Raw genomic sequence first — 288,358 nt, 5'->3', positions numbered from 1 at the left:
GTAGCAGCAACATGCTGTCATTGTAATTTCGATCAATACATATTGCATCGATAAATACACAATAATAATAAACAGAAATAATATGTTGAAACTTACCCATTTGTTGCTCAATTCCTGGGCTTTCGACATGTCCATCCTGAAAAGTAATAAAACGTTACCTTCCTTGATCTTGAAGGAACCAATGTATTCCATTTAACAGCCAACTTTTAGCAAACCATCTCAGCAAAAACTTCTTTAAATCTTAAGATGATGTTGGCACATTGTGGTCTGAATTTTTGTATTTTAATCTATTTTTAGAAGAACATTTTCGGGGATTATAGATATGTATGTCACACCTTACCATCGTAAAATTGTGTTTCCATTCTGTGTATTCTTTTTTACCCAAAGCTGAAAGATTGAAACTACAATTAGAACGTACAGTCATCATTCAACTGTTGTATTATACATGTCTTGGAAATATATCCATTTATGTACTCTCATTTTACTCACATGTTATATACCAGTTGAACCACTGTAAAGGCAAATGTCCAACTGGTACAACATGTGTCAGTGTAAGAGTGTATAACGAGAGACAGATGGGAGAATGGCAAGATGAAGGACACGCAGGAGGAAGATGCAATGGCTCCAGAATGAGAGATGGAATAACTGGTGAAGCACAGATGGAAGAATTGGGGATTTGGGGTAGTAGTGGTAGGAGAAAGGAAAGAGAGAAGAACATGATCGATAACAGTTCAAATACAGAAATATGACATGTGATATATGTTATGTGGAGTTTAGACAGCAGAACAATGATATAAGAAACGATATGCTCCAGGGAGGAATGGCGAAATTGACAAGGGAATAGGGGGCAAGGAGGATGCGTGGTATACAGGACCAATTAGATGACTGGGGTGAAGTACGGTCAAGAGAAGGTGGTCTGGAGGAAGGACATGGGGAAGGCTTGGCGGAGTACATTGGAATGAAGGACAATATGAGTGGAGGAGGGAACGTGTTATGACATGTATTACTTAGTTGGCTACATTATGTTCCGAGGACATAACCATCAGTCTTATTATCTACACTACATACCATTCCTCAAGTGGGCCATTTTAAGCTCGTGATACATTTGAAGCGTTTTATCTTTGATCATGACCTGAAATAAAATATATAGACAATGTGATTTTCATTATCATATCTTATTTGTTAGTCATTATATTTCTTGTGATTCATACCCAAGATCTCTGTAATTTCAAATCTTACCGATCTTAGAAGAGGAAACATATTCTTCCTTAGTCTCATTCCCTCATGTAGGTCTGACAACTGAGCCTTGTGTGGGGCAGAGAGTTGCCTGAAGCCGCCCAAGGCTGAAATGAATAAGAAGATTTAGGTGAAGGAATATCTTTTACATCTGAAATATTTGTTCTGAATGTCATCACATCCCCCACACCCAGTAAACATCACCCCAAGCAGTTTTATAAAGAGACATCGATAATAGCTCTATACTACATTAAGTAGCAATAAACCAAATCAACCATTTATATAACGAAATCTATAAATCGATAATTATTCTCTTTAATAATCAACATTAAACTTTGGGTTTCCTCATGTAATTTCACTGAAGAGTGAATCATTCAATCTCCTGGGACCAGGACTTTTGTTTTAGCCAAGTCAATGGATATGTCAGTCTTTCAAAACATGCATTGTTTACGTGGGCGTTTAAGGATGGAAGTACTGAAATGCATAGTGACCCTTGCTTGTTGTAAGCCAAAGTGGCTTGACCTCCAGACTATGGCGTAGCGGACGAACCTGCAAATAAACAAAGGTAACAAAGTGGCATTAATACAGTTACTATTGGTGTATATTATAAGATGTGAATATCTTTGTTTTAAGGGTGTGTAATCACAGTGTTTTCTGCTATGTATCCATGTATATATGTATCTATGTAGCTGTGTATGTATGTATGTATGTATGTATGTATGTATGTATGTATGTATGTATGTAGCTGTGTATGTATGTATGTATGTATGTATGTATGTATGTATGTATGTATGTATGTATGTATGTATGTATGTATGTATCCATCCACCCATCAATCCATCCATCAACTTACAGATATACGCCATGTTTGTTCCAGTTTGTAACTAAATATTTTCAGCACACTGAAATCCCTGAGGAGATATTCAATCTGTTTCTTCCAAGCATCTGAAATGTTTTTGAAAAAAAGCAAAATTACTTACACCCTAAAGCATGTATAATAGGTACCAACTATGAAGCTGAGAGTCGTATCATGAAGGTTGTTTGCGTTGTTATTTGCACATCTCTCGAGACGTTATTTACTCTATCTTAATCATCATCATCATCATCATCATCATCATCATCATCATCATCATCACGAAATAGCTTTATTCTATTTCACTTCATTATTTATCGTGACTTTGTAATAAACATTTACCATCAGACAAAACATCTATTTGTTTCTCCATCCCTTCTGTTTCCTGCAAACATAAAATGAAAACTTTGTTAATAATCAGCAACTCTGGAACAAACGGCTTCGAGGGAACCAGTAATGGCTATTCAATGAATATATTTTTATCCCTGTAAAACGGTTTGTCATGGGTAGGTTTGTGGAAATATACAAACACCATATGGAGGTAGGGTATTGATACGACTGACTGGTATTAATAGCAGCTAGTTGTTATTTAAGTGTTCACATTACATGTTGTAGTCTCATTGGTTATGAGTGTTCGGCAATCCTGCCCAGGAAACAAACTCCCCACGGAAATGACGACTCAAAATATATTTGAAGAAAATACCTGTCTCAATCGAAACACTCACACCTCTAAACCCTGCCATGATATGGTTAGTGTTACAACATACATTACCCTTTCTGCCTCGCATATTCGGGACTTCAGTTCCTTAATATCAGTTACATCTGAAATGAACAACATGCAAGTCGTCAACAAAATATAAGCTGTTAGCTGCACACAGAATGAGTTTTTGTATCAACAGTACTTAAGAAATGCTATGGGTTTTTGTTTCTTTTCTCTCTCTTCCTTTCACCAAATTTGTCAGATTAAAAATAACATTCATGATCTAACAGGGAAGTATATGTATAAACGACAAAGAGTCTGGTTTTGACTATAGAGTGCTGAATTTATTGTCATATATAAATATACTTACTGGTTCCAAATCGCCACTTCCGACTGCTTGCGTGTGTCATGACTGTGTTGGTTTCATCCACGATATTCACACAGGAGGACAGGTCAACCGTACTGAGATCCTCTGCTGCTACAGCTGATGGGTACACCGACCTGGAAACACGTTTTTACAAAACTGAACTCATATCAAGTAATGGTTTCAAACAATCATTAAGGCTTTAAGTTAAGGCTTCTTTCTGCAGACTTATTCAAGAAAGGAATTGGATTGTTTGATGCTTTATGTTGTTACCGGACTTGATACGACTACTAATGCTACTGATGGCGCCAACCAATAAGTACGCCGACTGCATACAATCTACATTTGCTATAACTTAATACAAACCTGAGTCTGTCCCTCTCCTCCCGTGACCTACACACCAGCAGAGTGTCCCCCAGTCGGTTCAGTCTCCTGGCCACCTCCAGCATCAACGTCGTGGCTCCACTTCCGGGCACACACTTCACCTGGACATCCTTATCGTTTATGTTCTCCACCAGAATGATACATTGTTCTTTGGTAAGAAATCTCAGACAATCTCCATCAGTCTCACCAGTTTCTTTGAGCACCGACTTTGTTTCAGCAACACCAGCCCAGAAAGCAGTGAGGACTTTCTCATATCTGCTAGGTGTCATTACCAAAGAATCTCTTGTGACAAAATGTGAAGAATCATTTGCCAACTTTTTCAGTCGAGTCTCAAATGAGGCAGCGTCCTCGAGGATTGAAGTATGAATGACTCCATGTATGGAGTTGACATCATCATCCGTGAATCTGCTGAGTGTCTCTATCACTCCTCTGGCCACTGATGTATTGTACATCACTGTCTCAGGAGACTCTGCATCTCCATCAACCAGTGACAAAACTATCACAGGTTGTCTAGGTAGTGCCAGGAATACATCACACACTGTGTGGCTTGGACGGGGTGATGTGGGGAAATCTAGTACTACTGATAAGGAATGGGCTAAGAACATAAAGCATGGTCCAGCCTTTGGGTTTGGAACGTCTACTACCTCATTGGTCAGAGGATCAAAAACAAAGTCGAACGCGTGATTTTCTATGTGTTCAATGAGTCGTTCTTTCACTTGTGCTAAAGGGGTTCTTAGGTCTGTTGGCGCAATATTCTGACCATCTGAAAATATACAAATATACAGTTCTTTGAAAGCTTGTCCACTGCACGTAGAATGCCAATTATGTGACACATTATGTTGATAAAGGCCGATGATACAGAAGATCTAAATATAGTTACATTATGTATAATTTTATTCATAGATCAAATAAACCGAATAACTTACCTGATGTATTTGTGTATGTTAAGGGCACTATTGAAAGTTTTAAGGGGCACAGCGTTTTGGTGTCTTTCGAAGATTTGACTAAAATGTATCTATAAATAACCTCAACATACTCAACATGTCCTGGCTATAAAATATATGCTTTGTTTAAATTTATTGAAGGCACTCTGTAAAATGATAACGTTTGTTACCTTTTTGAATGAAGTAACTTCTTATTTCATAGAGACTGTCTCCAATCTGTTTCAGGTCAGGACGAAATAAGTCGTTTGTCCCCAGATATAGACCATGCTCATCCTCCTTTGCGATATTTTGCTGGAACATGAAATGAAACGTGAAGCTTGCACTGACAATGTGAAATGAAACTGGTACAGCTTTATCGATCATTGATGACTGTGACATAAAAAACTCTTTAGGGAAACATCTTGTGATTGTCGCCTATTTACAGATAAAATAATGTTAATCTTGACAACTGTATAGAATGATAGTAAATATCAATAATATTTCCCCGATCTTGTAAAGATGTTTTCTTAAATGTTGTAACAAATATATATGCACTTACTAGTAGCTTCCACATGCTGCCTGAAATGAGTAAACATCGAGACATTAAGAATATGATAAAAAAACATTTCCATCGACAAGTATTACAATATATTCTCGCTTAACAGAACACTAGTAGAGCATAAGAATATTTTGTTTTATGAAAGGATGGATTTGTTATCAGCCTGTGTAAAATTATGCTACAATATTTTGGCAAGGCAGATCAAGGAAAAGAACATAACAGTAGATTTACCTTTATGAGCATCCTTATTGCATTTAGCAAACTTTAAAAGAAACGGATATATCATTAGAATTCAATCATTTAACGAATCTACCTATGATCGTCGAACTTTGGTGCTGTGTGATGTAATTTCCCTTATGTCGCAAAGCTTTTTGATAAAATACAAAATTGATTCACAAAGTGTACACATTAAATTATCACTTCCTTTATTACTTTTGAAAGTTACACGAGTTCGTGCAAAGTTGCGACACTTATGCGTGCCTACAATTTGTCATCGTGGGTCCGAATCCAAGATTAGCCCTTATTCTATTTCTTGTTGTGTTAGCACTATACTCATTCTCGCGGGTTTCACTAAAACCTTCCTCCCACATCAAGCGTATATGCCACAATATTATTTAAATTATGTTTAAAGAGGCAACTCACTCATTCACTGAGCATACAGAGGCTTAGTGTAAGTTCCCGAATATTAATGTTTCCTGAATAATATTCAATATAATCATCATCATCATCAGGAAATAGCTTTATTCTATTTAACTTCATTATTTATCGTGTTTTTGTAATAAACATTTACCATCAGACAAAACATCTATTTGTTTCTCCATCCCTTCTTTTTCCTGTAAACATAAAATGAAAACTTTGTTAATAATCAGCAACTCTGGAACAAACGGCTTCGAGGGAACCAGTTATGGCTATTCAATGAATATATTCTTATCCCTGTAAAACGGTTTGTCATGGGTAGGTTTGTGGAAATATATAAACACCATATGGAGGTAGGGTATTGATACGACTGACTGGTATTAATAGCAGCTAGTTGTTATTTAAGTGTTCACTGCATAAGAGAAGGCTATATAGAGTGGACGTGGAAGCTCTCACATAACATGTTGTAGTCTCATTAGTTATGAGTGTTTGGCAATCCTGCCCAGGAAACAAACTCATGAGATGCATTTGTGCATGTCATCCCTACAGAAATGACGACTCAAAATATCTATGAAGAAAAGTACCTGTCTCAATCGAAACATTCACACCTCTAAACCCTGCCATGATAATGGTTAGTGTTACAACATACATTACCCTTTCTGCCTCACATATTTGGGCAAATCGCCAATTCCGACCGCTTGCGTGTGTCATGACTGTGTTAGTTTCTTCCACGATATTCACACAGGAGGACAGGTCAACCGTACTGAGATCCTCTGCTGCTACAGCTGATGGGTACACCGACCTGGAAACAGGTTTTTACAAAACTGAACTCATATCATGTGATGGTTTCAAACAATCATTTAAGGCTTTAAGTTAAGGCTTCTTCCTGCAGACTCATTTATACGATAGGAATTCTATTGTTTGATGCTTTATGGTGTTACCTAATTTAATACGACTACTAATGCTACTGATGGCGCCAACCAATAAGTACGCCGACTGCATACAATCTACATTTGCTATAACTTAATACAAACCTGAGTCTGTCCCTCTCCTCCCGTGACCTACACATCAGCAGAGTGTCCCCCTGTCGGTTCAGTCTCCTGGCCACCTCCAGCATCAACGTCGTGGCTCCACTTCCGGGCACACACTTCACCTGGACATCCTTATCGTTTATGTTCTCCACCAGAATGACACATTGTTCTTTGGTGAGAAATCTCAGACAATCACCATCAGTGTCACCAGTATCTTTAAGCACCGACTTTGTTTCAGCAACACCAGCCCAGAAAGCAGTGAGGACTTTCTCATATCTGCTAGGTGTCATTACCAAAGAATCTCTTGTGACAAAATGTGAAGAATCATTTGCCAACCTTTTCAGTCGAGTCTCAAATGAGGCAGCGTCCTCGAGGACAGATGTATGAATGACTCCATGTATGGAGTTGACATCTTCATCCGTGAATCTGCTGAGTGTCTCTATCACTCCTCTGGCCACTGATGTATTGTACATCACTACTTCAGGAGACTCTGCATCTCCATCAACCAGTGACAAAACTATCACAGGTTGTGTAGGTAGTGCCAGGAATACATCACATACTGTGTGGCTTGGACGGGGTGATGTGGGGAAATCTAGTACTACTGATAAGGAATGGGCTAAGAACATAAAGCATGGTCCAGCCTTTGGGTTTGGAACGTCTACTACCTCATTGGTCAGAGGATCAAATACAAAGTCGAACACGTGATTTTCTATGTGTTCAATGAGTCGTTCTTTCACTTGTTCAAAAGAGGTTGTTAGTTTTGTTGGCGCAATATCCTGACCATCTGGAAATATACAAATATACAGTTCTTGAAAGCACGATATTACATGAAGAATGGTCCCATGCCAATTCTGTGACACCGCTAATTAACGAGTATCACATAACAGAATCTTAATTTGCAGACTGTGATTATCATGTGGACGGATGAGTAATTCTTTCCTACACATTATATTGTTAAAAGACTACAACACAGCAGATCTAAATATGGTTACAAAATGTTCTATTTACTACACAGATCAAATTAACCAAATAAGTTAGCCCATATATAAAAGTTGGACAGCACTGTTAAACGTTTCAAGGGGTAACACGTTTTGGTGTCTTTCGAAGATTTTAATAAAATGGGTATGAAAATAGCCTCACCAAACTCAACAGGAGGAAGTCAATGCTATAAACTATATGCTTTGTTGAAATTATTGAAGGCAGTCCGTAAAATGATTACGTTTATTACCTTTTTGAATGAAGTAACTTCTTATTTCATAGAGACTGTTTTCAATCTGTTTTAGGCCCGGACGAAAGAAGTCGTTTGTCCCCAGACATAGATCATGCTCATCCTCCTTTGCGATATTTTGCTGGAACATGAAATGAAACATGAAGTTTATACTGACAATGTTAAATGAAACTGATACAACTTTATTATTGATGACTGTGGCGTTAAACAATGTTCAACTCTTTAAGGAAACTTTACTAGTCTTGTGATTGTCGCCTATTTATAGATATAAATGGTATTTAATCTTGGCAGCTGTACAGAAAGATAGTAAATATCAAAAAATATTTTCCTTACATGCATATATGTTTTCTTAAATGTTGTAACAAATATATGTGCACTTACTAGTAGCCTCCACATCCTGCCTGCAATGATTAAAAATTGAGTAAAAATCAAGAATATTTTAAAAACATCTCCATCGACAAGAAATGCATACATTCTGGGAATAGAAGGCAAGTATAGATTTGTTATCAGTCTGTGTACAATCATATCACATTAATTTGACAAAACAGATCAAGGAAAAGAACATAACGGTAAATTTACATTTATGCGCATCCTTATCATATTAGCAAACTTGAAAGGAAACATATATCGAATGCCATTAGGAAATGTTACAAATATTATATTTGGGATAACTCTTTATTAGTAAAGTACTTATTCTGGTACTTTTGGGGTGTTGAGTCCCATCTAGGATTCGAGCCCACAATCCCAGAGTGTGGCACCTAATCGCAAGCACACAAAGTCAGCCATCGAGGCAAAATGAACGTCCAACAATTGGTAGTCTAGATCAGATACTTTGTGTATCCCTCTGACAAGTGTAAATTGGCATGGCTCTCATGGCTGAAAGCTATGAATACACAATGCCATTCATACAATATGATATAATTGAAATTATGTTGAAAGTGGCGTTAAACTCACTGTCTCATTTATCATGCAGAGGAATCTTGTATGTTCTCTTATATTAATGTTTCTGACTTATAGTCCATAGTTATCAATGACTTATTATTCTGACAGTTTAACATATGTGATGATTCATTTTTCCATAAAACATTAGTTTCCATAATCGTCTATTCTATGCTTGAACCTAAAGTTTAGAATAACCCCGATTTGAAACTAAATCCACATCTTACATAACAAACAGTTCAAATCCTTTGTACCCTTCGAGTGAGTGAGTGAGTGAGTGAGTGAGTGAGTGAGTGAGTGAGTGAGTGAGTTGGGTTTAAAGCTGCTTTTAACAGTATTCCAGTTATATCACGGCGTGTCAGCTTAATGTGGGAGGAAAGCCCGAAGTGATGCAAGTCTCAGACGTTTACCACTTCGGTGAAACCCACGAGCACGGGGATGGTGCTGACAAACCTAGAAACATAATCGGGGCGAACCGGGATTCGAACCCACAGTCATAGGTTCCTGGAGTGCCCAAGGGACGCAACTCTGCAAAGCGAATCGCGGCGCCTTAGACGACTGAGCCACCCGTGCCCCCTGTTACCCTTCGAAGTCAAATATCTTTATATACAACACTGCTCTGAGTAATGTCAACCGACATACATAACAGCTTCAACTTATATTTTACACACTACTCCAGATATGAACTGTATCTATCACATTCACATAAAGTTGCATCACTTGATACATGTTTACGAACGTCAAATACAAATATATAATACTTCATAAAAGCGTCAAAAATCATTCTGATAATCATAAGAAATCTCCATTAAGTCTATCGTACAATCTCAACTATATCATAAGCATGTGTTTATGAATCACTATCAAATAGTAATGATACCAGGTGTTCGCGAAAAGACGAGCAGACCTTCCCCACCGGTCTCACCTGCCATAAATACATGCAAAGGCAAGTCAGTTATTCACCTGAATAAACACGGGAACATATTGTACAAGTCAAACTAGGGAATTGCATGGGCAATAATTCTGTAACTTTTGCCTCAAATTTCGAAATGTCTATCATAAACGTTTTGAAATATTTACTGACGCTTTGAATGTTGTGATCCTGACCAAACAACTTTAGAGTGAGAGTTGCATGACAACTTGGAAAGGGCATCGTGGAGAGGACAAGCACGACTTTACCTAAACAATTGAGAAATGTACACCCATAAAGGCTGGAATATTGTTCAAGATAAAAGGGAAAGTTAACTTGGCTATTTGGCTATTATTGAACAATTTAATACCATCCATATACCTGAAGCCTAAATTAAACTTCATTGCCAAATTTCCTTGCTTTGATTTTGCCAACCTCGAGCAATGATGACTCGGATGTACAATGAAATAGATAAGCAAGGATTGGATAAGTAGCTTAATTGGTGGATGAATGACTATTGCAGAACTTAATCATGGGTGCCTATAAATTGATTACATTTATGTATCTAGGCATTCTCAGAAGTCGATATTCGACCCAACTGCCGTCTTAAATTAGAAATGTTTTCTTTTTCTCAATTTGCTTTCCATATATTATATTTAGCTTGAGTAAGTGTTAAAATATTTCGGCACTTTTTCAGCAGTTGCGTGTATAGAAATGTCCTTGGCAAATGGGTTGTACACTTGAAATGAGTGATAAAGTGTTTTGTCTTTACGAGCAAATCCTCTTTGTGTGCATGCATGCACACACAGAGCAGTAAGTTAGACTCTTTTTTCTAGTGTGTTCTGTGTATTTTTGAAACTGCTATAGTAGTGATTGGACGTTCAATTCATTTCAATTCACAAGCGTGATAAATGCTTATGCACAACATATACATGAAATTTGCTTGTAAAACACTGAAATATGTATCAAAGTGTCCCTAAACTATTGTGAATCAATACAGCAGCCTATGTATCAAGACTTCTTCTTTCTAAGGGTTGTTAGATTCACCATGAACAATTAGTTCTGTCTGGAGGATAGTGTAGAGATAGTAATTGAATATATTTTGTCATATTATGTTGTTTCGTCTGACATGTACAATTCTGTAGGTCAATATATGTTGTGTCAAATATTAATTACAGTTAATATATCACGATACGAGAAGAAGAAATCATTTAGTAAGATTTAAATATATTTTTGGCCAAGCAACGTGAAGGTTATGTTCCAAATGTGTACACAAAATTGAAGTCACAGCCGTAATCAAGCCTATGGGGAAGGTTACCGGTAAAGGAACCACGTGGTCATCCCTCCAAAATAAAAAAAATGAAGTGAATAGCTTCGAAACTGACGGTGTAAGTGTTTTCTTTTTACCACAAAACAATGATTATGAGGAAGCTACCGTGTGTTCATCTGCATATATCTTGTTATTAGCAAAGGTATAACCTTGCTAAATCGAAAAAAAGTATAACATTGCTTAGACAGCGCGTGCATACGTAATGGTCTTTATACCCAAGACCGTCAGTATTATATTAACCGTAATCAATTCCCAATAATTTTTATTACACCCGCAGTTGTGCCATGGACTGAACAACTTGAATCCCTCGAAAACGGTGTGTGTTCGAATTTTGTTAATTATATAATTCAATAATGTAAATAAAATGGATGCATTTAATAGGAGTATGCAATTAAAGTGTAACAGTTTATCATGTTTTATCATATATTATCAAGCTCACTTTAAGAAACTGGGCTACCACCAACGCTCCCATTATCCGTCGTCAATCTGGAATACCACCCAAACTCTCATCATCAATAGTGTAGTCGCAAAACCTAAACAAGCGGGTACTTATTTAATGTTTCTGGTTAATTATACATGACTTTATCGTTTGAGAGATACATAGATAACTTTGATATAATTATGAAAACAAACTTCTTTTACATAACAAACATTTATCATTGACAGAAACCGCAGGTATCAGGTATTAATGTTGTGTTAGTTTAAATGTTCATTGAAGAGGAACTTTCTATACAACAAATCAGTATTGTTTTATATTGCCATGGATTGAAATGGACCCATTTGTCGTAATACGCACGTTATATTAAGCTGAACGTTTATTATAAAACAAACCCATAATTGTCATTATTTTGGACAATAATTGAGTTGTTATACATTCCCTTTCTTAACATACAAACACAAAAATATTGTTTTCTAGATTCATTTTCGTCAACATATTGTATTATTCATGTTAAAATGTTGAGTCCCATGAACCTCCACCGGATGCTCGGTCAGAGCATACTGAATGTCGGGCAGCAAGAAACAGATCGCGATCGCCGTTATGTTATAAGGAATGATGAAAGGTGCCCGATGAAGCGAACGTAAAATATTGCTTTCCCTGCGTGTTCTGCAGCGTGTCTGTGCTCACTTTATGCTGTATGTATGTGCTTCCGACTATGTCGTACCTTTATGATACCTCATAACAATTTCAATTTTAAAGGCTTTTTTAAGACATATTTCTTCATTATTACAGTCCATACGTAACAATTAAGTCTTTTTACAATCACATAAGAAAATCATGCAGTTTTTTACATACTCTTTATTTTAGCTGAGTACTCCTAAACGGTGATCGACCATGTGGTCCCTTTACCGGAAGCCTTCCTCATTTATTGTATTAGATATGAATTTTAGATGACACAAGTAACTTACCGTCTTTTTGTGTATTATATCAGTTCATTCTGGTGTTTCCCTTCGTCTTGTAAGAGCACGTACCCAATCCTTGATATTTATCCGTGTGATCAGTTTAAATTGTTTGTCATATCGATATGCAAGTGGTCCTTGTTTGTCATAGAACACTATCCCGCTCACTGGTCTGACTGAAACATGAACAACTACTGGATCTACATCACCATGTCCGTGATTTACAGATTCACAGTTGACTCTTGGATCACCTTCTTTCTTTGCTGCTGGGTTAGGAATGAATTGAACTTGAAATATATTCGGATCTGGAGAGACCTCGTTTCCGTCATAGTCACAGACGAGAACAGTATTCCCAATGTTATCCTCTAACGTGTCCTTGAATGCAGTTCTGTCCCTCAGAACAACATGCTGGATGCGGATTACTTTAGTCTCATAACCATATCCCTCCAGAAAACAATTTTCCTCATGGACACCATAGAGATAAGAACCACCACATTCAGTTTTAGTATATGCGCTTATATATTCTGCAAAATTGAGATTCTTGATAATATTATCCGCTATTTCTTGACCATCTTCCGTTTGTATAAAGTGACTCTTCATTTGAATGCACCTATTTTCACGCACATTCCGAAGGTGATCTGCATGAGTCACACCAGGAATTGTATGGAATGTTTCTTTGAAGGTTTTCCTTTCTCTAACAAAGGTCCTGAGCGTTGCTGCAGGAATGTCAATAATGCAGTCATCAAATGTTGTCTTGGTATTGAATCTAGAAGTTGTCACAGTAGAAGCAGCTCTTACATAGAGAACAAGGAAGTCGCTAAAATCCTTACAAGCACAATGACTTTTTAGTGACTCTTTTCTGTAAACATCACAGAATTGTTTCCCATCTTGAATCAAATCATGAAGTTTTGGGTCAGCAAACTCATCAAATGCGCCGGTGAAGGAATCTCCAGGCGCCAGACCAACAAAATGAACCAGTATATATCCAGAGTTGGAGTTGCGCAGAGCTGATACTTTTCTCAGTAACTCCGCTGCTTTACAATCTCTCTTCTCCTTTTTCTTTGACTTATCTTGTTGTTTTTTCCCAACCCCAAATAGGTACTTGACATGAAGCCCGGTAGACAGAATATTGGATTTTGGAGAGACATATTTCAGAAACTTACGAACAGCCTCATCACGCCTTGGAATATGTTTTCTGTAATGACACAATCATCAGAATAAATACTAATAGTGAGTGAGTGAGTTTGGTTTTACGCTGCCTTTTAGCAATATTCAAGTAATATCACGGTGGGGGACACCAGAAATGGGCTTCACACATTGTACCCATGTCGGGATTCGAACCCGGGTCTTCGGCGTGACGAGCGAATGCTTTAACCACTAGGCTACCCGACCGCCCCAATAAATACTAATAAAACACATATCAAACACAACTTGAGAAAACAAATATCTGAACATGGTGCAAGAAATGTATAACAATTACTAACAAGGCATTTTACAGTGTGCATATCCAATGTTGAAATACAATACTTACTCCAGACACTCTGTGTGAAATGCTTCTTTTACTTGTAGACACTTTACTTGTGTTATGTCTTTGTCTTTCACATATACCTCTGCGGGTTCAGACCCTGTCGGTACACGCTCTCCTTGCCTTGTATATAGTATGTCTTCGGTTTTGACATAGACAGTCACGTGTTCATAACCTACTGGGATGTGACGACCTTCTCTCTCATACTTTATTTCTTCATTCTTTCCATAGACAGAAACATGATCAAACCCTGTTGGTGAGATGTCCCCTTTCTTTGCATATTTTACTTCTCCATTCCTGGCGTAGACAGAAACCTGTTCAAAACCTTCTGGTCTCAAGTCCTGTTTCCTTGCATATTTTATGTCCCGATCTCTGACAGAAACAGATACACGTTGAAAACCTTCAGGTAATAAGCTCCCCTTCTTGAGATATTTAATGTTGTCTCCTTCGGCACATACAGTGACACATTCAACTCCAACTGGTATACAATCCTGCTGTGTCACGTAGCGCATGTCCACATCCTTGTGATACACACGTTGTGAGTTTGGGAGTATTTCATCTCCACAATAGTCACATAGTGTCATGACAAATGGGCATCCCTGGTTACATTTCACAAATTGAGAGAGGGAGACGAACTTACTGTTAATATAAACTCATATCGAGACACTGCACGGCGATGTCTGTCAAACTGCGCCGCAAGTAATGCGAATATTGATTTATATACACGCACCGTCACCCAGTCAAATCATCACGTGATACACAGCCAATAAATGCATAGATACCCTATGTTATGTTGTCACCTTTGACACACACAGTGACACATTTAAAGCCAACTGGTATACAATCATGTTGTGCCACGTATCGCGCGTCCACATCACTGTGATTCACAGAAACACGTTGAGTGTCTTGGAGTATTTCATCTCCACAATAATCGCATAGTATCATGACATATGGAAGCCCATGGTTACATTTCACAAATTGCGAGACGAATTCACTGTTGTCGTAATGAGGGGCAACACGTGTGGCACTGCACGGAGGTGTCTGTCAAACTGCGCCATGGGTAACGTGATACTGATTTTTTTACATTGAACACCAACCAGGTCAACACATCATGTGATACACAGCCAGTAAATGCATAGACATCTTATCACCAAGCTGATAATTGTGAGCCGGGCCTACAATGACAAGAAATGCAATAGTAATGAAAAGAATAGAGCCCACAGGACAATATATCGTACCTACGTGACATGGGAAGAGACGCCTTGATCACAAAATGTACGAAAGTACGTGGCTGTCCTCCAACCTATGCAACCGTGTTGTTAACCAGACCAATGTCATTTGTAAATCTTTGACAAATTTGGTTTAATGTAAGTTTGAACACCATTTCAGTTATTTACAGCATGTCAACCTGATGTGGGATGAAAGTCCAAAGTGAAGGTGGGATTCGAACACACGATCACACTTTTGTGTCACGCCTAGAGGACGCAACCGTGCGCAAAGAACTGCGCCTTATTAAGACAATGGGGTCTACCATGCCCCCTCATTGATTAGAAACAGTTTTGGAAGGACAAAATCAAATGAAGTAGAAAGAGTTTCCAGTTGTAATGAAAAGGACACGGACAATAATAATATATTGAATAACGTCTAAAGAAACAAATATTAGTTTTTCATTCTGGGAAAGGCAACCCTTATTCCTATTGGTACTCTGGTTTTAGAATCATTGGCACTTCAAGAGGCCATTCTACGCATGTGCAGATTAATTGACTTATAACGATTTTTTATTTGCAATATTGCATTGTTTGATTGACACCCTTGGGTAAAAACCACAAACATTTTTCAAATCGTGACATTGAGACAATTGGTCAAACTGTCGCGTTGTTCCAATGTCATGCTTTGATTAACAGGGACACTGGTTGTGTTTGTAATGAGAATATCCGCATGTCAAGCGTACGTTGACAAACGACGATTTTCTAACATGCGAGTATGATTATTACCTGTTTGTTATGCATTAAAGTTCATACTTCTGGGTGATGACAAACGCGCCTTCTATATAGACCCTTATATTAATGTATTGGAAATGAGTTTAAGGCCTTTGAACAGTATTTCAAGCATTGCAATGTGAGATTAGGCCTGCAGTGATGATTTTTTCCCCTCTGATGAAACCCCCAAGCACGGGCATAGCACCGTAATTAAGAATCATAATAAGGGCGAATCTGAGATTCCACGCTACGGTTATAGGATTTACTTGACAAACATCATATAGACAATAAATAACATTTCTGTGTCCACAAGGAAGGTTTTACCTGCACAGCAAATTGTTTAGCAATGCGCTTAATACTGTATAGATTAGGGTGCTCATGGCTATGAGAGGAAGCCATACTTGATCTAACTGAATGCGACAACGCCCTTTTCATAATCATAACCATTGTACTATTCCGGCTGTGTCATAAGCACGTGTTTATGAATCACTATCAAATGGTGGCGATACCAGGTGTTGGCGAAAAAGTGAATGTATCCTCTTCCACCGTTAGTTCGCCGTCTTCTGTAATTCCATACTGGAATTTCCCGAAGTCGCATCTCAAACACAAGGTGCTTGTTGTTCAGATCAACCGTACCTCCATATCTAGCTTAAGCAATACTTGTGCCTCATACGGTGAATACCTCACTGTCCAAAGTCTAAGCAGACTAGCAGTCTAGCTGTCGTCTGGGTGCCCCGCAAGCAGGCAAAGAAGGTTAGCGTTATCAACTTTTTGGGCAACATATACACCTGGAAATAAAGTCCCACATTTTCATAGTATTACTATGTTACTTCACTATAAAATGTGCGAATTCATGCGTCAATTTAATGCACCATCTGCATAAATTAAACTTCATGGAGATATGGAAATGAAAGATAAACACGAACTCAGCAAAGATATTCCCATACATTTATGTAAAGAGCAATACAGGTCAGAAAAAAGACGCATTATCATTTGTATGGCCGTGTGACATTTACAAGTCCTGTTACAATCGTGGTTTTGACGCCCAATCCAGTACACAGTGTCAATATCGGGTTAACCCTCGCTGCTCAGGATAACAACACGAACCCTCCTCCACACTGACTGTACGAGACGTTGAATATGACGCCGAGGTAATCTGTCCCATTCCTAGTGCAGGGTATAGTCCAATTCGTCAAGATTTTGCACATGGGGATTCTGCTGTTGCACTTTGCGACCGATAATATCCCAAACATTATCAATGTGATGAAGATCTGAATTCCTGGCAGGCCAGTGCAGCGTCTCTTGACGTAGACAATCTCATCAGCACAGCGTCACATACCGGCATTCCGAATTCCAATAATTAGTGTCATTTGAGGAGTCACGATCGTGAATTATTAACACAGACATCAATTGCTGTTTAACGTTGTACCACGTGAGGGGGCACGGATTGCTCATGCTGCAGTCCTGTGATCCTCAAAGGTGTAGGCCAGGACATTATATATATGGTGTGCAGAAAAGGTCAATATTACCCTCCAAACAGAGATCATATATGTATCAATACCAAAGTACCAATGAGCATCACAATATGTGGGTGTTGCGATACGTATTCCACTTGTATACTTGCGTAGCGGTTGGGCTTTGACAAACGACGTTTTGTTAACATATGATATATTCGTTTGTGTCGAGTGACCAGTACCTAGTGTATAATATGTTATTATGAATTAATCCACACTACTTACACCGTGGTTAACATGCTGTCTATGCAGATATTAGCTACTTACCAATGACGGACAAGAAATAACAGGCCTTTGTTTCGGTAAGTAAAAAACAATGTGCATCTTTGTTTGGAAAATATTGGAAAGATATTCTGCGTAAAATAGAGAAGGAATACACAGGAGGAGTGACATTACGTTATTTAGATAAGGTTGTGAGACCAAAGGCGAGACGATAAAGTGTTGTAACGTGCCCTCTATGTGTCTTGGAGCTCGGCCAAGTCCTCGGGTTCACGATTGCACATCGGTGTACAAAGTCGGCGCGAATGACTTGTTTCTCTTTATACTCAATGCCTACAACCGTTTTATAAAATAAGGTACTGCTCGTGCAACACGTGCATATGCTTGTTTCGGGGTTTGTAGAAATCTGTGATTGACTACAGTATTCCCTTGATGTAGGTTCGTCGCCGGGAAATCAGACTGCAAGCTTGCAAGCTTTAGATGATTTTGAAGAATATCATGTAAGCGACAGTTGGGCCTTTTCATGATGAAAAACCAGGATTGTTTTTCCCCTCGTCATGAAAAACCTACACACAGGGATTTAGGAGCACAAGCGAAATAAAACATACGCTCACATTGATTTCAACTTCTTTTATTGTTTCAATGTAACATTTTGGAAACATGCTGGTATCTGTACTACTTGACCATATCATGGGATAGAAACTTAAATACAGTTGAGGACCGCTATTTATGGGTCTTATACGATAACTGCAGCTGAGCCTGACACCGAATTCTGGGCGCTTCTCACTTTTAGTTTCAGCTAGGTCACGACAATACAGGACCAATTGTTCTGTATTGTGGTAGAGAGTGACAAAACACAAACATTAACATAAAACAACGTACAACTGAATACATAATCATTATGCAGACAGTATATTAATGAGATGTTTCTTTGTTTGAAACATTAAATTACATTACCCCATTTTGGTTCATTCCGTCGCCTCCCACTTACCTCACATCAGCTTCGGTTCTCATTGCTTAGGTTTTGTACGCTTTGAAACATAGGTTCACAAAAGTACGAATGCCAATCATGTACACTAACCACTGTCGAAAGGCAAGGATTATTGATACATCTAGATAAATTCCAAATTATGACTGAACTAAAGATTCCTTCAAAATAAAGGATGATCATATACTGATATCATAACTTAGCATAATATACCAAAATACGAAATATTCCGTCTTAGGTTTTTGAAGCTATAATTTTGATATTGATGAAAGCGTTGTTTCTTTATAATATATCATAAGGTTGTCACGAATTTATGCTAGATTTTATATCATGGTACCACGATAAGTGGCATTGTTTTGGTGTGTATTTTATGTTACCACTGTAAACATCACCCTCTTCGATGAGGGAATAGAGACAGATCATGTCAAATCTAGGACAGGCTACAAATCGGACGCTGTGCTATCGGAGGTCAAGTGTGACACCACTAAGAGAAAAGTGGATGCGCAAAAAGCCTCAATCTCCATTAGTAACAGCACGAGCAACTCATGAGTATGATTACATTTCTACTCCTACTCAAATCAATCTCATAATGTCCTTGCGTTTTAAATCTGCTCAGTATTAATTACGTAAATGTAATACAGTGAGAATAAATTATCATATGAAATAATTTATGACACAGCATATTCAAGGTTTTAACTACACATAAAAAACAGAAAATATTTGTTGAACATAAATAGTGATATGATTGTGCAGTATTTTCATGTGCACGACCCTCATCAATTGTTCATAATGTGATGGTTTGAAACATTGTATACCATCAATGAATGCATTCCATTTGTATTTCAACACGTCGATTCAGATATTACAACAGCCAACAGTTCAACCACAAAAACTGAAATTCCAATTTCAATGAAGTAACACAATATAAATTGATGAGAAAAACGTAAATCCGTCTAAATTCTTTCCTCCCCTCTGGCGTTCATTTGTCTGAGTAAAAGTCGAGGCACATGCAGCAGCTTGAGCGACACAATTGTACAACTTGTATTGGTTTGACTAACTTATCGGGATATGATTGTATTACACGTAATCCAAATGACCAACAACCATTGGACGAAAGTATTTGACCGCGCTCTGAGGTGGAGAAAGGACAAAAAATGTCCTGACTTCTTCCGCCCATAACCACTGTACTCGTATCACAAGTGGTAGTATATTCTAACATGATGTTGTTTATTAAACCCCCGACCTTAAAGACTTTTTGTGTGACCTTTAACTTGAAATCTACTACTTACATTCTTTTCAAATTTAGTGAACACTTTTTATAGGAGAGGTGCAGTGCGAAGTTTGATTTCAATATTTGGATTTTCTGAACAAAAAAAGTTATTTTTCGTATTTTTACTTTAACATTAGTGTGACCTATTGCTAGAAAACTACTTCATGGATTCTTTTAAAATTTGTGAACCGTTTCCATACCAATAGAAAAGTTACAGTAAAAAAGTTTGATTTTGACTTGTCTCTTTTCTGAAACATTATGATGTGAATTAAGTTGTGAATACTTATAGAAGAGGTGCAGTGCGAATTTTGTTTTCAATATATGGATTTTCTGAAGAAATACAGCTATTTTTCATTTTTACTTAGAATAATTTTCACATTTGTGCGACCTATAACTTGATAACAATGGATTCTTTTACAATTGCGATGTACAATTTCTATACCAATAGGAGAGATGTAGTTTGATTTCGATAAGTGGATTGTCTGTTGTTTTTCATGTTTTGAACTTAGAAATATGTTGTGAGTCGAAGTCGGGGGTATAAGTGATCCCTGCTAACTTTTTGTCTTGTTCCAGTTGTGACAATTTGTCAGCTGATGACATGATATGCATAAGCGAACATACATGCTAGGCCTGTTTATTACTGATGGTCTGTCTATTTGTCTGAAGTAGACAATGATGATAAAGCTGGAATGCAGCTAGCGGGAAAACTTCAGTCACGTTGTTGCGTGTGTCACAACGTGAAGAGGAGCGGACTGAACTGTTAGACATGTGTGATATCTCAGTAACAATATCGTCCAAAGGGCACACATGGCACAAGATTAATCTTGAGTTTCCGTCCCTCTGAAAAAACACTGATATAAATATTATGTTGACTGCATAGTATAGACCGCACTACAACAATTTATTAATGTAGTGTTTTGTTTATGAGCGCACATTTAAGCACTCTGCTTTTTGTCTTTGTTATGAGTGAGTGAATGAGTATGGTATTACGCCGCTCTTAGCAATAATCCAGGAATGTCAGGGCGGGGAACACCAGAAATAAGCTTCACACATTGTACCCATGTCGGGAATCGAACCCGAGTCTTTGGCATGTGGAGCGAACGCTTTAACAACTAGGCTACCCCACCGCCCCCATCAATATCTGAAGCTTATTAAGTTTATAAGTTAAACTTCTTTGTCAAATTCCCTTGTTTTGATTTGTCAATCCAAGCAGAGATTCCGAGTCATATGCATAAAGAAACAGACTAGCAAGGAGGGGAACACAATCGGCTCCCACGAGGAAGCCCCCCACCCCACCCTAAATGTCTCATCTCACACATATGTCACCAAAGAGGAAGTCTAGCATCCCACCAAATCTCAGGCGATACTTGCTCTTACCCCGAGAAACCACCCCGAAACCCCGAAGACCCCGAAGAGATGCAACATTCCGAATTAAACATTTTTTAACTTAAAAAAAGCATACTACTCTCGTACTTGGCTTGACCTTGCTTGATAAAACATCTTTTTTAGGGTTTCTAAAGGTAGATATTCTAAGAGCTAGCAGGCAAAGCAATATATACATTGAACGCCCGTCATGTTAAATCATAGACGATCAGGATATAGTTGACAGTTGATAAAATTATAAAGATAGTAAAGTAAAACCTTTCCATAAATACAAAGTGATATTACAGTTGCTCGTAATGATATAACTCGCCTCCTGGTCAACTACACTCGTTGGTGATATTACTGTCCACTGGCCTACTGCACTGTTGGGCCCTATTTCTGCTTACTTATAAACTACACTTGTAGGTGATATTACTGTCCACTGGCCTACTACACTGTTGGGCCATATTTCTGCTTACATATAAACTACTCTTGTAGGTGATATTGCTGTCCACTGGCCTATTATACTGTTGGGCCATATTTCTGCTTACATATAAACTACACTTGTAGGTGATATTACTGTCCACTGGCCTACTACACTGTTGGGCCATATTTCTGCTTACTTATAAACTACACTTGTAGGTGATATTACTGTCCACTGGCCTACTACACTGTTGGGTCATATTTCTGCTTACATATAAACTACACTTGTAGGTGATATTACTGTCCACTGGCCTACTACACTGTTGGGTCATATTTCTGCTTACATATAAACTACACTTGTAGGTGATATTACTGTCCACTGGCCTACTACACTGTTGGGCCATAGTTCTGCTTACTTAGAAACTACACTTGTAGGTGATATTACTGTCCACTGGCCTACTACACTGTTGGGCCATATTTCTGCTTACTTATAAACTACACTTGTAGGTGATATTACTGTCCACTGGCCTACTACACTGTTGGGTCATATTTCTGCTTACATATAAACTACACTTGTAGGTGATATTACTGTCCACTGGCCTACTACACTGTTGGGTCATATTTCTGCTTACATATAAACTACACTTGTAGGTGATATTACTGTCCACTGGCCTACTACACTGTTGGGCCATAGTTCTGCTTACTTATAAACTACACTTGTAGGTGATATTACTGTCCACTGGCCTACTACACTGTTGGGCCATATTTCTGCTTACATATAAACTACACTTGTAGGTGATATTACTGTCCACTGGCCTACTATACTGTTGGGCCATATTTCTGCTTACATATAAACTACACTTGTAGGTGATATTACTGTCCACTGGCCTACTACACTGTTGGGCCATATATCTGCTTACATTTAAACTACACTTGTAGGTGATTTTTAAGAAATACCCTCGTATTCCTGCCCACTGGTCAACTAAACTTAAACATGATATTGCCGTCTTTCACGTCAACTGCACTTCCAGAAAATATTCCCGCCTGCTCGTGCAAGGTTGAAATAAAGAACGGTGACTAAGGCATAAGCTGTGATAACCTATCACATCTAATGCCGAGGTCGAGGGCATTATTTCAGATACCATACGAGGTGTAAATAGAATTATAAGTGGAAAAGTCATATGTTACAAATAGTTTATAGAAAAAACGATGAAATTATTCGAAATGAAAACTTATTGAACTACTGTGACCTAAACATACGCTATATTTCTTTTCGACGTTAACGCTTCTCTTAAACGCAACAGATATTGATATACTGAACCGCAAAAGAAACGTCACCATGGATAGATATATGAGAAACCTTATATGTCCAAACACTGTAAACATACTTTAAGATATATTAAAAAGATGAAACTTGGCAAAACTGACCATCAAGGTGGAAATTAAAGTGTCAAATGTTCTTAAAGTGAAACACAACACTAGTCCCTAGGAAAATGGCATGACAAGACATTATCTCGAATGTCCGCCATGTGCATTGATGACAGCCGTGCAACGTCGATACATGGAATGGATCAGGCGGTTGATGAAGGCCATAGGCACTTGAGCCCACACTCTAAGGAACGCCTGACACAGTTCAGCTGCAGTTGTCGGCCTTGGTCGGACGTCATTCAGCCGTGTTTGAATCTCGCCCTGAGGTGCTCATGATCAATGGGATTTAAATCGGGACTGAGGGCAGGCCACTGCATGGTTCAGATGCCATTCTGCTGGAGGAAGTCTCTTGTTGCTCTCGCAGTGTGAGCACGGGCGTTATCATGGCTGCGGCGACGTGCCAAATGAGGTATGGCGTGTGGTCTCAAGACTTGATCAATGTACCGAGCTGCTGTGACACCATTGCCTCTCCTTGGACCGATGTTCTGGAAGACCACAGGGCCGACCCTCTGTGCAAGACCAATTCCAGCCAACACCATGATGCTCGGACCATCCCACGAGTCTCTCTCAACAACACAAGCATCCAAATAAAGTCCCCCACGGCGTGGCTAGACTCTGCTGTTAAGATACAGTAACGGCTCTCGTCTGAGAAGAGGACTCTTCCCCACTGGTGGCGCCAATGCTGGTGCTGTGTTGCCCACTGAAGACGGTCTCGGCGATGACATGGTGTCAGAATGGGTCCTCGGTGTGGCCGTTGACAGTGGAGGTGTCTGCTCGTCAATCGTCGACGTACGGTGTCCGCACTAATGTGCCGTTGGTGTGTCACCATGGTCTGTCGAGCAGTTTCAGCAGCAGTAACAAAGCGATCTTGAAGATGTTGTCGCACAATCTGACGATCCTGACGTCAGGTGGTCTTCCACTACGCGGTCGGTCACCTGTAGTGTTGGTGGTCTGGTACCGTTGCTGGAGCCTTTGACAAAACTTACCCAGATATATAAATGACAACTTTTCATGCAATGTTACTTGGGGGGACGTTTCTTTTGCGGTTCAGTATATAATACAAAAATAACACAAAAATCCCCCTACATGCATTTGTTATTCATACATGCTCACGTGATCGTTGTTGGAGCACATGTCATATCCAATATGATGGACTGTGACGAAGTTGAAGAGATTTTAGATATAGGTGAATTAATCGATAAACCAAAAGCCAACGAAACAAATGTTTTATTGTTATTTCGGAAAGTGTCTCTTTCGACTAAACGGCGAAACAATTTCAAACCCAACAAGTGGGCGATAAATAATACACATTCTTGGGCACTTAATACTCGTAGCAACCAACATATGGAATGTGAAACGGATAAAATCCAGTGTTTGAAAGTCCCGATAACCTTAAAATTGGCTATCTAAGTTATTTTCTGACCTTGTTTGACTTTCTTTGTTGGAGATAAAACTCCTCTTTTATTTATGGTTGATAATGTATATACTCTCACAGAATAACCACAAATATACAAGTGAATGCAATGAAAGCTCATTAAGGCAATACGCAGACGTTCAGCATCGCATACGCAGAAGAGGTTGACAACTGATTAAATGAAAAATAAAAACGTTGCATAAACACAAAGTGATATAACAGAAAGTTGCGCTAAATGATGTAAATCGCCTACTGTCAACTACACGGAGAAATGCCCGCCTACTGGCCCTACTGCACTAGTAGGTGATATTTCTGTTAACTTTAATATAATACTCAAAGATGATATTTCTGCCTATTTGCACAATATTCTCGTAGGTAATATTCCTGCCTGCTGATTAACAACACATTCAGGTCACATTCATGCCTACTGGTCTGAACTACACCAACAGGTGATCGTTTTGCCTGCTTCTGAAATACACCAGTTGATGATATTCCTTTCCTTTGGTAAACTACAATCGAAGGTGATAACCCTGCCTACAGGTCAATTGCACAGGTATGATGATATTCCTACATAAAAAGCAAACGTTTGTTATCGCGTAAAATAACGATCAAAGTTTCGAATAATCTTGGAGAAAATGAGAATAATTCGCGAATCATCTACGGGTAAATTGCGAATAATTCGCGAAATAATCAATCCGCGGATTTCTGCGAGAACTATATTTTGTTCTATGGCCCATAACAGAAATGAGTCTGTCACACAATCAACTCGTGAAAGGTCCTGGCTGTCCTCTCTTATTAAATCATGCTAAAGTCTAAATATGTGATTTTTATCCTGTGAATTAATTGCGGGTAATGTTTGATAAATTAACACCAGTTAACACCGGGATATTCCCGCCTTGATAATGTTGTCCGCAAATACTCTTTTTGACATCAATGTTTGATTTGTAATCAACTTGCATTGTGTTTACCAATCGGTAAATCTACATGTGTATGTACTTCTATATTGTGGTTTGACTAATACTGCCGTGTCGAAGGTGTTATCACTGATACATGCACTTTGGTAAACCAGATATTGGAGAGACACTCCAATCTGTGTGGCGACACAGTTGATAACAACATGAACTCCCACCAAGCTGATCGGTGCATATGCATTTGCATCATACACTTATACTTGATTTCCATGTTATCTATATTGAAATCAAATATTAACTATGTGTGTTTCTATGTGTATCACATGCCAGTTGTCATAAAGTTATAACAATAGAACTTGTACATTTAGACACGTTTTACATGTACTGTAGAGGGAACAGAAAGACGGCCAATTAGAGAACTGAATGTCTTGTATTTGTTTGTAATTAATGTTCTGTTTTCATCAATTTGTACATCCGAGTAGTTTCCGGCACCTTGATCTCCCCTTTTCTCCATATGTTTGGTCACGTGTAATTTTATAACTGATGTCTTGGCTATCTGTGTGATGATATGTCACATATTTCAAGATTTTCCTTGTGTTGATGTGTACCGTATGTTAAGGTACGTTCAAATGACTAGACGAACCAGAATTAAAATGAATCACATATAATTGTTTCAATATGCACAATTCTGGACAGGGTTAAACTGAATACTAAGATTTTGAAACAAGTGTCACACAGGAAAGAAACCCTGTTGCGTGTCATCTTCATACGAGGGTCTATTTGATATCAAGACTGGAGGGCCACAGGCCCATAGTACATGTATTGCATTGTATACGAGGAGAGGCAGTCCACGGTACAAGTAACTTTAAGTTACACATCATGAGCACAGTTTTTAGAGCCATGATTTTTTCATACATCACATTGTACCATTTTCGTGGTAATTGGTAACTTGTCATATTAAATATTTAACCAGTATGTTTTATTGCTATTTATGGGAAACAAATAACGATAAACGCTCACACTCTACATGCGCCATTACATTAATTTTGTTTGTTTGTTGTTTAACACCGCACTCGGCTGGATGATTGCGGTCTGTAAATAATCGAATCTGGACGAGAAAATCCAGTGATTGATATCATGAGCATCGATCCACGCAACTCGGATACGATGACATGCATCAACCTATTCAGCGAGCCTGACCACCTGATCCCGTTAGTCGCCTCTTACGACAAGCATGGGTTGCTGAAGACCTATTCTAACCCGGATCTTTACGGGTGTATTACATTTAATGTATATTAATTAAATCTTAAGAATGAGCACGGCCTTCTTCAATTTAATCGCTGTATTGTTGTTTCAATGATAAATAACTTAAAAAAAACCCAAATATTTATAAGAAGCATCTGTTTCTACTTTTTTTGGCCTCTGAAATACCACATTTTCCCATATTCCTGTCCCAAAGAATAACCATAATCCTTAATACAATCAAGAAAGGACGTTCTTCATATTCATTCACAGAAGGTATTTGAGACAAGTGGAATTAGTTACATGTGGATTCTCAAAAACGCAAAGGATTTGCTTGCCTTTTTGCAATCCCGGAAAGAACCAGGTCCACTTCTGTTAAAACATTTGATTTTGTAACTTTGTATAACACTATCCCAACCTAAGGCTTAACTTCATTCTTTGATCGATGGAGTTTTGTTACAAAACGTGGTGACCATAGATATAGTTACATATCTCTCTTCAGGTGTTCAGGTCATTTTGCCAAAAATGAAAGCAAATGCTATCGGTAGTTCATTGAGAAACAATATGCGAAATGCTTGAATTCATCATTGATAACATCTATGTAACATTTGGAGGAAAGACATCTTTGCAAGAAGTAAGTACCCCTATGGGCACCAATTTCACTGATCTGTTTCTTTATGCATAAGAATCAGAATTTCTAGCCCGATTGGCGACGTCAAAACAAGGTACATGTATTTTGGCCATTAAAGGTACAATTGAGAATGCTCTTTCTAGATTTCAAACAGCGTCATGCAACTGTGGCTCAGAAGTTGTTTGATCAAGGTTTTAACATTCAATGCCTCAGTAAAGCTTTTAAAAAGTTTTACGGTAGACATATGGCGGACATTTGCAAATTTAAGTCGGCAGTGACGAAAGTTCTGTCAGACGCAATTCCCTATTTTGCCTTGTGCCATATGTTCACCTTTTCGCGAACACTGGGTAGCATCACTATTTGAAAGTGATTCACAAACGCTTGCTCACGATATAGTCGGAATCGTAAATCGACTCTGTTTGGGGAAGAGATGTCTAATGAATATGGAGCGTATTTGTCGCTTTCATTTTATTGCAAGTGTATACCTTTACTGAACACAATAACCTTAGTATTACCTTTATTTAACTTTCTTCTAGTTATTATGATATAATTTTAATTCATTTAATCTTTGTAGTTATTTTACTGAATTTGAGGGCATAATATTATCAGCAAAGAGTTCGGCAAGTTTACTAATCAAGAATGAGACGAGAAACTCACTTACATGAATCTCTATTTATGTAACATTATTTCAAACTCATGCTTTAATATCTTGATAAGTATTATAGAATTTTCATTTTCTTAGTTATCCTGTGAAAACGAAATAAAATCCATAGTTTACTACAACATACTGTATAAAATGTTTTTGGAGAAAAAAATGCTCTTATTATCAAGAGACCCGTGAAGATGAGGGGTAGAATAGATCTTCAGCAACCCCTGCTTGCCGTAAAAGGCGATTTTGCTTGTCGCAAGAAGCGACTAACGGGATCGGTGGTCAGGCGCTATCATCGATCCCAATTGTGTGGATTGATGCTCATGATATTAATCACTGGATTGCCTAGTCCAGACTCGATTATCTACAGACCGCCGTCATAAAGCTGGAATATTGCTGAGTGCGGTGTTAAACAACAAACCAACCAACTTATAGTTCAGACAAAAATATCATTTTTTTATTTATGGTAGAAATAAAACATAGCATTTTGCAGGAGGTGCAAGAGTGTTATGCCTATGTAATATATTCACATAATTTGATGGTTCTTTTTGAGTATGCTAATAATTACACAAAGTGTCTTTTCTTTTTAAGAATATGATGTTTCCAGAATTGAATTGGAGAATGTCTCTAACTAAGGAAGTAAGATGACAAGAGAATATTTCCTGGTGTCGAGTCATCATTTCCTGAATACTTATCGTCGTTCATAAGAATAGCATATGATATGTCTTCTCTTGATAATGGTAAATCCAGCATATCACTGGCAAGAGCGAAAACATCTTCTTATTGATTTCACTGAAAATCAAATACTAAATACTAAATACAGTTTTAAAGATTCAGTCAAATTTTTTTATATCATTATCATTTTCATTTTGTTTACAAATATATTTGTATACCTTTCTGGCTGCAATATGGCAAGATAACGACTCTCCATCTTTGAAGTCTCAGGGAACTATTTGTGAGTATGGGGTATGAACAGCAGAAAATGCATACCTTTTCGCGAACACTTTGTGTCATGGCTGATTTTGAGTGATCCATTCGTGAAATATTCACCAACATTCCCCTCTCACGCCCAATGAAATCCTTTCTGCAGATAATCGAGACTGATTATCCTCAGGCGTTGACGTTTTCTGTAAGAATAGCACATCGAGTATAGTTTCATAACTCACAACCCCTGCTTTAATTTACTATGTTGTAAACAGCACGTGCAAGAAATGCTTTCGATGACATGTAGGGTGAAAGGCAATCTTATCAGTTAATGCATTACCTTGTCACACTAAGATTCCGTTGATTCTCCTTATGAGTACTATGTGCACGTGTACGTACCCCGTCGATTTATTGCTGGTGTATTTCCTAACCTGGCATATATCCATATCAACTCACTGACTCGGCATTAAAAAATATCTTGTCTCTGCAAATAATAACAACAAATCATTATGATTCAGTCTTATGAAGAAAGAAGATGTTTGCCTCAAAATATACAATGTTGGAAAGTGATTTTTAAAAAAATGTATTATTATATTAAAAACGTCTGGTTGTCAGCTGAAGCTGAAACATATCTAGTCTCCATTAAAAATTCCCAGGTGAGTAATATATATTACTAACTACGACATTTGTTTTAGTGTATAAACTGCATGCGTATATATGAATACAGGGTATATCTGCCTCTGTCCGTAAGCATCATACGGGTATGTGTATGGCTGCCTACGTTAGTGTATGTGTTATATGTATGTGTGAACATATGTGTGTGTGTATGTATAGATAGATAGACCCGGGGTAGCATAGATCTTCAGCAACTCATTCTTGCCGTAAAAGGCGACCAAGCTTGTCGAAAGAGGCGACTAACTGGATCGGGTGGTCAGGCTCGCTGAAGCTTCAGGCTTGAAGCATGTCATCGATCCCTATTGCGTGGATCGATGTTAATTATGTCAATCACTGGATTGTCTGGTCCAGACTCGATTATTTACACACCGCCGTCATAGAGCTGGAATATTGCTGAGTGCGGCGTAAAACAACCAACCAACCAAATCTCTCTCTCTCTCTCTCTCTCTCTCTCTCTCTCTCTCTCTCTCTCTCTCTCTCTCTCTGTATGTATGTATGTATGTATGTATGTATGTATGTATGTATGTATGTATGTATGTATGTATGTATGTATGTATGTATGTATGTATGTATGTATGTATGGTAGCCTAGTGGTTAAAGCGTTCGCTCGTCACGCCGTAGACCCAGGTTCGATTCCCGACATGGGTACAATATGTGAAGCCCATTTCTGGTGTCCCCCGCCGTGATATTGCTAGAATATTGCTAAAAACGGCGTAAAAACATATTCACTCACTATGTATGTATATGTGTAGTATGTGTATTTATGCATGTATGTACATGTTTATATGTGTATGTATGTGTAATTCTATATGTGGTCTTGCATGTGTATTTGTGCTTGTGGTTTTTTGTTTTTATATGACTTTGTATATACAAGTAAAATGTGTTCACGTAGGAATTTCATGTATGTTTATGTTCTTCTTGCAAACATAATGTTAAAAAAAACATCTTTATGTTTCTAATATAAATATATTTCTCTTTGTTACTTTGAAATGAAGATCTGACTTCGAATACGCACACACACACACACACACACACACACACACACACACACACACACACACACACACACACACACACACACACACACACACACACACACACACACACACACACACACACACACACACACAATATTACAGCGTTTTTCATTCTCACCTCGATCAGCAGATTGCTTATGAAAGACATTTATCGATAGCATCATAAATTCCCCTTTGCAGATTACAATAGCTTGATGGGTTGATATTTACTTACGTCACGAGATCTGACTTGGTTTTAGTATTCCCGCCTACTGGTCAACTACATTTGAAGGTTGTATATATGCTCACTGTTCAACAACACATGCCTTCCTGCCTTCTTGTCGACTACACATGAAGTTGATATTCCTGCCTACTGGTCCACTACACATGGAGTTGATATTCCTGCCTACTGGCCCACTACACATGGAGTTGATATTCCTGCCTACTGGTCCACTACACATGGAGTTGATATTCCTGCCTACTGGTCCACTACACATTAAGTTGATATTCCTGCCCACTGGTCCACTACACATGAAGTTGATATTCCTGCCCACTGGTCCACTACACATGAAGTTGATATTCCTGCCTACTGGTCAACTACACATGAAGTTTGATATTCCTGCCCACTGGTCCACTACACATGAAGTTGATATTCCTGCCCACTGGTCCACTACACATGAAGTTGATATTCCTGCCCACTGGTCCACTACACATGGAGTTGATATTCCTGCCCACTGGTCCACTACACATGGAGTTGATATTCCTGCCCACTGGTCCACTACACATGAAGTTGATATTCCTGCCCACTGGTCCACTACACATGAAGTTGATATTCCTGCCCACTGGTCCACTACACATGAAGTTGATATTCCTGCCCACTGGTCCACTACACATGAAGTTGATATTCCTGCCTACTGGTCCACTACACATGGAGTTGATATTCCTGCCCACTGGCCCACTACACATGGAGTTGATATTCCTGCCCACTGGGCCACTACACATGAAGTTGATATTCCTGCCTACTGGTCCACTACACATGAAGTTGATATTCCTGCCTACTGGTCCACTACACATGAAGTTGATATTCCTGCCCACTGGTCCACTACACATGGAGTTGATATTCCTGCCTACTGGTCCACTACACATGCAGTTGATATTCCTGCCCACTGGTCCACTACACATGAAGTTGATATTCCTGCCCACTGGTCCACTACACATGGAGTTGATATTCCTGCCTACTGGTCGACTACACATGAAGTTGATATTCCTGCCTACTGGTCCACTACACATGGAGTTGATTATCCTGCCCACTGGCCCACTACACATGGAGTTGATATTCCTGCCCACTGGTCCACTACACATGAAGTTGATATTCCTGCCTTCTGGTCCACTACACATGAAGTTGATATTCCTGCCCACTGGTCCACTACACATGAAGTTGATATTCCTGCCCACTGGTCCACTACACATGGAGTTGATATTCCTGCCTACTGGTCCACTACACATGAAGTTGATATTCCTGCCCACTGGTCCACTACACATGAAGTTGATATTCCTGCCCACTGGTCCACTACACATGGAGTTGATATTCCTGCCTACTGGCCCAATACCCATGGAGTTGATATTCCTGCCTACTTGTCCACTACACATGAAGTTGATATTCCTGCCCACTGGTCCACTACACATGGAGTTGATATTCCTGCCTACTGGTCCACTACACATGGAGTTGATATTCCTGCCTACTGGTCCACTACACATGGAGTTGATATTCCTGCCTACTGGTCCCCCACAATTGTAGTAGGCAGATATATACACTTACTGGTCAACTACACTTGCAAGAGATATACATGCCTACTCGTCAACTACACTTGTAGGTGCTATAGGGATAATGTAAGTGAAATCAACGCCTACTGGTAGTTTATTTGTGGTCAACACATACTGGTAAATGACATTTGCTGAGAAGCAGAATTGTCGCTATTCCTTTCAATATTTCAGAAGGACTCATCTCCCTTTCGATCGAAAAACAACACCTTCGGTCGACTCGACCCTTTCTCTGTCTCGTTCTATCTGCCTCACAGCAGAGACTTGGGTGCAGCAAAGAATGTTGACTTTAGACCCTTGTTATCTCTCTTTGTCTGTCCCTGAAGGAGGATTTAACCTTGTTAAACAAGGACAGGATGCGACACTAGCTTCGAGACAATGATAACTGGGCCGCTTAGGTTATCAGTGAATTGATTAACTGCTGACACATGTGTCCTGTATAATATGATTTGGTTGTCGTTTTGCTTAAAGTCGAGGGTAACTAATACCACTCGATACAACTAAAAACAGAAAATACAGAGCATTCAATATTTATAGAGAGAGTATAGTTTTTCGCTTTTAGCACTATTCCAGAAATATCACGACGGGGGTCACCAGAAAAGGGCTTCACACAAAATACAACGTTTGTCCGGTGATGTCATATCCGTTGCTAGTAATCTACCAAACACTATACAGAAACGCTGATCGTCTGCAAGTCAACTCTCCACTGTGACTTCAGGTCAACTCAGATCATTAACTCTCGGGAGTTTCCTGACATTTTAACAGTAAAAATATTCGAGATTGGTTGTTTTCACCCTGGATCATATTTGTTCATGTTACGTCTCGTGCCACTCTGTTCCCCGGCTTTATTTCCGTCACCGCTCGTCAATCTCCGGCTGTCGTCGTGATGCAGCGTAAGTGTATTCTGTGTTAGAGAATTAATGACCTGACTATTTCATTCTCTTGTGATCTAATGACACTCTCAAACCAAGTAATGACTTGATATTTGTTATCTCTAATATGTTCGCTACCATATTCCTGTCTTGAAAATGTTTTTTTTGTATTTATGATTTGCAATCATTAGCGGAATTTATATCTGTATTCAGATATTTGACATGTATTTACGGTCATGTTTGCCTACATCAATAATAATTGTACATAGCTTGTTGTGAATCTTTGTCATTTGTCACAAGTGCACTTCTGCATTTAACCTACTGCGTTTCCATTTGTGGGACCAGAGGAATCAACTCACGAGGTCACGGGTTTACCTGTCAAAATCTGCAAGTTGCAGACGATCTTCTGCAGAGAGAATAGGTCCATGTGTTTCGGTAGGAGCTTTGGGTGCTTCTTCGACTTCTGCCATATTAACGTGTCAAAAGCGTTAAACCCTATACTTCAAATTATGCTACAAATAGTGCAACGAGATCCCTAACTGTCTAAATTTCGGCCATTGTTGTCGCACTGACCTAATTCTGGAAACATCCAATGAAAAAGGTTTTATCAAACTTTTGACCAATCAAAATGAATGTAATAACACGACCATCAAAGGTATATACAAAACGATCTAAGAATAAAACGAAATAGCACGCAAGCGAAGCAACTGTTAAGATTTGCGCATATGATGAGATAACAGTACAATGTAACTTATTTTAATGATACTTGGAATGGACAATATATTAATTATATCTTTACTTAAAAGTCAATTACCTTTTTTAAACGAAATTGTAACGTTACCTCTTAACGCATACTACTAAACATTTTAAAGGGGCTATTCTGGAGTTTCCAGTTGTGGGATTAATCTGACTGGGTAATTAAGTAAAGTGTCGATTGAAACAGCGAATACAGTGTACTAAGTAAGGAAAGGATGAACAACTACTTTATTACATTAATAAGTAAGGGCGACGTTTCGTTATCAAGCAAGTGACGGTGTTAGACCCTACACCGAAACGTCGCTCTTAATTGTAATAATGAAGTTGTTCATCCATAAATCCTATCCTTACTTAGTACTCCAACTTCTAAATGCCTATCAAAGAAGAATACAGTGTAGTATGAAAGGTTGTCGAGACATGTTTGTTTTCATCATAATGATAGCACGGATAAACAGATTGACAGTAGTAACAACGCATGTGGTCTGACGTTGATAAATGAATAATTTGCATACTCGTATATGCAAGGGGCCAACGTATGGTTCCTGTAGGAAGTGACAACTTGGAGACGATGGCTTGCGGTATATATAGTTTTACTTTATACATTAAGATATATATACATACAAAAGACACCCTGTGCCAGGTCAGCACATAGTGGTAGTGGTTGTTGTAAAGGTGCCCTTGAGAACCTAGCCTAGCCCTAGCTGGGCTAAGGGTAAGACCTTTCTTTTCTCCTTCTTTTCAGTCTCTCTGGACCAAGGCTTATATAGCCAAGGTGACCTGACATTTAGTAAGTAATAAATATAAATGTAAACAGTAATTCATCAGTGACATACTTGCACATCTCGTTCAGGATGGCAGACGGTCGATGTACACAAAAATGGGGATTAACAATTAGGATAAGCATCTTATAAATAGCAGCAATTAAGTGTTTCAAGGCATATAGATGTCATTGATGCCTTTGAAATTAAATGTTCTTCAGACAATGGGTGTCGTAAATCAGTCGCTATGACAGTAGCATAATTGTGAGACCAATCAGTCTGCACGTTAAACATAATCCATGACTGTATAAATATTCAGTTATTATTACCAGTCTAGATTATGAAAACAAGCAACCCAAGCTAGCTATGTCCCACATGACATAAGGACCAGAAAAAAATTGTTTGTCAGATTTTATTATTATTTTTAACGCACATTCGGTATATAATGACAAACTTATTTTAAACACATATTCGGTATTTAATGGCAAACTTGTGACATTTGTCGCAATATTGAGACTCACCGGGGATAGAGGCAACATTACTTTTTCGGAGTTGAGTACTCACTTTTAAATAAGGAATGCTATCAATCGCAAACTATTGGATGTGACGAAATATGCTTATTAAATGTGAATTCGTAACCAGCACTATTCATGTTACGGATTGTGCATTTACTATTTGGAAATGTTGCATATTAAATAATCCCGCTATTACGATTTCATCATAACCATGTATATTTCCGATGGTGATTTATTGTATTCTAATTCAATAAAATACACATTGTGTAGGTGTTTGTTAAGAAGTATATTCGAGTTTAATTCATTTGATTTACGGCTGTAGGTAAATTCGTAACCAAACTAATTCGTATCCATGAAGAATTCGTAGCCAATCCCAACTCGTAGACAATATTCACGGTGAACTCGTAGATAAAACAAACAAAATTGGGAACTAGATCACAACGGCGACATAGAAGCGCATATTGTCTTTCAAAGAAAATGCTCCGAAACATACACGAAACTTGTACCCAATGAAGGAAATGACCCAACGAACCATATGCCACTTGTTGAGGTAAGACTTCAATATTCCAATCAGTATTAACGACATTGATAACATTAATTATTATTTAATTCCAATTTTTAAAACAAGTGTCTACGAATTCACCCCGGTGTGTCTACGAATTCAATGTAAATTGTGTCTACGAGTTGGCGCATCCGCATCCCTTTATAAACACACCGTCTTTATGTTGCAATAGCCTGCAGGCCTGCTTGTTTTTTCTAACATTGGATTGAGAAGAGAGTGAACAGGAGGTACTGTAACCAAATAATACTATCAATTAGGGGTGAAACAATACAGCAAGATCACGATATGATACGTTTCGCATCACGTATATTTACGTGGACAATATTTCACGTGGAAACGTCTTGACTATAAATATTTTACATCAGGTAACCAAAGAAGAGCTAGCTGCAGACACATGCTGGTAGCGCCTATTTATATTATTAAACTTGAAAAGCCTTTCACAAAACATTTTGTAATATTTTCCTGGCAAAAACCCTTGGGTTGGGGTGGCGGTCATTAAAGGATTATTTTTTTCAGCAAGTGCATTTTCTTGTATTGACACAGAAAAAAATTATTTAACCATATCGTTGCATGAAAACCTCACGATGCGCCGATTTATCGTTTCACCCCTACTGTCAATGTTGGGGAACTGTAACATGGTTTATTATATGTATTGACTTGTTTTTTAGGTTCCTTAAAATGTAACACATATTTTAGTAAATCTCTATGAGAATTCCTGGTGACGTTAGGTATCGAGACTTCAGTAGCCAGGGTTGACAGACTGGTCAGTTTTAAGTGACTTACCTGACTGCATGTCAGCATGCAGGGATGGTGTGGATTGTGAGCCATGCTTTCAGTCAATGGTTTGCCAGGTCCAGATGTAATTATTTACAGTCATCGTGATAGGTCTGGAATATTGCTGACTGCAGCGTTACACACGTTCACCCATTCACAAATCTATTGATGATGGTAGATAGCTCAGTAATTCCACTTACTCGTTGAAGGATTCACTTAAATTTCTCATGCTTTCAGTCACTGGTGTTCTGGCCCAGATTTGATTATTGTCTGACTGCTACCTAAATAACATTTATTTACTCGATGAAGGCGTCACTTGAATTTCTCATGCTTTCAGAATATTCAGTCACTGGTTTCCTGGTCCAGATTTGATTATTGTCTAACTGCTACCTAAAATAACATTCATTTACTTGTTGAGGACATCACTTGAATTTCTCATGCTTTCCGTCACTGGTTTTCTGGTCCAGATTTGATTATTGTCTAACTGCTACCAAATATAACATTTATTTACTTGTTGAGGACATCACTTGAATTTCTCATGCTTTCAGTCACTGGTTTCCTGGTCCAGACTTGATTATGGTCTAACTGCTACCTAAAATAACATTCATTTACTTGTTGAGGACATCACTTGAATTTCTCATGCTTTCCGTCACTGGTTTTCTGGTCCAGATTTGATTATTGTCTAACTGCTACCAAATATAACATTTATTTACTTGTTGAGGACATCACTTGAATTTCTCATGCTTTCAGTCACTGGTTTCCTGGTCCAGATTTGATTATTGTCTAACTGCTACCTAAAATAACATTCATTTACTTGTTGAGGACATCACTGGAGTTTCCCATGCTTTCAGTCACTGGTTTCCTGGTCCAGATTTGATTATTGTCTAACTGCTACCTAAAATAACGTTCATTTACTTGTTGAGGACATCATTTGAATTTCTCATGCTTTCAGTCACTGGTTTCCTGGTCCAGATTTGATTATTGTCTAACTGATACCTAAAATAACACTCATTTATTTGTTGAGGACATCACTTGAATTTCTTATGGTTTCAGTCACTGGTTTTCTGGTCCAGATTTGATTATTGTCTAACTGCTACCTAAAATAACATTCATTTACTTGTTGAGGACATCATTGGAATTTCTCATGCTTTCAGTCACTGGTATCCTGGTCCAGATTTGATTATTGTCTGACTGCTAACTAAAATAACATTCATTTACTTGTTGAGGACATCACTTGAATTTCTCATGCTTTCAGTCACTGGTTTTCGGGTCCAGATTTGATCATTGTCTAACTGCTACCTAAAATAACATTCATTTACTTGTTGAGGACATCACTTGAATTTCTCATGCTTTCAGTCACTGGTTTTCTGGTCCAGATTTGATCATTGTCTAACTGCTACCTAAAATAACATTCATTTACTTGTTGAGGACATCACTTGAATTTCTCATGCTTTCAGTCACTGGTATCCTGGTCCAGATTTGATCATTGTCTAACTGCTAACTAAAATAACATTCATTTACTTGTTGAGGACATCACTTGAATTTCTCATGCTTTCAGTCACTGGTTTTCTGGTCCAGATTTGATCATTGTCTAACTGCTACCTAAAATAACATTCATTTACTTGTTGAGGACATCACTTGAATTTCTCATGCTTTCAGTCACTGGTATCCTGGTCCAGATTTGATCATTGTCTAACTGCTAACTAAAATAACATTCATTTACTTGTTGAGGACATCACTTGAATTTCTTATGCTTTCAGTCACTGGTATCTTGGTCCAGATTTGATCATTGTCTAACTGCTACCTAAAATAACATTCATTTACTTGTTGAGGACATCACTTGAATTTCTCATGCTTTCAGTCACTGGTATCCTGGTCCAGATTTGATCACTGTCTAACTGCTAACTAAAATAACATTCATTTACTTGTTGAGGACATCACTTGAATTTCTCATGCTTTCAGTCACTGGTATACTGGTCCAGATTTGATCATTGTCTAACTGCTAACTAAAATAACATTCATTTACTTGTTGAGGACATCACTTGAATTTCTCATGCTTTCAGTCACTGGTATCCTGGTCCAGATTTGATCATTGTCTAACTGCTACCTAAAATAACATTCATTTACTTGTTGAGGACATCACTTGAATTTCTCATGCTTTCAGTCACTGGTTTTCTGGTCCAGATTTGATCATTGTCTAACTGCTACCTAAAATAACATTCATTTACTTGTTGAGGACATCAATGGAATTTCTCATGCTTTCAGTCACTGGTATCCTGGTCCAGATTTGATCATTGTCTAACTGCTTACTAAAATAACATTCATTTACTTGTTGAGGACATCACTTGAATTTCTCATGCTTTCAGTCACTGGTTTTCTGGTCCAGATTTGATCATTGTCTAACTGCTACCTAAAATAACATTCATTTACTTGTTGAGGACATCACTTGAATTTCTCTTGCTTTCAGTCACTGGTTTCCTGGTCCAGGTTTGATCATTGTCTAACTGCTACCTAAAATAACATTCATTTACTTGTTGAGGACATCACTTGAATTTCTCTTGCTTTCAGTCACTGGTTTCCTGGTCCAGATTTGATCATTGTCTAACTGCTACCTAAAATAACATTCATTTACTTGTTGAGGACATCAATGGAATTTCTCATGCTTTTATTCATTGCTTTTCTGGTCCAGATTTGATTATTGTCTAACTGCTACCTAAAATAACATTCATTTACTTGTTGAGGACATCACTTGAATTTCTCATGCTTTCAGTCACTGGTTTTCGGGTCCAGATTTGATTATTGTCTGACTGCTACCTAAAATAACATTTATTTACTTGTTTAGGACATCACTTGAATTGCTCATGCTTTCAGTCACTGGTTTTCTGGTCCAGATTTGATTATTGTCTCACTGTTCATCTTTCAGGTTAGCTGGGTTCCTGTTCATCAAAGTAGGAAAAACAGCAGCTGCATCACTCGGGACAACCATCCTGCTTGTACAGGTAACCATAGTAACAATATTAAATTACATCCTGCAGGCTAGGATCACATACCTCTTCACGTGGATATCATTTGGGGGTTCTAGGATAGAATAGATTAATACATTGCAGTGATTACTGTAAAAGTTCAGTCTTAGTAAAATTGGATTGTAGCAAAGTGTTACCTGGCTGATTGTGTGTAACTTGAGGGCATGAATGAATGTTCATGCTATCAACCACTGGGCCAGATTCATATATATATAGCTGTAGTAGCATTGCCATCAGTGGCATACACATCCAATCGTACGGCTGACCAGTGTTTCTATAATTGTGTTACAGCTCGCTCAACATCAAGGCTACATCCGTGTCAACTGGAACAAGGTTGAACAAGGTGTGAACCGGGCCAAGAAAGAACTCCATAAAGAAGCCAACAGACGGTATCCTGGGATCTTACAAAATGTACGACAGATATGTAACCAAGTGCACATTTCAACCATTTGTCAGTTGACATGTTGCGGTTGTTGATGTACAGACCTACCTGCTTATAGTGCCACCTTTTGTCCAGCAGACAATATGGCATTGTAACCAGTGTGGCATTATACCAAGGGTGGCCTTGTAACCAGTGTGGCATTATAACAAGGATAGCATGACCAGGATGGCATTATGACCAGGGTGGCGTTGTAACCAGGGTGGCATTATGACCAGGGTGGCATTGTCAGCAGGGTGACATTATAACCAGGATGGTATTATAACCAGGAAGGCACAACCAGGGTGGCATTATAACCAGGGTGACATTATGACCAGGGTGGCATTGTCAGCAGGGTGGCATTATAACCAGGATGGCATTATAACCAGGGTGGCATTATGACCAGGGTGGCATTGTCAGCAGGGTGGCATTATAACCAGGATGGCACAACCAGGGTGGCGTTGTAACCAGGGTGGCATTATGACCAGGGTAGCATTATGACCAGGAGGGTATTGTCAGCAGGGTGACATTATAACCAGGATGGTATTATAACCAGGAAGGCACAACCAGGTTGGCATTATAACCAGGGTGGCATTATGACCAGGGTGGCATTGTACCAAGGGTGGCATTATAACCAGGATGGCACAACCAGGGTGGCATTATGACCAGGGTAGCATTATGACCAGGGTGGCATTTTTAGCAGGGTGACATTATAACCAGGATGGTATTATAACCAGGAAGGCACAACCAGGGTGGCATTATAACCAGGGTGGCATTATGAACAGGGTGTCATTATGACAAGGGTGGCATTGTCAGCAGGGTGGCATTATAACCAGGATGGCACAACCAGGGTGGCATTATAACCAGGGTGGCATTATGACCAGGGTGGCATTATGACAAGGGTGGCATTGTCAGCAGGGTGGCATTATGACCAGGATGGTATTATAATCAGGGTGGTATTATAACCAGGGTCGCACAACCAGGGTGGCATTATTACCAGGGTTAATGTTCTGAATTCGTCACACTCACATACTTGTTTTTAGCTATGTTGAACACCCGTGAAGATCTGGTTCAGAATAGGTCTTCAGTTACCCATGCTTGCCGCAAAAAGGCGACTATGCTTTCTGTAAGAGGCGACTAACGGGATCGGGTGGCCATGCTCGCTGATGCATGTCATTGTATCCCAATTGGGTAGAACAATGTTCCTTGTCTGATCCAGACCACAACTGGTCGGTGGCTAGTGATGTGTTTAAGTAGCCCCCTTTCATCAAACATTGGCATAACACGGGTAAAATGGCCGCAGCTGGTCGGTGGCTAGTGATGGGTTTTTTTTAAGTTTAGTGCACTCAGAGAAAAGTGCTGATGGGGAATGGTAAATTTTTGCATGAAAGCAACATATTTTCTAGAAGACTGTTAATTTTGTATTGTGAAGTAATGATTCACCGATCATAAATATGTTTTTTTTGTTATTCCAGGCAAAGAAATTTGTGCAACAGAATGTCTTACTTGCTGGATCCTTTGCTGGCGGCTTTTTCTTCGGCATAGCTTTCTGAGTGCCTTGAGTGACATAGTAACTGTATCCTGGCATGATGTGATGTGTGATACAGAGGACAGTGTGTGATATTAACAGTGTGGTGCCTCTGTTTGGGGACCACGGGAATCGTTGACTCAAAGACATTTGGCGTTTGGGAGCAACTGAGGGATGATGTACCAAATTTTCTACCCTTGTCTGTCCATACACAGCCTTGAGTTTTCTTGATCTGACAAAAAAGCTTGGACAGACATCACACCGACCTGTTTCTAAACTGAATATCTGTATGACCCTGTACCTAGAAAATGGAATTCAGTTGATGTTCAAGAGAATTAAGTTTATCTGGTAATTAGGGTTTAGTCATTAATCAGGCTGGTCAGTGCTTGTAGATCCATCTGGCATGGACATACAGACATACTTTTCAATACTTTGTGCATACACTATAAACCTAGAAAGTTTATCATGTACCTTGAAATTAAATTCTTAACTTTACCATGTGTTTGTTGCAAGAGGCGACAAACGGGATTGTGTCGTCACCCTCGCCTTGGTTGATACATGTCATTGTATCCCACTTGTGTGGGTTGATGCTCATGATGTCAATAACTCGATTGTCTGGTCCAGAGTTGATTATTTATAAACTGCAGTCCCAGAGCTGGAATATTGCTGAGTGTGGCGTTAAACAACAAACAAACAAAACGTAACAGCAGATGACAGAAACTAAATTTTGAGTTATTCCCCCTAGATCTATTTCATTTGGAAAATATCATGAATATCTGGAGAAAGGCGTCTTACATCATAATGCAAGATTGCATGTTTAAACTACCATGTGTTTACTAAAATACACTATAAGTTATAGCAGGATCAAGAGCGGATTTTATACATCCCTCGTTAGGTTTATACCACTTGCCTCCAGCTTGTTGTATAAAACTTCATGCAGGACGCTGAGAAATTTATTTCCCTCGCAGGGGGGATACATCGTATTTTATCAAGATCATGTGCACAATCAGATCTCAACGTTCTGACATGAAGGTATGATTATACTAAATATATTATCTTCTATCTTTGTCTGCTGCTGTATTATTATTATTACTTTGTCAACAGTAAAAAAAGCAAAGTGGGTAGGATGATAGTCATATACTTGAAGCCAACCATTGTTGAATGATGGATAGATTGAACAGCTGGCAAACAGATGCACCCACAAAGAATGAATGCTGTTGATGTTTCAGTATTAGATGATTTCTACTTCCTGGTTTTGGTTGTGTCTTGTTTATATACCTGGTATATTGTTTCCTTTGATCATGTTGATGAGTATCACTATGACATGGACTCATGATATAATGGTGGACATGTTGAATGATTGTTGGATGCATGTTGAATTATTCTCAACAAAATTTCATATTTTATTTATTTTTGTTCTGCTGACCTCAGCTTTTTCTCTGTAATGTCGGCTATAAGAAATACAGTGATACGTGTAATGCTGTTCTCTTGGTGGTAAGACTCTCGGTGTTCTTGTCTTCTTGTAATCTAAAAAGAAATCTGAACTTCATGCATGTCCCATGCTCTAAAAAAACTTTGAATGAGTACGTGGTGAGTGTGTTTGGGTGAATGACACTTTGAAACGTATTTCCGCTATAACATATCTTTTCAGCTTAATGTATGTGGAAAATGATGCAGACCTAAAATACTGACCACTATCATGACAAAGGACCAATATCAAACCTGGGACTCAAACCCATGATCATTGAATCCAGGCATGCCTAAGGGAAGCAACTCTGCACAGGTATTTGGTGACGGATGACTGGAACACGGGTGTCACCTTCGAAGGGTTGAATGACATGAATCAGTTTGTGTGGAATGTACCACAGGTGATACTAAGCTGTGGGTGTCTAAGTGAATTTCAGGATGTAGTCAGTGATACAGATTCGTCTTTCGTGATCATGAAGTTATTTGCAATGTATATAAATGGTACCAGTGTTAAATGGTAAGGCTAGGTATGTGAGTTGAGACTACCACATATTTGATCAGTATTTAAGTTATGTTACAGCATATACGCTACTGTTAACTGTATATCTTTTAGCTGTAAATTATTTTGAATGGATATGAATGATGACAAAAAGGCAAATGTCTATTACTTGCTGTGTTAATTATGGAATTTAACTTCTGATTTACATCTTTTGACAACTTTCCCATTTTCATGGAAACTTTCTAAAACTATGGGACAGGTAAATACTTCTTTCCTTCACTGAAATGCCATGACAGGCTTTGCATTGTGTTCCTGTGTAAGACATGTACACAATGATGCTGGCATCAGATTAGCTGTTTCAGCCAGAACCTTGTTATTGCGATTTGAAACCTCTGACTTTATCAGAGTCAATTGTCCACCAAACTTGTGGTGGAATAATCAGTTCACTTTAACAGTGAGCATGTTGCTGCTGAGTAATATGTGCTATTTGTGTGAGCGTGACGTCTACTTTTCCAAGATAATTGAGATTCATTTTGTGTCTAGTCAGAAAGCAGATATGCACAACTACACGGATGTTTACAAAAGTCCATGATTTCTGTTAACAATTGTTTGTACTTTTCCCGCCACACTTTTCATTATGAAGAAAGTGCTGATGTCCAAATGAAAAAATAGTTTCATGTTTTACTTGGACATTGCAGGTTGAATAATCTTGAACCGGTTACTCGATCCCTTATATTCCTTGTCGAGGTCAATGGTGCTCATATCTGGGCTTGATGATTCTTTTCTTTCTGTTTAAATGTGTGTTTGAAGTAATATGTAGAATGTCTTGCTTCTTGAAGACAGTGAATTGAACGCATGTCCTGTGCAGGTATTTCAGTGCTTTAGGTCTGCAAGGTCGGCCCCATTTGCTGTTCCTGTGTCATGTAAAGTGTGCATGTTGACAATATAACAAATAGAGTGCAATGTCTTTTTCAACATATTTTACACAGAATGGTTTGTATGCTGATTTTGCTTACATGGGAGTAAATAAAACAATATACAATACCTTCAACAAGTGTGTGTTTCATCATTATCATTAACATGCATAGATGCATACATCCTCACTCTTGGGAGAAAATAGTAGGTGCGAATTATACATTGTGATAACACGCTTCTGTGGGCATAGTATCAGTATTCTCTGATAATATAGTAGGGAAGTGTAACAGGTTGTGTTAACATGGATCTGTAGGCACACCGTCAGTAATCTTTGATAATATTATAGGTAGATCTTGGATAGAATAGGTCATCAGGAACCCATTCTTGCTAGAAAGGCGACAATGCTTGTCATAAGAGACGACCATTGGGATCGGATGGTCTGTCTCGCTGACTTGGTGATGCATCAGAAGGTTAGATACATTGAGATAACATGGATCTCTATGCATACGAGACCCGTGAAGATCCGGGGTATAATAGGTCTTAAGCAACCCATGCTTGCTGTAAAAGGTGACTCATGATGTCAATAACTGGATTGACTGGTCCAGATTCGATTATTTACAGACCTCTGTCATAGAGCTGGAATATTGCTGAGTGCGGCGTTAAAAAACAAACAAAACATGACAGCAGATGACAGCAGCTAAAATGGGAGTTACTACCCTTAGATCTATTTCATTTGGAAAATATAAATATCTTGAGAAAGGCGCCTTACATTGTAATGTGATATTCTTACATTAGAGTGCGAGATGCAAAGTGTAAATTGCAACAGTTCGACAATTCAAGCAGTGAACATAGGAAATGTACCTTTCATATTAGAAGAGTGCATTGAAAAAAATGTGTCTCGGTCAATCAGTATCAGAAGGTTAGATACATTGAGATAACATGGATCTCTATGCATACGAGACCCGTGAAGATCCGGGGTATAATAGCTCTTCAGCAACCCATGCTTGCTGTAAAAGACGACTCATGATGTCAATCACTGGAAAGTCTGGTCCTGACTGGATTAGTTACAGACCACTGTCATATAGCCGGAATATTGCTGAGTGCCACGTTAAGCAACAAAGCAACCAACCAACTGTGCATACGATCAATAAGTTATGATAATACATTAGGTATGTACGGCTCATCCTGCTATTATCGACCAATATGCATATATATTTATGGGTTATACTGTCAATTTTGAGCATCAAATTCAAGTTCTTTGGATTTTGAGCCAACACGATCATGATTCTTGTGTGATTTATCAGGATGAAGGTTGCAGAATGCTACACTTGATACATCTATGTGCTGTCAATTTTGAGCATCAAATTAAAATCAATAAAAATATACAAAGTAACACAAGAATGAGATTCATATGATTTAATTACTAATTCATAGCTATGCACAAATAAAAATATACATATTTGTATAACGTTTGATAGGGATAATCAGATATGTCATTCTATTTAAATAAACACTTGACATATAATGACAATAAGTTTTGTGTCTATTAATCGTGAGACTGCAATTTCATCCACATATACAGACAACATGGGCTAGGATTAACACAGCATACATGCAACATACAAATTACACCGATGAATACATAGATGAATGTCACCAGGTGAAATAAACACTCAATCAAATTGGATTTGTACAACCATACAATATTGGTTTGCACTAACGTTTATAATATTGTGTCCAAAGTTACATTGTGGTAAGCTGTTGTACATACAGTGAAACCTGGTTAATCAGGTTGGTTTAATGCAGCTTTCGACAGTATTTCGGTCCTATCATGGCGTCTCAGCTTAATGTAGGGGAAACGCCTAAAATGATGCATTCCTTAGACATTTATCACTAATGTTCTCCCAACGAACACAGGTATGGTGCTGCCAAACCAAGAATCATAATCAGGGATAATCCCTCCTCCCGAGGCAAGGGAGTTAACCGACTATAAAGTCCTGTTCCCACCCGTTGAGTACCTTAATTAAAAACATGAAAAGATTTGCAAAAATCGTTTGTCGCTGCCAAGTTGGCAGTGCACATGCTTTGCACATCTTGCAGTCAACGAAATCTGCACGTTGAAATCCATGATGACTAGTTCATTACACGATTTTGATTGGCCTATGCATAGACTCGTAACTGTGGAATTCCTGCCTAGTTTGGCAAGGGTGAAAACTGTTAACTCCCTTGCCTCAGGAAGATGGGGCTAATCTGAAGTTAGAACCCATGATCAACGTCTGCACGGTGAGCTATGGCCTGTGAGGGGACTGGACCACCAGTACACCCTGATTAAAATAAGCTATAGGTGATATAACAGTTATTTAACATAATGAAAACATTATGACTAAGAAATAATGGAATCTGAAGTAATATTTCAAAATCTTCTGTCTTGCTGAGTTACATGCAACATTTTACCATGTCATAAAATATTTTATAATTTTAAAAGAGGAAGTTTTGAGTCAAGTCTCTTCTTTCGAAGAATACGTTAATCATGAACTCTTTTTAATAAACATTCTATCATCATGATCCTGTCCCAGCTAGCACACCTACATCGGGTCGACATTGGCAATTAATTGGCCACTATTGGCATTATATGAATAGAGAAGCTGTTTTTTCTTTCTTGTTTTTTACTTATGGTGACATTGTTGAGTCATGAATATCAAATACAAGAGAATTACAAATGTGCCTAGTTTCAGCCATGACAGCAGTAACCATGTCATTAATATAACTTATTCATGTTTGGATTTAACATATTTATTTTACAGTATCACACCTTCACAAACATCTTGTTCTGAGAGAATGTTTATATGTTGTGTGTGCACAAGCTTCAGCAAAAGCAACGAATAACCATGTGGAATAGTTTCAGCAAATACAGCAATAATTTCATCACTACAAGATTCATGTGTGGGTTTAAACAAATATTTTCTGTATTAAATCAACATAAGCAGAAGAAATTTTGTTTGGAAACAATTTTAATATTTCGTCGGGACACTCATTTCTGTGTCAGACCAGATAGTGGCGAGGTACCAATTTCAGCAACTACAGCAATAATTTCATTACAACAAGTTTTATGTGTGAATTTAAAAACCTTATTTTTGCATATAAAATCAATATAAGCAGAAACTGTTTTGTTTTGAAACAATTTTTACATTGTGTCTGTACACTCGCTTCTTTGCGACATACCTCACATCACATTTCATCAGAAGATGTTACTGTAGCATAATTTCAGCCAATACAGCCATAATTTAATAATAACAATATTATGTATGGATTTAAAACAATTGTTTTGTAGTATTATATCAATATAAGCAGAAGAAATCATCTTCTGGAAGAATTTTTACATTTTGTCTCTGTACTCAGAAAGTTGAGGCTGTGACATAAGTTCAACAACTACAGCAATAATTTCATCATAACAATATTAGTGTGAGTATATAAAAGAATTGTTTTATCATAATAAATCAATATAAGCAGAAGAAATCGTGTTTGGCGACAATTTTTACATTTTGTCACTGCAAGTTCTCACTTGTATCACATCACATTTAAGTAAGTTGTTGCTGTGGCATAATTTGAGCAACTACAGCAATAATTCCATTATAACAATATTCGTGTGAGTATTTAAAACAATTGTGTTATCATAATAATTCAATATTAGCAGAAGAAATCGTGTTTTGAAACAATTTTTACATTTTGTCTGTGCACTCACTTCTGTTTCACATGACATATCAGAAATTTGTTGCTGTGACATAATTTCAGCAACTACAGCAATTATTTCATTATAACAATATTCGTGTGAGTATTTAAAACAATTGTTTTATCATAATAAATCAATATTAGCAGAAGAAATCGTGTTTTGAAACAATTTTTACATTTTGCCCATGTACTCTCTTCTGTTTCACATCACATTTCAAAAAATTGTTGCTGTGGCATAATTTCAGCAACTACAGCAATAATTCCATCACAACAATATTCGTGTGAGTATTTAAAATAATTTCCAAATCCAGGAGAAACCAGGAAAGTAGTGAAACCAGACATGTGAAGAACTTGGTTGTATTTTGTACAAAACAAACAGAACACACACCGAACACTTCTATGTCCGCTTCACTGACTTTCCCCGCCTGTCATTGAACAGTTGATAGAAATATCTCAGTTACACGGACAACTTTACAGAAGCAGTTTATTTCCTATCTCAGCGCTTGGTAGACGAGGGCCCTCTTGGCGTCTGTCATGTCGACGTCCCCCCCGCTGATCAGACTCATCGCCGCAGTGTAGCAAGCAAACGCCATCCCAGCACTAAACATGGGGACAAGAGGTTCCCGGAACACCTCATCATACTTGACAAGAACAATCCCCCTGTCCAAATCAATGAAGGCCACTCTACCCCTCCCCACATCCAGCACCACGCCATAGTGGAGGGTGGCCTGTGTGCCGGGAGTGCGGGACATGGTGTTCTGGTGACACTCGCCCCGCTCCCCCTCCCGATACACCGCGGTACAGAGACTCCTCCCGTGACTGCCATATCTCTCTACACGGACACACCAGGAGCGACGCTGTAGAGAAACCCACAACCCTGTGTCCACCTGTCCTGCCTGGCACACCCCCATCTCCAGGACATTCCACGGCACTCCCCTCACCACCCGCACCCTGGTCTTTGTCTCCCAGTATGTTGGTGTGGTGGGGAGGAGGGTGAGTGTGGAGGGGGGTGGAGGAAGGGGGATGGGGGAGCTACAGGTCCCCACGTACTCCTGTAGTCTGTTCCGCCCCTCATCCCGTGTGTAGCGCGACGAGTTGACCAGCTCACCGTCTGTAGTTACGTGGCACACGTCTGTGTTGGCCCGAGCCGCGTCCAGGTGACGTTTAGGACCTGGAAATAAACATTGTGTTTGTTGTGTAGCAAGTTTATTTCACTGTTTGTTACAAACTGAGACACAGAAAGAGATTTACTGAAAATATCGGCTGATTGTTTGCTTGTTTCCAAACAGCGCGCTGAATGTTCGTCTGTGTTTTTCATCAGTACAGAATATCTCCCACAACTGCGCTATATTAGCGCGTTAATTACAATGTAAAACTATTACTACGAGAATTCAAAATGCATTTCATTAAGAAACAAATGGATCAATTTACCGTAAAATGTAATATAAAAGAATTTTTGGTACACTTTTGATTTACCCCCATTGTGGAGATATCTGCCAGACGTGTGTTGTGCGTGGACGATGTTATTGTATGAAATACGATCTCAGTGAGTGAATTTCCCAACAAAAGTGTTTGTGTGTGGATTCTATATGAATCTTTTACAGAATAGGATGAAAATAAACTAAAAAATATCGTGTTTTAGGATATTTTTGACATTTTGTGTTCATCATACACCACATGAACAGGTATATTCTATGTCCGCTTCAGTCACTTTCACCGTTACCCCGCCACAGTCTGTGTGTCGCCATGTACAGGTGTGTGTGTGCGTGCGTGCGTGCGTGCGTGCGTGCGTGCGTGCGTGCGTGCGTGTGTGTGTGTGTGAAACGTTAAGTGAAGGACAGCATTGTTTCAATTTTCTTTGAGTGTCTCGCATTATGTTTTTAGTATTACTATTAGAGATCGCAACGCAGTATTTTCTCAGAATTTAGATTGGCACATTACCTCTCGGCCGTTTCTCAAAGCCCCAAACTCCCATATCAATTCCTACATGGAATTGTTTTATGCCTACAGTATTGAAGACGAAGTGCATTTTTCGATAACTTGTAGTCGTTCTTCAGACTTCAGAATATATTTTGTGAACTGGGCCTTGTCTACAAATCCAAATTTCATGTTTTTATCTCCTACAGGTCAGACCATGTGCATTCTGCATGCGGTGTGATTATTTATTTTTTTGAAATAACTCACACGATTGATCTTGTTATTGTAAATACACACGGGTTGCTTTTTGTGTCGGGGTGTTATAAGGAAACAATTTAAGGTAACACACGGTACTACAACCCAGGGATAAGTTTTTCTCTCGCCTCATTGCTATCCAAATGCATCCCCAGTCTGCAACCCATGATTGCCGTAAAAGGCGACTTACAGGATCGGGAGGTCAGGCTCGCTGACTTGGTTGATGTATGTCATCGATCCCAGTTGCATTGATCGATGCTCTTGATATCAATCACCGGTTTGTCTGGTCGAGACAAGATTATTGACAGACAGCCATCATATAGCTTGAATATTGCTGAGTGCTGCGTTTAACAACAAACCAACCAAACCACACTGGATCACCAGCCTGCAACACGGGAATTTGAGAAATAAAGACGTCTGTTATCTCACAGAGCTCAGATAAGCTGCGTTTTTGCCTAAAACACGCAAAAATGTATCAAAATTGTAGAAATAGTTTTGACTTACTTGTGTACAAATGCAGTAAAATTCGGTTATAACGAACTAAAAGGGATCACTAATTTTAAATCGTTATAACCATAGTTCCTTATAAGCATATATGCTTTATAGTGACAAGTCTTTTTGTTCTAAACTTCTAATTTCTAAAATTACGCGGAGAGGGTGGACACCCATATAACTACAATCACTATTACAATCTATCAACATTGCCGAAATAATACAGATACACATGAAAAGAAATTAAAACCACAACAGTATAAAATTCTGTATTTCACCCAATGTGAAATGTAGCGTACTTTGAAATGTAGCATCTCTTTCCTAATCTTTATGTACAAGTCGAATGCAGGCATCACACATACATAAACTCTACTACAGTGTAGTATGCATTGTGAGTTCATGAGACATTTTATACACTTGGGTCAGTACACGAACAGATTCATATTAGAAGTCACCTGAACTGCATTTTAAGCAGAATTATCCCTCTCTCATAGGGTAGATCAAGACATAGTGTAGGTCAATATACTAGCATAGGTCATGTAGGTCGCGAACACCTGGTTTCAGTGACACATTATAACTGCCCCCAGCCCCTCCGTCTCCCAATGTGTTGAAGAAAACCCGAACATATTTCATGATTCAGCAGACATAATTCAAAATTGTCATATCGTTTTTAGTTTCAGCAAAATCAGTAAATGCGTTAACCTGTCACTGGGTATTCTGATCCATCACCTGATTGTCTGGTTTGTTTACAGGCCGCCGTTGTATGCCAGGAGTACTGTTTCACCGCGTCAGACAACAATTCCTTTTTTATGTAAATTGTGTGAGTGGCGGGTGAGTGACATGCTTACCCTTTTCGCGAACACCTGGTGTCATGATTTAAGTGATCCATTCATATTATTTTCACCGCTATTTTACTTTTTAAGCCCAATGGAATCTGTTACGGCAGATAATCTAGATAGATTATCCTTTGGCGTTGACGTTTTATACTAACTTGAACTTGGTCGATGTTTCTGCTGGTCGGTTGAAGTGCCCGAGTTTCAACATAAGCTCAGTAGCATTTAGCAGTTGTGCTGCGTCAAGTACAAAAGACTACTATATATTTTACTTTTGTATTATTGGACATAGAAGTAAACCTACTTTTAATTATGTTAAGTTATAATGCTATTATATGTCAAAAGAGAGATACTGTCAATATTTTTTAAGTTGGATATATCTGTTTTATACATGGTAAGAGTTATGTCCCTTGCATTCTTTGCTTTGTGTCATAACTATATAAAATGGAATCTGATAACATGTTGCCTGCCTCATTGTTTGCAATTATACCATGACAGTTTGTGTTTTTCAGATTCGTCATTATGTTGCTCCAATATTGCAGACTGGCACAAGAGAACGTTTAGTCACCCATTCCATGGGCGGATACAGCTTTTTTGAAAACGGGGGTGAACAATTAAAATATATTTATTGTCTTTGGTGGTAATTTATACAGAAATAAATATTTTTTTCGAAATAAAAAGGGGGAGGTGGTGCGCACCCCCCCCCCCCCCCCACCCCCCCCCCCCCCCCCCCCCCCCCCCCTCTGTATCCGCCCATGCATTCACTCATTCCCGGAAATACTTACACGAAACCAGTCTAGGTTGACATGTCAGTCCAACAATGTGTACAGCGCTTCCATAGTCTGAAAGGTGAGAACTATCTTTACACATTAAGGTATTGGCTACTTTGATTGGGTAAAGGTTTTGAGATCAACAACTTAATAATAAACAACATTACATAGACAGTGACAGATTGGGGTGCAATATCTCGCATGGACACAAAATCCTTAGATTGTCTCACAAGTTTATTTTAAAGATATTTTTATGGCATTGACAGACCATTTTAGTAAATGAACCCCTGCAAGGGCGACACCACCTTACAATAATCATAAATCTCTGCTAAAAGAACATGCCATTGTATGATTCCGATTCCGATTTATTATCATGGTATGAATATACATAAACGGAAAAAAGTAACCGTTACATATGCATCTTTCAATACAAAGACATCTCGACTTTAATGTCGAAATTCACAATTCGCACGTGCATGTTCATTCACGGCGCACACTTTGAATGTTTGTCGGGAGCATGATACTCACACACGTTGTTTTGATTGTCAAAAGCACACAATAATTGTCTATATATCAGGTGCTCATAAACAAAACACTTTTGGGAAACTAACGCTTACCCAATGCAACGGCTATGTGCCGTGGGTATGCTGCAAACAGGGACGGCGCAAAACAAAGTTGTCAGACACTTTCATGTTCATCGAAACACAATATCATCTATGACATGGCAACACTCGAAACGCACCACGGGCCGGTTGGAAATATGTGACGTCATGTCAACAAGCTAACCGTATTCGGTTGGTACATGTACGGAATCGATACCAAACTGCTACATAAACAGCTCGGACAAGTCCTAGGTTGAGACCAATTAGTGGCAAAACCACACACAACCGGTTGAGGAAGCAAAATATCTGACCACAACGTTCAGCGATACCCCAAATGTTGCCTCCAAATCACCGTCAGTCACGTCTAGTTTGGTGTTGACAGCATATAAGGTTCAGAAGACAGGACTGAGTTGTCAGCGCGGAAGGTCGTGTAAGGGCCAACAGGCACCGAGAAGAACGTTTACTGTGCTTGCGTTACTCAACATCGTCAGTATGGGTTTGGAGATGTCATTGTATGGGGTGGCATCACAACTCAACTGAGAACACAACTCATCATTGTTAATGGTAATTTGAATGGCATGCGCTAGCGGGACGACATCGTTTGAGATTATGTTCTACCCTTTGTGCAAATCCAGGGACGTAACGTCACGTTACAGCAGAATCAATCCGACCTCATGTTGCAAGTGTTGGAACAACTATTTGGAGGCAGCATTACATTGCTGTACTGTCATGGCATGGTGTTTCTCCATACCTCTTCCCAAAGGAATATGCCTGGGTTGAGATGGAACGACACTTACAACAGTAACAGAACCAGACGGTAACGATATAGCTAAGTTGGGCCAAGCTTTGCTTGCCATTTTGAACAACAACCCCCTGGCTGTTTTCAATCATTTCGTGTCTTCAATGCGCACCTGCTGCATCACCTGCATCAAATGGTGGTCCAATATTGACATTGTAAATTAAGTTGTTATACCACCCCTATTTTAGGACGTGTCGCTATGTTTCCGGTTACCAGGTATGGGTTTTGTCAACAAATTTGTTAGAATAAAACATTGATCAAATGAATGACTAAATAGTGCGTTGTTATTTGCAAAAACATAAAATTTACACAACTGTATGTGAAGTGACCGCCTCCGTGTGCTAGTTATAGAGCGTCCGCCCGAAGAGCAGAAGGTTGGGGTTCAATCCCTAGCCGCGTCATTCGAAAAGACGGTAAAAGATGGCACCTGTTGTTACCCTGCCTGGCACTCGGCATTAAGGGGCTTGAACAAGGACTGGTTGGCTCGGAATCATTTTACCATGTCAGAGTGGGGTATTCATGTTAAACTATGGCATGGTATCTGAGTGAGCTAGCACTATAAAATCGGCGTTATTTAAGTGCAATAAACATGAACGCGACGTTAAACCTCATTTTCCATCACATTTTATGAAGCACGGCTAATTTCAGAAACAATTTCAGTATTGAAACAAAACTACACGTGAAAGATAAACTCCTTCGATGTTGGGACAATGCTCCTTGTCAGCAGTTGTATTACAGAAGTCCAGCATAATAGCATCATCGATCTGTGTATACAGTGCATGTCGGAAACTTCAATAAGAACACAACAATAGAGATTTGTCCATAAGCATTGTCACCTAACAGTACAAACCTTTTTCCAGACTATCGTTCTTTGCTTTCAGTTCCGTGAGTTTCTGCTCGTTTTCCCTGATTATCTACAAGATAAAATAATCCAGCAATGTGTTGCCATGTTTTACAGGATGTCATAAAATCCTTGGTTGTACAGAAATCAACCAAGAACTGACAGTGACACTATTCAGGCAGCTGCTCACGAGTTCAATGGAGGATGACATTCCTTCAGTACTGAGACATAATCCAAATGACAAACTTAATCATCAACATTTTGAGATCCCGAAAGAGAAAAAAGGCGTAGTACAATTACACAAAGGGGATCAACGCATGAACAAGATCATGATATTTCCGTCCAAGCATTGAATTAATACTTTAAAAATTCACTTTGCTAAAGAACAGCTTGCAGACCTGTAAACTACCCCACACCCAGATCGTACCTATCTCTAAGCATATACATAACCATATACCATATACATGTATATCAAATCACAATACATTCAATTCAGTAAACATTGCTATGAATATGTATATTTCAAAGTATCTCCCAATATATAGGTTTCAAATATCAGTAGAACATACTGATAATAATGATTTAATGCATAAATGTTATGATGAGCATGTTGAGCACATATGAACTACACAAAGATAAAATACAGACACACACACCTGTCTGTCTGTCTATCTTTCTATACACGTGTGTGTGTGTGTGCGTGTGCGTGCGTGCGTGCGTGCGTGCGTGCGTGCGTGCGTGTGTGTGAATTTCATAAATTATTTAAGCTTAATCAGGTCAGTGCATGGGAAGCGGGAATACATACGCAGATTTTATGTTCGCTTCTTTTCGTGCTCATTTAAACGACAAAGACATTCATGGAGTGGCTGTGTGTGGGCTATGTTGTTATCCTAGGTACATGTTGGTAGTCAGGTCCATGCTAGATTAGATATCTATTTTTCTATTGATATTGGTCCCTGCTATTTACCTTCAATGCAATTGCAGCCAGGTGGTTTTCTGTCAGTCGTCCCTGTTGGTATTGCCTCAGCTGGTGAATCAGAACGGGAACTCTTGTGTGTCCTTTAGATTCCTGTTCTGATAATTACCAAAAGAGAAAAGAAACTTCATGAAATATTTTGTGACTTATATGTATGAAACTTATAAAACTGTCAAATGTTCGCTGGGTAGTTGGCAATTTCCTAGATGTATGGGGATCACTACAAAAGAGTTTGCTGCAGATTGTACCTCATTGGCAAATGCATTGCATAGCTTTATTTTGATGCTGATTGGGGAACTAAATATATCAACTGCTTCAAGTTGTGTTTTACCTTTATTGTGGCCTCGACCATCACTCGTGTTGTCAGATTGTGACGTTATGGAACCAGACAGCTGTAAGTAAAGATACATGTTTCATGTGTAGACAGTCATTCATCTGGTTGCCAAACGTAACTGATATGTCACTGGATGTTTTGTGGTTCAGCTTGTATAGTCCTCTCTCTCTCTCTCTCATTCTCTCTCTCATTCTCTCCCTCTCTCTCTATGTGAATAGTGTGGATTTCCTCCAACTCAAGCATGAAAAACAAATAATTATTTGTTTATTTGAGACTGACATCACGTAAGAAAAAGTTAAATGCTTAAATAAATGTAAAGTTTATACAGAGAAGTTTCATTTGGAGGTGAACATGTCTGGAAAATAATTTTATTTCATGTTCTCATGACGATATAAGCTATCTTTATCTGTTAACTACAATTTTAAAAATACAAGCATTATTTCATTTTCAGATTGTGTTTTCCATAAATTGGAAATGATCTGTAAAGTAAAATGTAAAACTAATGTTAAAATTTGTAGATATCCCAATCCATAGCTAAACGGTTATACTCACAACATCAAAACCTGGTACCTCTATGTCTAACACAGATAAGACCGTCGTGTGTCGAGTCAGGTACTCCATTGTTGCCTGCCACTCCACTGGTGAAAAACGATATATAGAGTAGATAAACCTATCATTGAGCAGTACATTATCAACAATTATTAGTAATTAATTATCATTTAACTTGGTAGTAGCAGTAGTAGCAGCAGCAGCAGCAGTAGTAGTAGTAGTAGTCGTGGTGGTAGAAATTTCGTCACATGCGGAACATTCAGTTAAGTGAATACGTTTCCAGAACCTGATTACATACCCGTGTATAATTTGTGGAGTTTTTCTTTTCTATGATCCCTGTCCTGAAACAACAAAAAACTTGATAAGACACACTATATCTATCTACTCGTGCGTGTAACCATTAAATATGTTTGTAATTGTCCATCGTTCATTCCAGTATTCACCATTGTAATTTTTAAAAATCTATGATGAATGTTATGATAAATATGATTATATGAAAAGGTACCTTCAGTAGGTTGTCCAGATCGTGATTAAGCTTGTCGATTTCTCCCCAGCCTGCAAACAAACAAACAAACAAACATCGAAAATTAATATATCAACCACTCACGTGGTGACCTTTTCAATACGTGAATGACTTTATGTTCTGTATTGAAAATTGAAGACACATATAAAGGGAATCATTGTAAGGGAGCAATACGGCAGCGATGCCTTTTATCTGGGTAAAGTAACTGAGGACCCTCAGCTGCAGGTACTTACGGCTTTCAAGATCTTTTCCATCTGTGTCCTGTGGCTCTATTTCCAATTCGGTTGTCTGGATACCTTCCTTCCGTACTGGCTGAAATACAAACAGTCATGTAATCTATGATTACTTAAGATATAACATTGGTTGAAAAGGAAGTTTGATATGTTTCTATAATCCAGATCTTGGCAGATTGCAGTTGAAGATAATATGCACCTTTCCTAAATATGTTCGTAATATGCGACAGTGAAAATATAACATAAATCATAAAATTAAGATAATCAGTCTAGGAACGTGAGATTCTTGTAAGTTACACACTTGAATGTCGGATTCTCTTCCTTCCTTCCCTGACTCAAAGTGAAGCCTCTCTGCAACAAGCAAAAACAAAAATGTTTTCACATTTTCAGTGTTAGAGAGACAATTGAGTAGCAGCAACATGCTGTCATTGTAATTTCGATCAATACATATTGCATCGATAAATACACAATAATAATAAACAGAAATAATATGTTGAAACTTACCCATTTGTTGCTCAATTCCTGGACTTTCGACATGTCCATCCTGAAAAGTAATAAAACGTTAACTTCCTTGATCTTGAAGGAACCAATGTATTCCATTTAACAGCCAACTTTTAGCAAACCATCTCAGCAAAAACTTCTTTAAATCTTAAGATGATGTTGGCACATTGTGGTCTGAATTTTTGTATTTTAATCTATTATTAGAAGAACATTTTCGGGGATTATAGATATGTATGTCACACCTTACCATCGTAAAATTGTGTTTCCATTCTGTGTATTCTTTTTTACCCAAAGCTGAAAGATTGAAACTACAATTAGAACGTACAGTCATCATTCAATTGTTGTATTATACATGTCTTGGAAATATATCCATTTATGTACTCTCATTTTACTCACATGTTATATACCAGTTGAACCACTGTAAAGGCAAATGTCCCACTGGTACAACATGTGTCAGTGTAAGAGTGTATAACGAGAGACAGATGGGAGAATGGCAAGATGAAGGACACGCAGGAGGAAGATGCAATGGCTCCAGAATGAGAGATGGAATAACTGGTGAAGCACAGATGGAAGAATTGGGGATTTGGGGTAGTAGTGGTAGAAGAAAGGAAAGAGAGAAGAACATGATCGATAACAGTTCAAATACAGAAATATGACATGTGATATATGTTATGTGGAGTTTAGACAGCAGAACAATGATATAAGAAACGATATGCTCCAGGGAGGAATGGCCAAATTGACAAGGGACTAGGGGGCAAGTAGGATGCGTGGTATACAGGACCAATTAGATGACTGGGATGAAGTACGGTCAAGAGAAGGTGGTCTGGAGGAAGGACATGGGGAAGGCTTGGCGGAGTACATTGGAATGAAGGACAATATGAGTGGAGGAGGGAACGTGTTATGACATGTATTACTTAGTTGGCTACATTATGTTCCGAGGACATAACCATCAGTCTTATTATCTACACTACATACCATTCCTCAAGTGGGCCATTTTAACCTCGTGATACATTTGAAGCGTTTTATCTTTGATCATGACCTGAAATAAAATATATAGACAATGTGATTTTCATTATCATATCTTATTTGTTAGTCATTATTTTGCTTGCGATTCATACCCTAGATCTCTGTAATTTCAATTCTTACCGATCTTAGAAGAGGAAACATATTCTTCCTTAGTCTCATTCCCTCATGTAGGTCTGACAACTGAGCCTTGTGTGGGGCAGAGAGTTGCCCGAAGCCGCCCAAGGCTGAAATGAATAAGAAGATTTAGGTGAAGGAATATCTTTTACATCTGAAATATTTGTTCTGAATGTCATCACATCCCCCAGTAAACATCACCCCAAGCAGTTTTATAGAGAGACATCCATAATAGCTCTATACTGCATTAAGTAGCAATAAACCAAATCAACCATTTATATAACGAAATCTATAAATCGATAATTATTCTCTTTAATAATCAACATTAAACTTTGGGTTTCCTCATGTAATTTCACTGAAGGGTGAATCATTCAATCTCTTGGGACCAGGACTTTTGTTTTAGCCAAGTCAATGGATATGTCAGTCTTTCAAAACATGCATTGTTTACGTGGGCGTTTAAGGATGGAAGTACTGAAATGCATAGTGACCCTTGCTTGTTGTAAGCCAAAGTGGCTTGACCTCCAGACTATGGCGTAGCGGACGAACCTGCAAATAAACAAAGGTAACAAAGTGGCATTAATACAGTTACTATTGGTGTATATTATAAGATGTGAATATCTTTGTTTTAAGGGTGTGTAATCACAGTGTTTTCTGCTATGTATCCATGTATATATGTATCTATGTAGCTGTGTATGTACGTATGTATGTATGTATGTATGTATGTATGTATGTATGTATGTATCCATCCACCCATCAATCCATCCATCAACTTACAGATATACGCCATGTTTGTTCCAGTTTGTAACTAAATATTTTCAGCACACTGAAATCCCTGAGGAGATATTCAATCTGTTTCTTCCAAGCATCTGAAATGTTTTTGAAAAAAAGCAAAATTACTTACACCCTAAAGCATATATAATAGGTACCAACTATGAAGCTGAGAGTCGTATCATGAAGGTTGTTTGCGTTGTTATTTGCACATCTCTCGAGACGTTATTTACTCTATCTTAATCATCATCATCATCACGAAATAGCTTTATTCTATTTCACTTCATTATTTATCGTGACTTTGTAATAAACATTTACCATCAGACAAAACATCTATTTGTTTCTCCATCCCTTCTGTTTCCTGCAAACATAAAATGAAAACTTTGTTAATAATAAGCAACTCTGGAACAAACGGCTTCGAGGGAACCAGTAATGGCTATTCAATGAATATATTTTTATCCCTGTAAAACGGTTTGTCATGGGTAGGTTTGTGGAAATATACAAACACCATATGGAGGTAGGGTATTGATAAGACTGACTGGTATTAATAGCAGCTAGTTGTTATTTAAGTGTTCACATTAAATGTTGTAGTCTCATTGGTTATGAGTGTTCGGCAATCCTGCCCAGGAAACAAACTCCCCACGGAAATGACGACTCAAAATATATTTGAAGAAAATACCTGTCTCAATCGAAACACTCACACCTCTAAACCCTGCCATGATATGGTTAGTGTTACAACATACATTACCCTTTCTGCCTCGCATATTTTGGACTTCAGTTCCTTAATATCAGTTACATCTGAAATGAACAACATGCAAGTCGTCAACAAAATATTAGCTGTTAACTGCACACAGAATGAGTTTTTGTATCAACAGTACTTAAGAAATGCTGTGGGGTTTTGTTTCTTTTTTCTCTCTTCCTTTCACCAAATTTGTCAGATTAAAAATAACATTCATGATCTAACAGGGAAGTATATGTATAAACGACAAAGAGTCTGGTTTTGACTATAGAGTGCTGAATTTATTGTCATATGTAAATACACTTACAGGTTCCAAATCGCCACTTCCGACTGCTTGCGTGTGTCATGACTGTGTTGGTTTCATCCACGATATTCACACAGGAGGACAGGTCAACCGTACTGAGATCCTCTGCTGCTACAGCTGATGGGTACACCGACCTGGAAACAGGTTTTTACAAAACTGAACTCATATCAAGTAATGGTTTCAAACAATCATTAAGGCTTTAAGTTAAGGCTTCTTTCTGCAGACTTATTCAAGAAAGGAATTGGATTGTTTGATGCTTTATGTTGTTACCGGACTTGATACGACTACTAATGCTACTGATGGCGCCAACCAATAAGTACGCCGACTGCATACAATCTACATTTGCTATAACTTAATACAAACCTGAGTCTGTCCCTCTCCTCCCGTGACCTACACACCAGCAGAGTGTCCCCCTGTCGGTTCAGTCTCCTGGCCACCTCCAGCATCAACGTCGTGGCTCCACTTCCGGGCACACACTTCACCTGGACATCCTTATCGTTTATGTTCTCCACCAGAATGATACATTGTTCTTTGGTAAGAAATCTCAGACAATCTCCATCAGTCTCACCAGTTTCTTTGAGCACCGACTTCGTTTCAGCAACACCAGCCCAGAAAGCAGTGAGCACCTGCTTATATCTGCTAGGTGTCATTACCAAAGAATCTCTTGTGACAAAATGTGAAGAATCATTTGCCAACCTTTTCAGTCGAGTCTCAAATGAGGCAGCGTCCTCGAGGATTGACGTATGAATGACTCCATGTATGGAGTTGACATCTTCATCCGTGAATCTGCTGAGTGTCTCTACCACTCCTCTGGCCACTGATGTATTGTACATCACTGTCTCAGGAGACTCTGCATCTCCATCAACCAGTGACAAAACTATCACAGGTTGTCTAGGTAGTGCCAGGAATACATCACACACTGTGTGGCTTGGACGGGGTGATGTGGGGAAATCTAGTACTTCTGATAAGGAATGGGCTAAGAACATAAAGCATGGTCCAGCCCTTGGGTTGGGAAAGTCTACCACTTCACTGGTCAGAGGATCAAATACAAAGTCGAACGCATGATTTTCTATGTGTTCAATGAGTCGTTCTTTCACTTGTGCTAAAGGGGTTCTTAGGTCCTTTGGCACAATATTCTGACCATCTGAAAATATACAAATATACAGTTCTTTGAAAGCTTGTCCACTGCACGTAGAATGCCAATTATGTGACACATTATGTTGATAAAGGCCGATGATACAGAAGATCTAAATATAGTTACATTATGTATAATTTTATTCATAGATCAAATAAACCGAATAACTGACCTGATGTATTTGTGTATGTTAAGGGCACTATTAAAAGTTTTAAGGGGCAAAGCGTTTTGGTGTCTTTCGAAGATTTGACTAAAATGTATCTATAAATAACCTCAACATACTCAACATGTCCTGGCTATAAAATATATGCTTTGTTTAAATTTATTGAAGGCACTCAGTAAAATGATTACGTTTGTTATCTTTTTGAATGAAGTAACTTCTTATTTCATAGAGACTGTCTCCAATCTGTTTCAGGTCAGGACGAAATAAGTCGTTTGTCCCCAGATATAGACCATGCTCATCCTCCTTTGCGATATTTTGCTGGAACATGAAATGAAACGTGAAGCTTGCACTGATAATGTGAAATGAAACTGGTACAGCTTTATCGATCATTGATGACTGTGGCATAAAAAACTCTTTAGGGAAACATCTTGTGATTGTCCCCTGTTTACAGATAAAATAATGTTAATCTTGACAACTGTATAGAATGATAGTAAATATCAATAATATTTCCCCGATCTTGTAAAGATGTTTTCTTAAATGTTGTAACAAATATATATGCACTTACTAGTAGCTTCCACATGCTGCCTGAAATGAGTAAACATCGAGACATTAAGAATATGATAAAAAAACATTTCCATCGACAAGTATTACAATATATTCTCGCTTAACTGAACACTAGTAGAGCATAAGAATATTTTGTTTTATGAAAGGATGGATTTGTAATCAGCCTGTGGAAAATTATGCTACAATATTTTGGCAAGGCAGATCAAGGAAAAGAACATAACAGTAGATTTACCTTTATGAGCATCCTTATTGCATTTAGCAAACTTTAAAAGAAACGGATATATCATTAGAATTCAATCATTTAACGAATCTACCTATGATCGTCGAACTTTGGTGCTGTGTGATGTAATTTCCCTTATGTCGCAAAGCTTTTCGATAAAATACAAAATTGATTCACACAGTGTACACATTAAATTATCACTTCCTTTATTACTTTTGAAAGTTACACGAGTTCGCGCAAAGTTGCGACTCTTATGCGTGCCTACAATTTGTCATCGTGCGTCCGAATCCAAGATTAGCCCTTATTCTATTTCTTGTTGTGTTAGCACTATACTCATTCTCGCGGGTTTCACTAAAACCTTCCTCCCACATCAAGCGTATATGCCACAATATTATTTAAATTATGTTTAAAGAGGCAACTCACTCACTCACTGAGCATACAGAGGCTTAGTGTAAGTTCCCGAATATTAATGTTTCCTGAATAATATTCAATATAATCATCATCATCATCAGGAAATAGCTTTATTCTATTTAACTTCATTATTTATCGTGTTTTTGTAATAAACATTTACCATCAGACAAAACATCTATTTGTTTCTTCATCCCTTCTTTTTCCTGTAAACATAAAATGAAAACTTTGTTAATAATCAGCAACTCTGGAACAAACGGCTTCGAGGGAACCAGTTATGGCTATTCAATGAATATATTCTTATCCCTGTAAAACGGTTTGTCATGGGTAGGTTTGTGGAATTATACAAACACCATATGGAGTAGGGTATTGATACGACTGACTGGTATTAGTAGCAGCTAGTTGTTATTTAAGTGTTCACTGCATAAGAGAAGGCTATATAGAGTGGACGTGGAAGCTCTCACATAACATGTTGTAGTCTCATTGGTTATGAGTGTTTGGCAGTCCTGCCAAGGAAACAAACTCATGAGATGCATTTGTTCATGTCATCCCTACAGAAATGACGACTCAAAATATCTATGAAGAAGAGTACCTGTCTCAATCGAAACATTCACACCTCTAAACCCTGCCATGATACGGTTAGTGTTACAACATACATTACCCTTTCTGCCTCACATATTTGGGCAAATCGCCAATTCCGACTGCTTGCGTGTGTCATGACTGTGTTAGTTTCATCCACGATATTCACACAGGAGGACAGGTCAACCGTACTGAGATCCTCTGCTGCTACAGCTGATGGGTACACCGACCTGGAAACAGGTTTTTACAAAACTGAACTCATATCATGTGATGGTTTCAAACAACCATTTAAGGCTTTAAGTTAAGGCTTCTTCCTGCAGACTCATTTATACGAAAGTAATTCTATTGTTTGATGCTTTATGGCGTTACCTAATTTAATACGACTACTAATGCTACTGATGGCGCCAACCAATAAGTACGCCGACTGCATACAATCTACATTTGCTATAACTTAATACAAACCTGAGTCTGTCCCTCTCCTCCCGTGACCTACACACCAGCAGAGTGTCCCCCTGTCGGTTCAGTCTCCTGGCCACCTCCAGCATCAACGTCGTCGCTCCACTTCCGGGCAAACACTTCACCTGGACATCCTTATCGTTTATGTTCTCCACCAGAATGATACATTGTTCTTTGGTGAGAAATCTCAGACAATCACCATCAGTGTCACCAGTATCTTTAAGCACCGACTTTGTTTCAGCAACACCAGCCCAGAAAGCAGTAAGGACTTTCTCATATCTGCCAGGTGTCATTACCAAAGAATCTCTTGTGACAAAATGTGAAGAATCATTTGCCAACCTTTTCAGTTGAGTCTCAAATGAGGCAGCGTCCTCGAGGATTGACGTATGAATGACTCCATGTATGGAGTTGACATCTTCATCCGTGAATCTGCTGAGTGTCTCTATCACTCCTCTGGCCACTGATGTATTGTACATCACTGCTTCAGGAGACTCTGCATCTCCATCAACCAGTGACAAAACTATCACAGGTTGTGTAGGTAGTGCCAGGAATACATCACACACTGTGTGGCTTGGACGGGGTGATGTGGGGAAATCTAGCACTACTGATAAGGAATGGGCTAAGAACATAAAGCATGGTCCAGCCTTTGGGTTGGGATAGTCTACCACTTCACTGGTCAGAGGATCAAATACAAAGTCGAACGCGTGATTTTCTACGTGTTCAATGAGTCGTTTTTTCACTTGTTCCAAAGAGGTTGTTAGTTTTGTTGGCGCAATACCCTGACCATCTAGAAATATACAAATATACAGTTCTTGAAAGCACGCTATTACATGAAGAATGGTCATATGCCAATTCTGTGACACCGCTAATTAACGAGTATCATATAACAGATTTTTATTTGCAGACTGTGATTATCATGTGGACGGATGAGTAATTCTTTCCTACACATTATATTGTTAAAAGACTACAACACAACAGATCTAAATATGGTTACAAAATGTTCTATTCACTACATAGATCAAATTAACCAAATAAGTTAGCCCATATATATGTGTGTTTGGAGAGCACTGTTAAACGTTTCAAGGGGTAACACGTTTTGGTGTCTTTCGAAGATTTTAATAAAATGTGTATGAAAATAGCCTCACCAAACTCAACAGGAGGAAGTCCATGCTATAAAATATATGCTTTGTTGAAATTATTGAAGGCAGTCCGTAAAATGATTACGTTTATTACCTTTTTGAATGAAGTAACTTCTTATTTCATAGAGACTGTTTCCAATCTGTTTTAGGCCCGGACGAAAGAAGTCGTTTGTCCCCAGGTATAGACCATGCTCATCATCCTTTGCGATATTTTGCTGGAACATGAAATGAAACATGAAGTTTATACTGACATGACAATGTTAAATGAAACTGAAACAACTTTATTATTGATGACTGTGGCGTTAAACAATGTTCAACTCTTTAAGGAACATAACTAGTTTTGTGATTGTCGCCTATTTATAGATATAAATGGTATTTAATCTTGGCAGCTGTACAGAAAGATAGTAAATAGCAATAATTATTTTCCGTACATGCATATATGTTTTCTTAAATGTTGTAACAAATATATGTGCACTTACTAGTAGCCTCCACATCCTGCCTGCAATGATTAAAAATTGAGTAAAAATCAAGAATATTTTAAAAACATCTCCATCGACAAGAAATGCATACATTCTGGGAATAGAAGGCAAGTATAGATTTGTTATCAGTCTGTGTATTAGGGCACACACTCCCAGAGTGTGGCACCTAATCGCCAGCTCACAAAGTCAGCCATCGAGGCAAAATGAACGTTCCACAATTGGTAGTCTAGATCAGGTACTTTGTGTATCCCTCTGACACGTGTAAATTGGCATGGCTGTCATGGCTGAAAGCTATGAATACACAATGCCATTCATACAATATGATATAATTGAAATTATGTTGAAAGTGGCGTTAAACTCACTGTCTCATTTATCATGCAGAGGAATCTTGTATGTTCTGTTGTATTAATGTTTCTGACTAATATTCCACAGTTATCAATGCCTTAATATTCTAACAGTTAAACATATGTGATGATTCATTTTTCCATAAAACATTAGTTTCCATAATCGTCTATTCTATGCTTGAACCTAAAGTTTAGAATAACCCCGATTTGAAACTAAATCCACATCTTACATAACAAACAGGTCAAATGCTTGTTACCCTTCGAGTGAGTGAGTGAGTGAGTGAGTGAGTGAGTGAGTTGGGTTTAAAGCCGCTTTAAACAGTATTCCAGTTAAATCACGGCGTGTCAGCTTAATGTGGGAGGAAAAATGATGCAGGTCCCAGACGTTTACCACTTCGGTGAAACCCACGAGCACCGGTATGGTGCTGACAAACCTAGAAACATAATCGGGGCGAACCAGGATTCGAATCCACAATCATAGGTTCCTGGAGTGCCCAAGGGACGCAACTCTGCAAAGCGAATCGCGGCGCCTTAGACGACTGGGCCACCCGTGCCCCCTGTTACCCTTCGAAGTCAAATATCTTTATATATAACAGTGCTTTGAGGTGAGGTGAAATTGGGTTTAACGTCGCGTCCAAGATTATTGCACTTATATAGCGACGTGCATGCACGTGCATGTCTGTGTGTGGCTGCTTGTCCTAGTCCGGACTGATGCCGATTTATAGTGCTAGCTCACTGAGATACCATGCCGCAGTTTAACATGAATACCCCACTCAGACACAGTATACTGACTCCGAGCCGACCAGTCCTTGTTTTAGCCCCTTAATGCCGAGCGCCAGACAGGGTAACAACAAGTACAATCTTTTAACGTCTTTTTGAATGACGCGGCCCGGGATCGAACCCTGGACCTTCCGCTCTCCGGGCGGACGCTCTACCACAAGACCACGGAGGCGGTCAAACAGTGCTTTGAGTAATGTCAGCCGACATACATAACAGCTTAAACTTATATTTTACACACTACTCCAGATATGAACTGTCCTTGGCAAATGGGTTGTACGCTTGAAATGAGTGATAAAGTGTTTTGTCTTTACGAGCAAATCCTCTTTGCGTGCACGCATGCACACACAGAGCAGTAAGTAAGACTCTTTTTTTCTAGTGTGTTCTGTGTATTTTTGAAACTGCTATAGTAGTGATTGGACGTTCAATTCATTGCAATTCACAAGCGTGATAAATGCTTATGCACAACATATACATGAAATTTGTTTGTAAAACACTGAAATATGTATCACTTCTTCTGATTAGTTCCCCTTTCTAAGGGTTGTTAGATTCACCATGAACAATTACTTTGGTCTGGAGGATAGTGTAGAGATAGTAATTGAATATATTTTGTCATATTATGTGGTTTCGTCTGACATATACAATTCTGTAGGTACAATATATGTTGTGTCAAATAATAATTACAGTTAATATATCACGATACGAGAAGAAGAAATCATTTAATAAGATTTAATTATATTTTTGGCCAAGTAACGTCAAGGTTATGTTCCAAATTTGTACACAAAATTGAAGTCTCAGCCGTAATCAAGCCTATGGGGAAGGTTACCGGTAAAGGAACCACGTGGTCGGTATTGAGTTAAGAGTGGATTTCTAATCTACAATGTCATCCCTCCAAAATTAAAAAAAATGAAGTGGATAGCTTCGAAACTGACGGTGTAAGTGTTTTCTTTTTACCACAAAACAATGATTATGAGGAAGCTACCGTGTGTTCATCTGCATATATCTTGTTATTAGCAAAGGTATAACCTTGCTAAATCAAAAAAAAAGAATAACATTGCTTAGACAGCGCGCGTTATGGTCTTTATACCCAAGACGGCCAGTATTGTATTCAACGTAATCAATTCCCAATAATTTTTATTACACCCGCAGTTGTGCCATGGACTGAACAACTTGAATCCCTCGAAAACGGTGTGTGTTCGAATTTTGTTAATTATATAATTCAATAATGTAAATAAAATGGATGCATTTAATAGGAGTATGCAATTAAAAGGAGTAACAGTTTATCATGTTTTATCATATATTATCAAGCTCACTTTAAGAAACTGGGCTACCACCCACGCTCCCATTATCCGTCGTCACTCATGAATACCACCCAAACTCTCATCAACAATAGTGTATTCGCAAAACCTAAACAAGCAGGTACTTATTTAATGTTTCTGGTTAATTATACATGACTTTATCGTTTGAGAGATACATAGATAACTTTGATATAATTATGAAAACAAACTTCTTTCACATAACAAACATTTATCATTGACAGAAACCGCAGGTATCAGGTATCAATATTGTGTTAGTTTAAATGTTCATTGAAGAGGAACTTTCTATACGACAAATCAGTATTGTTTTATATTGCCATGGATTGAAATGGACCCATTTGTCGTAATACGCACGTTATATTAAGCTGAACGTTTATTATAAAACAAACCCATAATTGTCATTATTTTGGACAATAATTGAGTTGTCATACATTCCCTTTCTTAACATACAAACACAAAAATATTGTTTTCTATATTCATTGTCGTCAACATATTGTATTATTCATGTTAAAATGTTGAGTCCCATGAACCTCCACCGGATGCTCGGTCAGAGCATACTGAATGTCGGGCAGAAAGAAACAGATCGCGATCGCCGTTATGTTATAAGGAATGATGAAAGGTGCCCGATGAAGCGAACGTAAAATATTGCTTTCCCTGCGTGTTCTGCAGCGTCTCTGTGCTCACTTTATGCTGCATGTATGTGCTTCCGTACCTTTATGATACCTCATAACAATTTCAATTTTAAAGGCTTTAATGGACATATTTCTTCATTATTACAGTCCATACGTAACAATTAAGTCTTTTTACAATCACATAAGAAAATCATGCAGTTTTGTGCATACTCTTTATTTTAGCTGAGTACTCCTAAACGGTGATCGACCATGTGGTCCCTTTACCGGAAGCCTTCCCCATTTATTGTATTAGATATGAATTTTAGATGACACAAGTAACTTACCGTCTTTTTGTGTATTATATCAGTTCACTCTGGTGTTTCCCTTCGTCTTGTAAGAGCACGTACCCAATCCTTGATATTTATCCGTGTGATCAGTTTGAATTGTTTGTCATATCGATATGCAAGTGGTCCTTGTTTGTCATAGAACACTATCCCGCTCACTGGTCTGACTGAAACATGAACAACTACTGCGTCTGCATCACTGTGCCCATGATTTACAGATTCACAGTTTTCTCTCAGATAAACTTCTTCCTCTGCTGGTGTGCAAGGAATAAAGTGAACTTGGAATATAATCTCATCTTTGACAGATACTTCGTTTCCATCATAGTCACAGACGAGAACAGTATTCCCAATGTTATCCTCTAACGTGTCCTTGAATGCAGTTCTGTCCCTCAGAACAACGTGCTGGATGCGGATTACTTTAGTTTCATAACCATATCCCTCCAGAAAACAATTTTCCTCATGGACACCATAGAGATAAGAACCACCACATTCAGTTTTAGTAAATGCGCTTATGTATTCTGCAAGTTTGAGATTCTTGATAATATACTCTGCCAATGCTTGATCCCCTTCCTTTTGTTCAAAGTTACTTTTCAATTGAAGTGATCTGTTTTCACGAACATTCAGAAGATCATCTGCATGAGTCACACCAGGAATTTTATGGAATGTTTCTTTGAAGGTTTTCCTTTCTCTAACAAAGGTCCTGAGCGTTTCTGCAGGAATGTCAATAATGCAGTCATCAAATGTTGTCTTGGTATTGAATCTAGAAGTTGTCACAGTAGAAGCAGCTCCTACATAGAGAACAAGGAAGTCGCCAAAATCCCTACAAGCACAATGACTGTTTAATGTCACTTTCCTGTAAACATCACAGAACTGTTTTCCATCTTGAATCAAATCATGAAGTTTTGGGTCAGCAAACTCATCAAATGCGCCAGTGAAGGAATCTCCAGGCGCCAGGCCAACAAAATGAACCAGTATATATCCAGAGTTGGAGTTGCGCAGAGCTGATACTTTTCTCAGTAACTCCGCTGCTTTACAATCTCTCTTCTCCTTTTTCTTTGACTTATCTTGTTTTTCTTTCCCAACCCCAAATAGGTACTTGACATGAACCCCGGTAGACAGGACATTGCATTTTGAAGAGACATTTTTCAGAAACTTACGAACTGCCTCATCACGCCTTGGAATATTTTTTCTGTAATGACACAATCATCAGAATAAATACTAATAGTGAGTGAGTGAGTTTGGTTTAACGCCGCTTTTTAGCAATATTCCAGTGATATCATGGCGGGGGACACCAGAAATGGGCTTCACACATTGTACCCATGTCGGGATTCGAACCCAGGTCTTCGGTGTGACGAGCGACTGCTTTAACCACTAGGCTACCCGACCGCCCCAATAAATACTAATAAAACACATATCAAACACAACTTGAGAAAACAAATATCTGAACAAGGTGCAAGAAATGTATAACAATTACTAACAAGGCATTTTACAGTGTGCATATCAAATGTTGAAATACAATACTTACTCCAGACACTCTGTATGAAATGCTTCTTTCACTTGTAGACACTTTACTTGTATTATGTCTTTGTCTTTCACATAAACGTCTGCGTGTTCAGACCCTGTCGGTACCGGCTCTCCTTGCCTTGTATAAAGTATGTCTTCGGTTTTGACATAGACAGTCACGTGTTCATAACCTACTGGGATATGCTGACCTTCTTTCTCATACTTTATTTCTTCATTCTTTGCATAGACAGAAACATGATCAAACCCTGTTGGTGAGATGTCCCCTTTTCTTGCATATTTTACTTCTCCATTCCTGGCGTAGACAGAAACCTGTTCAAAACCTTCTGGTCTCAAGTCCTGTTTCCTTGCATATTTTACGTCCCGATCTCTGACAGAAACAGATACACGTTGAAAACCTTTCGGTACTAAGCTCCCCTTCTTGAGATAGGTGATGCTGTCACCTTTGCAATATACAGTGACATATTCAAAGTGTGATGGTATAGAATCCTGCAGTGTCACATAACGAACGTCTACATCCTTATGATACACACGTTGAGAGTCTTGATGTATTTCATCTCCACAATACTCACAAAGTTTCATGACATCTAGAACCTTGGGGTTTACATTTTACAACATGCCAGGAGAAGCGCTGACTGTTAACGTAAACTCATACGGAGGGACAAAACTCAGTTGGCTTTGCATGGAGGTGTCTTTCAAACTGCGCCGTAACCAATGTGACTAACACACATTCGTGTCAACCACGTCAACACATCACGTGATAAATAGCTATATCCTGCACAGCCACACGGTATTCATAAAGTCGAAACCGGCTCTGCAAGGAAAGAAAACACACCAGCCACGAAGGAGGATGCTCACGCTTTTGAAAAGAGGAAACTAGCATACAGGACGGAAGTGATGAAGCAACAATGACAGTATTTTTGGAATCCTATATAAAGGAAGAACATTATTTAAATCTAACTCTGTTTCACACCATCAGCCAAGACAGACGTTCTGACAGCATACACTTGTCAGTTTATCCTGTCTACTCTGCGTGTTGTATTGACCAAGATAATTAAATACAATTCAAGAACACACTCCTGTATTAAAAGTATCTTTCACTCAGCACTAATATTGTTAAAAAAGGAAAGTATGATATATGTTTCTTCTTTTATGCGCTCAGACCATCCTTTATTGTGTAAAATGTCCCGATTATTATCAACTAGATATTAATTATGTAGGTTCAGAGTATCATATACATTTTAGATTTTCGGGTTAAAAGCTGTATGACAAATTATCTATTAAGCAATAAGAGCAATATTTTGCTGTGGCTTGTGAGAATTTCTACAGGTTTTTTTCATTTTATCTATTTAGAATGGAATACAAACAAGAATTTCTAACCAATGTGAAAACACTGTCCGACTTAGACATGGGCTGCTGCTAACAACTGTACAGATGACCTAGAGGTCAATCTCAAACGCATAGAATTATTGACATCTTGAGTGACTCCACGTCCTGTGTCTACTGTGTCAGCACAACCTCTAGGTAACATCTGTAACATCTGTACGAAGTCCTTCAAGAAGCGACAAAGTCTGCTTAGACACGTCCATACTGTTCATGGAAATAATAAAATCACATGTGAAAAGTGTAAACATACATTTACGAGAGAGGATAACTTTTACAGTCACCGTTGTAACCTAAAACGGAAGTCAAGGAGGAGGAGGAGGAGGAGCGTGAGGAGGAAGTGGAGGAAGGGGGAGGAGGGGCGTGAGGAGGTGGAGGAGAGGGGAGGAGGGCCGTGAGGAGGAGGTGGAGGAGGAGTGGCGTGAGGAGGAGGTGGAGGAAGGGGGAGGAGGTGGAGGAGTTGGAGGAAGGGGGAGGAGGGGCGTGAGGAGGAGGTGGAGGAGGAGTGGCGTGAGGAGGAGGATGGTTGTTTTCCTGAGGTGGAGGAGTAGATGTGCTTCCCTGTCGAAGTTGTGAAGGTTTATGTAACTGTCTCCTATGTCTCTCCATGTTATCATGTCTAGAGAACAGGTTCTTATACTCTGGACACGATGTGGACTCCATGACAACTGGCATTCAACTAACACTGGAATAAGAGGATGAGCCTTATATACTCTGCATATAAGCCTCTGAGATCCAGCTGTTAAACTTCTTATGATATCCCATCCATCTCACCAGCACATCCTTTACACCAACTCGTTTCCTATTTTTCAAAACATTCTTAACACGCCAGATGGTGCCAGTAGGCTTGTTAACTTCTGAAGTTTATTCTCATAAATACTTCCCTTTATCGGATCCTCTGCCATATCTTTCAACTGGTAGACAGGAATATCGTCTCTTCAATAACGCCTTCTCACAATAAAAATTTCTTCAGTCCATTTCTCTTGATAGTCCCGTTGAAATGCATACCTTAAATGGGATAGTCTGACTTGATCTCCAACTTTCAACTTAAACGATTTCTTCCTGGGTGTCTTATCTTTCTTAATAGTTTCATGGTTTTTTCAGAGAATCAATATATTGTTCTTTCCATACTACAGTTTCATTAGTGTTGTTTATGTCTGAGGGTGATCGTTCATTCAATGATCTGGGAGGTCTGTGGTTATAATCCCAGGCGAGATCTTGCAAAAAATCGAAATAATGATACGTTTGTTTGTAGGTGAAATATCTGTACCTAGTTGTCTTGAGGGTCCGTATGACTCTCTCAGCATAAGACGCTTTGGTTTCATTCTGAGTCACATAACAGGTAATTACTTTACTTTGTAAGAAAGCTTTCACTTTCCTAATATCAAATTCTCGCCCTTTGTCTGATCGTATGATCTTAGGCAGAGTTGTATGAGAAAATATCTTTTTCAAAGATTTAATAACAGAGTCAGGTTTTTTATTGGTAAATGGTTCAACCAAGAGATACCTGGTATCATCAGGTATTTAACGCCATCATTGTCTGAAGGAATATTGGATACATCAGCCAAGTCTATATCCCAGCGAGCATTCAATCCAGAGGCCACCATTGTTTCGCTTGAATTTATACCTTAAAGGTCGCTGCAGTGAATAGGCATCTTGTGAAGCTAACCACTTCTTAATATGATGTGAACTTGTATCATACTTCATCTCTCTTTTCACAGTGTGATACAGCTTATTGGGTCCGGAAAAGGAGACTGAAAGTTTTGAGTTAAAATAAATATCAGACAAATAAACTTTCCAACCCTCACCCGGCATGGTTGCAAGTGAAAGGATACATACATAGAGTATACATAAATTTTATATTCATTCCCCATTTGTCATTCATCTAAAGCTGAGGCTGGGTTACATTCATTCACAAAAGCATGCTTGTAGGTGTGTATTACCTCGTGGAAATGTGAAATGTTTCCTTAAAACAAATTGAGGAGGTCAGGGAATGATAAGCAAACCGCTATGTTATTCGAAAGCATTTTGTTTACACAGCTGACAGACGATTGGCTGTATGACCCAATTTCACGCTCTCCACCTGTTTGAATGTACTATACGAGCTATTTCTAGTGTGACGTCACTCCTTCATCAACCAATCAGATTGACGTACCTTAATGCACCTGGCGCTGAACTGTCTTTGTTGCTTCTTCACGGAAGATAGAAATGAATATGTTGAAGAAGAAATGTTGTTAGATGAATGTAAGAGAAAAGGGTACTGTAAATGTAGTATCTCACAACCACTTCGCATAATACCGATGTACAATATGAGTTTAAGACCATTCATTAAACTGAACAAACAATGATTGTTTGAATGATTCTCTGACTGATGAATACATGTAACAAAGACATTTTACACAGCTTTGTCTCATCCATTATATCTGTGTTATCATATGATGTGGAAAACAATCGTTATATTTATGTTTTTTTATTGCTTTTGGTTATGAAGCTGTAAATACATACGCAGTTCATAATCTAATAAATAATATACCAGATGCGTAAAACAAATATCATTCCATCTTAACAGAAGGCTTCACCTGCATATTAGACAAGCCCTCTTGAAATATACTCTGCCTCTACACATTGTGTCACGTTATGTGAAATAGATAAAAAAAACGTATATTACTAAATTTTAATAATATGCATTTTGTTCTGTCCCCATATGGATTTTAGTATAGGAAAACACACTGAAATTGACCAGAAAAGACTGTTTACGCTTGGGATTCTAACTAGCATTTTAAAATCTTTCTCGTTATCCATCAGCATATGCGAATGTCATTACGAAAAGATATATTCACAAAACTTTCTTTACAAGAATTGTTTATGTGTCAATGTCATGTTCACAGATGTTCAATCTTGTTTTTAATTCCGCATGGAAACACACATTTCTCGCACTGTATGTGTAATATGATTCTAAACATAAACATTGTCATAAGGATTAGAGCATATACATGACTTTGGAATGGTCATAAACACAAACTTTCAACAAATCTTCTTTTATAATTTAAATTTACAAACTGTGACAAATATTTGATATAGTATGTTTTGAATATAGAGCCATTCTGTTTTCTGTCTGGACAGTGGTTAGTCAGTTGTAATTTACTTCGCTTTTATAAAAGCTTATCTGAAAAGAAGCACAGTTTGCAACGATTTGCAGTGTCCTCAATAACCACATTCCCTGGGAAGAATATGCTTTTTTGATTAAATCTAGTTGACCTCCCACTCGCTGAAGTTTTTGGTAGTTAGAATTACCTTTCTGGAACCTATAATAAAACCTTTCTTTATAGTGTATCACCAGCACCCAGTCAAGATAACATTATTCAATACCAGGTAATTCTAAATCCTTCAAACCCCATTACAAGGCTATGTTCAAAACGCATGCATCTAGACTTTTAAACAAATTCACTCAAGTCATTGAAGGTGTCAGCAGTCAACTTCCAACAAGTAGGAACTTGAAACATACATTTACATGACAATAGGATTTGGCTATGATCTTTCAGTGCTTACAGTTCCATTTACCACAGAGGCCACGCAACAGTAGCTGTTACATTTCCATTTCTAACATCGAATACGGATGGAGATGGACACAACAGAAATAGTTAATTATCTACATCTGTACATGTAACACGCGTTTATAAAATACCATGGCAGTTCATATTCGAGTGAACGTGGAATCGCCCTTACCCTAGGTCCAACATCATGTTTAAATGAAATCATTCCTTCAAATATAAGATATAAAATATAATTATTTTTGATTTACTGCTTCATAATTGTTTGCACAACATAATACAACAACATATTCTTGCGCGTGGGCTGCAATCTGATTGACCGGAAAACAGAATGGATCCCAGATATTAATTTTTTTATTTGCATATGAAAACTTTCTTTAAAAAGTGTATTGTTTTCTCAATCTGGAATTTTGTAAAAACCCTGCCATTTGTCTTGACGAAATAGATGTCACTTTAATCAAATATGACATTTGATAAGTATTTATCGAAACCTCTTCGATTATACATTATGACAATTGTTGATCTGCCATTGGTGAACTTTGTCATTTCTGTCCAAGATTTGTAAAGATCAATCGTAACATAAGTACGTCTCAGGTTTCAGCCTGTCATGAAAGTTTCTGATATTTTGAACATATGTTTGATCTAGAGTGCCTTATTTTAAGTGATAATGTGCCGCTTCATATTGATATCACATTAATCCATGTAGAAATAAAAACATATAATACAATGTTGCTTTTAGATGTAGTGAGTGAGTGGGTTAAAAGTTATCGTGGCATATAGCCATTCAGGCATATAGAGACAAGACCAAGTTGATATGTACACAATGTAGTCACGAAAGTTATATTTAAAAACAAATTTCATCAAACACATTTGGGCATAACAATATCATTCAAACAGTTTAAAACACGGGTTATAGGCCACCAATAATCAAAGCTAGGCCACCCCGCTTGAGATCGTGGGGACTTACTCATACGGTACCTCAACCTCCTGCGCGATATCCCAGCAGGATTTATTTCAGCAGTTCAGCTATTTGTGGTTGACTTACTAACACATTAACTGTATCATACGCAAAATGTTACTTATTTTTTATTCAACTTTTATGACAGATCAATTAGGCTTGATTGATGCTGGTTCTCTGTACCAAATTCGGTAAACAAAGTACCTGTCATTGATGACTCAAGGGCGGGCAGCTCTATATTATCGCTGTATCAGTATTGTGAGTGTGATACGTGTGGATTATGTGCTTTACATCTCTGACTGGGTTTTTGGATTATGCACAATCAGTATTCATACGACCTACGTTGGGTCAAAGGACATCGTCCAAACAAGTGGATTCTTTTCTTACCAATTTCGAATGCAGGTTGGGGTAATTCCACTTTAAAAACATTCCGGAAACTATCATAAAAATGTTAACGTGACATAACGTCACGAGTCCCGTATTCGATCATGCGATGAAATATTGTGATGATTTACCGATGCCGTGATAATATAGAGCCCGTGATAACATAGAATCATACTGTACATGATAAATGCGTGATCACCAGTATGCGACCTACATCAGCTAAATATACATTGATTTGTGTTTTTATCATACGTTTCTGTTATTTGAAGAGATATATGTTGACCTTTGTCACAAAAGGTGGGCAACCCTTTATAAGTGAACAGCAGCATTTTGAGCTACGATTTCATTGTCATGTTGGTGCAAGAGAATGAAACAAATCTACGTCCAGTGTGAAGGTTTCGCTGCTGAATAAGGTCCACTCCCTACGCCATCTTTCCTCAAGAAGTGACTGACATGAGATCGGGTGGTTACATTGGCACGTGTTCCACGACAGAGTGTGCACCTGGAACTGCGGGCCTCAAGCAACCACGCCTCTGTGGTATAGTCGATAGAGCGTTTGACAGTATGTTGATTAAACAAGGACAGGACGCAGGAGTCAGTATACTGCATAAGTAAAAACCCAAGAAGATACGGCTTAGAATAGGTCTTCAGCAACCCATGCTTGCCGTGAAGGCGACTATGCTTGTCGTAATAGGCGACTAACGGGATCGGGTGGTCAGACTCGTCGACTTTGCTGATGCATGTCATCGTATCCCAATTGCGTTGATCGATGCTCATGATGTCAATCACTGGATTGTCTGGTCCAGACTCGATTATTTACAGACCACCGTCATATGGCTGGGATATTGCTGAGTGCGGCGTTAAACAACAAACAAACAAAACAAACTAAGTTAAAGCTGTAACCCTTCGATAAAAAGAGAGATAACTCTTCCTGCTCTACTGTGGTAAACAGATAGAGGGAGAGAGAAAGAGCCAAAGCACATTGCTGGTTGGTGTTCCATATCGATGTAAAGGGAGATAAATCCTACTGACTCATTGCAGTAAATAACTGCTTCTCAGGACGCCTCGTTTTAAAGTCAGTATTGATCTTACCCAGACTAAGCATGTTTGCATTTACATTTACATTTACATTTACATACAAACATACACATATCACTTATAATTGCAGTTGACCAAGATACAAGATTGTGTTTGTTTGTTGTTTAACGCCGCACTCAGCAATATTCCAGCTCTTTAACGTCTGTCTGTAAATAATCGAGTCCAGTGATTGATACGATGAGCATCGATCTACGTATTTGGGATACGATGACATGCATCAACCAAGTCAGCGAGCCTGACCACCCGATCCCGTTAGTCGCCTCTTACGACAAGGATAGCTGCCTTTTACTGTAAGCATGGGTTTCTGAAGACCTATTCTATCCCGGATCTTCACGGGTCCAAGAACATCACCTCTATGTACAGTTGACCAGCAGTAAGGAATATCCGCTACTGGTGTAGTTGACAGCAGGTGGAAATACTCCCGGTCAGTATTATTTTATCTGCAGGCAGACTTATCAGCAGGAGGTGTAGTTGACCAGGAGGTAGGAACATCAACTACTTGTGGAGTTGCCCACAGTGGGGAGAAGCACGTTACCAGGGAGTTAAACCTCTGATGTTGTGAGCCCTGTTGGATCCAGGGGGTGATACTGGGGGGTCAGAGACCTTGTGCATCAACATCTATCATTTTCTTCAATTTGCAACTGGGGTATTAAGCAGCCCGTCCCCATTTTCAAAATCCTGGATCCTATAGTTGAATTTGGAATTTCTATTTGAGAAGGAGTACACCAAAGGCTTTCCTCTACAAACATTTAGATGAAAGGTAATCAATCTTTAGCTGAGTGATATCGTAGTTACTTTTGATTTTGAGTTAAACGACAACAAACTAACCACATATTAGACAAATATATGGCAAATATACTGAACTAAATTAAAAACTTCACAATCCTAAAATTTTAACATTTTGACCAGTTATCATTGTGGGCCCTTATTGTGTATTTAAACAGTAATGGCCCCGTATTGTCTTCAGATAACATGGTTGATGCATGTCATCATATCCCAATTGCGTGGATCTATACTCATGATATTAATCAGTGAATTGTCTGGTCCAGACTGGATTATTTACAGACCGCCGTCATATAGTTGGAATATTGCTGACTACGGCGTTAAACAACAAACAAACAAAACATCATTGAACTGTTTCAGATGAAGAGGATACATAAAACGCCTAATTTCCGTATTGGTACTAGTTTTCGTTGTTAGAGCATTTATAATAAACCGTGTATACCCTATGATAATCGCCTGACACGTAACACGCAACCTGATGAAAGTTTGCACTGTTTAATTCGCCTTTTGAGGTCGATATTGAGTCTGGCTTGGGATCAATCGATGACCGCGCAATATTCTGGTTTTGTTGGTACCTGTTTCAAAATCTGCTAATCACAGACTGAAACATTGAACGTATTGACCACTGCATGCTGACTTCTTCTCGTTTCAAATAGCCGGTAGACGCTCCTCCCGTTGCAGACGCCGGATCGTTAATTCATACACAAACGAGTAAAAGTAAAGCACAACTGTATGATAAGCAGAAGTAATCAAATTGAAAGAAATAACGTCCACAGAGATAAATCGACCTTCCTTGAAAGTGCAAAAATCAGGAATGACACCCTGCGCACATGTGTGGCGCTACTGCGTGCGGCAGGTGCAAACTGTCGGGCGTGTTTTGGTGTTAAGTTTTACAGATATAAACCTTCTTGAATAGGATTTTGTCATCAACCCTTATCTCAAACTTGGTATAAACCTATATATTACATTATTCCCATATACTTTGTGTTAATTGTATAAATGTTATCATACATGCGTTTTTCTGTGTTTTCCTTGTTGATGAATAAAGTGAGGACCATGAGGATTCTGCAGGATCGGGGGTGACGCATGATCCTCATGAATTGGGACAAGTATCTCCTTTCTGGAGCGTAGTGAAGTGACATATCCAACAACAATGTGTAATAGTGTCCTTGCAGTAGCTGTAAATCCACCCCAGACTATCATGGAACCACCCCAAAATCGATTATGCGCCACTACAGTAGTATAATTAAAACGTTGATGTTGCCATCTGTATTCTCCAGGCCATCATTGATGGGGATATTGATCTGCTTTCATCCGTCAACAACACTGATAACCACTGACCTTGATTTCAACCCTGATGACTTTCGGTAACAAGGGAGTTTGTCAGTTGTGGGCGAACTGATAGACGTCAAGAGCGGGGACCAGCAGAACGCAATCTGCTAATTATGGTGGTCTGGCTAATGCGGATATGATTGGCATTAAAGTGTTCATCACCTATCTGACGTGATGTCAGGAATCGGTCAAGAAGGGCAAGGCTCACAAGGTACAAATCCCGCCCTTGTGTTTTGATCCTATGACGACCTGGTGGTCTGGTATCGCTGGCATAGCCTCCCAATCTACACTCTGCACTCTGAGTGACGTAAAATGGGCGCAAAACTCACGTTAACCTTTGCCTGTTTGGAGCATCCCAACAGCTCTGCCTCGATGTTCATCACTCTGTGGCCCCTTGTGTTTTGATCCTATGACGACCTGGTGGTCATGCAGTCCTCCTCTTCATCTGTGTGTGGACACACTGACTGCTCCTGAAGTCCTCCTCTACATCTGTGTATGGACAAAGTGACTGGTCCTGGAGTATCCCTCTACATCTGTGTGTGGACAGAGTGACTGGTCCTTCAGTCCCCCTCTACATATATGTATCGACACAGTGACTGGTCCTGCAATCCCCCACTGCATCTGTGTATGGACACAGTGACTGGTCCTGAAGTCCTTCTCTACATCTGTTTGGACATCGTGACTGGACCTTTAGTCCACCACTACACCTGTGTGTGGACACAGTGACTGGTCCTGCAGTCCTCCTCTACATCTGTATATTGACACAGTGACTGGTCCTTCAGTCTTCCTCTACATCTGTGTGTGGACACAGTGACTGGTCCTGCAGTCCCCGACTACATCTGTGTGTGGACACAGTGACTGGTCCTGGAAATCTTCTCTATATCTGTGTTTGGACACAGTGACTGGTCCTACAGTCCCCCACTACATCTGTGTATGGACACAGTGACTGGTCCTGCAATCCTCCTCTACATCAGTGTGTGGATACAGTTACTGGACCTGCAGTATTCCTCTACATCTGCGTGTGGACACAGTGACTGGCCCTTTAGTCCCCCACTACACCTGTGTGTGGACACAGTGACTGGTCCTGCAGTCCTCCTCTACATCTGAGTATGGACACAGTGACTGGTCCTGCAGTCCTCCTCTGCATCTGTGTGTGGACACAGTGGCTGGTCCTGCAGTCCTCCTCTACATCTGAGTATGGACACAGTGACTGGTCCTGAAGTCCTTCTCTATATCTGTGTGTAGACGCAGGACTGGTCCTACAGTCCCCCACTACATCTGTGTATGGACTAATGACTCGTCCGTAAGTCCTTCTCTACATATGAGTGTGGAAACAGTGACTGGGCCTGGAGTACCCCTCTACATCTGTGTATGGACACAGTGACTGGTCCTTCAGTCTTCCTCTACATCTGTGTATCGACACAGTGACTGGTCCTTCAGTCTTCCTCTACATCTGTGTGTGGACACAGTGACTGGTCCTGCAATCCTACTCTACATCTGTGTGTGGACACAGTGACTGGTCCTTGAGTCCTCCTCTACATCTGTGTGTGGACACAGTGACTGGTCCTTCAGTCATCCTCTGCATCTGTGTATGGACACAGTGACTGGTCCTGAAGTCATCCTCTGCATCTGTGTATGGACACAGTGACTGGTCCTGCAGTCCTCCTCTACATCTGTGTGTGGACACAGTGACTGGTCCTGCAGTCCACCTCTACATCTGTGTGTGGACACAGTGACTGGTCCTGCAGTCCACCTCCACACATCTGTGTATGGACACAGTGACTGGTCCTGAAGTCCTTCTCTATATCTGTGTGTAGACGCAGTGACTGGTCCCCAAAAACATCTGTGTATGGACACAGTGACTGGTCCTGAAGTTCTTCTCAATATCTGTGTGGACACAGTGACTGGTCCGGCAATCCCCCACTATATCTGTGTATGGACTAATGACTGGTCCGTAAGTCCTTCTCTACATATGTGTGTGGAAACAGTGACTGGGCCTGGAGTACCCCTCTACATCTGTGTGTGGACACAGTGACTGGTCCTTCAGTCTGCCTCTACATCTGTGAGTGGACACAGTGACTGGTCCTGCAATCCTACTCTAAATGTGTGTGTGGACACAGTGACTGGTCCTTCAGTCTTCCTCTACATATGTGTGTGGACACAGTGACTAGTCCTTTAGTCCCCCACTACATCTGTGTGTGGACACAGTGACTGGTCCTGTAGTCCTCCTCTGCATCTGTGTGTGGACACAGTGAATGGTCCTGCAATCCTACTCTTAATGTGTGTGTGGACACAGTGACTGGTCCTTCAGTCCTCCTCTACATCTGTATATTGACACAGTGACTGGTCCTTCAGTCTTCCTCTACATCTGTGTGTGGACACAGTGACTGGTCCTGCAGTCCCCGACTACATCTGTGTGTGGACACAGTGACTGGTCCTGGAAATCTTCTCTATATCTGTGTTTGGACACAGTGACTGGTCCTACAGTCCCCCACTACATCTGTGTATGGACACAGTGACTGGTCCTGGAAACCTTATCTATATCTGTGTGTGGACACAGTGACTGCTCCTGAAGTCCTCCTCTTCATCTGTGTATGGACACAGTGACTGGTCCTGAAGTCCTTCTCTATATCTGTGTATGGACACAGTGACTGGTCCTGGAGTCCCCCACTACATCTGTGTATGGACACAGTGACTGGTCCTACAGTCCCCCACTTCATCTGTGTATGGACACAGTGACTGGTCCTGGAGTCCCCCACTACATCTGTGTATGGACACAGTGACTGGTCCTACAGTCCCCCACTTCATCTGTGTATGGACACAGTGACTGGTCCTACAGTCCCCCACTACATCTGTGTATGGACACAGTCACTGGTCCTGGAGTCCCCTAATACATCTGTGTATGGACACAGTGACTGGTCCTGAAGTCCTTCTCTATATCTGTGTATGGACACAGTGACTGGTCCTGGAGTCCCCCACTACATCTGTGTATGGACACAGTGACTGGTCCTACAGTCCCCTAATACATCTGTGTGTGGACACAGTGACTGGTCCTGCAGTTCTCCTCTACATCTGTGTGTGGACACAGTGACTAGTCCTACAGTCCCCCACTTCATCTGTTCAAATGCATTCCAATAAAATATTAGACCTCTAGATCTACTTGTGCTGTTGTGGTTGTGAACAGTTGTTATTTTGATTGTCAATGTTGACAGATTAGATAGCATGAGGTGTAATATTTCAACTGAATAACATAAAGGATGTGTATATATTTGAAGTAAAGTACAGTTTGATCTGCAATTTTGTAAACAATATTTCTACCAAAATGATATTTACTTTACCGTACCAAATTAATCATGTCGTGAAATGAACAAAAACCCAACTAATTAATGGCCAGTAAATGTTCAACCTACTTGTGATTTTTATATAATTTACAGAAACAGATAACTCTTTAACAGTCTGTATTTAAATATTTCAAAGGCATAAATTGATATTGACATTACTATAAACTTAAAGTATAAACAGAATTATTTTCAAATCCCATGTGTATTGCAATCATAACTCATTTGTTCCATTTGTTTAATTGTGAAACCCATCTAGTTTATGTCCACAAACATGTTTTGAAACTTTTAAAACAAAATGATTTCTTTTGTGTATGCAATTGCCATGTATTCTTGGTTATTAATCATATTTTATGTGTTGGAATATAGTTGTGCTAACTGTGTCATTTTTGCAATTTTTGTATTGTTATGATGTAATATTTTACTATTGTTAACAATCTTTAGAACTTTAGTTTATTATATACAAATGAATGAAATACTGGGATTTATCAGTGACGATAGATCAAGTTATCAAGTTATGAAATAAATTATTGAAGTACAAATATTATTACAATATTATTAAATTATTCTATCAGGCCAGCGAGTCAACACAATGAAGTACCAGTATCCGGTGACGGATGTCTGGAGCTTTCTGCTGACAGTAACACACTGGTTACAATGTGCGTCCTGTCAAAGGACGAGGAAGTGAAAAGCCTTATTCACTCACAAAACAACATGGCCAATATTTATCAGAACTAAAAAAGCACATTGTACCATTTGTTTACAAGCAAGACAATTATTTTCTCCTGGAATTTAATTAGGTGCTTTTGACCCGGTCCATGTTAAGTTTTGAAAACTTATATTGTGAGAAATAAAGACTAGAAAATTTCGGTTTGTATTTCTTTGTTAAGTATGAGAAATCCAGATTGTTCCATCAACATAATTTGTACCGATACATATATTTTATCTTGGCTGGATTACCAATTGAAGTTTATTCCTTTTCATCTCTTGTTATCTTATCTGTACACATATCTGATCAAAACATTTTCAAACTATTCAGGATAAATGTATTAGTAGCTTCCTTTTGATATACAATTACCTATCATCATACATGATTAGGTCAGGGTTTTCAAGAAGTTGGTGTTTGTATCAATTCTTACATTTCTTCAATTTCTTGCATTATTTATATTTATCAATTTTAGGTTTTCTTTTAACTTATTTTAATCAGTTCACACATTATTTCTTTTGTGCAATCTCAATCGACAATAATCAGTTAAATAAGTGATGTTTGAAGAACAAGTAAAGTATCATCTGTCATTGTAAACACTGAATAGTGTTATCGCCCCTTCTGAATATTTATTTTGACACACGAGTTATTTTGTGAACTAATTTCATTTATATCGTAAAATGTTTAGATGAAAATCATGGCAGAAAAAGTGTCTTTTGTCAACTGGACTCATGGCAAAACGATAGTGCGTTGTGCAGCAAACACCACTATGAAACGTGAAATAAACATGATCGACGATCTCGAGTTCGCCAAGCCACGCATTGACTGAGCAAATTTGCTCATGACGTGTTTCATGTTATACGGTTCATTTACGATACAAAACTTCTGTCATTGAATGTACTGTCACATTTAGTGAGGTTATGATAAAATCTATTTCTGAAATACGTATCTCGAAATGCACCTTCGATTCACTTCCGCGATCCTGACAGCAAAATGCTAATTCCAGTGTATTACAACCATATTTTAGTTGGACCTCATGATTAAATGTGAAATATCTTCTGTATTAGATACAGAGGATACCATTTTTTGTTTGTTTGAAATGTGCATCAGTGAAATGCACAACAAGCTGTCTGTTCCCTATGAGCTGATGCGACTCGCACTGCATGGAGCAATGCTCTCCAAGCCTCGTTTTCGATCCAAGATGGCGAAAGTGTGAAGAAGGTCAATAGCTGGTTTCCGTTGGGCAAACATCTGTGTCCGGCGTATTAAGTGGTTGCATGGGTATTTATGGAGAGGCAGCCATCAACAAGTATACATCAAACACATTTATTGACGACAAAAGATGTTGAAACTATCGTTGCGTTTAATCCATCATATATTACCGACTAAAAACATATTTACTTCAGTTGAATCTGATGCATAGGGTATTAAATTGTATTTGGATACTTAGTGTATTTTAGCTTGCTTAAACAGTAATTGGATGTAGGTGATAAACACCTACATGATTTTAATGTGTGTTTCCTGCAGCTTTGAAGACGCCAAATAGAATCAGGGCCCAGAGGTTTTGTCTCTTGACGTTTAGTAAAGGTACACACATAACACTATACAAAACAAACGAGTCTGTTGTATAGCTTCCCTTATATTCTGTCGGTGGTATGTGAAAGACGCCATGCAGCCACGTCGAAAGTCCCTTTCAGCGTCTTTAAATAGTGTGATACAAATGGACGCTTTCTATCAGGGTGTTAGCTGAACTGAAACCATTTATGGATACGATAAAATACAATCCTTTCCAGGAATACCATCAGGCAGAGTATGTGACGGTCATGCACATTTCTTGGAAATCTAAAGTAAGCCACGAAGCTGACGATCAGTTGTTCCCTTCTAATATTACATGTAGAAATGTGCCCTGCAGTTGGGTACTATTGGTGTAGGTTCCTATCACTTTATGTGGCGATAATAATCCTGGTCTTTACTCATGCCGTCACAATTGGCTTGCTCAGCGACGCGCTAATGAGTGAGTGAGTATTGTTTTACGCTACTTTTAGCAATATTCCAGCAATATCACGGCGGAGGACACCAGAAATTGGCTTCACACATTGTACCAATGTGGGGACTCGAACCAGGGTCTTTTGCGTGACGAGCAAACGCTTTAATCTCTAGGCTACAGACTGCCGTCGTATAGCTGGCATAGTGCTGCGTTAAACAACAAACAAACAAACAGCAGCAGTAGAAGCAGAAGCAGCAGCGGCAGTAGTAGCAGAAGTTATTATCGTTATTATTCCTTTTTATCCCCTCCGGCATATAATGCGGGGGGATATAGCGATCAGCCAGTCTGTCTGTCCATCCGTCTGACCGTCTGTCCGTCCGTAATCATTTCCTTTTCCGGGGCAGAATTCGAAAACTATTCAGTGTATTTGATCGAAGCTTGGCAAAGCTATCAGGCACATATTGAAGTGGTGCCTTTTGATATTTTGGGATTTTTCTATAAAAAATTTTTTTCAATTTTTATGGAATGAAGTTGGGCATAGACTCAATTTGGGATGGGTTTCGTTTCCGGGGCAGAATTCGAACACCATTCAATGTATTTGATCGAAACTTGGCAAAGCTATCAGGCACATACTGAAGTGTTGCCTTTTGATATTTTGGGATTTTTCTAATTTTATTTTTTTAATTTTTTTATGGAATGAAGTTGGACATAGACTCTGTTGGGGATGGGGTTCGTTTCCGGGGCAGAATTCGAAAACCATTCAGTGTATTTGATCGAAACTTGGCAAAACTATCAGGCACATACTGAAGTGATGCCTTTTGATATATATATTTTTTACGAATTTTTATTTTTTACAATTTTTATGGAAAGAAGTTGGACCTAGACTCTATTGGGGATGGGTTTCGTTTCCGGGGCAGAATTTGAACACCATTCAATGTATTTGATCGAAACTTGGCAAAGCTATCAGGCACATACTGAAGTGGTGCCTTTTGATATTTTGGGATTTTTCTAATTTTAATTTTTGAATTTTTTTATGGAATGAAGTTGGACATAGACTCTGTTGGGGATGGGGTTCGTTTCCGGGGCAGAATTCGAAAACCATTCAGTGTATTTGATCGAAACTTGGCAAAACTATCAGGCACATACTGTAGTGATGCCTTTTGATATATATTTTTTTACAAATTTTTATTTTTTACAATTTTTATGGAAAGAAGTTGGACCTAGACTCAATAGGGGATGTGGTTAGTTTTCGGGGCAGAATTCGAAAACCATTCAGTGTATTTGATCGAAACTTGGCAAAGCTATCAGGCACATACTGAAGTGATGCCTTTTGATATTTATTTTTTTACAAATTTTTATTTTTTACAATTTTTATAGAAAGAAGTTGGACCTAGACTCAATTGGGGATGGGGTTCGTTTCCGGGTCAGAATTCGAAAACCATTCAGTGTATTTGATCGAAACTTGGCAAAACTATCAGGCACATACTGAAGTGATGCCTTTTGATATATATATTTTTTACAATTTTTATGGAAAGAAGTTGGACCTAGACTCTATTGGGGATGGGTTTCGTTTCCGGAGCAGAATTCGATCACCATTGCAAAGCTATCAGGCACATACTGAAGTGGTGCCTTTTGATATTTTGGGATTTTTCTAATTTTAATATTTCAACTTTTTTATGGAATGAAGTTGGACATAGACTCTGTTGGGGATGGGGTTCGTTTCCGGGGCAGAATTCGAAAACCATTCAGTGTATTTGATCGAAACTTGGCAAAACTATCAAGCACATACTGAAGTGATGCCTTTTGATATATATTTTTTTACGAATTTTTATTTTTTACAATTTTTATGGAAAGAAGTTGGACCTAGACTCAATAGGGGATGGGGTTAGTTTTCGGGGCAGAATTCGAAAACCATTCAGTGTATTTGATCGAAACTTGGCAAAGCTATCAGGCACATACTGAAGTGATGCCTTTTGATATTTATTTTTTTACAAATTTTTATTTTTTACAATTTTTATAGAAAGAAGTTGGACCTAGACTCAATTGGGGATGGGGTTCGTTTCCGGGTCAGAATTCGAAAACCATTTAGTGGGTAAACAATGTATGCTTCTAAAAGAACATTCAACTGTTGACTCATTACATACAGAATTGCACATTTACTAGTGGTTAGTTTACAGACAGCTGCCGGGGGGATATGTCACCTTTCTGATGACTCTTGTGTTTATTTTTATTCCTACCAGTTTCGGGGGCACGTGTGGCCAAGTCGTCTAAGGCCCCGCAATTCGTTGTGCAGAGTTGCGTCCCTTGGGCACGCCAGAAATCTATGGTTGTGGGTTCAAATCCCGGTTCGCCCCGATTATGTTTCAAGGTTTGCCAGCACCATGCCTGTGCTCGTGGGTTTCACCGAAGTAGTAAACGTCCGAGACCTGCATCACCTGGGGCTTTCCTCCCACATTAAGCTGACACGCCGCGATATAACTGGAATACTGTTAAAAGCGGCGTTAAACCCAACTCACTCACTCACCTACCAGTTTCAACTGGCGAAGAGACGTTAGGGAAAAACATATCTAGTAACAGCATCTTTAGAAAACAGTAATATCGTGAGTTGAGCGAGTAGGCAGCCACTGCAATATAATTCCTCCAGCATTATACGGGGAGGAATGTGTAATGTATGGTAGGATAACCACAATGCCATAACTTACAGCTTGATGGGAAGGGTAGAGCTAAGGTAGCCCGGCCTTAGATAAAGTCACACTGACATGGTGTTTAATACACCGGTTCCCTTGCAACAAGCGAGGACTACTGATCCTGTACAATGACAATCTGTTTCTCCGTGTAAAGCTACCGTCCGTGTAGCAGTAATGTATAACTTACTGTTTTATGTATGCACCGCTTGAGTTTGGGAGAAGGTGTCGATTCTATGAAAGATAACATGATATTTCAGACGGTCTGTGTATACAGGTATTCCTGTCAGCAGTGGCGAGTCACATCTAGATGCATGCTTACGTTATTTGCCTCTACAAACAAACAGTATACTAACGGTCAGCTTCCCCAATCAAAATAAGAAACTACAGGTGTTAAGATAAGGTGTTGAGGTTAGGAAACTGAATGCATACATGTAATACAATATATGTTATGTTGGCAACACAAGAATCAGGTAAACAAAATAACATGTGTCGCGTCATGTAGGTGCAAATTAACTGAACTCGATGAACTCTTTTTTTTATCCCTGCTATGAAAAACCTTTGTATATTTAACTAATGATAAATATCTACGTAAGAAGACAATTACATACTTCCTGTTACATATATGAATCTAGAAATATCAAGCGTATGCTAACGTTTCATTCCATCCATTTACACAGCATAAACGAAAGTAGAATTGGATGTAGTGATCTCAATAGTCACAAAAGTGAAAGACATTTGCAGCATGACAATGCGGTATTTATATGGATTCTCCACCTCACTTTCTCCTCACTTGTTTTTCTTATCGTGACATTAGAAGCACAATGTACTACTACGCAAAAGGTTTTGGTCTGAAAAACACGACTGTATGGTAACAGGAATTTGACAAGAGATGTCAAACACAACATACTTATGTCTGTCCATGAATTCAACTAGTGGTAAATTTGTACCTTGAGTATGAATATAAAAGCTTATATTCCTGTGACTTTAGTCCTGGGGACATGAGTGGTCGTCTTACTCTATATTGTCTGTATTGTTTCTTGACCTTAAAATCTTGATGTCTTCACAAATGTATTTATGTAATCGATCGGTATTTAGATATGCCAGTTAGTCCTGTTTACCAATCCCTTTCAAGTAAAGTTAAATAAAATATATTCAAACTATGAAGGAACCGTGTTTCCTCAATTCATGTTATAAAATGAACTAGTAATCTGAGATCCATATGAATATAAATATAAGCGATAAAACACTTTCAATATTCGTAAGAAATCACTGCTAAAATAAGAGTTGATTTACCATTCCGACTTTATCGTGAGCAGGTGGTTATGAATCACTATGAGTATCATTAATAGTGACAATACGAGGTGTTCACGTAGGTGAGCGTAGCCTGTCCCTCCCATGGCACCCATCACAAACATTTGCAAGGGTAAGTCAAGTTAAAAAACACGGAAATATATGGTTCAAGTCAAAATAGGGAATTGCATAATTTTTTATCACCCCATCACAAGTATATCAGTAGTGAGCAAGGGCACCAGTGCAGGGGATACCACATATTGGCTTCTCACATTGTATCCATATAGGGAATGTGTGTGTCTAAAAACTTCAGTTTGAACAATCTCTGATACATGCCTTATCTCAAGAAGGCCCACTTACTGACTCTGTATATTTTATCAAAAAGTAGATCCTTTAATGTTTTCGCCAATGCGTTGATATCATATCTCCTGCAGAGAATACATTTACATCTAAAACCCCCGTGGGGACCCGGGGTAGAATGTGCCCCCCAGCATCCCATTGCTGGTCGTAAGAGGCTATGTCGGCAGAGGAAGGGAGCGTGGTGGTTGAGGGCGCCAGACCCGCACCTGGCAATATTGTTCCTTAGTCCAACACACCACTTCCACAGCAAAGAAATTGTTGGTTTCCGTCTTCCGGAAACCTTCCCATTTTGGATCCGGCCCGGATACCTTTCGGAAACCTTCAAAAAGAAATTCAAAATTTGGGGGGTGCATTATGTTCACTTAAGTGTGAAACACATAAAAAAAACTATCTTGAAAATACCAAGAAATTTGAAGGTTGCTGAAGGCATCTGGAAGGTTTCCGGAAGGTATCCAGATGCAAATTTTCTTCATGTCTTGTTTCTGGTAAATAATGTTAGCCTGTGCATAACAGATAGCTGTTGTAATGTTCTGTGTTACCTAAATGGTAAATATCCTCCTAAAACATTTTTGGAGAAGACAGTTGTTCAATTTCATATATTGTTCTTTTCAGATGTTAATGGTATTTAATGAACAAACATCAGTTCTCGTATAATGATATCCTAAAATTTCATGTCCAGACTTCTAGTTTGTACAGAGAAAAAGAAAAAGTTATTGAAAATGTGCTCACTTGGGCCTTTGGTCCTAGTAAGATGATAATAAGACTATTTGTAACGGTACATGTACTTGTTATATCCAAAATGCTAACTTCATTGAAATTTGCCTCACCCTAGTTTTATGGTACTACAGTGAGCTCTTCCTCAGTTACTGTGAATTCTTTTATTAAAAGAGATTGAGAGTTAATTTGACACCACACCACACCAAATCACAAATTGTAACCACTGCTCATATATGTGTATTCAAATAATATAACAACTATGTGCTTAATACTTCACAAATATCTTCTGAAATAGGCATTTTAGTCATAATTGCAGAAATACTTTATGAATGACCCCTTCACTATTGCCTTGATCTTACACTTCAACCCTTCATGAGTTATCACTTTTGAGTGTGAAGTTGACCTTCAATATCAGTGATAAATATTTCAAAAACATTTCAAAGAGCTATCCAGCACATAAACCAAATATGCAGTCCTTTGGTAGAATTCAACATATCATTGACAAAAATATGAAAATAATATAACCAGTATATGTATGAGAGTTACTAAGACTTCTGCAGAAAAGGCAATTTAGGAGAAAATGTAGTATACATAGGTCACGCACGACCTTTTTCCAACTTCGACCCCTGCCCAAAGGAAGATTTAGACCACAAACAAACTTTTTGTCTGGTTGTGACTTTGACCTTTGACATAACAGATCAATGTGTCATCAGATGCCAAAGCAATGCATGGTTTCATAAGATAAGTGTAGCTATTAAACTGAGGCAAAATCATGAAACATCCCCATTTACACAGCTGGCAAATGAAACATAAGCAACAATCAAATTATCATATTTTTTTTATTCATATGCCTATCATGCCTATAGTATATCGCACACTGAACAGTGTTCACACGATTGTTCCTGATGCAGTATGCAATTTCATCCTATTCTTCAATACTCATAACAGAGTGTGATAACTGTTCGCTTGACAGTACCTACGGATTATGTTCACCAGTTCAGAGAACTTACTTTCCCTCAATCCTACTTTTCTTTCTATATTGCCATGGATGAACAGGAACCAGGATGAGGGGATACCAGTTGGACTCAATCCCTGCTGCATTGCGCTAGTAGAATTGTGAACTTTCCATTTGGTGTTTGGGTCCACATTGAAAGACAATAAGTCCCATTTATCATTCCGTTCAAGTGTTTACCACATGGCTCAGGACAAGAATTTCTTGAATGTCCTGGAAGGATTCCACTCCAGCTTGGCATTGGTTGGTCTTCTCACATTAGCCAGACCAGTCTTGTGTGTCCCAGTACCATTTGGCATATAACTTCTCGGTCAGCCTCCATTGAAATAACAGGACCCTCATCATCGCTGTCTGCAAATCACCTCTGATATCTGAAGGGGTGCACGCCCTGTTAAGGACTCCCTTGTCTGGTCCTTCCAGGCTGTCAACCTGGAGTACTCATCCAGGGATCTCAAGCAGGACTTCAGTTTCTGCAGCATTATGTACAAAGATTTTAGCAATCAAAAAGAATGGTTGCCACATGTACTTACAGATAGAAGGCAGCAAAATCACTAACATTATCATATGTGAGTCTTGTTATATGCCAAACATTTAAGATAATCACATCTCAAATCTCAACCAGACAAACCAGTGATTAATGTTATGAACTCGGTCCAGACAAACCGATGATAACTGTTATGGACAATATCCCACGTCATTGTGGTATGACTACACGCTATCAATGAGCCTACTCGATCACTACCTGATCTATTAATTAGGCTTGTATGGCAAGCATAGACTGCTGGGAATCTTTTTAAGAGATGTCATTTAGTGATTGCTTCAACTCATCAACATGGAAAAATATATTTTTACAATCCTTGTCATATAGCCAACTATTGCTGGATGCTGTATCAATAAATATGTTGTGTTTAACACTGCTTTGAACAGTATTCCAGATATATCACCGCCTGTTAGCTCGATGTGGGAAGAAAGCCCTAAGTGATCCAGGTCTTTGATGAATCCCACGAGCAAGTGTATAACGCTGACAAACCTAGCAACATAATCGGGGAGAACTAGGATTTGAACTATGACTATAGGTTTCTGCTAAGCCCAAGAGATGCAACTCTGCACAGCAAATTGTAGTGCCTTAGATAATAGGACATCCGTGCCCACAGCGATAAGGAACAAACTGAAGAAATATTTGCAAAATAACCATATGAACCAAACAAAATAATTTCAAAATATGTATCACTCACTGTTGCTCTTCTATGGTCTTTCCTTGCATTGATGCTGCACAGATGACTGTCTCTTTTATTCATCCGGACATTCTACAAACATAAGTAGCATTCACATCACAGAAATGTCCAAACTGTACACAGTTGTACATTTGATTCAAATGAAAAGACCCCAGTTGTGATTCCGACTTAGAACTGCCCTAATTATAATAATTCATGTCAAACATTCAGAGATGACATTTATCCCTATATTTAACTAATGTAAAAACAATATTTTGACAACAAAGTCAGGGTCATTCAACGCATACATTACATGGGGAATAACTTGTTCGACAATGCAGAAAGATCCTCATCGAGGTCAACGTCATTCCATGAATTGTTGCTAAATTTTCTTGAAAATGCAGGAGCGGTCGGGTAGCCTAGTGGTTAAAGTGTTCGACCATCATGCCGAAGACCCGGGTTCGATTCCCAAGATGGGTACAATGTGTGAAGCCCATTTCTGGTGTCCCCCGCCGTGATATTGCTTGAATATTGCTAAAGCGGCGTAATACCACTCTCACTCACTCTTGAAATGCAGATTAATGCAATGCAGTATTTACTTTTATTTCTAGGCTATTTGTTTGGCTTTTCCATGACACTGTTTTGACAGAGATCTAACCTTGATATGACACTTTGTTCAGAAATGATATGAATAAGATAATATTTTATTATTCCCAAGGAAATTTGGGTTACATTGTAAAAGCACTGAGAAACAAGTATAAGATTCATGATTTAAGTTAAATACACTCATACATACACACACAAACACAACATCCAAACACCAGGGTTAGAAATTGGCACCAGTCATATAGTCCTTGCCAAACTGCCCAATAGTAAATATCCTAAGGACAAGTAGAATATTGACATTTTTAAAGGTTTTGCTATATGCTATCATTAAAAGGACTAGTGGACTGAAACTGTTAGTTTCTACCGCTGCAAACACTAATCAACTTATGAATTGGGTGGTCAGACTAGGTTATCATCATACTCTGGGGGCATGGATCTTTGCTGATAATAACTATCACTAGATTGCCTGGTCCATGTTCAATTATTTACAGGCCGCCATCACAGAGCCGGACTATTATGAGTGTGATGTTTCACATTGCATTGAAATATACCATGATGAATACATGTAGTTTGTAATTATCACACACAAAAATACTCACTCAACACTTCGTATCCTCCCTGAAGATGTCTGTGAACCTCCCCACAAACCCTGAACATGCTGAAACAGAAAACAACTAACTTGTCTTAATCCTTTCAAAGTTTCAGTGTGAATTTGTGAAAGATTAATAAGCTGTCATTATTCATTGTAATCCATATCTCACTTTCAGGTGGTTCAGGTGGCAACACATGATTGGAATTGAATGCCACGTTTTGTATGACATGCACTTTGACAGATTTATACCCTTGGTAACTAACCCTTGTCATCAAATCCAAGCGTTATGTTGAGAATAAGGACACGACCCTTAAAAGTCCTACACCTGTAGCTCTTATGCAAACCCAAATCCCATGTCACAACAAACACTTGATCATAATAATAACAAAAGGTTTCCGAAAACAACAAAACTAAAAGGCCCTTGACGTTTACAGTAGTAACATGGAGATCAGGAAAATATCTAAATCAATCCATTCCATAGGATCTCTGTATAGAAATCATGGAACATTATGTCTCGAAGCCCTGTTACGTAGGGTTATAGCGAAAACGGCACCTCAGAAAAACCTCGACTCGAGCGAAAACGGCACCTTATTTTTTTTTTACCTTGGTCAAATGAATGATATTAAACTTACATTGTAACTTGCAAAGGCCAATAATTGTGAGATGTTAAAACAAGTTTACATTAGAAATTAGCCTCTGCTCCAACTATAATCCAACTTAGCTTATACGCAACTCAACTTATGGTGAAAACATAACATGCTTTGACGAAAGATAATAGAAATTAAACTCACATCGTCTCTTACAAACACAAATAATTGTGAAATAAAACAAATAAGAAATTAGCCCCTTACTCCAATTTACTCACCGACTTTTATTCACTATACGCTTTGAAGTTTTAAGTACCTTTACTCAATTTAAACTGAAACTGTATTTAAGAGGCCTAACATGGTGCTGTAAGATCACAATTATTCACAATGGCCTTTCGATGTGTTGCATGCGAGAAGAATGACAGAAAAAAAATCAACATGCTGTATCATGTGATAACTGTGACCAGTGGAACTGGACTTTCTATGGCCCGTTATAGAGAAATTTGCCGTACTGACTTCCCTTTCCGCTGTGTGAAATTCGTAGCTCCCGTCATTGAAGAGGTGATCGGTAACTTTCATGTCAGTTTCCAGTCAGAAGATGCTGAAGAAATGAGAGTACCAAACCTATCGGAAATTCACATACGGCTTCAGATGTACTCAATACATCAAATACCATGTAAATAAACCCTATATATTGCTACAAAAATCGTTGTTATCGTTATTAAACATAGAGGTTCCGTTTTCGCCCGACACATAGTAGCCGTTTTCGCCAAATGCGGTGCCGTTTTCGCCAGAGAAATCGGTGACGTTTTGCTGAGGTGCCATTTTAGCCTGCACCCGTTACGTACCTAGCATCCGCAAGGTGCTCTTCCTTCCTTCGGCTGTCAATCGAGTTTTCGAAGTACTTGACGTCCTCGTTGTGGATGGCTCAGATGGATTTCGACCGGGATTTCCGTGTTAGAGGTGATTGAGAACAATGTATCGATACACCAGGTACCCAGCTAAGAATTTCACGTTGTGACAACGTCGTGACAACGTTGTGTTTACGTTGTGGCAACGTTGTGGATGTTACGTCCATATAACGTTATTCTGTGGACTCCCATTTATGTTGTCACAACGTCATGGCATAACGTTGTGTTACGTCATATTCACGTCGTCACAACGTTGTGATGACGTTTATTTTACGTTGTGGGAACGTTGTGATAACGTTGTGTTTACGTTCTGGTAACGTTGCGGATGTTACGTCCATATAACGTTATTCTGTGGACTCCCATTTATGTTGTCACAACGTCATGGCATAACGTTGTGTTACGTCATATTCACGTCGTCACAACGTTGTGATGACGTTGTATTTTACGTTGTGGGAACGTTGTATTTTTACGTTGAGGGAACGTTGTATTTGACGTTGTGGTTATGTTGTAATTTACGTTGTGGCAATGTTATAATAATGCGTCCCTACAACGTTATTCCGTGTACTACCACGGACGTTGTCACGACGTGAAATAACTTTGTGTTACAAGGATGAAATACGGTTGTGACTATCCACACTAAAATGTTGTAAAAACAACCCCAAAAATGTTTTAGAATATGCTTTAGTCACGTGAATGTGTATGATTCGAGATACCTTTTACCAATATTTTAAAACCAGGGCGTCGAATAGCCCGGTTAACAGTGAGTTAGATCGTGTTTTGCTAACAATGTTCAAAATGTAAAAACACCCCTGAGCTGTTACCTAGATACATGATTTGACTATAACAAAGTCAGACACCGTTACCCTTTAGGCTTGTACTGAAAGAAACAAAAAAAAGAATGGCAGACATTGTAAGGGGTTGACCATGTGATATTTTCTGGGGAGGGTCGGGTCCTGGAATATTATCGAAAAAATATACTGTCACCGAAAATTCTTGACAAAAATAATTACGATTCAGACTGGTGAAAAAAATGCCTGCCACAAAAAAATGACATAGAACTAGATACAAGGTGCTCATCTTCAGGCTCATAGAGTTAAAGAAAATCATATATCTGCTTTTGTAGCTGTGACTGAAAACATATGTAATCTCCATAGAAAAAATCCAAGTCCCCACCTCCTTGAATATTAAATGGTCGGTCTTTAATCAAGTCCATATAGTATACTTCAACTTTCAGTCATGCGAAGTCACCATTCAACAAAGAACTCCAAGACACATTTGCGTTGACATTTTATTATTTTTAGATTATAGAAAATTTATACACTTTTCGAAATTATTGAATGCCAGAATCTTCTTTCTTTTGTGTTCACTTCCACTTCCCTGAAATACAAACAGCTTAATAAATCTCGGGCAGGTATATGAAAGATTTCATATGACGAGAAACATTCATTTGGAGATAAGGTTTTATCAATATTCAAACAATAATGTATAATTCAAGTGACTGATGGAAACAAATTTTAACATTCATTCAGAGACATCAAGAATCAGGTTGAATACAAAACGTGGTACGAGCATAGATTTATATAAATAGATCTACATTCTTAGCATTCATTTCAAGCTAAAAAAACAACACCAATTAACATGGATATAGACAACGGAATGTAACTGTAAACAATTGTACTTACGTTAACATAATTCACAGCCCAGGGTTTATTTGGTGTGTTCCTCAATGATTCAACATTCTTGATTCTATCTCCTGGAATGGTCGTGTAACATTTTCCCCCTTGCTGCAACGAAAACATATTTAAAAAGTCAAAACTAAAACTATATTCAATAAGCATACATTTAGATCTGTAGTCTAAACAAAAAGATAACATACATTGTATAATTGCCTAAAATTTAGGAAAACTGTAAATCTAAAGTCTTCATGTATAAGGTCCGATCGGAAATAAACTCAGGCTACAGATATAAGTAACAAAATTATGAGTACCATCATAAAAAAAAACACCTAATGTAATTTGGTTTTACATATACACCGGTCTGACAAACCAGTGATTGTTATAGTGAGCCACGTCTCACAACCTCTGTCAGAGTACAGTGACACACAATCATGTTAGAACAAACATGGTTTGTTGGGGACCTTTTCTAAACCGGAATCCAAACGGGAACAGATATATTTGACAGGCATTGTAGCTAATTACGACTCACATCTTCATCGCAGCGCTGTTTATATAGATCTAGCTACAGTACGATTTCGTAGCTAGCACTGGAACTTACTCGTTCAGTTTTCGGTCACCATTTTATTCTCTCTCATTGCCAAAACGTTTCAGAGTGAGTGAGTGAATATTGCTTAACGCCGCATCAGCAATTTTGCAGCTATTCGCGGCGATAAAACGTTTCAGAGAACCAAGTATCATATACTTACTACGTTTATTAACATAATACAGTTCAATATCGTTAAATATCATTCTGTAGTATGGTAGCCTACCGGGCAACATACGGAGATCGAAAACCGAACGAATATGGTTGCTATCAATTCCATTGTATTTTTCATTGGTGCACACTGACTAGATCTACACTTATCTCACCTTAATAATCAACAAACGATGACCAAATCACTGACAATGTTTGGTGGTATTTAACTTTTGATTATCGACTAGCTTATCATCACCAGCGAGAACAATACCGCAAACACCCCGTTATAGCGCGCGACGAGACTCGTTTTACTTTTGCTCGTTTTCATTAGAAGGGAGTCGGACATAGATCTAGTTATCGAAAAATGATGAATTGATTCTTTGTTTTTTGAAATATTAAAAATACACATGATAAGCGCCTTGCTCAAATAAAATTTATAGACAGCACCAACAACCAGATGATCGACATTTAGGCTACTTCAGTCAGTGCTGATTGGGCCTTTTCGGGAACAACAAGTATGTTTCTGTCTCTTCCCGAAAATACAATTTTTCATAACATCATTGAGCCCTTTAGACTAGGGCTATAACTAGCAGCCTACAGAGAGTCGATCTGAAAATACTTCCATTGTTTTGATTCCCTCTCTTCGCTGTATAAGAGAAATCTACTCAACCTTTCCCATGGCCTGAATGAGCCACATTGTTTCAGATTATTAGTACATGTAAACTTTCAGATTTCAGAAATAACACGGAAGAAATGGCGATAACTGTCAGTGGTCAGTAGGCGATGCATACGTTAGGCCTATTTAGGCCTACAGACATACGCTTACGATCGAAACCCGAACATAATATGACGACCACCAAACGCCGCCAGACTGAATTCTGGTCAAACATATACCTACTGCTTGCCCTCGGTAATTACCCTTGGTATCCATAAAATAATAATATGGTAAAACGTCATGGGCTTCCTTCACCTCTATATACATCACGTTCTGTGTATCAAATATTACTATCAACACTGACGCTCAGCTCAGTGAAAGTGACCGGCAAACTGCATTCTAAACCCCGCCACTTCTGAATAATACGATACATTTAAATCATTTGACTATCTGCATGTACAGAAACATATCAACAAGCGGAGACTGCTTTTGAAAAATAACTTACCTTATCCGAATTCACAGATCATCTGTCCAGTTCCCGTTGCTGCACAATCACTTGGTTGTAATATATCCAGAGTGAGTTTGAACTAAGATGGCTGGTGACAACAAATCTTCCGCGACAATGTGACGTCATTTTGACGTCACTTCACGAGGCAACAGGCTAAACTTTTCAGCAGTCGCTCTCACGCCGCAAAAAATGCGCGCCAATGTGTTTTTAACTGTAATTTTGCTTAAGACAACATTTAGTAGACAGATAACTTCGTTCATAGATATATATGTTTAAAAAAAATAAAACTACGAGATGGTAGATCTACAAGTGGTTTCCTAAACATCATTTACAAAAAGTGTTGTAATGTCCAAAGCATAACGTTATCACAACGTTAATTTGCAACGTTGTTGTTACGTTGTGGAATAACGTTACAATGTAACGTAATACTAACGTTGTAATAGAGATACGCAATTACGTTCTGGAAATTTTAGTATTAAGAGATGAAAATTCAAATGCCGAATATACAGAAAGGTAATGCATTACTGCCTTGGTATTCTGACAAATTCATGTTGATTTTGATAAAGCAGTTCTATTCCTTTATGACTATCAAGAAGCAAACTTTATAACGTTTCACCGACGTTTCAGAAACGTTGTTACAAAACGTTGTGCGATGTCCGATGCACAACGTTTTCACAACGTGAATGTGCAACGTTGTTATAACGTTGTGAAATAACGTTGCACGTTGACGTCATAATAACGTTGTGACAACGTTATTTCACGACGTTACCAATCCACAACCTTTCCACAACGTTGTGACAACGTCGTGTGTTAGCTGGGTAAGCATATCGCAATCAAGCATCACGGTGTACATCGATTACACGAGGTTTGAGTGTTTGTTTACATTTGTGTTCCAAAATGGCGCCCTCGGCAATACAGGGAATTATGGGTAGACTTGCCTGTCCCGGAATAACACGAGTTGGTCACGAATGACGAGCGTCATTTCTGCAGCAGTTACGGAAAGAGACGAGGTTGGCCGATTGTAGTTCATACAGGCCATATTGGGAGCCGCGGGGATTTCGACAGTGTGTATTAGGAAGTATATCTATGTGGTGTATGGAATATGCGTTTGCCTACCATGCCTAGATAAGACAGTGTGACAAGGGAAATCCCAGCGGACGTAATATTCCTACAGCAGGAATGTTTCACAACCTCGTCAAAATCGGCGATTGCAGCTGATGTCATGCAGGGAGCTGAAGACGTGACATATTCAGACAGAGACCATATTACATATAGACTGTTACATGGTCTCTGATTCAGGTAAGGAATATGTGAATAATATTGATCACGTATTAAAGTTATTTATCTTCTGTAAGCCACTTATTCAGTTTAATATATATTAGTAAATGTGTGATTTTATTTTTGTAGGATAAGCAATCTACCTAACTTATGTTAATCCTTGCTAATGTATAAGATGTAGAAATATGTTTGCTTACCTATATTCCTTTACTAGATACTCTAATGTGACTCATTTTCTTAGTTCATACCGTACGAACAAATCAATCTGTGGTACCAATGTGTGAGAATGGTTAATAGACTAAACTTTAAACTTACTTTTGCAGGTGTGAAGAATCAAGAACACATTAAATGACAGAAGTTTCGCAACAGTGAACATAGTGAAGTGGAAGATAAGACATTTGAAAGGTATGGATATTTTCACTTGAAATTTTTGAAGAATACCATGAATACAACTTTATCATGTTGGGAATTTTGGCGGTGGGGTAGCCTAGTGGTTGAAGTGCTGAAGACCACGGTTCGATTCTTGTCATGGGTACAATGTGTGAAGTCCATGTCAGGTGTCCCTTGCTGTGGTATTGCTAAAAACAGCGTAAAACCATACCCACTCATGTGGGGATTCAGGGTTGGAATTGGTCCCCATCAACCTATGCTAGTTGTAAGAGAGGGTTATACTATAAAGTGAAAACAGCACCTCGCCTACTATTGCCTGGTGAAAACAGCACCTTGTTATTTATTTTACCTTGGTCTGAACATGCCCGAATACATGAAATTAAACTTGCATGGTCACTTGTAAACACAAATAATTGAGAAATGTTCACAAAGGTTTACATTAGAAACTAGCATCTACTCGCTGACTCTGATTTGGAGATGCAACTAAACTTATTGTGAAAATATAACATGCTTTGATTTCTTTGAAGTAAAATAAATGAAATTAAACATGCAAACACAAATAATTGTGAAATGTTAATCACCTAAACAGTTTACATTAGAAATTAGCCTCTACTCAAATTTACTCATGATTCTGATTGGGAGGTGCAACTAAACTTATCATTGAAAGATCACATGCTTTGAAGTTTTAAGTAGCTTTACTCAGATTAGCTCAATGTCCAGCTAAAACTGGGTCTGGCGAAAATGTCAAGAAATTGGACTACAGGTACACTATATATTTCATATTTATTTTAGAAAGTAGGAAATAAATAGTAATTTTATAAAAATTTCATATACATCTCCCCTTTCTGCCAGGAACCAACATCACAAGAATGTCTCTCCAGATAACAGACAACGACAATTAGTAGCCCTTTTTGCCAAAACAAGGTGCTGTTTTCGCCCGAGAAATCAGTGACATTTTGCTAAGGTGCTGTTTTAGCCTCACCCATAAGAGATAACTTAATAGATCGGGTGATCAGGCTCGGTGACCTGGTTCATGGCATCTGACAGTGACCATCTAACAGTGTGGATTGTTGTTCACAATATCAATCACTGGATTGTCTAGAATCTTGGGCCTACCTTTAGAATACAGTACCACAAACCTTTCAAAAGGTCACAATACCCTGTGATGTAATTCGTAGTATTTTGTTGCCTGACACACTGGCAAAACAATGTCTTGTGATGTCAGGGGTCATTGGGCGTGCCTATATAATGGGTCATTCTCTAAAAAAGTAACATTTCCTGTCCAAATGAATTTTCTTGAAAACGACTCATAATTCTGTTTTCAGATTACTTGACAATGAAGATATTTATCAGATGTATGCAATATTCTGATCAAATTACTGATATAACCTTATGTTAGCCAGTAAAATACCTTAAATGTGCAGAAAGGTGCAGAAATTTGTTGTCCATAAATAAAAAATCAAACTTTCTCAAATTATCTTAAGTCTCTGGGAACAAATACTTCCCAAAGCACTGGTGATTTATGTAGCATGACATCATGGAAGACTGATAACAGCAGAAAAGCTGTTGGTTTTCCACTTGGATTCATTATTTTTGGCAACAGTAATCTTGTCCAGAGTAATAGTGTCTGTCCTGTCACCAGATAGTACAAATACAAATAATAATTGCTCCTTTGGTAAGCCAGAAGGCTAAGGTCTTTGCAGGTCCCTTACTTTCCAGTACTATCATGGCACCATATGCTCAAGCAATTTATACTGGTGCAGTGTCTTCAAAATAACTGGTAAATGTTGTCTTTTGATGTGTACTTTTTGTAGGTGTCTGTGCTGTCACCATGCATTTTGGATTCCGAAATTGTTATTAAAAAAATCAAATATGAGTATATTTGACTGTCAGAATGGAACTCAACCAGTGTGCTTGTTTTAGTGCAAGAGAGAAGTCATTGCCCTAAGCTGGCATTATGTCATAGTTTGTCTCTCCTGTCACTGTCTCTGCTGTCACCGTCTCTGCTGTCACCTTAAAAAAAGTGAAAGGACAGACATATTTAGGCGACAGCACAGACATATAGTGTTCAATAAATGTTTCAACATATATATATATTAAAAGACAAAGAAAACATGAATGGTAATGTATTTTGTATGTTTGCTTGTTGCATGAAAATCTGAATATTATTAACATTTGGGTCAATAAACATTGATTACACTGCACAGTAGATCTTTGGTAACAGCACAGACTTTTAATAGTGACAGCACAGACACATTTCAGTGACAGCAAAGACATTTTAGGATTTTTTTTTCATGTTGACAAAAATAATGAACAATTATTCATTTACTCGCCCTACTGTTGTACATGATTAAGAAATGTAACATATTTAGCAAATTTAAATGAAAGTTATGTTACATGATCACTTCAAACACTGTGTCTATGAGTGACTGTGACAGCACAGACACTTAACTGTAACAGCACAGACATTTAGTGTTTAATAGAGATTTTGAGAAAGTTTTGTTCAATGATTCAGTGTCTTTAAAACTCTATCTCTTAGACTTTTGTTAGTTACAGGTAAATTTGAATTTCCATTAACATTTGGGTCAATAAACACAGACTTTTAATAGTAACAGCACAGACTTTTCAGTGTCAGCAAAGACATTTTAGGATTTTTTTATCAAGTTGACACAAATAATGAACAATTATTCATTTTTCTCGGCCTACCGTGGTACATAATTAAGAAATGTAACATACTTAGCAACTTTAAATGAAAGTAATTTTACATAATCACTTCAAACACTGTTTCTATGCATGAGGGAAAGAGAGAAGTGGAGGTGTGTGCTGACAGAATGGAGTGTATGAGTGGGGGACAGAGAGAAGTTGAGGTGTGTGCTGACAGAATGGAGTGTCTGAGTGGGGGAAAGAGAGAAGTGGAGGTGTGTGCTGACAGAATGGAGTGTATGACTATGAGTGGGGGAAAGAGAGAAGTTGAGGTGTGTGCTGACAGAATGGAGTGTATGAGTGGGGGAAAGAGAGAAGTGGAGGTGTGTGCTGACCGTATGGAGAGTCGGAGCGGGGGAAAGAGAGAAGTGGGGGTGTGTGCTGACAGAATGGAGTGTATGAGTGGGGAGAAGTGGAGGTGTTTGCTGACAGTATGGAGAGTCGGAGTGGGGGAAAGAGAGAAGTGGAGGTGTGTGCTGACAGTATGGAGTGTATGAGTGGGGAGAAGTGGAGGTGTTTGCTGACAGTATGGAGAGTCGGAGTGGGGGAAAGAGAGAAATGGAGGTGTGTGCTGACCGTATGGAGAGTCGGAGCGGGGGAAAGAGAGAAGTGGAGGTGTGTGCTGACAGTATGGAGTGTATGAGTGGGGAGAAGTGGAGGTGTTTGCTGACAGTATGGAGAGTCGGAGTGGGGGAAAGAGAGAAGTGGAGGTGTGTGCTAACAGAATGGAGTGGGGGAAAGAGAGAAGTGGAGGTTTTTGCTGACAGAATGGGGAGTCCGAGTGGGGGAAAGAGAGAAGTGGAGGTGTGTGCCGACAGTATGGAGCGGGGGAAAGAGAGAAGTGGAGGTGTGTGCTGACAGTATGGAGTGTATGAGTGGGGAGAAGTGGAGGTGTTTGCTGACAGTATGGAGAGTCGGAGCGGGGGAAAGAGAGAAGTGGAGGTGTGTGCTGACAGTATGGAGAGTCGGAGCGGGGGAAAGAGAGAAGTGGAGGTGTGTGCTGACAGTATGGAGTGTATGAGTGGGGAGAAGTGGAGGTGTTTGCTGACAGTATGGAGAGTCGGAGTGGGGGAAAGAGAGAAGTGGAGGTGTGTGCTAACAGAATGGAGTGGGGGAAAGAGAGAAGTGGAGGTTTTTGCTGACAGAATGGGGAGTCCGAGTGGGGGAAAGAGAGAAGTGGAGGTGTGTGCCGACAGTATGGAGTGGGGGAAAGAGAGAAGTGGAGGTGTGTGCTGACAGAATGGAGTGTATGAGTGGGGGAAAGAGAGAAGTGGAGGTGTGTGCTGACCGTATGGAGAGTCGGAGCGGGGGAAAGAGAGAAGTGGGGGTGTGTGCCGACAGAATGGAGTGGGGGAAAGAGAGAAGTGGAGGTGTGTGCTGACAGAATGGAGTGTATGAGTGGGGGAATGAGAGAAGTGGAGGTGTTTGCTGACAGAATGGAGTGTATGAGTGGGGGAAAGAGAGAAGTTGAGGTGTGTGCTGACAGAATGGAGTGTATGAGTGGGGGAATGAGAGAAGTGGAGGTGTGTGCCGACAGAATGGAGTGTATGAGTGTTGGAAAGAGAGAAGTGGAGGTGTGTGCTGACAGAATGGAGTGTCTGAGTGGGGGAAAGAGAGAAGTGGAGGTGTGTGCTGACAGAATGGAGTGTCTGAGTGGGGGAAAGAGAGAAGTGGAGGTGTGTGCTGACAGAATGGAGTGGGGGAAGAGAGAAGTGGAGGTGTTTGCTGACAGAATGGAGTGTATGAGTGGGGGAAAGAGAGAAGTGGAGGTATGTGCCGACAGAATGGAGTGTATGAGTGGGGGAATGAGAGAAGTGGAGGTGTGTGCCGACAGAATGGAGTGTCTGAGTGGGGGAAAGAGAGAAGCGGAGGTGTGTGCCGACAGAATGGAGTGTCTGAGTGGGGGAATGAGAGAAGTGGAGGTGTTGGCTGACAGAATGGAGAGTCTGAATGATGATGAAATTCACCCAAAGACAAGTAAGGAAATGGTACAAAGTTCAGGTGATGATAAGATGAAAGACAAAAGGAATTACACCAGCCAGTTGATACAAATGAATGCCCCGGGAAATTCGTTGTCGTTATGTATAACATATCATATCCTGGTTATGTTGAACATATAGAGCTAGGTGAAGTTTTTGTGGAATGTATGCATAAAGTGGGAAAGCACGGGAATGCAAATTGTTTCTTCTGGCCATGCAAACTTAAAGACAAATGTTGGTACCAATTTGAGGACATAGTTAGCTTTGTACCAGAGGCTTACAAAATATCACTGTCCTGTGACTATTGTGTTGAGTCTTCTTTGTGGGAAGATATGTTGGAAACAATTCATGGCAAACAATAACCTGTGTTTATATGTGCACATGAATGAGGTCAAGAATGATTTACTGAATGTTATCATATAATGCTATCATTTGGTAAAAGTGCAAATATGTTATCAGCTTTGTCTGTGCTGTTACTGTTGAAGTTTTGAAAGTTGACTATTCTCGTTTCCTTACAGCTTTTTGCTTGGAATAAGCAACAATAACCGCAAAAAGTGCCATTAAGGTTGTTGGTAGAGTTTCTGATCAAGTTCTATTTTTGAGATGAGCAATTCCACATAAGATTGGTTTATGAATTTTTGCTTGTCTGTGCTGTTACCAAACCTCACATTTTTATCTAATTTATGTCACACACAAAATACACCTAACACTTTGATATGCACATTCATTGAGTTTCCCTTCTTTTACTACCTTTACTTCTGAAACACAGAACACAGAAATAGTTATTATAGTTTTGGCAATTACAAAATATTTTGTCTATCCTGTTACCATGGTTACCATGTTGTCTGTCCTGTTACCGTGAATGTCTTTCCTGTCACCAGGTTTCTGCCATCTCAAAAGTTATAATTGGTTCAACTCTGCTGACAAAATATATATAATTCATAAAATGAGTGTAATAACTATTATTACCTTATAGAATAATGGTAGTTCCATTTCAGTGTAGGCAGTAGACAAGTTTATCTAGATCATTTTGCAAATATTTCCATTGTATGCATATATTTACAGTCTAATTATTTAGTAAAGCCAATAAATGAAATTTTAAAACTGTTGGTATTTGAACTATGCCAAAATGCAACAACCATATCATAAATTTAATTCATTTTAGATTTATGTTCAGTGACAAAAACTGAATGTTATGCACGGTAACAGCACAGACATTTGGTACAGAGATGCCAAAAACAGTTTTCTGCTAAAAGGTAAATAAGACATATTAAGCCTGCATACTTTACACTTGTATTCAGTATTTGTTATGTTGTTTATCTGCTCAACCAAAACATTTCAAAAATGAATTCTGATTTGTTGATTTTTCAAAATGTTACTTTTTTAGAGAATGACCCATATATGCCCTTTTCAGTGGTCTATAGTTTCCACACTCTGTGTTGTTGCATAAGTTTTAATTATTTGTTTACTAAATATTGCCTGCGGATACGCATTTTATAACAAGTGCTTGTTCATGAAAGCACCTTTATTTTCTATATGTTTTTTATTTCATTTTTACCTATTCCAGTGGTTAAAATGATTATAAATTGAAACTTATAATGTGCAATAAGCGGGTTATAGCTAAAACGACACCTTAGCAAAACGGCACGGATTGGCGAAATACTCGCTGAAAGCGAAAACGGTGATTATTACTTGACGTAAATGACACCTTATTTCTTTTTTACCTTGGTAAAATAAATGAAATTAAACTTGGATTGATAACTTGCAAAGACCAATATTTGTGAAATGTTAAAACAAGTTTTCATTAGAAATTAGCCTCTACTCCAACTTATCCTATACGCGATTCAATTTATTGTGATAACATGCTTTGAAGTAAAATATATGGAATTAAACACACATCGTCTCGTACAAACACAAATAGTTATTAAACTTTGAAACAAGTTTACCTTAGAAATTAGCCCCCTACTCCAATTTACTCACCGACTCTGATTGGCAGACGCAGCTAACTTATTGTGAATATATTATACGCTTTAAAGTTTAGAGTACTCAACATGCTCAATGTCAAGCTGAAACTGTATTTAAGAATTCTAACATGGTGCTGTCAGATCACAATTTTTCACAATGTGTCATTTGAACATGTTGAAAGGTTTTACAAGAGATATTTGTCAGTAATAACTGATGCTATTTCTGCCCTTACATTACATCAAATAAATCAGCCAATATATGGAACTATTTTACTATGTGGCAACGGACATACTTCAGGCTGTACATTTTACAAATAGGTTAATATCTTTGTCATCTTGTTCCTCCTAATGTCTGATCAGTTGCTCGCTACACTATCAGCATGATCAGGTGGTGACTTGGTTGATGCATGTCATTGATCCCAATTGTGTGGGTCCTTGCTCATGATGTCAATCACTGTACTGTCTGGTCCAGACTCGATTATTTACATATAGCCGGAATATTGCTGAGTGCGGCATAAAACAACAAACCAAACCAAATCATAAGTGCGGGATGGGTCATTTGAAATTAGCAAGTTTTATGTGAACTTAAATCACTACAACCTGATCTGAGTCTTGAAAAGATATGACTTGGATTCAGTGAAAATTTGCATCATGATAGTTTCAACTGTAGATACAGTTAATCTGGTTTTTGTACAGATTCTGTTTATTAATTGTATATGTTGTTCAAATAAGCTTTGCCTCTTCACCAACCCTATTCCTCTTTTAGAATAAATAGTGTCTGATAATTCAAATACCATCACTACTAATCATCCTAGTGAACACAACAAAGAAATGCACATCATAAACATCATTATTACTTCTGATCTGTGAAAAAGTAGAAAAAACTGTTATCCAGCAAGATACATTTCCTTGGTCCCCCAGAAGCATGTTACATAGTAAACTGACTTGATAAGTTGAATAGCAGTCAGCGTGGTTGTAAATGCACAACTGACTAAGCCGTCACTTACTTACTTACTTATATTGGAGATTTAACGTGCGCTTTCCGACTGCAAGCGTATGTCGCACACGGGCCCGGCCAGGCCATTTAATGTGTTTCCAAAAAGGGGAAAAGTGAGTTTGTGCAAGCCAGGTGGGGGGCTTTAGGGGTTGCTAATATAGTAATTTTGAAATTTTGAGATTTGGAAAGAATGCCAAGAGTGGGTGGGGGACGAACTCAGGGAGCTGTGTGTGTTGGGTGGTTGTTAGATAAGGTTTTGGTTTTAATATTTTATTTGAGGTTTAAATATGATTAATTAGTCTGAGTTTTAATTAGGTATATGCCTAAGGCTTTGAATTTTTCTAATTTATTTCGTGGATTTAGGATTGATTCTAGTGTAATTCCGGTTTTAAGATTTAGGGTGGTCTGTAGTGTTGTTCGGTGTGTTTGGTAGTGTGTGCAGTGAATGAGTATGTGTTCTGGTGTTTCTTGTTGTTTGCAATGTGGGCAGTTTCCTGTTGTGTGTAGATTAGCTATTTTACGGTGATTATTTAGTTTGGTGTGGCCTGTTTGTAGTTTTGTAATTATTCTGTCGATTTTTTTGTATGGGTGTAGTATTTTTGGTTTATTTAGGTTTTTTTTGAGTACTTTCCTGATTTGGTTAATTGAGTTTTGGTATATATTTGCCATTTTTTGTTGAGTTTTTGTTGAGTTTTTGTTTAGTGACACTTTTGATTTCTGATTTTGAGCTGGGTAAGTTTAAGCTTATTTCTGGGAGTTTAAGGGATAATTTTGCTGCTTTATCTGCCTTAGTTAAGTTGTTTGAGCTATTGAGTATTTGATTTATTAGTTTGGGGTGGTTTTTAGTGTTTTTTTTATTTTTGAGGGCTTGTAGTCCACTGAGGGAGTCAGTTAGGATGAGGATTTTTTAGTGTTTTTAGATTGCTGATTATGTAGTGCTGAGGCCATGCCCATTAGTTCCGCCGTGAATATGGATTGGTTGTTTGGGAGTCGGTAAGTTTGTGTGTTTTTGGTTGGTTGTGCGATGTGGACTCCGAAACCTGTGTGTTTTGAGATTGGATCTGAGGATCCATCGGTGTATATGTGACACCAATTTTGCCAATTTTCATGTATGTATGCTAGTGTGGTGGTTTTAGCGATGTTAGGATCGGTCTGTTTATTTAGTGTATCGACTAGTGTTGTGTCTATTTTTGGTATTTTAAGTTTTGGAGTGAAGATATTGGATGATTTATTGTTTAGGTAATTTTAGGTAATTGGTTATTCTTTGGGAAATTGGAGTAAGTAGTGGATGTTTCCGGGCGAGGGCTTGGTTTCTAGGGCTAATATTATTTTTTATTAAGTTTTCGATTAGAGGGTTTGATTGGGGCGCGGCCCAAAAGTTTAGGGTAAGTTAATCCCTACGTAGTTTAAGTGGCATTTCTCCTGTTAAGGCCTGGAGTGAGGTGGTGGAGGTGCCATGTTGAGTTCGTGTGATTAGTTTTAGGGCCTGATACTGGATCGAGTCTAGTTTTTTAATGAGGGAGTTGTTTAAGGTGTCGTAAATGGCACTGCCATAGCCTAGTTTGGATCTAATTAGTGATATATAGAGTGAGAAGAGGGTGTTTTAGAGGCCTCCCAGTTGGAGCCGGTTAGGCATCTTTAGGTGTTTAGGTCTTTGCTGCATCTGGTTACTACCAGGTTACTACCAGGTTTTTAATGTGAGCATCCCAGGTGAGATGTTCATCGAAGATTAATCCTAAGAATTTGGTTTGTTTTTGGAATTTGATTGGTTTGTTGTTTAGGTTTAGTTGGAGGTTTAGGGAGGCGGGTTGCATATTTTTGTGTTTAAATACTATTCCTGTGTTTTTTTCTGAGTTTAGGGAGAAGCCCCATTTGTCAGCCCATTTTTGTATGTTATTTAGAGATTTTTGTAGTTTTGGGCCATTTTAATGCTTTTAGTGCGGATCCAGAGGGTTCCATCATCCGCAAATTTTGATGTGTTTACTTTGGGGTATAGTCCCTCGAATAGATCGTTAATCATAATATTGAAGAGTGTTGGGCTTAGGATGCTGCCCTGGGGAGTGCCATTTTCTAGGGGACATTGGTCCGATAGCGTTTGGTCTATGCCCACGGTGATTTTGCCGTTTGTTAGGAAACTTTGGATGTAGTTAATTATTTGACCTTTAAGACCTAGTTTTTGTAGTTTTTGTATTAGCCCGTTATGCCAAACCATGTTGAATGCTTTGGAGAAGTCTAGAAAGATGCCTGTAGTATATTGTTTGTTTAGTTGGCCTGTTTTAATGTCCTGCTCTAGTCTGGCAAGGTTATCTAAGGTTGAGCGTCCAGGAGTGAAACCGCTTTGGTCTGGATTTATTATGTTGTTTTGTTCTAAGTAGTGTTGTAACCTGTTTTTTGCCATGGATTCCATTACTTTGCATAAGTTAGAAGTTAGGGAGATTGGTCTGTATGAACTAGCCTGGTCAGCTGGTTTATTGGGATTGGTATGACCAGGGCCTGTTTCCAAGGTGATGGGACCTGTTTGTTTAGATATATGAGGTTGTAGAGTTTTAGAAGAGTTTGGAGTAGTTTGGGTGGTAGTTGTTTAATTATCTGGTATGAAGTAAGGTCTAAGCCTGGGGCTGTGCCTTTTTTCCTATTTTGTAGGACGTGGAGTAGTTCTTCTATTGTGAAATGGAGATTAATTTCTAGGTTATTATCTTTTGGCTCTTTGGTAAATTTGGTTTCTGATTTTAGTTGTTCCTGGAATTTTTGGTTGAAGTTGCTATTGCTACTGACAGCCGAGAAGTGATTTGCTAGGTGATTAGCTTTTTGAGTGGGGTTTGTTGAATTGTTTATGTTGAGTTTTTTTATGACGTTTAATGCCCCTAATGGCTTGGATTTTGCGCCAAACTGTTCTGGCGTCTGTATGATGGTTAATTTCTAGTTAGTCTCTAGTTTTAGCTGTTTTGACTAAGCTTTGTACTTTGTGATTTAGTTCATGTGCTATCTTTAGGTGTTTGAAGTCACGTTTGGCTTTATTGAATGCAGATTTGCGTTTACGTCTAGTTTGTTCTATCTCCTCGTTCCACCAAGGAGCTGAGGGTTTGCCTGTGTTGGTAGTTTTGGATGGAGTTTTTAGCTGCGTTTATTATATAGTCAGTGAGGTTTTTACAGTAGGTTTCGGGGTCGTTACTTTCTAGGTCAGCTTGGTTAGCCTGTTTGCAAATTTCCTGACTGGGACAAATTTCAGGAAATTTGCAAACAGGCTAACCAAGCTGACCTAGAAAGTAACGACCCCGAAACCTACTGTAAAAACCTCACTGACTATATAATAAACGCAGCTAAAAACTCCATCCAAAACTACCAACACAGGCAAACCCTCAGCTCCTTGGTGGAACGAGGAGATAGAACAAACTAGACGTAAACGCAAATCTGCATTCAATAAAGCCAAACGTGACTTCAAACACCTAAAGATAGCACATGAACTAAATCACAAAGTACAAAGCTTAGTCAAAACAGCTAAAACTAGAGACTAACTAGAAATTAACCATCATACAGACGCCAGAACAGTTTGGCGCAAAATCCAAGCCATTAGGGGCATTAAACGTCATAAAAAAACTCAACATAAACAATTCAACAAACCCCACTCAAAAAGCTAATCACCTAGCAAATCACTTCTCGGCTGTCAGTAGCAATAGCAACTTCAACCAAAAATTCCAGGAACAACTAAAATCAGAAACCAAATTTACCAAAGAGCCAAAAGATAATAACCTAGAAATTAATCTCCATTTCACAATAGAAGAACTACTCCACGTCCTACAAAATAGGAAAAAAGGCACAGCCCCAGGCTTAGACCTTACTTCATACCAGATAATTAAACAACTACCACCCAAACTACTCCAAACTCTTCTAAAACTCTACAACCTCATATATCTAAACAAACAGGTCCCATCACCTTGGAAACAGGCCCTGGTCATACCAATCCCAATAAACCAGCTGACCAGGCTAGTTCATACAGACCAATCTCCCTAACTTCTAACTTATGCAAAGTAATGGAATCCATGGCAAAAAACAGGTTACAACACTACTTAGAACAAAACAACATAATAAATCCAGACCAAAGCGGTTTCACTCCTGGACGCTCAACCTTAGATAACCTTGCCAGACTAGAGCAGGACATTAAAACAGGCCAACTAAACAAACAATATACTACAGGCATCTTTCTAGACTTCTCCAAAGCATTCAACATGGTTTGGCATAACGGGCTAATACAAAAACTACAAAAACTAGGTCTTAAAGGTCAAATAATTAACTACATCCAAAGTTTCCTAACAAACGGCAAAATCACCGTGGGCATAGACCAAACGCTATCGGACCAATGTCCCCTAGAAAATGGCACTCCCCAGGGCAGCATCCTAAGCCCAACACTCTTCAATATTATGATTAACGATCTATTCGAGGGACTATACCCCAAAGTAAACACATCAAAATTTGCGGATGATGGAGCCCTCTGGATCCGCACTAAAAGCATTAAAATGGCCCAAAACTACAAAAATCTCTAAATAACATACAAAAATGGGCTGACAAATGGGGCTTCTCCCTAAACTCAGAAAAAAACACAGGAATAGTATTTAAACACAAAAATATGCAACCCGCCTCCCTAAACCTCCAACTAAACCTAAACAACAAACCAATCAAATTCCAAAAACAAACCAAATTCTTAGGATTAATCTTCGATGAACATCTCACCTGGGATGCTCACATTAAAAACCTGGTAGTAACCTGGTAGTAACCAGATGCAGCAAAGACCTAAACACCTAAAGATGCCTAACCGGCTCCAACTGGGAGGCCTCTAAAACACCCTCTTCTCACTCTATATATCACTAATTAGATCCAAACTAGGCTATGGCAGTGCCATTTACGACACCTTAAACAACTCCCTCATTAAAAAACTAGACTCGATCCAGTATCAGGCCCTAAAACTAATCACACGAACTCAACATGGCACCTCCACCACCTCACTCCAGGCCTTAACAGGAGAAATGCCACTTAAACTACGTAGGGATTAACTTACCCTAAACTTTTGGGCCGCGCCCCAATCAAACCCTCTAATCGAAAACTTAATAAAAAATAATATTAGCCCTAGAAACCAAGCCCTCGCCCGGAAACATCCACTACTTACTCCAATTTCCCAAAGAATAACCAATTACCTAAAATTACCTAAACAATAAATCATCCAATATCTTCACTCCAAAACTTAAAATACCAAAAATAGACACAACACTAGTCGATACACTAAATAAACAGACCGATCCTAACATCGCTAAAACCACCACACTAGCATACATACATGAAAATTGGCAAAATTGGTGTCACATATACACCGATGGATCCTCAGATCCAATCTCAAAACACACAGGTTTCGGAGTCCACATCGCACAACCAACCAAAAACACACAAACTTACCGACTCCCAAACAACCAATCCATATTCACGGCGGAACTAATGGGCATGGCCTCAGCACTACATAATCAGCAATCTAAAAACACTAAAAAATCCTCATCCTAACTGACTCCCTCAGTGGACTACAAGCCCTCAAAAATAAAAAAAACACTAAAAACCACCCCAAACTAATAAATCAAATACTCAATAGCTCAAACAACTTAACTAAGGCAGGTAAACAAATAGAGTTCATTTGGATCCCCGCCCACGTAGGAATCTTTGGAAATGAAAAGGCAGATAAAGCAGCAAAATTATCCCTTAAACTCCCAGAAATAAGCTTAAACTTACCCAGCTCAAAATCAGAAATCAAAAGTGTCACTAAACAAAAACTCAACAAAAACTCAACAAAAAATGGCAAATATATACCAAAACTCAATTAACCAAATCAGGAAAGTACTCAAAAAAAACCTAAATAAACCAAAAATACTACACCCATACAAAAAAATCGACAGAATAATTACAAAACTACAAACAGGCCACACCAAACTAAATAATCACCGTAAAATAGCTAATCTACACACAACAGGAAACTGCCCACATTGCAAACAACAAGAAACACCAGAACACATACTCATTCACTGCACACACTACCAAACACACCGAACAACACTACAGACCACCCTAAATCTTAAAACCGGAATTACACTAGAATCAATCCTAAATCCACGAAATAAATTAGAAAAATTCAAAGCCTTAGGCATATACCTAATTAAAACTCAGACTAATTAATCATATTTAAACCTCAAATAAAATATTAAAACCAAAACCTTATCTAACAACCACCCAACACACACAGCTCCCTGAGTTCGTCCCCCACCCACTCTTGGCATTCTTTCCAAATCTCAAAATTTCAAAATTACTATATTAGCAACCCCTAAAGCCCCCCACCTGGCTTGCACAAACTCACTTTTCCCCTTTTTGGAAACACATTAAATGGCCTGGCCGGGCCCGTGTGCGACATACGCTTGCAGTCGGAAAGCGCACGTTAAATCTCCAATATAAGTAAGTAAGTAAGTGACGGCTTAGTCAGTTGTGCATTTACAACCACGCTGACTGCTATTCAACTTATCAAGTCAGTTTACTATGTAACATGCTTCTGGGGGACCAAGGAAATGTATCTTGCTGGATAACAGTTTTTTCTACTTTTTCACAGATCAGAAGTAATAATGATGTTTATGATGTGCATTTCTTTGTTGTGTTCACTAGGATGATTAGTAGTGATGGTATTTGAATTATCAGACACTATTTATTCTAAAAGAGGAATAGGGTTGGTGAAGAGGCAAAGCTTATTTGAACAACATATACAATTAATAAACAGAATCTGTACAAAAACCAGATTAACTGTATCTACAGTTGAAACTATCATGATGCAAATTTTCACTGAATCCAAGTCATATCTTTTCAAGACTCAGATCAGGTTGTAGTGATTTAAGTTCACATAAAACTTGCTAATTTCAAATGACCCATCCCGCACTTATGATTTGGTTTGGTTTGTTGTTTTATGCCGCACTCAGCAATATTCCGGCTATATGTAAATAATCGAGTCTGGACCAGACAGTACAGTGATTGACATCATGAGCAAGGACCCACACAATTGGGATCAATGACATGCATCAACCAAGTCACCACCTGATCATGCTGATAGTGTAGCGAGCAACTGATCAGACATTAGGAGGAACAAGATGACAAAGATATTAACCTATTTGTAAAATGTACAGCCTGAAGTATGTCCGTTGCCACATAGTAAAATAGTTCCATATATTGGCTGATTTATTTGATGTAATGTAAGGGCAGAAATAGCATCAGTTATTACTGACAAATATCTCTTGTAAAACCTTTCAACATGTTCAAATGACACATTGTGAAAAATTGTGATCTGACAGCACCATGTTAGAATTCTTAAATACAGTTTCAGCTTGACATTGAGCATGTTGAGTACTCTAAACTTTAAAGCGTATAATATATTCACAATAAGTTAGCTGCGTCTGCCAATCAGAGTCGGTGAGTAAATTGGAGTAGGGGGCTAATTTCTAAGGTAAACTTGTTTCAAAGTTTAATAACTATTTGTGTTTGTACGAGACGATGTGTGTTTAATTCCATATATTTTACTTCAAAGCATGTTATCACAATAAATTGAATCGCGTATAGGATAAGTTGGAGTAGAGGCTAATTTCTAATGAAAACTTGTTTTAACATTTCACAAATATTGGTCTTTGCAAGTTATCAATCCAAGTTTAATTTCATTTATTTTACCAAGGTAAAAAAGAAATAAGGTGTCATTTACGTCAAGTAATAATCACCGTTTTCGCTTTCAGCGAGTATTTCGCCAATCCGTGCCGTTTTGCTAAGGTGTCGTTTTAGCTATAACCCGCTTATTGCACATTATAAGTTTCAATTTATAATCATTTTAACCACTGGAATAGGTAAAAATGAAATAAAAAACATATAGAAAATAAAGGTGCTTTCATGAACAAGCACTTGTTATAAAATGCGCATCCGCAGGCAATATTTAGTAAACAAATAATTAAAACTTATGCAACAACACAGAGTGTGGAAACTATAGACCACTGAAAAGGGCATATATGGGTCATTCTCTAAAAAAGTAACATTTTGAAAAATCAACAAATCAGAATTCATTTTTGAAATGTTTTGGTTGAGCAGATAAACAACATAACAAATACTGAATACAAGTGTAAAGTATGCAGGCTTAATATGTCTTATTTACCTTTTAGCAGAAAACTGTTTTTGGCATCTCTGTACCAAATGTCTGTGCTGTTACCGTGCATAACATTCAGTTTTTGTCACTGAACATAAATCTAAAATGAATTAAATTTATGATATGGTTGTTGCATTTTGGCATAGTTCAAATACCAACAGTTTTAAAATTTCATTTATTGGCTTTACTAAATAATTAGACTGTAAATATATGCATACAATGGAAATATTTGCAAAATGATCTAGATAAACTTGTCTACTGCCTACACTGAAATGGAACTACCATTATTCTATAAGGTAATAATAGTTATTACACTCATTTTATGAATTATATATATTTTGTCAGCAGAGTTGAACCAATTATAACTTTTGAGATGGCAGAAACCTGGTGACAGGAAAGACATTCACGGTAACAGGACAGACAACATGGTAACCATGGTAACAGGATAGACAAAATATTTTGTAATTGCCAAAACTATAATAACTATTTCTGTGTTCTGTGTTTCAGAAGTAAAGGTAGTAAAAGAAGGGAAACTCAATGAATGTGCATATCAAAGTGTTAGGTGTATTTTGTGTGTGACATAAATTAGATAAAAATGTGAGGTTTGGTAACAGCACAGACAAGCAAAAATTCATAAACCAATCTTATGTGGAATTGCTCATCTCAAAAATAGAACTTGATCAGAAACTCTACCAACAACCTTAATGGCACTTTTTGCGGTTATTGTTGCTTATTCCAAGCAAAAAGCTGTAAGGAAACGAGAATAGTCAACTTTCAAAACTTCAACAGTAACAGCACAGACAAAGCTGATAACATATTTGCACTTTTACCAAATGATAGCATTATATGATAACATTCAGTAAATCATTCTTGACCTCATTCATGTGCACATATAAACACAGGTTATTGTTTGCCATGAATTGTTTCCAACATATCTTCCCACAAAGAAGACTCAACACAATAGTCACAGGACAGTGATATTTTGTAAGCCTCTGGTACAAAGCTAACTATGTCCTCAAATTGGTACCAACATTTGTCTTTAAGTTTGCATGGCCAGAAGAAACAATTTGCATTCCCGTGCTTTCCCACTTTATGCATACATTCCACAAAAACTTCACCTAGCTCTATATGTTCAACATAACCAGGATATGATATGTTATACATAACGACAACGAATTTCCCGGGGCATTCATTTGTATCAACTGGCTGGTGTAATTCCTTTTGTCTTTCATCTTATCATCACCTGAACTTTGTACCATTTCCTTACTTGTCTTTGGGTGAATTTCATCATCATTCAGACTCTCCATTCTGTCAGCCAACACCTCCACTTCTCTCATTCCCCCACTCAGACACTCCATTCTGTCGGCACACACCTCCGCTTCTCTCTTTCCCCCACTCATACACTCCATTCTGTCGGCACACACCTCCACTTCTCTCATTCCCCCACTCATACACTCCATTCTGTCGGCACATACCTCCACTTCTCTCTTTCCCCCACTCATACACTCCATTCTGTCAGCAAACACCTCCACTTCTCTCTTCCCCCACTCCATTCTGTCAGCACACACCTCCACTTCTCTCTTTCCCCCACTCAGACACTCCATTCTGTCAGCACACACCTCCACTTCTCTCTTTCCCCCACTCAGACACTCCATTCTGTCAGCACACACCTCCACTTCTCTCTTTCCAACACTCATACACTCCATTCTGTCGGCACACACCTCCACTTCTCTCATTCCCCCACTCATACACTCCATTCTGTCAGCACACACCTCAACTTCTCTCTTTCCCCCACTCATACACTCCATTCTGTCAGCAAACACCTCCACTTCTCTCATTCCCCCACTCATACACTCCATTCTGTCAGCACACACCTCCACTTCTCTCTTTCCCCCACTCCATTCTGTCGGCACACACCCCCACTTCTCTCTTTCCCCCGCTCCGACTCTCCATACGGTCAGCACACACCTCCACTTCTCTCTTTCCCCCACTCATACACTCCATTCTGTCAGCACACACCTCCACTTCTCTCTTTCCCCCACTCCATACTGTCGGCACACACCTCCACTTCTCTCTTTCCCCCACTCGGACTCCCCATTCTGTCAGCAAAAACCTCCACTTCTCTCTTTCCCCCACTCCATTCTGTTAGCACACACCTCCACTTCTCTCTTTCCCCCACTCCGACTCTCCATACTGTCAGCAAACACCTCCACTTCTCCCCACTCATACACTCCATACTGTCAGCACACACCTCCACTTCTCTCTTTCCCCCGCTCCGACTCTCCATACGGTCAGCACACACCTCCATTTCTCTCTTTCCCCGACTCCGACTCTCCATACTGTCAGCAAACACCTCCACTTCTCCCCACTCATACACTCCATACTGTCAGCACACACCTCCACTTCTCTCTTTCCCCCACTCCGACTCTCCATACTGTCAGCAAACACCTCCACTTCTCCCCACTCATACACTCCATTCTGTCAGCACACACCCCCACTTCTCTCTTTCCCCCGCTCCGACTCTCCATACGGTCAGCACACACCTCCACTTCTCTCTTTCCCCCACTCATACACTCCATTCTGTCAGCACACACCTCAACTTCTCTCTTTCCCCCACTCATAGTCATACACTCCATTCTGTCAGCACACACCTCCACTTCTCTCTTTCCCCCACTCAGACACTCCATTCTGTCAGCACACACCTCAACTTCTCTCTGTCCCCCACTCATACACTCCATTCTGTCAGCACACACCTCCACTTCTCTCTTTCCCTCATGCATAGAAACAGTGTTTGAAGTGATTATGTAAAATTACTTTCATTTAAAGTTGCTAAGTATGTTACATTTCTTAATTATGTACCACGGTAGGCCGAGAAAAATGAATAATTGTTCATTATTTGTGTCAACTTGATAAAAAAATCCTAAAATGTCTTTGCTGACACTGAAAAGTCTGTGCTGTTACTATTAAAAGTCTGTGCTGTTACCAAAGATCTACTGTGCAGTGTAATCAGTGTTTATTGACCCAAATGTTAATGGAAATTCAAATTTACCTGTAACTAACAAAAGTCTAAGAGATAGAGTTTTAAAGACACTGAATCATTGAACAAAACTTTCTCAAAATCTCTATTAAACACTAAATGTCTGTGCTGTTACTGTTAAGTGTCTGTGCTGTCACAGTCACTCATAGACACAGTGTTTGAAGTGATCATGTAACATAACTTTCATTTAAATTTGCTAAATATGTTACATTTCTTAATCATGTACAACAGTAGGGCGAGTAAATGAATAATTGTTCATTATTTTTGTCAACATGAAAAAAAAATCCTAAAATGTCTTTGCTGTCACTGAAATGTGTCTGTGCTGTCACTATTAAAAGTCTGTGCTGTTACCAAAGATCTACTGTGCAGTGTAATCAATGTTTATTGACCCAAATGTTAATAATATTCAGATTTTCATGCAACAAGCAAACATACAAAATACATTACCATTCATGTTTTCTTTGTCTTTTAATATATATATATGTTGAAACATTTATTGAACACTATATGTCTGTGCTGTCGCCTAAATATGTCTGTCCTTTCACTTTTTTTAAGGTGACAGCAGAGACGGTGACAGCAGAGACAGTGACAGGAGAGACAAACTATGACATAATGCCAGCTTAGGGCAATGACTTCTCTCTTGCACTAAAACAAGCACACTGGTTGAGTTCCATTCTGACAGTCAAATATACTCATATTTGATTTTTTTAATAACAATTTCGGAATCCAAAATGCATGGTGACAGCACAGACACCTACAAAAAGTACACATCAAAAGACAACATTTACCAGTTATTTTGAAGACACTGCACCAGTATAAATTGCTTGAGCATATGGTGCCATGATAGTACTGGAAAGTAAGGGACCTGCAAAGACCTTAGCCTTCTGGCTTACCAAAGGAGCAATTATTATTTGTATTTGTACTATCTGGTGACAGGACAGACACTATTACTCTGGACAAGATTACTGTTGCCAAAAATAATGAATCCAAGTGGAAAACCAACAGCTTTTCTGCTGTTATCAGTCTTCCATGATGTCATGCTACATAAATCACCAGTGCTTTGGGAAGTATTTGTTCCCAGAGACTTAAGATAATTTGAGAAAGTTTGATTTTTTATTTATGGACAACAAATTTCTGCACCTTTCTGCACATTTAAGGTATTTTACTGGCTAACATAAGGTTATATCAGTAATTTGATCAGAATATTGCATACATCTGATAAATATCTTCATTGTCAAGTAATCTGAAAACAGAATTATGAGTCGTTTTCAAGAAAATTCATTTGGACAGGAAATGTTACTTTTTTAGAGAATGACCCATTATATAGGCACGCCCAATGACCCCTGACATCACAAGACATTGTTTTGCCAGTGTGTCAGGCAACAAAATACTACGAATTACATCACAGGGTATTGTGACCTTTTGAAAGGTTTGTGGTACTGTATTCTAAAGGTAGGCCCAAGATTCTAGACAATCCAGTGATTGATATTGTGAACAACAATCCACACTGTTAGATGGTCACTGTCAGATGCCATGAACCAGGTCACCGAGCCTGATCACCCGATCTATTAAGTTATCTCTTATGGGTGAGGCTAAAACAGCACCTTAGCAAAATGTCACTGATTTCTCGGGCGAAAACAGCACCTTGTTTTGGCAAAAAGGGCTACTAATTGTCGTTGTCTGTTATCTGGAGAGACATTCTTGTGATGTTGGTTCCTGGCAGAAAGGGGAGATGTATATGAAATTTTTATAAAATTACTATTTATTTCCTACTTTCTAAAATAAATATGAAATATATAGTGTACCTGTAGTCCAATTTCTTGACATTTTCGCCAGACCCAGTTTTAGCTGGACATTGAGCTAATCTGAGTAAAGCTACTTAAAACTTCAAAGCATGTGATCTTTCAATGATAAGTTTAGTTGCACCTCCCAATCAGAATCATGAGTAAATTTGAGTAGAGGCTAATTTCTAATGTAAACTGTTTAGGTGATTAACATTTCACAATTATTTGTGTTTGCATGTTTAATTTCATTTATTTTACTTCAAAGAAATCAAAGCATGTTATATTTTCACAATAAGTTTAGTTGCATCTCCAAATCAGAGTCAGCGAGTAGATGCTAGTTTCTAATGTAAACCTTTGTGAACATTTCTCAATTATTTGTGTTTACAAGTGACCATGCAAGTTTAATTTCATGTATTCGGGCATGTTCAGACCAAGGTAAAATAAATAACAAGGTGCTGTTTTCACCAGGCAATAGTAGGCGAGGTGCTGTTTTCACTTTATAGTATAACCCTCTCTTACAACTAGCATAGGTTGATGGGGACCAATTCCAACCCTGAATCCCCACATGAGTGGGTATGGTTTTACGCTGTTTTTAGCAATACCACAGCAAGGGACACCTGACATGGACTTCACACATTGTACCCATGACAAGAATCGAACCGTGGTCTTCAGCACTTCAACCACTAGGCTACCCCACCGCCAAAATTCCCAACATGATAAAGTTGTATTCATGGTATTCTTCAAAAATTTCAAGTGAAAATATCCATACCTTTCAAATGTCTTATCTTCCACTTCACTATGTTCACTGTTGCGAAACTTCTGTCATTTAATGTGTTCTTGATTCTTCACACCTGCAAAAGTAAGTTTAAAGTTTAGTCTATTAACCATTCTCACACATTGGTACCACAGATTGATTTGTTCGTACGGTATGAACTAAGAAAATGAGTCACATTAGAGTATCTAGTAAAGGAATATAGGTAAGCAAACATATTTCTACATCTTATACATTAGCAAGGATTAACATAAGTTAGGTAGATTGCTTATCCTACAAAAATAAAATCACACATTTACTAATATATATTAAACTGAATAAGTGGCTTACAGAAGATAAATAACTTTAATACGTGATCAATATTATTCACATATTCCTTACCTGAATCAGAGACCATGTAACAGTCTATATGTAATATGGTCTCTGTCTGAATATGTCACGTCTTCAGCTCCCTGCATGACATCAGCTGCAATCGCCGATTTTGACGAGGTTGTGAAACATTCCTGCTGTAGGAATATTACGTCCGCTGGGATTTCCCTTGTCACACTGTCTTATCTAGGCATGGTAGGCAAACGCATATTCCATACACCACATAGATATACTTCCTAATACACACTGTCGAAATCCCCGCGGCTCCCAATATGGCCTGTATGAACTACAATCGGCCAACCTCGTCTCTTTCCGTAACTGCTGCAGAAATGACGCTCGTCATTCGTGACCAACTCGTGTTATTCCGGGACAGGCAAGTCTACCCATAATTCCCTGTATTGCCGAGGGCGCCATTTTGGAACACAAATGTAAACAAACACTCAAACCTCGTGTAATCGATGTACACCGTGATGCTTGATTGCGATATGCTTACCTGGTGTAACGATACATTGTTCTCAATCACCTCTAACACGGAAATCCCGGTCGAAATCCATCTGAGCCATCCACAACGAGGACGTCAAGTACTTCGAAAACTCGATTGACAGCCGAAGGAAGGAAGAGCACCTTGCGGATGCTAGGTACGTAACGGGTGCAGGCTAAAATGGCACCTCAGCAAAACGTCACCGATTTCTCTGGCGAAAACGGCACCGCATTTGGCGAAAACGGCTACTATGTGTCGGGCGAAAACGGAACCTCTATGTTTAATAACGATAACAACGATTTTTGTAGCAATATATAGGGTTTATTTACATGGTATTTGATGTATTGAGTACATCTGAAGCCGTATGTGAATTTCCGATAGGTTTGGTACTCTCATTTCTTCAGCATCTTCTGACTGGAAACTGACATGAAAGTTACCGATCACCTCTTCAATGACGGGAGCTACGAATTTCACACAGCGGAAAGGGAAGTCAGTACGGCAAATTTCTCTATAACGGGCCATAGAAAGTCCAGTTCCACTGGTCACAGTTATCACATGATACAGCATGTTGATTTTTTTTCTGTCATTCTTCTCGCATGCAACACATCGAAAGGCCATTGTGAATAATTGTGATCTTACAGCACCATGTTAGGCCTCTTAAATACAGTTTCAGTTTAAATTGAGTAAAGGTACTTAAAACTTCAAAGCGTATAGTGAATAAAAGTCGGTGAGTAAATTGGAGTAAGGGGCTAATTTCTTATTTGTTTTATTTCACAATTATTTGTGTTTGTAAGAGACGATGTGAGTTTAATTTCTATTATCTTTCGTCAAAGCATGTTATGTTTTCACCATAAGTTGAGTTGCGTATAAGCTAAGTTGGATTATAGTTGGAGCAGAGGCTAATTTCTAATGTAAACTTGTTTTAACATCTCACAATTATTGGCCTTTGCAAGTTACAATGTAAGTTTAATATCATTCATTTGACCAAGGTAAAAAAAAAATAAGGTGCCGTTTTCGCTCGAGTCGAGGTTTTTCTGAGGTGCCGTTTTCGCTATAACCCTACGTAACAGGGCTTTGAGACATAATGTTCCATGATTTCTATACAGAGATCCTATGGAATGGATTGATTTAGATATTTTCCTGATCTCCATGTTACTACTGTAAACGTCAAGGGCCTTTTAGTTTTGTTGTTTTCGGAAACCTTTTGTTATTATTATGATCAAGTGTTTGTTGTGACATGGGATTTGGGTTTGCATAAGAGCTACAGGTGTAGGACTTTTAAGGGTCGTGTCCTTATTCTCAACATAACGCTTGGATTTGATGACAAGGGTTAGTTACCAAGGGTATAAATCTGTCAAAGTGCATGTCATACAAAACGTGGCATTCAATTCCAATCATGTGTTGCCACCTGAACCACCTGAAAGTGAGATATGGATTACAATGAATAATGACAGCTTATTAATCTTTCACAAATTCACACTGAAACTTTGAAAGGATTAAGACAAGTTAGTTGTTTTCTGTTTCAGCATGTTCAGGGTTTGTGGGGAGGTTCACAGACATCTTCAGGGAGGATACGAAGTGTTGAGTGAGTATTTTTGTGTGTGATAATTACAAACTACATGTATTCATCATGGTATATTTCAATGCAATGTGAAACATCACACTCATAATAGTCCGGCTCTGTGATGGCGGCCTGTAAATAATTGAACATGGACCAGGCAATCTAGTGATAGTTATTATCAGCAAAGATCCATGCCCCCAGAGTATGATGATAACCTAGTCTGACCACCCAATTCATAAGTTGATTAGTGTTTGCAGCGGTAGAAACTAACAGTTTCAGTCCACTAGTCCTTTTAATGATAGCATATAGCAAAACCTTTAAAAATGTCAAAATTCTACTTGTCCTTAGGATATTTACTATTGGGCAGTTTGGCAAGGACTATATGACTGGTGCCAATTTCTAACCCTGGTGTTTGGATGTTGTGTTTGTGTGTGTATGTATGAGTGTATTTAACTTAAATCATGAATCTTATACTTGTTTCTCAGTGCTTTTACAATGTAACCCAAATTTCCTTGGGAATAATAAAATATTATCTTATTCATATCATTTCTGAACAAAGTGTCATATCAAGGTTAGATCTCTGTCAAAACAGTGTCATGGAAAAGCCAAACAAATAGCCTAGAAATAAAAGTAAATACTGCATTGCATTAATCTGCATTTCAAGAGTGAGTGAGAGTGGTATTACGCCGCTTTAGCAATATTCAAGCAATATCACGGCGGGGGACACCAGAAATGGGCTTCACACATTGTACCCATCTTGGGAATCGAACCCGGGTCTTCGGCATGATGATCGAACACTTTAACCACTAGGCTACCCGACCGCTCCTGCATTTTCAAGAAAATTTAGCAACAATTCATGGAATGACGTTGACCTCGATGAGGATCTTTCTGCATTGTCGAACAAGTTATTCCCCATGTAATGTATGCGTTGAATGACCCTGACTTTGTTGTCAAAATATTGTTTTTACATTAGTTAAATATAGGGATAAATGTCATCTCTGAATGTTTGACATGAATTATTATAATTAGGGCAGTTCTAAGTCGGAATCACAACTGGGGTCTTTTCATTTGAATCAAATGTACAACTGTGTACAGTTTGGACATTTCTGTGATGTGAATGCTACTTATGTTTGTAGAATGTCCGGATGAATAAAAGAGACAGTCATCTGTGCAGCATCAATGCAAGGAAAGACCATAGAAGAGCAACAGTGAGTGATACATATTTTGAAATTATTTTGTTTGGTTCATATGGTTATTTTGCAAATATTTCTTCAGTTTGTTCCTTATCGCTGTGGGCACGGATGTCCTATTATCTAAGGCACTACAATTTGCTGTGCAGAGTTGCATCTCTTGGGCTTAGCAGAAACCTATAGTCATAGTTCAAATCCTAGTTCTCCCCGATTATGTTGCTAGGTTTGTCAGCGTTATACACTTGCTCGTGGGATTCATCAAAGACCTGGATCACTTAGGGCTTTCTTCCCACATCGAGCTAACAGGCGGTGATATATCTGGAATACTGTTCAAAGCAGTGTTAAACACAACATATTTATTGATACAGCATCCAGCAATAGTTGGCTATATGACAAGGATTGTAAAAATATATTTTTCCATGTTGATGAGTTGAAGCAATCACTAAATGACATCTCTTAAAAAGATTCCCAGCAGTCTATGCTTGCCATACAAGCCTAATTAATAGATCAGGTAGTGATCGAGTAGGCTCATTGATAGCGTGTAGTCATACCACAATGACGTGGGATATTGTCCATAACAGTTATCATCGGTTTGTCTGGACCGAGTTCATAACATTAATCACTGGTTTGTCTGGTTGAGATTTGAGATGTGATTATCTTAAATGTTTGGCATATAACAAGACTCACATATGATAATGTTAGTGATTTTGCTGCCTTCTATCTGTAAGTACATGTGGCAACCATTCTTTTTGATTGCTAAAATCTTTGTACATAATGCTGCAGAAACTGAAGTCCTGCTTGAGATCCCTGGATGAGTACTCCAGGTTGACAGCCTGGAAGGACCAGACAAGGGAGTCCTTAACAGGGCGTGCACCCCTTCAGATATCAGAGGTGATTTGCAGACAGCGATGATGAGGGTCCTGTTATTTCAATGGAGGCTGACCGAGAAGTTATATGCCAAATGGTACTGGGACACACAAGACTGGTCTGGCTAATGTGAGAAGACCAACCAATGCCAAGCTGGAGTGGAATCCTTCCAGGACATTCAAGAAATTCTTGTCCTGAGCCATGTGGTAAACACTTGAACGGAATGATAAATGGGACTTATTGTCTTTCAATGTGGACCCAAACACCAAATGGAAAGTTCACAATTCTACTAGCGCAATGCAGCAGGGATTGAGTCCAACTGGTATCCCCTCATCCTGGTTCCTGTTCATCCATGGCAATATAGAAAGAAAAGTAGGATTGAGGGAAAGTAAGTTCTCTGAACTGGTGAACATAATCCGTAGGTACTGTCAAGCGAACAGTTATCTCACTCTGTTATGAGTATTGAAGAATAGGATGAAATTGCATACTGCATCAGGAACAATCGTGTGAACACTGTTCAGTGTGCGATATACTATAGGCATGATAGGCATATGAATAAAAAAAATATGATAATTTGATTGTTGCTTATGTTTCATTTGCCAGCTGTGTAAATGGGGATGTTTCATGATTTTGCCTCAGTTTAATAGCTACACTTATCTTATGAAACCATGCATTGCTTTGGCATCTGATGACACATTGATCTGTTATGTCAAAGGTCAAAGTCACAACCAGACAAAAAGTTTGTTTGTGGTCTAAATCTTCCTTTGGGCAGGGGTCGAAGTTGGAAAAAGGTCGTGCGTGACCTATGTATACTACATTTTCTCCTAAATTGCCTTTTCTGCAGAAGTCTTAGTAACTCTCATACATATACTGGTTATATTATTTTCATATTTTTGTCAATGATATGTTGAATTCTACCAAAGGACTGCATATTTGGTTTATGTGCTGGATAGCTCTTTGAAATGTTTTTGAAATATTTATCACTGATATTGAAGGTCAACTTCACACTCAAAAGTGATAACTCATGAAGGGTTGAAGTGTAAGATCAAGGCAATAGTGAAGGGGTCATTCATAAAGTATTTCTGCAATTATGACTAAAATGCCTATTTCAGAAGATATTTGTGAAGTATTAAGCACATAGTTGTTATATTATTTGAATACACATATATGAGCAGTGGTTACAATTTGTGATTTGGTGTGGTGTGGTGTCAAATTAACTCTCAATCTCTTTTAATAAAAGAATTCACAGTAACTGAGGAAGAGCTCACTGTAGTACCATAAAACTAGGGTGAGGCAAATTTCAATGAAGTTAGCATTTTGGATATAACAAGTACATGTACCGTTACAAATAGTCTTATTATCATCTCACTAGGACCAAAGGCCCAAGTGAGCACATTTTCAATAACTTTTTCTTTTTCTCTGTACAAACTAGAAGTCTGGACATGAAATTTTAGGATATCATTATACGAGAACTGATGTTTGTTCATTAAATACCATTAACATCTGAAAAGAACAATATATGAAATTGAACAACTGTCTTCTCCAAAAATGTTTTAGGAGGATATTTACCATTTAGGTAACACAGAACATTACAACAGCTATCTGTTATGCACAGGCTAACATTATTTACCAGAAACAAGACATGAAGAAAATTTGCATCTGGATACCTTCCGGAAACCTTCCAGATGCCTTCAGCAACCTTCAAATTTCTTGGTATTTTCAAGATAGTTTTTTTTATGTGTTTCACACTTAAGTGAACATAATGCACCCCCCAAATTTTGAATTTCTTTTTGAAGGTTTCCGAAAGGTATCCGGGCCGGATCCAAAATGGGAAGGTTTCCGGAAGACGGAAACCAACAATTTCTTTGCTGTGGAAGTGGTGTGTTGGACTAAGGAACAATATTGCCAGGTGCGGGTCTGGCGCCCTCAACCACCACGCTCCCTTCCTCTGCCGACATAGCCTCTTACGACCAGCAATGGGATGCTGGGGGGCACATTCTACCCCGGGTCCCCACGGGGGTTTTAGATGTAAATGTATTCTCTGCAGGAGATATGATATCAACGCATTGGCGAAAACATTAAAGGATCTACTTTTTGATAAAATATACAGAGTCAGTAAGTGGGCCTTCTTGAGATAAGGCATGTATCAGAGATTGTTCAAACTGAAGTTTTTAGACACACACATTCCCTATATGGATACAATGTGAGAAGCCAATATGTGGTATCCCCTGCACTGGTGCCCTTGCTCACTACTGATATACTTGTGATGGGGTGATAAAAAATTATGCAATTCCCTATTTTGACTTGAACCATATATTTCCGTGTTTTTTAACTTGACTTACCCTTGCAAATGTTTGTGATGGGTGCCATGGGAGGGACAGGCTACGCTCACCTACGTGAACACCTCGTATTGTCACTATTAATGATACTCATAGTGATTCATAACCACCTGCTCACGATAAAGTCGGAATGGTAAATCAACTCTTATTTTAGCAGTGATTTCTTACGAATATTGAAAGTGTTTTATCGCTTATATTTATATTCATATGGATCTCAGATTACTAGTTCATTTTATAACATGAATTGAGGAAACACGGTTCCTTCATAGTTTGAATATATTTTATTTAACTTTACTTGAAAGGGATTGGTAAACAGGACTAACTGGCATATCTAAATACCGATCGATTACATAAATACATTTGTGAAGACATCAAGATTTTAAGGTCAAGAAACAATACAGACAATATAGAGTAAGACGACCACTCATGTCCCCAGGACTAAAGTCACAGGAATATAAGCTTTTATATTCATACTCAAGGTACAAATTTACCACTAGTTGAATTCATGGACAGACATAAGTATGTTGTGTTTGACATCTCTTGTCAAATTCCTGTTACCATACAGTCGTGTTTTTCAGACCAAAACCTTTTGCGTAGTAGTACATTGTGCTTCTAATGTCACGATAAGAAAAACAAGTGAGGAGAAAGTGAGGTGGAGAATCCATATAAATACCGCATTGTCATGCTGCAAATGTCTTTCACTTTTGTGACTATTGAGATCACTACATCCAATTCTACTTTCGTTTATGCTGTGTAAATGGATGGAATGAAACGTTAGCATACGCTTGATATTTCTAGATTCATATATGTAACAGGAAGTATGTAATTGTCTTCTTACGTAGATATTTATCATTAGTTAAATATACAAAGGTTTTTCATAGCAGGGATAAAAAAAAGAGTTCATCGAGTTCAGTTAATTTGCACCTACATGACGCGACACATGTTATTTTGTTTACCTGATTCTTGTGTTGCCAACATAACATATATTGTATTACATGTATGCATTCAGTTTCCTAACCTCAACACCTTATCTTAACACCTGTAGTTTCTTATTTTGATTGGGGAAGCTGACCGTTAGTATACTGTTTGTTTGTAGAGGCAAATAACGTAAGCATGCATCTAGATGTGACTCGCCACTGCTGACAGGAATACCTGTATACACAGACCGTCTGAAATATCATGTTATCTTTCATAGAATCGACACCTTCTCCCAAACTCAAGCGGTGCATACATAAAACAGTAAGTTATACATTACTGCTACACGGACGGTAGCTTTACACGGAGAAACAGATTGTCATTGTACAGGATCAGTAGTCCTCGCTTGTTGCAAGGGAACCGGTGTATTAAACACCATGTCAGTGTGACTTTATCTAAGGCCGGGCTACCTTAGCTCTACCCTTCCCATCAAGCTGTAAGTTATGGCATTGTGGTTATCCTACCATACATTACACATTCCTCCCCGTATAATGCTGGAGGAATTATATTGCAGTGGCTGCCTACTCGCTCAACTCACGATATTACTGTTTTCTAAAGATGCTGTTACTAGATATGTTTTTCCCTAACGTCTCTTCGCCAGTTGAAACTGGTAGGTGAGTGAGTGAGTTGGGTTTAACGCCGCTTTTAACAGTATTCCAGTTATATCGCGGCGTGTCAGCTTAATGTGGGAGGAAAGCCCCAGGTGATGCAGGTCTCGGACGTTTACTACTTCGGTGAAACCCACGAGCACAGGCATGGTGCTGGCAAACCTTGAAACATAATCGGGGCGAACCGGGATTTGAACCCACAACCATAGATTTCTGGCGTGCCCAAGGGACGCAACTCTGCACAACGAATTGCGGGGCCTTAGACGACTGGGCCACACGTGCCCCCGAAACTGGTAGGAATAAAAATAAACACAAGAGTCATCAGAAAGGTGACATATCCCCCCGGCAGCTGTCTGTAAACTAACCACTAGTAAATGTGCAATTCTGTATGTAATGAGTCAACAGTTGAATGTTCTTTTAGAAGCATACATTGTTTACCCACTAAATGGTTTTCGAATTCTGACCCGGAAACGAACCCCATCCCCAATTGAGTCTAGGTCCAACTTCTTTCTATAAAAATTGTAAAAAATAAAAATTTGTAAAAAAATAAATATCAAAAGGCATCACTTCAGTATGTGCCTGATAGCTTTGCCAAGTTTCGATCAAATACACTGAATGGTTTTCGAATTCTGCCCCGAAAACTAACCCCATCCCCTATTGAGTCTAGGTCCAACTTCTTTCCATAAAAATTGTAAAAAATAAAAATTCGTAAAAAAATATATATCAAAAGGCATCACTTCAGTATGTGCTTGATAGTTTTGCCAAGTTTCGATCAAATACACTGAATGGTTTTCGAATTCTGCCCCGGAAACGAACCCCATCCCCAACAGAGTCTATGTCCAACTTCATTCCATAAAAAAGTTGAAATATTAAAATTAGAAAAATCCCAAAATATCAAAAGGCACCACTTCAGTATGTGCCTGATAGCTTTGCAATGGTGATCGAATTCTGCTCCGGAAACGAAACCCATCCCCAATAGAGTCTAGGTCCAACTTCTTTCCATAAAAATTGTAAAAAATAAAAATTCGTAAAAAATATATATATCAAAAGGCATCACTTCAGTATGTGCCTGATAGTTTTGCCAAGTTTCGATCAAATACACTGAATGGTTTTCGAATTCTGACCCGGAAACGAACCCCATCCCCAATTGAGTCTAGGTCCAACTTCTTTCTATAAAAATTGTAAAAAATAAAAATTTGTAAAAAAATAAATATCAAAAGGCATCACTTCAGTATGTGCCTGATAGCTTTGCCAAGTTTCGATCAAATACACTGAATGGTTTTCGAATTCTGCCCCGAAAACTAACCACATCCCCTATTGAGTCTAGGTCCAACTTCTTTCCATAAAAATTGTAAAAAATAAAAATTTGTAAAAAAATATATATCAAAAGGCATCACTTCAGTATGTGCCTGATAGTTTTGCCAAGTTTCGATCAAATACACTGAATGGTTTTCGAATTCTGACCCGGAAACGAACCCCATCCCCAACAGAGTCTATGTCCAACTTCATTCCATAAAAAAATTCAAAAATTAAAATTAGAAAAATCCCAAAATATCAAAAGGCACCACTTCAGTATGTGCCTGATAGCTTTGCAATGGTGATCGAATTCTGCTCCGGAAACGAAACCCATCCCCAATAGAGTCTAGGTCCAACTTCTTTCCATAAAAATTGTAAAAAATAAAAATTCGTAAAAAATATATATATCAAAAGGCATCACTTCAGTATGTGCCTGATAGTTTTGCCAAGTTTCGATCAAATACACTGAATGGTTTTCGAATTCTGACCCGGAAACGAACCCCATCCCCAATTGAGTCTAGGTCCAACTTCATTCCATAAAAAAATTCAAAAATTAAAATTAGAAAAATCCCAAAATATCAAAAGGCACCACTTCAGTATGTGCCTGATAGCTTTGCCAAGTTTCGATCAAATACATTGAATGGTGTTCAAATTCTGCCCCGGAAACGAAACCCATCCCCAATAGAGTCTAGGTCCAACTTCTTTCCATAAAAATTGTAAAAAATAAAAATTCGTAAAAAATATATATATCAAAAGGCATCACTTCAGTATGTGCCTGATAGTTTTGCCAAGTTTCGATCAAATACACTGAATGGTTTTCGAATTCTGCCCCGGAAACGAACCCCATCCCCAACAGAGTCTATGTCCAACTTCATTCCATAAAAAAATTAAAAAAATAAAATTAGAAAAATCCCAAAATATCAAAAGGCAACACTTCAGTATGTGCCTGATAGCTTTGCCAAGTTTCGATCAAATACATTGAATGGTGTTCGAATTCTGCCCCGGAAACGAAACCCATCCCAAATTGAGTCTATGCCCAACTTCATTCCATAAAAATTGAAAAAATTTTTTATAGAAAAATCCCAAAATATCAAAAGGCACCACTTCAATATGTGCCTGATAGCTTTGCCAAGCTTCGATCAAATACACTGAATAGTTTTCGAATTCTGCCCCGGAAAAGGAAATGATTACGGACGGACAGACGGTCAGACGGATGGACAGACAGACTGGCTGATCGCTATATCCCCCCGCATTATATGCCGGAGGGGATAAAAAGGAATAATAACGATAATAACTTCTGCTACTACTGCCGCTGCTGCTTCTGCTTCTACTGCTGCTGTTTGTTTGTTTGTTGTTTAACGCAGCACTATGCCAGCTATACGACGGCAGTCTGTAGCCTAGAGATTAAAGCGTTTGCTCGTCACGCAAAAGACCCTGGTTCGAGTCCCCACATTGGTACAATGTGTGAAGCCAATTTCTGGTGTCCTCCGCCGTGATATTGCTGGAATATTGCTAAAAGTAGCGTAAAACAATACTCACTCACTCATTAGCGCGTCGCTGAGCAAGCCAATTGTGACGGCATGAGTAAAGACCAGGATTATTATCGCCACATAAAGTGATAGGAACCTACACCAATAGTACCCAACTGCAGGGCACATTTCTACATGTAATATTAGAAGGGAACAACTGATCGTCAGCTTCGTGGCTTACTTTAGATTTCCAAGAAATGTGCATGACCGTCACATACTCTGCCTGATGGTATTCCTGGAAAGGATTGTATTTTATCGTATCCATAAATGGTTTCAGTTCAGCTAACACCCTGATAGAAAGCGTCCATTTGTATCACACTATTTAAAGACGCTGAAAGGGACTTTCGACGTGGCTGCATGGCGTCTTTCACATACCACCGACAGAATATAAGGGAAGCTATACAACAGACTCGTTTGTTTTGTATAGTGTTATGTGTGTACCTTTACTAAACGTCAAGAGACAAAACCTCTGGGCCCTGATTCTATTTGGCGTCTTCAAAGCTGCAGGAAACACACATTAAAATCATGTAGGTGTTTATCACCTACATCCAATTACTGTTTAAGCAAGCTAAAATACACTAAGTATCCAAATACAATTTAATACCCTATGCATCAGATTCAACTGAAGTAAATATGTTTTTAGTCGGTAATATATGATGGATTAAACGCAACGATAGTTTCAACATCTTTTGTCGTCAATAAATGTGTTTGATGTATACTTGTTGATGGCTGCCTCTCCATAAATACCCATGCAACCACTTAATACGCCGGACACAGATGTTTGCCCAACGGAAACCAGCTATTGACCTTCTTCACACTTTCGCCATCTTGGATCGAAAACGAGGCTTGGAGAGCATTGCTCCATGCAGTGCGAGTCGCATCAGCTCATAGGGAACAGACAGCTTGTTGTGCATTTCACTGATGCACATTTCAAACAAACAAAAAATGGTATCCTCTGTATCTAATACAGAAGATATTTCACATTTAATCATGAGGTCCAACTAAAATATGGTTGTAATACACTGGAATTAGCATTTTGCTGTCAGGATCGCGGAAGTGAATCGAAGGTGCATTTCGAGATACGTATTTCAGAAATAGATTTTATCATAACCTCACTAAATGTGACAGTACATTCAATGACAGAAGTTTTGTATCGTAAATGAACCGTATAACATGAAACACGTCATGAGCAAATTTGCTCAGTCAATGCGTGGCTTGGCGAACTCGAGATCGTCGATCATGTTTATTTCACGTTTCATAGTGGTGTTTGCTGCACAACGCACTATCGTTTTGCCATGAGTCCAGTTGACAAAAGACACTTTTTCTGCCATGATTTTCATCTAAACATTTTACGATATAAATGAAATTAGTTCACAAAATAACTCGTGTGTCAAAATAAATATTCAGAAGGGGCGATAACACTATTCAGTGTTTACAATGACAGATGATACTTTACTTGTTCTTCAAACATCACTTATTTAACTGATTATTGTCGATTGAGATTGCACAAAAGAAATAATGTGTGAACTGATTAAAATAAGTTAAAAGAAAACCTAAAATTGATAAATATAAATAATGCAAGAAATTGAAGAAATGTAAGAATTGATACAAACACCAACTTCTTGAAAACCCTGACCTAATCATGTATGATGATAGGTAATTGTATATCAAAAGGAAGCTACTAATACATTTATCCTGAATAGTTTGAAAATGTTTTGATCAGATATGTGTACAGATAAGATAACAAGAGATGAAAAGGAATAAACTTCAATTGGTAATCCAGCCAAGATAAAATATATGTATCGGTACAAATTATGTTGATGGAACAATCTGGATTTCTCATACTTAACAAAGAAATACAAACCGAAATTTTCTAGTCTTTATTTCTCACAATATAAGTTTTCAAAACTTAACATGGACCGGGTCAAAAGCACCTAATTAAATTCCAGGAGAAAATAATTGTCTTGCTTGTAAACAAATGGTACAATGTGCTTTTTTAGTTCTGATAAATATTGGCCATGTTGTTTTGTGAGTGAATAAGGCTTTTCACTTCCTCGTCCTTTGACAGGACGCACATTGTAACCAGTGTGTTACTGTCAGCAGAAAGCTCCAGACATCCGTCACCGGATACTGGTACTTCATTGTGTTGACTCGCTGGCCTGATAGAATAATTTAATAATATTGTAATAATATTTGTACTTCAATAATTTATTTCATAACTTGATAACTTGATCTATCGTCACTGATAAATCCCAGTATTTCATTCATTTGTATATAATAAACTAAAGTTCTAAAGATTGTTAACAATAGTAAAATATTACATCATAACAATACAAAAATTGCAAAAATGACACAGTTAGCACAACTATATTCCAACACATAAAATATGATTAATAACCAAGAATACATGGCAATTGCATACACAAAAGAAATCATTTTGTTTTAAAAGTTTCAAAACATGTTTGTGGACATAAACTAGATGGGTTTCACAATTAAACAAATGGAACAAATGAGTTATGATTGCAATACACATGGGATTTGAAAATAATTCTGTTTATACTTTAAGTTTATAGTAATGTCAATATCAATTTATGCCTTTGAAATATTTAAATACAGACTGTTAAAGAGTTATCTGTTTCTGTAAATTATATAAAAATCACAAGTAGGTTGAACATTTACTGGCCATTAATTAGTTGGGTTTTTGTTCATTTCACGACATGATTAATTTGGTACGGTAAAGTAAATATCATTTTGGTAGAAATATTGTTTACAAAATTGCAGATCAAACTGTACTTTACTTCAAATATATACACACCCTTTATGTTATTCAGTTGAAATATTACACCTCATGCTATCTAATCTGTCAACATTGACAATCAAAATAACAACTGTTCACAACCACAACAGCACAAGTAGATCTAGAGGTCTAATATTTTATTGGAATGCATTTGAACAGATGAAGTGGGGGACTGTAGGACTAGTCACTGTGTCCACACACAGATGTAGAGGAGAACTGCAGGACCAGTCACTGTGTCCACACACAGATGTATTAGGGGACTGTAGGACCAGTCACTGTGTCCATACACAGATGTAGTGGGGGACTCCAGGACCAGTCACTGTGTCCACACACAGATGTATTAGGGGACTGTAGGACCAGTCACTGTGTCCATACACAGATGTAGAGGAGAACTGCAGGACCAGTCACTGTGTCCACACACAGATGTATTAGGGGACTGTAGGACCAGTCACTGTGTCCATACACAGATGTAGTGGGGGACTGTAGGACCAGTCACTGTGTCCACACACAGATGTAGAGGAGAACTGCAGGACCAGTCACTGTGTCCACACACAGATGTATTAGGGGACTGTAGGACCAGTCACTGTGTCCATACACAGATGTAGTGGGGGACTCCAGGACCAGTCACTGTGTCCATACACAGATATAGAGAAGGACTTCAGGACCAGTCACTGTGTCCATACACAGATGTATTAGGGGACTCCAGGACCAGTGACTGTGTCCACACACAGATGTAGTGGGGGACTGTAGGACCAGTCACTGTGTCCATACACAGATGTAGTGGGGGACTGTAGGACCAGTGACTGTGTCCATACACAGATGAAGTGGGGGACTGTAGGACCAGTCACTGTGTCCACACACAGATGTAGTGGGGGACTCCAGGACCAGTCACTGTGTCCATACACAGATATAGAGAAGGACTTCAGGACCAGTCACTGTGTCCATACACAGATGAAGAGGAGGACTTCAGGAGCAGTCACTGTGTCCACACACAGATATAGATAAGGTTTCCAGGACCAGTCACTGTGTCCATACACAGATGTAGTGGGGGACTGTAGGACCAGTCACTGTGTCCAAACACAGATATAGAGAAGATTTCCAGGACCAGTCACTGTGTCCACACACAGATGTAGTCGGGGACTGCAGGACCAGTCACTGTGTCCACACACAGATGTAGAGGAAGACTGAAGGACCAGTCACTGTGTCAATATACAGATGTAGAGGAGGACTGAAGGACCAGTCACTGTGTCCACACACACATTAAGAGTAGGATTGCAGGACCATTCACTGTGTCCACACACAGATGCAGAGGAGGACTACAGGACCAGTCACTGTGTCCACACACAGATGTAGTGGGGGACTAAAGGACTAGTCACTGTGTCCACACACATATGTAGAGGAAGACTGAAGGACCAGTCACTGTGTCCACACACACATTTAGAGTAGGATTGCAGGACCAGTCACTGTGTCCACTCACAGATGTAGAGGCAGACTGAAGGACCAGTCACTGTGTCCACACACAGATGTAGAGGGGTACTCCAGGCCCAGTCACTGTTTCCACACACATATGTAGAGAAGGACTTACGGACCAGTCATTAGTCCATACACAGATATAGTGGGGGATTGCCGGACCAGTCACTGTGTCCACACAGATATTGAGAAGAACTTCAGGACCAGTCACTGTGTCCATACACAGATGTTTTTGGGGACCAGTCACTGCGTCTACACACAGATATAGAGAAGGACTTCAGGACCAGTCACTGTGTCCATACACAGATGTGTGGAGGTGGACTGCAGGACCAGTCACTGTGTCCACACACAGATGTAGAGGTGGACTGCAGGACCAGTCACTGTGTCCACACACAGATGTAGAGGAGGACTGCAGGACCAGTCACTGTGTCCATACACAGATGCAGAGGATGACTTCAGGACCAGTCACTGTGTCCATACACAGATGCAGAGGATGACTGAAGGACCAGTCACTGTGTCCACACACTGATGTAGAGGAGGACTCAAGGACCAGTCACTGTGTCCACACACAGATGTAGAGTAGGATTGCAGGACCAGTCACTGTGTCCACACACAGATGTAGAGGAAGACTGAAGGACCAGTCACTGTGTCGATACACAGATGTAGAGGAAGACTGAAGGACCAGTCACTGTGTCCATACACAGATGTAGAGGGGTACTCCAGGCCCAGTCACTGTTTCCACACTCATATGTAGAGAAGGACTTACGGACGAGTCATTAGTCCATACACAGATGTAGTGGGGGACTGTAGGACCAGTCCTGCGTCTACACACAGATATAGAGAAGGACTTCAGGACCAGTCACTGTGTCCATACTCAGATGTAGAGGAGGACTGCAGGACCAGCCACTGTGTCCACACACAGATGCAGAGGAGGACTGCAGGACCAGTCACTGTGTCCATACTCAGATGTAGAGGAGGACTGCAGGACCAGTCACTGTGTCCACACACAGGTGTAGTGGGGGACTAAAGGGCCAGTCACTGTGTCCACACGCAGATGTAGAGGAATACTGCAGGTCCAGTAACTGTATCCACACACTGATGTAGAGGAGGATTGCAGGACCAGTCACTGTGTCCATACACAGATGTAGTGGGGGACTGTAGGACCAGTCACTGTGTCCAAACACAGATATAGAGAAGATTTCCAGGACCAGTCACTGTGTCCACACACAGATGTAGTCGGGGACTGCAGGACCAGTCACTGTGTCCACACACAGATGTAGAGGAAGACTGAAGGACCAGTCACTGTGTCAATATACAGATGTAGAGGAGGACTGCAGGACCAGTCACTGTGTCCACACACAGGTGTAGTGGTGGACTAAAGGTCCAGTCACGATGTCCAAACAGATGTAGAGAAGGACTTCAGGACCAGTCACTGTGTCCATACACAGATGCAGTGGGGGATTGCAGGACCAGTCACTGTGTCGATACATATATGTAGAGGGGGACTGAAGGACCAGTCACTCTGTCCACACACAGATGTAGAGGGATACTCCAGGACCAGTCACTTTGTCCATACACAGATGTAGAGGAGGACTTCAGGAGCAGTCAGTGTGTCCACACACAGATGAAGAGGAGGACTGCATGACCACCAGGTCGTCATAGGATCAAAACACAAGGGGCCACAGAGTGATGAACATCGAGGCAGAGCTGTTGGGATGCTCCAAACAGGCAAAGGTTAACGTGAGTTTTGCGCCCATTTTACGTCACTCAGAGTGCAGAGTGTAGATTGGGAGGCTATGCCAGCGATACCAGACCACCAGGTCGTCATAGGATCAAAACACAAGGGCGGGATTTGTACCTTGTGAGCCTTGCCCTTCTTGACCGATTCCTGACATCACGTCAGATAGGTGATGAACACTTTAATGCCAATCATATCCGCATTAGCCAGACCACCATAATTAGCAGATTGCGTTCTGCTGGTCCCCGCTCTTGACGTCTATCAGTTCGCCCACAACTGACAAACTCCCTTGTTACCGAAAGTCATCAGGGTTGAAATCAAGGTCAGTGGTTATCAGTGTTGTTGACGGATGAAAGCAGATCAATATCCCCATCAATGATGGCCTGGAGAATACAGATGGCAACATCAACGTTTTAATTATACTACTGTAGTGGCGCATAATCGATTTTGGGGTGGTTCCATGATAGTCTAGGGTGGATTTACAGCTACTGCAAGGACAATATTACACATTGTTGAAAGGAGATACTTGTCCCAATTCATGAGGATCATGCGTCACCCCCGATCCTGCAGAATCCTCATGGTCCTCACTTTATTCATCAACAAGGAAAACACAGGAAAACGCATGTATGATAACATTTATACAATTAACACAAAGTATATGGGAATAATGTAATATATAGGTTTATACCAAGTTTGAGATAAGGGTTGATGACAAAATCCTATTCAAGAAGGTTTATATCTGTAAAACTCAACACCAAAACACGCCCGACAGTTTGCACCTGCCGCACGCAGTAGCGCCACACATGTGCGCAGGGTGTCATTCCTGATTTTTGCACTTTCAAGGAAGGTCGATTTATCTCTGTGGACGTTATTTCTTTCAATTTGATTACTTCTGCTTATCATACAGTTGTGCTTTACTTTTACTCGTTTGTGTATGAATTAACGATCCGGCGTCTGCAACGGGAGGAGCGTCTACCGGCTATTTGAAACGAGAAGAAGTCAGCATGCAGTGGTCAATACGTTCAATGTTTCAGTCTGTGATTAGCAGATTTTTGAAACAGGTACCAACAAAACCAGAATATTGCGCGGTCATCGATTGATCCCAAGCCAGACTCAATATCGACCTCAAAAGGCGAATTAAATAGTGCAAACTTTCATCAGGTTGCGTGTTACGTGTCAGGCGATTATCATAGGGTATACACGGTTTATTATAAATGCTCTAACAACGAAAACTAGTCCCAATACGGAAATTAGGCGTTTTATGTATCCTCTTCATCTGAAACAGTTCAATGATGTTTTGTTTGTTTGTTGTTTAACGTCGTAGTCAGCAATATTCCAACTATATGATGGCGGTCTGTAAATAATCCAGTCTGGACCAGACAATTCACTGATTAATATCATGAGTATAGATCCACGCAATTGGGATATGATGACATGCATCAACCATGTTATCTGAAGACAATACGGGGCCATTTCTGTTTAAATACACAATAAGGGCCCACAATGATAACTGGTCAAAATGTTAAAATTTTAGGATTGTGAAGTTTTTAATTTAGTTCAGTATATTTGCCATATATTTGTCTAATATGTGGTTAGTTGGTTGTCGTTTTACTCAAAATCAAAAGTAACTACGATATCACTCAGCTAAAGATTGATTAAATTTCATCTAAATGTTTGTAGAGGAAAGCCTTTGGTGTACTCCTTCTCAAATAGAAATTCCAAATTCAACTATAGGATCCAGGATTTTGAAAATGGGGACGGGCTGCTTAATACCCCAGTTGCAAATTGAAGAAAATGATAGATGTTGATGCACAAGGTCTCTGACCCCCCAGTATGACCCCCTGGATCCAACAGGGCTCACAACATCAGAGGTTTAACTCCCTGGTAACGTACTTCTCCCCACTGTGGGCAACTCCACATGTAGTTGGTTTTCCTACCTCCTGGTCAACTACACCTCCTGCTGATAATTCTGCCTGCAGATAAAATAATACTGACCGGGAGTATTTCCACCTGCTGTCAACTACACCAGTAGCGGATTTTCCTTGCTACTGGTCAACTGTACATAGGGGTGATGTTCATGGACCCGTGAAGATCCGGGATAGAATAGGTCTCCATGCAGCAACCCATGCTTACAGTAAAAGGCGACTATCCTTGTCGTAAGAGGCGACTAACGGGATCGGGTGGTCAGGCTCGCTGACTTGGTTGATGCATGTCATCGTATCCCAAATACGTAGATCGATGCTCATCGTATCAATCACTGGACTCGATTATTTACAGACAGACGTTAAAGAGCTGGAATATTGCTGAGTGCGGCGTTAAACAACAAACAAACACAATCTTGTATCTTGGTCAACTGCAATTATAAGTGATATGTGTATGTATGTATGTATGTCTGTAAATGTAAATGTAAATGTAAATGCAAACATGCTTAGTCTGGGTAAGATCAATACTGACTTTAAAACGAGGCGTCCTGAGAAGCAGTTATTTACTGCAATGAGTCAGTAGGATTTATCTCCCTTTACATCGATATGGAACACCAACCAGCAATGTGCTTTGGCTCTTTCTCTCTCCCTCTATCTGTTTACCACAGTAGAGCAGGAAGAGTTATCTCTCTTTTTATCGAAGGGTTACAGCTTTAACTTAGTTTGTTTTGTTTGTTTGTTGTTTAACGCCGCACTCAGCAATATCCCAGCCATATGACGGTGGTCTGTAAATAATCGAGTCTGGACCAGACAATCCAGTGATTGACATCATGAGCATCGATCAACGCAATTGGGATACGATGACATGCATCAGCAAAGTCGACGAGTCTGACCACCCGATCCCGTTAGTCGCCTATTACGACAAGCATAGTCGCCTTCACGGCAAGCATGGGTTGCTGAAGACCTATTCTAAGCCGTATCTTCTTGGGTTTTTACTTATGCAGTATACTTACTCCTGCGTCCTGTCCTTGTTTAATCAACATACTGTCAAACGCTCTATCGACTATACCACAGAGGCGTTGTTGCTTGAGGCCCGCAGTTCCAGGTGCACAATCTGTCGTGGAACACGTGCCAATGTAACCACCCGATCTCATGTCAGTCACTTCTTGAGGAAAGATGGCGTAGGGAGTGGACCTTATTCAGCAGCGAAACCTTCACACTGGACGTAGATTGTTTCATTCTCTTGCACCAACATGACAATGAAATCGTAGCTCAAAATGCTGCTGTTCACTTATAAAGGGTTGCCCACCTTTTGTGACAAAGGTCAACATATATCTCTTCAAATAACAGAAACGTATGATAAAAACACAAATCAATGTATGTTTAGCTGATGTAGGTCGCATACTGGTGATCACGCATTTATCATGTACAGTATGATTCTATGTTATCACTGGCTCTATATTATCACGGCATCGGTAAATCATCACAATATTTCATCGCATGATCGAATACGGGACTCGTTGCGTTATGTCACGTTAACTTTTTTATCATAGTTTCCGGAATGTTTTTAAAGTGGAATTACCCCTACCTGCATTCGAAATTGGTAAGAAAAGAATCCACTTGTTTGGACGATGTCCTTTGGCCCAACGTAGGTAGTATGAAAACTGATTGTGCATAATCCAAAAACCCAGTCAGAGATGTAAAGCACATAATCCACACGTATCACACTCACAATACTGATACAGCGATAATATAGAGCTGCCCGCCCTTGAGTCATCAATGACAGGTACTTTGTTTACCGAATTTGGTAAAGAGAACCAGCATCAATCAAGCCTAATTGATCTGTCATAAAAGTTGAATAAAAAATAAGTAACATTTTGCGTATGATACAGTTAATGTGTTAGTAAGTTGTCGTCATTACGATCCATTATAAATAACTACGGCGATAATATAGGCTACCATGCTACTGGGGCACCCTTTGTGGCATTCAGATACTTGCTGAATGGACTCAGTCCCTCAGCAGTCGCGAAAACAGTCTACATGTATTTGGTGGTTCGGATCGCGGATAATAGAACTGATTTCAAGTGCAATGAGCACTTCATTTAACTTCGAGCGTGAATTGCAAGGTGACAGTTGTATGGTTGCACTTCACCACACTAGCGCGGTGGGGTTACCTCCCTTTCGCCATGCTGTTTTGCAGGAGTGAAATATCACTGTCAGGGGTAGATTCTCTCTCTCTCTCTCTCTCTCTCTCTCTCTCTCTCTCTCTCTCTCTCTCTCTCTCTCTCTCTCCTTCTGTATTACTGTACCATGTATACACCTGACGGTACCCTCGTGTAACAACTTTCCTTGGGTTTAAACAAATATGTTGCTAAAATGAATCACCGGTTCAATCATCATCGCTTCAACTATTTCGATATTATCAACTGTCATCTCACGTGCATATATTACAAGCAATGCCTCACGATCTGGTAAACTGTCATTAATCTTTCTTCAGAAATACCAAGCAACAAAATATGTTTCCGAGATTGCCTGAATAATTCCATGACTACTTACCATATGAAATCGTATACACAATACGTCAAGATCATTGTCATATGTCACCGCCAGGCCAGGCAATTTACATTGTCAATATTGTAGGGGTTTGTACATACTACGTCCCTCTATCCATTGCGAATACATTACTCTTGAAGCATTGACGATTCGATATTTTTCAAAAAAGCCTGACGTCATGAAAGGTTTAATTGGAATTTAAGGACAATTGTTTTGAAGATGTGAAAGGTACATAAAGTTACGACAGTGTTTCATGTGGTGTTTATTTGACTCAGTGTGCTTCTACAATATTGATGATGGAAATTTCATAAACACGGAAGCGTTACCTTCAATACAATTTAGTAGATGGCGGTTCAGTTGGCTACAGGGTGAGCTGTAGTGTGGTATACAATTAAACGAAATCGGGTTCTCGCGGAATCAGGGTGGGGCAGAATCAGGTCTCATCATTGTCACGCACCATGAACACAAATTGTCATGTTCCACATGGTTCGCTTCAAACTGTGTATTGTTATGCGACCCTAACCAACAATTTCGCACCCAAGAAGGCACAAGAAAAGAAGTATTTCCGATGCATTGTAAGGAGGGAATCACGTGATCCGCATGAGTCTCACACAGCGTACATCTCCGGGATTGCGTTTCGTGTTGGATGTACACAGCCGTGACATCCGGATGTCACATGATGCGTCTACACCCTAGGCAAAACATACAGCGTGTGGAGACAACAACATCGTGAGGAAGTGACCCCTTCTGGAGAGTGACAGTGACACTAATTGTAGTGAAACTACATATATGTTGAAGTAAATGTATCTACTAGAATTGGAAGAGGCGCTGAAGTGTTTTTATGCAAATCCGTGTGGTTAACTATTTATTGTGTGTATTATTGTCAGTAGTAAGATATTATTAGTATTAGTATTAGTATCGTCGTCGTCGTCGTCGTCGTAGTAGTATATTAGTAAAAGGTACACAGATGTAGGTTAGAAATAGATGTAAAGCAAGTTTAGATAGTTGTATTAGTTATCTGAGTATTAGTCTAGATTTCAATGTAGATAATTCGGTTTTAATCGAATCATGAATGTGGGAAGAATTTATAGAATACATTCTTAAAACATAACATGTGTTTGTGGCTATTTCAATACGTGACAGACTGCCCCAGGCTGCAGGAGGATATGCCGGTGTCATGGTGACCAAGGTGATGCTATAGTCTAGTCTTACACTGACAATTTGCTTGATCTATTGATTGGATACGAATTCCAACGCTCTCAAAATGAAGATGCCAGTACAATATCGTTGTCTGTTTACTGGTCCCTTCTAGTGACACAGTCCCTACATCTTACAAACAGACATTAAACCCCTGATCCCTTCAAATGATAGCTCAACATGCATCTGTTAATCATATAGGGGCCGACCTCACAGCTCAATCTGCATCTGTTAATCCCATAGGTGTATGCATCGCAACACTACCTGCATCTGTTAATCCCATGGGTGTATGCATCGCAACACTACCTGCATCTGTTAATCCCACAGGTGTATGCATCGCAACACTACCTGCATCTGTTAATCCAATAGGTGTAGGCATCGCAACACTACCTGCATCTGTTAATCCCATAGGTGTATGCATCGCAACACTACCTGCATCTGTTAATCCCATATGTGTATGCATCGCAACACTACCTGCATCTGTTAATCCCATAGGTGTATGCATTGCAACACTACCTGCATCTGTTAATCTGAACCGAACCCAGAAAGAACTACACAAAGAAGCCAAAATCCTGGGATTTTACAGGATGTGAGACTGTTAAGGCATAACCTTAGGCACATTACAACATCCTGGCATTGAATATTTTGTGCATGTTGCTGAATGTAAGCATGGAAGATGTTTCTACAGATAAATGCATATTTTACATGACGTTTACGTTCTGAAGTGGTCACAATCACAAACTTGGTTACCTGTGCTGAAGGGAAGTTGATGAGCGGTGACCAGTGGTGTGTATAATGTTTAATGCAGACGGACACACCAGTCACGCCTTAACAAATTTGAGTAGTAATTAGGACTACCGATAGACATGCTAAGGTCCTTGAAATACAAATATAGTATTTTTAAACTGTCCCATTTGTTTGATTGCTGCCACTTTGTTTCATGATACCAAGGCTGACTACAACCATAAACACCTAAAGGGGACTTTATATTCCGTATCTCATGGGCAGAATAATCCCCAGTTCCCCACATGCTTGTCTTGATTCCCGACGGAAGATATTACGTCTTTCAAGGAGTACATTGTACGACTGCGTGCCATTGACTGTTGTTCATGGTATCAGCCACTCACCCAGACTCAGTTATTTAATACTCATTGTGATTAAGCTGTGAATTAAGGCCTTATTCACTCACACTCAATGCCACTGCTGTTACAATTATCCCCAACATCCCGTTATAGCAAGAATGAGATCTCGACTTGTTTACTGTTGCACGATTTCTTGAGAAGAAAACATATTAGTCTTCAGCGCAGCTCTCTGGGTGGCTTGAGTGACATAGTGACTGTATCCTGACATGATGTTATGTAATATTAATAGGCTATTTATATTGTGCATACTTCCACACCACTCCGGGTATGCTCAAAGCATTATCATTTCCCTTACACCCCAAGCTGCTTGTTGACGCTAGAAGGTTAACAACCACATCGCCCCCCTCATGCTACCGGGTAACCATTCACTGCTGGGGAACAAAGGCACATTTCGAACAAAGTCACTTGTCCAAGGAGACGCCACATGTTTACATGTGCTTAGGTGTGGGACAGGACGAAGCCCTAGAAAGCCCAGGCTGCCGAAAAGAAATCCATCCACTGATTTGTGACCTGTGCGGACCACGTGCCACGAATATTTGATGTGTGATACAGATGACAGTGTGTGATATTAACAGTGTGGTGCCTCTGTTTGGGGACCACGGGAATCGTTGACTCAAAGACATATGGCGTTTGGGAGCAACTGAGGGATGATGTACCAAATGTTCTACCCTTGTCTGTCCATACACAGTCTTGTGTTTTCTTAATCTGACTTGAACAAAAATGCTTTGACAGACACCAAACTTACCTAATGCTTCTAAAGTTTGATATCTGCATGGCCCTGTAGCTCGACAATGAAAGTCAGTTGATGTTTAAGAGAATTATGTTTATGGTTATTTTGGTCATGAGGATTTAGTCATCAATCAAGCTGATCAGTGCTTGTAGATCCATCTGGCAATCAGACATACCTTTCCAAATCTTGTGCATATACTATAAACGTAAGAACTACTAAGCACTTAAAGTTTATATCGTGTTCCTTGAAATTAAGTTCTTCACTTTGCCATGTTTTCATTAACGTATACTTGCACGTGGTATAAATCTTAATGCGGGACGCATGAAAACCCATGTACCTCTTGTGATCTTGCTCCAACAAATTTATCTTACCCACATGTTTAAATCTGCTGTTGTAAAATAATTAAAACAAATTCAAATTTGATTGGAAACAGCTATTCGACTAAGCTGAGGTTAACTTGTGCTATGTCACGTGACATTCATTGACTTGGAAAAAGCTTGCAGTATTTACTTCCAAGCGGGATTTAGGGAATTTGTTCTCCCGCTCCGAAATCCACATGCAGACTATTTTCTTCATGGCAGGGTATAAGGGATTTATTTTCACTCTCAAAAACTATTTTCCTCACAGGCAGGACACATCGTATTTTATCAAGATCACGTGAACCAATCAGATCTCGATATTCTGATTTGCAGGTATGATAATCCTAAATATATTATCTTATATCTTTGTCTGGTGCTGTAGTTATTTTTTTGTCAACAATAAAAAAAACTATATGGGTAGAATGATAGTCATATACTTGAAGCCAAACATTGTTGAATTAGGAGATAAACCTACTGTGTTTTCAATGTAGAGCTAGGTTACCTGTAGATTTAACCGCACTAAAATGAATTTGAAACCGAACGCGTAGCCTGCGGTTTCAAATGTTAAATTTAGTGAGGTTAAATCAACAGGTAACCTAGCTCAACATTGAAAACACAGTAGGTTTAACTCCATTCTACCATGACCGGTTTAAGATGAAACTCTTTGAGGTGCAACGTTTTGTTGAGTGAGCTGGACACTCCATATATGAGAATATGGGTTCACTTTCCCATCGGGGTGGAACGCTTTTTATAATAGCAACTTAAAACAATAACAGAAGACAAATATATATAACAATCGTTTAATTTATTCAAATTAGAATATCTTATGTTTACATTACAAATACTCAAAAATCTCATTGAAAAAATTCACTGAGAACTTCAAACAGAATTCGAATACACCCATTCTCCCCACAGTCATAACGCACTCAATCAAACACTACTCCCGGAAGTAGTTATTTATAGTAACATGGCAGTTGGAGAGTTGGTACGGACCAGACATTCCAGTGTGAAATTGTTGTGACATGTTAACCTGATTATTCGAAGTATTGTTCACGCTGATACCCTGGAGAATACCCGAGTATTGCCGCTTTTGGCTGGAGGAAGAGTCTGTGTTGTAAGACATCAACGACTGCTGATTTTTGTGACCTGTTAATTTTACAATTTCGCGCGCCTCAACACCGGCATGCGAGAGGAGAGTGACAGTTGTGGCTATGACGCAGTGATTCGTATACACCTTGCTCAAGCTGAATTGTGTGGAAATTACTTTCACCATTTGAGAGATTGTGTTGTGACCAAGGGGTTTTAGTGTGTACCATGTACCATCGGTTTCATGAACATGTTTTCGCGGGAGTTGACTAAAAGCCATGTTACTTGGATTTAGTTTGGAACGGTATTTTTTTTAAAGCTGCTACGGGACATGATTGGGTCCCTGTTGCATAAATTTGTGGCTTTCCCTTTATCCTGCAACCCTCCCGGGATGTTTTTTTGTAGCCTCTGAATGGGACATTGTTACATATTCTACCCCTACTTCATCTGTTTCAACTGCAAAGGAATGGACAGACAACTCCCTCTGGTTTTCACAACCCCTACGACCGAAACCAAGGGTGAGGTCAAACCATACTTTTTGCTGAAGACTCACAGGGTTGTCTACTGACTGAAAATCGCGAATCTTGGAAAATCCCCAGGGGATATGGCATCGTGGTGCGTAGCATTATCTAGGCCAAGTCTTTTGTTAGTTTACGCAACATACCGAGAAACACGTTATTCGCAGTGTGAAATTCCTTATCCTGCAATATGTTGATGTTCCGATCATGTGGAGGAGCGCGAATATGACGGTGAATTGCTGCTCTCATACCGACGAAGGATGACTTGGAATAATATTGGCCATCCACATTACGAACATCTGCATAAAAGTGCTTCAAATGTTTGCACAGTTCCTCAGCCTGAAGCCCCACAAATTCCACGGATTTACCATGTTGTGTAATACAATGGAATACATTCTGAATATAATGGAAATAATAGTCATATTCATGTGATCAAGGAAGGAATTTTTAAACAGGTAATAGATTCATTTTAAGATTGCAATTTTTTTTAATTTGATGTAAATTTGTTATCTGCACATTCGTACATTAAATTATGTTCATAAAAACAAACATTGGGTTATCTTACGTTTGAAAATATTTATTCCCCAGTTTGTGGCCCTTAGGGGTACTTTTTGCTTAGGAATATGTTGTCAAGATCAGACTCTGCAACTTGTGCTAAATGTTTCGTCACTGTCTTGTCGACACCACAAGGCCTCTCCATCTGTTGCAAATAATTTACATAAAAAAATTAATGTCTAGGAAACCGATTTTATTTCAAAGCATCTTCCCCAAAATGTATTTAAATGTCTTTTTATTTTGACAAATTATATGCTGATTTTGTCCGAGCATTCGGGTACTTCTTCATTAGGGGGCGCTCGGCGGCACGCTTTTGCCTTTTCGGCGGCGTGTCCTTCACGTCTGTCAATAAAGACAATGCCATCGTTCACGATTTCATCTTAAATTTCTTTTTTGGGTGGTGGGGATGAGGGGTGGTGTGTGTGTGTGTGTGTGTGTGTGTGTGTGTGTGTGTGTGTGTGTGTTTACATCATAATATGATAGCTTGAGCAGCAGACGACAAATGTCGTTTACGTGTTTGTTAAACTGATTTTTTCAAAACAAATTTCTGAAGATGTTTGTGTTATTATAGTCACCAGAATTGTCCCGATTGGAGAGTATAATGTCAAAATCATCGTCACTCCATTCATTTCCAGGGTCGAGACAGACATCAGCCAAACATCCTGTATCAAAAGTTCCCACTGACACAGAATTCGTGAGCTCTGCCATCTTTATGGGCAAGCACAACGTGCACATGCATATCCTTAGCGGTAAAGAGGCCGTTAAACCAGCTGTTTCAATCATATTGGATTTATTGTGATTTAATAGCCTCTGATTGACCAATCAGAATCGAGTAAATTCCAAATTCATGGTAGAATGATGAACAGCTGCCAAAGACAAGCATCCATAAAGAATGAATGCTGTTGATGTTTCAGTATTAGATGATTTCTACTTCCCGGTTTTGGTTGTGTCTTGTTAATATACCTGGTATATTGTTTCCTTTGATGAATATCACTACGACTTGGACTCATGATATAATGGTAGACATGTTGAATGATTGTTGGATGAATGTTGAATTGTTCTCAACGAAATTACATATTTTATTTATTTTGGTTTTACTGACCTCAGCTTTGTAGAGCTTTCTCGGCTCTGTAATGTCGGCTATGAGACATACAGTAAAAAATAAATGCTGTTAACGTTGTCTGGGTGGTAAGACTCTCGGTGTTCTCATCTTCTTGTAAACTAAAAAATATCTTAACTCAATCCCATGCTCTAAAAAACGTTTGAATGAGTACGTGGTGAGTGTGTTTGGGTGAATGACACTTCAAAATGTATTTCCGCTATGACATATATTTTCAGCTTAATGTGAGTGGAAAGTGATGCAGACCTAAAATATACACCATCATGACAAAGAACCAATATCAAACCTGGGACACAAACCCATGATCATTGAATCCAGGCATGCCTAATGGAAGCAACTCTGCACAGGTATTTGGTGACGGATGACTGGAACTCGTGTGTCACCTTCGAAGGGTTGAATGACATGAATCAGTTTGTATGGAATGTACCACAGGTGATACTAAGCTGTGGGCGTCTAAGTGAATTTCAGGATGTAGTCAGTGATACAGATTCGTCTTTCGTGATCAGGAAGTTATTTGCAATGTATATAAATGGTACCAGTGTTAAATGGTAAGGCTAGGTATGTGAGTTGAGACTACCACATATTTGATCAGTATTTTTGTTATGTTACAGCATATAAGCTACTGTTAACTGTATATCTTTTAGCTGTAAATTATTTTAAATGGATATGAATGATGGCAAAAAAGAAAATGTCTATTACTTGCTGTGTTAATTATGGATTTTAACTTCTTATTTATATCTTTTGACAACTTTCCCATTTTCATAGAAACTTTCAAAAACTATGGGACAGGTAAATACTTCTTTCCTTCACTGAAATACCATGACAGGCTTTGCGTTGTGGTCCTGTGTAAGACATGTACACATGATGCTCGCATCAGATTAGCTGTTTCAGCCAGAACCTTGTTATTGCGATTTGAAACCTCTGACTTTATCAGAGTCAATTGTCCACCAAACTTGTGGTGGAATAAGTAACAATCAGTTAACTTTAACAGTGAGCATGTTGCTTCTGAGTGATATGTGTTATTTGTGTGAGCGTGACGTGTACTTTGTCAAGATAACTGAGATTCATTTTGTGTCTAGTCAGAAAGCAGACATGCACCAACTACACGGATGTTTACAAAAGTCCATGATTTCTGTTAACAATTGTTTGTACTTTTCCTGCCACACTTTTCATTACGAAGAATGTGCTGATGTCCAAATGTAAAAATAGTTTCATGTTTAACTTGGACATTGCAGGTTGAATAATCTTGAACCGGTTACTCGATCCCTTATATTCCTTGTCGAGGTCAATGGTGCTCATATCTGGGCTTGATGATTTTTTCCTTCCTGTTTGAATGTGTGTTTGAAGTAAAAAATGTAGAATGTCTTGCTTCTTGAAGACAGTGAATTGAACGCATATCCTTTTCAGGTATTTCAGTGCTTTAGGTCTGCAAGGTCGGCCCCATTTGCTGTTCCTTTGCCATGTAAAGTGTGCATGTTGACAATATAACAAATAGAGTGCAATGTCTTTTTCAACATATTTTACACAGAATGGTTTGTACGCTGATATAGCTTACATGGGAGTAAATAAAACAATATACAATACCTTCAACAAGTGTGTGTTTCATCATTATCATTAACATGCATCCATGCATACAACCTCACTCTTGGGAGAAAATAGTAGGTGCACGCTTCTGTGGGCATAGTATCAGTATTCTCTGATAATATAGTAGGGAAGTGTAACAGATTGTGTTAACATGGATCTGTAGGCACACCGCCAGTTATCTTTGATAATATAATAGGTAGATCCGGGATAGAATAGATCTTCAGGAACCCATTCTTGCTAGAAAAGGCGACAATGCTTGTCATAAGAGACGACCAATGGGATCGGATGGTCTGTCTCGCTCACTGGGTGATGCATGTCATCGTGTCCCAAACGTGTGGATTGTTGCTCATGATGTCAATAACTGGATTGTCTGGTCCAGATTCGATTATTTACAGACCTCTGTCATATAGCTGGAATATTGCCGAGTGCGGCGTTAAAAAGACAGAAGCTAAAATTGGAGTTACTCCCCATAGATCTATTTCATTTGGAAACTATAAATATCTTGAGAAAGGCGCCTTACATTGTAATGTGATATTCTTACATCACAGTGCGAGATGCAAAATGTTATGGCAACAGTTCGACAATTCAAGCAGTGAACATAGGAAATGTACCTTTCATATTAGAAGAGTGAATTGAAAATAATGGGTCTCAGTCAATCAGTATCAGAAGGTTAGATACATTGAGATAACATGGATCTCTATGCATACGAGACCCGTGAAGATCCGGGGTATAATAGGTCTTAAGCAACCCATGCTTGCCGTAAAAGGTGACTCATGATGTCAATCACTGGATTGTCTGGTCCAGACCACCGTCATATAGTCGGAATATTGCTGAGTGCCAAGTTAAGCAACAAAACAACCAACCAACTGCGCATACAATCAATAAGTTATGATAATACATTAGGGTATGTATGGCTCATCCTGCTATTACGGACCAATATGCATATATATTTATGGGTTATACTGTTAATTTTGAGCATCAAATTCAAGTTCTCTGTATGATTGATCAGGATGAAGGTTGCAGAATGCTACACTTGATGCATCTATATGCTGTCAATTTTGAGCATCAAATTAAAATCAATAAAAATATACAAAGTAACACAAGAACGAGATTCATATGATTTAATTACTATGCCATAGCTACATGTATGCAGAAATACACATAGACATATTTTTTATACTGAGCTACTCAACGTTTGATAGGGATAATCAGATATGTCATTCCATTTAATAAACACTTGACATATAATGAGAATCAGTTTTGTGTGTCCTGGAAATAAAAAATATCCCTATCAAAAGTGGAGAACTCTATTAATCGTGAGACTGCAATTTCATCCACATATACGGACAACATGGGTCATGATTAACACAGCATACATGCAACATCCAAATTACACCGACATAGATGAATGTCACCAGGTGAAATAAACACTCAATCAAATTGGATTTGTACAACGATACAAAATTGGTTTGCATATCATATTGTGTACAAAGTTGTGTTGTGGTAAGCTGTTGTACATACAGTGAAACCTGGTTAATCAGGTTGGTTTAATGCAGCTTTGGACAGAATTTCGGTCCTATCATGGCGTCTCAGCTTAATGTAGGGGAAATACCTAAAGTGATGCATTCCTCAGACATTTATCACTAATGTTTACCCAACGAACACAGGTATGGTGCTGCCAAACCAAGAATCATAATCAGGGATAATCCCTCCTCCCGAGGCACGGGAGTTAACCGACTATAAAGTCCTGTTCCCACCCTTTGACTACCTTAATTAAAAACATGAAAAGATTTGCCAAAATCTTTTGTCACTGCCAAGTTGTCAGTGCACATGCTTTGCACATCTTGCAGTCAACGAAATCTGCATGTTGAAATCCATGATGACTAGTTCATTACACGATTTTGATTGGCCTATGCATAGACTCGTTAGTCCAGCCAAATGTAACTGTGGAATTCCTGCCTAGTTTGGCAAGGGTAAAAACTGTCAACTCCCTTGCCTCAGGAAGATGAGGCTAATCTGATGTTAGAACCCATGATCAAAGTCTGCTGTGAGAGGACTGGACCCCCAGTACACCCTGATTAAAATAAGGTATAGGTGATAAAACAGTTATTCTAAAGAATGAATACATGAGGAATATGAAATAATGGAATCTGGAGTAATATTTCAAAATCTTCTGTGTCTTGCTGAGTTACATGCAAAATTTTACCATGTCATAAAATATTTAATAATTTAGAAAAAGGAAGCTTTGAGTCAAGTCTCTTCTTTCGAAGAATATGATAATCATGAACTCTTTTTAATAAATATTCTATCATCATGATCCTGTCCCAGCTAGCACACCTACATCGGGTCGACATTGGCAATTAATTGGCCACTGTTGGCATTATATGAATAGAGAAGCTGTTTTTTCTTTGTTGTTATTTACTTATGGCAATTGTTAAGTCATAAATTTATTAGCGTAGGTATTCAAAACAGATATCTTATAGTTGTAAATCTTCGCAAATATAAAAAAAAACCTAATAGTAAATGGTGACATTATTGAGTCATGAATATCAAATACAAGAGAATTACAAATGTGCCTAGTTTCAGCCATGCCAGCAGTAACCATGTCATTAATATAACTTATTCATGTTTGGATTTAAGATATACATTTTACAGTATCACACCTTCACAAACAGAAGAAATCTTGTTCCGAGAGAATGTTTATATGTTGTGTGTGCACTAGCTTCAGCAAAAGCAACGAATAACCATGTGGAATAGTTTCAGCAAATACAGCAATAACTTCATCACTACAAGATTCTTGTGTGGGTTTAAACAAATATTTTCTGTATTAAATCAACATAAGCAAAAGAAATTTTGTTTGGAAACAATTTTAATATTTTGTTGGGACACTCATTTCTGTGTCAGACCAGATAGTGGCGAGTTACCAATTTCAGCAACTACAGCAATAATTTCATCACAACAAGTTTTATGTGTGAAATTAAAAACCTTATTTTAGTATATAAAATCAATATAAGCAGACACTGTTTTGTTTTGAAACAATTTTTACATTGTGTCTGTACACTCGCTTCTTTGTGACATACCTCACATCACATTTCACCAGAAGTTGTTACTATGGCATACTTTCAGCCAATACAGCCATAGTTTAATCATAACAATATTATGTATGGATTTAAAACAATTGTTTTATAGTATTATATCAATATAAGCAGAAGAAATCATCTTCTGGAAGAATTTTTACATTTTGTCTCTGTGCTCACTTGTGTCACATGACATTTCAGAAAGTTATTGCTGTGACATCAGTTCAACAACTACAGCAATAGTTTCATCATAACAATATTAGTGTGAGTATTTAAAATAATTGTTTTATCATAATAAATCAATATAAGCAGAAGAAATCGTGTTTGGCGACAATTTTTACATTTTTGCACTGCATGTTCTCACTTGTATCACATCACATTTAAGTAAGTTGTTGCTGTGGCATACTTTCAGCAACTACAGCAATTATTTCATTATAACAATATTTGTGTGGGTATTTAAAACAATTGTTTTATCATAATAAATCAATATTAGCAGAAGAAATCTTGTTTTGAAAGAACTTTTACATTTTGCCCATGTACTCACTTCTGTTTCACATCACATTTCAGAAAGTTGTTGCTGTGACATAATTTTAGCAACTACACCAATAATTCCATCACAACAATAATCGTGTGAGTATTTAAAATAATTTCCAACTCCAGGAGAAACCAGGAAAGTAGTGAAACCAGACATGTGAAGAACTTGGTTGTATTTTGTACACAACAAACAGAACACAAACCGAACACTTCTATGTCCGCTTCACTCACTTTCCCCGCCTGACATTGAAACAGTTGATAGAAATCTCTCAGTTACACGGACAACTTTACAGAACCAGTTTATTTCCTATCTCAGCGCTTGGTAGACGAGGGCCCTCTTGGTGTCTGTCATGTCGACGTCCTCCCCGCTGATCAGACTCATCGCCGCAGTGTAGCCAGCTGACGCATACCCAACACTAAACACGGGGACAAGAGGTTCCCGGAACACCTCATCATACTTGACAAGAACAATCCCCCTGTCCAAGTCAATGAAGGCCACTTTCGCCCTCCCCACATCCAGCACCACGCCATAGTGGAGGGTGGCCTGTGTGCCGAGAGTGGGGGACACGGTGTTCTGGTGACACTCGCCCTGCTCCTCCTCCCGACACACCCTGGTACAGAGACTCTCCCCGTGTCTGCCACATCTCTCTACACGGACACACCAGGAGCGACGCTGTAGAGAAACCCAGTACCCACTGTCCACCTGTCCTGCCTCGCACACCCCCATCTCCAGGACATACCACCCTCCCTTCCCCACCACCCGCACCCTGGTCTTTGTCTCCCAGTATGTTGGTGTGGTGGGGAGGGGGTTGAGGGTGGAGGGGGGTGGAGGAAGGGGGATGGGGGAGCTACAGGTCCCTATGTACTCCCGTAGCCTGTTCCGCCCCTCATCCCGTGTGTCGGGCGACGAGTTGACCAGCTCACCGTCTGTAGTTACGTGGCACCATTTTGTGTTGGCCCGAGCCGCGTCCAGGTGAAGTTTAGGACCTGGAAATAAACATTGTATTTGTTGTGTAGCAAGATTATTTCACTGTTTCCTACAAACTGAGACACAGAAAGAGATTTACTGAAAATATCGGCTGATTGTTTGCTTGTTTCCAAACAGCGCGCTGAATGTTCGTCTGTGTTTTTCATCAGTACAGAATATCTCCCACAACTGCGCTATATTAGCGCGCTAATTACAATGTAAAACTATTACTACGAGAATTCAAAATGCCTTTCATAAGAAACAAATGGATTAATTTACCGTAAAATGTAATATAAAAGAATTTTTGGTACACTTTTGTTTTACCCCCATTGTGCAGATATCTGCCAGACGTGGACGATGTTCGTGTATGAAATACGATCTCAGTGAGTGAATTTCCCAACAAAAGTGTTTGTGTGTGGATTCTATATGAATCTTTTACAGAATAGGATGAAAATAAACTAAAAAGTATCGTGTTTTAGGATATTTTTGACATTTTTGTGTTCATCATCCACCGCATGAACAGGTATATTCTATGTCCGCTTCAGTCACTTTCACCGTTACACCGTCACAGTCTGTGTGTCGCCATGTACAGGTGTGTGTGTATGTGTGTGCGTGTGCGTGCGTGCGTGCGTGCGTGCGTGCGTGCGTGCGTGCGTGCGTGCGTGCGTGCGTGCGTGCGTGCGTGCGTGCGTGCGTGCGTGCGTGTGTGTGTGTGTGTGTGTGTGTGTGTGTGTGTGTGTGTGTGTGAAACGTTAAGTGAAGGACAGCATTGTTTCAATTTTCTTTGAGTGTCTCGCATTATGTTTTTAGTATTACTATTAGAGATCGCAACGCAGTATTTTCTCAGAATTTGGATTGGCACATAACCTCTCGGCCGTTTCTCAAAGCCCCAAACTCCCATATCAAATCCTACATGAATTTGTTTTATGCCTACAGTATTGAAGACGAAGTGCATTTTCTGATAACTTGTAGTCGTTATTGAGACTTCAGAATACATTTTGTGAACTGGGCCTTGTCTACAAATCTAAATTTCATGTTTTTATTTCCTATAGGTCAGACCATATGCATGCTGCATGCGGTGTGATTTAAAAAAATAAAATAATAACTCACACGATTGATCTTGTTATTGTAAATACACCCCGACTGATACACGTGTTGCTTTTTGTGTCGGGGTGTTATAAGGAAACAATTTAAGGTAACACACGGTACTACAACCCAGGGATAAGTTTTTCTCTCGCCTCATTGCTATCCAAATGCATCCCCAGTCTGCAACCCATGATTGCCGTAAAAGGCGACTAACAGGATCGGGAGGTCAGGCTCGCTGACTTGGTGGATGTATGTCATCGATCCCAGTTGCATTGATCGATGCTCATGATATCAATCACCGGTTTGTCTGGTCAAGAATAGATTATTTACAGACAGCCATCATATAGTTGGAATATTGCTGAGTGCTGCGTTAAACAACAAACCAACCAAACCACACTGGATCACCAGTCTGCAACACGGGAGTTTGAGAAATAAAGACGTCTGTTGTCTCACAGAGCTCAGATAAGCTGCATTTTTGCCTAAAACACGCAAAAATGTATCAAAATTGTCGAAATAATTTTGACTTGCTTGCATACAAATACAGTAAAATTCGGTTATAACGAACTTAAAGGGATCACTAACTTTAATTCGTTATAACCGCAGTTCGTTATAAGCATATATGCTTTATAGTGACAAGTTTTTTTGTTCTAAACTTCTAATTTCTAAAATTACGCGGAGAGGGTGGACTCCCATATAACCACAATCACAATTACAATCCATCAACATTGCCCAAATAATACAAATACACATGAAAAGAAATTAAAACCACAACTGTATAACATTCTGTGTTTCACCCAATGTGAAATGTAGCGTACTATGAAATGTAGCATCTCTTTCCTAATCTTTATGTACAAGTCGAATGTAGGCATCACACATACATAAACTCTACTACAGTGTAGTATGCATTGTGAGTTCATGAGACATTTTATACACTTGGGTCAGTACACGAATAGATTCATATTAGAAGTCACATGAACTGCATTTTAAGCAAAATTATCCCTCTCTCATAGGGCAGATAAAGACATAGTGAAGGTCAATATACTAGCATAGGTCATGTAGGTCGCGAACACCTGGTTTCAGTGACACATTATAACTGCCCCAAGCCCCTCCGTCTCCAAATGTGTTGAAGAAAACCCGAACATATTTCATGATTCAGCAGATATTATTCAAAATTGTCATATCGTTTTTAGTTTCAGCAAAATCAGTAAATGCGCTATCCTGTCACTGGGTATTCTGATCCTTCAACTGATTGTCTGGTTTGTTTACAGGCCACCGTTGTATGCCAGGAGTACTGTTTCACCGCGTCAGACAACAATTACTTTTTAATGTAAATTGTGTGAGTGACATGCTTACCCTTTTCGCGAACACCTGGTGTCATCACTGATTTCAGTGATCCATTCATATTATTTTCACCGCCATTTTGCTTTTTACGCCCAATGGAATCTGTTACGGCAGATAATCTAGATAGATTATCCTTTGGCGTTGACGTTTTATACTAACTTGAACTTGGTCGATGTTTCTGCTGGTCAGTTGAAGTGCCCGAGTTTCAACATAAGCTCAGTAGCATTTAGCAGTTGTGCTGCATCAGGTACAAAAGACTACTGTATATTTTACTTTTTTATTATTGGACATAGAAGTAAACCTACTTTTAATTATGTTAAGTTATAATCTATTATATGTCAAAAGAGAGCTACTGTCCATATTTTTTAAGTTGGATATATATGTTTTATACATGGTAAGAGTTATGTCCCTTGCATTCTTTGCTTGGTGTCATAACTATATAAAATGGAATCTGATAACATGTTGCCTGCCTCATTGTTTGCAATTATACCATGACAGTTTATGTTTTTCAGATTCGTCGTTATGTTGCTCCCATATTGCTGACTGGCAATACTTACACGAAACCAGTCTAGGTTGACATGTGAGTCCAACAATGTGTACAGCGCTTCCATAGTCTGAAAGATGAGAACTATCTTTACACATTAAGGTATTGGCTGCTTTGATTGGGTAAAAGTTTGGAGATCAACAACTTAATAATAAAACTACACAACATTACATAGACAGTGGCAGATTGGGGTGGAATATCTCGCATGGACACAAAATCTTTTGATTCTCTCACAAGTTTATTTAAAAGATACTTTTATGGCATTGACAGACCATTTTAGTAAATGAACCCCTGCAAGGGCGACACCACCTTACAATAATCATAAATCTCTGCTAAAAGAACAGGCCATTGTATGATTCCGATTCCGATTCATTATCATGGTTTGAATGTACATAAACGGAAAATAGTAACCGTTACATCTGCATCTTTCAATACAAATTTATGGAGACATCTCCTCGACTTTAATGTCGAGATTCACAATTCGCACGTGCATGTTCATTCACGGCGCACACTTTGAATGATTGCGTGTTTGTCGGGACATGATACTCACACACGTTGTTTTGGTTGTCAAAAGCACACAATAATTGTCTATCTATCAGGTGCTCATAAACAAAACACTTTTGGGAAACTTACGCTCACGCAATGCAACGGCTATGTGCCGTGGGTATGCTGCAAACAGGAACGGCGCAAAACAACGTTGTCAGACACTTTCATGTTTATCGAAACACAATATCATCTATGACATGGCAACACTCGAAACGTACCACGGGCCGGTTTGAAATGTGTGACGTCATGTCAACAAGCCAACCGTATTCGGTTGGTGCATGTACGGAATCGATACCAAACTGCTACATAAACAGCTCGGACAAGTCCTAGGTTGAGACCAATTAGTGGCAAAACCATACACAACCGGTTGAGGAAGCATAATATCTGACCACAACATTCAGCGATATCCCAAATGTTGCCTCCACATCACCGTCAGTCACGTCTAGTTTGGTGTTGACAGCATATAAGGTTCAGAAGACAGGACTGAGTTGTCAGCGCGGAAGGTCGTGTAAGGGCCAACAGGCACCGAGAAGAACGTCTTACTGTCGCTTGTGTTACTCAACATCGTCAGTTTGGGTTTGGAGGTGTCATTGTATGGGGTGGCATCACAACTCAACTGCGAACACAACTCATCATTGTTAATGGTAATTTGAATGGCATGCGCTAGCGGGACGACATCGTTTGAGATTATGTTCTACCCTTTGTGCAAATCCAGGGACGTAACGTCACGTTACAGCAGGATCAATCCGACCACATGTTGCAAGTGTTGGAACACCTATTTTGAGGCAGCATAACATTGCTGTACTGTCATGGCATGGTGTTTCTCCATACCTCTTCCCAAAGGAATTTGCCTGGGTTGAGATGGAACGACACTTACAACAGTAACAGAACCAGACGATAACGATATAGCTAAGTTGGGCCAAGCTTTGCTTGCCATTTTGAACAACAACTCCCTGGCTGTTTTCAATCATCTCGTGTCTTCAATGCGCACCTGCTGCATCACCTGCATCAAATGGTGGTCCAATATTGACATTGTAAACTGAGTTGTTATACCACCCCTATTTTAGGACGTGTCGCTATGTTTCCGGTTACCAGGTATGGGTTTTGTCAACGAATTTGTTAGAATAAAACATTGATCAAAGGAATGACTAAATAGTGCGTTGTTATTTGCAAAAACATAAAATTTACACAACTTTATGTGAAGTGACCGCCTCCTCGGGCTAGTAATAGAGCGTCCGCCCGAAGAGCAGAAGGTTGGGGTTCAATCCCTAGCCGCGTCATTCGAAAAGACGGTAAAAGATGGCACCTGTTGTTACCCTGCCTGGCACTCGGCGTTAAGGGGCTTGAACAAGGACTGGTTGGCTCGGAATCATTTTACCATGTCAGAGTGGGGTATTCATGTTAAACTGAGGCATGGTATCTAGCTAGCACTATAAAATCGGCGTTATTTAAGTGCAATAAACATGAACGCGACGTTAAACCGTTTTTTCGATCACATTTTATGAAGCACGGCTAATTTCAGAAACAATTTCAGTATTGAAACAAAACTACACGTGAAAGATAAACTCCTTCGATGTTGGGACAATGCTCCTTGTCAGCAGTTGTATTACAGAAGTCCAGCATAATAGCATCATCGATCTGTGTATACAGTGCATGTTGAAAACTTCAATAAGAACAGAACAGTAGAGATATGTCTGTAAGCATTGTCACCTAACAGTACAAACCTTTTTCCAGAGTATCGTTCTTTGCTTTCAGTTCTGTGAGTTGCTGCTCGTTTTCCCTGATTATCTACAAGATAAAATAATCCAGCAACGTGTTGCCATGTTTTACAGGATGTCATAAAATCCTTGGTTGTACAGAAATCAACCAAGAACTGACAGTGACACTATTCAGGCAGCTGTTCACGAGTTCAATGGCGGATGACATTCCTTCAGTATTGAGACATAATCCAAGTGACAAACTTAATCATCAACATTTTGAGATCCCGAAAGAGAAAAAGTCGTAGTACAATTACACTAAGGGGATCAACCCATGAAAAAGATCATGATATTTCCGTCCAAGCATTGAATTAATACTTTGAAAATTCACTTTGCTAATGAACAGCTTGCAGACCGATAAACCAGCCCACACCCAGATCGTACCGATCTCTAAGCATATACATAACCATATACCATATACATGTATATCAAATCACAATACATTCAATTCAGTAAACATTGCTATGAATATGTATATTTCAAAGTATCTCCCAATATATAGGTTTCAGATATCAGTAGAACATACTGATAATAATGACTTTAATGCATAAATGTTAAGATGAGCATGTTGAGCACATATGAACTACACAAAGATAAAATACAGACACACACACCTGTCTGTCTGTCTATCTATCTATACACGTGTGTGTGTGTGTGTGTGTGTGCGTGCGTGCGTGCGTGCGTGCGTGCGTGCGTGCCTGTGTGTGTGTGTGTGTGAATTTCATAAACTATTTAAGTTTAATCAGGTCAGTGCATGAGAAGCGGGAATACATACGCAGATTTTACGTTCGCTTCTTTTCGTGCTCATTTAAACGACAAAGACATATCATGGAGTGGCTGTGTGTGGGCTATGTTGTTATCCTAGGTACATGTTGGTCGTCAGGTCCATGATAGATTAGATATCTGTTTTTCTATTGATATTGGTCCCTGCTATTTACCTTCATTGCAATTGCAGCCAGGTGGTTTTCTGTCAGTCGTCCCTGTTGGTATTGCCTCAGCTGGTGAATCAGAACGGGAGCTCTTGTGTGTCCTTTAGAATCCTGTTCTGATAATTACCAAAAGAGAAAAAAACCCTCATGAAATATTTTGTGACTTATATGTATGAAACTTATAAAACTGTCAAATGTTTGCTGGGTAGTTGGCAATTTCCTAGATGTATGGGGATCACTACAAAAGAGTTTGCTGCAGATTGTACCTCATGGGCAAATGCATTGCATAGCTTTATTTTGATGCTGATTGGGGAACTGAATATATCAATTGCTTCAAGTTGTGTTTTACCTCTATTGTGGCCTCGACCATCACTCGTGTTGTCAGATTGTGACGTTATAGAACCAGCCAGCTGTAAGTAAAGGTACATGTTTCATGTGTAGACAAGAACAGTCATTCATCTGGTTGCCAAACGTAACTGATATGTCACTGGATGTTTTGTTGTTCAGCTTGTAAAATCCCCCCCCCCCCCCCCCCTCCCCCCCCCCCCTCTCTCTCTCTCTCTCTATGTGAATAGTGTGGATATCCTCCAACTCAAGCATGAAAAACAAATAATTAATTGTTTATTTGAGACTGACATAACGTTAGAGGAAGTTAAATACTTTAATAAATGTAAAATTTATACAGAGAAGTTTCAGTTGGAGGTGAACATGTCTGGAGAATAATTTTATTTCATGTTCTCATGATGATATAAGCTTGCTTCATTTGTTAACTACAATTTTAAAAATACAAGCATTTTTTTCATTTTCACAATGTGTTTTCCAAAAATTGGAAATGATCTGTAAAGTAAAATGTAAAACTAATGTTAAAAATGTAGATATCCCAATCCATAGCTAAACGGTTATACTCACAACATCGAAACTGGGTACCTCCTTGTCTAACAAAGATAAGACCGTCGTGTATCGAGTCAGGTACTCCATTGTTGCCTGCCACTCCACTGGAAAAGAAAACGATATATAGAGTAGATAAACCTATCATTGAGCAGTACATTATCAACAATGATTAGTAATTAATTATCATTTAACTTGGTAGTAGCAGTAGTAGGAGCAGCAACAACAGTAGTAGTAGTAGTAGTAGTAGTAGTAGTAGTAGTAGTAGTAGTAGTAGTAGTAGTCATGGTAGTAGAAATTTCGTCACATGCGGGACATTCAGTTAAGTGAATACGTTTCCAGAAGCGGATTACATACCCGTGTATAATTTGTGGAGTTTTTCTTTTCTTTGATCCCTGTCCTGAAACAACAAAAAACTTGATAAGACACACTATATCTATCTACTCGTGCGTGTAACAATTAAAAATGTTTGTAATTGTCTATCCTTCATTCCAGTATTCACCATTGTATTTTTTAAAAATCTATTATGAATGTTATGATTAATATTAATATATGAAAAATTACCTTCAGTAGGTTGTCCAGATCGTGATTAAGCTTGTCGATTTCTCCCCAGCCTGCAAACAAACAAACAAACAAACAAACATCGAAAATTAATATATCAACCACTCACATGGTGACCTTTTCAATACGTGAATGACTTTATGTTCTGTATTGAAAATTGAAGACACATATAAAGGGAATCATTGTAAGGGAGCAATACGGCAGCGATGCCTTTTATCTGGGTAAAGTAACTTGTAAATTTATGATTTATGATAATTCTTACTAAGTTTTCACGAGTGGACAATCTTAATTCTACCCACAGGACCCTCAGCTGCAGGTACTTACGGCTTTCAAGATCTTTTCCATCTGTGTCCTGTGGCTCTATTTCCAATTCGGTTGTCTGGATACCTTCCTTCAGTACTGGCTGAAATACACAAAGTCATGTAATCTATGATTACCTAAGATATAACATTGGTTGAAAAGGAAGTTTGATATGTTTCTATAATCCAGATCTTGGCAGATTGCAGTTGAAGATAATATGCACCTTTCCTAAATATGTTCGTAATATGCGACAGTGAGAATATAACATTAATCATAAGATTAAGATAATCAGTCTAGGAACGTGAGATTCTTGTAAGTTACACACTTGAATGTTGGATTCTTTACCTTCCTTCCCTGACTCAAAGTGAAGCCTCTCTGCAACAAGCAAAAACAAAAATGTTTTCACATTTTCAGTGTTGTTAGAGAGACAACTGAGTAGCAGCAACATGCTGTCATTGTAATTTCGATCAATACATATTGCATCGATAAAAACACAATAATAATAAACAGAAATAATATGTTGAAACTTACCCATTTGTTGCTCAATTCCTGGACTTTCGACATGTCCAACCTGAAAAGTAATAAAACCTTACCTTCCTTGATCTTGAAGGAACCAATGTATTCCATTTAACAGCCAACATTTAGCAAACTATCTCATCAAAAACTTCTTTAAATCTTAAGATGATGTTGGCACATTGTGGTTTGAAATTTTGTATTTTAATCTATTTTTAGAAGAACATTTTCGGGGATTATAGATATGTATGTCACACCTTACCATCGTAAAATTGTGTTTCGATTCTGTGTATTCTTTTTTACCCAAAGCTGAAAGATTGAAACTACAATTAGAACGTACAGTCATCATTCAATTGTTTTATTATACATGTCTTTGAAATGTATCCATTTATGTACTCTCATTTTACTCACATGTTATATACCAGTTGAACCACTGTAAAGGCAAATGTCCCACTGGTACAACATGTTTGAGTGTAGGAGGGAATAACGAGAGACAGATGGGAGAATGGCAAGATGAAGCACACACAGAAGGAGGACGATGCAATGGCTCCAGAATGAGAGATGGAATAACTGGTGAAGCACAGATGGAAGAATTGGGGATTTTGGGTAGTAGTGGTAGGAGAAAGGAAAGAGAAGAACATGATCAATAACAGTTCAAATACAGAAATATAACATGTGATATATGTTATGTGGAGTTTAGACAGCAGAACAATGATATAAGAAACGAGATGCTCCAGGGAGGAATGGCCAAATTGACAAGGGACTAGGGGGGCAAGTAGGATGCGTGGTATACAGGACCAATTAGATGACTGGGATGAAGTACGGTCAAGAGAAGGAAGGTCTGGAGGAAGGTCATGGAGAAGGCTTGGCGGAGTACATTGGAATGAAGGACAATATCAGTGGAGGAGGGAACGTGTTATGACATGCATTACTTAGTTGGCTACATTATGCTCCGAGGACATAACCATCAGTCTTATTATCTACACTACATACCATTCCTCAAGTGGGCCATTTTAACCTCGTGATACATTTGAAGCGTTTTATCTTTGATCATGACCTGAAACAAAATATATAGACAATGTGATTTTCATTATCATATCTTATTTGTTAGTCATTATTTTGCTTGCGATTCATACCCTAGATCTCTGTAATTTCAATTCTTACCGATCTTAGAAGAGGAAACATATTCTTCTGTTGTCTCATTCCGTCATGTAGGTCTGACAACTGAGCCTCGTGTGTGGAAGAGAGTTGTCTGAAGCCGCCAAAGGCTGAAATGAATAAGAAGAAAGACTATCTTTTACATCTGAAATATTTGTTCTGAATGTCATCACATCCCCCACCCCCAGTAAACATCACCCCAAGCAGTTTTATAAAGAGACATCGATAATAGCTCTTACATTAAGCAGCAATAAACCAAATCAACCATTTATATAACGAAATCTATAAATCGATAATTATTCTCTTTAATAATCAACATTAAACTTTGGGTTTCCTCATGTAATTTCAATGAATAGTGAATCATTCCATCTCCTGGGAACCTGACTTTTGTTTTAGCCAAGTCAATGGATATGTCAGTCTTTCAAAACATGCATTGTTTACGTGGGCCTTTAAGGATGGAAATACTCAAATGCGTAGTGACCTTTGCTTGTAAGCCCTTGTGGCTTGACCTCCAGACTATGGCGTAGCGGACGAACCTGCATATAAACAAAGATACCAAAGTGGCATTAATACAGTTACTATTGGTGTATGTTATAAGACGTTTATATCTTTGTTACTAAGGATTTGTAATCACAGTGTTTTCTGCTATGTATCCATGTATCTATGTATCTGTGTATGTATGTATGTATGTATGTATGTATGTATGTATGTATGTATGTATGTATGTATGTATGTATGTATGTATGTATGTATGTATCCATCCACCCATCCATCCATCCATCAACTTACAGCTATACGCCATGTTTGTCCCAGTTTGTAACTAAATATTTTCAGCACACTGAAATCCCTGAGGAGATATTCAATCTGTTTCTTCCAAGCATCTGAAATGTTTTTGAAAAAAAGCAAAATTACTTAAACCCTAAAGCATGTATAATAGGTACAAACTATGAAGCTGAGAGTCGTATCATGAGGCTTGTTTGCGTTGTTATTGGTACATCTCTCTCGACGTTATTTACTCTATCTTAATCATCATCATCATCATCATCATCATTATCATCATCACGAAATAGCTTTATTCTATTTCACTTCATTATTTATTGTGACTTTGTAATAAACATTTACCATCAGACAAAACATTTATTTGTTTCTCTATCCCTTCCGTTTCCTGCAAACATAAAATGAAAACTTTGTTAATAATCAGCAACTCTGGAACAAACGGCTTCGAGGGAACCAGTAATGGCTATTCAATGAATATATTCTTATCCCTGTAGGGTATTGATACGACTGACTGGTATTAATAGCAGCTAGTTGTTATTTAAGTGTTCTCAGTACATGTTGTAGTCTCATTGGTTATGAGTGTTCGGCAATCCTGCCCAGGAAACAAACTCCCCACGGAAATGACGACTCAAAATATATGTGAAGAAAATACCTGTCTCAATCGAAACATTCACACCTCTAGACCCTGCCATGATATGGTTAGTGTTACAACATACATTACCCTTTCTGCCTCAAATATTTGGGACGTCAGTTCCTTAATATCAGTTACATCTGAAATGAACAACATGCAAGTCGTCAACAAACTATAAGCTGTTAGCTGCACACAGAATGAGTTTTTGTATCAACAGTACTTAAGAAATGCTATGTTATTTAATTTTTTTTCTCTTTCTTTCACCAAATTTGTCAGATTAAAAATAACATTCATAATCTAACAAGGAAGTATATGTATTAACGACAAAGAGTCTGGTTTTGACTACAGAGTGCTGAATTTATTGTCATATATAAATATACTTACAGGTTCCAAATCGCCACTTCCGACTGCTTGCGTGTGTCATGACTGTGTTGGTTTCATCCACGATATACACACAGGAGGACAGGTCAACCGTACTGAGATCCTCTGCTGCTACAGCTGATGGGTACACCGACCTGGAAACACGTTTTTACAAAACTGAACTCATATCAAGTGATGGTTTCAAACAATCATTAAGGCTTTAAGTTAAGGCTTCTTCCTGCAGACTCATTTACGAAAGTAATTCTATTGTTTAATGCTTTATGGTGTTACCTAACTTAATACGACTACTAATGTTACTGATGGCAACAAACATTAAGTACACCGACTCAATACAGTCTACATTTGCTATATCTTAATACAAACCTGAGTCTGTCCCTCTCCTCCCGTGACCTACACACCAGCAGAGTGTCCCCCTGTCGGTTCAGTCTCCTGGCCACCTCCAGCATCAACGTCGTGGCTCCACTTCCAGGGGCACACTTCACCTGGACATCCTTATTGTTTATGTTCTCCACCAGAATGACACATTGTTCTTTGGTGAGAAATCTCAGACAATTACCATCAGTGTCACCAGTATGTTTAAGCACCGACTTTGTTTCAGCAACACCAGCCCAGAAAGCAGTGAGTACTTTCTCATATCTGCCAGGTGTCATTACCAAAGAATCGCTTGTGACAAAACGTGAAGAATCAATTGCCAACTTTTTTAGTCGAGTCTCAAATGAGGCAGCGTCCTCGAGGATTGACGTATGAATTACTCCATGTATGGAGTTGACATCTTCATCCGTGAATCTGCTGAGTGTCTCTATCACTCCTCTGGCCACTGATGTATTGTACATCACTGCTTCAGGAGACTCTGCATCTCCATCAACCAGTGACAAAACTATCACAGGTTGTGTAGGTAGTGCCAGGAATATATCGCATACCGTGTGGCTTGGACGGGGTGACGTGGGGAAATCTAGTACTACTGATAAGGAATGGGCTAAGAACATAAAGCATGGTCCAGCCTTTGGGTTTGGAAAGTCTACCACTTCATTGGTCAGAGGATCAAATACAAAGTCGAATGTGTGATTTTCTATGTGTTCAATGAGTCGTTCTTTCACTTGTGCTAAAGGGGTTCTTAGGACCGTTGGCACAGTATTCTGACCATCTGAAAATATACAAATATACAGTTCTTTGAAAGCTTGTCCATCGCACGTACAATGGCCGTATGCCGATTATGTGACACATTATGATACAGAAGATCAAAATATAGTTGCAATTTGTATGATTTTATACATCGATCAAATGAACCGAATAACTTACCTGATGTTTTTGTGTATGTTAAGGGCACTATTGAAAGTTTTAAGGGGCAAAGCGTTTTGGTGTCTTTCGAAGATTTGACTAAAATGTATCTATAAATGACCTCAACATGTCCTTGGTATAAATTATATGCTTTGTTAAAATTTATTGAAGGCAGTCCGTCAAATGATTACGTTTGTTACCTTTTTGAATGAAGTAACTTCTTATTTCATAGAGACTGTTTCCAATCTGTTTTAGGCCCGGACGAAAAAAGTCGTTTGTCCCCAGACATAGACCATGCTCATCCTCCTTTGCGATATTTTGCTGGAACATGAAATGAAACGTGAAGCTTGCACTGATAATGTGAAATGAAACTGGTACAGCTTTATCGATCATGCTCTTTAGGGAAACATCTAGTGATTTACAGATAAAATAATGTTAATCTTGACAACTGTATAGAATTATAGTAAATATCAATAATATTTCCCCGATCTTGTATAGATGTTTTCTTAAATGTTGTAACAAATATATATGCACTTACTAGTAGCTTCCACATGCTGCCTGAAATGATTAAACATCGAGACATCAAGAATATTATAAAACAATCATTTCCATCGACAAGTATCACAATATATTCTCGCTTAACAGAACATTAGTAGAGCATAAGAATATTTTGTTTTATGAAAGGATAGATTTGTTATCAGCCTGTGTAAAATTATGCTACAATAATTTGGCAAGGCAGATCAAGGAAAAGAACATAACAGTAGATTTACCTTTATGAGCATACTTATCGCATTTAGCAAAGAAACAGATATATCATTAGAATTCAATCATTTAACGAATCTACCTATGATCATCTAACTTTGGTGCTGTGTGATGTAATTTACCTTATGTCGCAAAGCGGTTCAATAAAATACAAACGTGATTCACACAGTGTACACATTAAAAAATCACTTCCTTTATTACTTTTGAAAGTTACACGAGTCTGTGCAACGTTGTGACTCTTATGCGTGCCTACAATTTGTTATCGTGGGTCCGAATCCATGATTAGCCCTTATTCTATTTCTGGTTGCGTCAGCACTATAGTAGTTCACGCGGGTTTCACTAAAACCTTCCTCACATGAAGCGTATATGCCACGATATTATTGAAATTATGTTCAAAGTGGCAACACACTCACTCACTGAGCATGCAGAGGCTCATTGTAAGTTCCCAAATATTAATGTTTCCTGAATAATATTCCATAGCTATCATTCAATTAATATTTCCCATCTGTGTTGATTCATTTTCCCAAAATGTTTATCTTTCCTAAATTTTCTAATCTATGCTTGATCATAAAGTTTGAAATATCCCCGGATTGAAATTAAACCTAAACCTTACATCACATAGTACATCACATGCATGTAACCCAACGAAATCTTCATAAGCAAATAACATTGCTTTGGGCAATATAAGTCGGGATACATAACAACTTAAACCTAACATTTAAACACTTTTTTACTACTCCAAATATGAACCATAATTACCAGATTTGGAAAAAGTCGCATAACTTGATACATGTCAAATACAAATTTATAAAAGCGACAAAAATATATCGATAATTATAAGAAATCTCCATTGAGTTCGACTACACGACCCTGACGAAACAAATTTTATCTAAGCATTCGCAGAAGTCGATATATGACCCATTTGAAGTCTCCGATTATGATTTTTTCTCAATTTGCCTGCCATAAGTTATGTTTAACTTTTAAAATATTTGTGCTCTCTTGCAGCAGTTTAGTGTATAGAATAAAAATATCATTTTCTGCAGTAATCTGTAAAAGAAGAAATTGTTTGTAAATTTACTCTGGTGAATCAAATTGTAATTGGATAACAACTTCCTTATAGTTAAAACACGAGCAATTCGTATTGTACACAAGGAGAGGCAAGTTTGATCTGTTATGATGATTAATGGAATAAAAATGACGATAGAACAGTATGAATCTTAAACAAATGACCAATATTTGCGGCATTATTACCAAAAATAACAGTTATCTTCAAACAAGAAGAAGGAGGTTAATTGTCTTTAACAGCATATCAAAGAATCGGTATTTGTCTGTTTTAAGTGAAAAAAATACTTATTGTTGGTTAAGTTACTTCATATAGTACTTCAAACTTTGAAATGCGATTTGCTCAAATCTTTTAAAAGTAAAGATGGGACATTCTGGTTCTGGCCGACGAAATGTGACGGTCGTCACAAACACGCCATATACATTTCTTTAGGTACAACTATTTGTGTGTCAAATAATAATTCCGGTTTAAATATAACGATATGTAAATATAACGATCAATATTAATTATGATTTAGGTTAAACAACATGAAGCAAAGATGATTTTCCAAACTGGAAACAGAGTTGGTAACTCAAAAGGAATCCACAAAAGATATGAATTTGATTTAGGTGACACTGGCAACTTAACGTTGTTTGTTATATATCAGTTCACTCCGGTGTTTCCGATCGTTTTGTGAGAGCACGTACCCAATCCTTGATATTAATCCGTGTGATCAATTTGAATTGTTTGTCATATCGATATGCAAGTGGTCCTTGTTTGTCATAGAACACTATCCCGCTCACTGGTCTGACTGAAACATGAACAACTACTTGATCTACATCACCATGTCCGTGATTTACAGATTCACAGTTTTCTCTCAGATAAACTTCTTCCTCTGCTGGTGTGCAAGGAATAAAGTGAACTTGGAATATAATCTCATCTTTGACAGATACTTCGTTTCCATCATAGTCACAGACGAGAACAGTATTCTCAATGTTATCCTCTAACGTGTCCTTGAATGCAGTTCTGTCCCTCAGAACAACAGGCTGGATGCGGATTACTTTAGTTTCATAACCATATCCCTCCAGAAAACAATTTTCCTCATGGACACCATAGAGATAAGAACCACCACATTCAGTTTTAGTAAATGCGCTTATGTATTCTGCAAGTTTGAGATTCTTGATAATATACTCTGCCAATGCTTGATCCCCTTCCTTTTGTTCAAGGTTACTTTTCAATTGAAGTGATCTGTTTTCACGAACATTCAGAAGATCATCTGCATGAGTCACACAAGGAATTGTATGGAATGTTTCTTTGAAGGTTTTCCTTTCTCTAACAAATGTCCTGAGCGTTTCTGCAGGAATGTCAATAATGCAGTCATCAAATGTTGTCTTGGTATTGAATCTAGAAGTTGTCACAGTAGAAGCAGCTCCTACATAGAGAACAAGGAAGTCGCCAAAATCCCTACAAGCACAATGACTGTTTAATGTCGCTTTCCTGTAAACATCACAGAACTGTTTTCCATCTTGAATCAAATTGTGAAGTTTTGGGTCAGCAAACTCATCAAATGCGCCAGTGAAAGAATCTCCAGGTGCGAGACCAACAAAATGAATCAGTATATATCCAGATTTTGAGTTGCGCAGAGCTGATACTTTTCTCAGTAACTCCGCTGCTTTACAATCTCTCTTCTCCTTTTTCTTTTTTGAATTATCTTGTTTTGCCTTCCCTACCCCAAATAGATACTTGACATGGATGCCAGTTGCCAGGACATTGGATCTTGGAGAGACAATTAGGAACTTACGAGCTGCCTCATTACGCCTTGGAATATGTTTCCTGAAGTGACACAATTCTCAGAATGAATGCAAATAAAATATAGACGCAAATAACAATTTTGGGTTCCAAGTAACACACACGCACAAACATACTCAAAAGTATTCGTCCATATTCGAATCCTCAAACGGTTTGCTTGTACCAATGCCATCAAAACGAAGGGGCTGCTACCAAACTGACGTGTGGCGGAATGCAAACCGTTGCAGACTTCGACCATGGTCGAATCCTCAATTGGTTTGCTTGCACCAAGACCACCGCCAAAAGATAGGCACCCTTTGTGAGACATTGCCACTGCGAAATAAAATCAAATTCATGACCGTTTGCGGAGAAATAGGGCAAGATATGTTTTATAAGATTACTTGTTTCTGACATGAACTTTTTGTGGTATCTGGAACTCAACTGTCTACACAATTTGAACATTATCGGGCAACTGAGCGGATGAGAAGCGGTGTTTCACAATGGTGTGGCCGTAGACGACACAAAAAACGATAGTTTTAATACCACTAGTGCTGAGCGAATGAGTGGACACTCAAAAGCTGCCAAAGACGGGAACCCCACGCGCTACTAATATGAGGGCTTGTCGACTCGGCTTGGGTTTGAGACGGGCGCGCGTGAGTTAGGAGCACCACCTCGATTTGAGACGGGCTAGCCGACTCGGCTTGTGTAGTGCACGGCGCAGACGGAAACCCCAGCCCCGCTTGGGATAGGCTCCAACTGGGGTTGAGTTGAGATGGGCACACCAGAGCCAGGAGCACCATCTTCGCGGCTTGGGTAGCGCAAGACCTCGACCATGTCCGAATCCTGAAAAGTGTTTCTTGTACCAACGCTATCAAAAGTAAGTCACTGCAGCAATTGGCAATTGGGAAACGAAGACATGCATCAACCTAGTTGGTCACCTCTTACGACAAGCACAGTCTCATCTTAAGACAAGCATGGGCTGCTGAAGACAAATTCTAACCCTCATCTTCAAGGGTTGTATGCACAATACTAAAAAAAAAGAGACAAGACTGGGTTTTGCTCATGGGTGTCTGGATAGCCAGTAAACGGGGGTTAATCGTATACACATGAGGCGCTTCTTTCAGTATTTGTACTGGACAGTACTAAACAAAACATCAAATATAACTGCCAAGCGGGGTTACTTTTAACATGCAACCAAGAACAAATGATGGGGTACATGAGGCACCAAGACTTTATGCACACGTTCAATACTTTCTGTGAAGAACCTTACAGGATATGATCTTTATAGTAAAATTTATGAGAAAACAAATTATCAAAGTCGAAATCAAATATGGGCCCAACGCAAAAAGATATCACAAAGCGGTTAACAGGTTTTGATGTGCTATCTATGGAGACAAGTCAAGTTCGGAAACATTTAATTCAGTAGTTTCAAAGGAGTAAGGATTTGAAGACTTGTACACCCAAAACACTGTGAAAACCGTGAATCCAATATGGCTGCCAAACCGCGTGACCAAAAAATTAACCAAACCTTGAGAAAACACAGCAACTACTAACACGTCATTGCACATTGTGCATATACAATGTTGAAATGCAATACTCACTCCAGACACTCTGTGTGAAATACTTCTTTCACTTGTAGACACTCTGCCTGTGTTACGTCCTTGTCTTTCACATAAACGTCTGCGGGTTCAGACCCTGTCGGTTCCAGCTCTCCTTGCCTTGTATATAGTATGTCTTCGGTTTTGACATAGACGGCCACTTCTTCATAACCTACTGGGATGTGACGACCTTCTCTCTCATACTTTATTTCCTCATTCTTTGCATAGACAGAAACATGATAAAACCCTGTTGGTGGGATGTCCCCTTTTCTTGCATATCTTATGTCCGCATTCCAGGTGTACACAGTGACTTTTTCAAAACCCTCCGGTATTAAGTTTTCTCTCCTTGCATACTGTATGACCCGATCTCTGACAGAAACAGTTACACATTCAAAGCCTTTTGGTAATAAGCTCCCCTTATTGAGATAGATGATTTTGTTACGTTTGACACATACAGTGACACAATCATAGCCCACTGGTATACAGTCCTGCTGTGTCACGTAGCGCACGTCCACATCCTTGTGATACACAATTACATGTTGTGATTCTAGGGGAATTTCATCTCCACAATAGTCACATAGTATCATGACACATGGGCATCCCTGGCTACATTTCACAAATTGAGAGAGGGAGACGAACTTACTGTTAATATAAGCTCATATCGAGGCACTGCACGGAAGTCATGCAAAATTGATTTATATACACGCACCGTCACCCAGTCAAATCATCACGTGATACACAGCCAATAAATGCATAGATACCCTATGTTATGTTGTCACCTTTGACACACACAGTGACACATTCAAAGCCAACTGGTATACAATCATGTTGTGCCACGTATCGCGCGTCCACATCACTGTGATACACAGAAACACGTTGAGTGTCTTGGAGTATTTCATCTCCACAATAATCGCATAGTATCATGACATATGGAAGCCCATGGTTACATTTCACAAATTGCGAGACGAATTCACTGTTGTCGTAATGAGGGGCAACACGTGTGGCACTGCACGGAGGTGTCTGTCAACCTGCGCCATGGGTAACGTGATACTGACTTTTTATACATTGAACCAGGTCAACACATCATGTGATACACAGCCAGTAAATGCATAGACATCTTATCACCAAGCTGATAATTGTGAGCCGGGCCTACAATGACAAGAAATGCAATAGTAATGAAAAGAATAGAGCCCACAGGACAATATATCGTACCTACGTGACATGGGAAGAGACGCCTTGATCACAAAATGTACGAAAGTACGTGGCTGTCCTCCAACCTATGCAACCGTGTTGTTAACCAGACCAATGTCATTTGTAAATCTTTGACAAATTTGGTTTAATGTAAGTTTGAACATCATTTCAGTTATTTACAACATGTCAACCTGATGTGGGATGAAAGTCCAAAGTGAAGCTGGGATTCGAACACACGATCATACTTTTGTGTCACGCCTAGAGGACGCAACCGTGCGCAAAGAACTGCGGCTTATTAAGACGATGGGGTCTACCATGCCCCCTCATTGATTCGAAACAGTTTTGGAAGGACAAAATCAAATGAAGTAGAAAGAGTTTCCAGTTGTAATGAAAAGGACACGGACAATAATGATATATTGAATAACGTGTAAAGAAACAAATATTAGTTTTTCATTCTGGGAAAAGCAACCCTTATTCCTATTGGTACTTCAAGAGGCCATTCTACGCATGAGCAGATTATTTCACTTATAACGATTTTTTATTTGCAATATTGCATTGTTTGATTGACACCCTTGGGTAAAAACCAGAAACATTTTTCAAATCGTGACATTGAGACAATTGGTCAAACTGTTGCGTTGTTCCAATGTCACGCTTTGATTAACAGGGATACTTTTTGGTTGTGTTTGTAATGAGAATATCCGCATGTCAAGCGGACTTTGACAAACGACGATTTTCTAACATGCGAGTATGATAATTACTTGTTTGTTATGCATTAAAGTTCATACTTCTGGGTGATGACAAACGCGCCTTCTTTATAGACCCTTATATTAATGTACTGGAGATGAGTTTAAGGCCTTTGAACAGTATTTCAAGCATTGCAATGTGAGATTAGGCCTGTAGTGATAATTTTTTCCCCTCTGATGAAACCCCCAAGCACGGGCATAGCACCGTAATTAAGAATCATAATAAGGGCGAATCTGAGATTCCACGCTACAGTTATAGGATTTACTTGAGACATATAGACACTGAGTTACATTTCTGTGTCCACGAGGAAGGTTTTACCTGCACAGCAAATTGTTTTAGCAATGCGCTTAATACTGTATATATTAGGGTGCTCATGGCTATGAGAGGAAGCCATACTTGATCTAACTGAAAGCGACAAAGCCCTTTTCATAACATAACCATTGTACTATTCCGACTGTGTCATAAGCACGTGTTTATGAATCACTATCAAATGGTGGCGATACGAGGTGTTGGCGAAAAAGTGAATGTATCCTCTTCCACCGTTAGTTCTTCGTCTTCTGTAATTCCATACTCGAATTTCCCGAAGTCGCATCTCAAACACAAGGTGCTTGTTGTTCAGATCAACCGTACCTCCATATCTAGCTTAAGCAATACCTGTGCCTCATACGGTGAATACCTCACTGTCAAAAGTCTAACCAGACTAGCAGTCTAGCTGTCGTCTGGGTGCCCCGCAAGCAGGCAAAGAAGGTTAGCGTTATCAACGTTTTGGGCAACATGTACACCTGGAAATAACGTCCCACATTTTCATAGTATTACTTTGTTACTTCACTATAAAATGTGCGAATTCATGCGTCAACTTAATGCACCATCTGCATAAATTAAACTTCATGGAGATATGGAAATGAAAGATAAACACGAACTCAGCAAAGTTATCCCCATACATTTAATTAAAGAGCAATACAGGTCAGAAAAAAGACGCATTATCATTTGTATGGCCGTGTGACATTTACAAGTCCTGTTACAATCATGGTTCTGACGCCCAATCCAGTACACAGTGTCAATATCGGGTTAACCCTCGCTGCTCAGGATAACAACACGAACCCTCCTCCACACTGACTGTACGAGACGTTGAATATGACGCCGAGGTAATCTGCCCCATTCCTAGTGCAGGGTGTGGTCCAATTCGTCAAGATTTTGCACATGGGGATTCTGCTGTTGCACTTTGCGACCGATAATATCCCAAACATTATCAATTTGATGAAGATCTGAATTCCTGGCAGGCCAGTGCAGCGTCTCTTGACGTAGACAATCTCATCAGCACAGCGTCACATACCGGCATTCCGAATTCCAATAATTAGTGTCATTTGAGGAGTCACCATCGTGAATTATCAACACAGACATCAATTGCTGTTTAACGTTGTACCACGTAATGTGGCACGGATTACTCATGCTGCAGTCCTGTGATCCTCAAAGGTGTAGGCCAGGACATTATATATAGGGTGTGCAGAAAAGGTCAATATTACCCTCAAAACAGAGATCATAAATGTATCAATACCAAAGTACCAATGAGCATAACCATATGTGGGTGTTGCGATACGTATTCCACTTGTATACTTGCATAGCGGTTGGACTTTGACAAACGACGTTTTGTTAACATATGATATATTCGTTTGTGTCAAGTGACCAGTACCTAGTGTCTAATATGTTATTATGAATTAATCCACACTACTTACACCGTGGTTAACATGCTGTCTATGCAGATATTAGCTACTTACCAATGATGGACAAGAAATAACAGGCCTTTGTTTCGGTAAGTAAAAAACAATGTGCATCTTTGTTTGGAAAATATTGGAAAGATATTCTGCGTAAAATAGAGAAGGAATACACAGGAGGAGTGACATTACGTTATTTAGATAAGGTTGTGAGACCAAAGGCGAGACGATAAAGTGTTGTAACGTGCCCTCTATGTGTCTTGGAGCTCGGCCAAGTCCTCGGGTTCACGATTGCACATCGGTGTACAAAGTCGGCGCGAATGACTTGTTTCTCTTTATACGCAATGCCTACAACCGTTTTATAAAATAAGGTAATGCTCGTGCAACACGTGCATATGCTTGTTTCGGGGTTTGTAGAAATCTGTGATTGACTACAGTATTCCCTTGATGTAGGTTCGTCGCCGGGAAATCAGACTGCAAGCTTGCAAGCTTTAGATGATTTTGAAGAATATCATGTAAGCGACAGTTGGGCCTTTTCATGATGAAAAACCAGGATTGTTTTTCCCCTCGTCATGAAAAACCTACACACAGGGATTTAGGAGCACAAGCGAAATAAAACATACGCTCACATTGATTTCAACTTCTTTTATTGTTTCAATGTAACATTTTGGAAACATGCTGGTATCTGTACTACTTGACCATATCATGGGATAGAAACTTAAATACAGTTGAGGACCGCTATTGATGGGTCTTATACGATAACTGCAGCTGAGCCTGACACCGAATTCTGGGCGCTTCTCACTTTTAGTTTCAGCTAGGTCACGACAATACAGGACCAATTGTTCTGTATTGTGGTAGAGAGTGACAAAACACAAACATTAACATAAAACAACGTACAACTGAATACATAATCATTATGCAGACAGTATATTAATGAGATGTTTCTTTGTTTGAAACATTAAATTACATTACCCCATTTTGGTTCATTCCATCGCCTCCCACTTACCTCACATCAGCTTCGGTTCTCATTGCTTAGGTTTTGTACGCTTTGAAACATAGGTTCACAAAAGTACGAATGCCAATCATGTACACTAACCTCTGACGAAAGGCAAGGATTATTGATACATCTAGATGAATTCCAAATTATGATTGAACTAAAGATTCCTTCAAAATAAAGGATGATCATATACTGATATCATAACTTAGCATAATATACCAAAATACGAAATATTCCGTCTTAGGTTTTTGAAGCTATAATTTTGATATTGATGAAAGCGTTGTTTCTTTATAATATATCATAAGGTTGTCACGAATTTATGCTAGATTTTATATCATGGTACCACGATAAGTGGCATTGTTTTGGTGTGTATTTTATGTTACCACTGTAAACATCACCCTCTTCGATGAGGGAATAGAGACAGATCATGTCAAATCTAGGACAGGCTACAAATCAGACGCTGTGCTATCGGAGGTCAAGTGTGACACCACTAAGAGAAAAGTGGATGCGCAAAAAGCCTCAATCTCCATTAGTAACAGCACGAGCAACTAATGAGTATGATTACATTTCTACTCCTACTCAAATCAATCTCATAATGTCCTTGCGTTTTAAATCTGCTCAGTATTAATTACGTAAATGTAATACAGTGAGAATAAATTATCATATGAAATAATTTATGACACAGCATATTCAAGGTTTTAACTACACATAAAAAAACAGAAAATATTTGTTGAACATAAATAGTGATATGATTGTGCAGTATTTCCATGTGCACGACCCTCATCAATTGTTCATAATGTGATAGTTTGAAACATTGTATATCATCAATGAATGCCTTCCATTTGTATTTCAACATGTCGATTCAGATAATACAACAGCCAACAGTTCAACCACAAAAACTGAAATTCCAATTTCAATGAAGTATCATGGAACTGTTCTGGGTGAACAATACCTTCCAAATGACGTGCTGGTTTTCTTGGGGAATTAGTCAGCAAAGAGCCGGAGTCACAGGAGACTAATCACAATTTTATTTACAAGAACAATTAACAATTTACAATATACTTAGATAATAACTGAGGTGCCACAGAGAGTCGGTACACACTCTGGGCTGTGGGAGAGAGGTCTGCTTGGTAAGAGAGTCAAACCCCTTCTCTGCCTAAAACCTGCCTACAGTATGTATTTAACAAAGATTTAAACAATAAAATGGAATGTGATTGGTTGATACACGATAGGTTGTGTCCTAAGCTAAATGGATGGCTAGACAGAGGGGAATACTAAATCCTGTTTATCCTGTTGGACTGGCACTAATCTTGTTGACATATTTACTGGATGCTTTGAAAGAGATTAGGGTGTCGCTATAGATGAGCTTGTGTGGGGGCTAATCCTTAATGCCCTATAGATGAGCTGGTATGGGGGCTAATCCTCAATGCACTATAGACGAGCTTGTATGGGGGCTAATCCTTAATGAGTCTTAATTGAAGTAATGTTATTCTAATATACCCCGGTAGGTGATGACAGATATACTTAAATAAATATCCTTTGTCTGGGAGATAGGATCTTGATACCTTAGGCTAGCATTTATCTAAAAGCTTCAAATCAATTAAACTATGTAGACGTAACTCTTGTCTTATTGAATAGCATGTCTAGAAGACGCGCTCCCATTACCTTAGGCTAGCAACCATCTAAAAAAAGCTTTAACTGAAACTACTGATATTTTATATATGCATTTTACCTAATGATAATTATTACTTGCTAAAACTACAATTATATGAAATGATGTATAAATATTACATCATGATAACTCATAAAAGCACTTGATGTAGATCTAATTATTATAAGATAACTTAGTATAAATGTTATCCCATGATAGAAGTAACACAATATGAATTGATGAGAAAAAACGTAAATCCGTCTAAATTCTTTCCTCCCCTCTGGCGTTCATTTGTCTGAGTAAAAGTCGAGGCACATGCAGCAGCTTGAGCGCCACAATTGTACAAGTTGTATTGGTTTGACTAACTTATCGGGATATGATTGTATTACACGTAATCCAAATGACCAACAACCATTGGACGAAAGTATTTGACCGCCCTCTGAGGTGGAGAAAGGACAAAAAATCTCCTGACTTCTTCCGCCCATAACCACTGTACTCGTATCACAAGTGGTAGTATATTCTAACATGATGTTGTTTATTATACCCCCGACCTTAAAGACTTTTTGTGTGACCTTTAACTTGAAATCTACTACTTAGATTCTTTTCAAATTTAGTGAACTCTTTTTTTTATAGGAGAGGTGCAGTGCGAAGTTTGATTTCAATATTTGGATTATCTAAACAAATAAAGGTATTTTTCATATTTTTACTTTAACATTAGTGTGATCTATTGCTAGAAAACTACTTCATGGATTCTTTTAAAATGTGTGAACTGTTTCCATACCAATAGAAAAGTTACAAGACACAAAGTTTGATTTTGATATGTGTCTTTTCTGAAACAATATGATGTGAATTAAGTTGTGAATACTAATAGAAGAGGTGCAGTGCGAATTTTGTTTTCATTATATGGATTTTCGGAAGAAATACAGCTATTTTTCATATTTTACTTAGCATAATTTTAATTTCACATTTGTGCGACCTATAACTTGATAACAATGGATTCTTTTACAATTAAGATGTACAATTTCTATACCAATCACAGCAAAAAAAATGCAGTTTCCGGTATCCGGATACCTGCCGGATACCACCGGACACTTACCCAAAACGCGTCCGGGTATCCGGTGGCAGATACCTTGCCGGATACCAGATCCGTGGTATCCGGCATGGACACCTCACCTGAAAGTATGCCACCTGGAATCCGGGTATCCGGCACCGGATACCTCACCGGATACCTCAATCTGGGTGTCCAAGGATCCGCACCGGATACCAAGAATCCGGCACCGGATACCTCATTCTGAGTTTCCAAAAACATGTCACAATTTGGGGGGTGCATTTTGTTCAATTAAGTGTGAAACACCTAAATATATATTGGAAACTAACCATGAAAATTGAACATTGCTGAAGGTATCCGGCAGGTATCCGGCAGGTATCCGGATGCAAATTTTCGAGATGTCTTATTTCTGGTAAATAATGTTAGCCTGGGCATATCAGATAGCTGTAGTAATATTCTGTGTCATTTTAGTTGTAAATATCCCCTTAAAGTTGAGATCTATGGGCATGTACTTTTGGAGAAGACAATTTTTTTCAATTTCATCTATAATTCTTTTTAGATGTTAAGCTGTTTAATGAACAAACATCAGTTCTAATACATGTATGATGATATCCTTTAATTTCATGTTCAGACTTCCAGATTATTCTGAGTGAAAGTATAAACTCATCGACTGTGTGCTCACTTGGGCCTTTGGTCCTAGTGAGATGATAATATGATTATTTGTAAAGGTACAAGTACTTGTTATGAGCATACCAGCTTCATTTAAGTTTGAAACACAATATGCCTCACTCTGAGAGTGACATGTACCAGATTTCATCACACTACAGAGAGCTGTTCCTCAGTTACTGTGAACATTTTTACTGAAAGACATTGAAAGCTAATTTGACCTTCAATATCAGTTGCGACTATTTCAAAAACAATTGTAAAGTGCTTCATTCAGTGTAATATTGACAAACATATGACAATGATATACAACTATGTGTATAAGAGTTATTAAGACTTCTGCGGGAAAAGGCACATTAGAGAACAAGAGTCATCAGAAAGATGGCATATCCCCCCGGCAGCTGTCTGTAAAGTAACCACTAGTGCATTTCTGTATGTAATGAGTCAACAGTTGAATGTTCTTTAAGAAGCATACATTGTTTACCCACAAAAGATCCACCATGGTCGCATCCATATGAATGCCAAGTTTCGATCAAATACATTGAATGTTTTTCGAATTCTGCCCCAGAAATGAACCTCATCCCCAATTGAGTATAGGTCCAACTTGATCCCATTAAAAAAAAAAAAAAAAAAAATTAGAAAAATCCCAAAATTTGAAAGGCACCACTTCAGTATGTGCATGATAGCTTTGCCAAGTTTCGATCAAATACACTGAATGGTTTTCGAATTCTGCCCCGGAAACGAACCCCATCCCCAATTGAGTCTATGTCCAACTTCATTCCATAAAAATTTAAAAAAATAAAAATTAGAAAAATCCCAAAATATCAAAAGGCACCACTTCAGTATGTGCCTGATAAGAGTTGCCAAGTTTTGATCAAATACACTGAATGGTTTGGGAATCCTGCCCCGGAAAAGGAAATGATTACGGACGGACAGACGGACAGGCAGGCTGATCACTATATCCCCCGTATTATATGCCGGGGGATAAAAAGTAAGTGTATGACCTGTTGCCAACTTCTATCCCTGCCCTAAGGAAGAGTTTGGCCATTAACAATTTTTTTGTCTGGCTGTGACATTGACCTTTGACATAGCAGATCAATGTGTTATTCCAAAGATGTCCAAGCAATGCATGGTTTTATACGATAACTGTGGCTATCAAACTGAGGCAAAATATTGGAAAATCCCCATTTACACAGCTGGCTAAAGAAACAAACAACAAACAAATTATCAATTTCTTTTATTTATATGCATATATCACACATTGAACAGCGTTCATATAATGTATGCACTTTCCTCCTATTCTTCAATACTCATAACAGAGCGGGATAACTGTTCACTTGAAAGCATCAGCAGACCATGCTCACCAGTTCAGAGTTACTTGCCCTCAAACATCCTTTTCCTTCTATATTGCCATGGAAAAACAGGAACCAGGATGAGGGGAGGCCAGATGGGCTCTATCCCTTTTGCATTGTGTTAGTAGAATTGTGAACATTTTATTTGGTGTTTGGGTCCACATTTATAGACAAGCAGTCGCAAACATCATTCCTTTCAAGTGATTACCACATGGCCAAAGACAATAATTTCTTCAACGTCCTTGAAGGATCCCACTCCGACTTGGCATTGGTTGGTCTTCTCACATTTGCCTGATCACCCTTTGTGAGTGTGTCCCAGTGTCAATTGGCATATAACTTCTCGGTAGGCTCCCATTGAAATAACAGGACTCTCCTCATCGCTGTCTGCCAATCACTTCGGATATCTGGAAGGGTCCTTCCAGACTGTCAACCTGTCATCCGGGTATCTCAAGCTGGACTTCAGTTTCTGCAAAATTATGTATAAAGATTGTAGCAAAAGAAAAGAATTGTTGCAACATGTACTTACAGATAAAAGGCAGCAAATTCACTTAATTTATCATCTTTGAGTTTTGTTATATACCAAACATTTGAGATATATATTGTTCCATGCTGATGAGTTGAAACAATCATTAACTGACATCTCTTAAAAATGTTCCTAGCAACCTATGCTTGCCATACAAGCCAAAGTAATAGATGAGGTAGCAAGTGGGCTCATTGAAAGCTCGTAATCGTACCCAATTACATGGGATGTTGTCCATAACAGTCATCATCGGTGCGTCTGGATCGAGCTCATAACATTAATCTCTGGTTTGTCTAGTTGAGATTTGAGATTTGATTAATTTATAATCCTTGTCATTTAGCCGAACTATTGCTGGATGTGGTGTTAAATGAGTGAATTGGGTTTAACGCATCTTTGAACAGTATTCCAGTTATATCACGGCATGTAAGCTTGATGTGGGAAGAAAGCCTGAAGTGATGCAGGTCTTACATGTTTACCACTTTGATGAAACCCACAAGCAAGTGTATGATGCTACCCTCGATTCAAACCCACGACCATCGGTTTCTGTCAAGCCCAAGAGATGCAACTATGCACAGCAAGTTGTAGTGCCTTTGATAATTAGGCCATCCATGCCAACAGGTGATAAAGAACAAGCAAACTGAAGAAATATTTGCAGAATAGCTACATGAACATGATGAACCAAACAGAATAATTTCAAATATTTACCACTCACTGCTACTCTTCTCTTGTTCCTCATTGCTTCCCTTTTTCCATTGATGCTGTGCAGATGACCGACTCATTCATTCATCCAGACATTCTGCAAACATAAGTAGCATTCACATTAGAGAAATGTCCAAACTGTACATGCTGTACATTGAATTCAATTGAAAAGGCCCCAGTTGAGTTTCCAACTTAGAACTGTCCTTATTAAAATATTTCATCCCAAACATTCAGAGATAAAACATAAACCCATATTTAACAACTGTCAAACAATTATTTGACAACAAAGTCAGGGTCATTCAACATACACTTTACATAAGGAATCACTTGTTGCAAAAAAGATCCTCGCCAAGGTCAGAGTCATTCCATGAAATATTGAATGATTAAGTTATGAAGCTTATACAAAACAAGGACATAACAGTGTAATTATAACAATATCCTAAGCGTAAAAAAAATAAAGTCTTTGGTGGCCATTATTGTAAATTATAATCTGTATTAGCATCCCACGAAAGTTAAGAGTTAATAATCGTTCCTAGATCTTGGTACTTTTCTTCATTATCTATAAAAAAAGCGGATCTAATTTGGATCATCTTGTTTTGACCACAAATCCATTACGCCTCTTATGCTAACAAACAGTTGACCATAATACTAAAAAAAGGACCCTTGGCGTTTACGGTAAAGTATGTAGAGCAGGAAAATATCTACATCAATCCGTTCCATAAGATCTCTGCACAGAAATCATAAGGCCTCGAAGCCCTGCTACGTACCTGGCAATGCCAATCGCCTTTCCAAATACTGTTGACTTCCGCGTTGTGGATGGCTGAGAGGAACTTCGGCCGGCATTTCCGTGGTGGAGGTGAATGAGAACAATGTATCGATACACGAGGTAAGCTTATCGTAATCAAGAATCACAGTGTATATCGATACACGAGGTTTGTTTACATCCATGTTCTAAAATGGCGCCCTGGACCGTAGGGGAATATGGGTAAAATGGCTTGTTCCGGGTTAACACTAAGCTGGGCCCCGTCTCTAATATCACATTATTGTTTGGCGCAAGTTGACGACGCGCATAGGGAGCCGGGAACCAGGTTAACACGACATAAGCTGGTTCCCGGCTCTCTATGCGCGTCGTCAACTTGCGCCAAGTTATATTAGAGACGAGGCCCAGCTTATACACTGAACACGATCGGTCATTTCGTCAAAACTTGCCAAATATTGAGATTGCAGCTGAGGTCATGCTGGCAGCTGAAGTGACACATTAAGGTAAGGAATATGTGAATATTACAATGATCACGTATTAAAGTAATTTACCACATGTAAGCCTGTCACATGTGACACATTAACTTTTATAGCCAACATGTAAGTAAATGTATAATTATATTTTTATATGACAAGTAGCCTGTCTATCATATGTTAGTATTTGCTTATGTATATAATGTAGAAATATGTTTACTTTAACTGGATAATTTGTATACTAATGTGACTCACTGTCTTATTTCATATACTCCCTGTACTCTGTGAGAATGATTAATAGCCTCAACATATTTTTCCAGATGTGAAGAATCAAGAACAGCTTTAATTACAGGGAAGTTTTGCATCAGAGATCATCGTGAAGTGGAAGAAAAGACATTTTAAGGGTATGAACATTTTCACTTGAACTAGTTGAACAATAACCATGATGACAACTTTATCATGGGGGAATTTTTGGTGGTGGGGTAGCCTAGCGGTTGAAGCGTTCACTCTTCGTGCTGAAGACCCAGGTTTGATTCCTGCCACATAGCTGCGATATTGCTGAGTGTGGCGTTAAACATCAAACAAAGCTAACAGCCGCATACTTACTCACGTGGGGATTCCAGGTTGAAGTTAGTCCCCATCAACATGATCAACCTATGCTAGTTGTGAGAGATAACTTAATGGATCGGGTGATCAGGCTCCCTGACTTGGTTGATCCATGTCATTGTATCCCAATTGTGTGGATCGATGCTCATGATGTCAATCACTGGATAGACTGGTCCAGACTTGATTATTTACAGACCGCCTTCATATAGCTGGAATATGGCTGAGTACAGAGTTAAAAAACAAACACCAACATGATTCTACAACCTGCTCTTGTGGATACCATTTTGAAGATCCTACACATAACTTCTTTTCGGGTCTTAACTATTGCAATATGTTCTACTACATGTGTTTGAAACATATATTTTTTTTATAGTGAACTGGATTTGCAAACAAGCCGATGGCTTATCTAAATGATGCTGAAATACAAAATAAGTATTAATAAAATACTAATTCTATACTATTGCAAACTATCAGTTGAGCAATAATGTAATCATCTGATTATAAGTAGATAATGAAGGAGAAGTCCATATTGATTAAATCTACCAGATTCTGAGATAAATGCACGTATTGATTGATTTATTTCAATGTTTTCCTGTACATAATTTTCAACAATTCCATATAAAGCTTTCTTATATCATATCCATGCTGTATAATAATACCTATTATTTCTAATAATAGCATAATTTGGACACACAAATAAGTAATGAATGGTATTTTTATAACAGGTCCCACACATGCGGGATAGGTCATTTGACATGAATCAGTTTTATGTGAATTTAAATCACTACAAGCTGATCTGAGTCATGAAAGGATATGCCTTCGATTCTGTGAAAATGGAAATGCTAAAACATCTCCCAATATTAACCATGCTATTACAGAATCTGTTCACTTGTTTTTGTATGTAAAATATTTTTGAACGATTACATCCATCTAATGATTGTTTGTATGTGTGATATGCCAGTAGAGGTATATGTGTACAAGCATGTGCATACACATAAAAAAAATTATGTTTGTTTGGCTAGGTACCAGTATATGAATAGGTTGTTTAGTGCGACTTGTATATTAGCATCATCATAGTTTCAACAGACAGTTTATGTATATCAAATGTTAAATGTCTTTGTAGGGAGAATTGCATATCAAAACTGTCATTATTTTATTACTTATGAGTAGAACTTTTTAAGTATCTGGCATGATACATTTCCTTGGTCCACAGACACATGTTACCAGTAAACTGACTTGATAAGTAGCATAACAGTCAGTGTGGTTGGAAACTAATTAAGCCGTCACTACTCAATTAAGTAATTAACAGACAATTGCAAGTGATAATACCCACCTGACACTAACTGCCCTGTTAATCCCTAATCCACCATGAGTTGACATTGAGCTCATCTTGCTAATGAGCTGTTGTGAGCGTAACGAGATGATAAACATCAAAGGTGGGGCAGGCTTTGATCAAGTGTTCTGTAGAAGAGATTATGTCACTTGTTTAATGTTTATTTAGGATTAGCTACATCCCTTGATGCGACCAAGACCATACTTGAGATTATCAGACAGTTTGTCTGGATACAGCCTGATGTCTCAACTGTACTTATTGGATTCTGCCTTGTAGCAAACTATGTGTGTGACAAGGACTTTGACCACTCTGTGCAGATGCATAACAATGCATAATGAACTTGGGGTATGATTCAATTATGTCACACAAGTCAAAGATAGGTTCCACTGTATTTAGAAACAGACGATAGATGCAATACTGTGTAACTTTATAACAATCAAATGATTTACAATTACCCTTGAAAAGTTCCAAAACCAAATAGAACTACTTAAATTATGATTACACTTGACCAATATTTTTGGCAGTTTTTGCCGTTATTGTTAATCTGAATTAAAGATAGGATAAATGATAAAAATATGATAATGCATATCACACACAAGTGTGTATTATACGCAAATAAATAAGTCTTGTATACATTGATTAATTGGAAAGGGTCCTAATTGGGATTGTTCACTAGCCAATATATTAGCAAATATTCCCATGGGCGCTTATTAGAGCGAGGCGCTTATTACGTCAAATACTTTAGTTCTGTTTTTATGTATAAGAACCTATTTTATGCAATTTGCATTGCCTTGTTTACCTTTCCTTATGTTTTGATGTAATGCAAACATTTGAGAAAAATTCAGGTGAGCCTGCCTTATGGCACTACAGGAATTGTTTTCAGAAGATCAATTACAATTTTGTATTTTCTGTACAATTTACTGTTTGCTATGGCTTTTTTACATTGGTTAACATGGTTTGGTTAACAGTTGCTTGATAAATTGTCATTACCTTACTCATTGAGAAACCAAATTTTTACCCTTTGTCAATATATGTGTGTTTCTTATATTTTTAATAACAAGCTTTTAAAGATGTTATAAATTGTTTCAGGCACCTGGATTTCACAATGACACCAGATCAGACAAGTCATACAAAGGACTCTCCGGATGATGAATAATCCTCCCCAGAACAACTAACAGGTTCACCTCAGAAAGTGATGATTCTGAATGAATAATGCCACATCAGTGTGATTCTGTAGGTTGTTTTATTACGACATTAATCAAGTCTAAAGGAATCAATACCACAGCAGTGAGACTGTTTATGTGGTGTACACTGACGCTGACTATACAAATCTGAATGACTTTTGTGGTTTACTGCACAAACATAATTGACTTTAGATATTCTTCTACCTTGAAATTCTTCTGAGATTTGACTAATTTGTTTATTTAGAAAATGGCATTGAAGCATCTGTTTCTGTTTTTGAATGTTCTTGCAAACACCTCTGGTTACTGAACCAATGAAATGTCATAAAATCAATAAATATGATTTTTTATCTTAACAATTTTTTTGTTTTGCTTCTTTAAAGAAATATGATATTGATCATTCATAACATAGGTGCTAACAAATATCAAATATACTAATGCCCTGAATGTTTTCCTACAATTAATACAGCTCACTGAACGAAGTTTTTAGTTCCATGTCAGTAGAAAAGTTACATTGATATTTTTATGTACCAGTACTTTATTAGGTGTTTTCTGTGGATGCCATTAGTCTTATGCACCCATTTGGGTTAATGATATTCTGTTTCGAACTTCAATGAAACTCGTCTGTCAAGATGTAACAAGTATTGATACAGTTCCAAAATAAACTTTTAATCTCACCAGGAACAAAGGCCCAAGTGAGTACATAGCCAATGACTTTCATTTTTTTGTCAGAGTGAGTATGGTGTTATGCCACTTTATGAGCAAAATTCAAACAATATCATGATGGGTGACACCAAGCAATGTACCGATGTGGTGAATCGAATGCTTCAACCACTAGGCTAAAACAAACTGGGAATATGAAGATGATATGTAAGGATACCATCATACCAGGACTGAATGCTTTTCATTTAATACGCTGAACATCTAAATTGAAATATATATGAACTTGAAAAATGTTTTCACCAAAAGTACATGCCCATAGATCTCAACTTCAAGGGGATATTTACAACTAAAATAGCACAGAATATTACTACAGCTATCTGCTATGCCCAGGCTAACATTATTTACCAGAAATAAGACATCTTGAAAATTTGCATCCGGATACCTGCCGGATACCTGCCGGATACCTTCAGCAATGTTCAATTTTCATGGTTAGTTTTCAATATATTTTTAGGTGTTTCACACTTAATTGAACAAAATGCACCCCCCAAATTGTGACATGTTTTTGGAAACTCAGAATGAGGTATCCGGTGCCGGATCCCTGGACACCCAGATTGAGGTATCCGGTGAGGTATCCGGTGCCGGATACCCGGATTCCAGGTGACATACTTTCCGGTGAGGTGTCCATGCCGGATACCACAGATCTGGTATCCGGCAAGGTATCTGCCACCGGATACCCGGACGCGTTTTGGGTAAGTGTCCGGTGGTATCCGGCAGGTATCCGGATACCGGAAACTGCATTTTTTTTGCTGTGAATAGGAGAGATGTAGTTTGATTTCGATAAGTGGATTGTCTGTTGTTTTTCATGTTATGAACTTAGAAATATGTTGTGAGTCGAAGTCGGGGGTATAAGTGATCCCAGCTCACTTTTTGTCTTGTTCCAGTTGTGACAATTTGTCAGCTGATGACATGATATGCATAAGAGAACATATATGCTGGGCCTGTTAATTACTGACGGTCTGTCTATTTATCTGAAGTAGACAATGATGATAAAGCTGGAATGCAGCTAGCGGGAAAACATCAGTCACGTTGCTGCGTGTGTCACAACGTGAAGAGGAGCAGACTGAACTGTTAGACATGTGTGATATCTCAGTAACAATATCGTCCAAAGGGCACACATGACACAAGATTAATCTTGAGTTTCCCACCCTCTGAAAAAACACTGATATAAATATTATGTTGACTGCATAGTATAGACCGCACTACAACAATTGATTAATGTAGTGTTTTGTTTATGAGCGCACATTTAAGCACTCTGCTTTTTGTCTTTGTTATGAGTGAGTGAATGAGTATGGTATAACGCCGCTCTTTGCAATAATCCAGGAATGTCAGGGCGGGGAAAACCAGAAATTGGCTTCACACATTGTACCCATGTCGGGAATCGAACCCGAGTCTTTGGCATGTGGAGCGAACGCATTAACAACAAGGCTACCCCACCGCCCCCATCAATATCTGAAGTTTATTAAGTTTATAAGTTAAACTTCTTTGTCAAATTCCCTTGTTTTGATTTGTCAATCCAAGCAGAGATTCCGAGTCATATGCATAAAGAAACAGACAAGCAAGGAGGGGAACACAACCGGCTCCCACGAGGAAGTTCTGCTTACATATAAACTACACTTGTAGGTGATATTACTGTCCACTGGCCTACTACACTGTTGGGCCATAGTTCTGCTTACATATAAACTACACTTGTAGGTGATATTACTGTCCACTGGCCTACTACACTGTTGGGCCATATTTCTGCTTACATATAAACTACACTTGTAGGTGATATTACTGTCCACTGGCCTACTACACTGTTGGGCCATAGTTCTGCTTACATATAAACTACACTTGTAGGTGATATTACTGTCCACTGGCCTACTACACTGTTGGGCCATATTTCTGCTTACATATAAACTACACTTGTAGGTGATATTACTGTCCACTGGCCTACTGCACTGTTGGGCCATATTTCTGCTTACATATAAACTACACTTGTAGGTGATATTACTGTCCACTGGCCTACTACACTGTTGGGCCATATTTCTGCTTACATATAAACTACACTTGTAGGTGATATTACTGTCCACTGGCCTACTACACTGTTGGGCCATAGTTCTGCTTACATATAAACTACACTTGTAGGTGATATTACTGTCCACTGGCCTACTACACTGTTGGGCCATAGTTCTGCTTACATATAAACTACACTTGTAGGTGATATTACTGTCCACTGGCCTACTACACTGTTGGGCCATATTTCTGCTTACATATAAACTACACTTGTAAGTGATATTACTGTCCACTGGCCTACTGCACTGTTGGGCCATATTTCTGCTTACATATAAACTACACTTGTAGGTGATATTACTGTCCACTGGCCTACTACACTGTTGGGCCATATTTCTGCTTACATATAAACTACACTTGTAGGTGATATTACTGTCCACTGGCCTACTACACTGTTGGGCCATATTTCTGCTTACATATAAACTACACTTGTAGGTGATATTACTGTCCACTGGCCTACTACACTGTTGGGCCATATTTCTGCTTACATATAAACTACACTTGTAGGTGATATTACTGTCCACTGGCCTACTACACTGTTGGGCCATATTTCTGCTTACATATAAACTACACTTGTAGGTGATATTACTGTCCACTGGCCTACTACACTGTTGGGCCATATTTCTGCTTACATATAAACTACACTTGTAGGTGATATTACTGTCCACTGGCCTACTACACTGTTGGGCCATATTTCTGCTTACATATAAACTACACTTGTAGGTGATATTACTGTCCACTGGCCTACTACACTGTTGGGCCATATTTCTGCTTACATATAAACTACACTTGTAGGTGATATTTCTGTCCACTGACCTACTACACTGTTGGGCCATATTTCTGCTTACATATTAACTACACTTGTAGGTGATATATCTGTCTTTTTAAGAAATACCCTCGTATTCCTGCCCACTGGTCAACTAAACTTAAACATGATATTGCCGTCTTTCACGTCAACTGCACTTCCAAAAAATATTCCCGCCTGCTGGTGCAAGGTTGAAATAAAGAACGGTGACTAAGGCATAAGCTGTGATAAACTATCACATCTAATGCCGAGGTCGAGGCCATTATTTCAGATACCATACGAGGTGTAAATAGAAGTATAAGTGGAAAAGTCATATGTAACAAATAGTTTATAGAAAAAACGATGAAAATATTCGAAATGAAAACTTATTGAACTGTTGTGACCTAAACATACGCTATGTTTCTATACGACGCTAACGCTTCTCTTAAACGCAACATATATTAATATACTGAACCGCAAAAGAAACGTCACCATGGATAGATATATGAGAAACCTTATTTGTCCAAACACTGTAAACATACTTTGAGACATATTAAAAAGATGAAACTTGGCAAAACTGACCATCAAGGTTGAAATTAAAGTGTCAAATGTTCTTAAAGTGAAACACCACTAATCTCTGGGTAAATGTTTCTCTCGTGTGTCCGCCATGTGCATTGATGACTGCCGTGCAACGTCGATACATGGAATGGATGAGGCGGTTGATGAAGGCCATAGGCACTTGAGCCCACACTCTAAGGAACGCCTGACACAGTTCAGCTGCAGTTGTCGGCCTTGGTCGGACGTCATTCAGCCGTGTTTGAATCTCGCCCCGAGGTGCTCCTGATCAATGCTGTGTGAGCACGGGCGTTATCATGGCTGCGGCGACGTACCAAATTAGGTATGGCGTGTGGCCTCAAGACTTGATCAACGTACCGAGCTGCTGTGACACCATTGCTTCTCCTTGGACCGATGTTCTGGGAGACCACAGGGCCAACCCTCTGTGCAAGACCAATCCCAGCCAACACCATGATGCTCGGACCATCCCACGAGTCTCTCTCAACAACACAAGCATCCAAATAAAGTCCCCCACGGCGTCGCTAGACTCTGCTGTTAAGATACAGTAACGGCTCTCGTCTGAGAACAGGACTCTTCCCAACTGGTGGCGCCAATGCTGGTGCTGTGTTGCCCACTGAAGACGGTCCCGACGATGACGTGGTGTCAGAATGGGTCTTCGGTGTGGCCTGTGACAGTGGATTTGTCTGCTCGTCAATCGTCGACGCACGGTGTCCACGCTAATGTGCCGTTGGTGTGTCACCATGGTCTGTCGAGCAGTTTCCGCAGCAGTAACAAAGCGATCTTGAAGATGTTGTTGCACAATCTGACAATCCTGACGTCGTGTGGTGACCCTTGGTCTTCCACTACGTGGTCGGTCATCTGCAGTGTTGGTGGTCTGGTACCGTTGCTGGAGCCTGTATGTGGTCCTTACGTGGACTTGAAATGCTACTTGCCGGGCGGTTTGTCCAGCTTGCAATCGTCCGTGGGCTTGGTGTCGCTGATTTCTTGTCAATATTGGTATGTGGTAGCAATTCAATAAGGAATGAATGTTATCAGCTCTTGGTGGATTTTTATTAGGCAAGAAATGAGAGAACGCATTTCAATTTGCACGGAACTCACGTGCATCGGGTTACCATGGCCGTTGCTGTTATGCGTTTGGCGATCGTTTCTTTTTTTGTCATCTGCTTTGTTTTTTTATCATCAAATTACATTTTTCGGGACAAGGTAATGTTACATTTTAGAAATTTTGACAAAATTTACCCAGATATATAAATGACAACTTTTTATGCAATGTTACTTGGGGGACGTTTCTATTGCGGTTCAGTATATAATACAAAAATAACACAAAAATCCCCCTACATGCAATTGTTATTCATACATGCTCACGTGATCGTTGTTGGAGCACATGTCATATCCAATATGATGGACTGTGACGAAGTTGAAGAGATTTTAGATATAGGTGAATTAATCGATAAACCAAAAGACCAATGAAACAAATGTTTTATTGTTATTTCGGAAAGTGTCTCTTCGACCAAACGGCGAAACAATTTCAAACCCAACAAGTGGGCGATAAATAATACACATTCTTGGGCACTTAATACTCGTAGCAACCAACATATGGAATGTTAAACGGATAAAATCCACTGTTTGAAAGTCACGATAACCTTAAAATTGGCTATCTAAGTTATTTTCTGACCTTGTTTGACTTTCTTTGTTGGAGATAAAACTCCTCTTTTATTTATGGTTGATTATGTATATACTCTCACAGAATAACCACAAATATACAAGTGAATGCAATGAAAGCTCATTAAGGCAATACGCAGACGTTCAGCATCGCATACGCAGAAGTGGTTGACAACTGATTAAATGAAAAATAAAGACGTTGCATAAACACAAAGTGATAAAACAGAAAGTTGCTCTAAATGATGAAAATCGCCTACTGTCAACTACACGGAGAAATGCCCTCCTACTGGCCTACTGCACTTGTAGGTGATATTTCTGTTTACTTAAATATAATACTCAAAGATGATATTTCTGCCTATTTGCAAAATATTCTCGTATGCTGTGAATGAATTGCGGGTAATGTTTGATAAATTAACACCAGACCGGGATATTCCCGCCTTGATAATGTTGTCCGCAAATACTCTTTTTGACAACAATGTTTGATTATCAACTTGCATTGTGTCTATCAATCTATACATCTACATGTGTCTGTACTTCTATATTGTGGTTTGATTAATACTGCCGTGTCGATGGTGTTATCACTGATACATGCACTTTGGTAAACCAGATACATGGAGAGACACTCTAATCTGTGTGGCGACACAGTTGATAACAACATGAACTCCCACCAAGCTGTTTAGTGTATATGCATTTGCATCATACACTTATACTTGATTTCCATGTTATCTATATTGAAATCAAATATTAACTATGTGTGTTTCTATGTGTATCACATGCCAGTTGTCATTGTGATATAACAATAGAACTTGTACATTTATACACGTTTTACATGTACTGTAGAGGGAACAGAAAGACGGCCAATTAGAGAAATGAATGTCTTGTATTAGTTTGTAATTAATGTTCTGTTTTCATACATTTGTACATCCAAGTAGTTTCCGGCACCTTGATCTGCCCTTTTCACCATATGTTTGGTCACGTGTAATTTTATAACTGATGTCTCGGCTATCTGTGTGATGATATGTCACATATTTCAAGATTTTCCTTGTGTTGATGTGTGCCGTATGTTAAAGTATGTTCAAATGACTAGACGAACCAGAATTAAAATGAATCACATATAATTGTTTCAATATGCACAATTCTGGACAGGGTTAAACTGAATACTAAGATTTTGAAACAAGTGTCACACAGGAAAGAAACCCTATTGCGTGTCATCTTCATACGAGGGTCAAAGTCTATTTAATATCAAGACTGGAGGGCCACAGGTCCATAGTACATGTATTGCATTGTATACGAAGAGAGGCCGTCCACGGTACAAGTAACTTTAAGTTACACATCATAAGTTGGTTTTTAGATCCATGATTTTTTCATACATCACATTGTACCATTTTCGTGGTAATTGGTAACTTGTCATATTAAATATTTAACCAGTATGTTTTATTGCTATATATGGGAAACAAATAAACGCTCACGCTCTACATGCGCCATTACATTAATTTTGTTTGTTTGATGTTTAACACCGCACTCGGCTGGATGATTGCGGTCTGTAAATAATCGAATCTGGACGAGAAAATCCAGTGATTGACATCATGAGCATCGATCCATGCAACTCAGATACGATGACATGCATCAACCAAGTCAGCGAGTCTGACCACCTGATCCCGTTAGTCGCCTCTTACGACAAGCATGGGTTGCTGAAGACCTATTCTAACCCGGATCTTTACGGGTGTATTACATTTAATGTATATTAATTAAATCTTAAGAATGAGCACGGCCTTCTTCAATTTAATCGCTGTATTGTTGTTTCAATGATAAATAACTTTAAAAAACCCCAAATATTTATAAGAAGCATCTGTTTCTACTTTTTTTGGCCTCTGAAATACCACCTTTTCCCATATTCCTGTCCCAAAGAATAACCATAATCCTTAATACAATCAAGAAAGGACGTTCTTTATATTCATTCACAGAAGGTATTTGAGACAAGTGGAATTAGTAACATGTGGATTCTCAAAAACGCAAAGGATTTGCTTGACTTTTTGCAATCTCGGAAAGAACCAGGTCCACTTCTGTTAAAACATTTGATTTTGTAACTTTGTATAACACTATCCCAACCTAAGGCTTAACTTCATTCTTTGATCGATGGAGTTTTGTTACAAAACGTGGTGACCATAGATATAGTTACATATCTCTCTTCGGGTGTTCAGGTCATTTTGCCAAAAATAAAAAGCAAATGCTATCGGTAGTTCATTGAGAAACAATATGCGAAATGCTTGAATTCATCATTGATAACATCTATGTAACATTTGGAGGAAAGACATTTAGGCAAGAAGTAAGTACCCCCATGGGCACTAAGTTCGCTGATCTGTTTCTTTATGCATAAGAATCAGAATTTCTAGCCCGATTGGCGACGTCAAAACAAGGTATTTTGGCCATAAAAGGTACAATTGAGCATGCTCTTTCTAGATTTATAACAGCGTCATACAACTATGGCTCAGAAGTTGTTTGATCGAGGTTTTTACATTCAAGGCCTCAGTAAAGCTTTTAAAAAGTTTTACGGTAGACATATGGCGGACATTTGCAAATTTAAGTCATCAGTGACGAAAGTTATGTCAGACGCAATTCCCTATTTTGCCTTGTGCCATATGTTCACCTTTTCGCGAACACTGGGTAGCATCACTATTTGAAAGTGATTCACAAACGCTTGCTCACGATATAGTCGGAATCGTAAATCGACTCTGTTTTGAGAAGAGATGTCTAAATATAATGAATATGGAGCGTATTTGTCGCTTTCATTTTATTGCAAGTGTATACCTTTACTGAACACGATAACCTTAGTATTATCTGTATTTAACGTTCTTCTAGTTATTATAATATAATTTTAATTCATTTAATCTTTGTAGTTATTTTACTGAATTTGAGGACATAATATTATCAGCAAAGAGTTCGGCAAGTTTACTAATCAAGAATGAGACGAGAAACTCACTTACATGAATCTCTATTTATGTAACATTATTTCAAACTCATGCTTTAATATCTTGATAAGTATTATAGAATTTTCATTTTCTTAGTTATCCAGTGAAAACGAAATAAAATCCATAGTTTACTACAACATACTGTATAAAATGCTTTGGAGAAAAAAAATGCTCTTATTATCAAGAGACCCGTGAAGATGAGGGGTAGAATAGATCTTCAGCAACCCCTGCTTGCCGTAAAAGGCGATTTGCTTGTCGCAAGAAGCGACTAACGGGATCGGTGGTCAGGCGCTATCATCGATCCCAATTGTGTGGATTGATGCTCATGATATTAATCACTGGATTGTCTGGTCCAGACTCGATTATCTACAGACCGCCGTCATATAGCTGGAATATTGCTGAGTGCGGTGTTAAACAACAAACCAACCAACTTATAGTTCAGACAAAAATATCATTTTTTTATTTATGGTTGAAATAAAACATAGCATTTTGCAGGAGGTGCAAGAGTGTTATGCCTATGTAATATATTCACATAAGTTGATGGTTTGTTTTTAGTATGCTAATAATTACACAAAGTGTCTATTCTTTTTGAGAATATGATGTTTCCAGAATTGAATTGGAGAATGTCTCTAACTAAGGAAGTAAGATGACAAGAGAATATTTCCTGGTGTCAAGTCATCATTTCCTGAATACTTATCGTCGTTCATAAGAATAGCATATGATATGTCTTCTCTTGATAATGGTAAATCCAGCATATCACTGGCAAGAGCGAAAACATCTTCTTATTGATTTCACTGAAAATCAAATACTAAATACTAAATACAGTTTTAAAGATTCTGTCAATTTTTTTTTATCATTATCATTTTCATTTTGTTTACAAATATATTTGTATACCTTTCTGGCTGCAATATGGCAAGATAACGACTCTCCATCTTTGAAGTCTCAGGGAGCTATTTGTGAGTATGGGGTATGAACAGCAGAAAATGCGTACCTTTTCGTGAACACTTTGTGTCATGGCTGATTTTGAGTGATCCATTCGTGAAATATTCACCAACATTCCCCTCTCACGCCCAATGAAATCCTTTCGGCAGATAATCGAGACTGAATATCCTCAGGCGTTGACGTTTTCTGTAAGACTAGCACATCGAGTATTGTTTCATAACTCACAACCCCTGCTTTAATTTACTATGTTGTAAACAGCACGTGCAAGAAATGCTTTCGATGACATGTAGGGTGAAAGGCAATCTTATCAGTTAATGCATTACCTTGTCACACTAAGATTCCGTTGATTCTCCTTATGAGTAATATGTGCACGTGTACGTACCCCGTCGATTTATTGCTGGTGTATTTCCTAACCTGACATATATCCATATCAACTCACTGACTCAGCATTAAAAAAAATCTTATCTCTGCAAATAATAACAACAAATCACCATGATTCAGTCTTATGAAAAAAGAAGCTGTTTGCCTCAAAATATACAATGTTGGAAAGTGATTTAAAAAAAATGTATTATTATATCAAAAACGTCTGCTGAAGCTGAAACATATCTAGTCTCCATTAAAAATTCTAAGACAAAGCAGGGCTCGTGGGTTAGAGACGCTTGTAACATTGAGTAATATATATTACTAACTACGACATTTTTTTTAGTGTATAAACTGCATGCGTATATATGAATACAGGGTATATCTGCCTGTGTCCGTAAGCATCATACGGGTATGTGTATGGCTGCCTACGTTAGTGTATGTGTTATATGTATGTGTGAACATATGTGTGTGTGTGTATATATAGATAGATAGACCCGGGGTAGAATAGATCTTCAGCAACTCATTCTTGCCGTAAAAGGCGACTATGCTTGTCGAAAGAGGCGACTAACTGGATCGGGTGGTCAGGCTCGCTGAAGCTTCAGGCTTGAAGCATGTCATCGATCCCTATTGCGTGGATCGATGTTAATTATGTCAATCACTGGATTGTCTGGTCCAGACCCGATTATTTACAGACCGCCGTCATAGAGCTGGAATATTGCTGAGTGGGGCGTAAAACAACCAACCAACCAAATCTCTCTCTATGTATGTATGTATGTATGTCTGTATGTATGTATGTATGTATGTATGTATGTATGTATGTATGTATGTATGTATGTATGTATGTATGGTAGCCTAGTGGTTAAAGCGTTCGCTCGTCACGCCGAAGACCCAGGTTCGATTCCCGACATGGGTACAATATGTGAAGCCCATTTCTGGTATCCCCCGCCGTGATATTGCTGGAATACTGCTAAAAGCGGCGTAAAAACATATTCACTCACTATGTATGTATACGTGTAGTATGTGTTTTTATGCATGTATGTACATGTTTATATGTGTATGTATGTGTACTTCTATATGTGGTCTTGCATGTGTATTTGTGCTTGTGCATTTTTGTATTTATATGACTTTGTATATACAAGTAAAATGTGTTAACGTAGGAATTTCATGTATGTTTATGTTCTTCTTGCAAACATGATGTTAAAAAAACAGCTTTATGTTTCTAATATAAATATATTTCTCTTTGTTACTTTGAAATAAAGATCTGACTTCGAATACACACACACACACACACACACACACACACACACACACACACACACACACACACACACACACACACAAACACACACACACACACACACACACACACACACACACACACACACACACACACACACACACACTCTACATATATTACATTTCAAAGTCTGTACATATACATTAGGAGATGGGCCAACTAAGTTGGGTAACTTTTGCCCGATCCCAGTGAGCATATTTGTCAATATTAAATATGTTTAAAACAAAATATTACAGCGTTTTTCATTCTCACCTCGATCATCAGATTGCTTATGAAAGACATTTATCAATAGCATCACAAATTCCCCTTTGCAGATTACAATAGCTTGATGGGTTGATATTTACTTACGTCACGAGATCTGACTTGGTTTTAGTATTCCCGCCTACTGGTCAACTACATTTGAAGTTGATATTCCTGCCTACTGGTCCACTACACATGAAGTTGATATTCCTGCCTACTGGTCCACTACACATGGAGTTGATATTCCTGCCTACTGGTCCACTACACATGGAGTTTATATTCCTGCCTACTGGTCCACTACACAAGAACTTGATATTCCTGCCTACTGGTCCACTACACATGGAGTTGATATTCCTGCCTACTGGTCCACTACACATGAAGCTGATATTCCTGCCTACTGGTCCACTACACATGAAGTTGATATTCCTGCCCACTGGTCCACTACACATGAAGTTGATATTCCTGCCTACTGGTCAACTACACATGAAGTTGATATTCCTGCATACTGGCCCACTACACATGGAGTTGATATTCCTGCCTACTGGTCAACTACACATGAAGTTGATAGTCCTGCCTACTGGTCCACTACACATGAAGTTGATAGTCCTGCCTACTGGTCCACTACACATGGAGTTGATATTCCTGCCTACTGGTCCTCTACAATTGTAGTAGGCAGATATATACACTAACTGGTCAACTACACTTGCAAGAGATATACATGCCTACTGGTCAATAGGGTGCTATAGGGATAATGTAAGTGAAATCAACGCCTACTGGTAGTTTAATTGTGGTCAACACATACTGGTAAATGACATTTGCTGAGAAGCAGAATTGTCGCTATTCCTTTCGATCGACAAACAACACCTTCGGTCGACTCGAGTCCCTTGCTCTGTCTCGTTCTATCTGCCTCACAGCAGACACTTGGGTGCAGCAAAGAATGTTGACTTTAGACTCTTGTTATCTCTCTTTGTGTGTCCCTGAAGGAGGATTTAACCTTGTTAAACAAGGACAGGATGCGACACTAGTTTCTAGACAATGATAACTGGACATTTAGGTTATCAGTGAATTGATTAATTGCTGACACATGTGTCCTGTATAATATGATTTGGGTGTCGTTTTGCTTAAAGTCGAGGGTAACTAATACCAATCGATACAACTTAAACAGAAAATGCAGATCATTCAATATTTATAGAGGAGTGAGTGAGAAAGAGTATTGTTTTACGCCGCTTTTAGCACTATTCCAGCAATATCACGGCGGGGGTCACCAGAAAAGGGCTTCACACATTGTACCCATGTGGGAAATCGAACCCGGGTCTTTAGCGTGACGAGTTAACAATTTAACAACAAGGCTACCCCACCGCCCCTATTTATAGAGGAAAACCATTCATGAAATGCGTCTGCAATAGGAAGTCCAAACACAAAACAAGTCACATACTGAAGAAAATGATAGAGGATCTGAACAGGTTGTTCCGAAAGTATCTCCATGAACCCCTCGAGGGTTTATTGCATGTATCCTTATTGTACTGGTCAACTACACTTCACTACAAACAAGAAAGAGCCGTTATTTTTCGTATATGGACAGAAGACGAAAAATAGACAAAAAAGTCAATAAAAATGAATGACTGGCAACCGACTCAAGAATATCGAAAGCATTCGTCTTTAATTTCAAGCGTAAAATCGGCTCCGCCCCAGCATACCTGGACATTTGATAGTGGTTCATAAAAACATGCTCATGATATAGTCGGAATAGTCGAATTAACTCTGCTTTTGGCAGGTATTTCATATGAATATTGAAAGGGTTTTGTCGCTTTTATTTTCTGATATAATTTTAATACCGTATCTACATTAACATGCTCCGTAATAGTCATTAACAGTACCAACGTCTGATGTACAGTTATGCCAATCAACCAAACTGTACATACATACGATGTTATTTAGTACTATGTTATTAGTACTTATTTTTTCCCCTCTATGACTGTAAAAATCTTGGGCCCCAGGGGAATGACGTAGTTACTCAATGAGTCTTTGTTGACGGCGTTTTCATGTTTAGACTTCATTTCAAGCATAATGTCTCGCTTCGGGTTAGATAAAGGCTTTATAGAGTTTAAAGTAAAGTTATACGAACGGTTGACGTCACAATTGCGGTAAAACAAACAAGCACGAGTATGATGCAGACCAATGAGTCATAGTAAGGATGAACATGAGAGTCGCCCCCATGAAGTAAGGTTTCAAAGTTCAGAGCCATTAGCGGTGCTCTAGCTTGTCAATTTCAAGAATGTTTGGACCCTATATTAAAACTGTTCGTCCACAAACACTGGCACGCGAGCCATCCTCACGTTACAACGGTGGCACGGGTGGCCCAGTCGTCTACGGCCGCGATTCGTTAGGCAAAGTTGCGTCCCTTGGGCACTCCAGAAACCTATGATTGTGGGTTCGAATCCCGGTTTGCCCCAATTATGTATCTAGGTTTGTCAGCACCATACCCATGCTCGTGGGTTTCACCGAAGTGGTAAACGTCTGAGACCTGCATCACTTTGAGCTTTCCTCCCACATTAAGCTTACACGTCGTGATATAACTGGAAAACCGTTAAAAGCGGCGTTAAACCTAACTCACTCACTCACTCATCTAGCCTTCTATAAACTGTCCTATCCCGACACTTTTCGAGCGATCAAACCTGTCTTGTTTAAGTTTACTTACAGGCATTTACCCCATTGCCAGTAAGTTGTTTAGAAATGTCAGAGTAGCGTTTAATACCAGATTGTGTTCCCTAGTATTTCGATCCGTGTTGACATCTGATTGATCATCTCCACTCGCTAGATCTCCTTCGCTTTTGTCGCAGCTATTTTGACTAACCACGGGCTAATACTGATATGAACGAATATGTGTAAGATCACTCAGCGAAAATACAACGTTTGTCCGGTGATGTCAAGGCCGATGCTAGTAATCTACCAAACACTATACAGAAACGCTGATCGTCTGCAAGTCAACTCTCCACTGTGACGTCAGGTCAACTCAGATCATTAACTCTCGGGACTTTTCTGACATTTTAACAACATTGTTTGTCAGTAAAAATGCCTTTAGAGTTATTTTCTATAAGACACTTGTATTAAAATGCTTTTTAGTGATTTAATCCCAAATTATTAGCTTACTGTACACATCCTTTAAACGTTGTGAAATGTTAACGAGGGTTGGGGCTGCTGGAATAGTTCCCGACATAAAGGGACTTTTTGAAAGTTGAAGTGGTGGGTGCTTCCGGTAGGGCAGATCATGCTAACTTTTTTCGCGAACACCTGGTGTCATCACTGATTTTCATGACTTGGTTGATGCATGTCATTGTATCCCAATTGAGTAGATCCATGCTCATGATGTCAATTACTGGATTGTCGGGTCCAGACTCGATTATTTACAGACCGCCGTCATATAGCTGGAATATTGCTGAGTGCGGCGTTAAACAACGAACAAACAAACAAACAAACTGATTTTCAGTGATCCATTCATATAATTGTCACCACTATTGTGCCTTTTACGCCAAACGAAACCTGTTTCAGCGAATAATCGAGATTGGTTGTCACCCTGGGTCATATTTGTTCATGTCTCGTCTCGTGCCACTCTGTTCCCCGGCTTTATTTCCGTCACCGCTCGGCAATCTCCGGCTGTCGTCGTGATGCAGCGTAAGTGTATTCTGTGTTAGAGAATTAATGACCTGACTATTTCATTCTCTTGTGATCTAATGACACTCTCAAACCAAGTAATGACTGAATGTTGTTATCTCTAATATGTTCGCTATCATATTCCTGTCTTGAAAATGTTTTTTTGTACATAGCTTGTTGTGAATCTTTGTCATTTGTCACAAGTGCACTTCTGCATTTAACCTACTGCGTTTCCATTTGTGGGACCAGGGGAATCAACTCACGAGGTCACGACGATCTTCTGCAGAGAGAATAGGTCCATGTGTTTCGGTAGGAGCTTTGGGTGCTTATTCGACTTCTGCCATATTAACGCGCCAAAAGCGTTAAACCCTATGCTTCAAATTATGCTACAAATAGTGCAACGAGATCCCTAACAGACTAAATTTCAGCCATTGTTGTCGCACTGACCTTATTCTGGAAACATCCAATGAAAAAGGTTTTATCAATCAAAGTGAATGTAATAACACGACCATCAAAGGTATATACAAAACGATCTAAGAATAAAACGAAATAGCGCGCAAGCGAAACAACTGTTAAGATTTGCACAGATGACGAGATAACAGTACAAAGTAACTTATTTCAATGATACTTGGAATGGACAATATATTGATTATATCTTTACTAAAAAGTCAATTACCTTTTTTAAACGAAATTGTAACGGTACCTCTTAACGCATACTACTAAACATTTCAAAGGGGCTATTCTGGGTGTCCAGATGTGGGATTAATCTGACTTGGTAATTAAGTGTCGATTGAAACAGCGAATACAGTGTACTAAGTAAGGATATGATGAACAACTTCTTTATTACAAGTAAGGGCTACGTTTCGATGTAGGTTCTAAAACCGTTATCAAGCAAGTGACGGTGTTAGACCCTACACCGAAACGTCGCTCTTAATTGTAATAATGAAGTTGTTCATCCATAAATCCTATCCTTACTTAGTACTCCAACTTCTAAATGCCTATCAAAGAAGAATACAGTGTAGTATGAAAGGTTGTCGAGACATGTTTGTTTTCATCATAATGATAGCACGGATAAACAGATTGACAGTAGTAACAACGCATGTGGTCTGACGTTGATAAATGAATAATTTGCATACTCGTATATGCAAGGGGCTGACGTATGGTTCCTGTAGGAAGTGACAACTTGGAGACGATGGCTTGCGGTATATATAGTTTTACTTTATACATTAAGATATATATACATACAAAAGACACCCTGTGCCAGGTCAGCACATAGTGGTAGTGGTTGTTGTAAAGGTGCCCTGGAGAACCCAGCCTAGCCCTAGCTGGGCTAAGGGTAAGACCTTTCTTTTCTCCTTCTTTTCAGTCTCTCTGGACCAAGGCTTATATAGCCAAGGTCACCTGACATTTAGTAAGTAATAAATATAAATGTAAACAGTAATTCATCAGTGACATACTTGCACATCTCGTTCAGGATGGCAGACGGTCGATGTACACAAAAATGGGGATTAACAATTAGGATAAGCATCTTATAAATAGCAGCAATTAAGTGTTTCAAGGCATATAGATGTCATTGATGCCTTTGAAATTAAATGTTCTTCAGACAATGGGTGTCGTAAATCAGTCGCTATGACAGTAGCATAATTGTGAGACCAATCAGTCTGCACGTTAAACATAATCCATGACTGTATAAATATTCAGTTATTATTACCAGTCTAGATTATGAAAACAAGCAACCCAAGCTAGCTATGTCCCACATGACATAAGGACCAGAAAAAAATTGTTTGTCAGATTTTATTATTATTTTTAACGCACATTCGGTATATAATGACAAACTTATTTTAAACACATATTCGGTATTTAATGGCAAACTTGTGACATTTGTCGCAATATTGAGACTCACCGGGGATAGAGGCAACATTACTTTTTCGGAGTTGAGTACTCACTTTTAAATAAGGAATGCTATCAATCGCAAACTATTGGATGTGACGAAATATGCTTATTAAATGTGAATTCGTAACCAGCACTATTCATGTTACGGATTGTGCATTTACTATTTGGAAATGTTGCATATTAAATAATCCCGCTATTACGATTTCATCATAACCATGTATATTTCCGATGGTGATTTATTGTATTCTAATTCAATAAAATACACATTGTGTAGGTGTTTGTTAAGAAGTATATTCGAGTTTAATTCATTTGATTTACGGCTGTAGGTAAATTCGTAACCAAACTAATTCGTATCCATGAAGAATTCGTAGCCAATCCCAACTCGTAGACAATATTCACGGTGAACTCGTAGATAAAACAAACAAAATTGGGAACTAGATCACAACGGCGACATAGAAGCGCATATTGTCTTTCAAAGAAAATGCTCCGAAACATACACGAAACTTGTACCCAATGAAGGAAATGACCCAACGAACCATATGCCACTTGTTGAGGTAAGACTTCAATATTCCAATCAGTATTAACGACATTGATAACATTAATTATTATTTAATTCCAATTTTTAAAACAAGTGTCTACGAATTCACCCCGGTGTGTCTACGAATTCAATGTAAATTGTGTCTACGAGTTGGCGCATCCGCATCCCTTTATAAACACACCGTCTTTATGTTGCAATAGCCTGCAGGCCTGCTTGTTTTTTCTAACATTGGATTGAGAAGAGAGTGAACAGGAGGTACTGTAACCAAATAATACTATCAATTAGGGGTGAAACAATACAGCAAGATCACGATATGATACGTTTCGCATCACGTATATTTACGTGGACAATATTTCACGTGGAAACGTCTTGACTATAAATATTTTACATCAGGTAACCAAAGAAGAGCTAGCTGCAGACACATGCTGGTAGCGCCTATTTATATTATTAAACTTGAAAAGCCTTTCACAAAACATTTTGTAATATTTTCCTGGCAAAAACCCTTGGGTTGGGGTGGCGGTCATTAAAGGATTATTTTTTTCAGCAAGTGCATTTTCTTGTATTGACACAGAAAAAAATTATTTAACCATATCGTTGCATGAAAACCTCACGATGCGCCGATTTATCGTTTCACCCCTACTGTCAATGTTGGGGAACTGTAACATGGTTTATTATATGTATTGACTTGTTTTTTAGGTTCCTTAAAATGTAACACATATTTTAGTAAATCTCTATGAGAATTCCTGGTGACGTTAGGTATCGAGACTTCAGTAGCCAGGGTTGACAGACTGGTCAGTTTTAAGTGACTTACCTGACTGCATGTCAGCATGCAGGGATGGTGTGGATTGTGAGCCATGCTTTCAGTCAATGGTTTGCCAGGTCCAGATGTAATTATTTACAGTCATCGTGATAGGTCTGGAATATTGCTGACTGCAGCGTTACACACGTTCACCCATTCACAAATCTATTGATGATGGTAGATAGCTCAGTAATTCCACTTACTCGTTGAAGGATTCACTTAAATTTCTCATGCTTTCAGTCACTGGTGTTCTGGTCCAGATTTGATTATTGTCTGACTGCTACCTAAATAACATTTATTTACTCGATGAAGGCGTCACTTGAATTTCTCATGCTTTCAGAATATTCAGTCACTGGTTTCCTGGTCCAGATTTGATTATTGTCTAACTGCTACCTAAAATAACATTCATTTACTTGTTGAGGACATCACTTGAATTTCTCATGCTTTCAGTCACTGGTTTTCTGGTCCAGATTTGATTATTGTCTAACTGCTACCAAATATAACATTTATTTACTTGTTGAGGACATCACTTGAATTTCTCATGCTTTCAGTCACTGGTTTCCTGGTCCAGACTTGATTATGGTCTAACTGCTACCTAAAATAACATTCATTTACTTGTTGAGGACATCACTTGAATTTCTCATGCTTTCCGTCACTGGTTTTCTGGTCCAGATTTGATTATTGTCTAACTGCTACCAAATATAACATTTATTTACTTGTTGAGGACATCACTTGAATTTCTCATGCTTTCAGTCACTGGTTTCCTGGTCCAGATTTGATTATTGTCTAACTGCTACCTAAAATAACATTCATTTACTTGTTGAGGACATCACTGGAGTTTCCCATGCTTTCAGTCACTGGTTTCCTGGTCCAGATTTGATTATTGTCTAACTGCTACCTAAAATAACGTTCATTTACTTGTTGAGGACATCATTTGAATTTCTCATGCTTTCTGTCACTGGTTTTCTGGTCCAGATTTGATCATTGTCTAACTGCTACCTAAAATAACATTCATTTACTTGTTGAGGACATCACTTGAATTTCTCATGGTTTCAGTCACTGGTTTTCTGGTCCAGATTTGATCATTGTCTAACTGCTACCTAAAATAACATTCATTTACTTGTTGAGGACATCACTTGAATTTCTCATGCTTTCAGTCACTGGTATCCTGGTCCAGATTTGATCATTGTCTAACTGCTAACTAAAATAACATTCATTTACTTGTTGAGGACATCACTTGAATTTCTCATGCTTTCAGTCACTGGTTTTCTGGTCCAGATTTGATCATTGTCTAACTGCTACCTAAAATAACATTCATTTACTTGTTGAGGACATCACTTGAATTTCTCATGCTTTCAGTCACTGGTATCCTGGTCCAGATTTGATCATTGTCTAACTGCTAACTAAAATAACATTCATTTACTTGTTGAGGACATCACTTGAATTTCTCATGCTTTCAGTCACTGGTATCCTGGTCCAGATTTGATCATTGTCTAACTGCTACCTAAAATAACATTCATTTACTTGTTGAGGACATCACTTGAATTTCTCATGCTTTCAGTCACTGGTATCCTGGTCCAGATTTGATCATTGTCTAACTGCTAACTAAAATAACATTCATTTACTTGTTGAGGACATCACTTGAATTTCTCATGCTTTCAGTCACTGGTATACTGGTCCAGATTTGATCATTGTCTAACTGCTAACTAAAATAACATTCATTTACTTGTTGAGGACATCACTTGAATTTCTCATGCTTTCAGTCACTGGTATCCTGGTCCAGATTTGATCATTGTCTAACTGCTACCTAAAATAACATTCATTTACTTGTTGAGGACATCACTTGAATTTCTCATGCTTTCAGTCACTGGTTTTCTGGTCCAGATTTGATCATTGTCTAACTGCTACCTAAAATAACATTCATTTACTTGTTGAGGACATCACTTGAATTTCTCATGCTTTCAGTCACTGGTATCCTGGTCCAGATTTGATCATTGTCTAACTGCTTACTAAAATAACATTCATTTACTTGTTGAGGACATCACTTGAATTTCTCATGCTTTCAGTCACTGGTTTTCTGGTCCAGATTTGATTATTGTCTAACTGCTACCTAAAATAACATTCATTTACTTGTTGAGGACATCACTTGAATTTCTCTTGCTTTCAGTCACTGGTTTTCTGGTCCAGATTTGATCATTGTCTAACTGCTACCTAAAATAACATTCATTTACTTGTTGAGGACATCACTTGAATTTCTCTTGCTTTCAGTCACTGGTTTCCTGGTCCAGATTTGATCATTGTCTAACTGCTACCTAAAATAACATTCATTTACTTGTTGAGGACATCAATGGAATTTCTCATGCTTTTATTCATTGCTTTTCTGGTCCAGATTTGATTATTGTCTAACTGCTACCTCAAATAACATTCATTTACTTGTTGAGGACATCACTTGAATTTCTCATGCTTTCAGTCACTGGTTTTCGGGTCCAGATTTGATTATTGTCTGACTGCTACCTAAAATAACATTTATTTACTTGTTTAGGACATCACTTGAATTGCTCATGCTTTCAGTCACTGGTTTTCTGGTCCAGATTTGATTATTGTCTCACTGTTCATCTTTCAGGTTAGCTGGGTTCCTGTTCATCAAAGTAGGAAAAACAGCAGCTGCATCACTCGGGACAACCATCCTGCTTGTACAGGTAACCATAGTAACAATATTAAATTACATCCTGCAGGCTAGGATCACATACCTCTTCACGTGGATATCATTTGGGGGTTCTAGGATAGAATAGATTAATACATTGCAGTGATTACTGTAAAAGTTCAGTCTTAGTAAAATTGGATTGTAGCAAAGTGTTACCTGGCTGATTGTGTGTAACTTGAGGGCATGAATGAATGTTCATGCTATCAACCACTGGGCCAGATTCATATATATATAGCTGTAGTAGCATTGCCATCAGTGGCATACACATCCAATCGTACGGCTGACCAGTGTTTCTATAATTGTGTTACAGCTCGCTCAACATCAAGGCTACATCCGTGTCAACTGGAACAAGGTTGAACAAGGTGTGAACCGGGCCAAGAAAGAACTCCATAAAGAAGCCAACAGACGGTATCCTGGGATCTTACAAAATGTACGACAGATATGTAACCAAGTGCACATTTCAACCATTTGTCAGTTGACATGTTGCGGTTGTTGATGTACAGACCTACCTGCTTATAGTGCCACCTTTTGTCCAGCAGACAATATGGCATTGTAACCAGTGTGGCATTATACCAAGGGTGGCCTTGTAACCAGTGTGGCATTATAACAAGGATAGCATGACCAGGATGGCATTATGACCAGGGTGGCGTTGTAACCAGGGTGGCATTATGACCAGGGTAGCATTGTCAGCAGGGTGACATTATAACCAGGATGGTATTATAACCAGGAAGGCACAACCAGGGTGGCATTATAACCAGGGTGACATTATGACCAGGGTGGCATTGTCAGCAGGGTGGCATTATAACCAGGATGGCATTATAACCAGGGTGGCATTATGACCAGGGTGGCATTGTCAGCAGGGTGGCATTATAACCAGGATGGCACAACCAGGGTGGCGTTGTAACCAGGGTGGCATTATGACCAGGGTAGCATTATGACCAGGAGGGTATTGTCAGCAGGGTGACATTATAACCAGGATGGTATTATAACCAGGAAGGCACAACCAGGGTGGCATTATAACCAGGGTGGCATTATGACCAGGGTGGCATTGTACCAAGGGTGGCATTATAACCAGGATGGCACAACCAGGGTGGCATTATGACCAGGGTAGCATTATGACCAGGGTGGCATTTTTAGCAGGGTGACATTATAACCAGGATGGTATTATAACCAGGAAGGCACAACCAGGGTGGCATTATAACCAGGGTGGCATTATGAACAGGGTGTCATTATGACAAGGGTGGCATTGTCAGCAGGGTGGCATTATAACCAGGATGGCACAACCAGGGTGGCATTATAACCAGGGTGGCATTATGACCAGGGTGGCATTATGACAAGGGTGGCATTGTCAGCAGGGTGGCATTATGACCAGGATGGTATTATAATCAGGGTGGTATTATAACCAGGGTCGCACAACCAGGGTGGCATTATTACCAGGGTTAATGTTCTGAATTCGTCACACTCACATACTTGTTTTTAGCTTTGTTGAACACCCGTGAAGATCTGGTTCAGAATAGGTCTTCAGTTACCCATGCTTGCCGCAAAAAGGCGACTATGCTTTCTGTAAGAGGCGACTAACGGGATCGGGTGGCCATGCTCGCTGATGCATGTCATTGTATCCCAATTGGGTAGAACAATGTTCCTTGTCTGATCCAGACCACAACTGGTCGGTGGCTAGTGATGTGTTTAAGTAGCCCCCTTTCATCAAACATTGGCATAACACGGGTAAAATGGCCGCAGCTGGTCGGTGGCTAGTGATGGGTTTTTTTTAAGTTTAGTGCACTCAGAGAAAAGTGCTGATGGGGAATGGTAAATTTTTGCATGAAAGCAACATATTTTCTAGAAGACTGTTAATTTTGTATTGTGAAGTAATGATTCACCGATCATAAATATGTTTTTTTTGTTATTCCAGGCAAAGAAATTTGTGCAACAGAATGTCTTACTTGCTGGATCCTTTGCTGGCGGCTTTTTCTTCGGCATAGCTTTCTGAGTGCCTTGAGTGACATAGTAACTGTATCCTGGCATGATGTGATGTGTGATACAGAGGCCAGTGTGTGATATTAACAGTGTGGTGCCTCTGTTTGGGGACCACGGGAATCGTTGACTCAAAGACATTTGGCGTTTGGGAGCAACTGAGGGATGATGTACCAAATTTTCTACCCTTGTCTGTCCATACACAGCCTTGAGTTTTCTTGATCTGACAAAAAAGCTTGGACAGACATCACACCGACCTGTTTCTAAACTGAATATCTGTATGACCCTGTACCTAGAAAATGGAATTCAGTTGATGTTCAAGAGAATTAAGTTTATCTGGTAATTAGGGTTTAGTCATTAATCAGGCTGGTCAGTGCTTGTAGATCCATCTGGCATGGACATACAGACATACTTTTCAATACTTTGTGCATACACTATAAACCTAGAAAGTTTATCATGTACCTTGAAATTAAATTCTTAACTTTACCATGTGTTTGTTGCAAGAGGCGACAAACGGGATTGTGTCGTCACCCTCGCCTTGGTTGATACATGTCATTGTATCCCACTTGTGTGGGTTGATGCTCATGATGTCAATAACTCGATTGTCTGGTCCAGAGTTGATTATTTATAAACTGCAGTCCCAGAGCTGGAATATTGCTGAGTGTGGCGTTAAACAACAAACAAACAAAACGTAACAGCAGATGACAGAAACTAAATTTTGAGTTATTCCCCCTAGATCTATTTCATTTGGAAAATATCATGAATATCTGGAGAAAGGCGTCTTACATCATAATGCAAGATTGCATGTTTAAACTACCATGTGTTTACTAAAATACACTATAAGTTATAGCAGGATCAAGAGCGGTACATGGGATTTTATACATCCCTCGTTAGGTTTATACCACTTGCCTCCAGCTTGTTGTATAAAACTTCATGCAGGACGCTGAGAAATTTATTTCCCTCGCAGGGGGGATACATCGTATTTTATCAAGATCATGTGCACAATCAGATCTCAACGTTCTGACATGAAGGTATGATTATACTAAATATATTATCTTCTATCTTTGTCTGCTGCTGTATTATTATTATTACTTTGTCAACAGTAAAAAAAGCAAAGTGGGTAGGATGATAGTCATATACTTGAAGCCAACCATTGTTGAATGATGGATAGATTGAACAGCTGGCAAACAGATGCACCCACAAAGAATGAATGCTGTTGATGTTTCAGTATTAGATGATTTCTACTTCCTGGTTTTGGTTGTGTCTTGTTTATATACCTGGTATATTGCTTCCTTTGATCATGTTGATGAGTATCACTATGACATGGACTCATGATATAATGGTGGACATGTTGAATGATTCTTGGATGCATGTTGAATTATTCTCAACAAAATTTCATATTTTATTTATTTTTGTTCTGCTGACCTCAGCTTTTTCTCTGTAATGTCGGCTATAAGAAATACAGTGATACGTGTAATGCTGTTCTCTGGGTGGTAAGACTCTCGGTGTTCTTGTCTTCTTGTAATCTAAAAAGAAATCTGAACTTCATGCATGTCCCATGCTCTAAAAAAACTTTGAATGAGTACGTGGTGAGTGTGTTTGGGTGAATGACACTTTGAAACGTATTTCCGCTATAACATATCTTTTCAGCTTAATGTATGTGGAAAATGATGCAGACCTAAAATACTGACCACTATCATGACAAAGGACCAATATCAAACCTGGGACTCAAACCCATGATCATTGAATCCAGGCATGCCTAAGGGAAGCAACTCTGCACAGGTATTTGGTGACGGATGACTGGAACACGGGTGTCACCTTCGAAGGGTTGAATGACATGAATCAGTTTGTGTGGAATGTACCACAGGTGATACTAAGCTGTGGGTGTCTAAGTGAATTTCAGGATGTAGTCAGTGATACAGATTCGTCTTTCGTGATCATGAAGTTATTTGCAATGTATATAAATGGTACCAGTGTTAAATGGTAAGGCTAGGTATGTGAGTTGAGACTACCACATATTTGATCAGTATTTAAGTTATGTTACAGCATATACGCTACTGTTAACTGTATATCTTTTAGCTGTAAATTATTTTGAATGGATATGAATGATGACAAAAAGGCAAATGTCTATTACTTGCTGTGTTAATTATGGAATTTTACTTCTGATTTACATCTTTTGACAACTTTCCCATTTTCATGGAAACTTTCTAAAACTATGGGACAGGTAAATACTTCTTTCCTTCACTGAAATGCCATGACAGGCTTTGCATTGTGTTCCTGTGTAAGACATGTACACAATGATGCTGGCATCAGATTAGCTGTTTCAGCCAGAACCTTGTTATTGCGATTTGAAACCTCTGACTTTATCAGAGTCAATTGTCCACCAAACTTGTGGTGGAATAATCAGTTCACTTTAACAGTGAGCATGTTGCTGCTGAGTAATATGTGCTATTTGTGTGAGCGTGACGTCTACTTTTCCAAGATAATTGAGATTCATTTTGTGTCTAGTCAGAAAGCAGATATGCACAACTACACGGATGTTTACAAAAGTCCATGATTTCTGTTAACAATTGTTTGTACTTTTCCCGCCACACTTTTCATTATGAAGAAAGTGCTGATGTCCAAATGAAAAAATAGTTTCATGTTTTACTTGGACATTGCAGGTTGAATAATCTTGAACCGGTTACTCGATCCCTTATATTCCTTGTCGAGGTCAATGGTGCTCATATCTGGGCTTGATGATTCTTTTCTTTCTGTTTAAATGTGTGTTTGAAGTAATATGTAGAATGTCTTGCTTCTTGAAGACAGTGAATTGAACGCATGTCCTGTGCAGGTATTTCAGTGCTTTAGGTCTGCAAGGTCGGCCCCTTTTGCTGTTCCTGTGTCATGTAAAGTGTGCATGTTGACAATATAACAAATAGAGTGCAATGTCTTTTTCAACATATTTTACACAGAATGGTTTGTATGCTGATTTTGCTTACATGGGAGTAAATAAAACAATATACAATACCTTCAACAAGCGTGTGTTTCATCATTATCATTAACATGCATAGATGCATACATCCTCACTCTTGGGAGAAAATAGTAGGTGCGAATTATACATTGTGATAACACGCTTCTGGGGGCATAGTATCAGTATTCTCTGATAATATAGTAGGGAAGTGTAACAGGTTGTGTTAACATGGATCTGTAGGCACACCGTCAGTAATCTTTGATAATATTATAGGTAGATCTTGGATAGAATAGGTCATCAGGAACCCATTCTTGCTAGAAAGGCGATAATGCTTGTCATAAGAGACGACCATTGGGATCGGATGGTCTGTCTCGCTGACTTGGTGATGCATCAGAAGGTTAGATACATTGAGATAACATGGATCTCTATGCATACGAGACCCGTGAAGATCCGGGGGATATTAGGTCTTAAGCAACCCATGCTTGCTGTAAAAGGTGACTCATGATGTCAATAACTGGATTGACTGGTCCAGATTCGATTATTTACAGACCTCTGTCATATAGCTGGAATATTGCTGAGTGCGGCGTTAAAAAACAAACAAAACATGACAGCAGATGACAGCAGCTAAAATGGGAGTTACTACACTTAGATCTATTTCATTTGGAAAATATAAATATCTTGAGAAAGGCGCCTTACATTGTAATGTGATATTCTTACATTAGAGTGCGAGATGCAAAGTGTAAATTGCAACAGTTCGACAATTCAAGCAGTGAACATAGGAAATGTACCTTTCATATTAGAAGAGTGCATTGAAAAAAATGGGTCTCGGTCAATCAGTATCAGAAGGTTAGATACATTGAGATAACATGGATCTCTATGCATACGAGACCCGTGAAGATCCGGGGTATAATAGCTCTTCAGCAACCCATGCTTGCTGTAAAAGACGACTCATGATGTCAATCACTGGAAAGTCTGGTCCTGACTGGATTAGTTACAGACCACTGTCATATAGCCGGAATATTGCTGAGTGCCACGTTAAGCAACAAAGCAACCAACCAACTGTGCATACGATCAATAAGTTATGATAATACATTAGGTATGTACGGCTCATCCTGCTATTATCGACCAATATGCATATATATTTATGGGTTATACTGTCAATTTTGAGCATCAAATTCAAGTTCTTTGGATTTTGAGCCAACACGATCATGATTCTTGTGTGATTGATCAGGATGAAGGTTGCAGAATGCTACACTTGATACATCTATGTGCTGTCAATTTTGAGCATCAAATTAAAATCAATAAAAATATACAAAGTAACACAAGAATGAGATTCATATGATTTAATTACTAATTCATAGCTATGCACAAATAAAAATATACATATTTGTATAACGTTTGATAGGGATAATCAGATATGTCATTCTATTTAAATAAACACTTGACATATAATGACAATAAGTTTTGTGTCTATTAATCGTGAGACTGCAATTTCATCCACATATACAGACAACATGGGCTAGGATTAACACAGCATACATGCAACATACAAATTACACCGATGAATACATAGATGAATGTCACCAGGTGAAATAAACACTCAATCAAATTGGATTTGTACAACCATACAATATTGGTTTGCACTAACGTTTATAATATTGTGTCCAAAGTTACATTGTGGTAAGCTGTTGTACATACAGTGAAACCTGGTTAATCAGGTTGGTTTAATGCAGCTTTCGACAGTATTTCGGTCCTATCATGGCGTCTCAGCTTAATGTAGGGGAAACGCCTAAAGTGATGCATTCCTTAGACATTTATCACTAATGTTCTCCCACCGAACACAGGTATGGTGCTGCCAAACCAAGAATCATAATCAGGGGTAATCCCTCCTCCCGAGGCAAGGGAGTTAACCGACTATAAAGTCCTGTTCCCACCCGTTGAGTACCTTAATTAAAAAAATTAAAAGATTTGCAAAAATCGTTTGTCGCTGCCAAGTTGGCAGTGCACATGCTTTGCACATCTTGCAGTCAACGAAATCTGCACGTTGAAATCCATGATGACTAGTTCATTACACGATTTTGATTGGCCTATGCATAGACTCGTAACTGTGGAATTCCTGCCTAGTTTGGCAAGGGTGAAAACTGTTAACTCCCTTGCCTCAGGAAGATGGGGCTAATCTGAAGTTAGAACCCATGATCAACGTCTGCACGGTGAGCTATGGCCTGTGAGGGGACTGGACCACCAGTACACCCTGATTAAAATAAGCTATAGGTGATATAACAGTTATTTAACATAATGAAAACATTATGACTAAGAAATAATGGAATCTGAAGTAATATTTCAAAATCTTCTGTCTTGCTGAGTTACATGCAACATTTTACCATGTCATAAAATATTTTATAATTTTAAAAGAGGAAGTTTTGAGTCAAGTCTCTTCTTTCGAAGAATATGTTAATCATGAACTCTTTTTAATAAACATTCTATCATCATGATCCTGTCCCAGCTAGCACACCTACATCGGGTCGACATTGGCAATTAATTGGCCACTATTGGCATTATATGAATAGAGAAGCTGTTTTTTCTTTCTTGTTTTTTACTTATGGTGACATTGTTGAGTCATGAATATCAAATACAAGAGAATTACAAATGTGCCTAGTTTCAGCCATGACAGCAGTAACCATGTCATTAATATAACTTATTCATGTTTGGATTTAACATATTTATTTTACAGTATCACACCTTCACAAACATCTTGTTCTGAGAGAATGTTTATATGTTGTGTGTGCACAAGCTTCAGCAAAAGCAACGAATAACCATGTGGAATAGTTTCAGCAAATACAGCAATAATTTCATCACTACAAGATTCATGTGTGGGTTTAAACAAATATTTTCTGTATTAAATCAACATAAGCAGAAGAAATTTTGTTTGGAAACAATTTTAATATTTCGTCGGGACACTCATTTCTGTGTCAGACCAGATAGTGGCGAGGTACCAATTTCAGCAACTACAGCAATAATTTCATTACAACAAGTTTTATGTGTGAATTTAAAAACCTTATTTTTGTATATAAAATCAATATAAGCAGAAACTGTTTTGTTTTGAAACAATTTTTACATTGTGTCTGTACACTCGCTTCTTTGCGACATACCTCACATCACATTTCATCAGAAGATGTTACTGTAGCATAATTTCAGCCAATACAGCCATAATTTAATAATAACAATATTATGTATGGATTTAAAACAATTGTTTTGTAGTATTATATCAATATAAGCAGAAGAAATCATCTTCTGGAAGAATTTTTACATTTTGTCTCTGTACTCAGAAAGTTGAGGCTGTGACATAAGTTCAACAACTACAGCAATAATTTCATCATAACAATATTAGTGTGAGTATATAAAAGAATTGTTTTATCATAATAAATCAATATAAGCAGAAGAAATCGTGTTTGGCGACAATTTTTACATTTTGTCACTGCAAGTTCTCACTTGTATCACATCACATTAAGTAAGTTGTTGCTGTGGCATAATTTGAGCAACTACAGCAATAATTCCATTATAACAATATTCGTGTGAGTATTTAAAACAATTGTGTTATCATAATAAATCAATATTAGCAGAAGAAATCGTGTTTTGAAACAATTTTTACATTTTGTCTGTGCACTCACTTCTGTTTCACATCACATATCAGAAATTTGTTGCTGTGGCATAATTTCAGCAACTACAGCAATAATTCCATCACAACAATATTCGTGTGAGTATTTAAAATAATTTCCAAATCCAGGAGAAACCAGGAAAGTAGTGAAACCAGACATGTGAAGAACTTGGTTGTATTTTGTACACAACAAACAGAACACAAACCGAACACTTCTATGTCCGCTTCACTGACTTTCCCCGCCTGTCATTGAACAGTTGATAGAAATATCTCAGTTACACGGACAACTTTACAGAAGCAGTTTATTTCCTATCTCAGCGCTTGGTAGACGAGGGCCCTCTTGGCGTCTGTCATGTCGACGTCCCCCCCGCTGATCAGACTCATCGCCGCAGTGTAGCAAGCAAACGCCATCCCAGCACTAAACATGGGGACAAGAGGTTCCCGGAACACCTCATCATACTTGACAAGAACAATCCCCCTGTCCAAATCAATGAAGGCCACTCTACCCCTCCCCACATCCAGCACCACGCCATAGTGGAGGGTGGCCTGTGTGCCGGGAGTGCGGGACATGGTGTTCTGGTGACACTCGCCCCGCTCCCCCTCCCGATACACCGCGGTACAGAGACTCCTCCCGTGACTGCCATATCTCTCTACACGGACACACCAGGAGCGACGCTGTAGAGAAACCCACAACCCTGTGTCCACCTGTCCTGCCTGGCACACCCCCATCTCCAGGACATTCCACGGCACTCCCCTCACCACCCGCACCCTGGTCTTTGTCTCCCAGTATGTTGGTGTGGTGGGGAGGAGGGTGAGGGTGGAGGGGGGTGGAGGAAGGGGGATGGGGGAGCTACAGGTCCCCACGTACTCCTGTAGTCTGTTCCGCCCCTCATCCCGTGTGTAGCGCGACGAGTTGACCAGCTCACCGTCTGTAGTTACGTGGCACACGTCTGTGTTGGCCCGAGCCGCGTCCAGGTGACGTTTAGGACCTGGAAATAAACATTGTGTTTGTTGTGTAGCAAGTTTATTTCACTGTTTGTTACAAACTGAGACACAGAAAGAGATTTACTGAAAATATCGGCTGATTGTTTGCTTGTTTCCAAACAGCGCGCTGAATGTTCGTCTGTGTTTTTCATCAGTACAGAATATCTCCCACAACTGCGCTATATTAGCGCGTTAATTACAATGTAAAACTATTACTACGAGAATTCAAAATGCATTTCATTAAGAAACAAATGGATCAATTTACCGTAAAATGCAATATAAAAGAATTTTTGGTACACTTTTGATTTACCCCCATTGTGGAGATATCTGCCAGACGTGTGTTGTGCGTGGACGATGTTATTGTATGAAATACGATCTCAGTGAGTGAATTTCACAACAAAAGTGTTTGTGTGTGGATTCTATATGAATCTTTTACAGAATAGGATGAAAATAAACTAAAAAATATCGTGTTTTAGGATATTTTTGACATTTTGTGTTCATCATACACCACATGAACAGGTATATTCTATGTCCGCTTCAGTCACTTTCACCGTTACCCCGCCACAGTCTGTGTGTCGCCATGTACAGGTGTGTGTGTGCGTGCGTGCGTGCGTGCGTGCGTGCGTGCGTGCGTGCGTGCGTGCGTGCGTGCGTGCGTGTGTGTGTGTGTGAAACGTTAAGTGAAGGACAGCATTGTTTCAATTTTCTTTGAGTGTCTCGCATTATGTTTTTAGTATTACTATTAGAGATCGCAACGCAGTATTTTCTCAGAATTTAGATTGGGACATTACCTCTCGGCCGTTTCTCAAAGCCCCAAACTCCCATATCAATTCCTACATGGAATTGTTTTATGCCTACAGTATTGAAGACGAAGTGCATTTTTCGATAACTTGTAGTCGTTCTTCAGACTTCAGAATATATTTTGTGAACTGGGCCTTGTCTACAAATCCAAATTTCATGTTTTTATCTCCTACAGGTCAGACCATGTGCATTCTGCATGCGGTGTGATTATTTATTTTTTTGAAATAACTCACACGATTGATCTTGTTATTGTAAATACACACGGGTTGCTTTTTGTGTCGGGGTGTTATAAGGAAACAATTTAAGGTAACACACGGTACTACAACCCAGGGATAAGTTTTTCTCTCGCCTCATTGCTATCCAAATGCATCCCCAGTCTGCAACCCATGATTGCCGTAAAAGGCGACTTACAGGATCGGGAGGTCAGGCTCGCTGACTTGGTTGATGTATGTCATCGATCCCAGTTGCATTGATCGATGCTCTTGATATCAATCACCGGTTTGTCTGGTCGAGACAAGATTATTGACAGACAGCCATCATATAGCTTGAATATTGCTGAGTGCTGCGTTTAACAACAAACCAACCAAACCACACTGGATCACCAGCCTGCAACACGGGAATTTGAGAAATAACGACGTCTGTTATCTCACAGAGCTCAGATAAGCTGCGTTTTTGCCTAAAACACGCAAAAATGTATCAAAATTGTAGAAATAGTTTTGACTTACTTGTGTACAAATGCAGTAAAATTCGGTTATAACGAACTAAAAGGGATCACTAATTTTAAATCGTTATAACCATAGTTCGTTATAAGCATATATGCTTTATAGTGACAAGTCTTTTTGTTCTAAACTTCTAATTTCTAAAATTACGCGGAGAGGGTGGACACCCATATAACTACAATCACTATTACAATCTATCAACATTGCCGAAATAATACAGATACACATGAAAAGAAATTAAAACCACAACTGTATAAAATTCTGTATTTCACCCAATGTGAAATGTAGCGTACTTTGAAATGTAGCATCTCTTTCCTAATCTTTATGTACAAGTCGAATGCAGGCATCACACATACATAAACTCTACTACAGTGTAGTATGCATTGTGAGTTCATGAGACATTTTATACACTTGGGTCAGTACACGAACAGATTCATATTAGAAGTCACCTGAACTGCATTTTAAGCAGAATTATCCTTCTCTCATAGGGTAGATCAAGACATAGTGTAGGTCAATATACTAGCATAGGTCATGTAGGTCGCGAACACCTGGTTTCAGTGACACATTATAACTGCCCCCAGCCCCTCCGTCTCCCAATGTGTTGAAGAAAACCCGAACATATTTCATGATTCAGCAGACATAATTCAAAATTGTCATATCGTTTTTAGTTTCAGCAAAATCAGTAAATGCGTTAACCTGTCACTGGGTATTCTGATCCATCACCTGATTGTCTGGTTTGTTTACAGGCCGCCTTTGTATGCCAGGAGTACTGTTTCACCGCGTCAGACAACAATTCCTTTTTTATGTAAATTGTGTGAGTGGCGGGTGAGTGACATGCTTACCCTTTTCGCGAACACCTGGTGTCATGATTTAAGTGATCCATTCATATTATTTTCACCGCTATTTTACTTTTTAAGCCCAATGGAATCTGTTACGGCAGATAATCTAGATAGATTATCCTTTGGCGTTGACGTTTTATACTAACTTGAACTTGGTCGATGTTTCTGCTGGTCGGTTGAAGTGCCCGAGTTTCAACATAAGCTCAGTAGCATTTTGCAGTTGTGCTGCGTCAAGTACAAAAGACTACTATATATTTTACTTTTGTATTATTGGACATAGAAGTAAACCTACTTTTAATTATGTTAAGTTATAATACTATTATATGTCAAAAGAGAGATACTGTCAATATTTTTTAAGTTGGATATATCTGTTTTATACATGGTAAGAGTTATGTCCCTTGCATTCTTTGCTTTGTGTCATAACTATATAAAATGGAATCTGATAACATGTTGCCTGCCTCATTGTTTGCAATTATACCATGACAGTTTGTGTTTTTCAGATTCGTCATTATGTTGCTCCAATATTGCAGACTGGCACAAGAGAACGTTTAGTCACCCATTCCATGGGCGGATACAGCTTTTTTGAAAACGGGGGTGAACAATTAAGATATATTTATTGTCTTTGGTGGTAATTTATACAGAAATAAATATTTTTTTCGAAATAAAAAGGGGGAGGTGGTGCGCACCCCCCCCCCCCCCCCTCCACAACCCCCCCACCCCCCACCCCCCCTCTGTATCCGCCCATGCATTCACTCATTCCCGGAAATACTTACACGAAACCAGTCTAGGTTGACATGTCAGTCCAACAATGTGTACAGCGCTTCCATAGTCTGAAAGGTGAGAACTATCTTTACACATTAAGGTATTGGCTACTTTGATTGGGTAAAGGTTTTGAGATCAACAACTTAATAATAAACAACATTACATAGACAGTGACAGATTGGGGTGCAATATCTCGCATGGACACAAAATCCTTAGATTGTCTCACAAGTTTATTTAAAAGATATTTTTATGGCATTGACAGACCATTTTAGTAAATGAACCCCTGCAAGGGCGACACCACCTTACAATAATCATAAATCTCTGCTAAAAGAACATGCCATTGTATGATTCCGATTCCGATTTATTATCATGGTATGAATATACATAAACGGAAAAAAGTAACCGTTACATATGCATCTTTCAATACAAAGACATCTCGACTTTAATGTCGAAATTCACAATTCGCACGTGCATGTTCATTCACGGCGCACACTTTGAATGTTTGTCGGGAGCATGATACTCACACACGTTGTTTTGATTGTCAAAAGCACACAATAATTGTCTATATATCAGGTGCTCATAAACAAAACACTTTTGGGAAACTAACGCTTACCCAATGCAACGGCTATGTGCCGTGGGTATGCTGCAAACAGGGACGGCGCAAAACAAAGTTGTCAGACACTTTCATGTTCATCGAACACACAATATCATCTATGACATGGCAACACTCGAAACGCACCACGGGCCGGTTGGAAATATGTGACGTCATGTCAACAAGCTAACCGTATTCGGTTGGTACATGTACGGAATCGATACCAAACTGCTACATAAACAGCTCGGACAAGTCCTAGGTTGAGACCAATTAGTGGCAAAACCACACACAACCGGTTGAGGAAGCAAAATATCTGACCACAACGTTCAGCGATACCCCAAATGTTGCCTCCAAATCACCGTCAGTCACGTCTAGTTTGGTGTTGACAGCATATAAGGTTCAGAAGACAGGACTGAGTTGTCAGCGCGGAAGGTCGTGTAAGGGCCAACAGGCACCGAGAAGAACGTTTACTGTGCTTGCGTTACTCAACATCGTCAGTATGGGTTTGGAGATGTCATTGTATGGGGTGGCATCACAACTCAACTGAGAACACAACTCATCATTGTTAATGGTAATTTGAATGGCATGCGCTAGCGGGACGACATCGTTTGAGATTATGTTCTACCCTTTGTGCAAATCCAGGGACGTAACGTCACGTTACAGCAGAATCAATCCGACCTCATGTTGCAAGTGTTGGAACAACTATTTGGAGGCAGCATTACATTGCTGTACTGTCATGGCATGGTGTTTCTCCATACCTCTTCCCAAAGGAATATGCCTGGGTTGAGATGGAACGACACTTACAACAGTAACAGAACCAGACGGTAACGATATAGCTAAGTTGGGCCAAGCTTTGCTTGCCATTTTGAACAACAACCCCCTGGCTGTTTTCAATCATTTCGTGTCTTCAATGCGCACCTGCTGCATCACCTGCATCAAATGGTGGTCCAATATTGACATTGTAAATTAAGTTGTTATACCACCCCTATTTTAGGACGTGTCGCTATGTTTCCGGTTACCAGGTATGGGTTTTGTCAACAAATTTGTTAGAATAAAACATTGATCAAATGAATGACTAAATAGTGCGTTGTTATTTGCAAAAACATAAAATTTACACAACTGTATGTGAAGTGACCGCCTCCGTGTGCTAGTTATAGAGCGTCCGCCCGAAGAGCAGAAGGTTGGGGTTCAATCCCTAGCCGCGTCATTCGAAAAGACGGTAAAAGATGGCACCTGTTGTTACCCTGCCTGGCACTCGGCATTAAGGGGCTTGAACAAGGACTGGTTGGCTCGGAATCATTTTACCATGTCAGAGTGGGGTATTCATGTTAAACTATGGCATGGTATCTGAGTGAGCTAGCACTATAAAATCGGCGTTATTTAAGTGCAATAAACATGAACGCGACGTTAAGCCTCATTTTCCATCACATTTTATGAAGCACGGCTAATTTCAGAAACAATTTCAGTATTGAAACAAAACTACACGTGAAAGATAAACTCCTTCGATGTTGGGACAATGCTCCTTGTCAGCAGTTGTATTACAGAAGTCCAGCATAATAGCATCATCGATCTGTGTATACAGTGCATGTCGGAAACTTCAATAAGAACACAACAATAGAGATTTGTCCATAAGCATTGTCACCTAACTGTACAAACCTTTTTCCAGACTATCGTTCTTTGCTTTCAGTTCTGTGAGTTGCTGCTCGTTTTCCCTGATTATCTACAAGATAAAATAATCCAGCAACGTGTTGCCATGTTTTACAGGATGTCATAAAATCCTTGGTTGTACAGAAATCAACCAAGAACTGACAGTGACACTATTCAGGCAGCTGTTCACGAGTTCAATGGAGGATGACATTCCTTCAGTACTGAGACATAATCCAAATGACAAACTTAATCATCAACATTTTCAGATCCCGAAAGAGAAAAAAGGCGTAGTACAATTACACAAAGGGGATCAACGCATGAAAAAGATCATGATATTTCCGTCCAAGCATTGAATTAATACTTTGAAAATTCACTTTGCTAATGAACAGCTTGCAGACCTGTAAACCACCCCACACCCAGATCGTACCGATCTCTAAGCATATACATAACCATATACCATATACATGTATATCAAATCACAATACATTCAATTCAGTAAACATTGCTATGAATATGTATATTTCAAAGTATCTCCGAATATATAGGTTTCAAATATCAGTAGAACATACTGATAATAATGACTTGAGCACATGAAGTACACAAAGATCAAATACAGACACACACACCTGTCTGTCTGTCTATCTATCTATACACGTGTGTGTGTGTGTGTGTGCGTGCGTACGTGCGTGCGTGTGTGTGTGTGTGAATTTCATAAACTATTTAAGATTAATCAGGTCAGTGCATGAGAAGCGGGAATACATACGCAGATTTTATGTTCGCTTCTTTTCGTCCTCTTTTAAACGACAAAGACATTCATGGAGTGGCTGTTTGGGGGATATGTTTTTATCCTAGGTACGTGTTAGTAGTCAGGTCGATAATAGATTAGATATCTGTTTTTCTATTGATATTGGTCCCTGCTATTTACCTTCATTGCAATATCAGCCAGGTGGTTTTCTGTCAGTCGTCCCTGTTGGTATTGCCTCAGCTGGTGAATCAGAACGGGAGCTCTTGTGTGTCTTTGAGATTCCTGTTCTGATAATTACCAAAAGAGAAAAAAATCTCATGAAATATTTTGTGACCTATATCTATCAAACTTATAAAACTGTCAAATAAACACTGGATAGCTGGCAATTTTCTGGATGAGTGGAGATCTCTACAATAGCCTTAGTTGAAGATAGTATCTCTTGGGCAATTGCATTACACACTCAATGTAGTTGCTGCTAACTAAATACATCACATGCTGCATGTTGTGGTTCACCTTTATTGTGGTCTCGGCCATCACACGTGTGGTCAGATTGTGATGTTACAGAACCATCGATCTGTAAGAAAAGGTACAAGGTAAATACTAGACAAGAACATGCGTTAAAACCAAGAACAAATTCATTCATCTGGTTTCCGAACGCATCCAATATATCAGTTTGGTAGCAAAGCTTGTATAATCGTTTCAAGCTGTGTGTGTGTGTGTGTTTGTGTGCTTGTGCGTGTGCGTGCGTGCGTGCGTGCGTGCGTGTGTTGTTTATCGCCACACTCAGACAATCCAGCGATTGATATGATGAGAAATGATCCACGCTGTAGGGGTACGATGGCACCAAATGTAATCTAATAGTACTGTCATGGATACATAGGATCATGGGATGGTGTACATTCATTTGTACACCATTTGTAAGAGCAAATTGAATACTGATATACTTGCAAGGTTCACCCAGAAGGGAATTTTTTAATGTTTCAAACATCAGAAGGGAGTTTCGTCACGGGTGGAACATGATTAATTTTCATGTTCTCTGACAAGAATGTTACAATGCTGAGAACAGATATGTAGACAAGTGTATGGATAGAAGACATGTGGTCATACTCACATGAAGTCTTCGCTTTTTACTTTTTGAAGGTCCTGTCTGTTCCCCACTTTCATCATAACCTTCTGTAGATAATGCTGGCAATGCTGGTACTGCAGGGACTCGTCCCGTGATGGTTGTTTCCTGTCTGTCTGGTGCACCCTGAAACAATGATATAAGATGACTTCCAAGTATCCTGGGGAACATGCATAATGTCTAGGTGTCTGACGTTCAGAAGTGGACTATCACACACAAGGTGATTTTATTTCTTAACTACAATTAAAGATATAAGGATTGTATCATTTTCAGAAAAAAAACAGAAACTCTAATGGTCATAAACCTATATTATTATTTTTACCAAAATTGGAAATGATCTGTAAAATAAAACATAAAACAAACGTTAAACATGCAGACATCTCACTCAGTAGCTAAACTGCAATACTCACGACTTCGAACCCTGGTATCTCCATGTCTAACGAAGACAAGACCGATGTGTGTCTGGTCAGGTACTTCATTGTAGCCTGCCACTCCACTGGAGAAGAAAGTACTTGAGCAGTACATTATCAACGATGAGTCATTAATTATCATATAACGGAGTAGTAGTAGTAGAAGTAGTAAGTCAGCGGGTGAGTATGGTTTTACGCCGATATAAGCAATAATCCAGCAATATCCCAGCGAGAAACACCAGAAATTGGCTTCACACATTGACCTATGTGGGGAATCGAACCGAGGTCTTTGAATACTTTATCCACTAGGCTACCCCACCGCCCCGGTATTAGTATTAGTATCAGTATTAGTAGTATTAGTATTAGTATTAGTAGTAGTAGTAGTAGTAGTAGTAGTAGTAGTAGTAGTGACAGTAATTTTGTTATGTGCAGGACATTCAATTAAGTTCAGTTGAATGCATACGTTTCCAGAATCTGAATACATACCCGTGAATAATTTGTGGAGTTGTTTTTTTCTCTGATCCCTGTCCTGAAACAAGAAAGTCTATTATGAATGTTTGTGAATGTTTTTATATGCACATTGTAAATTGCTGTTAAAAAGGTCAATTAATTTGATATATTTGCTATTAAAAATATGATCATACCTTCAGTAGGTTGTCCAGATCTTGATTAAGCATGTCGAGTTCTCCCGAGCCTGCAGACAAACATCGACTATTATAACACCAATCAATACGAGGATACCCTTTCAATAAATGAATGACTGTATGTCTTGTTTTGAAAGTTGCAGAGACAAATTGAGGGAAGCAATCTGTTGCAGGAAAGAAATACTGGAGCAAAAGTGGCATATAAGAAATATCTCCACAGGACTCTTAGCTGCAGATACTTACGACTTTCAAGATCTTTTCCATCTGTTTCCTGTACCTCCATTTCCAGCTCGGTTGTCTGGCTACCTTCCTTCAGCACTGGCTGAAATATATACAGTCATGTAATCTGTGATTCTTAAGATATTATATTGGTTGTTGAAGAAGTTTAATATAATCCTGATCTTATCAGATTGCAGTTAACGATACTATGCACATTTCCTAAATATCCAATAATCAAAATATAACATTGATTAATAAGATTAATTTTGTGAAACTATAACCTGGCTAGGAACGTGAGATTCTTGTTAGTTACATACTTGGATGTTAGATTCTTTTCCTGCATTCCTCGATTCAATGTAAACCCTTCCTGCAACAAGCAAAAACAGAAATGTGTTGACATTTTCAGTAGTTTGAGAGGCATTTGACCAGCAGCAACATGCTGTCATTGTAATTTCGATTTATTCATATTGCATCGATTAAAAAACAACAATAATAAACAGTAATAATATGTTGAAACTTACCCATCTGTTGCTCAATGCCTGGACTTTCGACATGGACAAACTGAAAAGTTAATGAAACGTTACCTCCCTTGATCTTGAAGAAAACAATGTAATCCATTTAACAGCCAATTATTGGCAAAACATCTCAGCAAAAACTTCTTTAAATCTTAAGATGCCGTTAGAACATTGTATTCCGAAATTTTGTATTTTAATATACTAGCCGCATTTAATACACGATTTACAGTATTTTTGGAAGAACATTTTCGGTTTTTATAGATATGTAGGTCACACCTTACCATCGTAAAATTTTGTTTCGATTCTGTATATTCTTTTGGACCCAAAGCTGAAAGATTGAAAATACAAAGAGAACGTACAATCACAATTAAGTTGTTGTATTATATATGTCTTTGAAATATATCAGTTTATGAACACTCATCTCACTTACATGCTATATACCAGTTGAACCACTGTAAAGGCAAATGTCCCACTGGTACAACATGTTTAAGTGTAGGAAGGAATAACGAGAGACAGATGGGAGAATGGAAAGATGAAGCACACACAGAAGGAGGAAGATGCAATGGTTACAGAATGAGAGATGGAATAACTGTTGAAGCACAGATGGAAGAATAGGGATAATGGGTAGTAGTGGTAGAAGAAAGGAAAGAGACAAGAACATGATCGATAACAGTTCAAATACAGAAATGTGACATGTGATCTATGATATGTGGAGGTAAGACAGAGTAAAAGTGATATAAGAGACGAGGTGCTCGAGGGAAGAATGAGCAGCTTGACAAGGGATGAAGGGGAGGGGTGCGTGGTATACGGGACCAATTTGATGACTCGGCTGAAGTACGACCAAAACGTCTCCTGGAGGAAGGTCATGGGGAGAGGTATTGTAATGAAGGCTTTGTGGAGTACAGGTGAATAAAGGCCAATATGAGGAATGGAGGTTTAACAGGGAAGGTGGAATGGAGGAGGGGACGAATTAGGACATGCAGTATCTATTTGGCTACTTTGTGTTCCAAGGACATGTCAATCATCTGTGTAATTATGTACACTACATACCTTTCCTCAAGTGGGCCATTTTAACCTCGTGATACATCTGAAGCGTTTTATCTTTGATCATGACCTGAAACAAAATGTATAGACAATGGCATTTTCAGTATCATACCTTATTTGGTAGTCATTATTTTGCTTGCGATTCATAACCTAATTCTCTGTAATTTCTAGACCTACCGATCTTAGAAGAGGAAACATATTCTTCTGTTGTCTCATTCCGTCATGTAGGTCTGACAACTGAGCCTCGTGTGTGACAGAGAGTAGCCTGCAGCCGCCCAAGGCTGAAATGGATAAGAAGAAAGAATATCTTCTACATCTGAAATAATTGTTCGAAATGTCATCACATCTCCCACCCCCAGTAAACATTAACCAAAGCAGTTTTATAAAGATAATAGCTCTATACTGCATTAAGTAGCGGGTTTTTGTTTTAGCCAAGTTCATGGTTATAACATTCTTTCAACACATGCATTGCCTTCATGGATGGAAATACTCACATTCATAGTGACCTTTGCTTGTTGTAAGCCCATGTGGCTTGTCCTCCAGACTATGTTGGAGTTGATGAACCTGCAAATAAACAAAAATACCAAAGTGGCATTAATACACAGTTACTGTTGTTGTATGTTATAAGAGGGGCGTATCTTTGTTATTAAGGGTGTGTAATGACAGTGTTTTTTGCTATATATGTTTCTATCTGTGTGTGTGATTTTATGTTCGCTTCATTTGTCCTCATTCAAACGACAAACACACTCTATCTATCTATCTATCTATCTATCTATCTATCTATCTATCTATCTATGTTGAGGTAATTAATGTCAGCAACTTACAGTCATACGTCCTGTTTGTCCCAGTTTGTAACTAAATATTTTCAGCACACCGAAATCCCTGAGGAGATATTCAATCTGTTTCTTCCAAGCATCTGAAATGTTTTTGAAAAAAAGCAAATTTACTTAAACCTTAAAGTATGTATAATAGGTACCAACACTGTAGCTGAGAGTCGTATCATCAGGGTTATTTGGGTTGTTATTTGCACATATCTCTCTCGTCGTTATTTATCGTGACTTTGTAATGAACATTTACCATCAGACAAAACATCTATTTGTTTCTCAATCCCTTCTTTTTCCTGTAAACATAAAATGAAAACTTTGTTAATAATCAGCAACTCTGGAACAAGCGGCTTTGAGTCAACCAGTTATGGGTATTCAATGAACATGTCCTTATCACTGTAAAACGTTTTGTCATGGGTAGGTTTGTGGAAATATACAAACACCATATGGAGGTAGGGTATTGATACGACTGACTAGTATTAATAGCAGCTAGTTGTTATTTAAGTGTTCACTGCATAAAAGAAGGCTATATGGAGTGGACGTGGAAGCTCTCACATAACATGTTGTTGGTCTCATTGGTTGTGAGTGTTTGGCAATCCTGCCCAGGAAACAAACTCATGAGATGCATTTGTTCATGTCATCCCCACGGAAGTGACTACTCAAAATATCTGTGAAGAAAAATACCTGTCTCAATCGAAACGTTCACACCCCTAAAACCTGCCATGAAATGGTTAGTGTTACAACATACATTACCCTTTCTGCCTCACGTATTTGGGACGTCAGTTGCTTAATATCAGTCACATCTAAAATGAAGAAAATGCAAGTCGTCAACAAAAAATTTTGGTTACCTGAACATAGAATAATTTTTTGTATCACCAACACATAAAAAATGCTATAGTGTTCATTTTCTCTTTCTTTCACCACATTTATGAGATTAAAAATAACATTCATGATCTGACAAGGAAGTATATGTATTAACGACAAAGAGTCTGGTTTTGACTATAGAGTACTGAATTTATTGTCATATGTAAATATACTTACATGTTCCAAATCGCCACTTCCGACTGCTTGCGTGTGTCATGACTGTGTTGGTTTCACCCACGATATTCACACAGGAGGACAGGTCAACCGTACTGAGATCCTCTGCTGCTACAGCTGATGGGTACACCAACCTGGAAACACGTTTTTACAAAAGTGAACTCATATCATGTGATGGTTTCAAACAATCATTAAGGCTTTAAGTTAAGGCTTCTTTCTGCAGACTTATTCAAGAAAGGAATGGGATTGTTTGATGCTTTATGTTGTTACCGGACTTGATACGATTCTAATGTTACTGGTGGCACAAACCAATAAGTACGCCGACTGTATACACTCTACATTTGCTATATCTAAATACAAACCTGAGTCTGTCCCTCTCCTCCCGTGACCTACACACCAGCAGAGTGTCCCCCTGTCGGTTGAGTCTCCTGGCCACCTCCAGCATCAACGTCGTGGCTCCACTTCCAGGGGCACACTTCACCTGGACATCCTTATTGTTTATGTTCTCCACCAGAATGACACATTGTTCTTTGGTGAGAAATCTCAGACAATCACCATCAGTGTCACCAGTATGTTTAAGCACCGACTTTGTTTCAGCAACGCCAGCCCAGAAAGCAGTGAGTACTTTCTCATATCTGCCAGGTGTCATTACCAAAGAATCTCTTGTGACAAAACGTGAAGAATCATTTGCAAACTTCTTCAGTCGAGTCTCAAATGAGGCAGCGTCCTCGAGGATCGACGTATGAATGACTCCATGTATGGAATTGACATCTTCATCCGTGAATCTGCTGAGTGTCTCTATCACTTCTCTGTTCACTGATGTATTGTACATCACTGCCTCAGGAGACTCTGCATCTCCATCAACTAGTGACAAAACTATCACAGGTTGTGTAGGTAGTGCCAGGAATACATCACACACTGTGTGGCTTGGACGGGGTGATGTGGGGAAATCTAGCACTACTGATAAGGAATGGGCTAAGAACATAAAGCATGGTCCAGCCTTTGGGTTTGGATCGTCTACTACTTCATTGGTCAGAGGATCAAATACAAAGTCGAACGCGTGATTTTCTATGTGCTCAATGAGTTGTTCTTTCACTTTTGCTAAAGGGGTTCTTAGGTCTGTTGGCACAATATTCTGACCATCTGAAAATATACAAATATACAGTTCTTGAAAGCACGCAATTACATGAAGAATGGTCCTATGCCAATTCTGTGACACCGCTAATTAACAAGTATCACATAACAGAATCTTAATTTGCAGACTGTGATTATCATGTGGACGGATGAGTAATTCTTTCCTACACATTATATTGTTAAAAGACTACAACACAGCAGATCTAAATATGGTTACAAAATGTTCTATTTACTACACAGATCAAATTAACCAAATAAGTTAGCCCATATATAAAAGTTGGACAGCACTGTTAAACGTTTCAAGGGGTAACACGTTTTGATGTCTTTCGAAGATTTTAATAAAATGTGTATAAAATAGCCTCACCAAACTCATCAGGAGGAAGTCCATGCTATAAAATATATGCTTTGCTAAAATTATTGAAGGCAGTCCGTAAAATGATTACGTTTATTACCTTTTTGAATGAAGTAACTTCTTATTTCATAGAGACTGTTTCCAATCTGTTTTAGGCCCGGACGAAAGAAGTCGTTTGTCCCCAGACATAGACCATGCTCATCCTCCTTTGCGATATTTTGCTGGAACATGAAATGAAACATGAAGTTTATACTGACAATGTTTAAACAATTTTATTATTGATGACTGTGGCGTTAAACAATGTTCAACTCTTTAAGGAAACATTACTAGTCTTGTGATTGTCGCCTATTTATAGATATAAATGGTATTTAATCTTGGCAGCTGTACAGAAAGATAGTAAATATCAATAATTATTTTCCTTACATGCATATATGTTTTCTTAAATTTTGTAACAAATATATGTGCACTTACTAGTAGTCTCCACATCCTGCCTGCAATTATTAGAAAATGAGTAAAAATCAAGAACATCTCCATCGACAAGAAATGCATACATTCTGGGAATAGAAGGCAAGTATAGATTTGTTATCAGTCTGTGTACAATTATATCACATTCATTTGACAAAACCGATCAATAAAAAGAACATAACGGTAAATTTTCATTTATGCGCATCCTTATCATGTTAATAAACTTGAAAGGAAACATATATCGAATGCCATTAAGAAATGTTACAAATATTATATTTTGGATAACACTTTATTAGTAAAGTACTCATTCTGGTACTTTTGGGGTGTTGAGTCCCATCTACGATTCGAGCCCACACTCCTAGAGTGTGGCACCTAATCGCCAGCACAAAAAGTCAGCCATCGAGGCAAAATGAACGTCCAACAATTGGTAGTCTAGATCAGATACTTTGTGTATCCCTCTGACAAGTATAAATTGTCATGGCTCTCATGGCTGAAAGCTATGAATACACAATGCCATTCATACAATATGATATAATTGAAATTATGTTGAAAGTGGCGTTAAACTCACTGTCTCATTTATCATGCAGAGGAATCTTGTATGTTCTCTTATATTAATGTTTCTGACTTATAGTCCATAGTTATCAATGACTTAATATTCTGACAGTTTAACATATGTGATGATTCATTTTTCCATAAAACATGAGTTTCCATAATCGTCTATTCTATGCTTGAACCTAAAGTTTAGAATAACCCCGATTTAAAACTAAATCCACATCTTACATAACAAACAGTTCAAATCCTTGTTACCCTTCGAGTGAGTGAGTGAGTGAGTGAGTTGGGTTTAAAGCCGCTTTTAACAGTATTCCAGTTATATCACGGCGTGTCAGCTTAATGTGGGAGGAAAGCCTGAAGTGATGCAGGTCTCAGACGTTTACCACTTCGGTGAAACCCACGAGCACCGGTATGGTGCTGACAAACCTAGAAACATAATCGGGGCGAACCGGGATTCGAACCCACAATCATAGGTTCCTGGAGTGCCCAAGGGAAGCAAATCAGCAAAGCGAATCGCGGCGCCTTAGACGACTGTGCCACCCGTGCCCCCTGTTACCCTTCGAAGTCAAATATCTTTATATACAACACTGCTTTGAGTAATGTCAGCTGACATACATAACAGCTTAAACTTATATTTTACACACTACTCCAGATATGAACTGTATCTATCACATTCACATAAAGTTGCATCACTTGATACATGTTTACGAACGTCAAATACAAATATATAATACTTCATAAAAGCGACAAAAATCATTCTGATAATCATAAGAAATCTCCATTAAGTCTATCGTACAATCTCAACTATATCATAAGCATGTGTTTATGAATCACTATCAAATAGTAATGATACCAGGTGTTCGCGAAAAGACGAGCAGACCTTCCCCACCGGTCTCACCTGCCATAAATACATGCAAAGGCAAGTCAGTTATTCACCTGAATAAACACGGGAACATATGGTACAAGTCAAACTAGGGAATTGCATGGGCAATAATTCTGTAACTTTTGCCTCAAATTTCGAAATGTCTATCATAAACGTTTTGAAATATTTACTGACGCTTTGAATGTTTTGATCCTGACCAAACAACTTTAGAGTGAGAGTTGTATGACAACGTGGAAAGGGCATCGTGGAGGGGACAAGCACGACTGTACCTAAACAATTGAGAAATGTACACCCATAAAGGCTGGAATATTGTTCAAGATAAAAGGGAAAGTTAACTTGGCTATTTGGCTATTATTGAACAATCTAATACCATCCATATACCTGAAGCCTAAATTAAACTTCATTGCCAAATTTCCTTGCTTTGATTTTGCCAACTTCGAGCAATGATGACTCGGATGTACAATGAAATAGATAAGCAAGGATTGGATAAGTAGCTTAATTGGTGGATGAATGACTATTGCAGAACTTAATCATGGGTGCCTATAAATTGATTACATTTATGTATCTAGGCATTCTCAGAAGTCGATATTCGACCCAACTGCCGTCTTAAATTTGAAATGTTTTCTTTTTCTCAATTTGCCTGCCATATATTATATTTAGCTTGAGTAAGTGTTAAAATATTTCGGCACTTTTTCAGCAGTTTAGTGTATAGAAATGTCCTTGGCAAATGGGTTGTACGCTTGAAATGAGTGATAAAGTGTTTTGTCTTTACGAGCAAATCCTCTTTGTGTGCACGCATGCACACACAGAGCAGTAAGTTAGACTCTTTTTTCTAGTGTGTTCTGTGTATTTTTGAAACTGCTATAGTAGTGATTGGACGTTCAATTCATTGCAATTCACAAGCATGAATGGATGCTTATGCACAACATATACATGAAATTTGTTTGTGAATCAATACAGCAGCCTATGTATCAAGACTTCTTCTGATTAGTTCCCCTTTCTAAGGGTTGTTAGATTCACCATGAACAATTAGTTTTGTCTGGAGGATAGTGTAGAGATAGTAATTGAATATATTTTGTCATATTATGTTGTCTGTCTGTCTGTCGTCTGACATATACAATTCTGTAGGTACAATATATGTTGTGTCAAATAATAATTACAGTTAATATATCACGATACGAGAAGAAGAAATCATTTAATAAGATTTAATTATATTTTTGGCCAAGCAACGTGAAGGTTATGTTCCAAATGTGTACACAGAATTGAAGTCACAGCCGTAATCAAGCCTATGGGGAAGGTTACCGGTAAAGGAACCACGTGGTCGGTATTGAGTTAAGAGTGGATTTCTAATCTACATTGTCATCCCTCCAAAAAAAAAATAAATGAAGTGAATAGCTTCAAAACTGACGGTGTAAGTGTTTTCTTTTTACCACAAAGGTATAACCTTGCTAAATCGAAAAAAAGTATAACATTGCTTAGACAGCGCGCGCATACGTAATGGTCTTTATACCCAAGACCGTCAGTATTGTATTAATATTGTGTTAGTTTAAATGTTCATTGAAGAGGAACTTTCTATACGACAAATCAGTATTGTTTTATATTGACATGGATTGAAATGGACCCATTTGTCGTAATACGCACGTGATATTAAGCTGAACGTTTATTATAAAACAAACCCAAAATTGTCATTATTTTGGACAATAATTGAGTTTCATACATTCCCTTTCTTAAAATACAAACACAATGATGCATTGTCGTCAACATATTGTATTATTCATGTTAAAATGTTGAGTCCCATGAACCTCCACCGGATGCTCGGTCAGAGCATACTGAATGTCGGGCAGAAAGAAACAGATCGCGATCGTCGTTATGTAATGAGGAATGATGAAAGGTGCCCGATGAAGCGAACGTAAAATATTGCTTTCCCTGCGTGCTCTGCAGCGTCTCTGTGCTCACTTTATGCTGCATGTATGTGCTTCCGACTATGTCGTACCTTTATGATACCTCATAACAATTTCAATTTTAAAGGCTTTAATGGACATATTTCTTCATTATTACAGTCCATACGTAACAATTAAGTCTTTTTACAATCACATAAGAAAATCATGCATTTTTTTACATACTCTTTATTTTAGCTGAGTACTCCTAAACGGTGATCGACCATGTGGTGCCTTTACCGGAAGCCTTCCCCATTTATTGTATTAGATAAGAATTTTAGATGACACACGTAACTTACCGTCTTTTTGTGTATTATATCAGTTCACTCTGGTGTTTCCCTTCGTCTTGTAAGAGCACGTACCCAATCCTTGATATTTATCCGTGTGATCAATTTGAATTGTTTGTCATATCGATATGCAAGTGGTCCTTGTTTGTCATAGAACACTATCCCGCTCACTGGTCTGGCTGAAACATGAACAACTACTGGATCTACATCACCATGTCCGTGATTTCCAGATTCACAGTTGACTCTTGGATCACATTCTTTCTTTGCTGCTGTGCTAGGAATGAATTGAACTTGAAATATATTCGGATCTGGAGAGACCTCGTTTCCGTCATAGTCACAGACGAGAACCAAATTCCCAATGTTATCCTCTAACGTGTCCTTGAATGCAGTTCTGTCCCTCAGAACAACAGGCTGGATGCGGATTACTTTAGTCTCATAACCATATCCCTCCAGAAAACAATTTTCCTCATGGACACCATAGAGATAAGAACCACCACATTCAGTTTTAGTAAATGCGCTTATGTATTCTGCAAGTTTGAGATTCTTGATAATATACTCTGCCAATGCTTGATCCCCTTCCTTTTGTTCAAAGTTACTTTTCAATTGAAGTGATCTGTTTTCACGAACATTCAGAAGATCATCTGCATGAGTCACACCAGGAATTGTATGGAATGTTTCTTTGAAGGCTTTCCTTTCTCTAACAAAGGTCTTGAGCGTTGCTGCAGGAATGTCAATAATGCAGTCATCAAATGTTGTCTTGGTATTGAATCTAGAAGTTGTCACAGTAGAAGCAGCTCCTACATAGAGAACAAGGAAGTCGCCAAAATCCTTACAAGCACAATGACTTTTTAGTGTCTCTTTTCTGTAAACATCACAGAATTGTTTCCCATCTTGAATCAAATCATGAAGTTTTGGGTCAGCAAACTCATCAAATGCGCCAGTGAAGGAATCTCCAGGCGCCAGGCCAACAAAATGAACCAGTATATATCCAGAGTTGGAGTTGCGCAGAGCTGATACTTTTCTCAGTAACTCCGCTGCTTTACAATCTCTCTTCTCCTTTTTCTTTCTTGGTTTATCTTGTTTTTCTTTCCCTACCCCAAATAGGTACTTGACATGAAGCCCGGTAGACAGGACATTGCATTTTGGAGAGACATTTTTCAGAAACTTACGAACTGCCTCATCACGCCTTGGAATATGTTTTCTGTAATGACACAATCATCAGAATAAATACTAATAGTGAGTGAGTGAGTTTGGTTTAACGCCGCTCTTTAGCAATATTCCAGTAATATCATGGCGGGGGACACCAGAAATGGGCTTCACACATTGTACCCATGTCGGGATTCGAACACAGGTCTTCGGTGTGACGAGCGAATGCTTTAACCACTAGGCTACCCGACCGCCCAATAAATACTAATAAAACACATATCAAACACAACTTGAGAAAACAAATATCTGAACAAGGTACAAGAAATGTATAACAATTAATAACAAGGCATTTTCCAGTATGCATATCCAATGTTTACAATATACAATACTTACTCCAGACACTCTGTATGAAATGCTTCTTTTACTTGTAGACACTTTACTTGTGTTATGTCTTTGTCTTTCACATAAACGTCTGCGTGTTCAGACCCTGTCGGTACCGTCTCTCCTTGCCTTGTATATAGTATGTCTTCGGTTTTGACATAGACGGCCACTTCTTCATAACCTACTGGGATGTGACGACCTTCTCTCTCATACTTTATTTCCTCATTCTTTGCATAGACAGAAACATGATAAAACCCTGTTGGTGGGATGTCCCCTTTTCTTGCATACTTTATTGCTCCATTCCTGGAGTACACAGAAACCTGTTCAAAACCTTTTGGTCTCAAGTCCTGTTTCCAAGCATAGTTTACGTCCCAATCTCTGACAGAAACAGATACACGTTGAAAACCTTCAGGTAATAAGCTCCCCTTCTTGAGATATTTTATGTTGTCTCCTTCGCCACATACAGTAACAGTGACACATTCAAAGTCCACTGGTATACAATCCTGCTGTGTCACATAACGAACGTCTACATCCTTGTGATACACAATTACACGTTGATGTTGAAATATTTCATCTCCACAATAATCACAAAGATTCATGACATCTAGAACCTAGGGGTTTACATTTTACAACATGCCAGGAGAAGCGCTGACTGTTAACGTAAACTCATACGGAGGGACAAACTCAGTTGGCTTTGCATGGAGGTGTCTTTCAAACTGCGCCCTAACCAATGTGATATTGACTAACACACATTCGTGTCAACCACGTCAACACATCACGTGATAAATAGCTATATCCTGCATAGCCACACATTATTCATAAACTCGATGGCTGTGAACAGGTTCTGCAAGGAAAGAAAACACACCAGTCACGAAGGAGAATGCTCACGCTTTTGAAAAGAGGAAACTAGCGTACAGGACGGAAGATAGAAATGAATATGTTGAAGACGAAATTTTGTTAGATGAATGTAAGAGAAAAGGCTACTGTAAATGTAGTATCTCACAACCACTTCGCATAATACCGATGTACAATATGGGTTTTAGACCATTCATTAATCTGAATAAACAATGATTGTTTGAATGATTCTCTGACTGATGAATACAGGTAACAAAGACATTTTACACAGCTTTGTCTCATCCATTATATCTGTGTTATCATATGATGTGGAAAACAATCGTTATATTTATGTTTATGTTTATTTATGAAGCTGTAAATACGGACGCATTTCATAATCTAATAAATAACATACCAGATGCGTCAAACAAATATCTTCCATCCTAACAGAAGGCTTCACCTGCATATTAGACAAGCCCTCTTGAAATATACTCTGCGTCCACACATTGTGTCACGTTACGTGAAATAGATAAAAAACCGTATATTACTAAATTTTAACAATATGCATTTTGTTCTGTCCCCATATGGATTTTAGTATAGGAAAACACACTGAAATTGACCAGAAAAGACTTTTTACGCTGGGGATTCTAACTAACATTTTAAAATCTTTCTCGTTATCCATCATCATATGCGAATGTCAATACGAAAAAGGACCGCCTCCGTGGTCTAGTGGTAGAGCGTCCGCCCGGAGAGCGGAAAGTCCGGGGTTCGATCCCAGGCCGCGTCATACCAAAAGACGTTATAAGATGGTACTTGTTGTTACCGTGTCCGGCGCTCGGCATTAAGGGGCTAAAACAAGGACTGGTCGGCTCGGAGTCAGCATACTGTGTCTGAGTGAGGTATTCATGTCAAACTGCGGCATGGTATCTCAGTGAGCTAGCACTATAAATCGGCATCAGTCCGGACTAGTACAAGCAGCCACACAAACACACACACACGTACATGCACGTCGCTATATAAGTGCAATAATCTTGGACGCGACGTTAGACCCCATTTCACCCCACCTCACCATTACGAACTTTCTTTACACGAATTGTTGATGTGTCAATGTCATGTTCACAGATGTTCAATCTTGTTTTTAATTCCGCATGAAAACACATATTTCTCGCTCTGTATGTGTAATATGATTCTAAACATAAACATTTTCATAAGGATTAGAGCATATAGATGACTTTTGGAATTGTCATAAACACAAACTTTCAACAAATCTTCTTTTATAATTTGAATTTACAAACTATGACACATTTTTGATATAGTATGTTTTGAATATAGAGCCATTCTGTGAGTCACGACAGTGGTTAGTCAGTTGTAATTTACTTCACTTTTATAAAAGCTTATCCGAAAAGAAGCACATTTTGCAACGATTTGCAGAGTCCCTGCTTTTTTCATTAAATCTATTTGACCTCCTACTCGCTGAAGTTTTCTTGTAGTTAGAATGACCTTTCTGGAACCTAGAATTACCTTTCTGGAACCTATCATAAAACCTTTCTTTATAGTGTATCACCAGTGCCCAGTCAAGATAACATTATTCAATACCAGGTTATTCTAAATCCTCCAAACCCCATTACAAGGCTATGTTCAAAACGCATGCATCTAGACTTTTAAACAAATTCACTCAAGTCATTGAAGGTGTCAGCAGTCAACTTCCCACAAGTAGGAACTTGAAACATACATTTACATGACAATAGGATTTGGCTATGATCTTTCAGTAATTACAGTTCCATTTACCATAGAGGCCCCGAAACAGTAGCTGTTACATTTCTAACATCGAATACGGATGGAGATGGACACAACAGAAATAGTTAATTATCTACATCTGTACATGTAACACGCGTTATATAATACAACATATTCATGCGCGTGGGCTGCAATCTGATTGACCGGAAAACAGATTGGATCCCAGATATTAATTTTTTTATTTGCATATGAAAACTTTCTTTAAAAAGTGTATTGTTTTCATAAGCTTCATACCAAATTCATTCAATTCAACAGCGCATGTTTTCTACATAAATAACAAACCTTTGTCAGCTTCATAAACTGCTTGTCAAACAGATACGATCGTCCACAAAATATCGAGTTCAGGTAACTTGCACCTACATGACGCGACACATGTTATTTTGTTTACCTGATTCTTGTGTTGCCAACATAACATATATTGTACAACATGTATGCATTCAGTTTCCTAACCTCAACACCTTATCTTAACACATGTAGTTTCTTATTTTGATTGGGGAAGCTGACCGTTATATACTGTTTGTTTGTAGAGGTAAATAAGGTAAACAGATGAGACTCGCCAGTGCCTACAGGACAACCTGTCTGAAATATCATATTATCTTTCATAGAATCAACACCTTCTCCCAAACTCAAGCGGTGCATACATAAAATTAAGAAGTTATACATTACTGCTACGCGGACGGTAGGTTTACACGGCAGAAACAGATTGTCATTGTACAGGTTCAGTAGTCCGTGGTTGTTACTAGGGAACCGGTGTATTCAACACCATGTCAGTGTGACTTTATCAAACGCTGGGCTACCTCAGCCAACTCATTCTACCCTTCCCATCAAGCTGTAAGTTATGGCATTGTGGTTATCCTTTCATACATTACACATTCCTCCCCGTATAATGCTGGAGGGATTATATTGCACTGGCTGACTACTCGCTCACCTCACGATATTACTGTTATCAAAGGATGCTGTTACTAGATAAGTTTTTCCCTAACGTCTCTTCGCCAGTTGAAACTAGTAGGAATAAAAATAAACAAAAGGAATACTAACGATAATAACTTCTATTACTACTGCCGCTGTTTGTTTGTTTATTTGATTTGTAACGCAGCACAGTTCCAGCTATACGACGGCAGTCTGTAAATAATCGAGTCTTGACCAGACAATCCATTGATTGATATTATGAGCATCACTCCTCATCGGTACTGCTGCTGTTGCTCTTACTACTACTACTACTACTACTACTACTACTACTACTACTACTACTACTACTACTTCTATTACTACTACTACTACTACTACTACTACTACTGCTACTACTACTGCTACCGGGACATCTACAACAACAACCTGAGCGGCGAGGATAGGTCAACTCAGGTTTTTGTCATTAAACACTCAGATTTCTAAATACCATATAGGTCCACGGGAGTTAAAGATACAAACCTCTTTCCATAAACTAAAGAAATCTGAAGACTCCATTGTACGGTTCAGACATCATAAGGATGTCTTTAATAATCACTATCAAATAGTGATGATCCCAGGTCTTCACAAAAGGTAAGCTTTGCCTACCGTACTGGTGGCAGAAGTCACAAACACGTGAACAGGCAAGTCAATTGTGCCTGGCTCGCTATTTTAAACGGTAATTTCACTAGAGTGGTATAAAGTTCTCTTTAAATACCATCTGTTGATCCTGTGCCCTAAGTGACGATTTGTAGTGACAACGTTGAGATATAATCCCGAAAAAATACATTTTTTCGCAAAATAATTAAATCTTCATTTCTAAAGCTTGATGTTTTTGGAATATATGTAGTAAGAGCCTATATTGTGGATGTAGCAATGTTCATGCATGAGTGGTGAACGTGGTTGTATTATGGTCAAAAGGATATACCTGAACAAACTGGCTAGTCTATGGTTCTGGGGTGCAGTTCATTCCATCGATAGTAAGCATGAACATATTCAATTTAGTCTTGGTGTTAATTGTTGAATTAATTTCAAATAATTTTGTAGGCAGGAGACATGCATTTATCATTGTAAATGTATATTGGGGTGTGTGTGTGTGTGTGTGTGTGTGGGGTGGGGGGGGGGGGGGGGGGGGGGGTGGGGGGGGGGGGGGTGGGGTTTGGTATTGCTAAAAGCGGCGTAAAACTATACTCACTCACTCATAAGCGCGTGGTTGAGGAAGCCGATTGTGACGGCTTTAGTAAAGGCCAGGACTGCCTTATTATCGCCACATAAAGTGATAGGAACCTACACCAATAGTACCCCACTGCAGGGCACATTTCTACATGTAATATTAGAAGGGAATAACAGATCGTCAGCCTCGTGGCTTACTTTATACTTCCAAGGAATGTGCATGACTGTCACATACTCTGCCTGATGGTATTCCTGGAAAGGATTGTATTGTATCTTGTTTCTACTTTCGACTTTCAACGTGGCTGCATGGCGTCTTTCACATACCACCGACAGAATATAAAGGCTCGTTTGTTTTGAATAGTGTTATGTGTGTACCTTTACTAAACGTCAAGAGACAAAACCTCTGGGCCCTGATTCTATTTGGCGTCTTCAAAGCTGCAGGAAACACACATTAAAATCATGTAGGTGTTTATCACCTACATCCAATTACTGTTTAAGCAAGCTAAAATACACTTAGTATTCAAATACAAGTAACGTAGTATAGCAGTGCAGAAAGAGAACAGTTAATACCCTTTGCCAAACATCAGATTCACGTGAAGTAAAATATATGTTTTAGTCAGTAATATATGATGGATTAAACGCAACGATAGTTTCAACATCTTTTGTCGTCAATAAATGTGTATGATGTATACTTGTTGATGGCTGCTTCTCAATATATCCCCATACAGCCACTCAATACGCCTGACACAGATGTTTGCCCAACTGAAACCAGTTATAGAGACAGGTAATATTAAAACCTCTCAAGGGAAAGCCAACACGCAGATAAATGTGACAGCAGTGCACATTTGTAGGTCGAATGAAGGAAGCAGTAAAGGTCTGTTGTTCACCAGAAAACACTCCCATATAATATTACATGTACAGGTTGCAATGAGCCATATATGGGACTGAATGTGTAAGACGTTGTTTTTTTATCAAATATGTTTCTTTTTACAAAGCATTGTTTAAAATATAAGTGCAGTTACGAATTGGAAAATAAATAAACAGCAGCGTCTTGAAAAGTTAACAACATAAAAATAATTAGTTAATACATGAATTACATGCCGAGTAGGGTTACAGTGGCTGGTCACTGGATCTAGTGTAGGATTGAGATGTAGAGGGGGATTGCATGATCAGTCTCTGTGTCCACACACAGCTGTAAAGGGGGAATTGCAGGACCAGTCTCTGTGCCCACACACAACTGTTGAGGGGGATTGCAAGACCAGTCTCTGTGTCCACACACAGCTGCAGAGGGGGATTGCAGGACCAGTCTCTGTGTCCACACACAGCTGTTGAGGGGGATTGCAGGACCAGTCTCTGTGTCCACACACAGATGTAGAGGGAAATTGCAGGACCAGTCTCTCTGTCCACACACAATTGTTGAGGGGGATTGCAGGACCAGTCTCTGTGTCCACACACAACTGTTGAGGGGGATTGCAGGACCAGTCTCTGTGTCAACACATAGCTGTAGAGGGGGATTGCAGGACCAGTCTCTGTGTCCACACACAGCTGTTGAGGGGGATTGCAGGACCAGTCTCTGTGTCCACACACAGCTGTTGAGGGGGATTGCAGGACCAGTCTCTGTGTCCACACACAGATGTTGAGGGGGATTGCAGGACCAGTCTCTGTGTCCACACATAGCTGTTGAGGGGGATTGCAGGACCAGTCTCTGTGTCCACACACAGCTGTAGAGGGGACTGCAGGACCAGTCTCTGTGTCCACACACAGCTGTTGAGGGGGATTGCAGGACCAGTCTCTGTGTCCACACACAGATGCAGATGTAAAGGGGGAATTGCAGGACCAGTCTCTGTGTCCACACACAGCTGTTGAGGGGGATTGCAGGACCAGTCTCTGTGTCCACACACAACTGTTGAGGGAGATTGCAGGACCAGTCACTGTGTCCACACACAGATGCAGATGTAAAGGGGGAATTGCAGGACCAGTCTCTGTATCAGTACAAGATTGCTTGACCAGTGAACTGATAACTGGGTTCTCTCACAGATGTCGACATGGATTGCATGGACAAGTTAGGATGCCAGGCACCAGCCATAGAGCCTTCATACAGATGGCCACAGAGTGATGAACATCGAGGCAGAGCTGTTGGGATGCTCCAAACAGGCAAAGGTTAACGTGAGTTTTGCGCCCATTTTACGTCACTCAGAGTGCAGAGTGTAGATTGGGAGGCTATGCCAGCGATACCAGACCACCAGGTCGTCATAGGATCAAAACACAAGGGCGGGATTTGTATCTTGTGAGCCTTGCCCTTCTTGACCGATTTCTGACATCACGTCAGATAGGGGATGAACACTTTAACGCCAACCATATCCGTATTAGCCAGACACCATAAGAAGCAGATTGCGTTCTGCTGGTCCCCGCTCTTGATGTCTAACAGTTCGCCCACAACTGACAAACTCCCTTGTTACCAAAAGTCATCAGGGTTGAAATCAGCGTCAGTGGTTATCAGTGTTGTTGACGGATGAAAGCAGATCAATCTCCCCATCAATGATGGCCTGGAGAATACAGATGGCAAAATCAACGTTTTAATTATACTACTGTAGTGGCGCATAATCGATTTTGGGTGGTTCCATGATGGTCTGGGTGGATTAACAGCTACTGCAAGGACACAATTACACATTATTGGTTGGATATGTCACTTCACAACGCTCCAGAAAGGAGATACTTGTCCCAATTCATGAGGAACATGCGTCACCCCCGATCCTGCAGGATCCTCGTGGTCCTCACTTTATTCATCTACAGGGAAAACACAGGATGGAGTAGCCGGCTTGTGCTCCTGACCTGGGATCAAGTCAAGTCTAGGCTGTGATTATGAACCGGGTCAGGAGCATGTGGGCATGATGCACAGAGGGAATCTGAAGTAAGGGAGGTTACACCAAACGTCCTGAGTACTACAGCAGTTTATGTAAACATCATGCTGTAGGGTACCCATTGGAAAGTTCGGTCACCCTTGACCTCTTATATTTTGTAATACAGTTTGAAATGAATGAAAATACATTTATTTTCAGTCGATATGTCTCCATTATTTATGTTCATTAGTTTGCATCCTCATATTACAGACGCTTCTCTACAATAGTATATATTAAAGTATATACTTGATTTGAAGGTGATATGAATCATTATTTGTTATTTTGCTATTTGAAGATATCGTGCACAACTTTACGCATGTATGATAACATTTATACTATTAACACAAAGTATATGGGAATAATGTAATATATAGGTTTATACCAAGTTTTAGATAAGGGTTGATGACAAAATCCTATTCAAGAAGGTTTATATCTGTAAAACTTAACACCAAAACACGCCCGACAGTTTGCACCTGCCGCACGCAGTAGCGCTACACATGTGCGCAGGGTGTCATTCCTGATTTTTGCACTTTCAAGGAAAGTCGATTTATCTCTGTGGACGTTATTTCTTTCAATCTGATTACTTCTGCTTATCATACAGTTGTGATTTACTTTTTCTCTTTTGTGTATGAATTAACGATCCGGCGTCTGCAACGCGAGGAGCGTCTACCGGCTATTAGTTTTCTGGAAACGAGAAGAAGTCAGCATGTAGTGGTCAATACGTTCAATGTTTCAGTCTGTGATTAGCAGATTTTGAAACAGGTACCAACAAAACCAGAATGTTGCGCGGTCATCGATTGATCCCAAGCGAGACTCAATATCGACCTCACACGGCGAATTAAATAGTGCAAACTTTCAACAGGTTGCGTGTTTTATTATAAATGCTCTAACAACGAAAACTAGTACCAATACGTTAATTAGGCGTTTTATGTATCCTCTTCATCTGAAACAGTTCAATGATGTTTTGTTTGTTTGTTTCTTGTTTAACGCCGTAGTCAGCAATATTCCAACTTTATGACGTCGGTCTGTAAATAATCTAGTCTGGACCAGACAATTCACTGATTGATATCATGAGTATAGACCCACGCAATTGGGATATGATGACATGCATCAACCAAGTCAGCGAGCCTGACCACCCGATCCTGATGGTCACCTCTTTCGACAAACATATACGCCATATACGGCAATCACATAAGCTTCCCCAACGCCCTAGTTGCATGAAGTATACAAATAAGAATAACATTTTGTTTAGGGTCATATTCGGTACACGGGATATATCGGAATATAGGCACGTGATGTTGTCATTTCATCTCTCTCTCTCTCTCTCTCTCTCTCTCTCTCTCTCTCTCTCTCTCTCTCTCTCTCAAGATATATGGTGTGAGATAGTTTTGTACAAAGTTGAACAACCAATCATGTTGACATAATGCAACGTGGTTCTTTTATGAGATTGCACAAACATAAACAATTCCTTTGATTTTGGGAATCCACATGGTATCCACTTGTCTCAACTACTGCTGGTGAATATATAGACAGTCTGTCCTTGATTGCATTAAGGATTGTCGTTAATCTTTGAGAGGAATTTAGTGGTACATTTGGTTGACCCAGGAACAGAAACCTCTTTGTACGGGTTTCTATGGTGCTTTTTGAATACAGCACAGAAGGGATTTTAACCTAATCGCCAGTACACAAGTCATCGATCTAACCCACTCAGCCATCGAGTCTTCAACACAAAGGAAGTCAAACAACTGGTTTTAATTGATTAACTGCTGATATATACTGAGTCAAATTAAAAACTTCACATTTTAAAAAAGTAATCCTTTATATGAGGACAAATGTATCAGAGAAGGTAATTTTTTAATCATTAATGTCCAAAGAAGGATTTTAATTAACGGTGGTAATTATAATTTATTCCAAGCACCTACGGTATTCGGTAATAACATCAACAGTTTAAATCATAAGTCCCAAGCACGAGAATATGATGGCACACAAGTTCAGTAGCGTGTATGGCCACCATGTGCGTTGACAACTGCCACACAACGCCTCCACACGGACCTTGTGATGCTTGTGAACACATGATTGGGAAGACGACGCCATTGTTGCTGCAAAATGGTGCCAAGATCATGCAAATTCTGTGGTTGGTTCTGGGGAGTGCGCAGACTTCTGCCAAGAGCATCCCAGACGTGTTCGATGGGATTGAGGTCAGGAGACCTTGACGGCCAGTCTATGACGTTGACTCCCGCATTCTGAAGGAAATACCTTGTCAAAATTGCTGTGTGGGGTCTGGCATTGTCGTGTTGGAAGATCAAACCGGGCCCATGTGCTGTCATAAAAGGCAGAAGTTCTGGTGCCGGTACCTGGTCGCGGTAAGCAGCAGCGTTGAGGTTTCCACGGATGACAAGAAGCCTGGAACGTGCATTGCCACAGAAAGCACCCCGGACCATGACACTTCCGCCTCAAAATCTGTCAACTTCCTGTACACAACACTGGGCGTAACGTTCATGGTGGCGCCCCCCACCCGCGCCTTACCATCAGCAAATCGAAGATCAAATCGGGATTCATCACTGAAGACGACTTGATTCCAATTCCTCTGAGTCCATCGTAAGTGTCGCTGTGCCCACAATTGACGTTAACGTCTGTGTAATTGAGTCACAATCGGCCCGCAGAATGGCCGTCGTGCTTGAAGGTGAGCAGTTCTCAGACGGTTTCGAACAGTTTGCGCACTCAATCTACCCCATAACAGTTCAATTCTGGTTGATGTAGCCGTCAAAAATCGGTTACGGAGGTGACGTAAGACAATCTGACAATCCTCTGCATGTGACGTCACACGTGGTCGACCTGGCCGAGGGCGATCAGCGGTGGTACCCGTTTGCTGTAGACGCGTCTGTAAATCATAAATCGTCCTTGCGACTTCAGCTACGGACGTTCCCGTCTGCAACATGCCGATGGCACGTTCACGTTGCACACTTGACAAATGGCCGTAAAAACTTTTGTTTTCTTGTGTCTGTTGTTGTTGTTAATGACTGCTAACAAGTATGGCTGGAAACACGTGCGGTATTATGGCCACGTGACCAGTTGCACGTGAAAAACCACTTTTGCCACTATAGTGCTGTGCACATGATTTTGATCGATTCACCTGCATAAAAACGGGTTTTATCTGAAGACAATACGTGGCCATTACTGTTTAAATACACAATAAGGGCCCACGATGATAACTGGTCAAAATGTTAAAATTTTAGGATTGTGAAGTTTTTTTAATTTGGTTCAGTATATTTGCCATATAATTGTCTAATATGTGGTTAGTAAAGTACAGATTCTAGTACTTTTTGGGGTTGAGCCCGTCTGGGATTCGAACCCACACTTGCAAGAGTGAGGCACCTAATCGCCAGCACACAAAGTCAGCGATCTAACCCACTCAGCCGTCGAGGCTTCCACAAAATGAAAGTCCGACAACTGGTAGTCTAGATCACGCTCTTTGAGTACCCCTCTGACAAGTGTATATTGGCACGGCTCCCATGACTGAAAGCTATGAATACACAATGCCATTTAGAAAGAGGTCAAATGTTACAAATGTTATATTTGGGATAACACTTTCTTAGTAAAGTACAGATTCTAGTAGTTTTTGGGGTTGAGTCCCGTTGAGATCAGGGATAGAATAGGTCTTCATGCAGCAACCCATGCTTACAGTAAAAGGCGACTATCCTTGTCGTAAGAGGCGACTAACGGGATCGGGTGGTCAGGCTCGCTGACTTGGTTGATGCATGTCATCGTATCCCAAATACGTAGATCGATGCTCATCGTATCAATCACTGGACTCGATTATTTACAGACAGCCGTCAAAGAGCTGGAATATTGCTGAGTGCGGCGTTAAACAACAAACAACAAACAAACAAACACAATCTTGTATCTTGGTCAACTGCAATTATAAGTGATATGTGTATGTATGTCTGTAAACATGCTTAGTCGGGGTGAGATCAATACTGACTTTGAAACGAGGCGTCCTGAGAAGCAGTTATTTACTGCAATAAGTCAGTAGGATTTATCTCCCTTTACATCGATATGGAACACCAACCAGCAATGTGCTTTGGCACTTTCTCTCTCTCCCTCTATCTGTTTACCACAGTAGAGCAGGAAGAGTTATCTCTCTTTTTATCGAAAGGTTACAGCTTTAACTTAGTTTGTTTTGTTTGTTTGTTTGTTGTTTAACGCCGCACTCAGCAATATCCCAGCTATATGACGGTGGTCTGTAAATAATCTAGTCTGGACCAGACAATCCAGTGATTGACATCATGAGCATCGATCAACGCAATTGGGATACGATGACATGCATCAGCCAAGTCAACGAGCCTGACCACCCGATCTAGTTAGTCGCATATTACGACAAGCATAGTCGCCTTCACGGCAAGCATGGGTTGCTGAAGACCTATTCTAAGCCGGATCTTCTTGGGTTTTTACTTATTCAGTATACTGACTCAGAGCGTCCTGTCCTTATTTAAACAACATACTGTCAAATGCTCTATCGACTATACAACAGAGGCGGTGTTGCTTGAGGCCCGCAGTTCCAGGTGCACAATCTGTCGTGGAACACCTGCTACTGTAACCACCCGATCTCATTTCAGTCACACTTCTTCAGGAAACATAGCGTAGGGAGTGGACCTTATTCATCAGCGAAACCTTCACGCTGGAGGTATATTGTTTCATTCTCTTGCACCAACATGACAATGAAATCGTAGCTAAAAATGCTGCTGTTCACTTATAAAGGGTTGCCCACCTTTTGTGACAAAGGTCATCATACAACCCTTCAAAGAACAGAAACGTATGATAAAAACACAAATCAATGTATATTTAGCTGATGTAGGTCGCATACTGGTGATCACGCATTTATCATGTACAGTATGATTCTATGTTATCACTGGCTCTATATTATCACGGCATCGGTAAATCATCACAATATTTCATCGCATGATCGAATACGGGACTCGTTGCGTTATGTCACGTTAACTTTTTTATGATAGTTTCCGGAATGTTTTTTTAAGTGTAATTACCCCTACCTGCATTCGAAATTGGTAAGAAAAGAATCCACTTGTTTGGACGATGTCCTTTGGCCCAACGTAGGTCGTATGAAAACTGATTGTGCATAATCCAAAAACCCAGTCAGAGATGTAAAGCACATAATCCATACGTATCACACTCACAATACTGATACAGTGATAATATAGAGCTGCCCGCCCTTGAGTCATCAATGACAGGTACTTTGTTTACCGAATTTGGTAAAGAGAACTAGCATCAATAAAGCCTAATTGATCTATCATAAAAGATGAATAAACATAAGTAACATTTTGCGTATGATACAGTTAATGTGTTAGTAAGTTGTCGTCATTACGATCCATTATACATAACTACGGCGATAATATAGGCTACCATGCTACTGGGGCAGCCTTTGTGGCATTCAGATACTTGCTGAATGGACTCAGTCCCTCAGCAGTCGCGAAAACAGTCTACATGTATTTGGTGGTTCGGATCGCGGATAATAGAACTGATTTCAAGTGCAATGAGCACTTCATTTAACTTCGAGCGTGAATTGCAAGGTGACAGTTGTATGGTTGCACTTCACCACACTAGCGCGGTGGGGTTACCTCCCTTTCGCCATGCTGTTTTGCAGGAGTGAAATATCACTGTCAGGGGTAGATTCTCTCTCTCTCTCTCTCTCTCTCTCTCTCTCTCTCTCTCTCTCTCTCTCTCTCTCTCTCTCCTTCTGTATTACTGTACCATGTATACACCTGACGGTACCCTCGTGTAACAACTTTCCTTGGGTTTAAACAAATATGTTGCTAAAATGAATCACCGGTTCAATCATCATCGCTTCAACTATTTCGATATTATCAACTGTCATCTCACGTGCATATATTACAAGCAATGCCTCACGATCTGGTAAACTGTCATTAATCTTTCTTCAGAAATACCAAGCAACAAAATATGTTTCCGAGATTGCCTGAATAATTCCATGACTACTTACCATATGAAATCGTATACACAATACGTCAAGATCATTGTCATATGTCACCGCCAGGCCAGGCAATTTACATTGTCAATATTGTAGGGGTTTGTACATACTACGCCCCTCTATCCATTGCGAATACATTACTCTTGAAGCATTGACGATTCGATATTTTTCAAAAAAGCCTGACGTCATGAAAGGTTTAATTGGAATTTAAGGACAATTGTTTTGAAGATGTGAAAGGTACATAAAGTTACGACAGTGTTTCATGTGGTGTTTATTTGACTCAGTGTGCTTCTACAATATTGATGATGGAAATTTCATAAACACGGAAGCGTTACCTTCAATACAATTTAGTAGATGGCGGTTCAGTTGGCTACAGGGTGAGCTGTAGTGTGGTATACAATTAAACGAAATCGGGTTCTCGCGGAATCAGGGTGGGGCAGAATCAGGTCTCATCATTGTCACGCACCATGAACACAAATTGTCATTTTCCACATGGTTCGCTTCAAACTGTGTATTGTTATGCGACCCTAACCAACAATTTCGCACCCAAGAAGGCACAAGAAAAGAAGTATTTCCGATGCATTGTAAGGAGGGAATCACGTGATCCGCATGAGTCTCACACAGCGTACATCTCCGGGATTGCGTTTCGTGTTGGATGTACACAGCCGTGACATCCGGATGTCACATGACGCGTCTACACCCTAGACAACACATACAGCGTGTGGAGACAACAACATCGTGAGGAAGTGACCCCTTGTGGAGAGTGACAGAGACACTAATTGTAGTGAAACTACATATATGTTGAAGTAAATGTATCTACTAGAATTGGAATAGGCGCTGAAGTGTTTTTATGCTAATCCGTGTGGTTAATTATTTATTGTGTGTATTATTGTCAGTAGTAAGATATTAGTATTAGTATCGTCGTCGTCGTAGTAGTAGTATATTAGTAAGAGGTTCACAGATGTAGGTTAGAAATAGATGTAAAGCAAGTTTAGATAGTTGTATTAGTTATCTGAGTATTAGTCTAGATTTCAATGTAAATAATTCGGTTTTAATCGAATCATGAATGTGGGGAGAATTTATAGAATACATTCTTAAAACATAACATGTGTTTGTGGCTATTTCAATACGTGACAGACTGCCCAAGGCTGCAGGAGGATATGCCGGTGTCATGGTGACCAAGGTGATGCTAGAGTCTAGTCTTACACTGACAATTTGCTTGATTTATTGACTGGATACGAATTCCAACGCTCTCAAAATGAAGATGCCAGAACAATATCGTTGTCTGTTTACTGATCCCTTCTAGTGACACAGTCCCTACATCTTACAAACAGACATTAAACCCCTGATCCCTTCAAATGATAGCTCAAAATGCATCTGTTAATCATATAGGGGCCGACCTCACAGCTCTATCTGCATCTGTTAATCCCATAGGTGTATGCATCGCAACACTAACTGCATCTGTTAATCCCACAGGTGTATGCATCGCAACACTACCTGCATCTGTTAATCCCACAGGTGTATACATCGCAACACTACCTGCATCTGTTAATCCCATAGGTGTATGCATCGCAACACTACCTGCATCTGTTAATCCAATAGGTGTATACATCGCAACACTACCTGCATCTGTTAATCCCACAGGTGTATGCATCGCAACACTTCCTGCATCTGTTAATCCCATAGGTATCGGCATCGCAACACTACCTGCATCTGTTAATCCCATAGGTGTATGCATCGCAACACTACCTGCATCTGGTAATCCCATAGGTGTATGCATCACAACACTACCTGCATCTGTTAATCCCATAGGTGTCGGCATCGCAACACTACCTGCATCTGTTAATCCCATAGATCTATGCATCGCAACACTACCTGCATCTGTTTATCCCATAGGTATCGGCATCGCAACACTACCTGCATCTGTTAATCCCTTCGGTGTATTTATCGCAACACTACCTGCATCTGTTAATGCCATAGGTGTATGTATCGCAACACTACCTGCATCTGTTAATCCAATAGGTGTATGCATCGCAACACTACCTGCATCTGTTAATGCCATAGGTGTATGCATCGCAACACTACCTGCATCTGTTAATCCCATAGGTGTATGCATCGCAACACTACCTGCATCTGTTAATCCCATAGGTGTATGCATCGCAACTCTACCTGCATCTGTTAATCCCATAGGTGTATGCATCGCAACACTACCTGAATCTGTTAATCCAATAGGTGTATGCATCGCAACACTACCTGCATCTGTTAATCCCATAGGTGTATGCATCGCAATACTACCTGCATCTGTTAATCCCATAGGTGTATGCATCGCAATACTACCTGCATCTGTTAATCCCATAGGTGTATACATCGCAACACTACCTGCATCTGTTAATTCCATAGGTGTATTCATCGCAACACTACCTGCATCTGTTAATCCCATAGGTGTATGCATCGCAGCACCCTAACGTGTGAACCGAACCCAGAAAGAACTACACAAAGAAGCCAAAATCCTGGGATTTTACAGGATGTGAGACTGTTAAGGCATAACCTTAGGCACATTACAACATCCTGGCATTGAATATTTTGTGCATGTTGCTGAATGTAAGCATGGAAGATGTTTCTACAGATAAATGCATATTTTACATGACCTTTACGTTCTGAAGTGGTCACAATCACAAACTTGGTTACCTGTGCTGAAGGGAAGTTGAAGAGCGGTGACCAGTGGTGTGTATAATGTTTAATGCAGACGGACACGCCAGTCACGCCTTAACAAATTTGAGTAGTAATTAGGACTACCGATAGACATGCTAAGGTCCTTGAAATACAAATATAGTATTTTTAAACTGTCCCATTTGTTTGATTGCTGCCACTTTGTTTCATGATACCAAGGCTGACTACAACCATAAACACCTAAAGGGGACTTTATATTCCGTATCTCATGGGCAGAATAATCCCCAGTTCCCCACATGCTTGTCTTGATTCCTGACGGAAGATATTATGTCTTACAAGGAGTACATTGTTCGACTGTGTGCCATTAACTGTTGTTTATGGTATCAGCCACTCACCCAGACTTAGTTGTTTAATACTCATTGTGATTAAGCTGTGAATTAAGGCCTTATTCACTCACAGTCAATGCCACTGCTGTTACAATTATCCCCAACATCCCGTTATAGCAAGAATGAGATCTCGACTTGTTTACTGTTGCACGATTTCTTGAGAAGAAAACATATTAGTCTTCAGCGCAGCTCTCTGGGTGGCTTGAGTGACATAGTGACTGTGTCCTGACATGATGTTATGTAATATTAATAGGCTATTTATATTGTGCATACTTCCACACCACTCAGGGTATGCTAAAAGCATTATCATTTCCCTTACAACCCAAGCTGCTTGTTGACGCTAGAAGGTTAACAACCACATCGCCCCCCTCATGCTACCGGGTAACCATTCACTGCTGGGGAACAAAGGCACATTTCGAACAAAGTCACTTGTCCAAGGAGACGCCACATGTTTACATGTGCTTAGGTGTGGGACAGGACGAAGCCCTAGAAAGCCCAGGCTGCCGAAAAGAAATCAATCCACTGATTTGTGACCTGTGCGGACCACGTGCCACGAATATTTGATGTGTGATACAGATGACAGTGTGTGATATTAACAGTGTGGTGCCTCTGTTAGGGGACCACGGGAATCGTTGACTCAAAGACATATGGCGTTTGGGAGCAACTGAGGGATGATGTACCAAATTTTCTACCCTTGTCTGTCCATACACAGTCTTGTGTTTTCTTAATCTGACTTGAACAAAAATGCTTTAACAGACACCAAACTTACCTAATGCTTCTAAAGTTTGATATCTGCATGACCCTGTAGCTGGACAATGAAAGTCAGTTGATGTTTAAGAGAATTATGTTTATGGTTATTTTGGTCATGAGGATTTAGTCATCAATCAAGCTGATCAGTGCTTGTAGATCCATCTGGCAATCAGACATACCTTTCCAAATCTTGTGCATATTCTATAAACGTTAGAACTACTAAGCACTTAAAGTTTATATCGTGTTCCTTGAAATTAGGTTCTTCACTTTGCCATGTTTTCATTAACGTATAATTGCTCGTGGTATAAATCTTAATGCGGGACACGTAAAACCCCATGTACTCCTTGTGATCTTGCTACAACAAATTTATCTTACCGACATGTTTAAATCTGCTGTTGTAAAATAATTAAAACAAATTCAAATTTGATTGGAAACAGCTATTCGACTGAGCTGAGGTTAACTTGTGCTATGTCACGTGACATTCATTGACTTGGAAAAAGCTTGCAGTATTTACTTCCAAGCGGGATTTAGGGAATTTGTTCTCCCGCTGAGAAATCCACATGCAGACTATTTTCTTCATGGCAGGGTATAAGGGATTTATTTTCACTCTCAAAAACTATTTTCCTCACAGGCAGGATACATCGTATTTTATCAAGATCACGTGAACCAATCAGATCTCGATATTCTGATTTGCAGGTATGATAATCCTAAATATATTATCTTATATCTTTGTCTGGTGCTGTAGTTATTATTTTGTCAACAATAAAAAAACCTATATGGGTAGAATGAAAGTCATATACTTGAAGCCAAACATTGTTGAATTAGGAGATAAATCTACTGTGTTTTCAATGTAGAGCTAGGTTACCTGTAGATTTAACTGAACTAAAATGAATTTGAAAACGAACGCGTTGCCTGCGGTTTCAAATGTTAGATTTAGTGCAGTTAAATCAACAGGTAACCTAGCTCAACATTGAAAACACAGTAGGTTTAACTCCGTTCTACCATGACCGGTTTAAGATGAAACTCTTTGAGGTGTAACGTTTTCTTGAGTGAGCTGGACACTCCATATATGAGAATTTGGGTTCACTTTCCAATCGGGGTGGAAGGCTCTTTTTAATAGCAACTTAAAACAATAACAGAAGACAAATATATATAACAATCGTTTAATTTATTCAAATTAGAATATCTTATGTTTACATTACAAATACTCAAAAATCTCATTGAAAAAATTCACTGAGAACTTCAAACAGAATTCGAATACACCCATTCTCCCCACAGTCATAATGCACTCAATCAAACACTACTCCCGGAAGTAGTTATTTATAGTAACATGGCAGTTGGAGAATTGGTACGGACCAGACATTCCAGTGTGAAATTGTTGTGACATGTGTGTGTGTGTGTGTGTGTGTGCGTGCGTGCGTGCGTGAGTGTGTGTGTGTGTGTGTGTGTGTGTGTGTGTGTGTGTGTGTGTGTGTGTGTGTGTGTGTGTGTGTGTGTGTGTGTGTGTGTGTGTGTGTGTGTGTGTGTGTGTGTGTGTGTGTGTGTGTGTGTGTGTGTGTTTATGTGATTACATCATAATATGATAGCTTGAGCAGCAGACGACAAATGTTGTTTACATGTTTGTTAAACCAGACATCAGCAAAACTTCCTGTGTCAAAAGTTCCCACTGACACGGAATTCGTTAGCTCTGCCATCTTTGTGGGCAAGCACAACGTGCACATGCATATCCTTAGCCGTTAAACCAGCTGTTTCAATCAGAGGGGGTTTATTGTGATTTAATAGCCTCTGATTGACCAATCAGAATCAAGTAAATTCCAAATTCATGGTAGAATGATGAACAGCTGCCAAAGACAAGCATCCATAAAGAATGAATGCTTTGGATGTTTCAGTATTAGATGATTTCTACTTTCTGGTTTTGGTTGTGTCTTGTTAATATACCTGGTATATTGTTTCCTTTGATGCATATCACTATGACATGGACTCATGATATAATGGTAGACATGTTGAATGATTGTTGGATGAATGTTGAATTGTTCTCAACGAAATTTCGTATTTTATTTATTTTCGTTTAACTGACCTCATTTTTTTAGAGCTTTTTCAGCTCTGTAATGTCGGCTATGAGACATACAGTAATACATAAATGCTGTTAACGTTGTCTGGGTGGTAAGACTCTCGGTGTTCTCATCTCCTTGTGATCTAAAGAGAAATCTGAACTTAATCCATGTCCCATGCTCTAAAAAACGTTTGAATGAGTACGTGGTGAGTGTGTTTGGGTGAATGACACTTCAAAATGTATTTCCGCTATAACATATATTTTCAGCTTAATGTGAGTGGAAAGTGATGCAGACCTAAAATATACACCATCATGACAAAGGACCAATATCAAACCTGGGACTCAAACCCATGATCATTGAATCCAGGCATGCCTAAGGGAAGCAACTCTGCACAGGTATTTGGTGACGGATGACTTGAACTCGTGGGTCACCTTCGAAGGGTTGAATGACATGAATCAGTTTGTATGGAATGTACCACAGGTGATACTAAGCTCTGGGCGTCTAAGTGAATTTCAGGATGTAGTCAGTGATACAGATTCGTCTTTCGTGATCATGAAGTTTTTTTGCAATGTATATAAATGATACCAGTGTTAAATGGTAAGGCTAGGTATGTGAGTTGAGACTACCACATATTTGATCAGTATTTTTGTTATGTTACAACATATCAGCTACTGTTAACTGTATATCTTTTAGCTGTAAATTCTTTTGAATGGATATGAATGATGGCAAAAAGGAAAATGTATATTACTTGCTGTGTTAGTTATGGATTTTAACTTCTGATTTATATCTTTTGACAACTTTCCCATTTTCATAGAAACTTTCAAAAACTATGGGACAGGTAAATACTTCTTTCCTTCACTGAAATACCATGACAGGCTTTGCGTTGTGGTCCTGTGTAAGACATGTACACATGATGCTCGCATCAGATTAGCTGTTTCAGCCAGAACCTTGTTATTGCGATTTGAAACCTCTGACTTTATCAGAGTCAATTGTCCACCAAACTTGTGGTGGAATAAGTAACAATCAGTTAACTTTAACAGTGAGCATGTTGCTTCTGAGTGATATGTGTTATTTGTGTGAGCGTGACTTGTACTTTGTCAAGATAACTGAGATTCATTTTGTGTCTAGTCAGGAAGCAGATATGCACCAACTACACGGATGTTTACAAAAGTCCATGATTTCTGTTAACAATTGTTTGTACTTTTCCTGCCACACTTTTCATTATGAAGAATGTGCTGATGTCCAAATGTAAAAATAGTTTCATGTTTAACTTGGACATTGCAGGTTGAATAATCTTGAACCGGTTACTCGATCCCTTATATTCCTTGTCGAGGTCAATGGTGCTCATATCTGGGCTTGATGATTTTTTCCTTCCTGTTTGAATGTGTGTTTGAAGTAAAAAATGTAGAATGTCTTGCTTCTTGAAGACAGTGAATTGAACGCATATCCTGTGCAGGTATTTCAGTGCTTTAGGTCTGCAAGGTCGGTCCCATTTGCTGTTCCTGTGCCATGTAAAGTGAAGTGTGCATGTTGACATTATAACAAATAGAGTGCAATGTCTTTTTTCAACACATTTTACACAGAATGGTTTGTACGCTGATATTGCTTACCCGGGAGTAAATAAAACAATATACAATACCTTCAACAAGTGTGTGTTTCATCTTTATCATTAACATGCATAGATGCATACAACCTCTCTTTTGGGAGAAAATAGTAGGTGCGAATTATACATTGTGGTAACACGCATCTGTGGGCATAGATTCAGTATTCTCTGATAATATAGTAGGGAAGTGTAACAGGTTGTGTTAACATGGATCTGTAGGCACACCGTCAGTAATCTTTGATAATATAATAGGTAGATCCGGGAGAGAATAGGTCTTCAGGAACCCATTCTTGCTAGAAAAGGCGACAATGCTTGTCATAAGAGACGACCATTGGGATCGGATGGTCTGTCTCGCTGACTTGGTGATGCATGTCATCGTGTCCCGAACGTGTGGATTGTTGCTCATGACGTCAATGACTGGATTGTCTGGTCCAGATTCGATTATTTACAGACCTCTGTCATATAGCTGGAATATTGCTGAGTGCGGCGTTAAAAAACAAACAAAACTTGACAGCAGATGACAGAAGCTAACATTGGAGTTACTCCCCTTAGATCTATTTCATTTGGAAAATATAAATATCTTGAGAAGGCGCCTTACATTGTAATGTGATATTCTTACATCACAGTGCGAGATGCAAAATGTAATGGCAACAGTTCGACAATTCAAGCAGTGAACATAGGAAATGAACCTTTCATATTAGAAGAGTGCATTGAAAATAATGGGTCTCGGTCAATCAGTATCAGAAGGTTAGATACATTGAGATAACATGGATCTCTATGCATACGAGACCCGTGAAGATCCGGGGTATAATAGGTCTTAAGCAACCCATGCTTGCCATAAAAGGTGACTTATGATGTCAATCACTGGATTGTCTGGTCCAGACTCGATTAGTTACAGACCACCGTCATATAGCCGGAATATTGCTGAGTGCCAAGTTAAGCAACAAACCAACCAACCAACTGTGCATACAATCAATAAGTTATGATAATACATTAGGGTATGTATGGCTCATCCTGCTATTATGGACCAATATGCATATATATGTATGGGTTATACTGTTAATTTTGAGCATGAAATTCAAGTTCTTTGGATTTTGAGCCAACACGATCATGATCCTTGTGTGATTGATCAGGATGAAGGTTGCAGAATGCTAAACTTGATGCATCTATATGCTGTCAATTTTGAGCATCAAATTAAAATCAATAAAAATACACCAAGTAACACAAGAATGAGATTCATATGATTTAATTACTAATTCATAGCTCTGCACAAATAAAAATATACATATCTGTATACTAAGCCACTCAACGTCTGATAGGGATAATCAGATATGTCATTCTATTTAAATAAACACTTGACATATAATGAGAATCAGTTTTGTGTAACATGGAAATAAAAAATATCCCTATCAAAAGTGGGGAACTCTATTAATCGTGAGACTGCAATTTCATCCACATATACAGACAACATGGGTCAGGATTAACACAGCATACATGCAACATACAAATTACACTGACATAGATGAATGTCACCAGGTGAAATTAACACTCAATCAAATTGGATTTGTACAACGATACAATATTGATTTGCACTAACGTTTATCATATTGTGTACAAAGTTACATTGTGGTAAGCTGTTGTACATACAGTGAAACCTGGTTAATCAGGTTGGTTTAATGCAGCTTTGGACAGTATTTCGGTCTTATCATGGCGTCTCAGCTTAATGTAGGGGAAATGCCTAAAGTGATACATTCCTCAGACATTTATCACTAATGTTCTCCCAACGAACACAGGTATGGTGCTGCCAAACCAAGAATCATAATCAGGGATAATCCCTCCTCCCGAGGCAAGAGAGTTAACCGACTATAAAGTCCTGTTCCCACCCTTTGAGTACCTTAATTAAAAACATGAAAAGATTTGCAAAAATCGTTTATCGCTGCCAAGTTGGCAGTGCACATGCTTTGCAAATCTTGCAGTCAACGAAATCTGCACGTTGAAATCCATGATGACTAGTTCATTACACGATTTTGATTGGCCTATGCATAGACTCGTTAGTCCAGCCTAATGTAACTGTGGAATTCCTGCCTAGTTTGGCAAGGGTGAAAACTGTTAACTCCCTTGCCTCAGGAAGATGGGGCTATTCTGAAGTTAGAACCCATGATCAAAGTCTGCACGGTGAGAGGACTGGACCACCAGTACACCCTGATTAAAATAAGCTATAGGTGATATAACAGTTAATTAACATAATTAAAACATGAGGAATACGAAATAATGAAATCTGAAGTAATATTTCAAAATCTTCTGTGTTTTGCTGAGTTACATGCATAATTTTACCATGTCCTAAAATATTTTATAATTTAAAAAAAGGAAGTTTTGAGTCAAGTCTCTTATTTCGAAGAATATGTTAATCATGAACTCTTTTTAATAAACATTCTATCATCATGATCCTGTCCCAGCTAGCACACCTACATCGGGTCGACATTGGCAATTAATAGGCCACTGTTGGCATTATATGAATAGAGAAGCTGTTATTTCTTTCTTGTTATTTACTTATGGTGACATTATTGAGTCACGAATATCAAATACAAGAGAATTACAAATGTGCCTAGTTTCAGCCATGACAGCAGTAACCATGTCATTAATATAACTTATTCATGTTTGGATTTAACATATTTATTTTACAGTATCACACGTCCACAAACAGAAGAAATCTTATTCCGAGAGAATGTTTATGTTGTGTGTGCACTAGCTTCAGCAAATGCAACGAATGACCACGTGGAATAGTTTCAGCAAATACAGCAATAATTTCATCACTACAAGATTCATGTGTGGGTTTAAACAAATATTTTCTGTATTAAATCAACATAAGCGGAAGAAATTTTGTTTGGAAACAATTTTAATTTTGTTTTCGGGACACTCATTTCTGTGTCAGACCAGATAGTGGCGAGTTACCAATTTCAGCAACTACAGCAATAATTTCATCACAAGAAGTTTTATGTGTGAATTTAAAAACCTTATTTTAGCATATAAAATCAATATAAGCAGAAACTGTTTTGTTTTGAAACAATTTTTTCATTGTGTCTGTACACTCACTTCTTTGTGCCAAACCTCACATCACATTTCATCAGAAGTTGTCACTGTAGCATAATTTCAGCTAATACTGCAATAATTTAATCATAACACTATTATGTATGGATTTAAAACAATTGTTTTATAGTATTATATCAATATAAGCAGAAGAAAACATCTTCTGGAAGAATTTTTACATTTTGTCTCTGTACTCACTTGTGTCACATGACATTTCAGAAAGTTGTTACTGTGACATAACTTCAACAACTACAGCAATAATTTCATCATAACAATATTAGTGTGAGTATTTAAAAGAATTGTTTTATCATAATAAATCAATATTAGCAGAAGAAATCGTGTTTGGCGACAATTTTTACATTTTGTCACTACATGTTCTCACTTGTGTCACATCACATTTCAGAAAGTTGTTGCTGTGGCATAATTTCAGCAACTACAGCAATAATTCCATTATAACAACATTCGTGTGAGTATTTAAAACAATTGTTTTAACATAATAAATCAATATTTTTAGCAGAAGAAATCGTGTTTTGAAACAATTTTTACATTTTGTCTGTGCACTCACTTCTGTGTCACATCACATTTCAGAAAGTTGTTACTGTGACATAATTTCGGCAACTACAGCAATTATTTCATTATAACAATATTCGTGTGAGTATTTAAAACAATTGTTTTATCATTATAAATCAATATCAGCAGAAGAAATCTTGTTTTGAAAGAATTTTTACATTTTGCCCATGTACTCACTTCTGTTTCACATCACATTTCAGAAAATTGTTGCTGTGGCATAATTTCAGCAACTACACCAATAATTCCATCACAACAATATTCGTGTGAGTATTTAAAATAATTTCCAACTCAAGGAGAAACCAGGAAAGTAGTGAAACCAGACATGTGAAGAACTTGGTTGTATTTTGCACACAACAAACAGAACACAAACCGAACCCTTCTATGTCCGCTTCACTCACTTTCCCCGCCTGTCATTGAAACAGTTACACGGACAACTTTAAAGAACCAGTTTATTTCCTATCTCAGCGCTTGGTAGACGAGGGCCCTCTTGGTGTCTGTCATGTCGACGTCCTCCCCGCTGATCAGACTCATCGACACAGTGTAGTCAGATGGCAGCCACCCAACACTAAACACGGGGACAATAGGTTCCCGGAACACCTCATCATACTTGACAAGAACAATCCCCCTGTCCAAGTCAATGAAGGCCACTCTCCCCCTCCCCACATCCAGCACCACGCCATAGTGGAGGGTGACCTGTGTGCCGGGAGTGGGGGACATGGTGTTCTGTTGACACTCGCCCCGCTGCCTCCCCCGATACACCGCGGTACAGGCTCTCATCCCGTGTCTGTCACATTTCTGTACACGGACACACCAGGAGCGACGCTGTAGAGAAACCGACGGCTCACTGTCCACCTGTCCTGCCTCCACCACCCCCATCTCCAGGACATACCACGACTCTCCCCCCTCCACCCGCACCCGGGTCTTTGTCTCCCAGTATGTTGGTGTGGTGGGGTGGGGGGTGAGGGTGGAGGGGGGTGGAGGAAGGGGGATGGGGGAGCTACAGGTCCCCCAGTACGTCTGTAGCCTGTCCCGCCCCTCATCCCGTGTGTCGGGCCGCGAGTTGACCAGCTCACCGTCTGTAGTTACGTGGCTCCAGTCTTTGTTGGCCCGAGCCGCGTCCAGGTGACGTTTAGGACCTGGAAATAAACATTGTATTTGTTGTGTAGCAAGTTTATTTCACTGCTTGTTACAAACTGAGACACAGAAAGAGATTTACTGAAAATATTGGCTGATTGTTCGCTTGTTTCCAAACAGCGCGCTGAATGTTCGTCTGTGTTTTTCATCAGGACAGAATATCAGCCTCAACTGCGCTATATTAGCGCGCTAATTACAATGTAAAACTATTACTACGAGAATTCAAAATGCATTTCATTAAGAAACAAATGGATTAATTTACCGTAAAATGTAATATAAAAGAATGTTTGGTACACTTTTGATTTACCCCCATTGTGCAGATATCTGCCAAACGTGTGTTGTGCGTGGACGATGTTCATGTATGAAATACGACCTCAGTGAGTGAATTTCCCAACAAAAGTGTTTGTGTGTGGATTTTATATGAATCTTTTACAGAATAGGATGAAAATAAACTAAAAAATATCGTGTTTTAGGATATTTTTGACATTTTTGTGTTCATCATCCACCGCATGAACAGTTATATTCTATGTCCGCTTCAGTCACTTTCATCGTTACCCCGTCACTGTCTGTGTGTCGCCATGTACAGGTGTGTGTGTGTGTGTGTGTGTGTGTGTGTGTGTGTGTGTGTGTCTAAAACGTTAAGTGAAGGACAGCATTGTTTCAATTTTCTTTGAGTGTCTCGCATTATGTTTTTAGTATTCAAATTCTACATGAAATTGTTTTATGCCTACAGTATTGAAGACGAAGTGCATTTTCTGATAACTTGTAGTCGTTATTCAGACTTCAGACTTTTTGTGAACTGGGCCTTGTCTACAAATCCAAATTTCATGTTTTTATCTCCTACAGGTCAGACCATATGCATTCTGCATGCGGTGTGATTATTTATCTGTTTTGAAATAACTCACACGATTGATCTTGTTATTATAAATACACCCCGACTGATACACGTGTTGCTTTTTGTGTCGGGGTGTTATAAGGAAACAATTTAAGGTAACACACGGTACTACAACCCAGGGATAAGTTTTTCTCTCGCCTCATTGCTATCAAAATGCATCCCCAGTCTGCAACCCATGATTGCTGTAAAAGGCGACTAACAGGATCGGGAGGTCAGGCTCCCTGACTTGGTTGATGTATGTCATCGATCCCAATTGCATTGATCGATGCTCATGATATCAATCACCAGTTTGTCTGGTCGAGACTAGATTATTTACAGACAGCCATCATATAGCTGGAATATTGCTGAGTGCTGCGTTAAACAACAAACCAACCAAACCACACTGGATCACCAGTCTGTAACACGGGAATTTGAGAAATAAAGACGTCTGCTATCTCACAGAGCTCAGATAAGGTGCGTTTTTGCCTAAAACACGCAAAAATGGATCAAAATTGTTGAAATAATTTTGACTTGCTTGCGTACAAATACAGTAAAACTCAAAGGGATCACTAATTTTAATTCGTTATAACCATAGTTCGTTATAAGCATATATGCTTTATAGTAACAAGCTTTTTGTTCTTAACTTCTAATTTCTAAAATTACGCGGAGAGTGTGGACTCCCATATAACCACAATCACAATTACAATCCATCAACATTGCCGAAATAATACAAATACACATGAAAAGACATTAAAACCACAACTGTATAACATTCTGTGTTTCACCTAATGTGAAATGTAGCGTACTATGCAATGTAGCATCTCTTTCCTAATCTTTATGTACAAGTCGAATGCAGGCATCACACATACATAAACTCTACTACAGTGTATAATGCATTGTGAGTTCATGAGACATTTTATACACTTGGGTCAGTACACGAACAGATTCATATTAGAAGTCACCTGAACTGCATTTTAACCAGAATTATCCCTCTATCATAGCGCAGATCAAGACATAGTGAAGGTCAATGTACTAGCATAGGTCATGTAGGTCGCGAACACCTGGTTTCAGTGACACATTATAACTGCCACCAGCCCCTCCGTCTCCAGATGTGTTGAAGAAAACCCGAACATATTTCATGATTTAGCAGACAAATAAAAACAATCATATCGTTTTTAGTTTCAGCAAAATCAGTAAATGCGTTATCCTGTCACTGGGTATTCTGGTCCATCACCTGATTGTCTGGTTTGTTTACAGGCCGCCGTTGTATTCCAGGAGTACTGTTTCACCGCGTCAGAAAACAATTACTTTTTTATGTAAATGTTGTGAGTGGCGGGTGAGTGACATGCTTACCCTTTTCGCGAACACCTGTTGTCATCACTGATTTCAGTGATCCATTCATATAATTTTCACCGCTATTTTGCTTTTTACGCCCAATGGAATCTGTTACGGCAGATAATCTAGATAGATTATCCTTTGGCGTTGACGTTTTATACTAACTTGAACTTGGTCGATGTTTCTGCTGGTCGGTTGAAGTTTCAACATAAGCTCAGTAGCATTTAGCAGTTGTGCTGCGTCAAGTACAAAAGACTACTGTATATTTTCCTTTTGTATTATTGGACATAGAAGTAAACCTACTTTTGATTATGTTAAGTTATAATACTATTATATGTCAAAAGAGAGCTACTGTCAATATTTTTAAGTTGGATATATACGTTTTATACATGGTAAGAGTTATGTCCCTTGCATTCTTTGCTTTGTGTCATAACTATATAAAATGGAATCTGATAACATGTGGTCTGGCTCATTGTTTGCAATTATGCCATGACAGTTTGTGTTTTTCAGATTCGTCGTTATGTTGCTCCCATATTGCTGACTGTCTCAAAAGAACGTTTAGTCACCCATTCACTCATTCCCGGAAATACTTACACGAAACCAGCCTAGGTCGACATGTCAGTCCAACAATGTGTACAGCGCTTCCATAGTCTGAAAGGTGAGAACTATCTTTACACATTAAGGTTTATGCTGCTTTGATTGGGTACAAGTTTGGAGACCAACAACTTAATAATAAAACTACAACACATAACATAGACAATGGCAGATTGGGGTGGAATATCTCGCATGGAATATCACAAAATCCTTAGATTGTCTCAGAAATTTATTTAAAAGATATTTTTATGGCATTGACAGACCATTTTAGTAAATGAACCCCTGCAAGGGCGACACCACCTTACAATAATCATAAATCTCTGCTAAAAGAACAGGTCATTGAATGATTCCGATTCCGATTCATTATCATGGTATGAATATTCATAAACGGAAAAAAGTAACCGTTACATATGCATCTTTCAATACAAATTTATGGAGACTTCTCCTCGACTTTAATTTCGAGATTCACAATTCGCACGTGCATGTTCATTCACGGCGCACACTTTGAATGTTTGCGTGTTTGTTGGGAGCATGATACTCACACACGTTGTTTTGATTGTCAAAAGCACACGATAATTGTCTATCTATCAGGTGCTCATAAACAAAACACTTTTGGGAAACTAACGCTTACCCAATGCAACGGCTATGTGCCGTGGGTATGCTGCAAACAGGGACGGCGCAAAACAACGTTGTCAGACACTTTCATGTTCACCGAAACACAATATCATCTATGACATGGCAACACTCGAAACGTATCACGGGCCGGTTGGAAATGTGTGACGTCATGTCAACAAGCCAACCGTATTCGGTTGGTACATGTACGGAATCGGTACCAAACTGCTACATAAACAGCTCGGACAAGTCCTAGGTTGAGACCAATTAGTGGCAAAACCATACACAACCGGTTGAGGAAGCATAATATCCGACCACAACAAATGTTGCCTCGACATCACCGTCAGTCACGTCTAGTTTGGTGTTGACAGCATATAAGGTTCAGAAGACAGGACTGAGTTGTCAGCGCGGAAGGTCGTGTAAGGGCCTACAGGCACCGAGAAGAACGTTTTACTGTCGCTTGCGTTACTCAACATCGTCAGTTTGGGTTTGGAGGTGTCATTGTATGGGGTGGCATCACAACTCAACTGAGAACACAACTCATCATTGTTAATGGTAATTTGAATGGCATGCGCTAGCGGGACGACATCGTTTGAGATTATGTTCTACCCTTTGTGCAAATCCAGGGACGTAACGTCACGTTGCAGCAGGATCAATCCGACCACATGTTGCAAGTGTTGGAACAACTATCTTGAGGCAGCATAACATTGCTGTCATAGCATGGTGTTTCTCCATACCTCTTCCCAAAGGAATATGCCTGGGTTGAGATGGAACGACACTTACAACAGTAACAGAACCAGACGGTAACGATATAGCTAAGTTTGGCCAAGCTTTGCTTGCCATTTTGAACAACAACCCCCTGGCTGTTTTCAATCATCTCGTATCTTCAATGCGCACCTGCTGCATCACCTGCATCAAATGGTGGTCCAATATTGATATTGTAAATTAAGTTGTTATACCACCCCTATTTGAGGACGTTGATAAAACATTGATCAAACGAATGACTAAATATTGTGTTATTTGCAAAAACATAACATTTACACAACTTTATGCGAAGTGACCGCCCACGTGGGCTAGTAATAGAGCGTCCGCCCGAAGAGCAGAAGGTTGGGGTTCAATCCCTAGCCGCGTCATTCGAAAAGACGGTAAAAGATGGCACCTGTTGTTACCCTGCCTGGCACTCGGCATTAAAGGGCTTGAACAAGGACTGGTTGGCTCGGAATCATTTTACCTTGTCAGAGTGGGGTATTCATGTTAAACTGAGGCATGGTATATGAGTGAGTTAGCACTATAAAATCGGCGTTATTTAAGTGCAATAAACATGAACGCGACGTTAAACCCCATTTTCCATCACATTTTATGAAGCACGGCTAATTTCAGAAACAATTTCAGTATTGATACAAAACTACACGTGAAAGATAAACTCCTTCGATGTTGGGACAATGCTCCTTGTCAGCAGTTGTATTACAGAAGTCCAGCATAATAGCATCATCGATCTGTGTATACAGTGCATGTTGGAAACTTCAATAAGAACAGAACAGTAGAGATTTGTCTGTAAGCATTATCACCTAACAGTACAAACCTTTTTCCAGACTATCGTTCTTTGCTTTCAGTTCTGTGAGTTGCTGCTCGTTTACCCTGATTATCTACAAGATAAAATAATCCAGCAATGTGTTGCCATGTTTTACAGGATTTCATACAGACCTTGGTTGCACAGAAATCAACCAAGAACTGGGACACTATTCAGGCAGCTGTTCACGAGTTCAATGGAGGATGACATTCCTTCAGTACTGAGACATAATCCAAATAACAAACTTAATCATCAACATTTTGAGATCCCAAAAGAGAAAAAAGTCGTAGTACAATAACACAAAGGGGATCAACGCATGAAAAAGATCATGATATTTCCGTCCAAGCATTGAATTAATACTTTGAAAATTCACTTTGCTAATGAACAGCTTGCAGACCTGTAAACCACCCCACACCCAGATCGCACCGATCTATAAACAGATACATAACCATATACCATATACATGTATATCAAATCACAATACATTCAATTCAGTAAATATTGCTATGAATATGTATATTTCAAAGTATCTCCTAAAATATAGGTTTCAAATATCAGAAGAACATACTGATAATAATGACTTTAATGCATAAATGTTATGATGAGCATGTTGAGCACATATGAACTACACAAAGATAAAATAAAGACACACACCTGTCTGTCTGTCTATCTATCTATACACGTGTGTGTGTGTGTGCGTGTGCGTGCGTGCGTGCGTGCGTGCGTGCGTGCGTGTATGTGAATTTCATAAACTATTTAAGCTTAATCAGGTCAGTGCATGAGAAGCGGGAATACATACGCAGATTTTATGTTCGCTTCTTTTCGTGCTCATTTAAACGACAAAGACATCCATGGTGTGGCTGTGTTAGGTAGTTATCCTAGGTACATGTTGGTAGTCAGGTCCATGATAGATTAGATATCTGTTTTTCTATTGATATTGGTCCCTGCTATTTACCTTCATTGCAATTGCAGCCAGGTGGTTTTCTGTCAGTCGTCCCTGTTGGTATTGCCTCAGCTGGTGAATCAGAACGGGAGCTCTTGTGTGTCCTTTAGATTCCTGTTCTAATAATTACCAAAAGAGAAAAAAAACCTCATGAAATATTTTGTGACTTATATGTATGAAACTTATAAAACTGTCAAATGTTCGCTGGGTAGTTGGCAATTTCCTATGCTGCAGATTGTACCTCATGGGCAAATGCATTGCATAGCTTTATTTTGATGCTGATTGGGGAACTAAATATATCAACTGCTTCAAGTTGTGCTTTACCTTTATTGTGGCCTCGACCATCACTCGTGTTGTCAGATTGTGACGTTATAGAACCAGACAGCTGTAAGTAAAGATACATGTTTCATGTGTAGACAGTCATTCATCTGGTTGCCAAACGTAACTGATATGTCACTGGATGTTTTGTAGATCAGCTTGTATAATCCTCTCAGTTTCATTTGGAGGTGAACATGTCTGGAGAATAATTTTATTTCATGTTCTCATGATGATATAAGCTTGCTTCATTTGTTAACTACAATTTTAAAAATACAAGCATTATTTCATTTTCGGAATGTAGATATCCCAATCCATAGCTAAACGGTTATACTCACAACATCAAAACCTGGTACCTCCTTGTCTAACAAAGATAAGACCGTCGTGTGTCGAGTCAGGTACTCCATTGTTGCCTGCCACTCCACTGGTAAAGAAAACGATATATAGAGTAGATAATCCTATCATTGAGCAGAACATTATCAACAATGATTAGTAATTAATTATCATTTAACTTGGTAGTAGCAGTAGTAGTAGCAGCAGCAGCAGCAGCAGTAGTAGTAGTAGTAGTAGTCATGGTAGTAGAAATTTCGTCACATGCGGGACATTCAGTTAAGTGAATACGTTTCCAGAACTTGATTACATACCCGTGTATAATTTGTGGAGTTTTTCTTTTCTATGATCCCTGTCCTGAAACAACAACAAACTTGATAAGACACACTATATCTATCTACTCGTGCGTGTAACCATTAAATATGTTTGTAATTGTCCATCGTTCATTCCAGTATTCACCATTGTAATTTTTTAAAATCTATTATGAATGTTATGATAAATATGATTATATGAAAAGGTACCTTCAGTAGGTTGTCCAGATCGTGATTAAGCTTGTCGATTTCTCCCCAGCCTGCAAACAAACAAACAAACATCGAAAATTAATATATCAACCGCTCACGGGGTGACCTTTCCAATACTTGAATGACTTTATGTAATACAGCAGCAATGCCTTTTATCTGGGTAAAGAAACTTGTAAATTTATGATTTATGATAATTCTTACTATGTTTTCACGAGTGGACAATCTCAATTCTACCCACAGGACCCTCAGCTGCAGGTACTTACGGCTTTCAAGATCTTTTCCATCTGTGTCCTGTGGCTCTATTTCCAATTCGGTTGTCTGGATACCTTCCTTCCGTACTGGCTGAAATACACACAGTCATGTAATCTATGATTACTTAAGATATAACATTGGTTGAAAAGGAAGTTTGATATGTTTCTATAATCCAGATCTTGGCAGATTGCAGTCGAAGATAATATGCACCTTTCCTAAATATGTTCGTAATATGCGACAGTGAAAATATAACATTAACCATAAGATTAAGATAATCAGTCTAGGAACGTGAGATTCTTGTAAGTTACACACTTGAATGTCGGATTCTTTTCCTTCCTTCCCTGACTCAAAGTGAAGCCTCTCTGCAACAAGCAAAAAAAATAAAATGTTTTCACATTTTCAGTGTTGTTTGAGAGACAATTGAGTAGCAGCAACATGCTGTCATTGTAATTTCGATCAATACATATTGCATCGATTAATACACAATAATAATAAACAGAAATAATATGTTGAAACTTACCCATTTGTTGCTCAATTCCTGGACTTTCGACATGTCCAACCTGAAAAAGTAATAAAACGTTACCTTCCTTGATCTTGATGGAACCAATGTATTCCATTTAACAGCCAACTTTTAGCAAACCATCTCAGCAAAAACTTCTTTAAATCTTAAGATGATGTTGGCACATTGTGGTCTGAATTTTTGTATTTTAATCTATTTTTAGAAGAAAATTTCGGGGATTATAGATATGTATGTCACACCTTACCATCGTAAAATTGTGTTTCGATTCTGTGTATTCTTTTTTACCCAAAGCTGAAAGATTGAAACTACAATTAAAACGTACAGTCATCATTCAATTGTTGTATTATACATGTCTTTGAAATATATCCATTTATGTACTCTCATTTTACTCACATGTTATATACCAGTTGAACCACTGTAAAGACAAATGTCCCACTGGTACAACATGTGTCAGTGTAAGAGTGTATAACGAGAGACAGATGGGAGAATGGATAGATGAAGGACACGCAGAAAGAGGAAGATGCAATGGCACCAGAATGAGAGATCGAATAACTGGTGAAGCACAGATGGAAGAATTGGGGATTTTGGGTAGAAGTGGTAGGAGAAAGGAAAGAGAGAAGAACATGATCGATAACAGTTCAAATAAAGAAATATGACATGTGATATATGTTATGTGGAGTTTAGACAGCAGAACAATGATATAAGAAACGATATGCTCCAGGGAAGAATGGCCAAATTGACAAGGGACTAGGGGGGCAGGTAGGATGCGTGGTATACAGGACCAATTAGATGACTGGGATGAAGTACGGTCAAGAGAAGGAAGGTCTGGAGGAAGGTCATGGGGAAGGCTTGGCGGAGTACATTGGACTGAAGGACAATATGAGTGGAGGAGGGAACGTGTTATGACATGCATTACTTATTTGGCTACATTATGTTCCGAGGACATAACCATCAGTCTTGTTATCTACACTACATACCATTCCTCAAGTGGGCCATTTTAACCTCGTGATACATTTGAAGCGTTTTATCTTTGATCATGACCTGAAATAAAATATATAGACAATGTGAATTTCATTATCATATCTTATTTGGTAGTCATTATTTTGCTTGCGATTCATAACCTAGATCTCTGTAATTTCAAATCTTACCGATTTTAGAAGAGGAAACATATTCTTCCTTTGACTCATTCTGTCATGTAGGTCTGACAACTGAGCCTTGTGTGGGGTAGAGAGTTGCCTGAAGCCGCCCAAGGCTGAAATGAATAAGAAGATTTAGGTGAAGGAATATCTTTTACATCTGAAATATTTGTTATGAATGTCATCACATCCCCCACCCCCAGTAAACATCACCCCAAGCAGTTTTATAAAGAGACATCGATAATAGCTCTTACATTTAGTAGCAATAAACCAAATCAACCATTTATATAACGAAATCTATAAATCGATAATTATTCTCTTTAATAATCAACATTAAACTTTGGGTTTCCTCATGTAATTTCACTGAAGAGTGAATCATTCCATCTCCTGGGACCAGGACGTTTGTTTTAGCCAATTCAATGGATATGTCAGTCTTTCAAAATATGTATTGTTTACGTGGGCGTTTAAGGATGGAAATACTCAATTGCATAGTGACCCTTGCTTGTGGTAAGCCCATGTGGCTTGTCCTCCAGACTATGGCGTAGCGGACGAACCTGCAAATAAACAAAGGTAACAAAGTGGCATTAATACAGTTACTATTGGTGTATGTTATAAGATGTGAATATCTTTGTTATTAAGTGTGTGTAATCACAGTGTTTTCTGCTATGTATCCATGTATATATGTATCTATGTAGCTGTGTATGTATGTATGTATGTATGTATGTATCAATCCATCCATCCATCAACTTACAGCTATACGCCATGTTTGTCCCAGTTTGTAACTTAATATTTTCAGCACACTGAAATCCCTGAGGAGATATTCAATCTGTTTCTTCCAAGCATCTGAAATGTTTTTGAAAAAAGCTAAATTACTTACACCCTAAAGCATGTATAATAGGTACCAACTATGAAGCTGAGAGTCTTATCATGAGGTTGTTATGTGCACATCTCTCTCGACGTTATTTACTCTGTCTTAATCATCATCATCATCTTAATCATCATCATCATCATCATCACGAAATAGCTTTATTCTATTTCACTTCATTATTTATCGTGACTTTGTAATAAACATTTACCATCAGACAAAACATCTATTTGTTTCTCCATCCCTTCTGTTTCCTGCAAACATAAAATGAAAACTTTGTTAATAATCAGCAACTCTGGAACAAACGGCTTCGAGGGAACCAGTTATGGCTATTCAATGAATATATTCTTATCCCTGTAAAACGGTTTGTCATGGGTAGGTTTGTGGATATATACAAACACCATATGGAGGTAGGGTATTGATACGATTGACTGGTATTAATAGCAGCTAGTTGTTATTTAAGTGTTCACATTACATGTTGTAGTCTCATTGGTTATGAGTGTTCGGCAATCCTGCCGAGGAAACAAACTCCCCACGGAAATGACGACTCAAAATATATGTGAAGAAAATACCTGTCTCAATCGAAACATTCACACCTCTTAACCCTGCCATGATATGGTTAGTGTTACAACATACATTACCCTTTCTGCCTCACATATTTTGGACGTCAGTTCCTTAATATCAGTTACATCTGAAATGAACAACATGCAAGTCGTCAACAAACTATAAGCTGTAAGGTGCACACAGAATGAGTTTTTGTATCAACAGTACTTAAGAAATGCTATGTTTTTTTTCTTCTTTTTTCTCTTTCTTTCACCAAATTTGTCAGATTAAAAATAACATTCATGATCTAACAAGGAAGTATATGTTTTAACGACAAAGAGTCTGGTTTTGACTATAGAGTGCTGAATTAATTGTCATATGTAAATATACTTACAGGTTCCAAATCGCCACTTCCGACTGCTTGCGTGTGTCATGACTGTGTTGGTTTCATCAACGATAGTCACACAGGAGGACAGGTCAACCGTACTGAGATCCTCTGCTGCTACAGCTGATGGGTACACCGACCTGGAAACAGGCTTTAAGTTAAGGCTTCTTTCTGCAGACTCATTCAAAAAAGGAATTGGATTGTTTGATGCTTTATGTTGTTACCGGACTTGATAGGACTACTAATGCTGCTGATGGCGCCAACCAATAAGTACGCCGACTGCATACAATCTACATTTGCTATAACTTAATACAAACCTGAGTCTGTCCCTCTCCTCCCGTGACCTACACACCAGCAGAGTGTCCCCCTGTCGGTTCAGTCTCCTGGCCACCTCCAGCATCAACGTCGTGGCTCCACTTCCGGGCACACACTTCACCTGGACATCCTTATCGTTTATGTTCTCCACCAGAATGACAAATTGTTCTTTGGTAAGAAATCTCAGACAATCTCCATCAGTGTCACCAGTTTCCTTGAGCACCGACTTCGTTTCAGCAACACCAGCCCAGAAAGTAGTGAGGACCTGCTCATATCTGCCAGGTGTCATTACCAAAGAATCTCTTGTGACAAAATGTGAAGAATCATTTGCCAACTTTTTCAGTCGAGTCTCAAATGAGGCAGCGTCCTCGAGGATTGAAGTATGAATGACACCATGTATGGAGTTGACATCTTCATCCGTGAATCTGCTGAGTGTCTCTATCACTCCTCTGGCCACTGATGTATTGTACATCACTGCTTCAGGAGACTCTGCATCTCCATCAACCAGTGACAAAACTATCACAGGTTGTGTAGGTAGTGCCAGGAATACATCACACACTGTGTGGCTTGGACGGGGTGATGTGGGGAAATCTAGTACTACTGATAAGGAATGGGCTAAGAACATAAAGCATGGTCCAGCCTTTGGGTTTGGAAAGTCTACCACTTCACTGGTCAGAGGATCAAATACAAAGTCGAACGCGTGATTTTCTATGTGTTCAATGAGTCGTTCTTTCACTTGTGCTAAAGGGGTTCTTAGGTCTGATGGCACAATATTCTGACCATCTGAAAATATACAAATATACAGTTCTTTGAAAGCTTGTCCACTGCACGTAGAATGCCAATTATGTGACACATTATGTTGATAAAGGCCGATGATACAGAAGATCTAAATATAGTTACAGTATGTATAATTTTATTCATGGATCAAATAAACTGAATAACTTACCTGATGTATTTGTGTATGTTAAGGGCACTATTAAAAGCTTTAAGGGGCAAAGCGTTTGGTGTCTTTCGAAGATTTGACTAAAATGTATCTATAAATAACCTCAACATACTCAACATATCCTGGCTATAAAATATATGCTTTGTTTAAATTTATTGAAGGCACTCCGTAAAATGATAACGTTTGTTACCTTTTTGAATGAAGTAACTTTTTATTTCATAGAGACTGTCTCCAATCTGTTTCAGGTCAGGACGAAATAAGTCATTTGTCCCCAGATATAGACCATGCTCATCCTCCTTTGCGATATTTTGCTGGAACATGAAATGAAACGTGAAGCTTGCACTGATAATGTGAAATGAAACTGGTACAGCTTTATCGATCATTGATGACTGTGACATAAAAAACTCTTTAGGGAAACATCTTGTGATTGTCGCCTATTTACAGATAAAATGATGTTAATCTTGAAAACTGTATAGAATGATAGTAAATATCAATAATATGTCCCCGATCTTGTATAGATGTTTTCTTAAATGTTGTACCAAATATATATGCACTTACTAGTAGCTTCCACATGCTGCCTGAAATGATTAAACATCGAGACATTAAGAATATGATAAAAAAACATTTCCATCGACAAGTATTACAATATATTCACGCTAAACAGAACACTAGTAGAGCATAAGAATATTTTGTTTTATGGAAGGATAGATTTGTTATCAGCCTGTGTAAAATTATGCTACAATAATTTGGCAAGGCAGATCAAGGAAAAGAACATAACAGTAGATTTACCTTTATGAGCATACTTATTGCATTTAGCAAACTTTAAAAGAAACGGATATATCATTAGAATTCAATCATTTAACGAATTTACCTATGATCGTCGAACTTTGGTGTAGTGTGGTGCAATTTCCCTTATGTCGCAAAGCTTTTCGATAAAATACAAAATTGATTCACACAGTGTACACATTAAATAATCACTTCCTTTATTACTTTTGAAGGTACACGAGTTCGTGCAAAGTTGCAACACTTATGCGTGCCTACAATTTGTCATCGTTGGTCCGAATCCAAGATTAGCCCTCATAGTATTTCTTTATGTGTTATCACTATACTCATTCTCGTGGGTTTCACTAAAACCTTCCTCCCACATAAAGCGTATATGCCACGATATTATTTAAATTATGTTTAAAGTGGCAACTCACTCACTCACTCACTCACTGAGCATACAGAGGCTTATTGTAAGTTCCCGAATATTAATGTTTCCTGAATATTCAATATAATAATAATCATCATCATCATCACGAAATAGCTTTATTCTATTTAACTTCATTATTTATCGTGCTTTTGTAATAAACATTTACCATCTGACAAAACATCTATTTGTTTCTTCATCACTTCTTTTTCCTGTAAACATAAAATGAAAAATTGTTATTAATCAGCAACTCTGGAACAAACGGCTTCGAGGGAACCAGTTATGGCTATTCAATGAATATATTCTTATCCCTGTAAAACGGTTTGTCATGGGTAGGTTTGTGGAAATATACAAACACCATATGGAGGTAGGGTATTGATACGACTGACTGGTATTAATAGCAGCTACATGTAGTTGTTATTTAAGTGTTCACTGCACAAGAGAAGGCTATATAGAGTGGACGTGGAAGCTCTCACATAGCATGTTGTAGTCTCATTGGTTATGAGTGTTTGGCAATCCTGCCCAGGAAACAAACTCATGAGATGCATTTGTGCATGTCATCCCTACGGAAATGACGACTCGAAATATCTATGAAGAAGAGTACCTGTCTCAATCGAAACATTCACACCTCTAAACCCTGCCATGATACGGTTAGTGTTACAACATACATTACCCTTTCTGCCTCACATATTTGGGCAAATCGCCAATTCCGACCGCTTGCGTGTGTCATGACTGTGTTGGTTTCATCCACGATATTCACACAGGAGGACAGGTCCACCATACTGAGATCCTCTGCTGCTACAGCAGATGGATACACCGACCTGGAAACAGGTTTTCACAAAACTGAACTCATATCATGTGATGGTTTCAAACAATCATTTAAGTCTTTAAGTTAAGGCTTCTTCCTGCAGACTCATTTACGAAAGTAATTCTATTGTTTGATGCTTTGTGGTGTTACCTAATTTAAAACGACTACTAATGCTACTGATGGCGCCAACCAATAAGTACGCCGACTGCATACAATCTACATTTGCTATAACTTAATACAAACCTGAGTCTGTCCCTCTCCTCCCGTGACCTACACACCAGCAGAGTGTCCCCCTGTCGGTTCAGTCTCCTGGCCACCTCCAGCATCAACGTCGTGGCTCCACTTCCGGGCACACACTTCACCTGGACATCCTTATCGTTTATGTTCTCCACCAGAATGATACATTGTTCTTTGGTAAGAAATCTCAGACAATCTCCATCAGTGTCACCAGTTTCTTTGAGCACCGACTTCGTTTCAGCAACACCAGCCCAGAAACCAGTGAGGACCTGCTCATATCTGCCAGGTGTCATTACCAAAGAATCTCTTGTGACAAAATGTGAAGAATCATTTGCCAACTTCTTAAGTCGAGTCTCAAATGAGGCAGCGTCCCCGAGGACAGATGTATGAATGACTCCATGTATGGAGTTGACATCTTCATCCGTGAATCTGCTGAGTGTCTCTATCACTCCTCTGGCCACTGATGTATTGTACATCACTGCTTCAGGAGACTCTGCATCTCCATCAACCAGTGACAAAACTATCACAGGTTGTGTAGGTAGTGCCAGGAATACATCACATACTGTGTGGCTTGGACGGGGTGATGTGGGGAAATCTAGTACTTCTGACAAGGAATGGGCTAAGAACATAAAGCATGGTCCAGCCTTTGGGTTTGGAAAGTCTACCACTTCATTGGTCAGATGATCAAATACAAAGTCGAACGCGTGATTTTCTACGTGTTCAATGAGTCGTTCTTTCACTTGTTCCAAAGAGGTTGTTAGTTTTGTTGGCGCAATATCCTGACCATCTGAAAATATACAAATATACAGTTCTTGAAAGCACGCTATTACATGAAGAATGGTCCTATGCCAGTTCTTTGACACTTCTAATACACGAGTATCACATAACAGAATCTTAATTTGCAGACTGTGATTATCATGTTGACGGATGAGTCATTCTTTCCTACACATTATATTGTTTAAAGACTACAACACAGCAGATCTAAATGTGGTTACAAAATGGTTTTTACACTACATAGATCAAATTAACCAAATAAGTTAGCCCATATATGTGTGTGTTTGGACAGCACTGTAAAACGTTTCACGGGGTAATACGTTTTGGCGTCTTTCGAAGATTTTAATAAAATGTGTATGAAAATAGCCTCACCAAACTCAACAGGAGGAAGTTCATGCTATAAAATATGTGCTTTGTTGAAATTATTGAAGGCACTCCGTAAAATGATTACGTTTATTACCTTTTTGAATGAAGTAACTTCTTATGTCATAGAGACTGTTTCCAATCTGTTTTAGGCCCGGACGAAAGAAGTCGTTTGTCCCCAGATATAGACCATGCTCATCTTCCTTTGCGATATTTTGCTGGAACATGAAATGAAACATGACGTTTATACTGACAATGTTAAATGAAACTGATACAACTCTATTATTGATGACTGTGGCGTTAAACAACGTTCAACTCTTAAAGGAGACATTACTAGTCTTGTGATTGTCGCCTATTTATAGATATGAATGGTATTTAATCTTGGCAGCTGTACGGAAAGATAGTAAATATCAATAATTATTTTCCTTACATGCATATATGTTTTCTTAAATGTTGTAACAAATATATGTGCACTTACTAGTAGCCTCCACATCCTGCCTGCAATGATTAAAAATTGAGTAAAAATCAAGAATATTTTAAAAACATCTCCATCGACAAGTAGTGCATACATTTTGGAATAAAAGGCAAGTATATATATGTTATCAGACTGTACAATTATATCATATTAATTTGACAAAACAGATCAAGGAAAAGAACATAACGGTAAATTTACATTTATGAGCATCCTTATCATATTAGCAAACTTGAAAGGAAACATATATCGAATGCCATTTAGAAAGTGGTTAAATGTTACAAATATTATATTTGGGATAACACTTTATTAGTAAAGTACTCATTCTGGTACTTTTCGGGAGTTGATTCCCATCTAGGATTCGAGCCCACACTCCCAGAGTGTGGCACCTAATCGCCAGCATACAAAGTCAGCCATCGAGGCAAAATGAACGTCCGACAATTGGTAGTCTAGATCAGGTACTTTGTGTATCCCTCTGACAAGTGTAAATTGGCATGGCTCTCATGGCTGAAAGCTATGAATACACAATGCCATTCATACAATTTGATTTTATTGAAATTATGTTGAAAGTGGCGTTAAACGCACTGTCTCATGATCATTTATCATGCAGAGGAATCTTGTATGTTCTCTTATATTAATGTTTCTGACTAATATTCCATAGTTATCAATGACTTAATAATCTGACAGTTTAGTATATGTGATGATTCATTTTTTCCATACAACATTAGTTTCCATAATCTTCTATTCTATGCTTGAACCTAAAATTTAGAATAACCCCGATTTGAAACTAAATCCACATCTTACATAACAAACAGTTGAAATGCTTGTTACCCTTCGAGTGCGTGAGTGAGTGAGTTGGGTTTAACGCCGCTTTTAACAGTATTCCAGTTATGTCACGGCGTGTCAGAATAATGTGGGAGGAAAAATGATGCAGGTCTCAGACGTTTATCACTTCGGTGAAACCCACGAGCACCGGTATGGTGCTGACAAACCTAGAAACATAATCGGGGCGAACCGGGATTCGAACCCACAATCATAGGTTCCTGCCCAAGGGACGCAACTCTGCAAAGCGAATCGCGGCGCTTTAGACGACTGAGCCACCCGTGCCCCCTGTTACCCTTCGAAGTCAAATATGTTTATATATAACAGTTCTTTGTGTAATGTCAGCCGACATACATAACAGCTTAAACATATATTTTACACACTACTCCAGATATGAACTGTATCTATCACATTCACATAAAGCTGCATCACTTGATACATGTTTACGAACGTCAAATACAAATTTATAATACTTCATAAAAGCGACAAAAATCATTCTGATAATCATAAGAAATCTCCATTAAGTCTATCGTACAATCTCAACTATATCATAAGCATGTGTTTATGAATCACTATCAAATAGTAATGATACCAGGTGTTCGCGAAAAGACGAGCAGACCTTCCCCACCGGTCTCACCTGCCATTAATACATGCAAAGGCAAGTCAGTTATTCACCTGAATAAACACGGGAACATATGGTACAAGTCAAACTAGGGAATTGCATGGGCAATAACTTTTGCCTCAAATTTCGAAATGTCTATCATAAACGTTTTGAAATATTTACTGACGCTTTGAATGCTGTGATCCTGACCAAACAACTTTCGAGTGAGAGTTGTATGACAACGTGGAAAGGGCATCGTGGAGGGGACAAGCACGACTTTACCTAAAAGATTGAGAAATGTCACCTATGAAGGCTGGAATATTGTTCAAGATAAAAGGGAAAGTTAACTTGGCTATTTGGCTATTATCGAACAATCTAATACCATCCATATACCTGAAGACTAAATTAAACTTCATTGCCAAATTTCCTTGCTTTGATTTTGCCAACTTCGAGCAATGATGACTCGGATGTACAATGAAATAGATAAGCAAGGATTGGATAAGTAGCTTAATTGGTGGATGAATGACTATTGCAGAACTTAATCATGGGTGCCTATAAATTGATTACATTTATGTATCTAGGCATTCTCAGAAGTCGATATTCGACCCAATTGCCGTCTTAAATTTGAAATGTTTTCTTTTTCTCAATTTGCCTGCCATATATTATATTTAGCTTGGGTAAGTGTTAAAATATTTTGGCACTTTTTCAGCAGTTTAGTGTATAGAAATGTCCTTGGCAAATGGGTTGTACGCTTGAAATGAGTGATAAAGTGTTTTGTCTTTACGAGCAAATCCTCTTTGTGTGCACGCATGCACACACAGAGCAGCAAGTTAGACTCTGTTTTCTAGTGTGTTCTGTGTATTTTTGAAACTGCTATAGTAGTGATTGGACGTTCAATTCATTGCAATTCACAAGCATGAATGAATGCTTATGCACAACATATACATGAAATTGCCCGATGAAGCGAACGTAAAATATTGCTTTCCCTGCGTGTTCTGCAGCGTCTCTGTGCTCACTTTATGCTGCATGTATGTGCTTCCGACTATGTCGTACCTTTATGATACCTCATAACAATTTCAATTTTAAAGGCTTTAATGGACATATTTCTTCATTATTACAGTCCATACGTAACAATTAAGTCTTTTTACAATCACATAAGAAAATCATGCATTTTTTTACATACTCTTTATTTTAGCTGAGTACTCCTAAACGGTGATCGACCATGTGGTGCCTTTACCGGAAGCCTTCCCCATTTATTGTATTAGATATGAATTTTAGATGACACACGTAACTTACCGTCTTTTTGTGTATTATATCAGTTCACTCTGGTGTTTCCCTTCGTCTTGTAAGAGCACGTACCCAATCCTTGATATTTATCCGTGTGATCAGTTTGAATTGTTTGTCATATCGATATGCAAGTGGTCCTTGTTTGTCATAGAACACTATCCCGCTCACTGGTCTGGCTGAAACATGAACAACTACTGGATCTACATCACCGTGTCCGTGATTTCCAGATTCACAGTTGACTCTTGGATCACATTCTTTCTTTGCTGCTGTGCTAGGAATGAATTGAAATTGAAATATATTCGGATCTGGAGAGACCTCGTTTCCGTCATAGTCACAGACGAGAACCAAATTCCCAATGTTATCCTCTAACGTGTCCTTGAATGCAGTTCTGTCCGTCAGAACAACAGGCTGGATGCGGATTACTTTAGTCTCATAACCATATCCCTCCAGAAAACAATTTTCCTCATGGACACCATAGAGATAAGAACCACCACATTCAGTTTTAGTAAATGCGCTTATGTATTCTGCAAGTTTAAGGTTCTTGATAATATACTCTGCCAATGCTTGATCCCCTTCCTTTTGTTCAAAGTTACTTTTCAATTGAAGTGATCTGTTTTCACGAACATTCAGAAGATCATCTGCATGAGTCACACCAGGAATTTTATGGAATGTTTCTTTGAAGGCTTTCCTTTCTCTAACAAAGGTCTTGAGCGTTGCTGCAGGAATGTCAATAATGCAGTCATCAAATGTTGTCTTGGTTTTGAATCTAGAAGTTGTCACAGTAGAAGCAGCTCCAACATAGAGAACAAGGAAGTCGCCAAAATCCTTGCAAGCACAATGACTTTTTAGTGTCTCTTTTCTGTAAACATCACAGAATTGTTTCCCATCTTGAATCAAATCATGAAGTTTTGGGTCAGCAAACTCATCAAATGCGCCAGTGAAGGAATCTCCAGGCGCCAGGCCAACAAAATGAACCAGTATATATCCAGAGTTGGAGTTGCGCAGAGCTGATACTTTTCTCAGTAACTCCGCTGCTTTACAATCTCTCTTCTCCTTTTTCTTTCTTGGTTTATCTTGTTTTTCTTTCCCTACCCCAAATAGGTACTTGACATGAAGCCCGGTAGACAGGACATTGCATTTTGGAGAGACATTTTTCAGAAACTTACGAACTGCCTCATCACGCCTTGGAATATGTTTTCTGTAATGACACAATCATCAGAATAAATACTAATAGTGAGTGAGTGAGTTTGGTTTAACGCCGCTCTTTAGCAATATTCCAGTAATATCATGGCGGGGGACACCAGAAATGGGCCTCACACATTGTACCCATGTCGGGATTCGAACCCAGGTCTTCGGTGTGACGAGCGAATGCTTTAACCACTAGGCTACCCGACCGCCCCAATAAATACTAATAAAACACATATCAAACACAACTTGAGAAAACAAATATCTGAACAAGATGCAAGAAATGTATAACAATTACTAACAAGGCATTTTACAGTATGCATATCCAATGTTGAAATACAATACTTACTCCAGACACTCTGTGTGAAATTCTTCTTTTACTTGTAGACACATTACTTTGTCTTTGTCTTTGTCTTTCACATAAACGTCTGCGTGTTCAGAACCTATCGGTACAAGCTCTCCTTGCCTTGTATATAGTATGTCTTCGGTTTTGACATAGACAGTAACGTGTTCATAACCTACAGGGATATGCTGACCTTCTTTCTCATACTTTATTTCTTCATTCTTTGCATAGACAGAAACATGATCAAACCCTGTTGGTGAGATGTCCCCTTTTCTTGCATATTTTATTGCTCCATTCCTGGAGTACACAGAAACCTGTTCAAAACCTTTTGGTCTCAAGTCCTGTTTCCAAGCATAGTTTACGTCCAATTCTCTGACAGAAACAGATACACGTTGAAAACCTTCAGGTAATAAGCTCCCCTTCTTGAGATATTTTATGTTGTCTCCTTCGCCACATACAGTAACAGTGACACATTCAAAGTCCACTGGTATACAATCCTGCTGTGTCACATAACGAACGTCTACATCCTTGTGATACACAATTACACGTTGATGTTGAAATATTTCATCTCCACAATAATCACAAAGATTCATGACATCTAGAACCTAGGGGTTTACATTTTACAACATGCCAGGAGAAGCGCTGACTGTTAACGTAAACTCATACGGAGGGACAAACTCAGTTGGCTTTGCATGGAGGTGTCTTTCAAACTGCGCCCTAACCAATGTGATATTGACTAACACACATTCGTGTCAACCACGTCAACACATCACGTGATAAATAGCTATATCCTGCATAGCCACACATTATTCATAAACTCGATGGCTGTGAACAGGTTCTGCAAGGAAAGAAAACACACCAGTCACGAAGGAGAATGCTCACGCTTTTGAAAAGAGGAAACTAGCGTACAGGACGGAAGATAGAAATGAATATGTTGAAGACGAAATTTTGTTAGATGAATGTAAGAGAAAAGGCTACTGTAAATGTAGTATCTCACAACCACTTCGCATAATACCGATGTACAATATGGGTTTAAGACCATTCATTAATCTGAATAAACAACGATTGTTTGAATGATTCTCTGACTGATGAATACATGTAACAAAGACATTTTACACAGCTTTGTCTCATCCATTATATCTGTGTTATCATATGATGTGGAAAACAATCGTTATATTTATGTTTATGTTTATTTATGAAGCTGTAAATACGGACGCATTTCATAATCTAATAAATAACATACCAGATGCGTCAAACAAATATCTTCCATCCTAACAGAAGGCTTCACCTGCATATTAGACAAGCCCTCTTGAAATATACTCTGCGTCCACACATTGTGTCACGTTACGTGAAATAGATAAAAAACCGTATATTACTAAATTTTAACAATATGCATTTTGTTCTGTCCCCATATGGATTTTAGTATAGGAAAACACACTGAAATTGACCAGAAAAGACTTTTTACGCTGGGGATTCTAACTAACATTTTAAAATCTTTCTCGTTATCCATCATCATATGCGAATGTCAATACGAAAAAGGACCGCCTCCGTGGTCTAGTGGTAGAGCGTCCGCCCGGAGAGCGGAAGGTCCGGGGTTCGATCCCAGGCCGCGTCATACCAAAAGACGTTGTAAGATGGTACTTGTTGTTACCGTGTCCGGCGCTCGGCATTAAGGGGCTAAAACAAGGACTGGTCGGCTCGGAGTCAGTATACTGTGTCTGAGTGAGGTATTCATGTCAAACTGCGGCATGGTATCTCAGTGAGCTAGCACTATAAATCGGCATCAGTCCGGACTAGTACAAGCAGCCACACAAACACACACACACGTACATGCACGTCGCTATATAAGTGCAATAATCTTGGACGCGACGTTAGACCCCATTTCACCCCACCTCACCATTACGAACTTTCTTTACACGAATTGTTGATGTGTCAATGTCATGTTCACAGATGTTCAATCTTGTTTTTAATTCCGCATGAAAACACATATTTCTCGCACTGTATGTGTAATATGATTCTAAACATAAAC

General features: G+C 38.9%; 5 protein-coding genes and 4 long non-coding RNA genes across 14 annotated transcripts in view; 2 read left to right on the top strand and 7 right to left on the bottom strand.

Annotated features, from left to right (window-relative positions):
• Window positions 1-71,396, bottom strand: part of LOC125377395 — an 82,779-nt gene extending 11,383 nt beyond the window's left edge. The window contains exons 1-25 of one of the 3 annotated variants that reach the window (XM_048390491.1): window positions 70,935-71,396; window positions 69,410-70,598; window positions 66,018-66,037; window positions 65,633-65,753; window positions 64,406-65,186; window positions 64,026-64,173; window positions 63,528-63,570; window positions 62,738-62,757; window positions 62,361-62,490; window positions 61,238-62,018; window positions 60,878-61,008; window positions 60,580-60,629; window positions 5,810-5,852; window positions 5,020-5,039; window positions 4,652-4,772; window positions 3,520-4,300; window positions 3,160-3,290; window positions 2,862-2,911; window positions 2,432-2,474; window positions 2,090-2,181; window positions 1,728-1,785; window positions 1,240-1,343; window positions 1,069-1,132; window positions 341-387; window positions 97-136 (exon numbers count right to left, since the gene is read on the bottom strand). In XM_048390491.1, coding sequence (XP_048246448.1) covers window positions 97-136; window positions 341-387; window positions 1,069-1,132; window positions 1,240-1,343; window positions 1,728-1,785; window positions 2,090-2,181; window positions 2,432-2,474; window positions 2,862-2,911; window positions 3,160-3,290; window positions 3,520-4,300; window positions 4,652-4,772; window positions 5,020-5,039; window positions 5,810-5,852; window positions 60,580-60,629; window positions 60,878-61,008; window positions 61,238-62,018; window positions 62,361-62,490; window positions 62,738-62,757; window positions 63,528-63,570; window positions 64,026-64,173; window positions 64,406-65,186; window positions 65,633-65,753; window positions 66,018-66,032 — 3,814 coding nt within the window. In that variant the 5' untranslated portion in view covers window positions 66,033-66,037; window positions 69,410-70,598; window positions 70,935-71,396. Of the gene's footprint in view, window positions 1-96; window positions 137-340; window positions 388-1,068; window positions 1,133-1,239; window positions 1,344-1,727; window positions 1,786-2,089; window positions 2,182-2,431; window positions 2,475-2,861; window positions 2,912-3,159; window positions 3,291-3,519; window positions 4,301-4,651; window positions 4,773-5,019; window positions 5,040-5,809; window positions 5,853-6,309; window positions 6,458-6,689; window positions 7,471-7,914; window positions 8,036-8,295; window positions 8,316-12,500; window positions 13,687-14,022; window positions 14,671-60,579; window positions 60,630-60,877; window positions 61,009-61,237; window positions 62,019-62,360; window positions 62,491-62,737; window positions 62,758-63,527; window positions 63,571-64,025; window positions 64,174-64,405; window positions 65,187-65,632; window positions 65,754-66,017; window positions 66,038-69,409; window positions 70,599-70,934 lie in introns of those variants that run through there. The other 2 variants (XM_048390492.1, XM_048390493.1) reach the window with 2 other exon arrangements.
• Window positions 39,618-42,557, top strand: LOC124151401. The gene is made up of 3 exons (XR_007219549.1): window positions 39,618-39,718; window positions 40,034-40,153; window positions 41,636-42,557. It is a non-coding gene; the product is annotated as an uncharacterized LOC124151401 (long non-coding RNA).
• On the bottom strand, window positions 45,971-60,509 carry LOC124128539. Its single transcript, XM_048390503.1, has 17 exons — window positions 60,150-60,509; window positions 59,838-59,929; window positions 59,552-59,609; window positions 59,070-59,173; window positions 58,899-58,962; window positions 58,171-58,217; window positions 57,927-57,966; window positions 57,724-57,773; window positions 57,423-57,501; window positions 57,172-57,221; window positions 56,965-57,007; window positions 56,670-56,755; window positions 56,115-56,175; window positions 55,775-55,881; window positions 54,817-54,880; window positions 52,581-52,637; window positions 45,971-49,469 (listed from the first exon to the last, which is right to left on the bottom strand). The coding sequence occupies exons 1-17, from the start codon at window positions 60,178-60,180 to the stop codon at window positions 48,790-48,792; spliced, it is 1,713 nt and encodes a 570-aa protein (XP_048246460.1). The 5' UTR covers window positions 60,181-60,509; the 3' UTR covers window positions 45,971-48,789.
• Window positions 71,397-92,324: 20,928 nt separating the features above from the next.
• Window positions 92,325-97,022, bottom strand: LOC125377399. Its single transcript, XR_007219551.1, has 4 exons — window positions 96,364-97,022; window positions 94,936-94,994; window positions 93,752-93,823; window positions 92,325-92,986 (listed from the first exon to the last, which is right to left on the bottom strand). It is a non-coding gene; the product is annotated as an uncharacterized LOC125377399 (long non-coding RNA).
• Window positions 97,023-97,636: 614 nt separating this feature from the next.
• LOC125377398 lies at window positions 97,637-100,235 on the bottom strand. The gene is made up of 3 exons (XR_007219550.1): window positions 99,999-100,235; window positions 98,109-98,210; window positions 97,637-97,803 (listed from the first exon to the last, which is right to left on the bottom strand). It is a non-coding gene; the product is annotated as an uncharacterized LOC125377398 (long non-coding RNA).
• A 23,597-nt stretch (window positions 100,236-123,832) lies between these two features.
• LOC124118574 lies at window positions 123,833-128,148 on the top strand. Its single transcript, XR_006858502.2, has 4 exons — window positions 123,833-124,109; window positions 125,479-125,537; window positions 126,650-126,721; window positions 127,487-128,148. It is a non-coding gene; the product is annotated as an uncharacterized LOC124118574 (long non-coding RNA).
• Window positions 128,149-154,195: 26,047 nt separating this feature from the next.
• Window positions 154,196-287,160, bottom strand: LOC124118569. Of its 4 annotated transcripts, XM_048390494.1 has the most exons (35): window positions 286,336-287,160; window positions 284,811-285,999; window positions 282,098-282,117; window positions 281,717-281,837; window positions 280,489-281,269; window positions 280,111-280,258; window positions 279,607-279,649; window positions 278,807-278,826; window positions 278,439-278,559; window positions 277,308-278,088; window positions 277,000-277,130; window positions 232,870-232,919; window positions 232,370-232,412; window positions 170,895-170,914; window positions 170,557-170,677; window positions 169,442-170,222; window positions 169,082-169,212; window positions 168,788-168,837; window positions 168,412-168,454; window positions 168,079-168,170; window positions 167,771-167,825; window positions 167,296-167,399; window positions 167,125-167,188; window positions 166,394-166,440; window positions 166,150-166,189; window positions 165,944-165,993; window positions 165,643-165,721; window positions 165,322-165,371; window positions 165,115-165,157; window positions 164,779-164,864; window positions 164,219-164,279; window positions 163,879-163,985; window positions 162,908-162,971; window positions 160,651-160,707; window positions 154,196-157,686 (listed from the first exon to the last, which is right to left on the bottom strand). In XM_048390494.1, the coding sequence occupies exons 3-35, from the start codon at window positions 282,110-282,112 to the stop codon at window positions 157,007-157,009; spliced, it is 5,079 nt and encodes a 1,692-aa protein (XP_048246451.1). In that variant the 5' UTR covers window positions 282,113-282,117; window positions 284,811-285,999; window positions 286,336-287,160; the 3' UTR covers window positions 154,196-157,006. The 4 variants fall into 4 exon arrangements, with proteins under 4 accessions (XP_048246451.1, XP_048246452.1, XP_048246453.1 ...); XM_048390495.1 differs by lacking the exons at window positions 154,196-157,686; window positions 160,651-160,707; window positions 162,908-162,971; ... (19 more) ...; window positions 232,370-232,412; window positions 232,870-232,919 and adding exons at window positions 217,922-221,237; window positions 224,365-224,421; window positions 226,602-226,665; ... (14 more) ...; window positions 276,274-276,316; window positions 276,704-276,753 and having other exon boundaries at window positions 286,336-287,137; XM_048390496.1 differs by lacking the exons at window positions 154,196-157,686; window positions 160,651-160,707; window positions 162,908-162,971; ... (17 more) ...; window positions 170,557-170,677; window positions 170,895-170,914 and adding exons at window positions 217,922-221,237; window positions 226,602-226,665; window positions 227,518-227,624; ... (11 more) ...; window positions 231,787-231,856; window positions 232,117-232,208 and having other exon boundaries at window positions 286,336-287,108.
• Window positions 172,814-176,239, bottom strand: LOC125377397. The gene is made up of 2 exons (XM_048390502.1): window positions 175,550-176,239; window positions 172,814-173,993 (listed from the first exon to the last, which is right to left on the bottom strand). Exons 1-2 carry the CDS (start codon window positions 176,131-176,133, stop codon window positions 172,829-172,831), a joined length of 1,749 nt encoding a protein of 582 aa, XP_048246459.1. The 5' UTR covers window positions 176,134-176,239; the 3' UTR covers window positions 172,814-172,828.
• LOC125377396 lies at window positions 238,777-241,076 on the bottom strand. Its single transcript, XM_048390501.1, has 2 exons — window positions 240,304-241,076; window positions 238,777-239,965 (listed from the first exon to the last, which is right to left on the bottom strand). The coding sequence occupies exons 1-2, from the start codon at window positions 240,888-240,890 to the stop codon at window positions 238,801-238,803; spliced, it is 1,752 nt and encodes a 583-aa protein (XP_048246458.1). The 5' UTR covers window positions 240,891-241,076; the 3' UTR covers window positions 238,777-238,800.
• Window positions 287,161-288,358: the final 1,198 nt, after the last annotated feature.

This window comes from Haliotis rufescens, unplaced genomic scaffold, assembly GCF_023055435.1.
Source record: "Haliotis rufescens isolate VD_foot unplaced genomic scaffold, xgHalRufe1.0.p SCAF_9, whole genome shotgun sequence".
Lineage (NCBI taxonomy): Eukaryota > Metazoa > Mollusca > Gastropoda > Lepetellida > Haliotidae > Haliotis > Haliotis rufescens.
Note: the sequence above shows the minus strand (reverse complement) of the source record. Positions and strands in the feature narration are given on the sequence as shown.

Coding starts and splice junctions, on each gene's coding strand:
- LOC124128539 (XM_048390503.1), bottom strand. CDS start 60,180: ATGGAGAAACAAATAGATGTTTTGTCTGATG. Junction 57,008..57,171: donor ATCTGGACAACCTACTGAAG/GTACCTTTTCAT, acceptor TTGTTGTTTCAG/GACAGGGATCATAGAAAAGA. Junction 56,176..56,669: donor AGGTACCAGGTTTTGATGTT/GTGAGTATAACC, acceptor CTTTACTTACAG/CTGTCTGGTTCCATAACGTC.
- LOC125377397 (XM_048390502.1), bottom strand. CDS start 176,133: ATGATACTATGTGACTATTGTGGAGATGAAATTCCCCTAGAATCACAA. Junction 173,994..175,549: donor TTTCACACAGAGTGTCTGGA/GTGAGTATTGCA, acceptor GTGTCACTTCAG/GAAACATATTCCAAGGCGTA.
- LOC125377396 (XM_048390501.1), bottom strand. CDS start 240,890: ATGAATCTTTGTGATTATTGTGGAGATGAAATATTTCAACATCAACGT. Junction 239,966..240,303: donor TTTCATACAGAGTGTCTGGA/GTAAGTATTGTA, acceptor GTGTCATTACAG/AAAACATATTCCAAGGCGTG.
- LOC124118569 (XM_048390494.1), bottom strand. Junction 167,826..168,078: donor GACAAACATGGCGTATAGCT/GTAAGTTGATGG, acceptor GTTTATATGCAG/GTTCGTCCGCTACGCCATAG. Junction 167,400..167,770: donor ACAAGGGCTTACAAGCAAAG/GTCACTACGCAT, acceptor TATTCATTTCAG/CCTTTGGCGGCTTCAGACAA.